This window comes from Phaenicophaeus curvirostris, chromosome 18 (assembly GCF_032191515.1).
Source record: "Phaenicophaeus curvirostris isolate KB17595 chromosome 18, BPBGC_Pcur_1.0, whole genome shotgun sequence".
Lineage (NCBI taxonomy): Eukaryota > Metazoa > Chordata > Aves > Cuculiformes > Cuculidae > Phaenicophaeus > Phaenicophaeus curvirostris.
In genome coordinates, this window is record NC_091409.1 from 13,386,921 (window position 1) to 13,673,970 (window position 287,050).

The 287,050-nt window shown below is 48.2% G+C and overlaps 2 protein-coding genes across 2 annotated transcripts; one reads left to right on the forward strand and one right to left on the reverse strand.

Moving 5' to 3' along the window:
• The first annotated feature begins 54,383 nt into the window (after positions 1-54,383).
• TOX2 (TOX high mobility group box family member 2) lies at positions 54,384-216,882 on the forward strand. The gene is made up of 9 exons (XM_069871763.1): positions 54,384-54,563; positions 126,276-126,341; positions 156,146-156,391; positions 193,300-193,539; positions 197,682-197,909; positions 207,362-207,442; positions 208,843-209,250; positions 210,492-210,622; positions 215,769-216,882. Exons 1-9 carry the CDS (start codon positions 54,462-54,464, stop codon positions 215,803-215,805), a joined length of 1,539 nt encoding a protein of 512 aa, XP_069727864.1. The 5' UTR covers positions 54,384-54,461; the 3' UTR covers positions 215,806-216,882.
• Positions 216,883-253,610: 36,728 nt separating this feature from the next.
• SNTA1 (syntrophin alpha 1) lies at positions 253,611-267,915 on the reverse strand. The gene is made up of 8 exons (XM_069871764.1): positions 267,654-267,915; positions 264,937-265,122; positions 256,731-256,920; positions 256,430-256,637; positions 256,231-256,361; positions 254,398-254,594; positions 254,135-254,322; positions 253,611-253,859 (listed from the first exon to the last, which is right to left on the reverse strand). The coding sequence occupies exons 1-8, from the start codon at positions 267,913-267,915 to the stop codon at positions 253,767-253,769; spliced, it is 1,455 nt and encodes a 484-aa protein (XP_069727865.1). The 3' UTR covers positions 253,611-253,766.
• Between the last annotated feature and the right edge of the window lie 19,135 nt (positions 267,916-287,050).

The window sequence follows — 287,050 nt, forward strand, 5'->3', positions numbered from 1 at the left end:
CTCTACACAAAATCAGTGGCGAAGAGTTGAGTGCATGTTGACATCTGTCCAGAGTGAATTTCTTTAAACCTCAAAGCTCCTCTCGCCTTTTCAGCAAACATTACAGGAAGCGTTTTGATGAGACATCGGTCACAAGAACTTCGCAGGAGCAAGAATTACTTGATGACTTTACCACCACGCAGTTTTTCCACTCTCCTTTGTGCTCCCCACCTTTCCCTTCTCCTTGTTTCCTGGTCACCCCATAGGTCCCGGCTTGCCTGGACCCTCAGCTGTGCTGTCAGGCAGTCTCCTCTATTCCTGCATAGACCATTCAACTCAGGTTCCTATTCTCCATTTCTCCAAGCAGACACTTTTCTCCCTGCATCTCCGAGCTGCAATTTGAAATGTTCTCCCCCATCTCCCCATTTACTTCATCTGTGGGCTCCACAGCAGACGTTTCTCCCAGCCCCATCCAGAAAAACCTTCCTACCCCTTCACACTGGAGGATTAGTGAGGATATCTGCAATGAGATTATTTCTAGGAGACCACTTATGCCATCCTGATGCTAACTCACAATGTCAGCTCCGCTCAGGCACAGCCAGGCTGCAGGAAGGTTCCAGGCATGATTTCTATTGTTTGAGATTTTATTTGGGCTGGAGGTGGGGGTGGGGTGGTAGATTGATTTATTTTTTTCCTTGTTGCTCTTTCCTGAAAGATCTGTCTTTTGCTATTTACGTGAAGCAGTTCATATCACAGCACACACAGAAAAACACACACTCGTATCAAACGACTGAAGTCACCGATCAGTCTAAACATGCACAATGTACACAACATTTTCCTCCCTGAGCTATCAAAAGCAGCTGGATTCTACCTTGAATTGACCTGTGGGAGTTGACTTTGCAAGAACATTTTCTCACTAGCGACATAATACATTTCTTCGTTCTCGGGCTTTCCTTTTTTAAAATATATATCTTTATAATTCTGCCATAAGGCAGCCATGGATTTGTAAAATTAGCCTGTCATAACAAATTCATGTTCTCATCAAAAGCTGCTGTTGTGCTTCCTCCCAGACTGGAGCATTCACAGACTAAAGCTGCATTATCGCAGTAATTTCAAAGTTCAATAGTGTATTTTCAAAACCAATTGCTTTTAAATGCAGTTTGTTACGTAACAGCAAATTTAGAGTTCCACTTCCCTTGAAATGAAAATGAAATTCTTTAAATAATAAGCCAGCTCCTGTTCACTGTTGTCTCTGCTGTTTTTGTTCTAAAATGCTCCAGCTGCCCTTGGTGCCCCCAAAAGAGTAAAGTTAGAAGCACTGTATAAAGCCTTTTTATAACAAAGAGGGGGATTTTCAAACCCAGAGGCAAGTGGATTCCACATTTTTAATCTCTCAAAAGTTATTCTTCACATGACTCTCAGGTCTGAATGAGAACCTCTTCTGCAGAGCTGTCCAGGGCAGACTGCAATTTAGAGTTACTGGGCTTGAAGAGAAGGGAAAGCTGTAGGCTAGGACAGATAAAGGACATTGATGGAAACCTCTCTGATCAGTAAAACCCCTATCACTAACCCAGCGAACCTCTTCCTTCTGAAGCAGGACACCAGTTTTCTGCTTCTGAATGAATTTAGTTCCCTTCCTGACAGGGTTGAACAAATTTTTCTCTTCGAAATCTTGTCTCCTTGCATTTCCATGTCTCCTTGTTCTCTTGATTTTCTTCCTGGCTCCACAACTGCTCTTTCATGATGTTGGTTAGAAACTGGTCTCCTCACACAGTATTTCCATGGAAATATTCTCTTTGACCTTTTCTTGCCCACAAAGAACAGCCCAGCCTCACTCCCTACTCATGCTCTGCACATCCACCTCTCTACCCAAGATGATCTTGCCTGAGATTCATCTCATTTTCTGGGCAGATGTACAGCTTGGACATGGACAACTCAGCAAGCCATCGTAAGCATTCTTGACTGGCAAGAGGAGGAAGACACAATTCACCTGACCTGTTTGAAGTGTGTGCTTTAGGTAGCTGTCTTCATAAATATCAACAAAACTACCTTGATACCACTCTGCAAATACACCTTGAAGACTTCCCTTCCCCCCAGCAGCAACCCACAGGTCCTGGATTCATGATAACCACCTTCTATCATATTAATCAATAAATTCAAGCTGTTTTCTTATACTCCTTCCTCTGTCTATACTCCCTATTATATTTTCCCTTGTTTTATTGTTACACCATAAGTTGCAGAGGTGCTCGCTTCTAATCAAATTCCTAGGTGCAATCAGACTAATAATAACAATGATGTTGATGTTACATGTTTCCCATTAGTTGCGACAGATTTTTGATTGGTGAACCTATACAGGAGGATGCTGGCTAATAAGTGTTTAGATTATTTCCCACTGGAATCACTAGGGGATTTTCCTTTGTTTTTCACAGGTGCTGCCTTGTCTTGTAATATAATTTGGAGATGCAAATGTTGAGCCCTGTTACTCCTGAATCAATGCTGAGATGCATATTGGATTTTGTGAGAACTGTGGTCAAAATGGTCAGGTTTGTGAGCCTAAAGGCACTTTACTCAAGAGGCTGATCATCCCTAACTACCATCTATGTGCAAAGACGTATAATAATTTATACAAAAGTGAGCTGAAAATCTGCGGGAATTCGAGCCTGTAAGCCCAGCATTTACTCTGCGGTTAATTAAGGTTATCTCTTTATTTGCCTTTTCCCTTGTGGGGTCTCAGACAGCAACAATCCAAGTGAATAGAAAATGCTCTTAATTTAACCTTTCTTTTCTTGGCAGTTTGGGAAATTATAGCTTATTGATTGCAAATAAATTCCCTACCAACTGGTGCTCTAAGTTACAACGTGTAAAGAAACAAACTGTGATTGGTATAGAGCTCTCAGGTCGCCTTGTGTGCTGGGGGTAGGTTGCTTTATCCAGACCCTTTGCATAATACATACCCAATAACCAGCAGAGAGAACGTGAGAAAAAGCAGTATATGAGCTTCACCAATGAGCAGGCAAACAATGCGACTGATGTAGCGTCTTTTGGGAAGGGTGAGTGCCAAGCATCATGGAAATGTATAGAAACAGATGCTGGCTTTTAACTAACTGCTGCATTTACACCACTGGGTTTGAAGAGCGATGAAGCTGGTGAAGGGGCTGGAGAAAAGGCCTTATGAGGAACAGCTGAGAGAGCTGGGGATGTTTAGCCTGGAGAAGAGGAGGCTGAGGGGAGACCTCATTGCTCTCTACAACTACCTGAAAGGAGGTTGTGGAGAGGAGGGAGCTGGGCTCTTCTCCCAAGTGACAGGGGACAGGACGAGAGGGAATGGCCTCAAGCTCCACCAGGGGAGGTTTAGGCTGGACATTAGGAAAAAATTTTTCACAGAAAGGTTTGTTGGTCACTGGCAGAGGCTGCCCAGGGAGGGGGTTGAGTTACCTTCCCTGGAGGAGTTTGAGGCACGGGTGTACGAGGTGCTGAGGGACATGGATTAGTGATTGATGGGAATGGTTGGACTCGATGATCCAGTGGGTCTCTTCCAACCTGGTGATTCTATGATTCTATGATTCTAATGTTCAGAGGTGTTGAGATGTGGGTTCTGCTCAGGCTGTGAGAAGCCAGGGAAGTGTAAAGAAGTGAGGGAAAAAGAACATCTCTTTCCAAGATTACTGCCTCCAACACCGCTGACCTCTTGCATAGTGGTGAATCTCACCCAGTAACACTGTGCTTTACACACTGTACATAACTAAAAAAAAAATTTCCAAGAGGCCTCCAGGCCTAAGAGAGAACGTTACTGCTGTGGTTTGGATGTAAGAAAGGCTTTATCTGTGCTTGGCTGGGAGCATCCCCAGACTTGCCACTGGAGTCGTCATGTTGACTTTTCATGACAAGCAGACAGCTATTGGTCATTCAAAGAAAAGTTCACAGGCCTCTCAAGTTTTATGTCTTTGCTAAAGGCTGATTCGGTGTCCGAAGAAACAAAATATTGACCACTGGCTGCTAGTCACTCCTTGTGTAATCAGTTCATCATCCAATTATGTAGGCGGAGCTGTACTGCAGCATAGAGGTGAAGCAAGACTAAATAGTGAGTAATAAGGAGCAAACAGTGAAAGCAAAAGGCTGAATGTCTTAGCATGAAGCTCACAGCATGAATTAATGAATGATTTTCATAGAGAAATAAGAACTATATTCTCAAAGGAAATTACTCACAATGAACAACTTGATCAGATCCAGCCCGAAGAAAGGAAAAGGGAAGGAATAAATAGTCCTTCTCCAAAAGGAAAGGCTATTAATACTGTAATGTCTTAATGGTTCACACGAGGACCATTGTTATCAAGTGTATTTATTAATAGCCCAGATGCCTGAGCATTCACTTCAATGCAGAAGCAGTGAAAAGAAAATTTCTGGATAAATATGAAACTATATGTAATGGTCAAGTCTTGGAAGATCAGTTAGGAAATTCCTCAAGTTCCGTTGTGGGGCAGTGCAGTGGCTGAATGAATTTGTTGCATAAAAGGCAAAGAAATGGAAATTGGAAGGGGCAATCTGAAATATTTATGTCCATTAATGGATTCTAAATTGGCTGTAACGACTCAAAAACAGCTCATCATCAACGTGAAAATGCACTGAGAACTTCTGCTGGGTGTGCAGAAGCTGTCAAAAAGGAAACAAAATTTGTGAGCTGAGAAAGGTAGCAAGAAAGAAATGTGTTCAAACGTGGTCTTGGGAGGGTCGCACTGCAGAGACCTCTGTGCTTGGAGGTCCATCCCCAGCTCTCACTGTGCTATGCTGCAAAACCACTGTTGTCACCTCCCTTAGCTCCTGACAGCTGGAGTCTGGAGAACAGACTAGCCCCAAGAGAAGGCTTTCCAGACCCCTGCCCACCAATGGCTGCGAGAAGTTGTTTTCCAGCCTTGACACAAGTAGCTGTATCTCTACCACAAGGTCAGAGAGATTATTCACGCCCATTCCTAGCGATTTTCACCTTGATATCCATCAAAGCAACTCAGGACAGTGGACACCAGCCCTCTGTGCTCTTAATATCCAAATAACAGCCACCACATAGAGAACCCTCCGAAATCCTCTTCCAGAGCTGGTGGCTCCTCCCTCATCTTTGCTGTTGACCTCGGGACCCAACAAAGTTCTTCAGCAAGCCAGATGCTTTATCATCCTTTAATAGTACTAATTGCCTAGATATCTGCTGAAGCATGTGGTGAAGCACTTTAATGTTTTTACCTCTGCTGTCCCAAGCTCCTTTCTTTGTGAAATGATTACTTCTTGCAGGCAGGTGAGTTTCTAATTCTTGCATGTAAAAAACCAACTCACCTTGCAGTAGCAAATCCCAGACAGCAGCACCAACCTCATGTCTCACCCCTTCCCACACAGTTCATCCATCCTCCTTTCTGCTCCTGTCATCTCTGCCTGCAGAACTGTACAGGATGCAGTGATTTTAACAAGTCTTTTTCCCCTCCCACCTCAGCCAACAATAAACTTCACATTTTCTGCACCAGAAGAGGCTTTTACCTCACCTGCCCTGAACCCCGAACACCCTAGAGTTCCCTTCAGTCCAGTGGCATCTCTCTGAACTGAGCATTGGCAGCTGGTTGGGTGCTTCAGACTCTAAAACTTCATGTGTGATTTTATCAGACCCTGAATTTTCGAGCGGGCTGTTAGAGCACCTGTCAGCAGACACATCTCCAAGTTTCATGCTCCAAAGTCTTCCCTTTTCCTAAGCCTATCCCTGTGGACATGGATGTTTAGCAAACTACTTTCCCTTGGAGCACAGCTTGTCTTCGATGACCTTCCATGTAGTGCAGCACTTAATATATTAAGTCCAGCACTTAATATAAGCCATGCAGGTCTCTTCCTTTTCAGCTGATACAAAGTAAGCTAAAATGCAATCTTATGCCAATTCCATAAACAAGCTTCCAGCTAGTGTTCTCTCCCTAATATACTCCACTCTTTGCTAGGATACTTAAAATCTTCCATTACTCTGCTTTTTCTACATTTTATTGTTTGCTCAAATCCCCTTCCAGTCCAGTCTTTTTCACCTGTACAGAAAAAGGAGAGATGCTTTCCCCATCTTCCTATTTACCACATATTTAGCTCATAAAGTGTGTTGCTAAGCAGGTACTCTTGGCAGAGCTTTTCAAATAAAACTTATGCATGTAAAATATTGTACAGGTAGCAGTGATTACTACAGTAAGGAAGGTCCCAATTCTACCTAATTCTGGAGCAACTTTTCATACAAACTGGGGTAGATGGAAAGCATTTGCAGCACTGACCACATTAGAAATTCAGTATTCTCAGGTACACTTAATAGATTTGCAGAATGTTGTCCTTTGGACTGAAATTGCCTATAGTCTGCACCTACCCCACGGCACTTTTTCCCTTGTTTTGAAAGTCTGAGCAGAATTAAGAGAGAAAACTGCTTTTGAATACGTTAAAGAAGAGAAAATCCTTTATTTTTAAATCTTTTTGACCTTTTTTTCTCAGCAGCTCTACAGCTGAATTGGCTGTGGTTTGAAAGATGCAGTTTGGCAGGAAAATAGCCCTCATTGGGGAGAGGTACAGGGCTTTGTATTGTAGGAAATTGGGTTTGATTTGCCCATGCTACAAGTATTCAAAAATTGCAATCTGACCACATGCAGTGGAGGGCTTTTGCTAATCTTATTAAAGGACACGGAGACCAAGGAATAAGGCTGTGCATGTCTGCCAAGCCAGAACAGAAGAGTTCCTGAGGGATGGGCAAGGAGAGCCAACTGTGGCAAAGTGGGATGCTCCATTTCTTCCACCCTCAGCAGGTGGGAAGGGCTCCTTCAGGTGAGGCTCAGCTGCAGTTGGGCATGAAGCAAAGAGCCACCCACAACCTTCCTTAAAGTCCTGAAAAGGGTTTTCCCCCAGCTTGTACCTAAGGTTTGATTTTGCATGATGCATTATCTGGTCTCTACATCCCGTTGCATGAAAAACCATGCACGTGAAAGATCCCACTGTTTTCAACGACTTTTTTTTCTGGTTATTTAAGATCTCGCAGGATCAGATCCATACTGCAAAATAAAATGAGTCTTTTTCCTAGGCTGCCTCCATGTCTGAGCACAGGGAAAACTGAATTCACAGCAATAAAGAGGATCCATATTTCTGATCCATTTTAAACCAGGAAAGAGATTTTTTTGCAAACTTCCTCAGCTATAAGAATTCGTCAAATCCTCCTTGCTCCCTTTAAATATTAAATCAGCCTCATGCAGACACCAGGCACAGCCTATTTCGACAAAGCAATGCATAAAGCTGCAGGAATACTGGCAAATCATAGTCACGTGCACATCCTTTGGAATAGTTGTGGGACAAAAATAAGGATTTTTTTAAACCCTGTGAGTAAGCTGACTGTATTAATGGACAGAATATTTGACTAAAATAAAAGTATCTTTGAACGTGGCAACTGGAAATCAGTTTGCAACAGTGATTTCTTATAGTTGTATTGCACGAGCAAATTCGATGCTCAGAGAAAAAGATTCAAGAGACGGGATGAATCAGAGACAGATTTCATAATAACTAAGCACAGAAAAACATAGTCCTTCTGAAACATAGTGCTGGCCATCCTGGACTGATTTTCTATGGCATTGTTCCCTTTGTTACTAAACTCCTTCTTCCTAACACAGGAGGTTTGGGTTTTCTTTTATTTATTCAGTGCCAGTTCAAGAACCCTGGATCATGCTGGTTTGTAGCTTATTCTGAAAATATCCATACTGAAACCAAAGTGAAGGGATGAACTAGTTAGTACACATATGAATATATACACAGAGACAGGGAGAGAGTTCATTAAACTGAGCTCTTTGCCTTACACTTTCCACCTTGATTTGCCAGGGAGAAGAGGATGAGCTGTTACACACAGGTTAACAGTTCCATCCCTTACCTACAGCCTTTGTCATTCACATACAGTCAGTGAGATATGCAATTAATGTGTTTTTTGCATCTCACTTCGACAATACTTTCCAAATCAGTCACAACATAAGAGTACATAAAGCATAAAAAGTGAGGCAGTGTTATTTCTGCCCTGCATTGCAGTAGCAAACCCATTAATTGCATTTTTGGCAATGAAGCCCAATGAGGTACATGCATATAGGACTAAAAGCTCTTTAAACATGCAGGAACAAACGGCCTTCACTACTTTGGAGCTGCTCTGTGAAGTTCCAGTGACACAGGAGTGACTTCACTGGACTCTGTGTAACTGGGATGGGTGATCACGCATAGGACAAGGGTGGCAGCCACTGACCAAGGTGTGCGACAGCTGGAGCTGCTTTTTAATCCAGTTGTCAGGAAATCCTGGTCCTCCAGGGGTACTGAGGATGATGGAGAGGAGGATAATATTATGCAGCTCGATATAAGTTATAACTCAAGGAAAAACCTACATCAAGGACTTTAGCGATTATACAGATGGTCATTCAACCCCTAATGTTAATGCTCTGCAACAGGGGCTTTGCTGTGTGGCTGCACGCTGTTCTCCCATGATATAGTAAATTATATTGGGATTTTTCTTCAATTGCAGCCTGACAGTGAATAGAGACAAAGATACGATATGTTTCCCTGCATTTCCACATATCTCCTCTAATTTGGATCTAACATTATCTTTTATTACCTGTCCTCAGTTCTCAAGGCATAGAGAAAGAGCCAAAGATGGTCACTGGTGCTCACAGGATGATGCACGTTTCTGATAGGAGCTCAAGTTCATCTGGTCCTGCTTCCCCTGGTCATGCCATGGTGCTTTGGGATCCAAATGTACTGCAGCTGAAAGCAGGCTTAGGAATGAAACATCGACTAGTAGAACCAGCTAATCCTGGTCATTTAAAATGGGGAAATGGCTGCTGATCTAGAGGAACTGGGAAGAAGAGCCCTTAGGAGAGGGAATTTGTATTCTGAGCTTTCACTTCTCACTCACAGCTGTCTGAAAAGCGTCACCTCCCCACCCAGCAACTCAATGAGAAGAGCATGAGGGGCAGGAACAGCTCAGCTCTGTATGGGCTGTTTGTCAGGTATGAATTCTCTCATCCAGGCACTCTCACTTCTATTCAGCACATGTAATGAATGTCTGAAAAATCTGGAAATTTATGTTCAGATCAATGGGAGCTGATTAATTACCTAAGATGTATTCAGATAACAGAGTTGAGAGGAAAAGCAAAGGCAATGCTTTCAAAAATGCTCAATGAAGTAAACCAACTACATTGAGAATATGTTTAAAGGATAAGTGCAAAAACGACCCAGGCAAGTGGGGTATCAAAGAAAGGAGACATCCAAAAGCCAGTCTTATAATCAACAACATAGACATGAAGGAGAAAAGAAGTCTCTAAAGCTATTAAAAATCTGGAAGCCTATTAAAAATGGATGAAAAAAAGGTACAAGGAAATCAAATCAAGAGACATGGAGTGGCACTTATGAAAGAAACCTTTAACAGAGTGGAAAAATTACTCTGTAATCCAAGTGAATTTAGGTATTGGCTCCAGTGGTGATAGAGAATGGCACTTTCTTATCTCACAGACCTGCTCCAAACAAATGAACTGCTGAACTTCAGTCTATGGGAATACATTGTGGGGCTCAACTTGTGTGTCCAGCCATGGTGTCCCCATCTCAGCTCATCAATGACACAACTGCCACTCAAAAAACGAGGCTCTGCTCTGCCTCCTACTGCAGCAACAGGAGCAGCTAATACTGCTCACGTCTTGGGTTTGTATTTTGAGTTGGGAAGACCACCAGGGAAACCATCAAGGCTAAAGTTAATGCAAGTGAAAGCTGAATCTGTCTCACAACTCATCCCTGTTCTGGTAACCCTCTCAATACCATGATCTGCTGAGCGCCCTGCAGAGATGTGGTGCTGATGATTGCCACAGCTCAGCACCATGTGGGTTTAAGCTCTTTGTCAGGGGACTCAGAGCAATGGAAGGGGGAGAAAGCTGAGACGATGTTGGCACACAAGAGAAAGTTGATGGGTTTATTTCCAGCCTTGAAGTCCTTCTGCAAAGGATTAGCACTTACTCCAAGATGTGGTGTGAATTCCCTTCTGTCCCAGCATCAGCTGCCTTCTGGCAACACCCCAGCCTCATGCATTGACACCTGGGATAAAGGTGGGTGTCTGTAGGGGCTGGAAAATCCTTGCCCAGTCCTGTTCCTTCCAGGTGAATATAGCCCAGGGATGGCTTCCTTTCCTTCAAACCCTATCTCTCCTTGGAGAAAATCTGCTGGCAGCTCTACTTTTCCCCACTTTCAGCTTTATTTTGTCTGCAGAATCACCAATAATAACACTCAAAACATGCCTCCAAGTGGTAAAGGAATAAAAAAATTACCCCTAAACCAGGAGATTTTTAAGATAGGATCATGGTGATTTCTATATGTAAGTTGAGTGTGTGCAGACACTGAAGGCATTTGATGGTGACCAACATTGTTGCATCTCCAGGTGAAGCAACAAGGCAAGTTTATCTGTGGCCCACACCCTTCACTTCTTGCCCAACCACTTGTTTCCCACCCTGCTCCCTAGACTGGAGGATGAGTAAAGACCTTCAGCATCTACCAGGAATGTTTCCATCACCTCTTCAAGCCTAGGTTTATTTTCCTCTTTCCCCTAATCTTCAGGAGACTGTTGCAGATTCTTCTACTAAAAATCTTCTTATAACTTCCTAAATGATTTCATGGCCATCATGCTACATTTGTTCTTGTTCCAAGATAGTTTGTTAGTTTAAATATCTTTCTCCCTCTTCTCTGTCCATTCCCTCTTCCCTCACTGCAGTTGTCTCCTTGGCCATTGCTTGTTCCTATCACACCAGTCAAGACCTTCCTCTCCCCAGGCAGATGAGCTCCCAATCATAGAATCACCAGGTTGGAAAAGACCCATTGGATCATCAAGTCCAACCATTCCTATCAAATACTAAACCAATACAATCTGTATATCCCCTTCCCCAGCCTTTCTGTGCCCCTTCGTCTTTGCTGTCCTTCAGCAGGGGTGGTGAGAGATGTGTGCGGAGGTCCTGGATGCAGATGCACGTGGGCAGGGGCGCTGTGTTCATATTCACCCATTCCCAGCATGAAAACATTGCCTGGGATAAGCACATTTACATTTTTCCGAGCTGCACCACGCTGGAGGCTTCCCATCCCCCTGTGACAGATGAGTGGAAACAACTTTCTCTCCTGTTCTGTCATTTCCAAGTGATGAGGCCCAAGCTTCAAGCAGAAATTCGTGTTATTAGTCCCAGTGTGCACAGCTCTGTACTTTGTACTATTACATTTCATTCTGCTTCTATTACTTTCCTCGTCAGGATCATGTCAGTGTTTTATTTGTTATATTTGATCCGATTTTCCATTTACCTTCAGGTCTTTAATTATTCTTTACTTGCAAATTTATTCTAAGCTTTGCATACTCTCGATGTCTCCAGTTGCCTGGATCCTTTCTTTCTTTTTATAAACAGGAGAACCGAGCTTGCCATTTTCTCCTGCTCAATTAATGTATTAAAAATACTTAAGAGTGGACTCGTGATTTCATGTGCCAGTTCTTTTAGGAGTCTGGGCTGGATTATTTTTCCCCCCTGGCTTTAGTACATTAAAGCTCTTTGAGTTTTGCTTTCACCTTGGATGCTGAAATTTCCATTTTTATAAACCTTATGCCCATTAGCTCTCATCCCTGTGCCCTTGTGTCCTGAAGCATCATCTTTATTGAAAAGTGAAGCAAACTACTTATTCAGGGTTGGTGGGTTTTTTTGCTGTACCTACATTTATTTTTTATATCATCCATCTTGCTTTTTTTTTTGTCTGTGTGACCTAAGAATTTTTACTTTAAAAAACAACGTAGCTGTGAGTTGTAACTCAGTTTGAGTTTTGGTAAATCTCATTTTAATCTCACAGTTTCTCCACTCTGAGGGAGTTTGTTTTCAGAATTTTCTCCTGTCCCTTTTGGATTCTCTACTCTCTTGCAATCTCTTTTCCAGGAGGCTAGTTGTATATTTAATCCCTTTGCCTGGAATGTGCCTTCTAGATTGGTTTTGCACTTCTAACTTCTCAAGGTCTCCCCTGCACTCAGGCCCTGGTGTTCTCCTGTAGAGATCATGAGCTGACTGCGTTTCTGTGCTCTGTTTCTCAAAGCCTGCTCTTCCTAAATGAAAATGCAGTTTTGTTCATCCTTCTATTTAAATTGAACAAATCTATAACACACACACACCCCCTCCATCTCAGTTCTTCGCTACATCCATCTCTTCTATTATGTCCTCCTTGGTTTACTGAAAGTGCCAGTGAAATGCTTCCCCTGCAGATCTCCCCACCTCCCAGAGCTCAGATGCAACTGAGGAACTGCAACTTCAGCCAAGGATCCAGGGGATTTACCAGGCTGGAGCTTGTAGCCTGGCTGGCATCAGGAACATCTGTCATAAGGTGGATGGGACAATCCACATTCATGGTCAGGTCCTAGTCCCACCTGAGGACCATGCATGGTCAGGACGGGAAGTAGGAATCCAAGCTCCAGAAAGAACTGTTGGTTGTCTCTGCAGGTCCCCTGCCCCGTCTCCTTCTGGGAACACCCTGAACATTGGTACTTTTGACATCTGGGTAGCTGAAGCAAAAGGAGGCAGATTCTCTTCTTCTGTTCATATTTCGTGACAATAAGAACAACCTTGTTCTTCCGCTCACCTGGCAGCAAAGTCTTATGTCAACAATAAAATACAAAAGGAAACAAGCCACTTTGCTAAGCCATTAGCAACCTCTCCCAAGCACGCATGGTTCCTGTGGTGTGGTTCATGTTTAAAAGAACTCATGTAACTGATACTGCAATTCAAATGTGATGTTTAAAAGGCTGCTCTGTAGAAAGCTGAGTTTTCTCATCTGCATTTCTTCTAACTGAAAATTTCTCATATGTTTGCAAGTGCAGTATCTTTGGATGGTTCTCAAATGACCAAAAGAACCAAAGAAAAGCAATTTTAAGGTAGGCCAGTCTTAGAGGAGATATCTTGGAGAGTCTTGTTCCATGCTGAGATATTCTGCAGCAAAACAGGGCATCCTGCATCAGCCATCCTCATCCTCTGTAAAAGGGGACATGATGGAGCTGGAATATTGCATTTTATTATCTGCTTTCCTTTTTATTTTTTTAATGAGGTTTGTTATTTCACAGAAATCATACAATTAGGGAGAGACAACAAGCTCCAGTAGTAGTTAAAGTCCAGTGGGAAGCATTTCCCATTCCACTGAATAGTATTGAGGTGTTAAAGGCTTTCTCAGTTTATACTGAGGTGAAACCAAGACCTTCATGTTAAAAAGAAAAAAGCCACACTCTCTTGTGTTTAGGGGTACTCCAAAGAGACAGTAAACCTGGATCCAGCTCTGGCTTTTGCCTGATCTAAACCAGCAGCTCATGTCCAACTCAATCCCATTTTCGCTTGGGAGTTGCTGGACTTAAGGTTGGAAAAGTCCTCTAAGATCATCCAGTCCAACCATCAGCCCAACACCACTGTGCCTAATAAACCATGTCCTGAAATGCCACAGCTACATGGTTTTTGAACCATTGCAGGGACAGAGACTTCCCCACTGCCCTGGGCAGCCAGTTCCAATGCTTCACCACCCTTTAAGTAAAGACATTTTTCCCGATACCCAATCTAAGCCTCTCCTAACTTACTGATGCTTTGCTGTCCCTTGCACTAATACAATATGCTGAGAAGGGACAGGAGTCTGCTCTTCTCACACAGAGTCAGGGGAGGGCAGGTGTGCGGTGAAACAAAGGGAAGAGTGAACGCCAGTGAGGACGGGACTGGGATGGGTGGGAGCAGACACCTCAGAAAACTGGGGAGTCCATTGGGATAATGGTCGTCCACAGAAAGGGATGACTGAAATGCAGGGGAGCATAATATAAGTAGGGAAGCATGGTCACTGGCCAACTCTGGTGCCCACAGATTTTCCTGCTTTTTATTTTGCATAGGGGGGGTCCTCACTGATGCATAATTCCATGGAGGTCTCCGTCCAGCCCTGCAATACTGATGTAAATCAGGGCTGTGGAGGAAGGATCCCCTCCTCTTTGCTCCTCCTAGTGTAGGTGCCACAGATCTCATTTACAGCGATACCAAATGCTGAATTCAACCTATAACATAAGGCAAGATGCTGTTAGAACAACAACATAAATCTTCTTCTTCAAAATGACAACGCAGCTCTAATGCAAAAAGGGAAGGAGAGAGACAATTTTTTCTAAACGCATTTGGTCAAGTAGAGAGTTCTAGTTTTTGTTCAAACTGTCAACTTTCCTCAGAGTAAAATAATTCCTTTACTAATGAGATCCAGCCCATCTCAAGAAAAGAAAGTGAGTTCAACCAGCAGATGTGTCTCTTTTAGATTAAACAAAAACATGATTTCTAGACATTGGGGTTTTCTTCTTTGTGATCTCCCAGATTTAATTATTTCCAAACAAAAAAAAAAAAAGGCTTTGCCTAATGACATCCAGCATGCACTAATACAGACTAGCTTGGCATTGACAGTGACACCTTTTGCTCCAGCTCATGCACACAGTAGCAAAGAATCATCTTCTTAACAGCACGGGGAAGTTTTGGTGACAGAGCCCGCATCGACTCTTCTGTGCAGCAGGATTTTCCGTAGCCTGCATTAGTGGGGCTGAGCCAACACAAAGGCTTGATCTGAGAGCTCATCAGCTACTAATTTACTGCTAGTCCTGCTATAAATAATGCATGCCAATGGGGAGCTGCTGTGGCCCTTAGTGGAGTAATGCACTCAGGCTTTCTTCCTCCCACAGAGGCCAAACCTCACATCTGTGCTGGTACTGCAGGAGAACGTCTTCAAAACCACCTCGGTGACTTAGGATCGTTACAGGAAAATCACTGAGATTTAGGTGCCTTTTGTCTCAGTCAGATATTTATATCTCTGTCAAGCTATTTCTTCCTTTATTGGCAAGACTTGCTGGATAAAAAGCAGGAAGCAGGCAAAAGATCTACTTGGGATTTTCCTTGGGCATGAGATGTGGGCCCCCTGCAGGGTTTTCCAGTGGTTCCAGTGAGGGTCAGAGGGTCCCTGCACTGTCCCTAGTGCTGCTGGAGAGCGTGGTCTGAGAGACCCACAGATGAAGCAGCAGGATGCTCCCAGAAGGGGTGAGGAAGAGGACTCATCCTGCCCTGCGTCTAAGCCCTGGAAAATGAGAAAACTATTTGTCAAAATCGATTTTGAAAAATGCTGTCAAAATGTTTTCTGAAAATCCATTTGAATGGGTTTTCCTCCATCCTGAAGGAGTATCCAGGTCATCCAGTCTTCCTGGTATTGAAATACCTGTGCAGTTAGGGTGAAACCTAGTGCTTCTCCTACAGAGCTGCGCAGTCTGCGACTCTCCGGGTTTTCCATACAGGGGGGCGGTTTTAGTGACAGACTGGCTATTTTTGGTTTCTGTTCCACCTCTTCTTTCTACAGGATCTTAGGAGATCTTGGTTGACACCTTCCCCGTCTTGTGTATTTGAGTTTTTTTCCTCTTTGTTTCTTGAATTAACTCCCTCTTGTGTCCCTTTACAAAACTCTGGTGGAGCTTTGCCCTTTCTACCCATGAACAGACCCAAGGCTGTGAGGAGCTTGTACTGTTTGTGATGAATAATGCAGCTTCCCTGTAGTTTTCTTCCCTTCCCTGTACTGGCATTTCAATGGTGCTGCAAATTTTCTTGCAGACTTCCAGTATCTGATACAAGAGGATCTCCTGCTGCCTGTTTCTCTCTGGGTATCTGTTTTGGCCCCAAGCCCCCCTCTCCTCCTAACCTGAGTTTCAAATGTATCTGTTGCCTGCCATCCTCAATGCTGCCTTTTATAGGATTAATTAAAGTTGGATTTCCATTTTCAGCAGGATGACTGTGGTTTGATAATCTCTTGAATTATCTCACTAAGCTGAACAGGCCTTGGTGCTTGCCTCCCTCCTTGTTTCTTTCCTGCTTTTTTTCCATGAGAAGTTTAAGGATTTATGTTCTCTGAAATTCTTATTTAGTTTGTTTGGGTTATAATTCCTCTTATGACCCTGTAATGCTGTTCTTCCTGAGAACAGCCCTGGGCCAAGTGCTGTGGTAGGGCCAGTAAGCTCCTGTCCCTTCCCAGAAGATTAGTGCCCACTGGGCAGAGCAGATGATCATAGAATCCTAGAATCACCAGGTTGGAAGAGACCCACCGGATCATCGAGTCCAACCATTCTTATCAATCACTGAACTATGTCCCTCAGCACCTCGTCCACCCGTCCCTTAAACACCTCCAGGGAAGGTGACTCAATCCCCTCCCTGGGCAGCCTCTGCCAGTTCCCAATGACCCTTTCCGTGAAAAATTTTTCCTAATGTCCAGCCTAAACCTCCCCTGGTGGAGCTTGAGGCCATTCCCTCTTGTCCTGTCCCCTGTCACTTGGGAGAAGAGCCCAGCTCCCTCCTCTCCACAACCTCCTTTCAGGTAGTTGTAGAGAGCAATGAGGTCTCCCCTCAACCTCCTCTTCTCCAGGCTAAACACCCCCAGCTCTCTCAGCCGTTCCTCATAAGGCCTGTTCTCCAGCCCCTTCACCAGCTTCGTTGCTCTTCTCTGGACTCGCTCCAGAGCCTCAACATCCTTCTTGTGGTGAGGGGCCCAGAACTGAACACAGGATTCGAGGAGCGGTCTCACCAGTGCCGAGTCCAGAGGGAGAATAACCTCCCTGGACCTGCTGGCCACGCCGTTTCTGATCCAAGCCAAGATGCCATTGGCCTTCTTGGCCACCTGGGCCACTGCTGGCTCATATTCAGTCGCTGTCAACCAACACCCCCAGGTCCCTCTCCTCCAGGCAGCTTTCCAGCCAGACTTCTCCCAGTCTGTAGCTGCTCAGGGTTGTTGTGCCCCAAGTGCAGGACCTGGCATTTGGCTTCATTAAACCTCATGCCATTGGTCTCAGCCCAGCGGTCCAGCCAGCTCAGATGATGTCCACCCTGGGATGATGTGCCCTGTACCACACACTTCTCAGCTCTGCACCACGCACAGTGTGTGGCCCCAGCAGGACATTTGGTTTAAGGTGCCACAGTGAGCATGGAGCAGCAGCTCTCTCTCAGTGTTCATAGCGTTTAGCTCCTGGCACAGGGCTGGGATACAGCCCTGCACACCACAACAACAGGTTTAAGAGGTTTTGGGGTAAGAACAGTTCATCTTGAGGTGGGAGGTGGGGGCTGCATCCCTCCACAAGTGGCTGTGGAGGTGGGAGCACTTTCCATGATGCCTGTAAATACTTCTCTCAATACATGGATTTTCAACTACCACATTTTCATGCATTTCCAGCCACCATGTTTTCATGCATTTCCAAACCCCACATCCTTCTACCAGAGTAGTTCATTCCTTCCATCCATGAAGGGGGAGGAGAAGCCCTATTCATGGGGCAGGAGAAGCATTTTCCCAGGCCAGGGATCAGTGGTGAATGCGAGGCCCCTGTTCCACACAGGACTGGCATCCTCATCCCCTAAACAACATTGGTTGCCATCACCTCCAAGGAGTCCCCAAGAGGCTTCTTCTGGGGAGGTCTGTGGACTTCAAATGCAAATAAAGAGAAGGTTGCATTGCATTGTCTGCTTTGCATTCATCCTTGGGAGCTGTTGTGCATGTGTCCGTGCATGGTGCAGGGATGTGCTGGTGCAGGGAAGTCACCCCGGGGTGGTGTTGCTGGGCTTTGTTGGGCAGAGATCCCCAAACCAGGGTCATTCTGGTGGTCTGCTGTGCACGGGCAGTGCCTGAGCCTCTTGTCACACCTTGGTGGTCAAGGGAGCAAGCTGGATCCCCTAGACTTGAGCCAGGAGTGGTTTAGCACATACACAAGGTGCAGCGGGTGCAGTAGGGTCGTGTCCAACCCTAGTGAAGCAGTGCCTGAAGATCATTCAAACATTCAGAAGCTGTTTTTCCTCCTGCAAATATAGTTGCTCTGAAGAAAACCCTTCAAGCTGTCATAAAAACTATCATGCATTTGATATAGCTTCTTGAGGCCCTTGATATATGCCTCCTGATGGTATGACAATGTTGTTAAATAACAACATATCCAAAGGCCCTGAGAAATAGCCTTTACAAGGTTTCTCTTGAGGTCTCCTTTGAGATGTAGCTGTGTCAGGGGCACTCCAAGTCCCAGTAACCCTAGGCAGCTGCCTTGGGTCTCCACCTGCAACCCCTGGGCTCCATGTCCATTCCAGTCTGCCCCATGGCTCATCCTACCCCAAGAGCTCCCCATCCCCAAGACTGAGCCCCACAGCAAACACTTGAGCCACAGAGCCAGGAGAAACAGGGGTCCCATTCCAGGCTGTGGCCACCACCAAGTAGCAGCAAAACTCAACTGCCACAAACTTGGGTCTGAGTCAAATCTCCAGTCACACCACAAGAGCCCCCAGCTTATTAACCACTGAAGCAGCAGCGCAGCTTTGTTTGAGAGAGGATTTAGGAAATCTAGCAAGCTGTTTTGCTGCTAGAAGCTGAAAGGGGAAGAACAGAGCTGTAGAGATTTTTTCCTGAGTCCCTTTTTATCTTTTGGCAGCCCTTTGTACAATTAAATAGCTCCACGGGGATGCCATATGTTGCCAATAGTTTTACACTTCTCAGTAGTGGGAGGCTGGAACGCTTTCCAAATTGACATGATAGGAACCCATTACAAAATTCTTCTCTAAGAGGAACGGCTAAATGTTCTGTCAAGGAACTGAATTAAAAATAGACCAACTGGTATTGTTATCTTCTCAAAAGAGTGCACTTTGCTCCATCTATAACATGGTACATCTGGTGGTACATCTTTGAATCTCTGGAGCCCGAACACAAGCCTGGTAGGGCTGTAAGTGGTAAGATGCAGAGTTGGATCCAGACCCCACGTGCAGGGTGGTGGGTTTGGTACCTATCTTCTGTTCCCCATTGGAGCTGAATAACATTAGCTTTGTCCTGCCAAATCCATCACCCTGGGCTCTGTGCCCTCCTAGAGATGGTCCCTACCTGGACAGCCTGCCACCATGAAGGACAGCACAGGAGGACTTCATGGGATTGTTTTCACTTGCCTAAGCTTCAACACCTCCCAAATAAGTTTCTTCCTCATGTGCTGGAGCACAAATTCACCTGTGTGCGTCCTAAGTCAAAGATAGAAAGCACCAAATCCAACTGCACTTCAGGGTAGCCTACCTGTGCACAGATGAATTTGTTCCAGATGAATTTTGTTTTCCCACCATTCATGAAAATACAACTTTTTGCCCTACCCCATCTTCTCCTTATCTTTGATTGCCTTGTTCTTTACTTGTTTGCCCAGTGACTCCTCTCTGCAGGGCAGGTGACTCGTTCTGCTGCAGGACCGGTGGGGACACATCCAGCACGCAGCTGTGGGTGGTGGAAGGGGGATCGCATAAAAGCTTGATAACAGCTATTAAGTAAATACCACATGCTGGAAAAAAAAAATGCTTCAGTTCAACCTCAAACAGGGTGGGGTTAACTATCAGAACAGAGTTGTTTACCTTGGGCTGAAACACATGAATAGGGGGACTTTGAAAATCTGCTCCTGTGAATTACTGGTTTCCACAAAGGCTTCTGTTTTATGGCAGTGACAGCTTAAAAAAGCAGACATTTCTTGGAAGGATTTTCTTTTTTTTGTGTCAGATATACCTTTGCTACAATCCCAGAGCATCATTCACACAATCAAAAATTGCCAGTGTGCTGGGTGCTACAATTGCTGGGTAGAGCTGCCCTCTTATTTACTTGAACACTGTGTTGGTATCGAGTGGGTTAAAACAATAAAAACTGAGTTTGAACAGAGAAACATAATGAACCAGCAGCAAAATAAGGAGTCTAGGTGGTGGCAATCTTTGGTCTGGTTAGGAACAGATCAGGATAAGCCTGGTTTCTGTGCACCTTTCTTGGGAGTATGATCTGTAAAGCCTCCTTGAACCTCCAGGATGAACCTGGTGTGGGACTGTGTTTGCTGGGCACAGGGAAGCTCTGCTGAAAGGCAAGGTGTGTTCACTTAAGCTACATGATGTGTTAACGGGTTTGGGACATCTCTGTGAGCCAAGTGAATATGTGTCTGTTCTTCTATCCCTCTACAGGTCTCTCTGGAGCCTGTGTCCACTGGCCAGGTGCAGTGGGAGATCAGCAGTACAAAAGACAGACTGCAGCCTCTGCATAATTCAGACAACTGGACTCTTGCAAGACCAGTTGCCAAACCAAGGGATTTCCCATGTGGCTGCCAAAAACTCTCAGAGAAAACTACCTGATGGGATAGGGCACACACAGAACTATGCTATAGGAATGTAATTTTGGTAAAGGAATCAAAAATTAGAGGATAATTATTTTGATTACATTTTTTAAGTCTTTTCACCTTTGGGTCACTAGTTAAAATGCACATAGCCAGCTGTGGAAGCACCACCCACCTCTGGCAGCTCCCTCTTGCTCCAACTCTTCCATACACCCCACAATGACAGCCCACAGCTACGGGGAGAGCAGCTCCTCTGTGCCCCCATTGCACCTCACCACGGAGCCTTTTGAGTGTTTGAGCTCCATCGGCTGAGGAATTCTTCCATCCACCCATTTGCAGGGGGATGCTACAAAATGCACAACGCATTTAGTGAGAGCTGGTATGGACCTGCTTGGCCAAGCATGTTGCTGCAATCCTTGCGTCAAGCTCATGCTAATACTTTTCCCCTTCTGGATAGGATGAAGTGCCTACAGGCTGGAGCAAATCAGCCTTTCAGCTCTGGCCTCTGAGACCAAATCCAGCCTCAGGAAAGTGGGAGGATTTTAGGTACTGCCCCTCTGCGCAGGGATTCCTGCCTCTTGGCTGAGGGGTCTGTTGCTCAAGGGCTGGCTGCTCAGGCTCCTGTTGTGATGCTGCCAAATTTGAGCCAAGCAGAATTTAGGTAGCCTTGGAGGACCAGGCATAATTGGAGTGACTTCCCTGTGTTCTCTTTCCTAGACTGTGGAAGCCATGAGTGTGGTCCAGGCAGGAGAAACAAGCACCTCTGCAGAAGAGAGATCTTTTGTGTCTTTGTGCCATGACATGTGGTGGAACTGGATGATCTTTCAGGACCCTTCCAACCCAAACCATTCTACGATTCTCAGGATGTGCAGAGCAGCTTGGCTAATGGAGGGGGCTGTGGGTGAAATCTGAGCGATTGCTATGCAGGAGCTCAGGCTGGATCATTGAGTCCTGTCTCCTCTGAAGCTCAATGAATCTAGAAAACCATCTCCCCTTGTCATCTGCACTAAGAGATTCACAGCACCTGCACAAAAGTGCTTTTATGTCTGCTTCATGCATATTGAGAGTTGACATTAAAAGAGAGAGAAAGGAAGAACAATCCATTAGGCTCTGTGCACTAAATCCTAGATTTCAAACTGACACATCTAAAAATACCTATGATATGAAAGCAGATACAGCATGATAATTATATACTGCAGGTCTATTGTACTATTGTACCCTACATGGGATTCCAGCTCCACCATCTACCGCAATCGTTATAAGAGACGGGAGCAAACCAGCCTGGATAAAATGAGGAACCGTGCTGTTGGATGGACGAGCATCATAGCCATCCCAAAATGCTCTGGAACATGGTCCAGGGCTCTACAGTGTAGAGTGCTGGGATTTGGCACTGCACTCTTCCTTGCCCAGGTTTGACATAGTGCCTTAAAGAGTGCTTTGATGGCTAACCTAAAACCAATTTATTTTCTGAAGTGGTTAGCATCTGTTTATTCCCACTTTGTGGAGAGATTTCTCATGTCCTTGGATGTGGTAGAAAATATGCGTCATGTAACTACTGACCTCAAGTTGGTATGGAGGGAGCCACCCAAGCTCTGAATCATTTAACTATGGCAAATGATGAATTTTGTGTATTTCTGGCAATATCCTGTAGTTATAAATTCCAGTGAAAGTTAAGATTAAATTACAGTCTAATTAGTTCATGATCTAATTTTATATGAATAAGTCCAGTAAATCATGTTCATTATAGTAAAAGCCTTGTGTTTAAAATGAGCTCCATAACATGCACCATCCATGTCCATGTGTACGGACCCTCCCCCAGCTTTCACACTCAAACTCAGTGACTGTGCAGGACAGATTTGCCTAAAAATCAGCTCCACTGCTAGAATTCTGCTGCCTGCCTGAGAAACCATGCAATATCCTTCTTGTTCAGGCAAACCAGCAATGGGATAGTTTGGAAACAGCTACTGGAGTGAGGACCACAGGGAACAGGAAGGAAGAGGGACACACATTGCAAAGTCGTAAAATCATAGAATGGTTTGGTTTGGAAGGGACCTCAAAGCCCATCCAGTTCCAAACCCTCTGCCATGAGCAGGGACACCTCCCACTGGATCCAGTTGCTCCAAGCCTCATCCAACCTGGAACACCTCCAGGGATGGAGCAGCCACCACTGCTCTGGGCAACCTGGGCCAGGGCCTCCCTATCCTCATAGGAAAATATTTCTCCTTAAGATCTCATCTAATTCTCACCTCTTTCAGCTTCCAACCACTCTCTCCTATCCTACCCCTGCACTCCCTGATCAAGAGCCCCTCCCCAACTTTCCTGCAGCCCCTTTCAGGACTGGAAGATGCTCTGAGGTCTCCTCGGAGCCTTCTCTTCTCCAGGCTGAACAACCCCAATTCTCTCAGCCAGTTCTTGTGGGAGGTCCCTGCATGTCACCCAAGTGTCCCTGCCTCCAGCATCAGTCTTGCATCTTCCATTCTGAAAGCAAGTCTTGGTTAGGCGTGGCCAGCGAAGATCCCATCACATTTTGCAGAGGGTTGTTTGGGAGCCTCTGGCTGATGGGCAGCAGGTACAGTGCTCTGCCAGCCCCGTCTCACCTTGTGCTTTCAAGTGGACAGGACAGATGGGCTGCTGTGATGATCTGGCAATATTTCTGGTTTTAGCTGGTGAAGCAGTCTGAGATCCTCCAGATGAAAGGATCTATAAAAAGGCAAGTTATTCCCTGTAATTTAAGAGTACTGCCAATCCCAAATGCTAAAAAATTCTGAGGTTCCCAAACCACAGAACCAACCAAACTGTAATAAGATTTTCATTTTTAATTGGAGTTCCTTCTTATTTTCCTTCTGGTTTTGAGCCTTTGGGTCATGTTCTTATTTGTAAAGAAAAGTCACAATGAAGCACAAACTGTCTGGTTTTTAGAAGTGAAACCTGAACCGCTCTCGTGTTCGTGTGTCTCTAGGAGATGGGGCTTCTGTAAAATGTCAAAAAGGGGGGGAGCATCATGGCAACAGCACCAGAGTTGAGCAGGTTCTTCTTTCATCTAGCTGTGGTGGTTTGTCCCCACGAGGGTCTCACACTGCTCTTTGCAAGCCTGTCCTTCCCACAGGCTACTCGCAGCGCGGAGCGTGGTCCTGAAGCACAACTTTATCCTTTCCCAGGGAGAGATGGAGCTCTGTGGGAGGAAATCACCCCCCCGCCCCGTTCTTTGAGAAAACCACCTGCATTTAAGTGGGTCAAAGTAAGCTGTGAAGTTCACACATCCCTGCGGTGAGAGCGGGTGACATGGGACAGGGAGGGTGGGACTGTCACCTTGGGCGCTCAGCCTTGCTGGCAGCAGCAGGGACCAGGGCAGAGGTGGCTGGGAGAGGGTACATGATTGCTATTGGCACTTGCTGCCAAAATTGCTAGAAAAAACACCAGGAAGAGCCCCAGAGGAAGGCAACTTGATTTTTTTGGAGTTATTTGTCACTAACAGCAATGGTCCTGCATGTGTCTACCCCACCCCTGGCAGTGAGCACCTTGTGTTTTAGGAATTTAAAAAGCAAACATCATCCAAACACTGCATTTGAAGACTGGGGTCTATGCCTGTGTTTCTCCCTGTGCTGATGTACAGCTCCCAACCTATGGCTCTCATGCGTCAGCTGAGCTTCTGGAGGCACCACAGCACAGTTCGTGGTTTCATAGACCCACCAGCTGGGGCACACGAGCAAGTGTTGCAGTTCCCCTAACTGGGGAACAAGCCTTGGCTCATGTCTTCTCTTCTCAGGAAATGTGGGAAACAGGTCCCACATCTCCCAAATCCTCAGCTTGTGCTGAGCAGCTTTAGAAGTAACTACTGTATGAGGAATGGTCACGTCACGGACACTGGTGGAGGCAGGAGTTGGAAATAAAACCTTCAGAGGTTCGGATGGGCAGTGCCATAGCCCCAACAAGGAGCTTGATGGAATGGGATCCCCCAGTCCGCTGTGGAAGAAACTGCACCTCTGTGCCTCAGTTTCCCCATCTGTAAGATGGGCACAAGGGTGCTCCTTCTCCAGGCACAGTGCTTTGACGTGCATTCCTGCTAAATGCTGGATGGAAGGCAGAAGTAGGAAACCAGAGAAGGACAGAGCAAGCTCACGGTTGCTCAGTAACCCTCCTGGCAGGGCCAGGATCTGCAAGCAGCTCTCAGATGTAGACAGGGATGGCCATTGGGATGGGATGCCTTGGCCATAGGGCCTGCTTTACCCTTGCAGCTCTTTCTAACAAGCTGCTTCAGCATCTGCTGGGAGAACGAGCCTCCTTTCCCCAGTGGAGAAACTTCTTTTAGCACAGAGCAAGGCACAGGCAGGGAGCAAAATGCTACGATACTGGCAAAGACAAACCACAATTTCATCATCTGTACAACCCTGGATGTCTCTGTACGTGCTTTTTCTTACTGTTCCTCCCAGCTTTCAAGAACCTGTCACAACAGTTTTCCAGTGAAATAGCTATCCTGGCAGAAACCTTACTGCAGATACCATTATTGGTAAAATTTCCTAAGAAAATACAGTGCTGTAAGGACTTTCCTATTTGGATAACGTCACCAACCCCACAGAAGTTGTGCATCTCTCTCTCAGTACCAGGTGTGTGTGTAACACAGAGAGAGATTCTCAGAAACAGGAGCTCTGAAATGAGTCCTACCAGAAAATTAGGACAAAGGGAGATACTGCACCTTCCCTTGTTTCAAAGGAAGAAAAAGTCAAACAGGACAAGAAAAGGTGTTGTGGAAAGACAAGGACAGAAGAAAAATAATAGCTGGAAAGAAGAAAGAAAGTGGGGAAGGAGATAGGCAACAAATGTGGGAGGAGAAGGAAAACAGAAGGGCTAAAAGTGGAGGGGGAAGCCGAAGCCACCTGGCAGATGGGTGGTGATCTGAGCTCCGTTACGCGCCCGGCTGAGCCGCCAGGTGTTGCTGATCCTGCATCCTGCCCTGCTCTGCAGATAACCGCCCCTGGGACCCTTGCCAAGAAAACTGGCCTCGTCCCCTTGGGTTTATGGTTTCTTCCTGTCTCTGGAGGAGCTTTGGGTGTGCTGTCCCAGGTACACATTGCTAGCAAACCACCTGTGATGCAAGGTTCCTCTGTCAGAGCTGCCTTCACCATCTTTTAATTAAATCCTGCTCCAGCCCCCTTGAAGAGAGGAGGGGAATTTAGGATGGGAACTTCGTCGCCCACCTTCAATGCTGAAATAAAAGCACTCCGTGGGTAAACTCCAGAAATCCCATTTAGCTTGGCTTGCTTTTTATAGGATTAGCTATTCCTCTGCATCATCACGTAGGGATGGATGTGTCAAACACCCGCTATTAAGGTCACCTGCAGCAACTACTCCGGATTCTCTCTGATAGCACAAAACCTGAACCTAGTCAAGTAACATAAAACAAGACAAGCTGTGACAAATTTCTAAGCTACTTCCCCACTGCTTATCCTGCCACAGCCACAAATTCCCGTCGACAGTGTGTTGAGCACATGGAGCAGAGGCTGGCAGCTTGGACATGGGCTCAGCAGACCAATGTACGGGAAAAGCAGGCGTCTCCTGTATTTGCCATTATGAATTGAAACGATATTTGTTTTCTGATAAAAGGTTGGTACTTTGCTCTTTCACAAGCTGCTTTTAAAAGCAGTTGCTCTGGGATGAGATTTAACTCCTTCCAATAACATCTGTCCCTGCCTCTGCCAGTGGATGTAGGAGCTGACATAAAACTTCACGAAGCTCCTGAATACTCAGAGATATTCAGATCCCAGTGCTGAGGGAGAAAAATCCATCCCGAATGGAAGTTATTATTGCTGAAGGTTTTAGGAGTCTAACCATTACTGCATTATACAAAGCATCTTGTGAAGATGCTTTCAGGTCTGGTGGTCCTCCTTGGTCCTACCACATCCCTGTAAGAGAGGAGATCCAGGAGGACCACCCAGGATGCTGGGATCTGGGATTGGAGAGTCCAGTCCCAGACATGGTACTGGCTGTGTAACCCAGCAGGGACTGGTTCTCTGGTGATGCACGTCCCAGCCAAGGAGCCGTGGTGCCTGCAGCACTTCATTCAGAAGAGACACTAACTAGTTAATCCGAGAAAGTCACATTGGAGAAAACTATATTGGTGAAGACTGTCTGCCAAGTGACAGAAAGAAAATTATGATTCATTTTTGGGGGTAACTGCAGTTCATACACCCTCCGAGAAGGTTAGCTACTCGTGACAGTATGCCCAGAAATAATTTATTTGGCGGTGGATGAGAAACGGAAAAAAAAAAAAAGTGGAATAAACTATTTTTGGATATTGCTAGCGAGCCAGGAGTGAGGCACAGAATGTATTGACACATGGGTCTGTGGAGCCAAGCCCTATCAGGTCCTGCTGCACCTGCACTCTCAGATGCTTTGTAGGGCCACGCTGGCCCCTCTCTAGTCCCCATCCCCAGTCCAGCGATGTCCACCCAGCACAGAGACACCTGCTCTGTCCCCACTCCCTCCCTCTCAGCCCCCCAAGCTCCCAGGCTACATGGTGGGCACTGGGCCAGTTTGCTGGAGGAGCCTTGCAGAAAGAAACCCTTGGTCAAGGGGGAAAGTTACACAGAAAATGAAAGCTGTCATGCCAGACAGTGGCAGAGTAGGAAGAAAAACCTGATTAGTATTCCTGGAGCTCTACCCTTTTTTTTCAGAAGAAAAGCACCTACATTTAGCAGCTAGAGTAAATATCATGCCTTAATATTGTGTGTTAATAGACTCGCTTTTTCAGCTACTGATGACGGTAGTTTTGGAAAATTTATTGTTGCTATAAAATGAGTCTCTCTCTCTCTCCTCCCCCCCTCCCTCCCCCCCTCCCCTTTCTGCTAATTGACAAAGAGGCCCAGTAATTAAAGGACAATAAAAGTTTTCCAGTAATTAGTTTCTGTTGTTTGGTTACAGGCCATCAATTGTTCTTTAATAATACCAATCGTTAGCATGCAGTAGTCAGTGGGCTCTCAAAGGCTTCTGGGGCACAACCACTTACCAACACTACACATTCCATTCCCATGAGGGCATCCTGCATCCAGCGGGAGATTAACCCTCTCCTAGGATGAAGTGCTCCCAGCCTGCCTTCATGTTTTGGGGTAAACAGCTCACATAACTGATGACTGGGAGGTGGCAATTAGGGGAAGGTAATTATCCCTACCTGAGGAGCAGGGAGCCAAGTAGCTCAGGTATATTTAGTGCAGGGCACTGGCAGCCTGGGGAGGTTTATAAGCACATCTCTCTTAGGAGGCTGCTCTTCAGCGTGGCATTCATTGCAAAATACTCTTTTCAGGGTCTAATTTTGCAGAGAGGCATTCCCAGAGATTTCAGCAGGATTAAGTGAACATATAAGCAAGTAAGCATATGCTGGTTGATTGAATGGCTTCATATTTGCCTGCCTGCATGCTACATTTTATGCTTGAGGTCAGGGTGTTTGCAGGAATTGGCACCCATATAGCGATGGCTGGAAACAGCCTTCCTTGTTGGCCTTTCTTTTCTTTCCCTGGACCCAGGTGAAGCCACAATGGGAACAAATTCAGTGAGTCAGTCTCCAGGAGATACCTCGCCAATGCAAAGATCTACGGCTTTGGTCATCCTGCATAAATTTTAACCTTAAGATTAAATTGTAATTTTCAATAGGTGCCTAGGACTCCCTAATGATGGGAGATATCAAACCCCAGAGATATCGCCTCTTGCAGTTCCTTTTCTCTACTGACTGCTAGGATGGTGCAAGGACCTCACCTGGCCTGGGTGTCCAGCCTGGGCTGAGGTCTCAGACCAGCCAAGCTCCTTACTGCTCAGTTGCCTGAAGCCAGGAAAGGTGAATTTAAGGAAAGCATTTAATAAGGAAAGGAGAAATTCAATCCTTTCCCTCCACAAGGTTTTTCACAGACACCTTATTTCGTAGAATCATAGAATCATGGAATAGTTTGGGTTGGAAGGGACCTTAAAGACCACCTAGTTCCAAACCCCTGCAATGGCACCTGATTTGGATTATGTGTGGAAGCTCTATCTCAAACAACATCCCATGTTTGCTACATAGGTGCTAGTAATCTACAGCATTGTTGCTTCATTCCAGGTGTCTGGAACTGTAACTACCCAGCAGTCTCAGCCATCAATAAAAAACGTGAAATAAAACTGAGCCTCAGCATTGCAGCGAAAAGATTAAAACCACAGTCTTCAAAAATTCAGAAAGCAAATTAAAAACACCTCCCCATCCCTTATTCACACAGAGATATACATAAATACATACAGATTGTTTCTGTAAGGCAGAGACCTAGTTTGGGGATATATGACTCACAATTTTTGAATCCTTAGGGTTGCGATGGAGGCGCGCCTTGCAGCACCTCTCCTGAAGCTGCAGCCTCTTGCTAACACTCACAGCCCAGCTGAATTTAATATTTCATTTCCATATTTCATTTTCTCTGCCTAGCATTCTGCTGCGAGTCTGACGTGGGGTGGGAGCAGCTTTCCAAGGGCACAGTCCTCAAACACACCTCTCTGATGGAGCTTTTATGACAAATTTTCTCAGGGCTGGGGTTGAACATCAATAGAAACCAGAGGATATTGTCCATAGGGAGCAAAAAGATGACTGCTCCGAAGCTGGGGTTCTCTCTAGTCTGGACGAGCTTCTCTCCTGTGGGCAGCTGCCTGCCCTGCCACTGCCTGTCTCTGCTTTCGATCAGAAATTCCTTACGTGCCACTGCTGACCAGCCTGGTACTGTCCCAGGAAAAATCTTGATTTCTCTCTAATCAGAATTTTCTGACATTTCCTGGAAGATTCCCAAAAAGCACTTAAACACTTTTGTAGACTGGATTCTGGATATGATTTCTGCCCATAAATAGCCAGGCTGAAGTTCAGTGAATAAGCCTGACATCCAGCTGTGTGGGTCCTGCCAGAAGCTTGGCATGTGCTTGTCACTCTGGGACAAGTGTAATATGGTTGTGCTGGGGTATCTGCAGCTTTCCCTTGGTCTCTCTGGCCACCTCACACACCCAGCACCTCTTCCACGCAGCGTTCTTTGCACAGGCTCAGCTTGGGCATGTACCTAGAATCATAGAATCACTAGGCTGGAAGAGTCCTTCGAGATCATCAAACCCAACTGTCCCTTTCCACCACTAAATCATATCCCTAAGAACTTAATCTACCTGTCTGTTAGAAACCTCCAGGGATGGGGACTCAACTACCTCCCTGGGGGGTCCCACTTGTCCCAGGAGGTGCTTAGGGTGAGCTGGCCAGATTCAATGCGAATGTGCTGGGGTAGGAGAAGAGCTGTGGATAACTGATAAGTGCCAGGGATGGGTACTTCACTGATGTCCTTGCTTTCATCTACCTCCCTAACCCCCACCCTGGCAGGGAGATCATCAGAAATCACTGCAAAACACTGAGAAGCCTCAATCTCTGCAGCAAGGTGTCAGGATGGAGAGCTTCTGCTTCCCAAGATGGGTCCCTGCATGAAGTCAGGTGCGTGTCATCACTTTACCTCTCATTTTTTTCTCAACAAGAGGGATGAATGTTGTCAATCATGTTTTACACAAGCAGTTTGCCCAGTTCTGCCTGTGACCTGCGGGGAGACCTTACAGGCATGTTGAATTCTGCCCTCCATCCACCTGTGTGCAGCCCTGGCCTGAATATCTACCCCATCCTCCGCTTCAGGGATGACAGAGTGAAGGAGGAGCCATCTGCGTGCATATATAAACTATTCTCAGTTACCTGCAGCTTACATATATCTCCCTCTTAATGATGTGACCTCTTTTGGTGGGCACGGTTGGGTCCAGGCATTTCCCCCCATGCCCTTGCACAACCTTTTTAACATTTATTTCATCTCTCAGTAATGGGTTGAGGTACCAAGAAGAAAACACCAGTGCATGTGCAACGCAATTATGATTTTCTCAGGAGAAAAAGCTGGCAGCGCAGTCAACAAGCAAGAAGCTGCTAGCTCTGCCCTGGCCCAGTGAGTCCAGGGCATCCAGGGCAGCAGGCAGGGTTTTGATAGAGATTGGCTTTCCCAATTATCCCCCTTGCCTGTGGTGAAGCTCATAACAAGCTTTCCAGTGGTTGCGTTTGGCAGTGCTGCTGGAGTCATACAAAAAGTCTGGGTGCATCTTCCGACTGTGCAGATGTGGTGTTTAGCCAGGGGAGGATTGTTTTTGGCAAAACTTGAGGCGTATCAGACAATCCATTTCTGAGACATGGGTCTTAGGGAAAATAAGTGTAATTCAGTGTTTGAAGCATCTCCTAATGCTTTTTCATGTCATATCTCAAAAATGGCTTGGCCTAGAAACTTCAGATTTGTTTAATTCAAGAGCCCTTGACGTAATCTAGCACAGATGAGGGCTTCTGAGAGGCTGCAGTGCTTATTTGGAGTTATTCTCCTCCGAATTACAAATGTATTACTGTTCTATCAGCAGCTGTGACAGTAAAATCTTAAGAAAGGCTTTCTAGACTTTGTCAAAGCATCCTTGGAGTCCTTCACCAGGATCCCAGTGTCAGGCGTGTTTCACCCACAACAACCCTGGGGCAAGGACTGCTAAGAGGCACTAGAAAACAAGTTTGGCCCTGATGTATATATAATCCAGACGTCCTCAAACCTGCTTTCTTCCTCAAATAACAAGACTTTCCTTTCTTCTGACTTCAGTGGCCTACACTGATATATTCTTCAGTAGAAGGGATTTGCAGACTGTGTGCAATGAGCTCAGTCGCATTCAAAGCCCAGGCCAGTGGATGTGTGTGCACAGAAGATGCTCGGAGAGGGGTAGCCCAGCTTCTATGCCTGGAGGAGAGGCTGAAAATGCCTGCTCTACTCTCATCAGAGCTCCTCCAGGCATGGGTGCAGCCTTGACAAAAGGGGCACAAGCTCGGGTCTTCGTGATCCTTCAAAAACCCCACAGATCATAGAATCATAAAACCATAGACTAGTTTGGGTTGGAAGTGACCTTAAAGATCATCTAGTTCCAACCCCTCTGCTATGGGCAGGGACACCTCCCACTGGATCAGGCTGCCCAAGGTCCATCCAACCTGGCCTTGAACACCTCCAGGGATGGGGCAGCCACAGCTTCCCTGGGTGACCTGTTCTAGTGCTTCACCACCCTCACAATGTAGAAATCCCTCCTCATGTCTAGCCTAAATCTGCCCCTCTCCAGTTTATCCCCATTGCTTCTAGTCCTATCACCACAAGCCTTTGTGAACAGTCCCTCCCCAGCTTTCTTGTAGCCCCTCCAGATACTGGGAAGTTGCTATAAGGTCTTCTTGAAGCCTTCTCTTCTCCAGGCTGAACAACCCCAACTCTCTCAGTCTGTCCTTGTACAGGAGGTGCTCCAGCCCTCTGATCATCTTTGTAGCCTCCTCTGGACCCATTCTAACAGCTCCATCTCCTTCTTATGTTGAGGATTCTGGAACTGGACACACTACTCCAGATGAGGTCTCACAAGAGAGGAATAGAGGGGCAGAATCACCTCCCTTGCCCTGCTGGCCACAATTCTTTTAATGCAGCCCAGAACGTTTGGCTTTCTGGGCTGTGAGCACACATTGCGGACTCGAGACAAGCTTCTCATCAATCAGCACCCCAAGCCCTTCTCTGCAGGGCTGCTCTCAATCACATCATCCCCCACCCTGTATTGAAACCACAGATGTAGAAAGGAGGCTATGAAAAGAAAACTTCCCACTTCATCCAAACTTAAAGAAAATTAAAAGGTGTCAGACAACTTCTGGCAACGCTTCAGCTTAGAGAAGGAGGAGTAAGCCAGACTGAAGTTGGGGGAGAACTTTATTTGCAGTGATAAAACTGAGAAACTACTGAAATTGGTGTCCTCTCTAATGGCCGGGGTGACTGGGTGAGCGTGGATTTCTTTCCTTAATTATCAGAGCTGAGGAGAGATGTTGCGGACGGGGTGTTAATTAGAGCTGATATACTTGAGTATATTGCATTTCATTAAGACAGTAAATAACCCCAGCAGATTTTAATCCTGCTGGCGAATTGCCAAGTACTGTGGAGAGATTATCTTTGAGGGTTAAAACTAGGCCAAAGAGCTAAAAGCAGCTTCTCATGAAAGAAGGCAGCCAAGGATCCAGGCTAGAAGTGGTTGGCCAAAGCTCTGGGATAATCAGATTGAAATCCTCTGCAGAAAGTACATTAAAAATGAGATAAATCACAATTGCCTGAATTCTGTGGGCAAGCAGGCACGGGAGGGAGTTGAATCTAGGCACTTTCTCCAACTGGAAGGAAAACGTACCCTGATGTCATTTGCCTTATGAATCCCATCGCACCAAAACATCTGACACAGCTGCTTTGGCTGTTGAGGCTGAGAAGGGTGACTCAGCCCTGACTCTTAGAAGTCTCGTGGGCAGCAGAACCACAGCAGAGGTGGGGGTGGCCTCAGGGTGCCCCGACACCTCCTTGGAGAAGTGGGTGAGGTGTCTCCCACAGTGAGGTCATCCAAAAAGCCATCTGGTACCTCCCCAGTGCTCTCTCAAACGATCATATTTATGAATCTCTTGGCATAACAATCATTCACCGGTAAGGAGACATCCAAGGGAGATGAGCAGACTGGCTCTGATTTGCTTTGGGTGTGATTTTAGGTCAGCCCCATCCACCTGGCAGCATTTGATGCACGGGGGTTTTTACTTAGTTCTGGAATGAGCTTCTCTCATAACTGTACGTATGGAAATGAAACCAAGAGGTGCAGTCTTAAACTGAGAGGAAACAAGATTTGCACATAAATTTACCCACTACCAGTGCCCACGATGCAATTCCCCAGAAATTAAGAAAGACGGTCCCCTGTTCCTCTAGGATTTACTGCAGCTTCTCAGACCTCTCAGCCTTTTGCCAAGCGAGCGCAGTGAACGTGGTGCTCAGGGTTCAGGTAGCACAGGGAAAAGGAAACACACTGAGAAGTCAGGTCAAAAGCATCCTGGCTCCTCTCCTGCTCCGTGACTGGGTTCACAAATGGGAGCTGGCTGCTAGATTACAGGTCGGGCAGGTGATACGCAGCGGGCACGAGCGCTGCGCTCCGGAGAAATGAGTTGTAGAGATCAGCATGGGCGGGTGACAAGATGAGGTCAGAGCAGTTAGGTGTAAAGGGCACAATTCTGCATTCTCCAGCAGAGAAGGCAAACGTGCCACATCGCAGAGGATCCAGCAGATGCTTTGAAAGCAATCCAAAGAGACACGAGTGAACAAGGATGCTTCATTTGCCTTCACCTTCCCCTCTGCTCCCTAATAAATCTGCCTTTACGCAAAATGATCTACATTTGCAGGAGTGCAGCAAACCCTCACTCTCTGTGATTGCAGACACAAGGAAAATTAAGAAGATCAATGAAAAAGGTGCAAATGAAAGGAAATAATAAGCTCTAGGTCTGACCTTCTCAGAGCATTAGGAAGCAAAAAGTGTTGAAGGAGGTTAAGAGGGTCTGTGATAAGTGCGGATTTCCATGTCCCACTCTTCACCTGACTTTAGTGTCAGCGGTTCTTGAATGTAGAAAATCACTTCTGATGCTCAGGTATCAAAACTTTTCAGCCTGTAAATGAGGGAGAAATTAATTTTTGTCCTTTCTACTTGGGAGTACGAGTTGTAAATCACTCCATGAGCTATTTCAGGGCAGGACTGGAGTGTGATTATACGACGACTGGATTACTTTGACATCACTTAATTCAATTAAGATGCAGTTGTTGTATCCTGAAAGGAGATCCAGATTCCTTGCCAGTGACTGCACAGACTTGCACAGGAGGGAATTACACCATTTTATAACCTCAGCTCCGAGTAAAGATGGTTTGACTCTCCAGTGGCCACAAGTTATGACACCAGTGATGGTCCCACAAGGGCACATTGCAATCAGCAGATATCTTTGGTTGGAGGAACCATGGCAAAACCAGAGTTTGCTAAATAAATCAAAGAACCGGAGAAGAGCACAAACACAGTGACATAAATATCTCCATCCAGCCCACTGCAGTGGATACAAAAAGACTCAGAGCTCACTGGAGCATGAGGCTCAGCAGCATCTTTGGTGTCTGTGGTTACTGCTGTCATTAATTTTGCTGGAAACCCTGCTTGTTCGTCCTAGACTTGAATTTGAAATGCATGCTTCTACTTCGGACCTTCTCTTACATCTTTGATGTAGTGCTCTTTTGGAAATGAGAGAGGAATGAAGCCAACCCAAAGGGAGGAGTAGATATCAGGGCTGATTTTCACATTTATTGAGAGATCAAGCCTAGGAAATTGTCTCCTTCCCACATGGTTGCTTATAAGTCCCCTTCAGAGACAGCGCTCATTAATGCCTGAGAGGCCCCAGCACCGTAGGTGGATATGAAATAACAGCAGAGCATCTGTTAGTAGGTCTCAAAATACCTTATGCTTTGACATAATAATTATTTCTGAGGCTGAATAGGGATTTGGTATGTTAAAATTCAGGAAAATAAATTAAAACTAACTTCAGCTAAGGGAAAGGCCAAACTGCAATGGGAAAGGGCTCCCACACTGTGCTAAGACCATGGCTGGGCTGGATCAATTAAAGAGGTATCTGGTGGGTGATATTTATTCTTAGATCACTAGGAAGAAAGGATCAGCTTCTCCCCTATCATAACTTCTAGATCTCCTGTTCAGGATAACAGTCATACATGGAACCTAATTTTCATGGCAGAGTTTCTTGAAATCAACATGATTTAAGCACAACCTTAAAATTAAGAGTGTTTAAGCACTTTCTATCCCTACTAACTTCGATGTTGCCCATGCCCAGTGCTATTCCCTCCAATCAAAAGGAGCAACTGTTGATGCTAAGTGGGGATAAAAAGAAGAAATCGATACAGCTGGAATATCAAAATCTTTTTAATTAGGTACAAGGAATTTCACTGTTCATCACAGAGAAGTTTCTAAAAGCACCAAACCAAAATGAAAAGGTAATGGATGAGTAAGCACGGGAATGAATAGGAAACAAACAACAAGAGGGAGTTTTTAGTAGCTTTTATGACTCTATTACTGAAATCACCTGTGGGCCCTGGTTCACCTGCTGCAGGAGAACACCAGGATGCTATTTAACAGCCATGGGGAGCCAAGCCTAGGGATGATGGAGAGATCCAGTAGATGAAGGTTACAGTCTATCCCATGTGGAGGGCTAAGGTGTCTTATTGAAAGAGCTCCATCATCTAAAAGAAAGAGAAGGAAAGATATACAGTGTTCAAGGGGCCAATTCTCCAGCTATGTCAGAAGTGAGTGATTCTTCCTCTTGGATGCGAGGTAGGTGCAAGCTACTAGCTGTGTAAATTGTTTCTGGTCTTGGTCCATATTGCGTTGACAGATGTGACTATAGTGCCCACCTGATACCAAGCAATTTTGAAGTGGTGCTCAGTGGTAGAAAGCTTCATCCCACAGCCTGACTTTGGTTGATTTTTCTGTTTTTTTAAGGGTGTCTTGGAACAATTGGACTAAAACCAGTTTTTTTCCCACAGAATCTCCTTTGAAAATGATGTTAGGGAGAAACTGCAGCTGGCTGCTAGAGATGGTACAGTGATGGAACGGAGCAGAAGCACAGGTAACTAGATCATTTCGTGCCTAGCTTTGCTCAGTGCCAAGTAATTCTATTTTACTTCCATTAATTGCAGGATGCAAATTAAGAAAAATGAACCCCTCTTCCAGGTTACTGGAGACAGATGACATTCATTCAGCCTGGCATTTAGCTATTTCTGTTGTTTACATTTGATGCCTCTTATAAATACATTATTTCTGACTAAGAAGGAATCTTTTTTTTCTAAAGGTTTGCTTAATTTTTCACTTCAAAGTCAATCTTTAAAAACCTCTCTGCCATTATCAAGCCTGCAATGGTTTCATCCTAATCCCTCTTACACTCTCCATTCTTATCCTTGGCTGAGGGGAAATGATAAAAATTTTTCTGACACAGAACTCGAATCCAGTGCTGAAAGATAAGCTGTTTCAAAATAAAATGATGAATTTCAATTTCAAGCATTGGTTAATATTGCCATTTTCATAGCTATTTTCCTACTGCTGATTGAACAAAGCATATTAGCTAAGAGGCCTTCTTCTGAAATAGTGGCTCAGACTTCTTTAAGACTCCTCCTTCATTCAAAGTTTCCACTTCTAAGTATTGTATTTCTAGAGTAGCTAAAGTCCAGGGATCAAAACCATCTCTATAATTAAAATTAAATCAAAACTAGGTCTTGGAAACTTCCAATAGGTGAGAAAAGCCTAAGTTCACCTAAAGCCAAGTTTGCTAGCTGTTTTTATTGTAGGACTATTTTAAGATCTTAGTTTCCTTGTTCTAAAAACTAGCATTCTGACTTTATCAGCCATGCTCACAGGGAGATTGAATGAGGATGCAGAGTGGCCTTTCTTTGCAAATTCAGCAGCCTTTCAGTGCAATTTGCATTGGGGTAATGGATGTGTATGTTTACAGTCAACATCTGAAAAGGTCTGACCAAGGGTCTGGGAGAAATAGTCTTATCTAATGGAACGAATTGGTCTTGTGTAATTTTTTTGGTGGGTATGAAATGGAATAGCTTCATTGGAATCAGCAACTGGCTCAGCCTCACCGACTGGAGATTCCTGAATCAAAATCATGGGAAACTGCATTATTGGCATACAGTCAGTTAAATCCATGCATTTTGAAGGGAACCATAGGCAGGGAAGTCTGCTTTGTTTATGCTGTAGCTGGTTTAGTTCATGTCTAGGGTAACCAAAGCATCTTTCCTAGTGTGTGCACACACACACCCAACCATGAGCTGTGTGTACGGAGCAGGAGACAGTGATTAATAGGAAATATTGAGTTCACTGCATCTTAAATATTGATGGGGCAATATTAACCCAAGGAGACAGTGGTGGTTCAGGGTGTGGTCTGGGGCTTCAGTTTTCCCTCCCTCTCCATCTCTAGTCCTTGCTGCGATTAGTGTGTGTAAGTAGCTGGTGGACAAATCTTCTCCCTCTGGACATCTTGGTTCTTGCTCAATGGAGAAATGGCCACACTGGCAGCTGGAATCCTCCTCAGCCCTATTCAGATTGCAGCCAGGCTATGCCAAACCGTTACCTTTCCACTAATATCACTGGGGATCACTGCTCTAAGATCCTGCTTGTACTCATGCCTACGAAAATGCTTCCATCAGCCAGTCTTCAGCTACAAACTAGAGCGTGTTACCAACACCATGTGGCAGATACAAGCAGCAAATAGGCCTGGAAACTAATACGCAGACTGAAAGCTCTTTTTAAATTAAAGTACAGCTGTGACAAATAGCAGGGGTGTAGAAAGCTTGCAAAGTTCTCTGTTGCTGAAAGTTGCTCTGAATGCTGCACAGTGAGAATATTGCGTAGCTCAGCAAGAAACTTCCCTGTCTCAAAACCTACCAAAAATGTTCCTGGAATAGGACAAGTAAGAGGGCTTTACTAGCATGTGTGGGTGTATTTAAACTAAAGAAGATGGAGACTGACCCTCAAGCCCCTGAAAAAGCTCATTGACCGAAGCTGTGTGACTGCTTAGGTCAAGTATATTTCTGGTGAGGAACTTAACCCAAGTGATGCTATGTGCTGCATAACTGGGAGCAGGTCACTCTGTGTATGATGTGTAGTGTTGCAGAGTTGGGGTCCACGTGCATCAAGGAGTTTTGGATCCAGGCAGGAAGCAGCTGCTGCAGTCTTGGATAGAGGAAATTGAACTGTATCATAGTCTAAAGTGCACAGCTCCATTAGGTACTTGGAAAGCTCAGGGCTCACAAGATTTTCATCTCCATCTGGAGGATCTGGAACTTAGTCTAAGTGTCTTGAGTCATGTGGGCAAATTCTCTAACAGATGGGGGAAGGTTCTCCTTGTATTTGCTTGCAATGCACATCACTGTCATGCCAACCAGGTACAACATTGTCTTGGAGGCAGCATTGTCCTGCAAATTCTCTAATAGATGGGGGAAAGAACCCTTTGTATTTGCTTGCAGATATATATTTTCAACACAGAGGTGTTTCAACAGGAGATATGGGAAGCACCATAAAGCAGGAACTCTTATGTCCCATATTTCAATGACTGTCTTCATCCACATCTTGAGTAGTTTGTACTGTATGTTCCCAGCTTTGATCAGAAATATCATTGCTGACCAGAGATATCATTTTCTCAAGCAAGTTTTGCCAGAATTGATACATTCTCATCATTTGGATGAGTATTAAATGTCTATCTTTTAATGAAGTGTCATTAAAACCCCCCAAACCCACCCATAATTCCATCCTCATGTTACTGAGATCTGAATCACTGTTTTCAAAGTGTGGAATTGGCACTGATATCTTAAGCCTGAAAATGATACACAGCAGGAGGAAGTGGGACCTGTCTAGTTTGTGAGACAGGACATGTCTCACAGCACCAACACATCTTCTTTATTTTTGTTTAGCATAGAAAACCTCTCTATTTGTTAATGGCACAATGAGGTTCATGTCCATATTGGAGGCATTTTAATTCTTGGGTGTTACAACCACCAGTTCTTCTCTATCTCCGTATTTTCAAGTAACCTCTAGAAATTGTTCACTTCAATTTTATTCACCAGAGACAAAATGCTAATACCCTGGCACTTCAAATGGTGAGGGGAGAAGGAGGGGAAGGAAGGAAGACCTATGTGATCTATTCATTCATTATTCCATGGTGCATGGGAAGTCATCTCTTTACATGATTGACCTGCCCGGATTTGATTACAACACACAGCTAACCTTTTCCAAATCTGGTTTTATCATACAAGAAAAGGGTTGAAGGCTGTTGCCATGGTATTAAGGTATCTCTTGAGAAAGATGAAAAGAGAGAAAGAGAGGAAATGATGCTTCTTTACTTCCTAGCCAAATATAAACAAGAAATACGCGCACATGTGTTTTGTTTTGGAAGAGCGTTCAGCTTCTTATCAAATCTCATCTATCAATGCATTTTCTGGAAAGGAAGGAGGAATTGTCTGCTTTGCAGATCAGTGTCTATTCAGCGGGAGGAGAAGGGGGGGAGATGACAATTGGAGGGAGGAAAAAAAAAGAATAAATCAGTCTTGCCACCATTCATGATTTATTCATGAGACACGCGAGTTTTGCATTTAAATGTGACATTCTCATGATCTCAATATTGTATATGCAAATCTAAAGATTTCTGCATCTCTCCACATGCCCAGCTTAAGTCTTGTCTCAGATGCAGAGCTCTGTAAATGCAAAACCAGCAAGGTTTGTGCAGCTTCTAGCTTACTCCCTGTTTATTCTGTGACTCAGACTGTAAGCAACACTTAATATCAGAGGTATAATTTGATGTTGTTATTTGTTGCTTGGGTTTTTTTGATGGTGAACTCTCACAGTCGAGAAATTATCTGTAGATTTATTAATGGCTCAACTTTTGAAGGTCTTGCTTTGCCTGAGCTTTCCAAGCACTTCTCTGCTAAGGCAAACCATTATCGCCCAGGATAGCGTATCGGGATTGATGAAGAGTAAATGCTGTGCCGCTCTGAACAAAGAACTTGCACCTTTAGCTGCGCCTCCTTCAACACTTTCAATGCAAATGTTTAAGTTGTCAGTGAGTAAGAGGAAATGATCTTGTTTGCAGGTTCTTAATTAAGATATTATTGACATATTTGGATATTATTGATGTATTCAAACAAATGTACCAGATATGCTGATGTAAAGAGAACAGCCTTCCTGTAGCTGTGATGCTTCATTCATGACATAATCTGAGCCTGGGTTAAATCTGTTGGTCTTTGTCCCTGGCCAAGACTCCTGCTTTGGGGACACTCAGCAAAATGAGAGGAATGAGGGCATGAGTTTGCAAAGCAACAGAAACTCTGCTCCTAGATGAACCAATCTATGAAAACTCCTGCAGAGCAGAGACCTTTGGCCCAGTATTTGGAAAAGTGGATTGTGTAGGGAAAACACTGTTCTTGGGGCTTTGCCTGATCCGTGTGGCTGGAACGTTACTGCATGAATCAGGGGATCTTGTTGCTACTTAGTGAATAAATCGGAGCATAAATGATTTTTATACATTATTGGGTCAGTTCTCTTGCTAGGCTCATGCAAATATTCCTCAAGTATGTTATTGACAGATACCACGTTCACCAATAACAATAAAATTTGTGGGGTTTATAGCACTTTCCCACATTCAACGCTTGCCTCCTGCTCTCTTGTCAGACTGAAGCCAGAACCTGCTGAAGGTGATTACCTCATATTCACTTGTGGTCAGCAAAAGTCTTCCCATTGTTGTCATGATTTTAAAGCCATAAATATTTCCTAAATATCCATATAACCTAGTGTCTTCTCTCTAACATTGGCTGATTAAGGAAAATGTGAAAGAAACAAAGCCTGTATTGAACTGAATGATGTTTCCCCAAGGTATTATCTCAGATTTAGGAAAATATGAATATAGAGAGTGCCGGATGTTATATATTCAGGTCATCACAACTAATTGCTTTAAAGGACTTCTCTTTCAAACCCACCTGTACCTTAGATTCCACACCATCCTATGGCAATGAGTTGCACAATTTAATTTCCAATGAGGTAGGCAACTGCTTTCTTCTGGATGATTTAATATGGGTCCCACAGTTTTTTCCTGTTACAAGAGTTAATAAGTGGTTGTTTCTGAGCATCTTTCTCCACATCACTCATGGTGTTCCACACCACCTCTCCTCCGGCAGCAAAGCTGGCCTAAGAGGATACATGAAAACTTTGCATCATCTGAAGACATCTTCATTGTGTTAACTGCTCTCTCCCTGCACAGGTGAGACCAGCCATGTGTTCCTGTCCTTTGTTTCCCATCTCAATCTAATTATCTAGTTCAACAAGGCAACTTTCTTTTAGCCCATGACACTGGAGCAGCCAGTGTGGGTGTTTTTGCCTCTCCCACTGATCCCAGAAACTTGCATTCAGCTGAAGGACAGGGAAAGATTACCAAGGAAAAAGAATCTCACTGGAATTGAATGTTTGGAAATGTATAGATGTGTTTTCCATCATTTTCACATCCTCTTTTGCCAGGTCTTGAGTACTGACACAAGCACCTGAAATATCACACTTACCAACAGCTGGCCAGACTGGGAGCCCTGTCTTACCAACCAGAGAAAAGGTGCTCACACAGGACTTACACTGTTATTTAGAGATATTCTATCAGCTCATTATAGCCCCCATGTAAAATCTGAGAGGGATAAACATTTCCTTGCAGGGAAGAAATTCATATATATGCATACTAAACTCAAAGACACAGACAAGACAGAGTTTACTGGGTTCTCATAGTTTCCATGTTTTTAACCTGGGTTTAGTGGCAGGTGTTTGCAACCATGCTCAGCAGGGTTGACACAAAGCAGTTCACACCTATGAATGCCCCAGCGATGCTCTTGCACAGAGCTGCTTGCTCCCTGCCTACAAGGAACACAAGCACCTTTTTGCTGAAGGGTGCTGCTTGCAGAAATACTGAATTACGCTTTATTAATCAGATTGAGCAAAGCCCAGAGCTGGATGAAGTGGGTGCTGTGGAAACCCAGGCCATGAATGATTTTGCTACTACAATTTCATTCTCCAGCACTGTATGGAGCAGACTCCTCCATGCTTTCCAGCTCTCAGAGAGCTCAGAATGACAGCTCTGCCTCCAAACCAAGCGCCCTTGGACATCATTTGTGGTTGCTTTTCTGAAGAAAGGGGCAAAGAAAATAAGCAGAGCTGTTGTACACACAGATGTTATTTAATTGTGCTGGTGCAAGTGGGTTTTGCTGTGTTAAAGTCTGCTCGTGCCTGTGTTCATGTGGCGCAGCGATGTAGTCTTAACATAGGTGAAGAATGCTCTCCCTTGCAGACCTTGGTTTCTGCAAATGTGGCCCCTGTGAATGTAATCAATGTTGTGCAGAGCTGCTGAAATCGAAAACAAAGCCAGAATGATCATTGTGCTAAGTTTGGGTTCCTCATTGTTCATTGAATTACATCAGTGTTTTCTTTATGCGCAGTCAGCTGGCAAAGGTTTGTTTGAAATCTCGAGAATCTCCCCTTTCAGGGGAAAACATGAATTTCCGGGAGCTGTGGGCTCTGCTCTGCATCACGGTGTTCGCTCTGCCGCAGCCCAGGACGAGACGTGACAGCCCAGCCCAGGGCCCATTGCAAAGGCTGCAATACATCCACAGGATAAAAAAAAAAATGCTCCGTTTCATTGTTTTGGGTTTTCTTTTTTCCTTTGTATTTGACTTGTAGAAACTATTTTATTGGCTTTAAAAAAAAAGGAAACCAAAATTAACCATTGAAACTTATTTTGCAGAGAGTTGCTCTCCCCGGCTCATGAACATAATGAAGTATAGGATTTCGCTGGCATTTTATTTTAGGTGATCCTATATGACAAAAACCTTGCGTTCTCCAAAACTCAGTGAATGCCAAGGGTAGGCAGTGACAGGCTCAGCCTGGACTCTCAGGGCACTTCTCCCTGCAGCAACCCCCCCAGCACCTTGTTCCCTGCGCCGTGTGGTGATGAACTGTCCTGCCAGCGTAATGTGGGATTCCCTGAAATTCACCCTGGAATATCAGGATGGGGTAAATCCTTCTTTCCCCTGCTATGTTCCCATACAAAGTCCTCCAGCAGCTGTAGGATGAGTGACCTGGTGCTTCAGATCTGTGTGGATGGAGTTTGGGTACATGCTGCTGAATGGGAGCCCTTTGCTCATTTCAATTTAACTTCCCTCTAAAATCTCTGATTTTCCTCATCCACAGTCTGACTTCCCCCAGAATAAATCTTTCCCGGCACCCGCAATGCCAGGTCTCAGCACAAGCTGCTCTGGCAGATTGAAGGGGTCAGACTAGGAGCTGTGGAGTGATGGGATTTCATAGTTTGAAAGCCATATTTTTGTTTGAGTTGGTGCATGTACTGAGTGGCTCAGACTGCAGATCCCACAGTGATTTCATGTTCTCTGATCGCTTCCAGGGATGGGCTTACATGACTTCTCTGAGCAACCTGTGCCAGTGCCTCACCACCTGCACAGAAAAAAAAATTCTTTGTAATATCTAATCTACATTTCCCCTTTTTCAGCTTAAAACAATTCCTCCTCCTCCTGTCCCTGCAATGCCTGAGTGAGAGCCCCTCCCCAGCTTTCCTGGAGCCCCTTTCAGCACTGGAAGCTGCTCTAAGGTCTCCCTGCAGCCTTCTCTTCTCCAGGCTGAACAACCCCAACTCTCTCAGCCTCCCCTTGTATGGGAGGTGCTCCAGCCCTTGGATCATCTCTGTGGCCTCCTCTGGACTTTATCCATCAGATCCGTGTCCTTTCTGTGCTGAGGACTCTAGGTGAGGTCTCCTGAGAGCAGAGTAGAGGGGGAAAATCTCCTCCCTCACCCTCCAGGTCCCACTGCTTTTTTTGCAGCTCAGGGTATGATTGGCTTTCTGGGCTGCGAACGCACACGTTGTTTGCCCCAGGGACTGGGTTCTTGGTGTTTCGAACTGTGTAGAGGAAAAGAGTGGTAAAATGGCAGAATCTGGGATTAAATATATTAAGAGACAAAGCAAAAATCTAGCACGGAAGAAGCTGAGCAACATTCATGCTGTACACACTGTCTAAGAAGCCTTCTGAAGTTAGGAAACTAAGAAAAGGAAACTTTGCCATGTCTTGTGATGCTGCTCTTATTTGGGGGGAAGATCTTTTGTCTCTGTGGAGAGAAGCTGGCCAATGTGAAACTCTAGCCCAGAAGAGCTGGGAGAGGAGGCAGGACTAAAGGCATGATGGAGAAAAGGGCACAGAGGGACTGTCAGGGCAGAGAGGGTGTTAGGGCAGTGACAGTTGGTAGGGGGTGGAAGAACAGAGGCAGGGACTAAGAGGAGGGAGAGTGTGGGTTCTGGTATTTTACCAGGGCATCCAGAGCTGAGAAACAAGGTCTCCGTCCCTCGTACTGAAGCAGATAGGGCTCATCCTTGGACATTGATGGGAGGAAGTATCTTTCCAGTGAAAACAAATTTTTTCACATTAAACAATTTGTGTTTTGTATTATTTTGCAACTGCTTTCTGCAACAGAAGGAGGAGGGGCAAACAGATTGAAAATATTCAAAATACCTCATTTCAACATTGTCAAAAATGAGACATTTCCAGCTTTGGCTTGGAAAGAAGGCCTGTATCTCCTGACAAATGTAATTATCTTCAGATACGAGGGCAGGAAGGAACCTGACACTTAGCAGAAAGTTGTGCTTCAGACAGAGGAAGTTTTGAGGCTTAACCTGTGATAATTCCCTGCACCCTCCCTGGTACTGCTGGAGTCTTTAGTTCTGCCATTGAAATGAAAATCCATTATTTGTCCCACTCAGCTAATAACAGCGGCGTTTCCACGGGCAGCAGAAGCCTGGAGGAAGGCTGCCAAAGGCTGGGGGAGTCAGTTCCTCTTCATGTTCAAAGCTTCAGACTCCAAAGCGCTTTAGTGATGCCATTACAAATGCCTAATGTTAGACTTGTGTCAAACCTCTCTTCTTCCTCACTCCATTAGCCCAACAAGGACGATGATAAAACATCTGAAGGAGCAGGGGTCATCCCGGGTCAGGCTGAAACAGCTAGAAACCACTGATAATCTCCAGGTTCATTAACATTTTTGTTTTTAAAAGAGAAACTTTCTGTCACTAGGAAAGTATAATATATATAGCAAGCGGAAGCTGGGTAATAATTTTAGCCTTGATTCTTAAGGTGATAATATTTTAGGTTGTCACACAGGGGTGTTGCATGTTTTCATGCATAGGAATACATGCAAAAGCATTTTTGAAGTGTAGTATAGAATCATAGAATGGTTTGAGGTTGAAAGGGACCTTAAAACCCTTCCAGTTCCAACTCCCATGCCATGGGCAGGGACATGTCCCACTGGATCCGGTTGCTCCAAGCCCCATCCAGCCTGGCCTGGAACCCCTCCAGGGATGGGGCAGCCACCACTGCTCTGGGCAACCTGGGCCAGGGCCTCCCCACCCTCACAGCAAAACGTTTCTTCCTAATACCTAATCTAAACACTCTTTCATTTTAAAACCATTCCCTCTCATCCTATCCCTCCACTCCATGATCCAGAGCCCCTCCCCAGCTTTCTTGGAGCCCCTTTCAGCACTGGAAGCTGCTCTAAGGTACTTCTGCATCCTTCTCTTCTCCAGGCTGAACAGTCCCAGCTCTCTCAGTCTGTACTCACAGGAGGTGCTCCAGACCTTGGATCATCTCCATGGCCTCCTCTGGACTCACTCCAACAGATCCATGTCCTTCCTGTGCTGAAGACTCCAGAATTGAAAGCAGAACTCCAGGTGAAGTCTCATGAGAGCAGAGGGAAATTCCCACCCTGCCACAAAATTCCGAGCTATGCTATGTTGAATGTAAGCAAAAAGCAGAGGCTTGGAAATATGAGAAAAAATTACAGCAATGAAACTGAGCTCAAATGAATTTTGACATTTAATCCTAGATCAATTGGCAAATCTCACAATAGATAATTTTTTCTTGTCACTGTGGCAAAGCAGAGCCACGTGAAACTGGTTTAAAACAACAACAAAAAAGAATTAATTTCTAAGATCAGCTGCCAATCTTCTCACTGGGCTGAGGGTGAGCACAGGAGCTCCCTCACACCATCGATCTATTGAATAAGTTTAGAGAAATAAGCCAACTATTGCAAGCTCATGAGATCATTTATAAAACAAAAATCACTCTCTGCTGCATTGAAGAGCCTGAGAGGTGCTCTCAGAAAGATTAATTTTCTGGGTAGAGGAGGGGAGCGTCAGCTTCACCCCTCAAAATGAACTGGTGAGATGATTCAATCCCATCACTTTCAGAGCGTGAGCCCAAACCATTCATTCAAAGCTTAGTTATAAGAAATGACTCCTTTACTTTAGGAGGAAGAATACTGAAGAAACTGTTAAACTTGGTCACAGTATGTGACATCCTTGAAATCAAAAGCAATACTTCTTCTCAGCGACTGCACAGTAAAATTAAAGATATGAAGCCAAATTCATCTCTGGTGTAATATTCCTGCCAGTGGCCAGGGAGGCACCTGGGATTAATTCCCTCCATCATACAAGTGGCACAAGACTCTGACAAATTATTTTGAATGTTTTTTTCCTAACAATTCATTACGAAAAACTTATTCATTAGTGTCCCACGCGTGTGAAATCGAGTGGCTCTGAGCTCCACGTTGCTGAGGACGGGACACTGGGCTAACTGCAACCCATGGGGTGTGATTCCCATGCCTCACTCACCTGGGCAAAAGGAGGGAAGCAGCTAGAATTTTCTGGTTTCTCATGTAGAAAAATTGCATAATTGGTGATGGAGGAGGGAATGTGGATCTTGACATGCCCACCTCGCTGAAGGGGCATGTCTGTGGGGGATTGTTGGATTTGGGGGCTGGCTGATAGACTTGTTGGCCGTGACCAGTGTGCTGCTGGCAGAGTTGAGCATCACCTCCCCTGAGCGGAATGCGCTGAGGGACATGGTTTAGTGTTTGATAGAATGGTTGGACTCAATGGTCCGGTGGGTCTCTTCCAACCTGGTGATTCTATGAAACTCTCAGGTTGCCCTGTGACACCTTACCCAAATGGTGGCAGAGCAAGATTGTCTCTTTATTCCTGCCGACCTTCTCTTTTAATTTGGGTAAAGCTTCCAAACTTAATCTGTGCGGGAAAATGCCTGTATTTATGCTCCTGGACAGAACCCATTTCTTTGCTTACAGTTGCCTGTGGAAAGCTTACATTTTCCTGGAGGAACTCTAAACATCAGTGTGGTGTGCTGGTGCTCCCCATACCAACATGCTGAGGTGAGAGCTGGGGCAGCACTGGCCCAGACTCCCTGAGAATATGGGTCCTGTCCTCATTTCTGAACAACCCCAGGTCCTCAGCCCTGCTCGGAGTGCAGGCTCGTCTCTCTTACATAGCCACCTTTATTCCACTGCCCCAGTTTTGCATGAACGTCACTGGCCAAGTAACTTAATCAAGCACATACCATTCAGATAGTCTCCTTCCATGTAGGAGTGACTAGGGAGGAGGGCAAGCTGTTACACTTGCCTGTGAAACAAGGATACCAGGTCCCCAAACTGTCAAATCATGTCCAAAGGCAAATGAAATCTTGGGGCAGATGCAAGCACAGAGCCTGCGGTCAGGGCTTTTCAAGCAAGCCACCTGCCGTCAGCTTCCCAAGTCTGCATCTGGTGAAGACATTCATTTCCTGAAGTGCTGCCCCACATCTTGGGGGAAAGGGTCTGCTGGTCACTTGATGCCTTGAAAAATCAGGAGTGTGTTTCAGTACATACTTAAGGAGGTGAGGTTAGAATCATAGAATCACCAGGTTGGAAGAGACCCACTGGATGATTGAGTCCAACCATTCCTATCAGTCGCTAAACCATGTCACTCAGCGCCTCATCCACCTGTCCCTTAAACACCTCCAGGGAAGGGGACTCAACCCCCTCCCTGGGCAGCCTCTGCCAGTGTCCAATGACCCTTTCCATGAAATATTTTTCCTAATGTCCAGCCTGAACCTCCCCTGGCGGAGCTTGAGGCCATTCCCTCTCGTCCTGTCCCCTGTCACCTGGGAGAAGAGCCCAGCTCCCTCCTCTCCACAACCTCCTTTCAGGTAGTTGGAGAGAGCAATGAGGTCTCCCCTCAGCCTCCTCTTCTCCAGGCTAAACACCCCCAGCTCTCTCAGCCGTTCCTCATAAGGCCTGTTCTCCAGCCCCTTCACCAGCTTCGTTGCTCTTCTCTGGACTCGCTCCAGAGCCTCAACATCCTTCTTGTGGTGAGGGGCCCAGAACTGAACACAGGGTTCGAGGAGGGCCAAGGCTCTCCCTTACCTTTATTAGTGAAAGGATTTCCCCTCATATGTTGAATCTTCTGGCCAGCAGAAACAATACACACGATCTCTGAGAGGACAGGTCTGCTAACAAACCACAAAACACCCTCCTGCTACATCACGTATTTCCTAAACGAAGACCAGCTTGCCGTGGCGCTCTGACGCAGAGAGTACTGCCGCAGTCCTGAGCTGGCTCTGCAAACCATCAGCTGTCATCCTCAAGCCCATGTGTTGATGTTGCCCCAAAGAACAGATTTACTGTGAAAACTCAAAGAGGTGGCCTCGCGCAATTGCTCGTGCCTCTGAGCACCATTGCCATCTCCCTGCGATGCCGAGCTGGCCGTCTGGCACTCTGCCAGTGCGTGTCATCTTCACCTCAAAAAGGGCTGAGCTGCTCCTTTAAGGTTTTTGATGAATGCTGCCAACTCTTTCCATACAGTTAAATAACTAGGTGATCTACACAGCCACGCTTGCGAGGTTTAGACTCCATGAAATGTGTTTAACTTGAACTTTGTTAGATTTTCATGTCATAAGAAGGTGAAGATCTTACAGGTTCCTCCTACCTGCTGGATCCTACCTACCAGCTGGGTAAAAAACTGAAGTGAGGAGGGAGCTCAGAACCTGGGTTTGATGTATCAAGGTGTCCAAGCACTTATATCACCTTGAACGTGAGAAGGAACTTGCTAATGTGTTTCACAGTATTGAGACCTCTTGTCTTCAGTGTATTCACATTGAGGGAGATTTTTTAGGGAAAAATTATAGCTCTTAAGCATCAGCCAGTTTGGTATTTGACCAAAGAGAAGCAGATATTTGACCAAAGGAGAGCAGATTTTTTCACTTGGGCACCAGAATAATGCAAGTTGATGTGTGAGCATCCTTAATGCTTCTCCCTCATGTTTGAGCTTGTTTTGTTTTGTTATTTGGAATTCTGGAATGTTTTATCCTATCAATGACATTAATTATGGAGTAATTGCCTTAGTAGCATGTAACAACTCTCCTCTCTTTTAAAATGGATTTCCTCACAACGTGTAAACTTCGCTGTGTATGTGCTACGTTTCTTGTGTCAGGAAATAATGTGCAGACAAAATAATGTTTTTCCTGTCAGAAATTCAATGGGCATCTAAAGCAAAGTGACAGGTGGTTAAATAGCTGCATTTAAAGGATGTCAAGAAGATTTTTTGGACAGGTACCAAAACCCAATGCCAAAAAGAAGGCCTAATACCATCTGTTTTGCTAGCAGAGATGCAATTTTACATTAGATTTGAAATGACATGAAATGCCAACTTCATAACCTTGATTTGTGGGTCAAATCTAGCTTATCTAGATTGTGGGTGTTTATATTTACTAGCACAGCTCCTGACCCAGAGCCCACGCAGGTAAACGAACACCCTTTCAATCAGATCCATTTAAAGTAATAGGAAGCTCTTGAGTTGCATTTAATTTTGTTTTGTATTACATGTAAATCCAGATGCAATGTGAATTTAATTAATCCAATTTCACTGCATCTTAATGTACACATTTGCATTGTGTTTATTGGCAATTGGTTTTATCCATTTGTTCAGCATTTTTATGACCAACGAAACTACTGAATATTCAGAGATCTCTATACTTCCTCGCAGGAGTGAGGAGTGTAGCTCTGAATTAAATAGTTCTCAGGCATAAACTGGGGATAAGACTAAAATGTCAAAATATAGCTGCATAAAACAGTGGTGAAATGATACAAGTATTTTAAAGTAATAAACTACATGGTGCTAAATTATTTTAGAAATCATTTCAGCAGACGTTTTAGATGGAACTTTGAGAGAGGGAATACTACTCTGAAACAAATAAGAAAACTGATAGATTCTGACACTTTTTCCTCCTTCTAAAAGATGCCTTTGAAATCATGATTGTTCAGGTTTAGCCTAATATTTAGAAATACTCACTGTAGAGTTTTCTCTTCTTTGTGAGGAGTCTATGTGGCTTAAAAGGGATTGCTGAGATAGTCACCGTCTACTGTTTCTGTTCCAGGGCTAATGTTAGGCATGGAATGTGACTTGCCATGTTTGGAGCTCCTCTGTCAATGACCTGGCCAAAGCAACTGAAAACATTCTGGGTTTTGTGAGGAGTCAGTTGTGAAAAGATTGAAAAGAACAGCATCATTTCATTTCTGTGCTTAGCTGCTTGGCTCGGCTCTGCTGTGAAGGCTGCAGCTCGGCTGGTATCACTGGCTTTGTTGTCCCTGCAGCCATCCTGGACCATCCTTCTTTCAGGGAACCGTAGAATGAGTTGAGTTGGAAGGGACTTCAAAGCCCATCCAGTTCCAACTCCCATGCCATGGGCAGGGACACCTCCCACTGCATCCAGTTGCTCCAAGCCCTATCCAACCTGGCCTTGAACGCCTCCAGGGATGGGGCAGCCACCACTGCTCTGGGCAACCTGGGCCAGGGCCTCCCCACCCTCACAGGAAGACATTTCTTCCTAGGATCCCATCTAAATCTCACTTCCTTCAGCTGAAAACCATTACCCTCATCCTATTCCTGCACTCCCTGATAAGGAGCCCCTCCCCAGCTTTCCTGGAGCTGCTTTCTCTCTGGTTGGCTGGGAAAGACTAACAGGGTAGATACCACAAAGTGCTGGAATTTAGACACCAGCATTGAAACCCACACATGGGAAACTCCTCCACCTGGGAAAAGGCTTGTAGGTGTCTGACTTCATCCAGCTCCCTCCACTTGGACAGCAGGGTTCCCAAAGGGAGACCTTCCAGGGGCATGAGGGCACCTCGCTTCTCCCAAAGCGTTGCTGCACATATGTTGGTCCTACAGAGACAGGGACGCTTAATGCTAGAGGAAAGCAAGAGTTCAGACAATTCTGTATCTCCTGGTAGACCCCTACTTGTTCCATAGGGCAGATGAGTCCATCGAAACATGGGTAAAAACAGGCTGAATGAGTATTTAACACCAGGCACAAGCTGGAGGCTTCCTGATAACATGGCAAGCCTGAGAAGGTCCTCCCAAGTGCAAGGGAGCTGTGGATGCATGTGTAGAGCACCACGGAGGCTGGAGTCACCTTGTGACATGTCATTCTCCAGGGATGGTGGCATCAGAAAGCCAATGGATGCCATGCTCCTTCTTACCTTCTTCTGCCCATCTAACAAGTAGAAGTGCTGTAGATGCGAGGTGAGTTGTAAGAACATTGGTTTGATGAAGCTCGGCTCCTCTGCCAGCTTGCCTTGGTGTATCTATATAAAAAAGCTTATTTATGGTTATTAATAACAACAACACTTTGTAATGGTGAGTATTTCAGATCAGCCTCTGCTTGAGGTCTAACGAAGGCAGATCATAGAATCATAGAATAACCAGGTTGGAAGAGACCCACCAAATCATCAAGTCCAACCATTCCTATCAAACACTAAACCATGTCCCTTAGCACCTCGTCCCTTAAACACCTCCAGGGAAGGTGACTCAACCCCCTCCCTGGGCAGCCTGCAGATGAATGTGCAAAGGTTGACAGGGCTGATGATTGTTGTAAATCTCATGCTCTGGGAACCTGAGGAGGCATTAAGGAAACAGCACTTCATTAGGGAAAGACAACCTTTTAAGGTGGTTTGTATGGTACCACTGTGGCGCTTCAGGCACCAAAAAGAAATTGGGTTGCAAGTTTGGTGACAAAATGTGTTCGTTTTTGTAGGAAACAACAGAATTAAATCCTGCTCTAAGTGAAAAAGCCAATTCAGCCGTAACTGCAAATCTGCTAGCAATGACTCCACGATATATGAAATACAATAATTATGATAATTAATAAAGATAATAATACAGTAAAACCTTGCTAATTCATACTAATGACTCAGAGGTTGCTTACTAATTACTGAATTTTGTGGATAAACAAGCCAGAATAATGCATCACAAAATACACTTTGTTCCATTATTTTGACAACTCTCATTTCATTTTAATTATTTATACTTCATAATATACCAGTCACTCTACTTGGGAGGTTTTTACAAAAATAATGAAGCTCTAATAATTTGACATATCAGATCAGAATTTGCAGAAAGAGGGAGGGAGGAAAAACAGCCCTTTCTGGATGTGCACAGACCAGGGAGAGCACAGATCAGTTGAACGCAGATCTGCAAAGTTGTAATGCAAAATATTATGCGTCTCTACAACACCCTTTGTTGGGGCGTCCTTGGAGCAGCTTCCCTCATGGAGAACTCTGGTGAGCAGACCTGCTTTGCTGCCAAACACGGAAGGATCGATGTTTGTTCTCCAGAAAAAAATCACACGGTTTGAAAAATAATAATAAATGTGAAGTAGTTTTTGAGCCCAAATCAATCTTTATCCTTGGATCAATTTCTTCCACCATCACAAGGGCTAAAAGTTTGGGTTTAATTCAAATGAGAGCTATGATCTTTACATAATCACTTGATTCCCGGAGCCAGAATTCCCTCGAAACCCCAGCCTGTCTCCCCCCTCCCAGGTTTGGCTGGAGCTGGCCACGCTTTGCAAGCAAAGTACTCGGTGTTTATGTAGCTGTTTTCCAGATACAGAGAGTCCTGCAGGGTGCAGGTTGTAACTGTGCCTTCATAGTCACGATACTTAAAAAAAAATAAAGAAACCGGCTATTTCTAGAGGTGATTTGCTAGAAAACTGACTTTCAGCTCGGTCCTAGCTGTCTGTGAGCATGTGGATTAGTTGTGGCAACTCGCTGTACCTGCGGATGGAATAACATACTGCAAAACCACTACCATATACGATATTATCTTCCTCTGCTCCAGTTTCCAAAGACGCCTGTTGTGAGATGTGCAGAAGGGAGAAGGAGACCCCAGAGCCCACAGTGTCATGGTAGAAAGGAGATGAGCCCAAGGCCACCAGGCAGAGCTCAGTGACCACCTTGCAGCATCCTCTTTCCCCACTTGCTAGATTTGGGCTTTCCATGTGCTGCACCCTCTGGGCTGTGGGGAGCCAGAGGGGGATGGCAGGGAGGGAGGATGGGTGTGGATGGGTGCTGCCTTTCCAGCTGTGGGCTCTAGAGATGGAGAAGTGAAGAAAGCTGGGTGGCAGGAGGCTGTAGTTCTCCATGCCTTATGAGGAGCAGCTGAGGGAACTGGAGAAAAGAAGGCTGAAGGGAGACCTCATCACTGTCTACAACTACCTGAAAAGAGGTATTAGTGAGGTAGTTCTGGTTTCTTCTCCTAAGTAACAAGTGATAGGAGGAAATGGCCTCACGTTCCACCAGGGGAGGCTTAGATTTGATATTAGAAAAAAATTCTTTATGGAAAGAGTGGTGAAGCACTGGAATTGGCTGCCTAGGGCAGTGGCAGTCTCCATCCTTGGAGGTGTTTAAAAACCATGGGACCATGGCACCTGGGGACAAGGTTTAGTAGGCACAGTAGAGTTGGGCTGATGGTTGGACTGGATGAGCTTAGAGGTCTTTTCCAATCTTAATGATCATATGATTCTAGGTATCTAGGCCACTCCCAGCATCAGAGCCTGAGACCAACTTTTGTCCCACTGGTAGGGGGAGACGCCAGCCTTTTGAGGTGGCATTTAGGTTAGATCAGCATGATGGAAAGCAGTGCAGGACAGGGTTGGGGGGGATGCTGAGCTACCCAGCACCCAGTGGCGTGGGATGCTTGGGGGGATGCTGAGCCACCCATTCCCGCTGCCCCGAGGTACCACAACACCCACCAGTGCTGCACGGGGAGAGGGGGACGCTGAGCCACCCAGCATCCACCAGTGCAGGATATGGGGGGGGGGGAGGGGGACGCTGAGCCACCCAGCACCCACCAGTGCAGGATATGGGGGATGCTGAGCCACACAGCACCCATCAGTGTGGGATACGGGGTGACGCTGAGCCACTCAGCACCCACCAATGCAGGACACGGGGGAGGATGCTGAGCTGCCCAGCACCCACCAGCGTACGATACGGGTGATGCTTACCCACATAGCACCCACCAGCACGGGATATGGGGGATGCTGAGCCACACAGCACCCACCAGTGCAGGATACCGAGGGGAGGGGGAAGGGATGACGAGCCACCTGGTCCCACTGCCCCGAGGTACCCTAACACCCACCAGTGCTGCATGGGGTCAGATGTTGAGCCCCCCCAGCGCCCAACAGTGCAGGATACAGGGGATGCTGAGCCCCCCAGCACCCACCGGTGCAGGACGGGGGATGCTGATTCCCCCAGCACCCACTGATGTGGGATACGGGTGATGCTGAGCCCCCCAGCACCCACTGATGTGGGATACGGGTGATGCTGAGCCCCCCAGCACCCACTGATGTGGGATACGGGTGATGCTGAGCCCCCCAGCACCCACCAGCGCGGGATACGGGGAATGCTGATCCCCCCAGCACCCCCCGCCGCTGGATGCAGGGGGGCGCCGCGCCGGCCGGCCCCGCGGAACAATAGCGTCCCGGCGGCGGGGCGGTGCGGAGCGGGGCGGTCCGGGGTCCGCCGCCCGCCCCCTCCCGCCCCCCGCCCGCCCCGCTCGGAGGCTCCGCCGCCGCCGCAGCCGGGTCCATGCCCGCTGGAGCCCCCGCCGGCCGCCGCCCGCAGCCCCGGTATGGACGTGAGGTTCTACCCCTCGGGCCCCCCCGCCGTGGGCTCCCTGCCCGGCGCGGACCCCCCCTGCCTGGGGCCGCTGGATTATTATCACTGCAACAAGGTACCGGGATGCAGGAGGAGGATGGAAAGCGGGGGTGGTGGATGCCGGGGGCTCCGCTCCGCGCGTCCCGCAACTTCCTCGCAAGGGAAAGCGAGGAAAGTGCCCGGTGGCGCCCGGCTCCTGCGGGAGGGAATTTTGAAAGCGGCGTGGAAGCGGCTCGGGAGGAGCCGTCGGGTCCCGGAGCCGCCGGGCGAGAGGAGCCCGGGCGCTGCGAGGCTCGGGGGGAAGCGCTGCGGGGCGCAGGCAGCTCCTCGGGGTGCTCGGGGCGTGCGCTCCGAGCCCTGCGCCTGTTTCCCATTTTCCCTACGGGAGCGTTTTTCCCGGAGCGAATTACGTGAAGGTTTTGGGATCGTGGTTGTTGTCGGGCACTTTTTGTTGTTGTTGTTTGCTGTGTTGTTTTGCATCTTCTCCGCTGGGCTGGGAGCTCCCGAGGCTCCTGTTCCACCTCTCGGCTCTGCGCTGGGTTGGGGTGCAGCGTCTCCTGAGCCCCCTGAACCTCCTGTTCCACCCCCCGTTTCTGCTCTGGCTTGGGGTCCAGCATCTCCCGAGCCCCCTGAGGCTTTTATTCCACCCCCCGTTTCTGCTCTGGCTTGGGGTCCAGCATCTCCCTAGCCCCCTGAGGCTTTTATTCCACCCCCCCGGCTCTGCTCTGGGTTGGGGTTCAGCATCTCCCGAGCCCCCTGAGGCTTTTATTCCATCCCTCGGCTCTTCTCTAGGCTAGGGTCCGGCATCTCCCGAGGCTCCTGCTCCATCGTTCGTCTCTTCTCCTCCGGGCTGGGGTCCGGCACCTCCCGAGGTTCCTGCTCCGTCCCTCGGCTCTTCTCTGGGCTGGGGTCCAGCATCTCCCAAACCCCCTCGAGCTCCTCCTCCCTCCCTCAGCTCCGGCTCCTGCCACTGCTGCTTCCCCTGCACGCAGCCTGAATTTGGGGTGCGCTCTCCCCAAAACCCACAGCGTGGCAAGGAAAGCTCCCTAACCTGCATCCCCTCCTCCCCGCTCGCTGCTGCTGCACGGCAAAGCACCTGCTTGTAGTAAGGAGAGAGGGATATTGGAGAGTTTTCCTTCATCTGAGAGAAACCAAAGTGAAGGGAATGGATCCTGGACTTCAGGGACGAAGAGTTCTCTGCCAGCATCGCCTTCCTCGCGTGTAGGTAAACAGCGCTGAGGGTTCAGCAACAAAGCCGTAGGAAGCAGACCCGTTTGGAAGGAGGGAGGTTCACCACGATAAGCTCCGAGACACAGCCCTGCCTGTATCCCTCCTGGGCCAAATTCGGGAATTGCATGGAAAAAAAGTTAAGGAAAAGGAGAAAATGCTCTCCTGCTTGGGATGCCCTCGGCTCGGCTCGCTGTTGTGGTACTTTGGGATCAAACTCTTTAGAAATAAGCTCCAGGAAACCTGTGCGGCTTCCCAGATGCAGCAAATTAATCTTTATGTATCAGTATATGTATTTAACCGTTCTCTGTCATTTAGGTTATTTATCTCTTTTTATTAAGTTGTAGCAAACCTAATAGTTCTCATTTGTTTTGAGATGCCTGATTATCCTGAAAGGCAACAACTTAAATTGATTTCTTCTGTCTCCACGCACTGCTAGTTTCGAACTGTTTTATTATCATTGCCGTTGCTCTTAAAATGCTAAATATGCTCTTAAAATACTAACGAGAGCCGAGTCACCTGGGAGCAGGTCGATAAAGCGTACGAAAGCTGAAAACCTGGGATCAGGCAAGCATGAGCCGCTGGGAGCTGCGGCGACCCCCAGACCCTGCTGGGTGTAGGAACTCAGTTTTCCCAACAAGTTGTTAGATGTGAATATGATTTAGTTTGCTTTCCAGTTTGCTATGTGGGAGCTGGAGCTGGCGGGCGCACCCGCAGCGCTGCGGGCCCTCTCCGTGGGTCTGCGCGATCGCAGCATCCCCCCCATCCCAGCACCCTCCTGAGCCTTGGGGAGCAACGGGGCCCCACGTCGTCAGCTCATCCGTGGCCTGAATCCCTGAGATTAGTCCCAGATTAGATGGTTGCGATGGATCCGCAGGTCCTTTGCTGTCGCACGGTGCAGCGGACGGGGAGGCTGGAGGAATCGCCTCTCCTGGCTCTGCGGGAGAAGAAGTGGGTGCGTTTTGGTGCTGGATGGGGCACTGGAGATGAGCCCCCCAGGTACTGACCGTTGCCACCAGATGCTGCTGTTGTCACTGCTACAGAGGATCTTAAGGCAGCAGGAGGAAGAAAGGAAGTGACTTACCCTTTTCTGCTATTCAGGGCTCTCTTTTTTTTTTTTTTTTTTTTCTTTTCTGAGTTATCAAATGTCATTTGCTTATGCACAGCGGCGCGTGTTTGTCTGTGGGATGAGGCTGCTGGAACCGAGCCAGAGATTAAAGGGGTCGACTCTGTTTTCCCAGCCAAACGCAGGTATAACGGTGGTAACTTCAGCATCAAAACGTGGCCCAGTGCGGAGAGGGTGGAGGTATCGCCTGCTGCCTTTGCTTTGGAGAACTTCTCCGGCGGAGGATTGGCACCAGCGTGCTGCTCTCCTCTGCCTGACACGGAGAGCAGTGTCTGAGCACACCTGCTTCCTGGGAGCTACATGGGACCCTCTGGGAAACTCCAAAAGCTCCCACCAGTCCCAACCCCATCGCTTCTGTCCAGTGCCGGTGGCTCAGCCCAGAGCCAGGCGAAAACAGTATCTGATTCATAGAATCATAGAATAACCAGGTTGGAAGAGACCCACCGGATCATCGAGTCCAATCATTCAAAACATTTCCACTTAAAAAAGCTGCAGAGGAGGGTAGCGCGGACTGGAAAAATCAGCAGTTTTCCCACTATTGCGTGCAGGTATCCTGGGTGGAATCCATTTCTAGGAAGGACCTGAGCAAGGAACACTTACAGGCTCTTTGCTGTCCTCCTGCTTCGCTGAGTTTACAGTGGGGCTTTAAAGCCCTTTGATTTGAATGGTTTGTTTTGCTCAGGTTCAGGATTTTTTTACCCCAAGGGGCTGCTTCACTTATTTATTTATTTAGGGGACAAGCAGAGAAGCCAGGAAAGCATGTGCAGTGTCACTGTGTATAAATAACTCGCTGAGAGCACGGCAGAGCTCTGCCTGCGCGCCCATCGGCGTCGAGCTTGCTGGGTAGATGCGCTTTAGCCCAAAGCATCCTGAAATGTTAATGTAATTGTTTTGTGCACTTAGTGAACATGATACTGTTACTGTGAGGTCTCCGATCTCGCCTGCGCACTGCAGTAAGCCACAATTTCTCTTTGCAGCTACCCCACTGCGTATCAGCATTTCCATTTTTAAAAGGGATGTTTAGAGGGATAATAAAATGGGAGCATGTGTCCAGCCGAGCCCTCCCCAGAGAAGGGGGGCATTTGCACCCTTTCTTTAACTGCTTCTGGAGCATCTCTGTTTTCTCTCAAAGGGGTGGAAGGACCTGGGTGGAAGCAAAGGGACTGGACACCCATGGGTGGAGAATGAGGTCCCTCACACCCCAGGAGGCAGAGTGAGAAGGAGACTCCCCCGCTGCTGACTGCGTTTGGCACGGAGTTTTTATGCATTGGGCTTGCTGGTGGTGTTGAAGCAGGGGAAAAAGGGCTCCCAACTAGTCCCCATCTGTGTGGGTGATCCTACATGGAGCAGCTTGCCCACCCCAGGCTTCTCAGTGCCCAGGGTGCTGCCGCTCATAGCCTGGGAGAACTGATTTTTAGGGTTGGTCTGGTTTTTTGGTGCTGGTCTCACAGCCTGGGAGAACAGGAATTTTAGGGTTGCGCTGGGCTCCGCCCAAGGTGCAAAGGTGATAAGGAGCAACACCTTCCCGGAGCCACCCAAAAGCCTCCCTAGGGAGGCAACAAGCATTTTGATAGGAACGGTTGGACTCGATGATCCAGTAGGTCTCTTCCAACCTGGTTATTCTATGATTCTCTGATTCTATTTCCCATGTCAGGGTGCTGGCCCATCGCCTCCTTCCCGTGGGCTGGATCCAGGACCTGCTCTATCACTGGGAATGCACAGCAGAAATACCCCAGGGGCGTTAGGTTGTGTCTGCACGGTGGCCACGAGGGACTGGAAAGGTTCAGCTGAAAGAGATACCATAGCTACAAAGAACCCTTGATCAAACTGACACCCGTCTCTCTCATCGGACACCCGAGCCCTGCTGAAGGGATCACCTAGTGCCGTTTTGGATTTTCCTTTTAAATCTGCACTTAAAGCCTCTTTTTCCATTCTCCCTGGCTTTTTTACCTGCTGCAAAACCCCCCTCCTGCTCCCTTGCTGGGGAAGTGAAGCTTTCACAGTGTCTCACAGTGTCTCGCTGCTGCCTGAGTGTTGGGATGGTGTTAGAGGGAGAGGTAGCGTGAGCCTGCACCACGTAAGGGCATTGTTGGTCTGTGGGTGGGGTATTTTCACATCTTTCCAGTTGCTTTGTGAAAATTTGGGTATTTTTTCCACTTAAACTTAAGGGAGACTCTTTGCATCTGTATTTGTCTGTATATATCGAATAAATAATGAAAAAAACCCCATACGATTTAGGAATATAGGGTTTCGTTCTGTAGCAACAGGAGCTGGTATGCTGGCTGATATGCTTGCACGGAAGGATCTTCCAAGATCTTAAATTATGTGGGTCCACAAAGTAAAAAACGGCTTTTGAAAGGGAGGCATACAGTAGGGAACCTGCATGAGAACAGTATCGTGCTCTTTCATGCAGCGTATGCTGTGATGCACAAGGAGCAATCCTGCTCCCTACTCCCTAGGGGCAATTTTGGGGAGTGAATTAACATCTCTGCATTCTTCCTGCAGAAATAAATTTTAAAATGGATTCTTCTTAGTTGCTTTTGGTGTTTTGATGGTCAGACTTGATTAGCATGGAGCCCAATTTCACTTTTTAATTTTCACCAGTCTCTTAGGACAGTGAGTGATTGATGGGGAGGAGGAGGCTGCAGGCTAAGAATAGAATCATAGAATAGTTTGGGTTGGAAGGGACCTTAAAGATCATGCAGTTCCAACCCTCCTGCCATGGGCAGGGACACCTCCCACTGGATCAGGCTGCCCAAGGCCCATCCAACCTGGCCTTGAACACCTCCAGGGATGGGGCAGCCACAGCTTCCCTGGGCAACCTGTTCCGGGGCCTCACCACCCCCATGGTGAAGAAATTCCTCCTTATGTCTAGTCTAAATCTGCCCCTCTCCAGTTTATCCCCATTGCCCCCAGTCCTATCACCACAAGCCTTTGTGAACAGTCCCTCCCCAGCTTTCTTGAAGCCCCTTTCAGGTACTGGAAGGTTGCTATAAGGTCTCCTCAGAACCTTCTCTTCCGCAGGCTGAACAACCCCAACTCTCTCAGCCTGTCCTTGTATGGGAGGTGCTCCAGCCTTCTGATCATCTTTGTAGCCTCCTCTAGACGCATTCCACTAGTTCCATGTCCTTCTTATGTTGAGGATTCCAGAACTGGACACAATACTCCAGATGAGGTCTCGCAAGAGAGGAATAGAAAGAATACCTAATCCTCACAGAACAATTGTGCTGCTGTGGCATTGGGAGTGCGCATGGTCTTGGGAACCTTCATAATCTCCAGCAGTTAATAGGAGATATCTGGTGGGGAACCGTGTTAACCCTGTAGCATTTCTGTAGGATACAACACCATCTTCAAAACTTGTCCCAAGTATTTCTAACAGGGCTCTGTGGTGCTTTTCCATCTCCAGCCACACCCTGAGTCTTGCCTTTTAGACTGATAAATTGATAAAAACTACTTTGCCAACACACCATCATAAATTATGGATAATTAAAACCTACTAGTCATGAGAGGAGTATTAATCTGTAAGCAATGCTCTCTTCTTCTTTTAAGAACCTTTCAGAAATGGGATCTGAGCTGCTGGTATGAGCCCAGGTTGATGTAGCAAATGCATTTCTGTGGAACGTTCTGTTTTGTTTTGACTTTTACCATAAATTGTACATTGCAGTGGTAAACACGCTCCCTTTTTCACCATTCCAGGCTGCTTTGCCATTCTGAAAGATAAAATATTCTTTTTCTTTCTACTTTCTAAGCCAACTCGGTTTTGAAGCAGCATAAATCTTTCTTTGTAGATGGAGGATTTTGGATGGAGAACAAAGTCCAGCAAATTTTTAATTTGGGGCCCATTTTATTCTCATTTGGCAGCCAGCTCCTGTTGATTTGCAAATGTAGATATTTTTTTTTAGGCCCTGAATATGGGCAAGGACTTCTTCTGAAAAGTATTTGAGCTACTCTGTGGGACAACCCTACATTCTCCAGAACCAGCTTCAATGGGTTGCACAGCAGAAAGAGTTTGAAGCTCATTTTGCCTTGGGCTTTAAGTCAGGCGTTGGTAGCTAAATAATGAATGTCCACCCATTCATAGAAATTGTTGTTCTCTCTGTGTGCGCAGCGGGAAGGCTTTAATCTGGTTGTTTTGGGAACAATGGGAGGTGTTTTGAAGACCGGTCTGACTTGTATATAACGTGTTTATTGGGACCGGTTCTGAAAAACCTTGTGAAGGGCCTGATCCATGAAAGTCCCTGTAGCAGAGGAGGCATCAAGAAACCAAAAATTCAGAATTAAAATCTTGCAAGTTTCTCTGATTGATGATGCTTCGAATCATTGTTCCCTAAATCAGTGGTCCAAAGCCTGTTGCATGCTACACCACTGTAACCAGGGGGTAAAGCCATGAACAGCTCTGGACTTACTCCCTGACCTTGAAACAGTTTGTGTATCCATGATGGAGAAAACATTCTGTTGATAAATTGTATTTTGCTTGTAACAGACCAGAGCATCCTGTAGTGTCTGAAAGGAAGATCACCTGTAACCCTTGCAGAGCTCTTTCTGGTCCTGGCTTTTGCTGGTTGCTGGACTGGGCGCTGCTGGCTCCTTTCCTGGTGGCTGCTGTCACCATCGTGGTATTTCTGTAGCACTTGAAGAAAAAAAACCCTCTATTTTCATTCTGCCATCGCTTTGCACCTCTATAATGCTGGGTGCAAGGAGCAGAGGTGAGGGCGGCTCTGCCGCTGCACAGGGACCAGCCGAGCAGGTGTGGGCTGTGGTTTGGGAGCATCAGCCCTTCTAGGTGCAGGTTTTCCCTATTACCTTCGTGTTCATCTGTTTTTTTTACAAAATGAGCTCTAAATGCTTTTACCATAAGCTGGGTTATATCTTTCAGTATAAATGAAGCATATAATTGTGTTTTCCTAACTGCTCTACATTAAAAATAAGTTATTGTGCCGCTAATGTGTTTTCCTTGACAATTTTCCATCCAGCGAGTGCAAGGCTCCTGTCTGAAGCTGTTGTGAGCCACCTTCTCTGCCTCTTTTTGTTTCCTTCTGCATTTCTAAAGTCAAAGCAAAGTGTTAGTGTGATTCCAGCTTTGATACCATTAACTCCTAATTGGAGGTTTAAGCGCTAATGTTCCACCTTTGTGATTTTACACACACATTTTCATTTAATTAAAGCTTATACTTTGGGATGCACAGTTCGGCTGCCGGGGGGGCGGGGAAGAAATCTTGCAACAAAACTTATTGAAACAAGCACTAATCAAACCATTCTTTTTAAAAGAAGTGATTGAGTGTTAAATTTCCTGGGTTTGCACTTATTTGACTAGATTTAAATATTTTAATCATCTGCATCCTCCCCCTTTTCCATTGTTTCCCTTAGATGGTTTTGTTCTGATGGATGCCATTTCTTCTTCTTTGAGAAATGGCATTGGCTGCTGCGTCGCCTGCAGGCGAAATCTTTGCATTATGCCACCAAATCTCTCTCCTCCGCTGTAATCTTTTTGCATAGATTGGTTGACCTCTGCAGATATAATTAAATCTCTTCCTGACAACTGCGCGCTTTCAGTTCAGCTCTGTGGCGAACGTAACTGTTAAGTAAGTGTTAAATTAGGGCCCTGGACCAGTAGTTGTTATTATGGAAAGATTATTTGAACAGTGGTTTCTGCTGGGTGCCGTGCGTGGCTTCTGAGGAACCTTATCTGCAGAAATCATGTGACTCTTGGTCTCGGGCAGTTTCTTGACCTCTAATTATGGCCTGGACATAGGAGGCTGGATTGTACAAATGCTTAAAATGTAGATATTTATTTTTTTCTGACTCTTGACCTAAGGACCAGCCTCTTGGTCTCATGGTGCCTACTATTTTTCTGTGGTTTTAAGGATCTCATAAACTAGCAGGGGCTAGAAAAGGTGAGTGGCAGTATGGGGAGCTATTCCCAAGCAGGATGGGTGGTGCCGTAAGACTCTCCTCCTCACTCCTGATGTGCATCTTTGCTTCTGCGTGGGTGAAACCATCCGTCCTGGGAAGAAGGGCTGGGGCAGCCCCTGCTTCCAGGTGCACAGCTCTGGCACCTTGGTCCTTGGGGGAGATGGACAAGTGAGCACGAGTCATGCTGTCACCTGCTACCTTTGCCTCTGGTGACTTGCCACTGTCTTCTCTCTTGCCCAGGTTGTATTTTCCTCCAGGACTGGGCTACTAATGCCCTGTGGATTCTGTTCCACCTCCGTGGCAGCAAGGAGTGGGGTTTTTTTATCAGATTAGCTGGATCACATTAACAGGTTTTTCTTCCCATAAAACCTACCAATGACTCAGAGTTTCCATTCCTGTCTGGACTCATCAGGGAGGCTCCATCCCCTTTCTCCCCAGCTGTCTCTGTTCTGCAATCCTCCTCTCCTTTCAGCTTTTGAGAAAGCCATCCTCTTCATCTTGTGCTTGCAGGGTAGAGCTTGTGCTTGCCTGTGGTCCAAGGTGGGAGACAGGAGCTTTGCCATTTTTCCTCTGGGTGAGCTGTTTCTCTGGCAGCAGCGGGTCATTTTGGGGTACTCCAGGCATTTGGGAGTTATTTTTGCAAATAACTTGAGCCATCCCGAGCACTGAGCATCCACTGCAGGAGACCCAGATCTCTGGAGAGGTGGAAGCAGAACCTGGTGCTTCCCAAAAGGCTTCTGTCTTCCAAAGATGCGGATCTCTGCATTTATACCTATGAAAGAATTTCATTTTTCCAGCCTTATTTACCTGGTGGTTTATTCCCCGAGCATTTCCTCCCTCTCCCTGGGAAGGTGGTAGCAATGTACACCTCATTAGGAGCTGTTAAGCCATTTGAAAACCTTCACATGCAACAGTTTTAATGTGGGAAGTGATCCTGTGCAAGGGAGGAGATGAGGCAGTGGTGGTAACGGGTATTGCTGGTCTCACAGCAACTTGCATTCCACATGGGATCTGGTGGACCTCAGTCCTGTTCCTTGCAGCGTGCAGGCTGAGCTCCTTTCTCTCCCAGAAGCTGATCTCTGTGTCAGTGATGAGCTGTTTCATTCCACTTCTGCCATCACTTTTCCTTTACACCATGGGGAAGATGTTGCCAGGACACTGGGGACCTTTGGGGTGATGTCCAGGGACGACAACGTGGGCTGCTGAAGGCTGGTGTGTCCAAGTCCAGCGCTGCTGCACCCACAGAGGTGTTCGTGGGCTTTGGTCTCCCTGGCTGATGCTACTTGCTAGCTCTGAATTTAAAGTATTTCTTCATAGAATCATAGAATTGCCAGGTTGGAAGAGACCCACTGGATCATCGAGTCCAACCATTCCTATCAAACACTAAATCATGTCCCTCAGCACCTCGTCCACCTGTCCCTTAAACCCCTCCAGGGAAGGTGACTCAACTCCCTCCCTGGCAGCCTCTGCCAGCGCCCAATGACCCTTTCCATGAAAAATTTTTTCCTAATGTCCAGCCTGAACCTCCACTGGTAGAGCTTGAGGCCATTCCCTCTTGTCCTGTCCCCTGTCACTTGGGAGAAGAACCCAGCACCCTCCTCTCCACAACCTCCTTTTGGGTAGTTGTAGAGAGCAGTGAGGTCTCCCCTCAGCCTCCTCCAGGCTAAACACCCCCAGCTCTCTCAGCTGCTCCTCATAAGGCCTGTCTTGTTTCATTGCTTAGAGTTACTAACACCTAAACCAGGAGATTAACCCTAAAATAAAGGTAGATTTTTATATTTTTTTATCTCTGTCAAAACCCAACAGTTTAAATCCATTCCATGTTTCTCATGGAAGCTCCAAGACATGGGTGCTTCTCTGAATGCTGGATTTTTATACTGTGAGCAGTCTCAGCCCAGTGTGCCCTCCATGGAAGAATGACGTATTTTCTAGGGAATTATATTTCTAATCCCTAGTGTTCTAGGGACAGAGTGTGCTCAGGAGTCCTTAGAGAAAAAGAAAGCAACGTAGACAGCGTGGAAATTAAGTTTATGAAAAACGTAGGGGAAGGTTTCTGTAGAAATACTTAATCTTGGTTTGTCGCAGCTTCTACGATGGGTGCAAAGAAGCAGTTGGATGTCATCTGAAGAAGAAAAAGCAGAAATACTGGAGGGGGGAAGGAACGTGAACGGAAGCTGGGGCTTGTAACAGTGGGAAATGTGCTCCTCCTGAGAGGGTCCTGCTCTGTTTGTCCGTGTTAAGCCTGTGGAGGCAACTTTCCCCCTGATGTGTTATCTTGTCTGTAAGTAGCGTTCAAAGGAGAAGAAGAATGTGCTGTTAAAAATATCAAACTTTTGGGAATGGCTGGCAGACTTTACCACTGATAAGCATTGTTGATTGAAGATCAAACGGCCCTTGAAAGCAGAAGAAAAAACTTCCAACAAGCGCCACGGATCTAACCCTGCAGCCAGACAGTGAGGTCACGCAGGCTTCAATCTCTGTATATTTAGGAACCTGCACTGGAATTACAGTCTGGTCTCCCCTACCCCAGACAGATGTTGGCGACATGATGGTTTCAAACCTGATAAATCTGTTAAAACCGAGAACAACATTTATTAGATGCCAAGAAAACCAGAGTCATGTTTTCATTATTAGGTGATAGTTTTATATTCCCTTCCCATCTTTAAGATAAAGAGTCTGCCTGGGAGGAAAGGCTGCAGGTCATCGAGGGAACTGAAGACTAGTGGCATGTGTTTTTTAATTAATTGTCAACCTGCATTTCTGTGTCAAGGTGGCAAATTAATTGTGGGTGGCTGTCTGTTTGCAAACCAGATAGTTCTGTTGTGGCTGTGCGAAGCAGTGCATGGGGAATGTTTAACTGTTGGATTTAAATAAGACCAGAGAGTAGGTTTTCTGAAAATGATATTAAATCCATTTTTCAACATAAGTTTTCAAAATGGGAAAAATATTATTGAAATGGTCTTTTTAGTTTCATAAACTTGCAGCCCTTTGAGTAAGGTGGTTGCTGTGTGGTGACCTTTTACGGGAGGCCAAATCCTGGTGGGAATATGGATGTGTAACTTCAGACATCTGTGGAATCATGCAATGGTTTAGGTTTGAAGGGACCTCAACGTCCCATGGGCAGGGACACCTCCCACTGGATCAGGGGCTGGAACCCCTCCAGGGATGGGGCAGCCACCCCTGCTCTGGGCAACCTGGGCCAAGGCCTCCCTACCCTCACAGCAAAACATTTCTTCCCAAGATCTCAGCTCAATCTCTCCTCTTTCAGCTTAAAACTGTTCCCCCCTGTCCTATCCCTGCCCTCCCTGTTCAAGAGCCCCTCCCCAGCTTTCCTGCAACCCCTTTCAGTACTGGAAGCGAGGTGCTAATTTTGTGTGACAGCTTAAAAGAAACGAATACATGTTTAACATCAAAAAATAGCTTAGGCTGGAAGAGACCTCTGGAAGTGTATTTAAAATAATTCCAACAGCACCTTCTGGGATTGAGATGGTGGAAGAGAAAAATATCAATACACAGCCTGTGCCAACTATGAGCTGTGGATTTTCTGCTCAGATACTGTGAGAGTCTCGGTGGTGATGGCTGCAATCAAATGCTAAATAGGAAGTTTGTAATAAAAAGGGCTTTAGTTAGAATTAATAAAAAGTGAAATGACTCATTCCTTGGGAAACATGCGGTATTGACTGAGATTTAGTAACACATCCTGTAGGACCAAGGATCCAGATTGCAGGCTCCAGAGCTGGCTGCAGCATCCTTTCTGTGCATGTGTTACTATTCCTGTTAGAGCGCTGAGTTTCATTTATTTTATTTCTTTGCCTAGAAAGATCACGAAGTGCAAGTTTAAGAGGAAATTAGTGAAGAGCTGAAAGCAAGGGCAGCCTTGTACAAAATTTTCATTTACTTCTCCCGCTCTTGCACATTCCAGTGCCTTGTGTGGCAGTGCAAAGCCCCCTCATGCACGCAACTTCTCTGCTCCAGGCTGTGCAGGAGTCACACAAAGTCCCTTTGTAATATTTCTGCTATGTCCAGCTGGACTGAAAACTTGTTCTGCTTTTGGTGTTGATAGTATCTAAGGGCCAACTTCCTGGATGTGAGGTGCTTCACATGAAACCTGTGTGATGGAGAACGTACTGAAAGGCTTTAAGCTGAAAGAGTGCAGGTTTGGGTTAGATTTTAGGAAGAAATGTTTTGCTGTGAGTGTAGGGAGACCCTTGCCCAGGTTGCCCAGGAAAGTGGTTGCCCCATCCCTGGAGCTGTTCAAGGTCAGGTTGGATGGGGCTTGGAGCAACCGAATCCAGTGGGAGGTGTCCCTGCCCATGGCAGGGGGGTTGGAACTGGATGGGCTTTGAGGTTCCTTCCATCCCAGACCATTCTGTGGTTCTATGCACCATTTTACATATAACTCTGTTTGGTCCTCTATAAGCTCCCAGGGCAGAGACCATGTACTTAATTTCAGGGGATATAGGCAGGATCTAAATGTAAAGAGGAGACAGTCACTGGCTAAATTAGATGCTTTTGAAATAGACAAGTCCAAGTTTATCATGGAAACTTTTCTGATTTGGGCTGAGTTTGTTTAATTTTAAGTCCTGCTGTCCTCCACGGGCTGCATATGAAGCCACAGAGACAGTTCCCATTTGCAGGAAAGCTCTGCTCTAGGTTAAATATCTGGAAAATGTAGATTTTGACATCCTTTTGTCCTGTGGAATTACTTTGTGATGTTCTGAAGCCTAACTGGGTCTTCTCATTTGTCCCTCAAGTTGGAAATCTTGGGTAGCTCAGAGGCAGGAAGAGTGTGCTGCTGGATCTGGGGCTTCAGCTTGCGTCATTGTCATCGTGCCACAAGTGTGGGGATGGTGCCAGCTTGGAAGGGATCCTCTGCTTGGCAAAAAAAAGTTTGGAGAGCAGTCTGCCTCCTTGCTTAGCACAGTTGCAACAGGGAAGCTGCAGGACCAAGAGGTTTCTGAAAAGCTGCTGTGGCTTTTCCCATCACTAGGTCACCAGGCCAGAGTGTCAAGGGATCAGAAATCTTCATATGCTGTGAAACAGGGCTGGTGGTTGCTGTCCTGCTCTCTGAGCGTGGACTTGCACATCACGGCTGCTCTTGGTGGTAGCGTGGCACATACAGCAGGGCAGGGGCTAGCTGGGCCACTAGAAACTGGTGGCCTCATCACTTTGGCCAGAGCTGGAAACATTTCATAGAATTGTAGAATCACCAGGTTGGAAAAGACCCACCAGATCATCGAGTCCAACCATTCCTATCAAACACTAAACCATGTCCCTCAGCACCTCATCCACCCATCCCTTGAACACCTCCGGGGAAGGGGACTTAACCCCCTCCCTGGGCAGCCTCTGCCAGTGCCCAATGACCCTTTCTGTGAAAAATTTTTTCCTAATGTTCAGCCTAAACCTCCCCTGGCAGAGCTTGAGGCCATTCCCTCTCCTCCTGTCTCCTGTCACTTGGGAGAAGAGCCCAGCTCCCTCCTCTCCACAACCTCCTTTCAGGGAGTTGGAGAGAGCAATGAGGTCTCCCCTCAGCCTCCTGTTCTCCAGGCTAAACACCCCCAGCTCTCTCAGACGTTCCTCATAAGGCCTGTTCTCCAGCCCCTTCACCAGCTTTGTTGCTCTTCTCTGGACTCGCTCCAGAGCCTCAACATCCTTCTTGTGGTGAGGGGCCCAGAACTGAACACAGGATTCGAGGAGCGGTCTCACCAGTGCCGAGTCCAGAGGGAGAATAACCTCCCTGGCCCTGCTGGCCACGCTGTTTCTGATCCAAGCCAAGATGCCATTGGCCTTCTTGGCCACCTGAGCCACTGCTGGCTCATGTTCAGTCACTGTCAACCAACACCCCCAGGTCCCTCTCCTCCAGGCAGTTTCCAGCCAGACTTCTCCTAGTCTGTAGCTGCTCAGGGTTGTTGTGCCCCAAGTGCAGGACCCGGCATTTGGCCTTGTTAAACCTCATGCCATTGGTCTCAGCCCATGGGTCCAGCCTGTTCAGATTCCTTTGGAGCCTCCCTACCCTCCAGCAGATCAACACTTCCACCAAGCTTAGTGTCCATCATTTGAGAGACCAAGGGGGAGATCCAGCCTTCTTCGGAGTTTCTGCTTTATTTATTCCGGGAGAAATGAAGCTTCCAATACTGCTAACCCAGCAACACCCGGGCGGAGTTGACTTAAACATGACAACGTGAGCTTTGTGCGGTTGAACATTTCCAAGCGCAATGCCTGTAGCTGTCGGTGCTTTGCCTGACACAGCGGCAGAGCCAGGCTCCACAGAGCTGGTTAGCCAACGCCACCAGTGCCTTGGGTCCCTGCCTGGGCATCACTGACCTCAGCAATTAGCATCCGCAGTGCCGGAGATGGCTCGGCAGGAGCTGCCCAGACCTCACAGCTTGGAGCCCTGTGTGAGCCGGCATTCTCTTTGCTGTGTTTAAGCAGCGCAGGCTTGACTGAAGTGTCTTAATAAAGCAGAAAGCTTAGTGGGAAGGAGGTGGCTCATCTCTATTGCGATTCAAGTTTCGTCCCCCTGTGCATTCCCCCTCTCCCTCCCTGTTGTCCAAGTGCTGCTTCTGTTGCATTTGTTATATATTTTCTTTTTAGCCCGGGGGCTGCTGCGAGAGGTGTCCCTTTGCTCTGCCGCCTGTTCCTGATGCTTCGCTTTCTTTGCTAATTCCAATTGTTTCTGCCAAAATCATTTGGTGGTGTTATGTAAACCTAGAATCACACGCTAACGCTCTAATCCGGGCGCTCCAAAACACGCTGGGTTGAATTCGCCCCCGTGCTGACTCTGTTGCTGTCAGGCTGGGGGTCCCCTTGGCTCAGCAGCCGCTGGGGGTGGCAGGTTACTGGTCCCGACATCCACAGCCATCTGAGCCAATCTCGCTGTTGTTGCTGGTATTTTTAGTGGGAGGCATGAAAACACCCTGGAAGTCATTCAGGCCTGGGATTTAAGCTGTTTGTAGAGCGTGGTACCTGCAGAGCAAAGCTTTTTGGCACCAGGGTCTGTGTTTCTGCTGTTGGATTAGCAGCAGCGTTGGTGGATGCAAGTGATAGGACTAGGGGCAGTGGGTATAAACTGGAAAGGGGCAGATTTAGACTAGAAATTAGGAGGAATTTCTTCACCATGAGGGTGGGGAGGCCCTGGAACACGTTGCTAAGGGAAGCTGTGGCTGCCCCATCCCTGGAGGTGTTCAAGGCCGGGTTGGATGGAGCTTTGAGCAATCGGATCCAGTGGGAGGTGTCCCTGCCCAGGGCAGGGGGGGTGGCGCTGGATAGGCTTGGAGGTCCCTACCTACCCAAAGCATTCTATGATTTTATGATTCATTCTATGATTTTATGATGGTATTGGAGCTCCTGGAGCGCCTTCCTGGAGGTATGATGTTCCTGCAGAGGTTGCTGGGTGAGCACCTCTTCTTCTGTGCCAAGTAGTGTGGGCCAAGCTCTGAAATGTGTGTGTTCTTTCAGTGACAACCAGTTGTTTACCTAGAAAGTGATATTAGCAAACATCTTAATGAATTTCCTAGTGGTGCTTGATGTGATTTGGCTGCCAGAATTATTTTTAATAAAAAAGAGAGGGAGAGAGATCCACCATTGCTGTGTGCCCAACCTCTTCCCCATGTGCTCCACTGTTTCTGAGAGATTAGAAAGAGATTAAATCCTGCTGATCTGGCAGGTGATGCTGATGAAAGTTTGGAGGGGATTAGGGTAAATCCATTCCTCCTCCTGATTTAGTTGAAGATTTGAATTCATTAATAAAATTGGCCCAGGTTACATCTCTGAAACCCCCTCTGAGCCTGAGAACTGTCAGAGTTGTAAATAAAGGTAGAACTTGTTTCTGGAGCAGAAAGGCTAATGAATTAACTAATTAAATTAAGGCCAATGAATGCTTAAGATTAGCTATACATTTGTTCCTGTCGCAACGTCCAATTAATCTGCACTGCCACAGAATTAAAGGGTGCCTGGGGTGGCTCCTTAGCTGGGGGAAGCTGGCCTGATGCTCCTGCTGCACAGCTGTGAGAGACCCTGTGACAACCAACTTGTGTGTGCAGGAGGCCGTGTTCGTGTGTCATTTGAGTTTCAGCTAAAAAATGCCGTCTCTTGAACTAGGGATAAGGTGGAATGGGTTCAGGTGTGCACTGAGGTTCAGGAGCTCGATCCAGCCAAAGCTGTGTGGGTGTCCTGGCCACTGTCTTTCTGTCATGGCATTGCAGTGGGACTAGAGGTTATGTGTAGATGTGGTACTTGGGGACGTGGTTTAGTGGTGAACTTGGCAGTGTTATGTTTATGGTTGGACTTGGTGATCTTGAAGGTCTTTTCCAGCCTCAATAATTCTGTGATTCTGTAAAGAGGATGTTCTTGGCAGCCTCCAGCGGCTGTTGGGACTTTCTGGTATGTCTGTGTGCATCCTCCAGCTCAAGAACAGGGATGGCAGGACTCCAGAGCGTGCTCCTTTAAGGTGCCCCAGCATCAAAAAAATTGGCTTCAGAAAAGCATTGAGACCTGCAGTGTTGCCATTTAGGCCAAGGACCAATGCTGTAACTCACACCAGCAATATGTGATGTCCTGTGGTGGGCATCCTGCAGGACAGAGCACGGCTGTGCAGCAATTCCAAGAATATATTCAGCACAAAGCTCAACAGCACCAGGCAACTGTCTTGATGGTGGGAGAAATGCTAGTAGTCTTCGCTTCTTCTCTGCATTCTGCATATGCAAATGAAGTTCTTGAGGACCAAAAAGATCTACTGGGAGCAAAGCAGGTGCAGCAGTGGAGCCTCCACTGTGGAACAGCTTTATAAACCAGGGCAGTGCACAGCATGGTGTTGACTGCTGGAGGTCTGCACTGCCCATGGCTGAGAGAGGAAAAAGCTTTGTGCAAATCAGCTTCAACATTTTTGGCTTTTGGAGAAGACGACCTCACATGTGCAGCCCTTTTGGAGCCCTTACCTTGGGACTGCTTGTGCAAGAGGGCTACAGAGTGGCTCAGCTGTCTCGGGATTTTGTACCACCTGCAAACCTGTGTCGCTTCAGCTCTGAGTTTCACTGCAAAGAAATAACCACTAGGGCAGTAACAGTGAGAGATGTGGGTGCTTCAGAGAAGGTGAGCCTGGAAGTAGCAGGTATCTTCATGCTACTTAGCAAAGCTGACGTATGAAAATCACCTAGATGCATGTAAAGTTGCATATAGACCTTTTTGACCAAAGGCATCAAACGTGCTCATGCGAAGCCTGTCTTGGAAGCCTGGGGAACCTCAGGGCATGGTGGTGGACCTACTGTACAAATTCACTGTAGAATAGGTTTTGGTAACTCTGGAGGTGCAAGAGACAGCTGGTGTGTGTCTGAGGGTTTGCTCACTTCAAAGCCTGACAGGCTGCAGCTGCTGAGGGAATCCAGTGAAAGTTGGCTGCTGCTACAGAGTTCTTTGCTCTCTGTAATTTGATGAGCTGTATATCTCATGAAAGAGTGTGCTGTTAATGCTGTCGTGGGCCAGGTGTGCTTATCCCAAGTGTGATGTGAAGTTCCAGGCTCTATAAAATAGGACTGAAGTCAGAGATGGTCTGAACGACTAGTATCAGGGCAGGGGCAATAGGAGGATTGCTCCCTGGGGGAGAAAATGTTTGCTTCCTCGGAGTTGCTTCGAATTTATACGCTTCTAGCAGCAAACAGAGTCCTGTCTCTATCATTATAGATAGAGGTGGGATGGGTAGGAAAAATGAAGCACAATGGTAAGCCACAGGCAAGTAGGAATACTTTGAAGTACATAATACATGGGAATAACTTAGAAATGCTGTATTATTTTTTTTAAATGAGTCCTTGGAATTATACTTTTCTAGAAAGTAGGGAGAAAGAGAGCTTGGGATTACATCTATTAAAGAGCTTCCTTAACTGTCATTAAGGAAGAGGATTTTAAGGGAAGTGTTTTCCAGTTTCTTCATTGTGTTGCAGCAAGAGCTGGTGTTTGCCAATGAGTGTCTCCTTCCAGAAAGGCAAAAATTAGGTGAATTCACCATACGGTGAATTTACTAACTAATTTAAGACTAAGTTCAAGGTCCTACACCTGAGTCAGGGCAATCCATTGTTTCAATGCAAGGTGGGGGATGATGTGATTGAGAGCAGCTCTGAGGAGAAGGACTTGGGGTACTGGTTGATGAGAAGGTCAATGTGAGAAGACAATGTGCACTCACAGCCCAAAAGGCCAACCATATCCTGGGCTGCATCGAAAGAAATGTGGCCAGCAGGATGAGGAGGGTGATTCTGCCCCTCTGTTCCTCTCTTGTGAGACCTCATCTGGAGTAGTGTGTCCGGTTCTGGAATCCTCAACATTAAAAGGATAAGGAGATGTTGGAACAGGTCCAGAGGAGGCTACAAAGATGATCAGAGGGCTGGAGCATCTCCCGTACGAGGACAGGCTGAGAGAGTTGGGGTTGTTCAGCCTGGAGAAGGCTCCAAGGACATCTTATAGCGACCTTCCAGTACCTGAAGGGGCTACAAGAAAGCTGGGGAGGGACTTTTTACCAAGGCTTGTAATGATAGGACTAGGGGCAATGGGTATGAACTGGAGAGGGGCAGATTTAGGCTAGACATAAGGAGGAATTTCTTCATGATGAGGGCAGTGAGGCACCGGAACAGGTTGCCCAGGGAAGCTGTGGCTGCCCCATCCCTGGAGGTGTTCCAGGCCAGGTTGGATGGGACCTTGGGCAGCCTGAGCTAGTGGGAATTGTCCCTGCCCATGGCAGTGGGGTTGGAACTGGATGGGCTTTAAGGTCCCTTCCAACCCAAACTATTCTATGATTCTATGATATGGTGGAGGAGAATGTTTGGTATCCATTTTTTTTGTGATGATGCTAGTTGCTTAAAATCAAATTACCATTGTATTTGCTTGGTTTAACTCTAAACAGGAAAATAACGGCTATTGTAATGTCTCCATTAGAAGAATATTGTTTTAAAGCACTTTGGGGTTACATTAGTGCAAAATGAATTCTTCCTCTAGAGCAAATAAACCCCGGTGAGGCTAAATGCTGGGAGCTGACAGCTTGATGTGGGCATGTGCATCACAGACAGGTCTCCGGGGGCTGGTTCTTGATGGAATTCTCTCTGCTCCTTCTCTTCCCTCCTTCCTTCGCTCACCTCAGTGAAGCAGCATCTCACCCCAGCAATTGGGTTAAAACCCTTAGATCGGAAACTGGAACGTGCTGGGCGGCATGGGGGGTGCAGCAGTGCTAACTAGAGGTGGGAGGAGCCAAGAAACAGCCTCTCCCTATGTCTGCACATGAGTAGATAGACTCTGATGGAATATCTTTTGTTTTCTCCTCTGGACATCAATTTATACTTGCAGTTCAGGGGGTTTCTTGTGTGTTTGGGTATTTTTTTTTTCTAACTATACTTGAGTCTTGCAGCTTGTGGTGGGATGCAGTGGGAAAGTGCTCACTGCTGATGCTCGGTGCATGTCAGTAATTGCATAAATAGCTCTTGGGCGTGTGAGGTGACTTGCACAACCAGCTGCCTGAGCGGAAAAGGTTTCTGTGCACCTAAGTACAGCTCTATTCAAGAGTCAGCTCCCTTGAACTGCAGATACACACATACGAAGTGAGCTTGGGCCTCTGAAAACTTGGCACAGGTTGATTTTTTTTATTTTGCTTTCAAGCAGTATCCAATGATGTAATATAGCAAATATTAGGAGTACAACATCTGGTAGCACTGCTGTCTACATGCCCATTGCAAACAATTTTTCAGACCTCTGTAAATGTTCATTTTAGTCACATAACAGCGTGGTGAGAGACTCATGCAGTCAAGGCCACCTGCTTGCCTCTTTTCCTCTTGCATAAAATAATGAGGATAGTTTTTTTTGTTTGGTTTTTGTTTCCAATGCTTTAAGTGACACTTTAAAAGCAGCAAAACGCATTCGAAAGAGGAGTCAAGATCTCTTTGTGCAGAAATGTCAATGTTTTTATTTTAAGATTAATGTTGCAGTTAGTTCATTATCTCTGAATTGTAAAACACTGGTGGGGAAGACTTAAATGTCCTGCTGCAGGGATTAGTTCCCGACTGTGGATGGAAGGTGTTTTCTGTGCAGGGTTGTGCTGCTGGTGTAGGTCTGGGCTCTGGAGCTCCTGTTCTCCCAGGACACAGGTTTCCAGTCTTGGATGTGGCAATGCCCTTTCACTGCCCCAGAACGAAACGTTCCTCGTAGCTGATGTGAAGCTATGAAACTACCAGCGGTGAAAGTGCTGCACAAGCTCCAGCCTTTGGGTTTGTGGCAGGGACGTACCCAGAGGATGCAAACCTGCTGACTGCTTTGTAGGCAAGTGCATGGGGGTGTGGGAGTGGTGAGTCCCAGCCCTGTGTGAGCAGAGGGGACAGGCGAGCTCTGCTAGCTTCCTTTGTGGCTAATGTGGGCACAAGGCTTGTTTAAACTTAGGAGATTGCAAAAATTTGGGTTGGGTATGATTGCAACTACATGTGGTCCAGCTGAGTTTTGAGGCCCCACATGAAGTAGGTTCTACTGGGCACTGAGCAAACACCTGGCAAAGGATGGTCCTGAAGAAAAATAGCAAAGATAAACAAAGATTCTTTATATAAGTAAGAGATAAATGATGTATCACTACCAGAAGATTTCTCTCTAGGATTATTTTTAGATGAATCTCAGTGCTGCAAGTTCTGCATGTCTGGTACGTGGCATCTGAGACCACGGTTCTGTTCTCTGTGTGCTGGGAGGTGCCAGTGTCTGACATCAGTCTGCTCCTTCCTGGTCTGCTGCTGAGGAAACCATTGTTCTTGCAAGTCATATGCTTGGTGAGATTGCTGCTGGGCTGTGGCTTCTTCCTTCACTTTGATGCGGAGCTGACACTCGGGGAAATCATTAGGTGATCGTAAGCAGGTACAGGTATGATGCAAGTGAGAAAGTGTGGTGTAAGCTCCTCTTTAGCTCCAGAAGACTCCTGGAGACATAGGTGCCATCAGCATCCTATAGCTGTGTTGTGCAGAGTCTGATTCAGCCACCAGCAGTTTGCATCAGGCTGCTGCATTTCAGCAGCACTGACTTTACCAGAGGCTCTAAAACAAACAGAACTGGCCAGACATCCCTGGTGGGTTGCAAAACTGGGACTTCAGACATCAAAGAATCCATTCCACCTCAGAATTCCCTGGGCACTGCAGTCGATTAATTTGTGATGTAGTCTCCTGAAGCATAAGGCACATGCTTTATGGTTTTACCAAAATCATCAAAGCTGAAAAATTCATCAGTCCTATTCCTTCCTCCCAGTGACCACATACTTGGTGAAATGTTCACCTTCTTCCTTCCCCTTTCTCCCTGTGTGAAATGTCCCACTTTCTCATACAAAACGCTGTGGGGAGCATGTGGCTGCCTGCAGTCCAGGAGCCCTGGGTGCTGCTCTGAGCCACATGAGAGTGTGGCTGCAGCTCTCCAGGCTTGCAAGATGCTCCCTGTTTAGCCTGTCATCTGGTTTCTTTTCCTTTCGGAAAGCTGGAGAGGTAAATGTTGAAAGAGGAGCTCATCCACTTTCATGCTCATCTGCTTTACACAATGGTGAGAGGGTTAATAGGAAAGGTGACCACTGAACTGGGAACCACTGTCCACAGGGGTTTTGCAAGTTCCTAATGCATGAACTTCAGAGCTGGAGTGAGATCCACGTTGATGGTTAATGCCATGATTTGCATGTTTGTCCTCTGTACGTAGAAGCTGGGATTTATGAGGGAAGGATAGCACTGATAGAGGCAATTTCCCCAATCCAGTGAATGCACACGCACTGACTGTAAGCAGTGGAGTCAATGGCACGAAGCCTTTTCTGATGCTCTAGGCCTCCAGTTTCCTTTGTATTTGCATTGATCTTGGGCATCAATGGCATGTGTGAACGGGAAGAAGGCAGTTTCAGTTTGCCTGTATTTATTAAACTTTATATGAGCTGGCTTCATTTAAAAAAAAAAACCTCAAAACACGAAGCCCAAGAGATGGGTGAATTTAAGTGCTATTAAGAGATTATTGCTGATGCCCCGCTGTGCATATTGATTCAGCTGTGAGGCAGTAGGAGCAGTTCATCAGCATCATCCAGCCTACACTCTCATTTTTCTTGTCCCAGGGCTGCGGAGCCCATTGCTTGGTAGTGAGAGGTACCCGGTTTCTCCCACCTCCTCAATCCTTTTCTTTTTGCTTCTCCCACCTTTGCTCCATGAGCCGTGCCAACCGCATCCGCAGGAACAGGAGGGAAGGTTGCCCTGAGATGTCTGTGGTCAAGAAACAGCCCACTGTTGGACACAGCCAAGACTGTGCAGCTCGAAGCTCCCTGTGCTGGGGGCAACATAGCTCCTGGCACTGCTCGTATGGATGTCCCAAGGCTGTGGCCCAAGACCAGAGTGAGGGGCCTCGTCTGGAGAGTATTTGTTTACAGACTTTGTAGGACCCCTTTGCAGCTCCTACCTCAGAGCGCTGATGACAGCGAGTGCTTCTCTCCACCAAGTTCCTTTTGGTGGTGAATTAAATCATTGCATTATTTTTTTCCCCTACAATAGTCAGTGTTCTGAGCTAAATTAGAATAGAAATCTTTTGAAACTGTTCCTTTAATAAAGTATTTAGTTAATAGATGATGCATAGCTCACAAAGCTTGTGAGAATCTGACACGGGGTATCATAATATTATGATATTTAACAGCTAAACCTACTGCATTATCAACTTACCTCTATAGCATGGAGGAGGCAACAGCTGAGGCATAAAAACTAATGCTTCAGTATGACAGAGCTAAAATTGAACTTGGCAATTACCACGTGCATGATTCGCAGTATTGTGAAGTGAAACTACTATATAAATCAGCTCCAGTAATCACAGGGTTTAAAATTAGTCGGTTACTATTAACTCTGCCAGTGTTAGTATATGTGGAAGAATTATAAAAGTGAAAGGTATGGAATATCTGAAGTACAGGTTTAAAGTAAACCACTTGAACAAGCTCCCAGTGGGAGGATTTTAAGTTCGTGCAGAAGTAAGGTTTTGGGTACTCTGACAAAGGTTTGTGGAACACGTTTAATTGCACATTGCAGTCTAATCTTTTGAATGCTTAACATCCTTTAGAAAGCACCTTTTCATGTTCCCAAGACTTTCACAGTTCACAGAGGGTAGAGTGATGATTGAATTTAATTTTCTCTCCTTTACAGATTTTTTTTTTTCAGACCAGCTCTATTCAAGTAGTTTGCAGCGCTCTTCAATGCCAGGCGTAGAGAAAAAGGAAACAGCAGGATAATATTTTAAAATCATTATAGGGAAGTGAAAGGCTGCTCTAAGCACAGCACAGAAATTAGCAACTGCTATGATTGCTAGATTTTTATTCAATGCAAAATTCATGGAATTTGCCACTATGAAAAAGATGGGAGTCAAGTTAGTTAATAGGATTCTAAATTATGTAGGATGCACAAATATTTTATATGGGGCACAGAGCTGCCTGGGTTTCTGTAGGAGAGCAGGAGCTGGAAGCAGCTCTGCTGGGGTCAGATAGCATCATGGAATGGTTTGGGTTGGTAGGTACCTTAAAGCCTGTCCAGTTCCAACCCCCTTGCAGGGACACCTCCCACTAGATCCAATTGCTCCAAGCCCCATCCAGCCTGGCCTGGAACACTCAGGAATGGAGCAGCCATGGCTTCTCTGGGCAACCTGGGCCAGGGACTCCCTACCCTCTCAGGAAAGCATTTCTTCCTAAGATTTAATGTAATTCTCCCTTCTTACAGCTTAAAGGCGGTTCTTTATTGTCCAGTCCTTACTTACAAGAGTTCGTGTTAATGTTTTTCAACTCAATTTTTGAAATAACACTGTTTTGGTCTAGGTGACGCGTGACTGGGATGAATGTGCATGGGTTTAAAACCTCCAAAAGCTTTTGAAGAAGGGTGAGGGTAGGCAGTTGCAGGGTTCATCCCCCTTGCTTGGACTTGTGGCGTCAGGAGGATGTCACCCCATGGTGCCTCATGTGCTTTGCAGGGGCCTCGTGCTCATGGCTTTTGTTGTTGGGGCTTTGGTGCCTGTGAACAATTCTGAATGAGTCACATCCAGTGTTGGAGTGATAGAGGAGGAGATGGCACAGTCCCCTCAGATCCCTCAGCCTGGCCTGGGCTGCTGCAAGCAGCTCCTGAAGGATGCTTCTGGCGCTGAATCTCTTTTCAAATGCCTTGAATGTCACTTCAGTGCTGGGGAAAGGTGGGCTGTACTGTGATGGAGCTTCCTAGCTCATTGCTTTTCCTGCTAATGAATCTAAAACACCCTTCCTTGACTTCATCCATAGTTCAAGCTGGACTACACCACCCACCCACCCCGGCAGTCCTGCCTCACCCTGCAGCATCCCTTGCAAGAGGGTTCCCATCCCTCTCTTCTTTTTCATGCCTGACCTTCACATTCTAAGCTAACTCACGATGACTTTTGTGGGTATCCTTTTCCTCCGCTTGCCTCCTGTCCATACTGTTTTCTTTGGTTACAGCCTCACCTGGTTCAAGAATGGGCAACTTGTGTCTCAGCAATGTTCCTGACTCCAGTGAAGTGGAAACATTAGAGTAAATCTGTGCTTCAGTCTCTCTTCACTTTTAGTCCTCCCATGTGTCCTAATTATTTAGTGCAGCTCCTTCAGCCAGGGGTTTTGAAGATGCTTATGCTCTGGCAGGGAGAAGGATCTGATGAGGAGGTCTTTTCTCTTTCTCTTTTTGTTTTTCTTTCTCTCGCTTGCTTTTATAAACAGAGAAATCGAAGGAGTGGTGCACAGCAGGACCGTGCTGTGCTCCTGGTTAACATGGTAGTGGCACACAGAAAAATGCTTTGTTAATCAAAGCACAGCCGGATCAGATGGAGAGATGGAGAAGTTAACACCGAGGACTGTTTGGGGGCTGCTCCAGGACAGCAGAGTGGGTCCCTGTACTCTGCGATAAAGACTGAGGACTGTGAAGGTCACTGTGCACAGATGAGCCTATTTGCCATCATATTTGGGACTTTGTATTTTGGAAATAGGCTCTGTTATTTGTCTCACCAGCACCAGAGCATTACCTTATCAACCAGAGATAAACCTTGCTGTGTTCCGTTAGAGGATTTTGAAATACATCATTTTCAATTGGCTGATACAGGGTAAATTGCCCCCATTCTCTCTGCCAGTAACTTTTAAGATTCACAAAGAATTTATCAGTACATTTAACACTTCCATTGAAACTATGTTTCTGAGGTTATGGAAATTAGCTACAAATGAAAGTCACAACTCAAAAAGCAGGAAACATGCCTGTAAGCGAGGAAAAAGCTGTCACTGGCATTGTGAAGAAAGAGAGGTATAAATAGGGCATTGGGTTAGAAAGCAGGAAATCTGCGTGCTGTGGGTTTTACTTGGAATTTCTTCTGGTGACCCTAGATAAGATTGTTAACCCTTGTCTCTGCAGACAGTTGTACGTGCTCATTTATGGGCTGTTTCTGGCTTTTGGGATTGTCTGCATGAAGTAACTGAAAGTGTAGCCGCTCCATCAATCATGGCTGTGTGGTTTTCATGCTTAGGAAGGATCACTTTGCCAAAGGGACTGGATTTCTCAATATTTCCTGTAGAGTATAATTTAGTCGTGTCCCCACATTGCATGGGGAGAGATGATCTCGAGGCGAAGGGTCTGGTCTTTCACGGTGGAGAGGGCAGGGTGGGCGTCACAGGTACAGCAGCAATTCCTGTGGCAGATGGACTTAATGCAGTTGATCATCACAACTTCATGTTGGGTTTTATTTTTATAAAAAAGATAAAATAAATAGCATCAATCAGGAGGGACTTTTTCTCCATGGTAGACCCAAGAAGGTCCTTCCATGTGAGCCAGTGCCATGGGCATCCGTGTGGCTCTGTCTGCAAAGATCTGCAAAGGGATCTGAACAGGCTGGACCGCTGGGCAGAGTCCAATGGCATGAGGTTTAACAAGGCCAAATGCCGGGTCCTTCACTTGGGGCACAACAACCCTATGCAGTGCTACAGACTGGGAGAAGTCTGTCTAGAAAGCTGCCTGGAGGAGAGGGACCTGGGGGTGTTGGTTGACAGCCGACTGAATATGAGCCAGCAGTGTGCCCAGGTGGCCAAGAAGGCCAATGGCATCTTGGCTTGGATCAGAAACGGCGTGACCAGCAGGTCCAGGGAGGTTCTTCTCCCTCTGTACTCGGCACTGGTGAGACCGCTCCTCGAATCCTGTGTTCAGTTCTGGGCCCCTCACCACAAGAAGGATGTTGAGGCTCTGGAGAGAGTCCAGAGAAGAGCAACAAAGCTGGTGAAAGGGCTGGAGAACAGGCCTTATGAGGAGCGGCTGAGAGAGCTGGGGTTGTTTAGCCTGGAGAAGAGGAGGCTGAGGGGAGACCTCATTGCTCTCTACAACTACCTGAAAGGACGTTGTAGAGAGGAGGGTGCTGGCCTCTTCTCCCAAGTGACAGGGGACAGGACAAGAGGGAATGGCCTCAAGCTCCGACAGGGGAGGTTTAGGCTAGACGTTAGGAAAAAATTCTTTACAGAAAGGGTCATTGGGCACTGGAACAGGCTGCCCAGGGAGGTGGTTGAGTCACCTTCCCTGGAGGTGTTTAAGGCACGGGTGGACGAGGTGCTGAGGGATATGGTTTAGTGTTTGGTAGGAACGGTTGGACTCGGTGATCCGGTGGGTCTCTTCCAACCTGGTTATTCTGTGATTCTGTGATTCTGTGATTCTGTCCTTGTTGGCAGCATGCACAGAACCACAAGTGAAGTGGTTCCAGTTGTGTCCTAGGGGACCCAACCTGCCAGAAAAGGACAGGTCTCTCCCTGAAATACATCATGATCATCCATCCTCCTATAAGTACTGCTGAGTCTATAGCATATTGGCAGAACACAATGTGCTATTTTTCAGGCCCTTATAAATCGCTTCGTTCAAAGTGGTTTTGGGTTTTATTATGACATACACCAGATAATGGAAACAGGCCGGGGGGAGACTAGATGATCTTTAAGGTCCCTTCCAACCCAAACCATTCTATGATTCTGTGAAACCACCGAGGTGGGTAGCTGCAATGGGAAAGCCAAAGAGACAGTATAGGTCACTACCACTAAACGAGGCACTGTGGAGCATCCCACGCGCAATAAGATTGTGGGGTTGTGCATTGCATCATGTCCTCTGTGGTTGGAGATGCAGGCATGGGAGCGTCCTGGGAGTGTATGTGTCGACATGCTCCAGAGGGGATGCTGCCTCCCTTCCTGCCCACCACCATCAGGAGGTGCTTTCATTTGTGGGGTTCTATTTCTGGGGATGACCCAGCGCTGCTCCACCAGCCAGCCAGGGGAATGCAGCTGTGAAAGAGCCATCCCACCGTGGCCTTCAATGACTTAAAAACCATATTGAGACAAACCAATACTGTGAGCAGGGGCCTGGCCTGTCTTGACACTGAGGCTTTCGGTTCCCAGGCTGACAGCTCCAGAGCGTATGCAAGTCATGGGGTCATGTGGGTCTTTAATAAAATGACAAGTAAGTATGATAGTTCTGACTGTTACAAGTTATGAATTTGGCCTAGGGAGTTATTTCAAGCTTGTGCAGGCTAAAATTGTCTCACAGCCTGAAATCACATCTCAAATAGAAATAATAACCTCTAGTCTCTCTGGTCCTGGTGTGCTCCATAATAAACCAACGGTGACTTCCCTGGAGGTGTCACCCCGGGAGCAGCAGCACAACCACTTCCCTGGAGCGCTGGCGTGGAGGAGTACTTGACTCATGGATAAAATGCAGGAATCGAGATGTTTCTCACATAGCTCATGATGCTGTAAAAGTAGGTTTTAGGGGAGTTTTTTTGTGTCTTGGCTCTGATCTCTGAAGGTTAAAAAAAAAACACATTAAAGTGATGAATACTTCATACCCAGGCAGGGGGAAGTGATCAGCTCTTGCAGGCTGAGTCTGAATCCTTCAGAGGGAACCATGAAGGATTCCCAGTGTTTTTTGTGCTTTGAAGTCCCTTGTACTACCTCACTGCCAATCCTTTCATAGATGCTTTCATAGGGAGGTTCCTAGTGCCAAGCCTGCAAGCTTGGGACTCAGTGCAGGGAGCGACTTTTCTGCCTTTGACTATGACTTTAAACCCCCAAACCTGAGCATCTTTGAAAAAGATTTTGCACCACTCGCAGGGCCCTTTGCAGAAGCTGCAACTGAAATTGGTGGGAACAGAACAGTCATACCCCCTCGTAAGTAAAAGCAGAATTTGTTTCGTCTCCGGAGCGCACAAACATTTGCTCTGTGGGCTGTGCTGTAGCAGCTCTTCTCTTCGTACAGGTTGTTTTGTTTCCTGTGGTGTCTGTGTTGCTGTTGAGGCAGTTCCACGAACCTCCTGTTTCTCCCAGGGCTGTTTGCAGGGCAGGTGTTTGCTCTGATAAAATATTGACATGGAAGAGGAAGGAAGGCTTCGTTCTCCTGCCTGTCCCTATCCCTCATTATTTTTCAGGTGGGAGGTACAAAAGAGGCCACATCTTGATTTGAAAATCAGCTAAGAATTTCTAGAGCGGTTTTGGTGCAGCTTGGGATAACTCTGTCAAATCCCTGACTTTGCTAGAAGTTGGAGCTGGATTCTCACAGGTCTGTTTGGCATGGATAGAAGAGCAGGGCAGAAGATGCGATGGGCAGTGTTGGGCGTACAGCAGTGTGCTGGCCTCTGTTGCTGTGCTGGATGTCCCTGCAGTAGAAAGATTCAGAGACATCCTCTGCTGCCCCACCGATGCTGCTGGTCTTCAGACACCCCGAAATGCAGCATGCTCCTGCTCACGTTGTCTTTGTTGGTGTCCTCAACCTGTAAGAAAAACAGAGGTTTTTATGATGCTTTTTCAGAACTCCTCAATGAGCACAGCTACCCACTATCCTCTTAGACTAGACACAAGGAAGAATTTCTTTGCAATGAGAGAGATGAGGCACTGGAACAGGTTGTCCAGGGAGGCTGTGGCTGCCCCATCCCTGGAGGTGTTCAAGGCCAGGTTGGATGGGGCTTGGAGCAACCAGATCCAGCGAGAGGTGTCCCTGCCCATGGCAGGGGGTTGGAACTAGATGATCATTAAGGTCCCTTCCAACCCAAACTATTCTATGATTCTTTGGACTTCCTGGATTCTTCCAGCGCAGGTTTAGACCCCAACATGATCCCTGCCCATAGCGTGCGGTGGCCCCAGGCTGAGCCCCCAGCCCTCCCTGGGACCCTGCCAGGGAGAAAAGGGCTGGCAGTGGTTGGGGTGTCAGAGCTTCTCCCCTTTGGCAACTGGGCTGGTTTGCAGCCCTCTAGGACCGTTTCTCCGAAAGCTCGATGTGCAGCTGGAGTAAGATAAAGGGGCCAAGAGGAGCAGGCAGCATTGAGGAGGAGAGATGGTGAGGGGACACTTGGGGGCTGGGACAACAACTTTTGATTTAGACTCATTGCGTTGCTGCTTTTGTTCTTTTGCCCAAGGCTCTCTTGCTTTTTCTTCTTATCTGGTCTTTCTGCCAGTTCTGATTTTCTGCCCCAGCAGGCTGAGGCTTTCCTAGACGTAACTAAAGGTGGAGCATAGTGCACATGATTTTGTATTCATCAGAGATACTGAGTATTTAATACCAGCTTGTAACCTGCAAGTAAGAGAGCTTCTCCCCTGACATGGTAGGTGGCAGGTTGGGAAGCCAGGGCCTTGCTCTATCACATTTCTGTTTTTCTTCTTGCAAAGAAATATGTTGGATAATCCCTTCCTTCCCTTCCTTCCCCACCCTAAGAAAGCCCTGATGCCTCTGGACCCGCTGCTTTGTGGAGTATCGAGCAACATCCATGGTGAAATCAGGACAAAGGAGAGAAAAACGGATGCATGCGGGTGTGGGAGCTCTCCTCTGACAGAGGAGGAACTTTGCGGCAACAAATGCAAAATCGAATGGGGTTTCAGGAACGTTATTGACAGGCTGAGAGAGTTGGGGTTGTTCAGCCTGGAGAAGAGAAGGCTCTGAGGAGACCTTATAGAGACCTTCCAGTACCAGAAGGGGCTACAAGAAAGCTGGGGAGGGGCTTTTTGTAAAAGGTTTGTAGCAATAGGAGTAGGGGCAATGGCTATAAACTGGAGAGGGGCAAATTTAGACTGGATATAAGGAAGAATTTGTTCACAATGAGGGTGGTGAGGCCCTGAAACAGGTTGCCCAGGGAAGTTGTGGCTGCCCCATCCCTGGAGGTGTTCAAGGCCAGGTTGGATGGGACCTTGGGCAGCCTGATCCAGCAGGAGGTTGGAACTAGATGATCTTTAAGGTCTCTTCCAACTCAAATCATGTTATGATTCTATAAATCACTGTGTTGCACACATCAGGGTGGTCTCCAGTGAGACCAGTGACCGTGCACCCGCTCAAGTGAGCAGTGTGCTGCGTGCTGCCCACCCAGGCCAGGGCTCAAGGCCCTTGGACAGCCTTTGGTAATGTTTTTTTAATACAGAAACTGAAAAAAAAAAACCCTTGCTTTTGTCTTAATTGAAACAAAACCAGGAGGCGAGTGCCCCAGAAACTTCACTGCGCACAAGCTTTAAGTGGCTGTGGTTTTTGTTTCTAGCTAGGTAGAACTATCTGATGAACCGTTTCTGTTGGGTTTTCTTTGATATTTTTTCTTTTTCTATTTTCTGTGCATGAAGGAAGACAGATATTTTTTTTCTGGCCAGTTTGCAACTCTGCTGTTCCCAGCTCATGCCATTAGTTTGTGCTCGGTGTAAGCGAGTGTGCTCAGAATCCATGTGCACGTGCCGGGTCTGAATGTGACCTGCAGCAAGGATATTAAATGACTCTAAAAGCCTTTCTGCAGCAGCGCGTGTGTAACTTGCTGTGGGTTTGGCATTAGTATTGACTGATGGCTATAACATGAGCTGCAGGATGAGGATCGCAGGTCGCCGTGCCCGGTCAGCTGGGCTGGGATTTCCAAGTGCCTGTGGGAATCAAGTGCCTCCTGCATGGGCATAAGGTACTGTCCAGTCTTCTGCTGAAGTTAAATATCTGCTAAGAGTTAACTAAACACTCAATCACGCTTAATACTGAAGAAAGATGTACCTACGCTCAGCTCAAAGGAACGAATGAGTAACTGATACACGGCTTTGGGGTTTATTTTTGTTCAGTACAAGGAACACTTCTGCTTTGTACTTTTTTTTGCTCATTTCTACGTATCTTTGGACTTGCTCTTCCTTGCTCGTGTGCTGTGCTGACCAGGGACTGCTTAACACCCAGCAAGAGAGGATGTCAGAGCCGATCCCTTGATGTTGTTTCAGCTGTTTGCAGCTCCAGGCAGTATGCGTTTTTAATTTGTGTCATTATCCAGACATCTTGGCTTCTGCTGCGGGGTGTTTTGAGCTTTTTTTTGAAGCTTCACAACACAATGGCTATTTCCAAAGGAGAGGTGTTGAGCTAATTGGTCTGACCAGCTGCAGCAAATCCTACAGCGCAGGATTACTTGAAACTAGAATGGTGTGCCCGCTTGACTAAGTTGGCACGTGGGTATTGAGACTAAATCCTAGAGCAGAGAGGAAAATGAAATTCAAGATCTTCTGTAGTTGGAAAATTGGAGATACAGGGTCTCTTCAATATTCTGCTATTGAATGGTGGTAACAAGGTTTTAATCTTTGTTGGAAGAGCTCTACCTTGCTGCAAGCACTGATCTTGTCGAGATAAGGGTTTAGCAGCTTTTGCTGATTCAGGAAAGTGATAGCTGGGGTTGTCCTTAGAAGAAGACTTTGCTCTTTGCAGTCTTGCACAGTCTTTAAGTGTCAGTACCAAACTGCCAGTATAATAGAAACATAGAGAATATCTCAAGTTGGAAGGGGACCATAAGGATCATTGATTCCTAACTCCCTGCTTCTTACAGAACTACCTATAATGAAACACAGATTAAAAAAGCCTAAGTCCCATCTAAGCCTTTGAGTTCAGCACTGTCAGCAACTGAGGGAGCTTCAACTCCTAATTTAATACTTGGTTTGTAACTCTTGGTTGTGGTTATTGCATTGGCCTTATTCTGATGAGGACGTGCTTGGTGTTAGTCATTGCTCTTGGCTGGCGTTGGAGTGGGCTCAGAGAGAAGCTGCTTGTTGGTTTGTTGGTGGTGCTGCTTATATTGTGCTTCTGCTCCGTCACTGCATATCCATCAGTGTGCCTCACTGGAGCAGGGCCAGGGAGCCCATCTACGCTTAGAATACAGCACAGGGACTTCTCCATCCTACCTTCCTGCTCCAGGCCAGGTCCACCCCGGGGACCGCTCCTTCTCCTGGCCCCATTTGCTCTCACCCTAAGAGATGCTACTCCTGTTGTCACTGACATCTCGTTACCAAGAAACGCATCTGTGTGCTATCAGATGAATGGGAAGACGTTTCTGATAAAGATATAACGACAAAGCCCGCGCATAAGATTCTCTTGAACGATGAGGCCTCTCTGGAAATTGCTTATTCTTAAAGGTTTTCAGCCACCGTTGTCGCGTGATGCAAGACAGAAAGTCCTTGTGCATCAGGCCAGTAGCAGATGTCAGTTGAAGGACGTGCTGAATTACTGTCAGTCTGTGTGCCAGGAGAACAGGCCAAGTTTATAATTGTGAATGAGGTTCCTGTGAGACTGTGGTTCTTCAGTCTGTTCACAAATTGGGTTTTGATGCCGTTAGATTTTACTGAATGTATTTGCCTGGAGGTATTGTTTAAGGAGTAGTTTTGTGTGACTGAATTCCAAACTGCTGGATGTTTGCAAGCAGTTCGGTGGGGTCATTTATTGGTTTTCGTGTGACTGGTGCGCAGCTGAATAAACGGATGCTTATTCCTTTTTTGAGTGTTTGCAAGAAGCAGCTCGGAGCCAGCTTGAAGGAGCAACCTCAAGCATTGCTCTGCATCCTGACAGCCATCCTGAACTCCATCAGGAGAGGTGAAAGAAAAGTCACTTCCTGGAAAGGAGAGAGGAAAAAAAAATAATTGCATTGTTGGCAATTTTGTATATATTTTTACTTTATATATAGGTACAGCTTACCATTTCTGTAGCCCTTGCTGGCGTCTCCCGGGAGTGCCTGCTATGGTCAGAGGTGCTCTGGTGCCGCGTGCCACAGGTCTGGTGTGATGCAGGACAGCAGCTTCTGGGAGCAGGGACTGTGTGCACTGTCCCCGTTAAGCTTCTCCTAATGGAAATACTATTTAATACAGCAAAAAAAAAAAAGTGTTAAAGAAGCTTAGCAGTAATGAGAACATCACAATTTACGCTTAAGCCCATGCTCATCTGATTGACCATCCTACCTCCGGTAGTTCCCATCTTCCTCACAGTCACCAAGTTGTGTGTCTGCCTGACTTCACTCACAACCAACTTGTCCTCCTGTCATCCAGGAGCTGGGTCTGGTTAAAAGCCACCTGTACTAGCCCTTCTCCTACTCCTGGGACAGTGGCACATCTGAATTCTCTATATTCTGGTGTGTCTCGGCCCTGGTACGAGCTCTATGCCCCTTCAGATGCAGAAGCACATCGTTGCCTTGCGGCTACTTTATTATGTGCTGCCTCTTGAAGATGGAAGGATGCACCCTGCAAGAGGGACGGGGCGGCAGCGCCCTCATTGTTATGGCCACCGCACACACAAAACACTTGAAGTCTTCACTCGCAGATCATTATCCTGCAGCTCTGTCATGTCCTGTAACCACCACCTTCCTCTTCTGATAACGATCGTGAGCAAAATGCAAGATGTGATGGTAAAGGGCTGCGCGTTCCCAGTCAGAGAGGATTTAAGGGTTAAAGACAATTAGCTTTTATGCTTCTGTGTATGGCACGTGGCTCTTGGACCAGCATGGGGCTCGGAGGGCAGCAGCCTCCCCAGCTGGGCAGTGTTTCGGTGTTGATTTAAGCCTTTCCATAAGGCATGAGGTGTTTGCGATGATACTGTTAATTTAGCAAACCTTTGGAGTGACTGCTGCCCTGTGATACGCATTAGTATAACTTCATACCCTCAGGCAAGATCATCAGCATCCACACCAGGGGGTTTTTAGTGGAAGTAGGGCATCCGTGTCTAAACAGAGATGAATGAAACGATGCACAAACCCCTGCGTGGAGAAGCCCGATGTTCTGCGGCAGCTCCTCCCCAGGGCTGCGTTTCAGGTGGGCTCATGGCACCGCCGGCCCGCGGGGACGCGGTCAGCGCTGGGCGAGATGCGATGAGCAGGGCTCTGTCTCCATTAGCAAAGACTGCACAGAACAGATGTATTACTTATTTATGCAGCCTGGATCCTGGTGTGACGGAGTGCGGCACAAAAGCTAAAATGACAGTAATTAGAACAGATCCGCACTCAGTGACCCAGAGAAAAGTGAAAACCAGGGAGGATAATCGTGAGTGAAAGAAGCAACACAAAACAGAAAATGGTGACGGTTACAATTTGAATGAGAAAACGAGCTCCTAAAGCAAACTAGCTCCTGGAAATCCCATTAACTCTGACAAATATCCAGCTCCAGGATTCAGGAAGTATCACAGTGAACATCTGTTCAGGTAAATAATGAGGATGAATCCAGCTGCTGTTTGAAAATGCTGCCTGCTCTTCTGTTTAAGGTGAGTCTGTTAATACAGGCTGCCTGTTAAAATCGCTCACTATCATTACAGTGCTAACAATTATAATATTCTCTGTGGTCGGGGATTATTGAACACCTGGCTCCCCAGCATTAACTGCAGCGTGGCACCACAACCACTCCCACAACAGCAGCTCTGAGGATAACCTGCATTCTTGGCCTTAAGGATGATAGATTACTGAAGAGTTGTTGTGTGTGAATCCTCTCAAACGGGCAAGATTCCAGTAAATGCGAGTCTAGATTCTGTTCTAATTTCCTGGCTGCTCCATCCAGCTATTTCTGGTTGAGTTTTAAATCTAAACGAGTTTTGGTTCTCTGATAGTTTTTGAAACTGTTTTGGCTTTGTTTGGTTTTAGTAAGGAGGCCCAGCTCGTAAGCTGAAAAAGACCTCAAAGCCTTTGTCTGAAGGCAGCTTTTATTGCACTTAAAGTTGAGTCCAGGGACTGATTCAACATCTCCATTTCATAGGTATCCAGCACAAATATCTGTAGCCATAAAAATAACCCTGAGAAGGAGCCCTGTTCGTCCAGGAGAGCTGGGAGGGTTGGGTTGGCTTTGAACTTGGCAATTCTGCTAACTCTGAGGTCTTCTTGTTGGCTTTGATTGTTGTGAACATAGCTGGAGGTGGATTAGAGACCCAATGCCTCTGGGCATATGTGGGAACTTAGAATCATAGAATCATTAGGTTGGAAAAGACCTCAGAGATCATCAGCTCCAACCGTACTTGCCTACTACTAAGTCATGTCCTCATGCAACTCATCTATCCATTTTTTAAACACCTCCAGGGACAGGGACTCAACCACCTCCCTGGGCAGCCTCTGCTCGTGCTTGATAACCCTTTCTGTGAAGAATTTTTTCCTAATGTCACATCTAAGCTTCCCCTGGTGCAGCTTGACACCATTCCCTCTTGTCCTATAACCTGGGAGAGGACACCAACACCTGCCTCTCTGCAACCTCCTTTGAGGTAGTTGTAGAGAGCAATGAGGTCTCCCCTCAGCCTCCTTTTCTCCAGGCTAAACAACCCCAGCTCCCTCAGCTTGCATCTTGCATCCCTGGTGATACACCATAGTGCAAGCCATAAAGGGTGAAGTGTGGCACCGTCACGCCTGATTATGTACAGGAAAATAATGACAATTTGATTGGAGTTTCCTCTCAGCCGGAGAACAGAGCTGTGTCAGGAGTCCAAAGGCACTGCCTGGCTGTAGCTGGACAGGGAGAAGATTGCAGGCTGATCTGTGTGTGCAGGGGATGGCGGTTTTTCAGGGCTGAGTTGGATGCTTTATTCATGTGTGAGGCCCATTCATGTGTAAAGGAAAACAGCGTTGCACTGGAAGCACTTTGCTTCTGATTGCTGGAGCCATCTTCTGAGCAACAGCTCAGGTGGTTCTGCTCTCGCTGGCATCCTGAAAAATCCCAGCTTTTGCCCTCAAAGTCATAGAGTCATAGAATCATGGAATGGTTTGTGTTGGAAGGGATTTTAAAGCCCACCCAGTTCCACCCCCCTGCCATGGGCAGGGACACCTCCCACTGGATCAGGCTGCTCAAAGCCCCATCCAACCTGGCCTGGAACACCTCCACGGATGGGGCAGCCACAACTTCTCGGAGCAACCATTTCTTCCTAAGATCTCATCTCACTCTCCCCTCTTTCAGCTGCAAACCATTCCCCCTCATCCCATCCTTGCACTCCCTGATCAAGAGCCCCTCCCCAGCTTTTCTGGAGCCCCTTTCAGTACCAGCTGTGAGGTCTCCCCAGAGCCTTCTCTTCTCCAGGCTGAACAACCCCAACTCTCTCAGCTTCCTGTCTTCCTGCAGGTGTCAGGTTATTTCTCAACTTGGAAAATGAGAGGAAAGTTTCAAGCCATGGTGGTTTCAGCCAGCAGCTGGCATGAGCTGGACATGGCCATGGTGACACCAAGCAGGACCAGGAGCTGGGCTTGGACAAGGCACCAAATGATCTGTTTGGAAAGGACCACAGTAGAAAGCAATTCAAGCAGCTCTGGTGTGCTCTGGGAAGCCATGAGTGTTCATGGGGATTTGAGGACAGGTTTAAGTCAAGGTGTTAGTCTTGTGGTCTTTTGGGTTCTAGCACCTCTGTGGTGAGTCTTCGCTCATGCTGGAACTCCCCTTCTGTAGATGTCACACATCTTGGAATCATGGAATCATTAAGGTTGGAAAAGACCTTTAAGATCATCAAGTCTTGTAGCGCATCTGTGGATCCACTGATCACCAGGGCTGTGCCGGCTTTGGTGGCCATCCCTGGTAGCCCCAGAGTTCCTGGTAGTGTAACAACCCATAAGATCTGTCTGGGGCAGTCTGGCTTGGTCACCTTGGCCATGATGAGTGACCCAATGGCAATGGTCAAGGGGGTCAACCAACCAGGATGAGAGACAGCTTTAGAAACACCTGAGTATGGAGGATTGAAACAGCTTATTCAAGGACCCACAGTTTACGTATGTGTGTTAAGAAAGATATTGGACATGAAAGGATGTAAACTACACATGAAGGGACATAGTGAAACAGCAAAGGCTCTTGCCTGGCTTGAAGGGGTTGTGTGGAGCATGGTGTGTGGCAAGCAGCTCAGAGTGAGCAAGGTGTGACAACTGTGATCCCTGGAGCAGCATGGGCTGTGTTTGCAGGACCTGATACTATCCCTGTGCAGGCAGAGTGTCCCTGCCATCCTCAGCGGGGATGTTTGCCTGCAACAAGACTCCAGGATTTTCTCTTGGCTCTCGTTTTTCCCAAAGGCAGTGGGTGTAGTAGGACAACCCTGCAGGAAGGGAGAGTTGGACGAGATCCTACTTCTTTTCTATTGTTTTATGCTACTGGTAGGAATATTTATTTTTCTGTTTTTATTTAAAGTGTGTTAAATGTTTCAGAAGTGCCAGGACTAGGCTGGGACCCAGCACGCGTGGGGAACAAAGCACGTCAACGAGTCCCTTGTCTGTGGCTGGCTGACAACCCTCTGTTCTGGCTAATTTTTGGTGTCATCAATCACAAGTACTGAGACAGCAGCCTCACAGTGCCCTGTGCGCACCGTGGAGCTCATTGAGTGACCTATTAGTGCTTTCAGTTAATTCTGGTGACATATTTATAGCACGTAGATCTACAGCACCAATTTCCTACAGGACACAGCATGGTTTGACATCAGATTAAGTTATAGAGTATCCTTTCCTGGCTGGATCAATGGGTAGAGTCAAACAGAGCTTCGTCTACATGCAGATGAGGATTAGATTTAAATTGGCAAATGTCAGTTATGGCTGTTTGGGTTTGGTTTTTTTTCCCACCGAGGGAAGAATAGGCTGGGAAAAAAATTTTCATCATTAATAATTGAAGTTTATAGAGCGAAAAAAATATGAACATATCATATATTGCTCCTGCAGATAACAGGGTCCCACTTTTGCTGACAATTCTGCCTGGCAGACAAGTGCTAAAAAATTATTACTATTATCACCGGGTTTCCGAATCTGTTATGAATCTTGTGCAGTCGTGGAATGTTTTAACAAATGCCCTTTTGTAGAAGAGCTGAAAATGCTATTGGTAGCACAAAAATGTCCATAGAAAAATACAGGCAAAATAGTTGGAAATGAAAGTTGGTGTGATTTGCCAGAATGAGGAGAATAATGAATTCTGGTGTGGACTTTGTAAAGCAGGGTGGCTGGAGTGGGTGGCCCTTTTCTGGAATAGTGGGTGCAGGGAGATTCGGAAGGGCACTGGCGAGCTCTCCTTCACCGAACCCTCAAGAGAACACTTTGGGCTCACTGGGTACCACAGTGTTGGTGCTCCAAGAGGCTGAGGCTGCCTGGGCATTACTAAAAGACCTTTGGAAGCAATTAGAAAGGAGCTTTTCAAGCTATTTGCAGTGCAATGTGTGAAAATGCAGGCTCGAGAAGGAGTTTTCTGTTCTTTTTTATATTTGCAAGGAAGACTCCCAGTGGTAGCAGTGGTTTATGTGTTTGAGCCCTACCTGCCAGGCTTGTTGGCAGGGAACCACTTTCCTGTCATGTGTCCGTAAAATGTTTTGGTCGTTCTTTGTTACTGCTACTCTTTATGCTGCCAACAATTTCTCCAGGCTGCAAAGCACTAGAGGTCGTGGTGCTCTGCAGCGAAGTTCTGTGCCGTGTGCTTGCTCGGCACCCAAGAGCCTTAATCCCAGCAGGCATTCAAATAATAACAGCTCATGTAAATCAAGCAGGAAATAATACGTGAAAAGAAGTGAGCATGAATTTCTAATTAACTACATCTGCAACTGGTACACACAAGTTAAAGGGCATGTGATGTATCACCTGTCAGTAATAATATTGGTTATAGCTCCTGCTTTTGGTACTGTAGTGTGTGCGTAGCTCAGCTGTGGAGTTAAAGGGCACCTGATTTATCACCTGACACTAGCCATACTGGTTAGAGCCATCACAGCCAGGTTGGCAGAGACACCACATTCTCGTTTTCGCCTAAAAGCTATTTGCTCCATTATTGCAGAGAGATGAGTGAAGGACTTTGTACCAATAAATACATAAATAGAGGAAAGTTACAGTAAGAGCTGCTCTTCACCAGTTGGCCTGGAGCACTGGAGAACAGCCAGTTTGACCAACACAGGGTGATTCCTGAGTGGTTCCTCAAGCATGTCAGTGGGTGCAAGCCCTTCTTTTTGTGTTTTGGGGTTTCACATCTGATGTGGGCCAAAAGTGCTCCACTGGCCTCCTTTTGCATACTTGCAGTTAACAGCCTGTGCCTGAGAATTTGATTTGCAATAGTGTTGAGAACCTGATAGGACTCAGTTATAGTTAATCAGAGCTGCAGATGGTCACGGATGCACGGTTCACTTCAATCCTCTTCTCTGTGACTGGAGGTGTAAGTGGTTACACTGAGACCAAACTTTAGGAAACTCCTTTAATTCCCGTCTCTTTCCTAGATATTAGGAACTTTGGTTGTGTTTGTTGACCTCAGTGGAACTTAAACTTTTAGTACTTATGAAATCTAGATCCTTCTTGCTGCTAGCAAAAAAGATGAGCAACCTCACCCAAGCTGTGCATCAAAGTGTAGATGAAACTGGCCGGTTCCCTGCTGGATGCCGATGTCATTGGTTTTGATGCAGAATGCTCAGTGAAATTTAAGCATGACCAGATCAGCCCAGATGAGTTTCTGCTCTTCCTAGTGAGCCTGCGCTAAAGCAATGCTCCTGCATGGCAAGGGAGCTGCGCTGCTGAAGAGGGCTAGCTGTGAAATACTTCTTCCTAGCTCCTTGTCAATCCTTTGGATAACCCATCAGCTTCCTGGGTTCAGTACAATCTGCCACGGCTTCTCTGTCAAGATAAGTGATTAGTGCTGAAAAGCAAAGTTTGAGGAGTGTGAGACACCATGCCGACACCGTTCATTCAGTTTAGATCCACTGGAATGTAAACTTACTGTGTTTGGATCATTTTAACCTAGACTTGCCACTAAATCTTAAGATAGTTTGGTTTTGTGTGTGTTATAAAAGTTTTTTGGAGTATCTAGTGTAAAACACTGAAAACTCTTCTATAACTGTTTGTGTGTGTAGTCATTGCTGTTGGCTGCATCAACGAGAGGATCAGTAAGAAAGCTCTATGGACCACAAAAACCTCATTACATAATGTCTGGAAATAGAAGACACATATGAGTTCGAGTAAGAGATACAGTAAATCATGAGGCTCTTGAGGATGGAGGAAACTCTTTTAAGTGGGCTTTAATTACAAAGCTCGAAAAATCTCCTAACCCGATGCTGAGGAGAAATCGGTGCTGACTGGAAAGGTTGGGTGCTGAAGCTGATGTTTTCAGCTGAATCGGTTCCTGAATGAGGTCTCCAAAAACCCCACAGAGGAAGAGCAGAAACTCAGGGTGATGGGAAGCAGCGTTCTTCACCTCCCTGCTCCCCATTCTGCGGCTGCAGGTGGGCTAGAGCAGCACCAAAAGGTCCCACTAAGTGCAAGGAGTGAAGCCCTGCCTCCCTGAATCCAGTTAATTATCACGGTCTTCTCTTGGGCCCTCCAGTGCAGTCTTATCATAGAATCATGGAATGGTTTATGTTGGGAAAGAACTCAAAGATCATCCAGTTTCAACCCCTCAGCCATGAGCAGGGACACCTCCCACTGGATCCAGTTGCTCAAAGCCTCATCCAGTGTGGCCTTGACCACTTCTAGGAATGGGGCATCCATGACTTCTCTGGGCAACCTGTTCCAGTCTTGCCCTGCTTGTGCTGCTTTTTTCCATTTGTGCATCCAATCATTAGGTTTGGTCCTCCTGCCCCCTGGCCCCAGTGCCTGGGTCAAGATTTGGTTACTGTGAGCTTCTTAGAAGTTTATTTTCTTCGTCTTCTTACCTTGTGCTTCTCTCTGGACTGTTTTGCAAATTTGGGCTATTATCAGGACAACTAAAGTGTGCTACTAGTAAAGGAAATAGTCCATCAGATTGTATTTTTTCTACATAAAAATAAATGTCCAGTGGAGACTTTCACATAGCAGGGTCTCTGAGAGGGTGAAGGAATGAAAAATGGGCCATGTGATAGCATTTTGCTGCTACCTCAGCTGAAGGATGGAGGGAATCAAGGTAGCACATTTAGTTGACAGGGAATACTTTTTGTACTTGTGTAATCTGTTGATCTGTAAATTAAATCACTTTCTTCTTCATCTTCTGTACCATTGATCTCGGAGTCATTAGTGAAGGTACAAGCTGCAGCGGTGACATGTCCTCCTGCTTCACACAACCCTCACAGAGGAGAACACGCATCAGCAGATGCTTTTATTCATGTGAGTCAAATATGGGTTGTGCTTGTGTTCCCAGACCATGTTAGCTATAGACGAAAAAGAGAGAGGAGCTGGAGCACTCTTACAAATTTCATTTATTTTCCCTAATAATTACCTCTTCCCTTCTTTTTGCAGCCAACTCTCATGCAGTAGGGTCTGCTCTGCTGCCCGTGAGTTGGGTTTCTTTGCTTCAGACACTTGGGTGCTTGTGGCTGTGGAGACCTGGTGGCAGTGGGTCTGTAGCAGGGTTTGGGAAGCTGCCCATGCAGAGCAGTGCCTGCCCTGCTCCTGTGCTCCTGATTTCCTGACCCTGCCTGAGCTGGGCTTGTACAGGAGGGGAGCAGAGAGTAACTGGGGGCTCGGTGTTCATGTGTGTATACATATATGGTTGAGTGTGTCAGTGTGTGGTTATATTTATACATGTGGGCATAAATATTGAATCATAGAATCACCAGGTTGGAAGAGACCCACTGGATCATCGAGTCCAACCATTCCTGTCAAACACTAAACCATGTCCCTCAGCACCTCATCCACCCGTGCTTTAAACACCTCCAGGGAAGGTGACTCAACCCCCTCCCTGGGCAGCCTCTGCCAGTGCCCAGTGACCCTTTCCATGAAAAATTTTTTCCTAATGTTCAGCCTAAACCTCCCCTGGTGAAGCTTGAGGCCATTCCCTCTCGTCCTGTCCCCTGTCTCTTGGGAGAAGAGCCCAGCTCCCTCCTCTCCACAACCTCCTTTCAGGTAGTTGTAGAGAGCAATGAGGTCTCCCCTCAGCCTCCTCTTCTCCAGGCTAAACACCCCCAGCTCTCTCAGCCATTCCTCATAAGGCCTGTTCTCCAGCCCCCTCACCAGCTTCGTTGCTCTTCTCTGGACTCGCTCCAGAGCCTCAACATCCTTCTTGTGGTCAGGGGCCCAGAACTGAACACAGGATTCGAGTTGCGGTCTCACCAGTGCCAAGTACAGTGGGAGAATAACTTCCCTGGACCTGCTGGTCACGCTGTTTCTGATATATATAAGAATAAGTGTGTGTGTGACTTTGCATGTGTGTGTATATGCATGCACATGTCACTTCCGTGATGTTTTAGCTCTGGTCAGCTTCAGCATGTTTTCTAATTGTGGAAACAGAATGCATTTCTGCTTTAGAGATACACATTAAGATGAAAATTTGAGCATGTCCACTGGAAGACTTAAGTGATGATTTATTTCAACATTTGCTCTGTAAACAGAATTCCAGGCAACCTTAGAGTTTTAGGAAGAAGCAATGCTCCCCTGCCTTCATCCACCATCCACCTGTGTGTTTCCTGCCACCCCTTCTGAGCCCCCGTGGGGTTTGCTGCCCTGGTGCATGCACCTGCAGGGATGGCGTTAGCAAAACACCCCATGGGCAGCGCTGCGCAGGGGCTGTGCCTGCAGCCCTCCGCACTTCTCTCCACGCAGGACCTTCCATCGGCAAAGAGAAAGTACAAGCTATGGAAAAACGAGATGCAATGCAGGATAATGAGCTGCCAGCTGAGTTGGACGTGGCTGGGATGCTTTCTCCAAAACCCTCACCATCCGTTGTGGCCGTGGGCACAATGCCACCACCCCCTCCTGGAGCTGCCACCCTCTCCCAGCATGTCCACTCTCGGCTTGCCAGAGAGGAGCTTTTGTGCTGCTGAAGCTGTTATTTAAAACCCTCTTCTGCTGGTTTGTTCCAGCTGTGAGCAGTGCTTTAGAAACCCCGGTCTGCTATTTGCCCGTAAGTGGTTTCAGGATGAAGGCAGCGTGAGACCTGAGCACAGCCAGGGAGTGATGCGCCGTAGAGGGGAACAGATAAAGGAAGGTGGATATTGAAAACATTGGGCAAAACCACACAGCACGTGGTATTTAGGATTGAATCTACAATTTTTTTTATTGCATTTAGTCGCTATGCTGCAGGGATGGCTACAGTACGATGCATGGGTTTGCTCCCAGCTGTGCCTGCAGCGCTGCTTCCTCTACACCATCATCCTCCTCTGGAATTCCCAGCTGGTTTTCATCTATTTTAGGATGCCAGGTCACCAGGGGCACGTGCCATAAAATCAGCTTCCCTTTCCTAGCGGTGCAGAGCATCGTCCTGGGTAGCAGGACATGCGGGGAGCACACCCGCATGTGTGGGGCTTGGGCTCTCCTGCTGCTGGGAGGAAGAAAGAGAAGGGGAGATGAAAGAAACAATAATATTTTTTACACTTATTGCAACTTGGATTCCATTTCATATTTCATTAATTATTGTTTCGTCATGTTAGGAGCCTGGGGAGGAAAATATTAATCACAGGTTTTGCTGAGTGCTGTTTCAGTAAGTAAATTAATTTCAGACGGGAAACTTGTTTGTGTGGATATTTGGCTCCTTCCCGCTGTCGGCAGGCAAACTCGCCGTGCTTCCCGGCACCCAGCCGAGCCCTGGGCTGGCCCCCACCCGCTGCCTTTTTGGCACATTTTGGTGCAGTCAGCAGAGCTTGGAGGTCTTGTGCTGGGTTTTCTTTTGTTGGTTTGTTTGTTTGTTTTCTTTTTGTTCTTAAATAACTTCTGGTAAAAGCCAAGGTGAAGAGGTGGCTTTTGTGAAGGAGGTGGTAGCAGCCAGGGCAGGCTACGAAGATCCAAACTGGCCTCTGCAAAACTTTTCTGCCCCATGCAAGAGGAATCGAAGAGCAAACAGGAAGGAGCATAGACCCATCTCTCCTGCTCCCTCTCTCCATCCCAAATCATAGAATAGAATCACAGAATCATAGAATCACCAGGTTGGAAGAGACCCACCGGATCATCGAGTCCAACCATTCCTATCAAACACTAAACCATGTCCCTAAGCACCTCGTCCACCCGTGCCTTAAACACCTCCAGGGAAGGTGACTCAACCCCCTCCCTGGGCAGCCTCTGCCAGTGCCCAACAAACCTTTCTGTGAAAAATTTTTTCCTAATACCCAGCCTAAACCTCCCCTGGTGGAGCTTGAGGCCATTCCCTCTCCTCCTGTCCCCTGTCACTTGGGAGAAGAGCCCAGCTCCCTCCTCTCCACAACCTCCTTTCAGGTAGTTGTAGAGAGCAATGAGGTCTCCCCTCAGCCTCCTCTTCTCCAGGCTAAACACCCCCAGCTCTCTCAGCCGTTCCTCATAAGGCCTGTTCTCCAGCCCCTTCCCCAGCTTTGTTGCTCTTCTCTGGACTCGCTCCAGAGCCTCAACATCCTTCTTGTGGTGAGGGGCCCAGAACTGAACACAGGATTCGAGGAGCGGTCTCACCAGTGCCGAGTCCAGAGGGAGAAGAACCTCCCTGGCCCTGCTGGTCACGCCGTTTCTGATCCAAGCCAAGATGCCATTGGCCTTCTTGGCCACCTGGGCCCCTGCTGGCTCATGTGCAGTTGGTTGTCAACCAACACCCCCAGGTCCCTCTCCTCCAGGCAGCTTTCTAGACAGACTTCTCCTAGTCTGTAGCACTGCTTAGGGTTGTTGTGCCCCAAGTGCAGGACCCGGCATTTGGCCTTGTTAAATCGTTGCTCTGCAGTTGCCCTTCTGTATCCCACAGCCCTCCCCAAGCACAGGGCTGCATCAGGGCCGTTTCCTTCCCTGCCTCATCATCATTTGCCAGCTCTTGGCACTTGGGAAATTCCAATGACATGTTTGCATCTTTTTTTTTTTTTTTTTTAATAAATGAAAGGCAGCATTTCCTTGACAAGGAAGACAGCCCCAAGGTACATCTGATCCATGCCGTGCAGCGTGCTCCCCTCCTCCCAGGGATTATTCTCTCCCTGTCGTAAAAGCAGGTAAGGAGCTGTGTTGGTTGTGTGTGGATCAGAGCACATCTCAGCTACTCAAAGAAAACCTCCCAGGTGCTTGTTTTGGGAGAGGGCTTTGCATCCTTTCTCACTTCTGGAGTCCATGACCCCAGACAAAAATAAATACCATCTAACTGTTCCTTCTCTGAGTTATTTCTGGCAGCATCGCCAAGTAACTGAATTTCAGAGGGCTGTGAGTGTGTGTGTATATGAAACAGTAGATCTCAGTAAGATAATCAATTATATGCAAGAGGAAACCAGAACTTTTTCCATTGGTTTTATCAGATATTGTGGTCAGTCAAGGCAATTCAAAGCAACTGGGAACCCTATTACATTCATTCTTGCTATAATCACTCCATCTCTGTTTACCATATTCAGTTAAAGTGGCTTGTTTGCTACATCCGCTCTGCTGCCAAAATAACCTCATTTACTCTTGCAAACGGCTTCTGTTGCTGCTGCTGGAGTGTTCCTGCATTGCAAATATATTCTTGGCCGCAGCACTGAGGTTTGGATATATTATTCTTTGAATCTTGCCGTGGTGTTGATTGGCTGGCATTCTCATTCACTTTCAAAGACCATTTGAATGACAGGAGGTTTGAGGGTTGGTTTTTTTTTGGAAACCCGGGCTTTGCTTTCACCTACTGTGGAGCTGAGCGGCCTCTGAGCTTGGGGCTGCTTCGCTGGGGTGCTGGTGCTTTGTTGGTTTTCTGTGGTTGCCGTTGTTTTTGCAAATTTCATCTTTGAACAGAAGAGTCTGAAAAATATTCAAGGCACTGCCTAATGGAAAGTCGGAGCCAAAGTTGGCAGAAGTCTGCTCCGACTGCAGGAGCGTATGCAAAGGGAGGGTTTGCCAGCACAGCGTGCAACCATTAATAACCAGCAGCCAGCGAGCAGCCTCGGCTCTGTGAAGCTCTGTTGTTTAGCTCATTTCCTCCTGCCCCTTGTCTTTGCTGTTGTCATACGCACGAAACCTGCTGTGCTGGCTTGGTTTGGTGCAAGGTGTTAAGGTGAAGCTGGAAGAGCTGTCACAGTTTGGCAAAGGGGGAAGAAGGGAAGGACACCTGGCCGAGAGGATCAAAACCTGTCTTTTTATCTTGCATCCTGTCTCCTTGCCATGGCTCAGCCCTTGCTCCTCACTCCAGAGGGTTGCGTGAGCCTGGCCATGCACTGCCCAGCCCTATGGTCATCCACAGCCGTGCTGGATGCATCCTAGGAGGGAGCAGCAGTTAACAACCTTCCCCCTTGGCATCAGTGGCATGTGGACATTTGTCCTGTCAAACAAAGATAGGCTGAGGTACCAGTGGAACTGGTGTTTTTAGCAGCGTTGTGACCTGTGCCATCCCTTTTGAAGGACAATACATTGCTGCTGGTGCTTACTTCATCAATGATGGATGATGCTAAGACAAAGAATGTTGTAATAGGCTGCCCAGGGAGGTGGTTGAGTCACCTTCCCTGGAGGTGTTTAAGGGATGGGTGGATGAGGTGCTGAGGGACGTGGTTTAGTGATTGATAGGAATGGTGGGACTCAATGATCCAGTGGGTCTTTTCCAACCTGGTGATTCTATGATTCTATGTGATACGCTCAGCTCTTCTGCTTATCTTTTGTGCACTGTTGGTACAACCACAATTACCTTACCCTGACTTCAAAACTCATACTGATGTGCAGCAGCTGCTGGTCCCTGAGGACCATGGCAATGGACAGGACTGCACCTAGGACAGGGAAGCAGCTGGTGCTGAGCACCAGGATGCTGGACCACGTAGTGGCATTCCATGTCCCTTTGCTGGGTGGCTGGATTTGCTCCTCTTTCCCCGCCTGCTTGAGGCACTTGATGTGCACCATCTCATGGTGGAAAGGAAGAGCTTTGTCTTCTTGAAGCTCAGGAAACAGCTGTGGAAACAAAGACCCCAAAACAACCCCGAGCAGGGATGGGTTTACAGTGGTTATGAGTTTCTCATGCTTCTTGGCTCAGAATGGGATTTTTAGTACCCTGAAATGAACCATCTTGAAACACTGTGGGGTTTTTTTAGATTGTCTAGGCAGGGGGAGGGAAACTTCTTATAGGTATAAATCTAAAGCCAGAGGTGAATTTGTCCCCTTGTGTTTTTCTATAAGTATTATCTTCTGCTTTGAGATAAGTAAGTATTTTTTTACCCACGCTTGCTGTGAAATTCTGCTTTCAGTGATCAAAGCCTTGATTTGTTTCACTATGAATTGTGCCTCTGACCCAGCCCTGAGTGGGAGCTGCATCTGCATTGCAAAACTCGTTATTTAGAGATAGGAAACTGAAATGGCAGGATGCAATTTTGTTAGCAGAGGGTTTCTCCTTCCAGTGGGCACATGTGCTTTGCTGTGCACAGGAGCATCGCCAAACATCTCGCTGCTGTGCTGGAGATGAGTGTGATCGTCCTTATTTTACATGTGGAGAAACCAGTAGCCTCTAAATGAGCCTATTTGGGGTGAGAAGGAGCAGTTTTTCCCTGCCCACTGGGAGTCCTGGCTGCTATACTTTCCCAGATGAGCATGGGAAAAGCCCTTCGACTGGGTATTTGCTCCCTGTGTGGAGCAATTTATCAAAATTAGCAATTTTGTATGTCAGCATCCGATCTCTTCCACCTGATTTTTGGCAAAACAGTCTTCCATTTTTCTTCTGTGAAATAGCTCGATGTTTCAAATGTCCTCTCTTGCCCCAGGGCTCTGATTTCCCCTTTTCCCACCTTTGTTTTCCCATCTCTCTTCTCTGAGGTGAGTGGAGCCGAATTCAGCACCTGAAGCAAGCGTGTGCTGACAGTTTGGGTAACAACATTACAGTATTTTCTCTATTATTTTCTGACCTGTTATTTTTACACTCTATCATTTTGACATTGCTACACGTTCAGTAGAGGTTTGCATGGGGCGGCTGACGTGATAGTTAGTCTTGTCGCTTAATGTTCCATTAATTTAAACCCTGCTAAACTCTAGAATAATTTCAAAATGCTTCTTCCTGCATGGACTGTTCTGTGTTTGTCAGCGTAGGTTTTCTCTTGCTCTGATGTTGCCTTCTATTTGGTTAGGTGGCTTTGAAATTCCCAGGACTCCCACATTTGTAATTAACCTAAATAATGTTCTTTTCATCAGCAAACTTTGTTTCACTGTGCAGCCTCATTTCCAGGTCATTAATAAAGATATTAAGCTACAGGAGACCTGGTTAAATACTTCTGTTGGTGCATTCTTAATTATTTCCATATTGAAAGATGAATTGTGTGCTTCGTCATGTCATGGCCCTCAGCAGCATTGGGTCTGCATGCAGCATCGCCCACATCCAAGCCCCTGTTTAGTTAAACCAAAGTGCAGCTCAGTATGGGAAATCTTCACACAGTTGAGATCAGTCTCAGTTTAATTTGGCTAATGGCTATAAACTGGAGAGGGGCAGATTTAGATTAGACATAAGGAAGAATTTCTTCACGATGAGACTGAGGAGGCCCTGACCCAGGTTGCCCAGAGCAGTGGTGGCTGCCCCATCACTGGAGGTGTCCCAGGACAGGCTGGATGGGGCTTGGAGCCCCTGATCCAGTGGGAGGTTTCCCTGCCCATTGCAGGGGGTTGGAACTGAATGGGCTTTAAAGTCCCTTCCAACCAAACTATTCTGTGATTCTATGATTCTAATTTAAGCTTAAGTCAGTTCCTCACCAAACAGCTGTGTTTAAATGAAATTTCAGTTGAGAGCATCCACGCCGGTGGCAGTTGGTGCAAAGAAAATGTACCTTATTGAATTGGGTTGAACCATGAATGGCAGTAGGTTCAAAGCTTTACATCTTTCTTTCTAGAGAGCTCTAAGAAGAAACCATGGAAAGCATCAACGTGCCTGAGTGGCCGGTTCTCCCGTACCCCTCGGTTGCTGTGGGTGAGCTGCAGAAGTGCCGTTTCCCTGCTCCTGCCGTTTCCCATTACTGCAGTATGGGACCATCATGATCCTTTACATCATGATCCTCGGTGTCTGATTTGTTGTCACCAGTCTTCCTTGCCCTGTGATAAGGTTTAAGTTGTCCTGATTTGCAAGGTTGCTTTCCTAGACTCTCTTAGGGACAGCGTAGGGTTTGCCAACCCAGAGCTCTTCTGCAGAGTGGGTGATTTTGCTGGTGACTTCATGCCTGTGATGTTTTATAGTTGCTTTTTTGGGGACTGTTGGGCAATAACAGTGATGGGTTTCAACTTTTAGCAACTGGACACTGCTTTATTTTTGTCTTAGTAGAAAGAGCCTATGTCTTAACCCTGGTGGGTCTGCAGACTGAACAAGTGGGTTCTCCCCTTTTCTGGGTGGAGGCAGAGTGACATCATAGAATCATCAGGTTGGAAGAGACCCATCGAGTCCAACTTTTCCCATCAATCACTAAACTATGTCCCTCAGCACCTCATCCACCCGTGCTTTAAACACCTCCAGGGAAGGTGACTCAACCCCCTCCCTGGGCAGCCTCTGCCAGTGCCCAATGACCCTTTCCCTGAAAAATTTTTTCCTAATGTTCAGCCTAAACCTCCCCTGGTGGAGCTTGAGGCCATTCCCTCTCGTCCTGTCCCCTGTCCCTTGGGAGAAGAGCCCAGCTCCCTCCTCTCCACAACCTCCTTTCAGGGAGTTGTAGAGAGCAATGAGGTCTCCCCTCAGCCTCCTCTTCTCCAGGCTAAACACCCCCAGCTCTCTCAGCCGTTCCTCATAAGGCCTGTTCTCCAGCCCCTTCACCAGCTTTGTTGCTCTTCTCTGGACCCAGCAGTCCAGAGAAGCAGCAGTCCAGATTCAGCAGCAGCTCTGCTGCCTGCTGGATTTTATCCTATTCCTTAAGCTGTTTGAGATCCACCATGAGTTGTGCACACAGGAACCTTGCACAATGGTTGTTGCTGGACCTGATACAGAGATAAAGCCCACTAGAATTTCTTTCTTTCTCAGTGGCTCAAGCCTTCCTGGGCTGTTGGAACTGGGCATCACACATAGAAAAATCAGCTGCTATGACCCCAGGAGCGAGTGGGGACCTGTATCCTTGGGAATTACGCAATCCATCCCCTCCTCTGCTGTCTCATCCCTGACCATTAGTACTTAAAAAGATGTTAATAGAGGTACCACCTCTGTACTTTAGGATGCAGGAGGGAAGAAGGCTCCTGCAAACAAACTCATTCAGTCTTTTTGCATTCCCCATTGTCTCCTGCAGTCCCAGTGAGGTCTTCTGCGAAATCTTCCTCTTCTTGGGTCACTCCTGCATGCCCAAGTTTTGCTTCTCTGTCTCTTGACTCTCAGTCCTCCCACTTTTCTGCTCATGGTGGATGTGTTACAGTGCATGCTCTTCTCTCCAAGCTGTAGTTTCTTGCATTTCACAGCAGGGCTTGGCTCTTGTGTATGCCTTGGGTTGGAGGTGTTGGTATTGATGTCTCCCTGTTGCTTCGACTCATTAGCTTGAGGGCTGTGCTCAAAGAGGAAGAGCTAAAAATGATCTCACTGTGGCATAACCTGGTGTTTAAGCTGCTGATAAAATGCTTTCATATATGCTGTTCCGATTCTATGTTCAGAGTAGAGGTGGGCTGAATTCAGAGATCCTGTGCCTCAGTGCTGGGGGGAGCTGCCCCTCTCCTCCTTCCCCAGCATCACTGGAGACTGGATGAGAAGCCTCAGAGAAGGGCAGAGTGGCACTACTAATGCCATCTTTTTCACTGGCTGATCAAACCATGATATAGCAGTGGTGGGAGAGCAGAAACTCCCCAGAAGGGAGGCAGTGAGCCTAATTTCTGAATTCAGAGGAAAATAACTCAGCTGTTGTACTGGGTCAGGGCTCTGTTGGATGCAGGAAGACATTGGTGGGCGGCATGTCCCAGGCTGCTCTGAGATGCAGGAGATGGATGGAAGGGATGTAGCAAAACGATGGTTTCTGTGCTGCCAGCAGTAAATAACTCCATGCAGACTGAAGCTACAGCCCCAACAGGCAGCAAAGGTAAACATGATTTGCACATGAAGTGTTTGCTTGGGGGTTGTCTTTGTCAGCACTTGTGGTGTCCTTCAGATCCAGCCACATTGCTGTTGTTTGCAGTTTGACTTCCAGAGATTTACATTATACATTTTTACACTTAATACACTGTTGTCTTGGGTTTGGCTGTGATAGAGTTAATTTTGTTCCCAGTACCTGCTGTATTTTGGATTTAGTATGAGAATGGTGTTGATAACACATTGTTTTAGTTGTTGCCAGGTAATGTTTATGTTCAGCAAGGACAGAGTTGATTTTCTTCCCAGCAGCTGCCGTTTTTTGAGGTTTAGTATGAAGAGAGTGTTGATGATACACTGATGGCTTTAGTTGTTGCTAAGAAATCAAGGACTTCAGCTTCTCATGTTTAACAAACGTGCAGGTGCACAAAAAGCTAGGAGGAGCAGCCAGGCAGCTGACCTAAGCTGGCCAAAGAGATATTCAATATTATATAGCATCATGCTCAGTGTATGAATGGGAAGTTGGCTGCAAACTAGAGTTCACTGCTCAGAACAGGCTGGATATTGGTCTCTGTGGGTGTTGAGCATTTGTAACGTGCATTACTCATTTTGTATATTCTTTATTATTATTATTATTCTCTCTTTGTTGTCATATCAAACTGTCTTTATCTCAACCCGTGAGTTTTACTTTACTCCCCAGTTCTCCTCCTCATCCCACCAAGGGCGGTGGGTGAGTGAGAGGCTGCGTGACATTTAGCTGCTGGCTAGGGCTAAACCATGACTATTATTCAAGAAATACAAACTGTGAGCTTTCTGCACTTTGGGAGATTCATTGTGTTTTGTTTGAAGGAACCAAACTTGTTTTCCTTTCCAATGAGCACACAAGTGTCCAGTCCCACTTACTGAGTAGAGAAGGTGATTAATTCTTCTGGGTTTGTAGTCAACAGCGAAATACAGTCTGGTGATACATAACCACCCTGCAGCCTCACTGGGGCTGAATTATCTGGCACAATGGAGCCTATAATTAGCAGGTGGAGAAGATGCTGCATGTGTAGTGTTAGAGGATTGCAGGGGGACAGGTTGCAGGGCAACCGAGGAAAACAAGAGATTACAGCCAGGAAGTAAAAAAATTAAGTGTTTTCATCTCTCCAGGATGCTTAAATCTTTATAATACAAAGTCAAATAAAGAAAACTGTCGTCAATGTGATGGAGTTTAACTGAAGCAGAGTCTGTGCCTGTGGCACCACGTAGCACGTGGCACTGGTATAAAATTCCTGTGGCTCCCTGTGGGTTCAGAACAAGGAGGATTCTTTCTCTTAACAGCTGTGGAAAATTTGAAAGTGGAAACAAAAATGGTATTTTTAATAGAGGTGCAGCTGAAATATAAATGAAACGTATCCACTGAGGGCCTAAAGTCTTGGCATGACTTCCAGAATCGAGATGCAGAGTGTTTGGTGGGAATCACTTTCCCCTCTACTAAACTCTTTTGGAGAAAGCATGAGAGAATAATCTTGTTGGCCAATAAATGTGATTTTTTTTTTAAGTGTCTGAATTAGGCACTGTGAGGACTTGAGCAGAGGGTGCCAGTCTCTGGAAACATGGCTCAAAAAGATCTCATGAGACATCAAAGCTGAACTCTAGTATCATCTCAGTAAAGCCCTGGGTCTGCAGATGTAATGTCTTGATCAGCACATCCTTCCCTGCTACAGGATCTTGAAACTCCTCGCAAGGCTTTGAGCAGCCTGGATGGGCTGGTGAAGTCTGTGAGGTGGTACCCATCCCTCATGTGCCCTTGATGGGCATTGCGATGGTTTGGGAAGCAGCAGGACTAGGTGGAGCTATGCTGGTTGTCCCCATTGGCATGGTCTGACCTCTACATTCACATGCTCATGGGGTGGCATGTTTAAGGAGATCCCTCTCTTCCCATGGTGAGGAAGGAAAAATGGCTTCTCCCACCCATGCCTTGACATTGTGGGCAACTTCTTGCTTTCTGGTGACACTGTGCAGATAACTGCTGCTTTGTGAGCACTTTGGTTAGTGGGTCCAGCCTTCCTGATCTGGATGTGCTTTTGGAGAAACACTCCTGATCCCATGGCTCTGGAAGTAATTGCAACCAAGGAAGAAGGAAATGCTGCTGTTTGTGCCCTGTGCTAGCACACCAAGTCAACCTTGACTGTCCTGGTTTTGACCACCAGTTAAAAATGAGTCTCAGAAATGAGAGCATGAGCTCTTTGCAGAAGGGTTTGTCCCTTTGCGTGGGGCCTGGTAAATTCTTTCTGGTGCCCGGCTGGGGTGAGGCAGTGCTATGAAGACACTGGTGGTGGGGCAGTAACTGCTGCTCAGCCTAGCTGGTGTGAATGGGGTGGACAGCCTGGGAGCTGTGCAGTGGGTCTGTGTATCTGGCTCCTCAGGCTTGTCATAGATCCATTAAGGTTGGAAAAGACCTCTAAGATCATCCAGTCCAACCATCAGCCCAGTGGTACCTGTCCGTACAGCCTCTGTTTGAAGGTGTTGGTTGCAAGTGTGCTAAGGGCCAGGATCCATTCCAGAGCTAAAATTGTACTTAACTGGAGGGAAACCACCTATGGATCAGTGCACAACACTCCTCAAGCATGCCAGTGGGAAGTGCATCATGACAAAGAAGGCTGCTTGCAAAGACTCAGCCCTGGAGCACCTTTGGTTTCTTCAGATGGTGTTTGCTCCTCTGTGGGAGGCTGAAGATAAAGCTCATGCAGGCAGCTTCTCTGATAACTGGAAGAGGCTGCCCAGGGAGGTGGTTGAGTCACCTTCCCTGGAGGTGTTTAAGGCACGGGTGGAGGAGGTGCTGAGGGACATGGTTTAGTGTTTGATAGGAATGGTTGGACTCGATGATCCGGTGGGTCTCTTCCAACCTGGTGATTCTATGATAACCAGACCCACATGAACGCTGAGCACAATACTCCATCATACCTCTCATAATTGTCTGAGTTAGGTACAAGAATTGAGAAATTGAAGTCCATTCAAGTAAAACCTTTGGTGTCAAGAATCACAACTGGCAGCTAGAGCTCTCACCACCGAGGTGTGTCTCCTCTGTGTGTCCCCATGGGCTGAGCATGAGCTTCTCATCCTCTCACAAGGTCCATGTTGGACTTTTCAGGGCCATTCTGGTGGAAGCTCCGGTGTCACTGTTGTGCCTGTGGCTCTGCAGGAGGGATGCAGGGTGCTGGAGCACAAGGATCTCTATAGTGTTTAAGTCTCCCTTTGCTTCAATTAGTGCTGCTTAGTGGGCTGCACCCATACAAACGATAACGACTGGGCTTTTGGGGTTTCCTCCCTGTGGCAAAGCTTTCAGCAGGAAGAGGAATTTCAAAGGCAGTGGAAGGGATAGCACAGCCATAAATCCTGCATGATTTGAGGTAAGGGCTGCGTGAAAAAGATGGGAACTGAGCTTGTCAAGGGAGCTTCTCTGTTTTCCCTTCGTCAGCATGACTTAATGTTGAACAGGGCAAATACTTCTTCGCCAGAAAGAGCCTAGCAAGACCTTATTTGTGAATATATGAATAGCAGTTTTGTAAACAGTGCATCTGAATTTATGAATGATCTAACACTGACAGGTTGAAGCGAACTCTCTAATTTTATTGTGTCAGATTTAGTAGGTCAGACACATACAGGCCAAGTCAAAATGACCTAGAAAACCTTTCTAGGTCAAACTATTGCTTGAAAAGTTGCCTTTTTCAAAGGGAAGACCATAAGATTTCATGCTTACTCAACATTTTCCTTCTAAGAGGGCAACATGAGTCTTCAGGACATGGCAGAGAATTTATCTTCTACATCGAGAGGAGAGGAAGAAATGTGAAGAAGCGTGATTCTAATTTCTTAATATAATGAGGCCATTTCTGGCCACTTGTCTTGTCCCAAGATAGTAAATCGGATACTTAAGTGGCAGGATTTGGGGCTAGAAGTTGCAACACCACTTGAATTAGCACCTTGCTTTCTCCAGCAGTGCTGAAACCTGCCCAGCTCCTGGGTGCAGCACCTCTGGCCTGCCCTTGGAGCCCTAACCCTTAATTAGATGTGAAATTATTTATTAGAAGGAGCTTTTTCTCTCCTAAACAGTCTCAGGGGCAGCTGGTGAGGTTTCCACATCATGACTCTTCTCAACAGAGAGATGAGATGGAGCAGAGCTGTGCTCTGCTAACCTGGACATCAGAACCTGAGAGGCGTGAGGGTGGGTGAAGCTGGAAGGACCAAGGCTGGAAGGACCGAGGCTCTAGATGTTGTTGTCCAGCAGCTTTGTTAACTCTGCTGCAGTCTAAGCAGATGCAGCTTTTGTGCTATTAGGAGGAAGCCTGAACCTCTAATAAAAGCTGAGCTCTTCCTGTGGGTTACATGTTATTTCAGAGTGTGAACGTAACTGTGGCTCCAACAAGAGGTGAAAAGAGCTACCTCCTACTCCATGTATAGAATCGTAGAATCATCAGGTTGGAAAAGACCCACCGGATCATTGAGTCCAACCATTCCTATCAAACACTAAACCATGTCCCTCAGCACCTCATCCACCCATCCCTTAAACACCTCCAGGGAAGGTGACTCAACCCCCTCCCTGGGCAGCCTCTGCCAGTGCCCAATGACCCTTTCTGTGAAAAATTTTTTCCTAATGTCCAGCCTGAACCTCCCCTGGTGGAGCTTGAGGCCATTCCCTCTCGTCCTGTCCCCTGTCCCTTGGGAGAAGAGGCCAGCACCCTCCTCTCCACAACCTCCTTTCAGGTAGTTGGAGAGAGCAATGAGGTCTCCCCTCAGCCTCCTCTTCTCCAGGCTAAACACCCCCAGCTCTCTCAGCCGTTCCTCATAAGGCCTGTTCTCCAGCCCCTTCACCAGCTTCATTGCTCTTCTCTGGACTCGCTCCAGAGCCTCAACATCCTTCTTGTGGTGTAGTTGTGAATGACTGAAACATATTAGTCCTGTGGTGCTTGTGGTGATGCTGTACAATGTGGCTGGACGAGGACCTAGGGTTGGTGTCAGTGTTGACGTTGAGACCTGTTGTTCAGCAGAACGTACATAGCTGCTGGGCTGAGACAGCGGCATCCTTGGAGGCACCCTAGCAGGAATCCCACTGCCCACCTGCCCAAGTCGGGCATGGTTAACCCCAGAATCAAGGCTCAGTGCTGGCAGGTTCTGGTGGGGGAGGCATCCTGGCTGTTCTACCAGGTCCCCCGTGTCCAGCGATGCTGCCCTGTCCGCATTCCCAATACAGCAGCACAACCCAAACTCCACAGGTTGCAAAGCATTTCTCCAGCCCAGCCATGACCTACTTGAAAGTAGCTTTTGCCATCCCAGGAAAGAGGGTGATCGGAGGCTGTGGTGCCTTCTGAACAATTACAGCTCACAGCAGTCCAAATGAAAATGTTTGTTGAAAACAACATGTGCATAATTAAGGCTTAATGAGCCCTTGTCTGTTTGGAATCTGCAATTAGATTTATAATAGAAAATACTAGCAAATGCCAAATAGCTTTAAAAGAAGCTGAGATAAAAGATAATTTTGCTGCAAATCTATGGTAATACTGTAATTTAATGAGCTGGAAGTGGTGCAGAGAAAGACTGTAAAAGCTTTGGACAAGTTTGTATTGTGCGTGTTTATCTTATCTGCCCATTTCCCTATCTATAAAACTGCCAGTCTTGCTTTTAAGTGCTTGGAAATAGGCAGGACTTTGCTAAAATCAGGAAGGCTCCCTTTGTTTATTTTTATTTAAGTCATTAATTAGTTGGGCAAAGCTGCTTTTTCTCTTTCTCATCAACATGCTTTAAACTTCTTGTTAGGGTTAATAATAGTAATAATGATAATAATAGTAATATCTGTTCAATTATTTACAGTGAGGCAGGAACATAATAATCAGAGGTGCTTCTTTCTGATTAGTTTCATTAATTTTAATGAGTTTTCAACTGTCTTTTTATGATGTTGAGATTTTCAGGGCTAAGGTGTGTATTTTAAGAAGTAAACTCGAGGGCAGCTTGGCTGCAGTTGGCATGAACTACCTTCTTGTCCCAATGATGAGAAGTTAGGCGGCAGTAAAACTTACTGGAAAGGTTAGTGAGATGAACAGAGAGAGGTCTCAAAGGCAAAAGAAAAAGAGCTGAAATTAATATCCTAGAATCATAGAAGGGTTTGGGTTTGAAGGGACCTTAAAGATCATCTAGTTCCAACCCACCGCCATGGGCAGGGACACCTCCCACTGGATCAGGCTGCCCAAGGTCCCATCCAACCTGGCCTTGAACACCTCCAGGGATGGGGCAGCCACAGCTTCCCTGGGCAACCTAGGCCAGGGCCTCCCCACCCTCATGGTGAAGAAATTCTTCTTCATGTCCAGTCTAAATCTGCCCCTCTCCAGTTTATACCCATTGTCCCTAGTCCTATCACTACAAGCCTTTGTAAACAGTTCCTCCCCAGCTTTCTTGTAGCCCCTTCAAGTACTGGAAACTGCTCTAAGGCCTCCTCGGAGCCTTCTCTTCTCCAAGCTGAACAACCCCAACTCTTTCAGCCTGTCCTCATACGGGAGATGCTCCAGCCCTCAGAACATCTTTATTGGTCTGGAGCAGCTCCCAAACAAGGACAGACTATCCAGAGGTTGAGGGTTGGAATGAAGTGGTGCTGGCTTTGGATACGATATGTGGACCGTTGAGGGGGAGGAATGAAGTGGGTCTGGTTTGGGGTATGACGCGTGGAGCCGATGGGGCATCGAGGCCACAGGATGTGGTGGCAGGGCCGTCACGTGCACGGCCCCCTAGAAACGCAGCCCAGCAGCTTTGCTTCACAAACCTGACTCAGCACTTCATGAAATAGGACGTACGAGGATGTGGTAATGCTGCCCGTGAAGGTATCTTTCCGATGTGATTTTATGGCCCGTGTGAAATGTTGCTGAGCTGCAGCTTCTGTAAAAATGGGTTTGCATGTCTTGACTCTCCGGCGTGTGAAGTCACAGCACCGGGGCTGCTTTGCAGCTCAGAGTGTGCAGCATCTACCCAGCTCTGGGTTGGCTCCCTGTGACCTTGCAGCCGGCACATTTTAGCTCCATCAAATGGACTTCACAGTGGTGATGAGCACCCGTCACCTGAGCACGTGTGTGCAATCATTGCTCTGCTCTCCACCCGCTGCAGCTGCCACCTTGCAGGGTTTGGCAGCTCTCGTGGTCAGAGCAGCCCCAGGACCTAGGTTATTTAACCCGACTGGGTCTGTGAGGGCAGAGCTGCCCCTCCTAGCCCTGCTTTGGGGGGATATTTCAGCTGTTCCTTGCACCAGGCTTCCAGTAAAATGGCTTTTTCTGCAGAGGGCAGGATTTTAAGGCTTTTGGGGTGATTCCCCCAAGCGGCTTGCTCAGCTTGCAGCCTCCGTGGCAGTGCCTGACTGCGTGGCTCCTGGCTGCTTGGCCCCACAATGATGCTTCAACAGCAGATCCTCTGGTGATGAAAATCCTGTGCTGCTCTTTTACTTCCACCACTGGAGGGACTGTGGGTGATAGATGGGGGCTGTGGGTGGCAGTGGGGTCCCTGGGTGCAGCATGGGCTGCTGGAATGGCTCGGGGTGCTCATTGCTCTTTGTTTAAGAGGATAATTGCAATTTTTGTCAAAAGGCAGCAGCAGAGTCAAAAGGAAGCGCATGTGCTGGAGATGATGCTCTTTCTGGCAGAGCAGGGAGCTGAAATCTGGCCCCCTTCAAGACTACAGGAGACTTTGATCTGAAAAGTGAGGAGGCTTGGGTAAACTCCCTCTACTCCCTGAAAATCTCGGTGTGGGGGTTTCATAGAATCATAGAATAACCAGGTTGGAAGAGACCCTCTGGATCATCGAGTCCAACCATTCCTATCAAACACTAAACCATGTCCCTCAGCGCCTCATCCACCTGTGCCTTAAACACCTCCAGGGAAGGTGACTCAACCCCCTCCCTGGGCAGCCTGTTCCAGTGCCCAATGACTCTTTCTGTGAAGAATTTTTTCCTGATGTCCAGCCTAAATCTCCCCTGGCAGAGCTTGAGGCCATTCCCTCTTGTCCTGTCCCCTGTCACTTGGGAGAAGAGGCCAGCTCCCTCCTCTCTACAACCTCCTTTCAGGTAGGTTGTGTTCTCCTGACACATCCTTCTGGTGGCACAGTGACCAAGCGTGCCAGAAGCTCACCATCGCTCTGTTTATGTCAAAATACACGTTGAGGTAGTGAGAAGTCTTGTCGGTTTGATTGTGGGGGTTTAGAAAGTCTAACAGCATTGTGAGGTTGGTGGGATAAAAGCCAGCTGAAATTGTATGCTGCATTATTCTTTATTGTTTGTTTATATTGGACCTTTCCGACTCTTGCTAGGATTAAGATCTTGTTAGGTGGAGCAGAAACACTTGGAGAAAACACATGTGGAGTCTGTGCTTTAAACAAGACAGAAACAAGTAAGAGAGGAGAAAATGTGGTGTTGTACAGCTGTATAAAAAGTGGGGAGTGAGGATGCTCCCAGACTTCCAGGATGTAATTTCAGAAATTACATTCCTGTCATCCTTGGTTTGTGGGTTTGTTTCTTTGTCTTTAAAAGAGATCTCACTTTTAATGAGTGGTTTTTTTTAATCATGAACATGTCCTAACTCCTAAGATAAAATTGTGGGGTGGATTGCACTCTGTCAGCCCACTTTTTTGCAAGTCATACTATGTACCACTGCAAGAGTGTTTTGCATACACACTTGAGCGCAGAACCACAAAAGGCAGGTTTTCACCCGTGAGAAATATTTCTGTGTTGGAAACTGATCTCTAAATGACTAGTGTGGAAGCACTCTGATTTTTATTTTTTTCCGCTCCTCACCAACTGCTTTTGCATATTGCTCCTCATTCTTACTGAAGTTGTAGCGAAAATTGATTATTTGGACGTGGATCTGTTAGAGTGAGTCCAGAGGAGGCCACAGAGATTACCTGAGTGCTGCAGCACCTCCCATACAAAGATAGGATGAGAGAGTTGGGGTTGTTCAGCCTGGAGAACAGAAAGATTCAAGGAGATATTAGAGCAGTTTCCAGTGCTGAAAGGGGCTCCAGGAAAGCTGGGGAGGGGCTCTTCATCAGGGAGTGCAGGGATAGGGTGAGGGGGAATGGTTTTCAGCTGAAAGAGAGGAGATTGATATGAGATTTTAGGAAGGAATGTTTTGCTGTGAGGGTGGGGAAGCCCTGGCCCAGGTTGCCCAGAGCAGTGGTGTCTGCCCCATCCCTGGAGGTGTTCCAGGCCAGGTTGGATGGGGCTTGGAGCAACTGGATGCAGTGGGAGGTGTCCTTGCCCATGGCAGGGGAGTAGAACTGGATGATCTTTAATGTTCTTTCCAACCCAAACCGTTCAATGATTCTATGATTATTCTTCTCCCTTATGCTGCTGCTCTCAGTCATGGGGCAAAGCTACAAATGATGGAAATGTTCAGCCGAATACTCGGCTGTGCTTGCAGGTGAATCGTGCTGAGCTGGGCTTCAGCTTGACTCTGCTGAAGGAACAGTGGCTGTAGAGAGAACTAAAGTTACTGTTTTTCTTCTTGAATGGTAATTGAGAACACGTTATTTTTGTGAATTACTGGAGGGAGTTAGGACATATTTGGGAGCCAGGATGTTAACCTGTACAGCTGTCAACAAGGTATTGGGATTGGAAGCATAGTATATGGTCTTAAAAAGTTAATAGCTTTAGGCAGTCTTCTCATCACTCTTCTGACAGCTTTTCCTCTCTGCGCTGTTCACTCGGGTGCTTACTTATTTATTTATTTGCAGTTGAGAAAAGCTAGAGGTTTCCAAAACTATTCCCACACCGTGCACACAGGTCAAACCCAGCGTAACTGCAGCGAGTGCCAGCTTGGGGCTACTGTGCCGACAGCCATTCCCTTTCCCTGCTCCCACTGCACTGCTCCTCCCCACTGAGTCACTTTAATTCATAGAATCATAGAATCACCAGGTTGGAAAAGACCCACTGGATCATCAAGTCCAACCATTCCTATCAAACACTAAACCATGTCCCTCAGCACCTCATCCACCCGTCCCTTAAACCCCTCCAGGGAAGGTGACTCAACCCCCTCCCTGGGCAACCTCTGCCAGTGCGCAATGACCCTTTCCATGAAAAACGTTTTCCTAATGTCCAGCCTAAACCTCCCCTTGCGGAGCTTGATCCAGGGGGTACCTTTTAACCCTGGGCTTGGGTGCATGGCCAAGCATCGCTGTCCACTCAAGGTCCCTGCCTGCTCCCTGCGCCAGGGGCATAAAAATATAGGATGGGGCAACTCGATGGCTTAAAGTTTCTTCCTTCTGGACTGGTCACTTGTTCCCTTGGCTATATGGTGCCAGTGGCTGTGTGGAGCCCCTTTCCAGCGCTATCCCTGGTTCCTGTTGTTCTGGTGTCACAATCGGCATCTCCAGAGCAGAGCCAGGCTGGTAGCTGCTTCCGAGGCAGATAGGCATAAGCTCTATTTTTATCTCAGCCCTGAGGTTTTATCTTGCAAAAAACCCCAATGTTTCTAGGTGCCTCTGATGCTGGCACAGTTCTTGCACGGAGCCTCCGTGGCCTCTTTTAGATCTTTGTATGTTTTCTGCCTCTCTTAGTTTCCTGTGAATTACAAGTGTTGCCAGTGAAGCAGGCGGTGCAGTGAAGTCTCATTATCACTTACTGTATTTGTTTCAGACTGTCTACACACCAGCCTGGTGCCAGGAAACGTGCTTGCATTCATTTGCCGTCCTCCCTCCCCAACATCGCACAGGGCACCAGGCAGTTACAGAGCGAGCTGATGCCTTCAGCCCTCCTGGTTATTCAGCTGCTAACAGGAGTTAGCAAGGGCCTGGTATCTGTTTGGGTTTTTTTGCAGATAAACTCCTTGAGCACCTGCGTAAGTGTGATAAACAACGCAGGATGTGCTTGTTGTTCGGTTTCAAAAAGGAAGTGATGTAAGTGCCAGAGCCTTGCAGCTCCACCGGTGCAATCGCATCTTGCACAATAAACAGCATTGAGCATGGGCAGTGATGGGCTGGAGAGGTCCTGGGTGAAAGCAAGGGTGTGCTGGGAGGGTGAGTGTCAGGTGGTGTCGCTCACCTCCCACACAGGCAGTTTTCCTTATCTATGCCCAGACTTTGAGAGAAATTGGGGAGGGTTTTTTTCTGGCCGAAGCTGTGGCTCTGGTGAGCTCTCTGCACTGCGAGAGAGGAGGGGGATGGAGATCTCCTGGGCACCAGGGCTGCTCATAGCACCACGCAACACCTCTCCCACTCAGCATTACATCAGGGTGCTTTGCAGACTGAAAACTAAAAACTGAACACAGTCATCTGAACGATCGTAAAATCATAGAATCACTTGGTTGGAAAAGACTTTTGAGATCATTGGGTCCAACCGTACCTGTCCACTACTAACCCATCCCTGAGCATCTCATCTACCCATCTTTTAAATACCTCCAGGGAGGGGGACTCAACCACCTCCCTAGGGTACATCTAATTATCAAATTGTTTTAGATTGAGATCTGCCCTCAGGGGCAAAACCTGTTAAGCTGAAAAAAAACCCAACCTCTCCTCCATGCACAGTGGAGGTGCAAGGGTGAGCAACTTTGGCCTTTAAATTAATAGCATGTTTCTTTGAGCATTGTTCTTCTCCCTTGCTGTGTCTGGGAGAAGGAGAGGAGGCTGCACGGAGGGTTAGCTGGTCTTGGCTGCTTTCACTTCTTTTCAGATTCGCACATGAAAGGGTTAAGCAGAATTTTGATCTCAGCAATATTTTCATGCTTATACATTCTGTTTCTCATTTCCATGACAAAGATGGTAGGAAGAGCAGAATAAGGTACAGAATTTGCAGAGCAATTTTAAGACTGTAATGAGAACAGAAAATAGTAGGGGGAGAAGAATTGTAATTAGAATATGAACTGGGAAAAAAATTAATCTATTTCCATGTCAGTCTAAGACTGAATTCTGCTTCTCCCTGTAGCTTTCTGTGGATGGATTTTTTTTTGTGTGTGTATGTGAAGAGCTTGAACTCCTTTACAGGCTCTGAAAGGTCCAGGTAAATGACTTTAAGTCCTCAGTCCCCCCAAATAATGTAATAACAATAATTTTGTGTGCAGCATTCACAGAAAACCAGACAGTCTCTTAGATAAATGAATGCTGTTTCTTAATAGTGGTGGCATTCAAAAATCTCTCCAGCTTTGAGTACAGGAGAATAATAGGGGGTGCTGGCGATGTTCTTAGGGTGGAGGTCCATGCGGCTGCCTGTGTGAGTATTGTGTGATCACATATCTCAGAAGCACTCAAACAGCAAATACTAATGGTTGAGAGGGACTCCTGCAGGTCCCAAGCCCTCAGGCAAAGCCAGGTCAACCAGGTGAGGTTGTCGAGCACGTGGCACATCTGAACTCCAAGTATCTCCAGGGATGGGAGATCCCACAGCCTCTCGGTCTAATATATGTCCACCCCAATGGTGAAATAGTTCTTCCTAATATCTAATGAGATTACAACTACCCACAGTGTCCAGCAGCCCACAGATAAGGGTCGTCTTGAGCTCAGCAGTTTGGATTTACCATTCCTTTCTAATCTGTCCACTTCCTATCCTGGATCCTTCCAGGCCATGGCATCCTGCAAGCAAGAGGTTTTGCTGTTGGGCTCTGTATAAAGAACTTACTTGGGAGGTGTTTAATTCCATTACCTGATGATCTCAGGATCTGGCTCCTTGGTTTTGGGCTAAGAGAACCAAAGAAGAGTTGTGCCCTGTTCTCATCTCATGACTTCATGTACATCTCTGTCACATTCCTCTATATCTATCATCTCTTTTCTTTGTCTGTGTATGCTGTTTCATGCCTATGGGGTTGTCCTATGCAGGGAAAGGGGTTGGACTTAATGATCCTTGTGGGTCCCTTCCAACTCAGGATGTTCTACGATTCTATGACCTTGGATACTCCCTGCTGTTGCCCTCTCCCTTTCTCCTAACTGTACCGATAGCAAAATAATGCTTACTCTTTTATTCTCTGTTCTTTTCCTAATTGCTTCTAAAACCTGAATGGTGCTTTTGGCAGCTGAGTAAAACTTGGAAGTGAACTCTCCAGAACAAATGCACTGTTTCCCTCCTGGACAGTAAGAGCTATTTTAAGGCCCATTGTCATGTCTGTATTGTTAAGATTGCTTTTCTCTAGTGCATTAGTTTGCATTTATTGACATTAAATTTAATCTTCCATTTCCTCAACGCCACTTAGTACTGCGAGAGTCTTAATGCAAAGCCATTCAAAGTTGCTTTTAGTTTTGGCTAGCCTGAATAATTTTTGTCTCATTAATAAACTTGAATCCTTCTGGATCGCTTACATTAGAACGCAATAGATTTTAGTGCAGGTACATGGTCCACAGACCATGATGCTCTTTTTGCTAAAAACTAATGGGTGTCTTTTCACTGGCTCTGGGCAGCAGGACCTTCCCATTTGTCCCGCAACAAGTTGCTTTGGGTTTTCATGAGCTTTTTTGAGGAACATTTTGAAAAGTGCAGCCAGAGAGATCATTTCACCCTTTCCAAGTCCTTGTTGATCATCAGCAAACACTAAAGTGGTTACGAGGCACGATGTCCCTGGTCTCGGGTATCTCTCTGGTGCCTCGGTGGGTTGTTGCAGCTCCACATGGTGTCATGTTGAGGGATTCAGACCTGCTGGTCTGGTACCTTCCCCTCACCCCCATTTGTTTTGGAGCAGAGGCAGCAGGCTATACACCACATTTATTAACTTGGATTGCTATAGAGCAGATGGGCAAATGCCACTTGGCCACAGGGCTTCCTTAGGGGTTTGTTGTTTTTTTTCCTACTGGCCATTAGAGTGTGAGAGCTGGGGTCTTCCCAAGGAAGTTGCTCTGGTTTGAGAACCACTGAAAACTCCTTCAGAATCCAAGCCAGTGCATGTCATTCCTGTTTTTCACACCTGGTTTGAGATTCTTGACAGTCTCTGTTGTACCTCAGGAGCCCTCAGCACCACCAGCTGTGCAGTAGGTTTCCTGCTTCTGGTATGTTTGAGAAATAACTGTTATTAGGCTTTTATCCTATTTGTGAATTGCTCTTAAAACAAATAAACCAACCAAACCACTTTTTACTATACGGTTTTAAGCCTTAAGGCTTCATCTGTGTCAATCTGATTTTACCCTAGGATAATGTATGAGCATATTGACTGCATGCAGAACACCCGGCTCCCCTAAAGCCCAGGTGACTCTTGCAGATGCTCAGCTGTGCGACCTGTTAAAGGATGTGCCGCCACTGACACCTGCCATGGTGGGATGCTCTCTTCTAATGACGTTGATCCTGAAGCAAATTCCGCTGTGTGGCTCGCCTGGGTGGCCGCACGGTGGCCAGGATGGAGATGCAGAGCTTTATAGGCAGGGAAGTCCTGAGGGGAGGTCGTAAATCCAGTGCTGAACTTCTGACCCTCTTTGACAGGATCAACTGAGGGGCTATCCAAGCATTTCAGCAGACAAATAAATAACGCTAAGTAGATCACTTTGGGCCAGAGGTTGTGTAAAGACCTTAGCGGAGAAACTGCAGTTAAAGAGATTAAGCTAACCTCAGCGATGTATTCCCTCAAGAAGCGTGATGCTAAATTAGTCCTCTAGGAAATCAGAGCTCTGCAGGCAGCAGCGCCGGCAGGGGCAGGGCTGAAGTGAGTATTTCACATCTTAGGGACGTGGCAGAGAGACGTACTGGCAAAGATAGTCCTTGCCAGCATCAGGGTTGTTGGGTTGGGTGTTGGTGCCCAGCACCTGTAGGGTTGAGCCCAGGGGTGCTTCAGGCTGCGCTGGAGCAGCATCGTGGGGATGCGGGGCTGGAAGTACCACAGCCAAAATGCAGCTACAGCACAAGTGCCCACTCGCTCAGGGCAGCCTGATCTAGTGGGACGTGTCCCTGCCCATCGCAGGGGGTGTGGAACTAGAAGTTCATTAAGGTCCCTTCCAACCCGAAGTATTCTATGATTCTGTGATAATACTTGCCTTTCTAACAAAGAGTTGTATTTCCACATGGTGGGTAGGGTGCCATCATCAGAGGGAGCTAAATAAACCGCAAAAACACAGCAGCTCCAATGATTTTATTTTCTTTAATGGGAGTATTAAATACGGCATTGGCTGCACTAATCAAGTTTTCTTGTACACTAAGTTTTATTCGCTAAGACCTCTAAAAAGACATTTGTTGCGTGGCATTATTGTGAGTCACTTGATGTCCTGATGTTGGTGGTGGCTGGATACCAAAACCAGCTATATCCCAAACATCTCTGGTAAAAGGTGATATGCCCAGTGCACCCAGTTTGGAAATGAGGTTGTCACGAGATGGGCCCTGCTGTCCATCTCCTGTGTCCTGGCATAGGATGGCAAAACTGAGAGGAGTGCTTATAGCTCTGAGCACTGGAAGCATCCAATTTGTTCTTTGCTGGGTATTTGATATCTTCTTGATGATGATGGCTTTTAGTCACCACTGGATTTGCATTAACAGGTCACATTTTAAAAGCTCCAGTTGCTCAGTGGACTTGAAGTTAAGGTGCTGTGGTCCAGTATTGCCAACCAAGAGTGTTAAATTTAGATAAAACCCCTCAAAAAAAAAAAACCAAACCCAAAATCTCCCAAACCCACCACACTTAAAATAAAATGAAATAAAGAGTTTGGAAGATTTTTGAGATCACGCAGGTGTCGTTGAAGCTGTTCCTGGTATGAGCATTGCCAAGATATTTCTTATAAAGTTAAGGTTTTCATCTCGGCTCGTGATTCTCGGGAAATAAAAGGATGTGATGAGATTTGTAATAAAATTATCCAAGCTGGCAGTGCCACCCATGAGAAAGTAACACCTTCTCTGAATCTTGGCAGGAGGTTGTGTTTCTTTCCACTGGGTCCTTCCCAGTTAACAAACATTTATTCTCCATGTTTGCACAGAGCTGGAGATCACACAGCTGCTTTGCTCTGGGGTCTCTCCCAGCTTGCAACATGCAGCATGCATTTATTTTTCGTATTCATTTTCATCTTATTAACATGGGACCCACAATGACCTCTGGGCACATTTATGGGTTTGAAAATACCATCATATCACAAAAATAACAAACCAAAGCGAGTCTAGAAAAGCAATAAAAATTAAAGAAGTGCTTCACAGAACATCATCTGAATAGAGGCTGCACTCATTCCCTGTATGGGCTGGTGGATGCTCTGCATCCAGAGCTGTGGTGCCAGCTACAGCTCCCCTGGAAGAGCCGAGGCAAAAGAATTGTAGTTTTTGAGTAAATTCTTTGTGACAAACTGAATTTGTGTCCCCGATGCTGAGGCGCTGCCATAGAGGCTTTGTGTCTGTCACCCTCATTTCCTGGGGAATCCTTCTATGAATGGGGCTGACAGTGTCTGGCTGCTTCCCAGTCGGTGCCGTGTGAAGTCACCTCCCATGGCTTGAGACTGGAGCACCACTGGTGCTCCTCTTCCTTTGACTGGGAGTTCATGGCACCTGCAGACGAAGGCAGCTCAGTGGTGTTCCGTTGACAGCGTGCCGATGTTTCCAGAGCTGGTAGTAGGAATTTGGTTGGTGATCTCCGAGGCTTGTCTCTCTCATGAGCATATTACATGACATGAGCTTCAGTTGGGATTTGGCAAAATGTGAGGCTTTATGGACCCTTTTTGAAGCAGAGGTCCTTGATTCTGGTTGTGCTTGCAGGCAGCCGTTGCTAGGAGGACATTGAGGTGCTGGATCGTGTCCAGAGAAGGAGAACAAAGCTGGGGAAGGCTCTGGAGCCCAGGGGCTTGGGGAGCAGCTGAGGGATCTGGAGCTGTTTAGACTGGAGAAGAGGAGGCTGAGGGGAGACCTCATCGCTCTCTGCAGCTCCTAGAAAGGAGGTTGCAGCAACATGGGTGTTGCTCTCTTCTCCCAAGTAGCAAGTGATAGGATGAGGGGAGATGGCCTCAAGTTGCACCACTGGAGGTTTAGATTTGATGTTAGGAAAAATTCCTTTACTGAAAGAGCATTGGAATTGGCTTCCCAGGGCAGTGGTGGAGTCTCCATCCCTGGAGAGGTTCAAAAAACATGTAGCCCTGGCACTTTGGGACATGGTTTAGCAGGCGCAGTGGGGTTGGGCTGACAGGTGGACTGGATGAGCTTAGAGGTCTTTTCCAACCTTAATGATTCTATAATGAAGTCAGTGCAAGCGAGATAAAAATGGGTCCAAGTCTCAGATGGAGGAAAAGCAGTTAATCACATCTTCCTCCCCTCTCCCAGTTTCCCAACTTGGTTACAGAGGGTTTTGCATTTCCCAGGTTTTTGAGTGAACACCATGTCTTGGATGCAAAGCACTACAAGCTGAGAGTGATCTTGGCTCACCCCAGCTTCACACTCAATTTCACGCAGGAGAGGGTGAGAATTAGCTACAGCCACTGATTTGTTTAATAGACTGCTTCTATTAGCTAAAGAGTATCAAAAATTAAATAATTACACAAGAGCAAAAGGATGATAAAGACAACTACATCATAGCACATTCCTTTCAAATTAGGGCTTGAAAATTATACCCACTGCTCTGTGTGCAGGCATCGTTCAATACGAGTTTGATTGATTTTTTGGGGGCACAGAGGGTGATGAATGGAGGCACCCAGGTCTGGCACTGCCTGGGAGGCTTTACCCGCACCGGGGGATAGATCAAACTGAAAAGGAAAATATTAGAATGTCTGTTTCTGCTGTAAATCTACCTGGAATGGTGGGGTTGATTGTTTTGAAGTGCATTGTGTAGCGAAACAATAATGAGAAGAGGAAGAGCACATTACTTATCTGCTCTACCTGGCTGGTGTATAAGTGGCAAATGTCTAATTGAAAAAATATCCTGATGGGAGAATTTCTAATAAATTTGCTTGCACTTTCATAGCCTGAAGGAGAGTAGAGAAAAAAAAATCCAATCAGCAGTGAGGAAGTTCCAAAGTTTCCATTGCACTTTGAGTCTTGATTTTCAGGCTCACTGCTCAGGCTGGCAATCAGAGACACGGTAATTTTGAAGGCAGGTTTCATTACAGTTATTATGAAGGCATCAAGGGTAGGAGGAAGTGTGGAGCGGAGGCAGGGGAATGGTAAAAAGCCATAAAAAATACATTCTGACAAACAGAATGATATAGAGAAAGCAGAGTGCTTGTCCTGCCCTGGATCTCTCCAGAGAAAGATACTTCTCGGTTTCCGAATGTTGATTTTCAGGTGATTTTTTGTTTTCTGGAGAAGGAAGAGCTGTTTCACGCAGTTCCTAGGTTAGATCTGCAAAATACAGCACTGGAGAAGGAAGAAAGCAAGGTGTGCGCTTGCAAGGAAGGGGATAGATGTGCATCATCTCTGTGTTTAAATGTCTCAGAGGGGCAAAGCTTTTACCTAGGAAAGAGCTATATTTTCCTGCTGTGTAAGTAAATATTTATGCAGTGCAAATTCCTGACTGGATCCAGGGATGGACAGAACCACCTCCCCACTGGGACGTCTTATCTCTCTTCAGGGCTGCTTGCTGGGAAGCTCTTGTGCAGCTCACCTGAAGCCTCTCAGTGTGCAATCTCAAGGTACAAGAGCTTTTAAGCCTGATGCCACTCGGCGTGTCCGTGCAGCTGACCTGATGCAAAGCTCTGGCACTGCAGACCTGACCTCTGGAAGGGGCCTTACATCTCTGTGTTGCATAGCCTTGGGGTGCCTGCTCAGGCTCTAGGATCCACCTGATAGAGTTTTGGTGGGGTGCTCCTGCAAAAAGCTCAGAGTGTAACCTCGGGGCCATAATTTTGCTTGTTCCAAAAAGATTGACTTCCCAAAACTGTGCTGCTGCCCATGCCAAGACAGAGTCTGGCTCCTCCTGAGGAGTTTAGATCCTGCTGCCACAGGGATGAGCTTCTCCACCAAACGGTACCACTCTTGTGGAACTTCAGCCTTCTCCACTGGACTTGGTCAGGTTGACAGAGGGTTTTCCAGCTGTAGAGCTGATTGAGTCTCTGTGCCTGGAAGCACGGCAGCTCCAGCTGGAACCGTGTTAGCAGGAGCTGGCTGTGCCAGTGATTGTTTTATGGGTGGAGGGAAACTCAGTTTAAAGTGGATTGCACCCAGCTGGCTTCTGGGAGAGCCGCTTGTCCCAGCAAGCCCGTAGGACTGCCAATGCTCGCTGCCTTCCACGGCTCCTGCCTCGCTGATGAGTTTAATGAAATCCTGCATTTGTGTAGGGATCCCCTTCCGCCCTGCTGCGGCTGCTATCAGTATTAGTTAATGAGTGTCACAATACCTGCTCTCATTTTGCTGCTTTAATTGGTTTGCTGTGCTATCCCAGAGGGTAGTTTGGCAATTAGAGGGTGTCTGACGCTGAGCGGAGCTGTGTTACCCCCACTTGGCTTTACTAACTCTGCTGACTTTAATAACTAATCCTGTAGCACTGAGAAATAGAAGTGTAATTAATAGTCTACACTGCAAATCTTCACCTGGTTTTATTTGGATTTCTCTTTTACTGTTCTTAATATGGCTCATTTCTGTTAAGGCATAGCTGGTATCAGCTTCAAATTGGAGAGTAAGAGGGATTTGCAAGAGGTGAACGATCTTCAATTCATCATCTGGCTTGTAAGGGCGAGAGGGTCGGCTCTTTCCCTTGTTAAGTGCACGGTGTCATTCACAGCTGGTACCTTCATCCTTGTCTCAGGAGTGTTTTACGGCATAGCCCATTTTATTGCCATAATTAATTTGTGAACTTAGCCTTGAGAACGGCCCCAGCCATACTTTGAGCGGGAGACAATCCTGGAGGGCTTTTTGCCTTCATTTGGAGTGAAAAGCTCCTGCTGTAGCTAATTAATAAGAAGAGTTTTGCAGTTCTCCACAGGGGTTTTGTAGCCTAATAAGTGGATTAGCAGTTCGGAACTGGGTGAAGGGAGCAGGCGTGTTGGCAGGAGCTGCCGGGGCACAGGTGAACACACTGATCTCAGGCTGCCCTGTCTCTTGCCCAGCCGTGAGTCCAGCAGGAGAGGTGGAGGAAGAGGAGAAGAGGGGAAAACATGCTGCCTTGCAGCCAGAGTTTGCAAACAACAACAAATTGTCAGGGTGGGGAATCAGGCTTTGCATAGATACCTCACTTCATGTTCCGTCTGGAATACTTTCTGTATAGCTGCTGTAGGTTTGCTTTGGCAGAGAGGGAGTATGTAGGTGTCTAGAAGAGGATTGAATAGGACCTGCCTGTCTTGGAAATTTCCATTGATGGAAATTAGCTTTTTTTTAAGCTGATTAATGGTCTAGTGGGAATTTTAGCAAGAACTTCCTTTGAGTGATCTTTGCTGCTGGGTACAGCTGTGGTTTTCTACAGGTTTGGTTTATTTGCTTAAATTAGAGTGGTTAATTCATTATTTCACTGAGAGATTAACATAAATGTGCTATGCTACCACACCCAATTATAACAACAGTGATGTAAGTACACACGCAAATTTTAGAGGACCAGCTTTAAATTTTCTTCTGCAAATCCTGGCTCTTTATGTGGAGAGACAGGAAGGTATTTGGGATGTACATAGCCCTGGTGTGCAGATGGCATTGCACTAACTCTAACTTTCTTTTGTCTTTCTAGTTTGATGGGGAGAACATGTACATGGGAATGAATGAGAACACCCAGGAGTTTTTATCAGCAAATCAGGTAAGCATCAATTTGCGTGGGTTGGCTGTGCAGTGAGATTGTCTAGGGGACTCAGGCCATGCTCAAGCACAAATTCTAGGAGCTCTCCAACAATCTGCAGTCCTACAACATCAGGAGGGTCCATGGAGGACATCAGCCTGGCCTCTGAGGAGCAGTGTTGGATGCGTTTGGTACAGGGAGAGGCTTGCTTGCCAGTGCCACTGTGTATCGCTGGAGCCCAGCTTAGCCACAGCTCTCCAACGAGACATCCTTCACTTGAAATGAAGGTGCAATTGGTGTTTCTGGATGCAGTGAGGTTTCCAACTATTGTCTGTTGTTCAGGTGTCTCCTTTCCTCACGTAGAGTATTTCCTGTAGCTAAATTGATTAACAGTTAGCCAGCTTGGGGAGAAAAAGGAATCAAAAGTTTCCTGTTTTGGAGTTATAAAACCACACGTGGAGGACCAGAATAGAAGTGCTCACATCTTGCAGATGCTTTTAGATCACTGTCTTGCCTTGGATATACATGAAGTAGAAATGTCCATCCTTTGGCGCCCTAAACATAGAAATAATTAAGCCCATGCTTAGGTCCTCCTGAGAGGTGAAGAATTCAGTACATGCGTACGTGTCTTCCTGACCAGGAGCTGAGAGGTGGTCCCATCTGCATCCCCCTGAGGCAGCCTGGCATAGCTAGATCCTGCTGGGAACTTGATGCATCTTTGAGGTGTCTGGTGCTGCACCCTCAGGACAAAGCATCTCATCACATCCCACTGCCTCATGAGGGAAAGCGCAAGTTCATCACTAATTATTTTCAGCATCCCATTTTTGGGCAGTGTTGGACCATTTATTGCATTGTGGGTCCTTGCTAACTGCAGCCACGTGCATCGTGGGCTGTGCAGGATTGTGTTCTGTGGAGCTGATGGGTTGCAAAATTTGAAAGGTGGCTGTGTGATGATTTCCATCCAGCCCTAGATGCTGCCAGCTTTCTATTGCCCTGGTCCTGGTGTGTGTGGCCTGGGGTGAGGTTATGGTGTGAGCTCCTGCTGCTGGGATTTGGTACTTAACTGCAGCATCGCTATGAACGACAGGGCTTGTGAGTCATCCATGGTGTGTCTAACTCAGATACCAGCGGTGATTAAAATATATGCATATTACACTGGAAACAGGATGAAAACCTGTTGTTTGCCTTCTTAGAGCATGGCAGTGCGTTGGCTCATTGCTGGGGAGACTTGTTCCTGTGCTGACTTTCGAATACAGCACACAAAGCCACTGAGGCGTGGGGAGAGGGCTGGTCTCACATGAGAAGGGTTTCCAGAGGGTGGGGAAGGAACCACAACCTCTGTGCTGTCGAGTGATTCAGCAGAAACAAATATGTAGTCGAACAACAACAGTCGTTAGAGTTAAGAATTGCCAGAGGCTGAATAGTCACAGATAGGAATCATAGAATCATAAAATCACCAGGTTGGAAGAGACCCACAGGATCATTGAGTCCAACCATTCCTATCAAACACTAAATCATGTCCCTCAGCACCTCGTCCACCCGTCCCTTAAACCCCTCCAGGGAAGGTGACTCAACCCCCTCCCTGGACAGCCTCTGCCAGGGACCAATGACCCTTTCCATGGAAAATTTTTTTCTCATGTCCAGCCTGAACCTACCATTCCCTCTCGTCCTGTCCCCTGTCCCTTGGGAGAAGAGCCCAGCTCCCTCCTCTCCACGACCTCCTTTCAGGTAGTTGGAGAGAGCAATGAGGTCTCCCCTCAGCCTCCTCTTCTCCAGGCTAAACAACCCCATGGGGGGACCCTGTTGTGCCCCTGCTTCCCCGGGCTGTGCAGAGCCTATGGGCGAGTGGTGGATGCTAACAGGGGCAATTGTCTTAGATAATCTGCCTTTAAATAATCCAAAGTGACACCTATTTCGTGGCTTCATCAGGGAGGGCTGGCAATGCCATCTCATCAGCCAGTCACCTCCCCTGGCCATGAAGCACATTTTGGACTGGACCAGCCTGGGGCTGAACCACGATGACGTGAACCATCTATTTCCTCCTTTACATTGACAGAAATCCTCCTGTCAGCCCTTGTCACTTCCCCTACAAGTGGGCAGCTAGAGGGAAATTAGAAGTGATGCTTTGGGGTAGGGGATGCTTTGCTGCACAACAATACAGGAGGAGGAGGGCTGACTTCCAAATAAAAACAGAGGCTTTCATGTGGTGGAGGATTCATGTACTGTTTGAGCCTGGGAGAAGGATAAATCAAACCAGCTTAGATCCCTGTAGCCCTGGAAATAGTAGTTTACTCTTCATTTGTGACCTTAATTTCCTATTTTGAAATGGCAGTTAAGGATGAAAAGGAAGGAAATCTATTTCTCGTACAGAGGGTGGGCAGGGAGCAGGTTTAGCAGAAGCTCTATGGGGAGTGGGGACTGACATGGAAAGTAGGTGAGGAAGTTTGTCTCATCTTGAATTTCCAGTTCCCCTCCTTGTACTGCTGTGCTTGGGAGCTGGGAGTGGGACCAAGGGGTGCAAAGGTGCAGGTTGTCACCTGGGGCTCTGCCAGGGGCACGCGTCCATGCGATGCCTCAATGACCTTCCCCAGCCTCTCCTCGGGCAGCAGGGAGGGAGGGGAAGGATCCCAGTTCATACTCTGCACGGACGTTACTGGTGGTTCACACCCAGCATGAGCTTTGGCCGAGGAGGATGGGAAGCAGCCTTCCTCCCTCACTTTCATTAGTTCCCTTTATTTACCTCCACATTGGCACTTGTTTACCTGAGAGCACTTTATAGTATTGGTCATGAGTTTCTTACTAATAACACAACTCTTCTATTTAAATGGGGGTTCCAGATGTTTTTTACTGTTTGCGAAACCTGTTGTAACCTGAATGAGTACATTAAACAGCAGGAGTGTGGTTTCACAATCTCACTTGAGAAGGCTGCTAAATCACTGGCCTTGACGTCTGTGCAGCAGACACAGACTGTGGCTCAGCCCTTGGGATCCTTGGGGACAGACAAATCACACGCTAATTACTGATGCCATCACATGGTAATAAATGTGCCTGGTGTGTTGGGGTTTTTTTTCCCCCATTTTTGTCTTAAACTGGTTGCACTGGGCACCATTAGGCGTCTGTAGCTCTTGGAAGTGGGTTCAGCTTCACATTGAGCCCAGATCAGGCACAGGGGCTGTGATGTCCAGCATTAACTGTGGGAAATCTTCACATCGCCTCTTTTAGGGCACACTTGCTTATTTACCCCAGTTTTGCGCTACACGGTGAGCTCCCCTGGTACCAGCGTGCTTGTGATGCCCCGGGGTGAGACTGTCACAATCTTCCAGCCGCTTCGTGCCTCGAGGTGGGTGGAAAGAAGGAGCACAAAATTCATCTCTGTGTGTGGGCTCATTTCAGCTGGAAAAATGTTAGGTGTCCACAGGTGGAAACAGTTTGATACTCATTGTTATATAAAATTCTCTCTTGCCTTGCAATCTTTCATTCAGATTCCTAGAAGGAGTTAGGAGGAAAGCAGAATCCAGTTTATTGCATCTCCCCAGCCCTGCTTTAAACCCAGAGGGGTTTAAATGGCTCCTGCCTGTCAGTACAGTGCTTTACACTTTCTCCCCAGAGATCCAGCAGCTGCTTAAGCTCTTGAGTCATCCTTCCCTGTTGCACAGATAAGATTATTCTCGTTTTACAACTGCAGCTACAGAGATGGTGTGGTTAGGGCAGCTCCTGTGCTTGAGCGGTCCTTGGGCAGCATCGCGAGCCTGCAGCACCCTGACATCAGCTTTATCTTAGCCCATTGCATGGTTTTTAGATCCCAAAGAGCTTCTGTGTTATCTCATGACAAGAGCATGGTAAAACCAGGACTAGGGTCCGCTTCCCTCTCTGTAGAATCATAGAATCACCAGGCTGGAAAAGAACTCAGATCGTTGACTCCAGCCATACCTACCTGCCACTAAACCATATCCGTGAGTACCTCATCCAACTAGTCTTTTAAGTACCTCCAGGGCTGGTGACTCAACCACCTCCCTGGGCAGCTTCTGCCAGTGCCTGATGACCCTTTCGGGGAAAAATTTTCTCCTGATATCCAGTCTGAACCTCCTCTGGTGCAGCTCAAGCTGCACCAAGCTCAAGCTCAAAGCTCCCCTTTGTCCTGTCCCCTGTCACTTGGGAGAAGAGCCCAGCTCCCTCCTCTCCACAACCTCCTTTCAGGTAGTTGGAGAGAGCAATGAGGTCTCCCCTCAGCCTCCTCTTCTCCAGGCTAAACACCCCCAGCTCTCTCAGCCGTTCCTCATAAGGCCTGTTCTCCAGCCCCCTCACCAGCTTTGTTGCTCTTCTCTGGACTCGCTCCAGAGCCTCAACATCCTTCTTGTGGTGAGGGGCCCAGAACTGAACACAGGATTCGAGGAGCGGTCTCACCAGTGCCAAGTACAGAGGGAGAATAACCTCCCTGGACCTGCTGGCTACGTTCTTTCTGATCCAAGCCAAGATGCCATTGGCCTTCTTGGCCACCTGGGCACAATCCTCCTTCACTCCCTACCCTGCAGAGATGCTAAGCTGGGAGGGGAAGAAAAATAAAACAGCCTACCACTGGAAAAAAACCCAAACAAAACACCATCAAACCTATCTGAGAGCTAGCTGATCTGCTTCTTCCCTTCGTCTTGCTGGACATGATTGCTTCTGTGCTATGGGCTGCATTTCTCGTCAACCCAGAAAGGGTTCATCTCAGCTGAGAACACAGTGCAGGAATACAGGAGCCTAAAACATAATGAGAGCGCTGACAGATGCAGACTCACGCCGGCACAGCCTGCTTGGGGAAAATAATTCCTCTTGTTCTATCAAATAGGAGGAACATTTGACCCCAGAAATGAGTCAAATGTGAAATGTAATTCAACCCCCAACAGGGGCTGGAGTATAAATGCAACTTGACATCCGATCAAACCATCACAGACATTTGACCCCTGAGATGAGTGAGGTATCTGTTGTGTTTCATGGAGTCAGCAGAGCATCATTCCTCACCCCTGCCAATTTTCTTTCTTTCTCCCCCTTCCCAAACAAAGACAAGGAGTTAAGTAATGCAAAAATCCCAAGGAATAGATGGATTATCAACCATGCGAGGTACTCTGAAGGATGAGTAAAAATGCAATTGTGCTGTTAAAAGAAGCAAAAACACTTGAAAAATCACTAAGGGAAGGCATTTATTAAGGCCTTTGTGATAGGCAGAGTAACCCCAGGAAAGGCAAAGGTTGGGAAATTCCTCATGTAGCCAGGCAGGAACGACATTGGTTTTGTTTGGCATTGAGACTTCTGCACTTGCAGGAAGAGTTCACAGGTGCTTTATAAACATGAATTAACTACGCCTGGGAATACCCTGCAAGAAGGTATCATTATCCTACACCAAGGGTGAATAAACACAGGAAATTCCATACCAGGGAGCCAGGGATGATTTGATGTCGGGGCAGGGTAGGGGAACAGCCAGGTCCTGACATGAGTCTGGGGACAGCTGTCCCTTGGCTTGTTGGGAGCAGGGATGTGACTCTGTGTCCAGTTCATGGAGGGACATTATGGACAGCCTTAGGGAAGCGTTTGCCACTTTTCTTCTCTCTGGCTGCTGGTAGGGCAATAGGCAGCTTCGGAGGAGGAAGGAGCTGATTATGTCCTACTGGGCGTATTTGATCCTGCACTCTGCCTAGCCCCAGGAGCTTTCAGTGCAGGGCTTATTCCAGCTGAGCAACATGCCTGTTTCTGTACCAACGAGTTAATTTGTGTGACTCCTTGTGCAAATGCTGTTATACATCCGTTTAGTTTATTCAGGCCAGGGAGATGCATCAGCAAAAGCAACTCTTTGCTTTTACAACTGAGAGCACAGATAGGGACCCACTCCCTGAACTGTGAGCATTGAAAATGATAGTTAAATCAACAGAAAGTTATTTGCACACAGTTTCCTCCTCCTTATGCTGTTCTTTTAAGAGTCTCTTGTTGGCACACTCATACTGCCCATCTGCATATCAAAAACATCTGGTCTGGAGCCGTGCGTGTTCTGTACATGGGGGCTGCAGGTTTGTATGGAAAAAGCGTGATGTCAAGGACCTTGCAGAGCAGCAGAGAGGGCTTTGGTTTGGGCTGCGTGCATCGGCATGAGACTGGGTAGCTGAGTCATTGGCATGAGACTGGATGGAGCTGCTCACATTTATCCTGCTGAGAGGGTAGATCCACAGGCATAGATGTTTTTGGACGTGGTGCCATGTGTGTAAAATAGAAGGTGGGGGTTTCTCTTGCTGTGTGCATCAGCAGGAGCTCAGCTGAGTGCGTGGGTTATACTGATGCACCAAGGGAAATGGAGTTGAGAGAGATTGTATTTGTCATGTGCACACAAACGTATACAGCATCTCTCTTCAAATGTGTCGCTGTATAAATGTTAGTATGGGGTTATACATGCCTGCCCCTTTCTGCACGCATGAAATCCATCTGTATATGTATCTGCGCGCTTGGTTGTGTATAAATCAACATTTATCTACTGTGTCTATTGCCCTTTATCTATTTATCTCCATACATCTTCAAGCTCAAGTCTGTATTAACCATAATAGATACAGTAAGTCGCTGATCTGGTGGGTCAAATGGTCAGGGCTCTTTGATCAGCCGTCAGGATACATTACCACCAGGGCCTCCGGTGGGGCTTGAATTACAACTTACATTTGACTCATTTCTGGGGTCAAAACGTCCCTCTTATTTGATCGAATGACAGAAATTGTATAATTTGTATATATCCCTGAGCCATATGTGCTCTGAGTGCCACTCTAATGTGTTTTATAAAGGCACAGCTGTCTTGGTGACTTATTTAAAATGGGATTTTGAAGTAGTGTTCTTGCCATTTAATGTCCTCATTCAGGGTTACACAAGGTTTATCAAATAATAAATAACATTCAGAACATTCATTTTAGCATAACAATGGGTTTCCTTGTTATAAGGAACTGGACGGTACAATAAAGCTGTGTTTGGTAAATAAGCAATAATGTAGAAAGCAAGCGGTAGCATAATTAGAAATTAATGACAGTGCAAGAAGCTACAGATACCTTCCTCATGTTCTGCTGAAGCTCCAGACTAGGCAGAACTCATCTTGGCAGCCTCTGGTGTAAAATATGCCTTCAAACTTCATCATAATACTGGCAGACGTGTTGTCCTCCCACCTCCTGGGCCTCCCACCAATCTCAACTGATTTACAGCGAAATGTCAACAGTTGAAAAAATAAACCTGGATCTGAGGCAGATCCATGCAGGATGAATGCTGGGTGTCCTCTTCCCTACTGGCTGTCGACCCAGTGTGCACAGTAATGAAGTGTGAGGACAATTAGATGCTGCTGACAAAGACATGGGTCATCCTCCCCTGGTTCTTGCACCTTCCTTACAAATAGGAAGCCATAAAACAGGACCAATGTGGACTTCCATCAAATCATTAGGGATAAAAAAGACCTCTAACACTTGTCCCCACTTGGTTCCACCCATTTGTTGTTTTGGAAGAGATCTTCTGTCACTAGCAGTGAAGCGACAGTGTGCTCGGATGTGACGTATTCTCACGTTGGTTGATTCCTGACCTACAAGGACATGTGAATGTGAAAAAAGTTCCCAGTAATTTGTTTGTCTGTGAAGAGCCTAAGGTGTAGAAAGTTGTTTGTGGTCTTGCTGTCTCAGACCTAGATTTCTGTTAGGAGAAAGGCTGGAAGAAACCAGAAGACCATGTACTTGCCAGGGTGAGATACCTTAGGGAGATCCTTCTTGAGTCTTGTCATTGTAAAGACAGCACAGCAAGCGATGGAGTTAAAATTATAGCCCACCATGAGGTTATTGTTAGTGCAATTTCCACTTAAGTCCCCTAATGAACTTCTGTGTTTCTAAGGAGTCTTTGCAAATGAAGAAACTTGTGTCTATTTTAACTCTGAGGAGACATGTCTCAGGGTCAAGTAGAAGGGTTTAAAAGAGAAGGGGCCCTATTTCCCAGATGTGGAGAGCTCTGATTCTCCTGAATTTCCAGCAGTATTATGCTCCTTGGGTTTGAATCTTTTAGAACATAGAATCATGGAATAGTTTGGGTTGGAAGGGACCTTAAAAATCATCTAGTTCCAACCCCCCTGCCATGGACAGGGACACCTCCCACTAGATCAGGCTGCCCTTTTGCCTCTGTGCAGCATCCTGGTCTCTTCCAATCTGCAAATAGCCTCTATTTTTGAAATCCAGAGTCACCATAACAAGGGCAGAGTACCTTAAAGTGAAAAATTGATGACTCCCTAATCCCTTTAAAATGATACATTGCAAATTTTGCCGGAACATAAATATAGAAGGCCCCATGTGAAGAGGAGTGAAAGCTTTATACTGACTCGAAGTTGAAAAAGAGGATTAAACAGAGGTTGGCTGTTGTCACGGTCTCAGCTAAAACCGAGCAGTTGGGCTCCCAGTCCCCTTCTTCCACGCACCTCCAGGGAAAGGAAAATGAGAGGCAAAAGACTTGCAGGCTGGAAACTAAAATAAAATAGCTTTAATAAAATAATAATAATTAAGAAAATAATAAAAGGTATGCAAATACATGAAATTGTGCCCCCACCCATGACTACATCGGCACAAATGCTGCAGAGCAAGCATGGGGCAATGAGTGGCAGGAGGGAGTTAACTTTCAGAAAATGAAGTTACTCAGATGAGACTAAGCTGAAAAGTTAGGAACTGCTTCTACTTTAGCTCAAACCACAACAGCAGCTGGGGGTGCACGCTGTGGCAGGCACCCATGCTAAGATAGAAATTTTGCTCTTTTCCTGCTGTTCTTTGAGTTATACTGTATAATTCCGTATGTTGTGCTAGAGAATAAAAAATAGAGGGAAGGCATTGATAGATAGTAAATGCCTTTCTCAGTAGACGACTCAGGAAGAATCTCACGTACTATTTTAGAATGAACAATAGAGTGTTACATGTCATTTATTATAATCAGCAGCTAATGGAAACCCTTCCAGGAGGGGTTATGGAAGTGAGCACAACTACAGCTGATGATCCCGGCTCGTGAATTTTGCATGAGCTCCTATGTGACAGTGAAATTTTTGAAAGGTGCAGTCAGGAAGCGATTCCTGTAACTTAGTCGTACCAGAAGAAGCTTCTGTTGCTGATGTAAGGTCAGCTATAGGGCTAAAATAAAATAATAATAAAAAAATACTGTGGTATTACAAGCAGAACAAACATCATCTTCAAGCCTTGGTCTCGAAGGACTCCTAACTTGTTAACAATAGGGTGTTTGAAAAGCAGCCACTGAGCATCACGGAGTGAAAAGCTAATGTAACTGAGCGGCTCCTAGACCAAAATGAATAGTCTCTGTTTCTATTGCATTTACTCTGAGGGGAAAAAAAGAAATAGCATCTCATACAGTTGAAGATGTCTGGAGGGTGACACAGAGTGCCTTGTAGGGACAGAAAACTCCGAGGTTGTCGTGGTGGTTCAGTTTCATGTGTAGACGTACAATTCATCAAAGAACTGAGGTTCCTAAATAGATTCAGGTTTAGGGGCAACGGCAGGAGGAAGGAGATCCTTGTGTGCATTGGAGCAGAGGAATAGCACACACTGCTGCTGGTAGCCCAAGGGCTCAGCGCAGTGTCCGCATGCCTCCAAGGTCTTCCAGGTGACCGCAGGCAGCTATGCCCTCGGGTCAGTCTGAAAAGTAATCTTTCCTTTTCTTTCTCAAATTTCCTGGGATCTGAACCAGCTCAGAGGTTATTTTTGACCCCGTGATAAAGGGCATCTTTATTAATCAGCACACCTGATTGTAGCTTATTCTCTGTGAGGAGTGTGAGCAAAATGCGCAGGAGGGTCTTCAAACAGAGCTCTGGTTTGTTTTGTGGTGGAGTCCATGAGCTTAACGATAAAACCCAAATCAATCCAGGGGAGCAGTCCAGAGCTGGAGACAGCACAGCTCCAGCCTGTGGTCCAGCTACTTGGGGACTGGGGAGGTGGTGGGTGCCTAGGGACTGGCAGAGAAAGGGGAGCAGCAGAAGGATGTGTATCCCACTGAGGAACAGCGTTTGCTGCTGCATCTTAGAATCACAGAATCGTAGAATCGCTTGGCTGGAAAAGATCTTTGAGATCATCAAACCCAACTGTACCTGTCTACTGCTAAATCGTATCTCTAAGCACCTCATCAACCCATCTTGTAAATACCTCCAGGGATGAGGACTCCACCACCTCCCTGGGCAGCCTGTTCCAGTGCCTGAAGACCCTTTTGGTGATGAAAGTTTTCGTGTTGTCTAATCTCAGCCTGCCCTGGTGGAACTTGAGTAGAAGTTTTACATATAGAAAATATTGCTACCAAGAGGAGTCTGATGGTTTGATATGGGTGTTTCTTGGGTCCGAAATGCCGTGATGCCCATCAGCGAGGCTGAAGGAAATGTGGACCTGAGATTCCAGCAATGCTCTCTGTGTCCTGGAGGGTGGAGGAGGCAGAGTAACTCGGACTGCTTCAGAGCACTGTGGGGCACAGCTCAGGTCCAGTGAGACTGAATAACACTGAAGAGGATCTGCTGATTTGCACGGTGACTCCTGTGGCATGAAGAGCTGTAGGCTGGCAGTCCAGCAATGCTGATGAGCTCGTAAAGCCAACAGCTCATAAAATAGCAGCAAAATATAGAGGAAGGTGGTGTGCAGTATCCTTCAGCCAACAAAGTGTCACTTTATCAAAGACTTCCCACTGTGTTTTAACACCACTGTAAAGGGACTGTACGCGGTGTATACAGTGCTGCTGCTTTTCATGGTCAGCGTGGCCCAGGGCAAGGTAGAGACCTACACGTGGCAGAACCTGGAGCAGCTCTGAAGGGAGCAAGTTGCCTTTGAAACAGAGATATCATGTGAATGTGGTGCTTGTATATGCTTTAAACTCCCTGATGTTACCCCTCTAGCCAGCTGCCACTGGGTTATCCTTGAGTGGATGCTGTCACTTCAGGCAAAGGCAATCCCAGAGCTTTTATGCACAAGCTGTTTCTGCCTTCAGATCCTCCAGCTCCTCACACTGAGCTAATTCCTCACTGCTTGTCTCCCGAATTACCCACTGTGACACAGTGTGATTGGGAGCCAGGTCTTCACATGCTAACAATTGATGCTGAGCTCTGATAATGAGATAACATCGCTATCAGTTTGCTGTGACGAGCAAGATTTTCTAACGCATCCTGTTGGGAGGTTTGGTTTTGGCTTCTGCAGAGGTTGGTTTGCCTCTGTAATGGATCTCTGGGGAGTGGCTTTGGAAAATGATGTTTATTTGTGGAAATGCAGCACTGGGGGCTGCAGGAATATGAAAAAATGCCCAGCCTGTTGCTCTTGGGATTTCCTTTCCCAACTGATTGATTACTTCTTTACTTTTCATTGGAGCCCTGGCCCAAGCCGGTGTTTGGATCTGTTGTAAAAACAGAGTAATTAACCAGGGAGCTGCTTTCTTCCAGCAGGAAAGTGTTATTTTCCCATTCAGAGTTTCGATGAAGACCTGTGCAGAAAGGAAGACCCCTCCATAGCCTCAGCCAGCTGCAGAACAGACCTTTCACTCCCTGTACGTTCTAGGGGTGCCCCTGGGCTCTGCTCCAGCCCCACAGTGGCCTGACCTGCTCAGCATACATGTCAGGGCTCTGCAGGTCCTGGAAGATGATGAGGGTTACGTATCCCGAGTGTGACCATCCAGCTTCTCACACTTGGAGTCAGGTGTTCACTTCAGCCTCTACTCACTTGTGTGGATGGGCAGAGCTGTGAACCCTAACTGGTGTCCAGCAGTGTTCCCCATGAGAATTGGCTGGCCTGGTGCCTGCATATGACAGATCGGTTGCATTAGGTCTTCTGCTCCAGGATTTGTTCAGTAGACCCCTGGGCATCCCTCTTCCCGAAGCCTGAGCAGGGGAGTGTGGATGCCATGGGTATCCAAGACACAGGAGCGTGTGCTGTGGGTACCCAGGGCGAGGAGCGTGTGTTGCAGGTACCCAAGGAGGGGAACGTGCATGCCACCAATCCTGTGTGGTTCTGCTCCTCTGAGGAAAGCTTTTCCCTATCAGGTGTTACACCAGGCTGGTCAAATGATAGGAATCAAAAATCAGAGACAGTTAGGGATGCTCTAGTGTTTGTGCTGTAGTGCTGGACCCAGCTGAGGGGCTGCAATCACAACAGTCTTAGCTCCTGCCAGTGGAGTGAAACATGTCAAAGCTGCCCCAGATGCATTTGGCACACACGTGCATCACCCATATCGTGGTTCTGCCAAGGGCTGTGCTGGCTCTCGCTTGTCGGTGAGTTGGCTTTCATGATCAGCAGCCTCTGAGCAAGCCTGAATTAAATTTATCTCAAGCTAGGAGATCCATCAGCAGCCATCAAAAACGTCTAAGCTGGTGCCGTGTAGCTCAGGTCTATACATCTGTGTACACTGTAAAGGGCAAAATATGACTTGGCTTTTATTACTTTAATTAAAACATGAGTGAAGAGTATGAGATTCATTAAATTGTATTTTCCTGGCTGCTGTGTGAAGGAGCTAACTGATCTGATTACCATGAAGATTACAAACTATCAAAGTGAAAAAGAGCTTTTTGCAAGTATTTCGTATTAAACCTTCAAACATAACACTTTAAGAATAATTATAGTTGTATTACTGGAAAATGATTCATGAAATTCTGAATAAATATAAGACCCTTAAAAGGAAATGTTCCAAGACCACAGTTTTCGTTCCAATCTGATGAAATTTAGTATCATTTTGCAGCTGTAGAATAAAATGAAAAAAAATATGTACATGGACTGTATTGAGTATATGTCAGACTAAACTAATGAGATTTTTTTCATCAACTCTGAGCACGCACGCAGACAAATGGAATAGCCGTTCTCATTTTCTGTAATAGAAAGCACCACAAGAGAAAGCAGAAAGGATCTTACTGCTCACAAGTCTTTATTCTACCCTTGATTGTTAAATAATATATTTTAAGTTCTTGTATCTCGCCTGCAGAATGTTTGAAGTGACATTAATGGGTATATAAGAGAAAAGAGTGAGGTTAAAAAAAAAGTGAGGAAGGGCTAGGATTGGGAATTTTATTAATATTCCCAGTGGGCTGTAATAAAGATACTTTTCACACAATACAGGGAATGTTTACAGCAGACAATTTAGTTTCCTTCCAACAATTATGAGAGAAATTGAATCTCAGGAAATGGTAGTTTTCTCTAAAATTAGACATAACAATGATACCCCTGAAAGTTTATTAAAGAGGGAAGAGGGGGGGAAAAAGTCATCAGTCTCTGGAAGACAATTTAGCAAATGTATTTTAAGAATTCCAGATGACTTCTAAACAAAACCAGACACCTATGTGGCACTGAGGGCTCGTACTTGAAGCCAGGGGCTGCTTTTCCCATGCTGCAGCAATTCCTAGTGCATTTTGGAAGCAAATACCGGAGGTTTCAATACAGGATGGAGGATGATGTGATTGAGAGCTGCCCTGCAGAGAAGGGCTTAGGGTGCTGGTTGATGAGAAGCTCAGCATGAGCCAGCAATGTGTGATTGCAGCCCAGAAACCAACCGTGTCCTGTGCTGCATCAAAAGCAACATGACCTGCAGGGTGAGGGAGGGGATTCTGCCCCTCTATTCCTCTCTTGTGAGACCTCACCTGCAGTCTTGTGTTCAGTTCTGGAATCCTCAACATAAGAAGGATATGGAGCTGTTGGAAAGGGTCTAGAGGAGGCTACAAAGATGATCAGAGTGCTGGAGCACCTCCTGTACGAGGACAGGCAGAGAGAGTTGGGCTTGTCCAGCCTGGAGAAGAGAAGGCTCCGAGGAGACCTTATAGCTGAAGGGGCTACAAGAAAGCTGCAGGGGGACTGTTTACAAAGGTTTGAAGTAATAGGGCTAGGGGCAATGGGTATAAACCGGAGAGGGGCAGATTTAGACTAGACGTAAGGAGGAATTTCTTCACAATGAGAGTGGTGAAGCACTGGAACAGGCTGCCCAGGGAAGCTGTGGCTGCCCCATCCCTGGAGGTGTTCAAGGCCAGGTTAGTTGGGCCTTGGGCAGCCTGATCCAGTGGGAGGTGTCCCTGCCCATGGCAGGAGGTTGGAACTGGATGATCTTTAAGGTCTCTTCCAACCCAAACTATTCTACGATTCTATTCTATGATTCTATTTACATTAAATATAGCAAAGCTGTAGGAGCCCCATTCCGTAAAATCAGCAGGATATTTGCTCAGCCAAGTGGTAGGAGGTTGAAAACTGTGTATTTTTACATGATTATTTGCATACCTTCTTGCAGGTGCAGTTAACAGTGATGCTTGTGCAAAGGTGATGTTTCCTCCACCTCCCTGCACAAATGCAGGGCTCTGTGTGCAGTCATAGAATCATAGAATAACCAGGTTGGAAGAGACCCACCGGATCATCGAGTCCAACCATTCCCATCAATCACTAAACCATGTCCCTGAGCGCCTCATCCACCCGTTCCTTAAACACCTCCAGGGAAGGTGACTCAGCCCCCTCCCTGGGCAGCCTGTTCCAGTGCCCAGTGACCCTTTCTGTGAAAATTTTTTTCCTAATGTCCAGCCTAAACCTCCCCTGGTGGAGCTTGAGGCCATTCCCTCTTGTCCTGTCTCCTGTCACTTAGGAGAAGAGCCCAGCTCCCTCCTCTCCACAACGTCCTTTCAGGTAGTTGTAGAGAGCAATGAGGTCTCCCCTCAGCCTCCTCTTCTCCAGGCTAAACACCCCCAGCTCTCTCAGCCGTTCCTCATAAGGCCTGTTCCTCATGAGGCCAGTCATGTGTGGGTTTGCATGCACAAAGGGCTAGTTCACAAAACACTGTGAGCTCAGGCCTTTAAGTTTTCCCCAAGAACATTAGTCATGAAATGTCAAGTGAAGAGTGCAAGGAAAGTACTGAAATTATTGGGCACTTGAGTGCAAGTTTAGGAATTAATTTATCATGCTCAGACAGAGATGCTGGGGATCAAAAAAATGGGAATGCAGAAAATTCTGAAGCTCTTTGAGCAGCTCATGCTATTGTGTTTAATTTTTGAAACACTGCAATTTGAATATGCACTGTGATTCTTCTACTTCTCCTGGTTTCCAGAATTCTGCATCAAGGATGTGCTGCATTGTGCAGGCTAGAGACACCCGCTCTCTTCTTTTTGTGTGTTTTTACTTCTGTCCATGTGATCCTTGATTGCCGACTTCTGCCTCACGTTGTTCCAGTCTGGAAAGCGATTCCTGTTACTTGCTATCAAGATTAGGCATAGGAGGAGAAATGGTGAAGCTGATGCATCTTAGCTTGTAGCCAGGCTTCTCTAATAATCTTCCTCAAAAGGATCTGCCCAGGAAGGTGGTTGAGTCACCTTCCCTGGAGATGTTTAAGGGATGGGTGGACAAGGTGCTGAGGGGCATGGTTTAGTGTTTGATAGGAATGGTTGGATTTGATGGTCTTTTCCGACCTGGTGATTCTATGATTCTATGATTTTGATCATATTAAGGGCTAGACTGGGATGATACTTTCTGGCAGCATCAAGCAGGACGTTGAGGTAGCAGGTTTTGTACCAGTATTGGCAATAGAAACACTCAGCTCTGAGTCATCACAGGTTTGTGGAATCATCTACGCTTTGTGTGTGCTTGAGTTTGAAAGGTGGCAGCTGAAACCCTTGAGTACATTGAATTTTTACAATGGGGTTGATGTTTTGGCTTTGTTACCTGCAGCTCTGTTGTGCTCAGAGAATCTTCCACCTCTCCATTAGTATCTCCTCTCATTTTTGCTCTTTCACCTCTGCCTGTTTCCCTTTGAACAATTCAGGTTTGACTTGGCATGTTGTAAAGTAGTAAAAATAATAGAAAAAGCTCTCCAGGTGCTTAATGAATGAAGTGTTTCAGTTGCTTTGGCCTCTGGATGGCCGGGGCTGGTTTTCTTTGGACGCAGCTGCTAATGAAGTGCCTCCAACCTGATGCCTTGTGTGGTAGGTTGGGTCCCTCATGGTCATGTGATAAAGGTCATGTTGGTGTTGATGTGAGCCCTCTTGCACCTTCATCTTCCTTGTTTAAACAAATTCCATCCATTGCCTGTAGAGCTGCTAGTGCTTACAACAGTCCTTTCTCAGCACTCCCATTGGAGGTGATCACCGCTACAGGCTCCTGGCTGTGAGCAGCCCCTCGGTGCCCCAGCTGTTCTTCTGGGTGGAGAGTTGTTGTTACTTCAGGGAAGCATTGCTATTTTGGTTGTCGGTTTGATGGTTTTCTCTTTGCCTTCTTTCTCAAAGGATGGTACCTACACTAGCTTTTCATTTGGCCCAGGTTGCTTAATGCTTTGAAAGGTGTTTGATGAGTATCGGTGATTTAGAACATCAATGAGCCCATCACAGCAATATGTGTTTTGCCTTTTTTTAGATACCATGCATAAGCCTGTTTTTATTAAAGAAAAAAATGTTAAAATTGTTAAAGATAGAATCTGTTTCTTTCCCCAAATTCACATATTGGAGGCTTAAGGCTGAGATTTTCACACCTCTGCTGGGGATTTGGTTCTTGGCCATGCACCATGTTGCAGTTCTCGCAATTTTGTCATGAGTCTCTTGGTGCTTTGTGCTTTCCCCAACAGCCCCGGCACCTTTGTGCTTTTGTGACGTGACAGCTTCTGCTGTGGGTGAGTACATGAATAAAATTCTTGCACTCACAGTTATGGAGGAAGGCTTGTAATTGTGGTGCTAGAAGCTCAGTAAATGCAAAGGAAGTAGAGATCCCAGGTGATTATCTTGATATCTCATGGACTGGGAGAACTGGCAGGCTGATGAGTTCTGCATATTTAGGATCTACAAGGAGTGAGGCATCCTGATTCCATAGCTAATCTTTAATATGGAATCGTAGAATGGTTTGGGTTGGAAGTGATCTTAAAGTCCATCCAGTTCCAAACCCCATCCCTGGGCAGGGACACCTCCCAGTGGATTAGGTTGCTTGAAGCCCCATCCAACCTGGCCTGGAACACCCCCAGGGATGGGGCAGCCACCACTGCTCTGGCAACCTGGGCCAGGGCCTCCCCACCCGCACAGGAAAACATTTCTTCCTAAAATTTAATCTAAATCTCCCCTCTTTCTGACTAAAACCAGGTAGACGCTCTTGCTGCCTCATCTCAACCTTTACTTGGCAAAGCTGACTCAGAGGTATCTGGCTTTGGCACTTCTCCTGTGTGCTGGAGCCAGATTTTAGGGCTGAGGGTCTTGAAGATAATGTGGGAGGCTGATTTATTGCACTGCTGATTCCAGTTAATTTCCTTTTCCCATTTCGGCAACTTCCTGGCAGTCTGGAATGTTTTGCAGCGGATGGACAGGTAAAGGATTTCAAGCTTCTCTTGGGGATAAAGAGGGGAGAGGGAGAGAAGAAGGTGGCAGTTCACAAAGCATTGATACGGTCCCACTTTTAATAAAATTCAGGGGGTAAAAAAAAAGTAAGCAGCACCTCAGCTGCTAAGGCGACAGGCTCTTAAGAAGCACTGAATAAATACATAAAACATATTTGCTGAAGGCATTTGTCGTTGGAAGTTTAAACATTAAACATGCCTGCTTCGTCTGATACCGTAATAAAGCAGAGATGTTCAAAGAGCCATTAGTGGTGCTCTGACTATGGCTTTACATCTTCACTCTATGTACCAAGGAAGATGCTTTATGTCAGCAATGCCTCAGTGAGTTTTGCCCCCAGAAGGGAAAGTAAGTGAATTCGGGGAGGGATTTCGACAGCTTGGGCTGGTTTTGTAGTGCATTTCCCCTTTCATGTTGATGGATGGGGATGTTCTGGTATTGTTCTTTTATAAAGTGCTGGGGCAGATCCATGGGAAGCAGCAGCTCTGCTATTGTCTGGGTCTCCCCAGGCTTAGCAAAACCTGGCTTGGGGGCTGATGAGACAAATAAACAGGTTTGTGTATTTAGTTTTTTTTAAATTACAGGATAAGGAGGAACACAGATACTCAATCCATTAAGAAATAACTAGGTGGGTGATTCACTACCATTTGTGTAAATGGCACTAACGCTGGTCTGCCTGCACAATTTATTAATACTTCACGGGAGAAAAAAAAATTATTTTAATCTCATAATGGATGATGAGCTGTGAAATTGCTTCTGCAGCAGCTGGGCACCTTGGGGGAGGTGCTAGATTGCACCACATTATGCAAGCTCTCCCCACATCTCTACCTTTCTCCTGCTAATCAGACACATCAAATCTGGACAATAGGGAGTTCTGTTGGATTTTTTTTTTAAATAAATGTAGTTTTCTTGTCAATTTGCTCTGAGGGCTCGACTCTGTCTTTGGAAGCTTGTGGGCTCCAATCTGAGCACTTATGTGGTGAGCGATGCTTTGGGTTTCGAAGGTGCTGCCCTGATCCTTGCTGCCGCTGGCCTGGCTGGAAACATTAAATAAGCAGGAATTGAGCAAACATACTGGGACTGACCCAGTTTGTGATTTCATCTGGCTGATACCCTCACTTTTGTAGGCAAGAATGCCAAGAGCTGTTACGTTGAAGAGCAGCTTTACCCTGCCTTTGTGGTCTTGGACTGGATCCTAAGCAGTATTGGCACTTGCAGTGCTGTGAAGATTTGTTTGAGGACTAAAAGGACAGCCTGGGGTTAAGCACTTTGGTTACGTATGGGAAGAGAGTGCATGTGGATAGTGATGAGAGAAAACCACGGGCAGTGTAGGACACTTAGGAGAAAATTGCAGATTGCCCCTTTAGGCTCTAGCAAGGGATTTGCAGTGTTTGCTTCTGCAATTACAGAATCTTGGATTGGTGGGGGTTGAAGGGTCCCTCTGGAGCTCATCCATTCCAAATGGGTCACCACCAGCAGGTTGCACAGTAGCACATCCAGGCAGGGTGTGAATATCTCCAGAGAAGGAGACTCCACACCCTCCCTGGGCAGCCCCTTCCAGTGCTGTGGCACCCTCAGAGGAAAGAAAGTTTTCCTCATGTTCAGGTGGAACTTCCCATGCTCCAGTTTGTGCCCAGTGCCCCTTGTCCTGTCACTGGGCACCACTGAGAAGAGTTTGGCCCCATCCTCCTGACCCCTTCCCTTTAGATATTGATCAGCATTGATGAGATCCCCTCTCAGTTTTCTCCTCTCCAGGCTAGGCAGATCCAGGCCTCTCAGGTTCTCCTCATTACAGAGACTCTTCAGTCCCCTCATAATCTCTGTGGCCTCTGCTGGACTCTCTCCAGTTGTTCCTTGAATTTCTTGAGCTGAGGAGCCCAGAACTGGACACAGACCTCCAGATGGGGCCTCCCTAGGGCAGAGTAGAAGGGGAGGAGAACCTCCCTTGCCCTGCTGGCCACACTTTTTTCCATGGACCCCATGATGCCATCCACCTTCTTGGCCATGAGGGCACATCGCTGGCTCATGGTCAGCTTGGTGCCCACCAGGACTCCCAGGTCCTTCTCCACAGAGCTGCCCCTCACCTGTACTGGTGCAGGGTGGTTGTTCCTCCCCAGGTGCAGGACTCTGCACTTGCCTTGGTTGAACTTTGTGAGGTTCTTAATAATCATAGAATCATAGAATAACTAGGTTGGAAAATATAATAAATAGTGCTGGTAGTGTACTTGTAGTTGTTTATGGATGTCATAACATCTTGCTGGTGGCTGCAGATGTGCCCCAGGGTGGGAAGACCGCACAGGGCTTTGATAATTTGTCAACAAAGTAATCAGGGCACATCTAGGAAAAAAAAACAACCAAACAACTTGATTCAAGATAGGTTGTGTTGCCATTATAGCTTTGCTGGAGGATCTAGCTGCCGATGTCTAGGTAAAGGAGTATTTGCAGAGTGTGGCTCTGTTGGCTGTGTGCAGAGGGCTAGGACTTATCCTTTGAGATAAAACTCTGAAATACTCACTACAAAGCATTCGTGCGAAGTGTACCACAAAGGCTTTTTTAATCCCTTAACCTCACACCCTCAGTTTTGACCATAAGGGAAATAAATACTCTCCAAGTTGAAAACCGAAAGGGGACAAGTATGGTACAGAATACAGTTTCCTTCCTGCTCTGGGTCCTTCTTGCTTGACTGAAGCCAGGTTGAATTAATTTCTTAGAGTGCTTTTTACTAATTCTTCCTTGCCTGTGCTCCATTACTGTTTTCAGGCTGCCTTATCTCTTGACCTGCTTACAGTGCATTATACATCATTATATAATGTACCCTTGGCTCCACACAAAATACCAAATCCGTACAGTTCAACAATGAATTTCTGTGAAGTGCACTGATCTTATTATGCAAGTTCAATATGCCATGAGACAAAAAAGGCAATTATGTAAAATCTGTACTCCTCAAATAATTCCCAGAAATGCATGATATTCTTGAATAGAATATTACCATATTCCTTGTATTCGCTTCCAGGCGAGATACTAGGAAAGAAAAGAAAGAGGGTTATATTAGTTTGGCCCAGTCAGTTTAATTTTAGATCCCCATTGGCTCCTCTCTCACTGGATGCACAGTCCCTTCCATGTATTTTAAAAACAGGCCAAAATCATTGTAAGCAATTTTAAAGAGGCTGATTGTGAGACAGATAACGGAGGGTACGCTTTGCTGATGTTGAGCAGAGCTTGCACATCTCCTAGCTTTCCGCAGAGCACTGCTATGATTGATGTGAAAAAAATAGGGAAGAATAGCCACAGAAACATGTAGTGAAATAAATCGGTTTTCTCATCAGTGTGGGTAGGTGACTAAAACATAGGTGAAGCTATGGATGTTCCAGGAGCAACTATGCATCAAACATGCTTTACTATCCTGTCTCTGCTTATGAAGACACCACAAAAGGTTTTCAGGAGCTCTGGTTACTGCTGACGTTTGCGTAAGCCGGTATTGAATGCTTCTGAAAGCACTGTCAGCAGACTGTGAGCCTTAATATCCCATCTGCTTGTTTGGAAGGTCCTTGTTATAGGAATGTGGGTTTGCCATCCAGAGTTCAACCTCCAGAGCTGGGGTTGAGGGGTCCAGGTGGGACACCTCCATGTGTGCCATAATGTGAATACCCCAGCATGGATCAGGAATGCGTGGGGGTGATGCCTGGACACACTCTGACTCATGAAAATGCCGTTTCAGGGAAGTAACAGTAAAACTGCAAAGCAGTAGGTTTGGGAGAATTTTGCAAGGAGCCTGGGTAACTTCCTGCTGCTAAATGTTGATGTCAAGAATGTAATAGAGATGCAAGGAGGTGGAAGGAGGTTAAAACCAGATGAGGCAAATGAAAGGGAGGGATGAATTATTCTGTTCTCTGAGTAGCTTCCGTAATTGCCCACTAGGGATTTTTAGATCTCCTCCACAATGCTAGCCTGTGCTGGGTAATTTGTAGGTGAGCATATTTGACCAGATAAACTGCTGGTCTGATTGTTTACATGGGTTTGGGTTCTTGGCAGGGTAGTATCTGGTCACGGGTTTCCATTACTCCCTGCAAGTGGTTTTGAGAACTTTTCTCCCGAGGATGTACTTGGTGGCATGAGAAAGGTGGATCTGGTGGGACAGTTGTCCCAGCAGGTTCAAGTGGACTCTTTTGGGATGTGCTGTGGCTCTGAGAGCATCCTTCCCTGCACTTTCTTACCAGGCAATTGCTGCCTTGTGATACAAGGGGGAAAGGTTGAGATATCTGAGCTAGATTACATTTTTCTTCTTCTTTATTCCTGGGGGTAACTACTTCCAAAACTCATTTTTGTCTGTGTCACTGAGGAATTCAAGGTCTGTCTCTCTGTCTTCCCCAGGAGGATAAACACAGCATTACGAATCCTTTATGTACCATTGCATGCTGCTCTGCTGCTTCTGTGCATGTATATCTGCCTTTATGGTAACTGTAACCTTTTCTTGAACCAGAGATTTTCCTGAACAAGAGCCCTTGGGGATCTGTGTGGGCTTTCCTGGATACATTTTTAATAAACACAATAATTTGACTGCGGGACCATTACCTCTCCCCTGTTTGTTCTATGGGATAGTTGTTCCCATGCCTGCAAAACCCACTAACTCACAGGGCAATCAAAGGGAGAATGACAACCAGGACAAACTCGCTCTGTATTGTGATAAACCAATCCATCTCCAGCATCATGCACTGTAGCTCTTTATATTGCCTGTAAATAATGGCCTCAAAAAGATATTAAATCTTTAGAGAAAATCAAGTCTAATTGTAACTATATTTTTGTTTTCCATTTTGGTTTATGTACAGTATATGACTTTTGCAGAGACATTTTTATTCCAGGAAAATGACAGGCCAACAAGAAGCCATAATTGCACTGATTTTTAGAAGTGCCTGCATCACTACAGATCTGATGTACTGCAAGACATGAATCAGAAAAATTCTATTAAAAAATCTCTTGAATGGCTGACACAGGAGTATTATCCACGATGATTAATTTGACTTGGTCATTATGAACACAGACAAGTCTGACAAAATTGCATTTCATTCCCCACTGAATTCATAAAATCACTGTACACATAATAAGAAGTTATAGTTCTCTGCTATCCGCTATTCTTGACAGGATTCCAGTTCTGGATAAGATACTGATTTAAAAAAAATCTTGGGGGGAGAGAGGGAATTGGGAGCCTTTTAAAAATCCTACAATAGCACTGATTTCTTTTGCTATAAATCTTCATAGAAGTCTATTATTTTTTGCTTTTTTTGGTGAAGTGGTGATGCAGGTCAAGTGCAGCTTGGACAGTATGAAAACTGACTGTAATCTCTTTTTTTTGGGGAGGGACTGTTTAGAAAGGCTTGTCGTGATAGGACGAGGGGCAGATTTAGACTAGACATAAGAGGGACTTCCTTCACGAATAGGGTGAGGAGGCCCTGGCCCAGGTTGCCTAGAGCAGTGGTGGCTGCCCCATCCCTGGAGGGGTTCCGGGCCACGTTGGATGGGTCTTGGAGCAACCAGATCCAGTGGGAGGTGTCCCTGCCCATGGCAGGGGGTAGAACTGGTTAATCTATTAGATCCCTTCTGACCCAAACCATTCTATGACTCTGTGAAAGTTAGAAGGTGACCATCCAGCTCCATTCAAGGGTGAAACCATGCAGTAGCACTGCGGTTGAGCTGGAGGCTGGTTGTGGTAGCGTGCAGAGCAGTGCCTGCACGATAGGAGGAAGTGGTGAGAAACTAGAATGTGGAGGTTTGTGCTTACTCTTTGGGTGAACCGACATTTGTTTGGGATTTAAATACCCAGTACTACAGGTATGGAAGAGGAGCACAGAGGTAGGCAAAGCCCAGCTTTCCTGCAGGTTGCCTGCTGCTCTGCTGGGCTCCCAACCTCCCTGATGTGTCTGCTTCTTCCTGAAGATCATGCAGACACTTCCAGAGCTCATTTATGTTCATGCAAGAACTCATTTTCCCCTTTTCAACCACATCCCCATAGTCAGAACCCTGAGCATGTGAAAATTAATGTAGAAGGGGCTGGAAACACTTCAAAGACAATTTGTAGACTGTATGTGACTGACTTTATAAATACTTCTTTACAGTATTTATCCAACTCTACCCAAGTAATTCATTGGCCCTGCTCTTCACGTGCTGGATCTCCATGTGTGAAGATGAGGCAAATCAATTTCCATTCCTAAAACCCAGAGCTGCTGATGCAGAAAATCAGCACTACTTCACTTCTTGGCACAGAGTTTTAGGAATCACAGGTGCGAGTGCAGCCCTTGGGCATTCCCCTCTGGAGAAGGGGTGTAAAAGGGGGTCTGCACCCCTGCCCACAGCCCCTCGGGTCACCCTACAGCAAGCACTGGGCCATATCCCTTGCTGAACTTAGAGCATTTCTCTGCAGATTTTGCAACATCTAAGTGGCTTCCACCTTCTCCTGCCACCTGAACTACCGTTTTTGTCCCCACGGATTTAGTGCTTTGCGCTGAGCAGAAGACCTCTGTGGTTCACATGCTGGAGAAATGTATCATAACCCACTTCTTGCAAATAAGATCATGCCTGTGCTGAGGGATGTGTGGCAAGAGAGCACTTTGGAGGCTTTCAAGGGAATACTGGGTGGCTTGCCTTCAGGAAGCTTTTGTTTTCACTTACAGAATTGTTTAGTTGGAAAAGATCTTTAAGATCAACCTAGCACTGCCAAGTCCACCACTAAGCCATGTCCTGAAGTGTTCATGTTTATTGAACGCCTCCAGAGATGGAGACTCCACCACTGCCCTGGGCAGCCGGTGCCAATGCTTCATCACCCTTTTGGTAAAGAAATATTTTCTGATATCCAGTCTAAACTTGAGGCCACTTCCTCTCACCCTATCACTTGCTGCTTGGGAGCAGAGCCCAGCACTCACCTGCCCACAACCTCCTTTCCAGGAGCTGCAGAAAGCGATAAGGTCTCCCCTCAGCCTCCTCTTCTCCAGGCTAAACAGCCCCTGTTCCTCATTGTTCCTCACAGGACTTGTGCTCCAGACCCTTCCCCACCTCCATTCCCTTCTCCGGACACGCTCCAGCCCCTCAAGGTCTTTCCAGGAGTGAGGAGCCCAAAACTGACCCCAGGATTCGAGGTGTGTCCTCACCAGCACCGAGCCCAGGGGGACAATCCCTTCCCTGCTCCTGCTGGCCACCCCATGGCTGATCCAAGCCAGGAGGCTGGTGGCCTCCTTGCCCACCTGGGCCACTGCTGGCTCATGTTCAGCTGCTGTCGCCCGGCACCCCCTGCTCCTTTTCCCCAGGCAGCTTTCCAGCTGCTCTTCCCCAAGTCTGGAGGGCTGAATGGGGTTGTTGTGATCCAAGTGCAGGACCCAACGCTGAGCCTTGTTGAACCCCATCCCATTGGCCTTGGCCCATCGATCCAGCCTGTCCAGATCCCTCTGTAGAACCTTCCTTCCCTTGATCCAGCAGATCAACACTCCCGTACAACTCTGTATCATCTGGAAACTGACTGGGGGTGCACTCAATTCTCTCGTCCAGACCATGGATAAAGATACTGAACAAGACTGGCTCCACCACTGAGCCCTGGAAAACACAACCTCTGACTTGCTGCCAACTGAATTTACCTCCATTCACCACAATTTTTTTTTCATTGTGTTTAGACTCTTTTCCTCTTTAAACAGCCGAAGATCAACCCGGCGTGCCCTGCAGCCCCTGTGAACACCAGCATGTGGTGAATCCCTTTGTATGTACAGAAGAGAAATAGGGAAAGCCTCTGTGTGAAAAAGCAACGTGCTTATCTGGCTTCTGGCCTGATCCAATGCATCATCCAGCTTGGGTGCCATCTAGATACCCCACAAACCACCTGTTTGTTTTTCTGCAGCCCCTTTTCAAACTGTGCTGTCCAGGTGGGCTCAGGTGGGATGGTGGGGATTGCCATTGATGCTTGTGGGATGGTGTAGGCAGCCTGTAACCTCCGTGTCCTCCCTGCTCTTCGTGCACACCAGGAGGTCAAGGTGTAGCCTCTGATTATACCTCTCAACCTCACAATTAGCATTATTTTCCTCACTTTCACACCTGCCTGGCTGGTTTTGGTCTGCGTAGACCCATTTAATCTCTGAAGTGTTTAGAGAGTCACGTTCCTATGGTAGTAAGCCCTTATGTTAGCTGCAGGAAAAGCCTAGTTAGTAGATGAGGGACGGTACAGAGTCCATGGTGTTTTGTGTCATCTGGATGATTAGGGTGGGATGGATCATACCAGCCTACGTATTTCCTTGTACCTTACCAAGAATAAATGTTCTTTCTTAGGCTTATATTTACTATTGAATGTTATTTGACAGGGCAAATATTTACCTGCAATAATACTGCAAATCTCTATCCTTCTCACTGTGAATAATATTTCCCCGAATCAATGCTTGGCTGCAACTCTGGATCCTCGCAGAACATGACTCGGTGGAAAATTGGGGTCACTGGACATTTGCCATGCTGGTAAGAAGCTTCCCAGGTCTTTGGTCAAGTCATGTCCTCTGCGATTAATAGCAGCACGCAGTGAAGAGATGGTCCTGGCTGGCTGTACAGTCTTTTGTAAAGGACAGCACTTTCCTGTCCTCCCAGGAGGAAACTCTTGGAATGGGTTGAGCCATTCTGACTTTCCTCTTAAATGGATGCAAAGAGTGTGTCTGTAGTCCTCTGCTTCTGAGCTAGGAGGGAGCAGCCAGGAATGTGGTTGGGACTCCTCTTGGTCCTGGATGTGGCCTGAGTGTCACTTTGCTGGGAGCCAGACCCTGTTACTGACTCCTCCGTGTTCCCCCTTGTGGATCTAGGGAACTGTGGCCCGGCAAGGTATGATGATGGGGTGGCAGAGAAGCTGCATTGCATGAGCGTAGTGAGATGGATGCATCTATTCATGTCCCCCCATCCCCTCCCCTCCATCCCTCTATCCTCTGCAGGCGGACAGAGACCGTTCATCAGGGACCCCAGTTCAAACTTGGGTTTCTAAAGGAAGAATTGTCCTGTGGCATCAGTGTGCAAGCATGGGACATAGCCCGGTGCTGTGCTTAGGGCTGTTTTGTCCTTGCCTGGTGCCTGGCCCTGCTGCTCAGCCCCTGTAGCCGAGGTGCAGAGATGTGCAAGCAGGGAGTTAGAGAAAGGGACCCATCCCCTCTCACTGAGGGCTTGGTTTGACCCCGTTGCTCCATCCCACTGCGGGCAGAAGCAGGGGTCTCACCCATCTGCCCTGCAGCGTGAGCCGAGAGAGGGCTTGCAAGAAGAGACTTGTTGTTTCAGCTGATTTCAGTGTTTGAAGTTGAAGAGGAATAATGTGTAATCACAACAACTGTCATCTCTTTGACAGTGGAAAATTCTAGATCTTCCAGGGTTTTTGTGTGCCATAATGGGCAGCCTTTTAACAGAGCGAGCTTCTCTGCACTTGCATTTGGAGTCCTGGTGGGATGAATGGGTTCAGACCGGCTCCCTAATCTAATTTGTAATGTACCCTTATAACATATAATTGGCTGTTTAATTCAAATTAACATAAGAATAGAAAATATAATCTGCGGTGTAGCCCACATGGTGGCAGAAGGGGGTGTTGGGTGTTACTGGCAAAGGGTTTGAGATGATGGGTTTTGTGCAGGCAGTGTGAGACCACCCTTTGTGGGGACAGGTACCTCGCCTCAGATGTGTCAATAGGCACCGTGTGTGACAATAAATCAACCCCCTTTCCCACCCCTCCCATTGCCTATCTGTCTCATCTCCCTTCCTTATCTTTCTAGCGATCTATTTTAAACATATATCGAATAAACGTGCCTTGCTTTGGAAAATTGTTTGTAGCGATAGGGTGTAAGAGCTGGCAGGCGCCGGGTCTGATTATGTTGATTGGATATTGTCTAATCTGATTTTGATTGTGTACGGCTTTGATTGTAATTTTGATATGTCGGCACAATACTGTAACTATTCGGAAAGATTTGTGATTTAAACAGGTCTTTTTTCTTCTTTTTCCCCTGGCTGAATAGAGCAGAGGCAGAAACGTGCAGGGGGGGTGAGCAGGGTGACGGGGCTTTCATGCTCCTTACAAAACCACCTCAAAGCCCTTCGGTGAGCTGCTCTGCAGCAACACAAGGAACTTGTAGTTTTGAAGAGAGCTTTAGGAAACTTTGAGTGGGTTTTACATAATTTCGTTAAGTACAGCAAAGCCACTTGCTTATATACCTGATATCAAAATAAACCAGTTGGAGGAACAAGTTTGCTGTGCAATGATTTATTTAAATCCCTTTCCTTAAAGCATGGAGTGAAATCCTCTTAAATAACTGGGAAAGAATCGGTGTACCTCGAAGAGCGTAGCCCAAATGGAAACCTAAATACTAGACATATTAAATGGGATCTATCTGTCTGCTGTTGTGTACATCCTCTCAGCCCCCTTCCTTCCCTCTATAATACCGCTGCTAGACAGAAGCTGGCTGGAAAAATAGCTGGGCTTGAATTTCCCCCGAACAATAACTGTTGGTGCAGAGCTGTCTCAGCCCAGGCTCTGTCTTGAATTTCTTGCATACTCATGTTTCTCCTCAGCCAGTGGGAATCTCAGGCGAACGTGAAGGATCGGGTGGGAAATGCAGTGCCTGCTCTTTTCTCTGCCTCTTTTTGCAATGGGACAAGGGGGAGGTAGGGGTTGGAGGCTGAGCTGTTGGGAGCCCCAGCAAGGAGATGAGGTGGGAATGAGCCCCTGCTCTGACACCCCACAAGGATGCGTCTCCCCCAGGCAATGCCGAAGCAATCCCTCTGGGAGCCCTTCCACCTATCCACAAATACCTCCTTGCTCCCCGCTGCCTCTCCCACTGACTTCTGTATTCTGGTTAAATATAGGGGTTTGTTTCTTCTATTAAGGGTTTTCTCCTCGCAGTTCTGGGTGATGAAGAGCATGGATCTGAGTGTGAGCTCTGGGGCAATGGATTAATAAAGCCTACAGTGCTTAAGTGGTTTTGCCCACATCTGGGGTTTTGCTCTTTAAATCAAGTATTAAGTCAAAATCCAACCATGAAACTAGGTGATCTGGGAAATTTAGCTTAAAATCCATGTGTAGAGTACTATGGCTAATCAGAATTTCATATGCTATAATCATACGTGAAACAGTAGATGTTTAGAATAAGCCTCCTCTGCCAGAGGCTCGTTATATTCTGCTTTGATAATTAATAATTTTGGATAGATTCACACTTACATTATGAAGTGAACATGGCTTTGTCTGAAGTGAAAACAATTGCACAGGTGCTATAACATATTCATTCTCTATATAAACCAGAATGCTTAGAGGTTAACAAGCCACCAGAAAACACAGGGAGCACAAGGAGTTCCAACATTAGGACATTAGGAAAAAAAATTTAATGGAAAGGGTCATTGGGCACTGGCAGAGGCTGCCCAGGGAGGTGGTTGAGTCACCTTCCCTGGAGGGGTTTCAAGGATGGGTGGATGAGGTGCTGAGGGGCATGGTTTAGTGAATGGTTGGACTTGATGATCCAGTGGGTCTTTTCTAACCTAGTGACTCTGTGATTCTGTCTCTGTGCATTCCTGGTCACCTCGATGGAGTGTTGGTAGGGAGGTGAGGAAGTGCTTGTCCATGTAAAATTTGGATGAGGGTATGAGGAAGGACAAATCTTTGTGAGTGGTGGAATCATGCAGGCTTGCTTTAAAGGATTTAGAGAAATGTGATGCCTGTATTTGCAAATCTCTCTCTCCTTGGCTGTGAATTCTCTGTAGAGTTTTGTGAAGAATCAACGGGAGCTGAAAGGGAGAAGATTTAGACTGGATCTTAGGAAGAAATGTGAAGGGTGGGGAGACCCTGGCCCAGGTTGCCTAGTCGCTGGAGATGTTCCAGGCCAGGCTGGATGGGGCTTGGAGCCCCTAATCCAGTGGGAGGTGTCCCTGCCCATGGCAGGGGTGGAACTGGATGGGCTTTATGGTCCCTTCTTACTTGAACTGTACCAGGATTCTATGATTCTATGAATTTTGTTCCCAAGCACTTGTTATTTCTGTGAAGGTAGCTCTTATAAAAACTCTTGAAAACACAAACTGTCAATACTGTAAGAGCTGAGCTGGGTTTCCAGAGAGGGCTTTGACTTACAAGTGCAGCAGCTGGTTGGGAAGTGGCCTTGCTCTCTCATGGTTACGGGCTCTGTGAGCACAGCTCAGCTGACTGCAATCCAGGCATAGAGGTTTCTGCTGAGGCTTTGGCAAGTGAAAGCTGTGCTAGAGGGGTGCAGGGTGGGAGAGGAGAGCAGTGGAGATGCTCCAGGTGGATCTGAGGTGTGTAGGGACCCATGAGGTCCCTGATGGACTCGCTACTTGGCTCCTATTTAGTTGCAACCTGCTGGTGTTGGGGACTAGAGATGTCTTTTTCATTAAAATAAAACCATTTTCACTGGTCTGTGCTTTTGTTTTTCTTACACAAATAATCACTTTTCTTTTGCTGAAGCAACAAGGCAACATCACAACGCAAAATGTCTTTTTTATGTTTTAGACGTACAACAGTCAGAATGAGAATAATGAAGACTACGAGATCCCTCCCATAACGCCTCCTAATCTCCCCGACCCGTCCCTTCTGCACTTGGTGGACCACGAAACTGGATATCACTCCCTGTGCCACAGCCTTCCTCCTAATAGCCTGATACCAGCATACCCCTACCAGAACATGGACCTGCCGGCCATCATGGTCTCCAACATGTTGAGTCAGGATGGGCATCTTCTTTCCAGCCAGCTACCCACGGTCAGTGACTATTTCTTCTCACGACTTTTCACCAAAGCTGCTCTGTATCTCATGTTAGGAGTTCAGTTGCGTAGAAGGATGTTATTGATGAGATATTTGCATGGGGGGTTGGGAAGAGCCCGGTGCCACAACCCAACCTTGCTGCGCTGCTGCCAACCAAGGTTGTTGTGCAGTGGTAGACAGTGCAGTCACCTGTGTTTTATGTTTCCAGTTTGATGTTTTCATGAGTCTTATTAACCATTCCAGAGCAGGGAGCCTATTTTCCTCTGGGTATGTAATATCCTCACTGAACTGAGCGAAGTGTGCATGTTCCAATCCCCTGTGAAAGTTGACCCCCAGCCCATCTCCCACGTGTCCTACTGCCAGGGTGGTCCCAGGGGCATCAGCTGGAGAAGCGTGGATGCTCCATGAGGAGAAAGCTGTCCTATTGATTTCAAGGGGAACAGAATCCCTCTTGCACTTGCAAACTCTAATTGCCTCTTGGCTCGTGCTGTGGCAAGGGGATACCTTGCAAAGTTTCGAATGACTCTTCTGTAGGAATAAATAAGGCAGGGATAATGAAATAAAATGCAGCTCTGGGAAGAAACTTCAGGGCTAATTAGACCTTACGACGCTTCTGTGTCAGCAGCACCGAGGAAAGGTTGTGACTTGATTTTGACAGTGGTATTGAATTAATGCTGTTGCAGTTTAATAATATTTTCCTCTTTAGCAGATTTAGCCCCATGGTTGGTTTTCTACATTGTTTCTCTCTAAGATCATTGATTTTCATGGGTGCTGTTGGAAGGCATCAATAACAAACAGAGTTAATTTTAGTTAAATAGCATGCCTGTGAGTCTGCCACTGTGCTAGCTGGAGCACATTTGGTGTTGATTGCTTGAATAGATAACTGTCTGAAAGGTAGTGATATTTAAATATTTAAATGGAATATTATCTCTTAGTCTAGGAAAATCCTAAGGCTTTGTAAAGTCTTGCTGCGTCTCTGAGTTTCATTGTTAGCATGTTGAAGAAAAATATCATATTCTGCCCATCAATATTGAACACATTTCTATGGACTTAAATATTACTTAGGAGGCCTCTTAGTTATCTTTTAGGTTCTTAGGTGATTAAAACATTCATTTCTGAGACAAAAAGAGTCAATTTCAGGTGAAATATTTTTCCCTGGTTTAATTTAAAGCACAGCCCCTTTGCCTGACCCCTATTTTCATAACACGATAATTTTATCCTGTGTTGATTGTCTCATTTTTGAGAGGTGATATTGCACTTATAAATCACTTTCTAAAATACCTAAAGAAACAAGAATAGTGGGATTTATTCAGCAGCTTCTGTACATCTGAAATAATTTATTTTTGAGTAGTCCTTGGGAAATGTTCTCTTTCTTACTTTATGGTACTGTTTTACAAATGCAGCATCGTGACAATAAATCAGGACTGAGCCAGAGAAGATAAGAAGGGGGCTTAGTGGGCTGTAAACTTAGAATAGAGAGATTAAGATTTGTTTGCCCCTTACCACGAAAATAAAAAATCCGGTGAACCCTGAATTTTGCAGCCAGTAGTGAATTGAAACTGTTTAGTTTTGAGTGGAAACTCTTGGAGCTGTAATACATCTTCTGAGGTCCCAGCAGCAAAGGAAGTAGATCAGGGAGTGAACCGTGTTGCTGTTTCAGGTCAAAATTAAATCTTGCCATACACTGATGTCAAAGCCTTTTTTTTCTAGGCTATCAGACTTCTCCCACGGGAAGGAAACATCTCCCACTGAGGGGCAATGTCGAGGCCAGGTTGGATGGAGTCTTGGGCAGCCTGATCCAGTGGGAGGTGCCCCTGGCCATGGCAGGGGGGTTGGAACTGGATAGGCTTTAAGGTCCCTTCCAACTCAAACCATTCTATGATTCTATGATCTTCTAAACCCCTGAGTGCTGCGGAGGAGGCATGTGAAGGTTTAGTCTTTCTTCCAGGACTGATGCAGCTCATGCAAATGCTGGAGCTGGGAGCCTCTCTCTTTGCTGCTGCTCTTTGCTGTAGCTTGTACCAGTTTTTGCATACGTAGCTATTTCCTGCCTTGGCTGCCATGCCTTTGGACTGAATACAGTGACAAATGAGAAACAATTCAAGGTAAAATGTTTAGACGTTGTTTAGACTCTTCCTCTAAAAAAGTAATTTGAGCCTTGGAGGTTTTTAAGGCATCCTCATGAAAAAATCTCAAGCTGCTGAGAAGACGTGAGCTAGGACTCAATGAGGGCAGTGTGGACTGGAGTTTTCCTCTACAGCTCAAGAGGGGAATAAGGAAAATACAGGTGCTGAGCCCCTCAGTGTATCTCTTGTGCTGGGATATCTCAACGTTATCCTTAGACTGAATGAAGTCTCCCAGTGCCTCTACAAGGGAGGAAGCTGCTGGTCCCATTATTGTCCCGTTTCTGCCTTGCAGAAAAGGACCCGGGGGTGTTGGTTGACAGTGGCTGAACATGAGCCACCAGTGGCCCAGGTGGCCAAGAAGGTCGATAGCATCCTGGCTTGGATCAGCCATGGGGTGGCCAGCAGGAGCAGGGAAGGGATCGTCCCCCTGGACTCAGCGCTGGGGACACCCCACCTCAAATCCTGGGTTCAGTTTTGGGCCCCTCAGTGAAGGAAAGGTCTTGAGGGGCTGGAGTGTGTCTGAGGGAACAGAACTGGGGAAGGGTCTGGAGAACAAGTGATATGAGAAGTGGCTGAGGGAGGTGGAATTGTTTAGCCTGGAGAAGAGTTTGAGGGGAGACCTCATCACACTCTGCAGCTCCTGAAAGGAGGTTGCAGCGAGGTGGGTGCTGGTGTCTTCTCCCAAGTAACAAGTGAAGAAGCAAGAGGAAATGGCTTCAAGTTGTGCCAGGGGAGGTTTAGACTGGGTATCAGGAAAAATTTCCTTACTGAAACAGTGGTGAAGTCCTGGAAGAGGCTGCCCAGGGCAGTGGTGGAGTCTCCATCCATAAAGGGGCTCAAAAAATGTGTAGCTGTGGCACTTTGGGCCACAGTTTAGTAGGCACGATGGAGTTGGACTGAGCTTAGAGGTCTTTTGCAACTTTAATGATTCTATGATTCTAAGGAAAATACGGGTGCAGGTTGCTGACCCTTTTGGTGTGTCCTGGGATGTCCTAACATTATCCTGCTCTTTCCATCACTTTATATTCTCAGCAGTTGTTTTCCCAGCAGTTTTTAGAGGTCAAGGGAGTTTTCAAACACTGAGAGTGGGGTGCAGGGAGCTGGAGAGGCCGGGCTGGGTGGACAAGAGCAGCCAAAGAGATGGAAGAAGACATGATGGTAGGAGGACTGATGGAGTAGGGTGCAGGCAGGCTGGGGAGGAGGTAGAGCTGGCCTGCTTGGGGAAGGTGTGGGTTTTTTTGTGTTGGTGACAAGAAACGAATAGAAAATTCTTAATGCAGGAGGGAAAGAAAATAGGAGAGATGTGATTTTCATTGAGAAATAGAAATATTTAAGTAAAAATAATCAAAGAGGAAAAAAGATGTTTTCCTTGGAAAAAGAATGGCTTTGCCCACTGCGAACATCCCAGCAGTGTTACAGTGTGGACAAGCCACTGCTCAGAACCCCAGGGAGACCTGCTGGGCTGGGGCCACACTGGGGCTGGACCCTGGGGGCTGTGGAGATGGGGGGGAAAGAAACACCATGAATGGGCAGTGATCGTGGGCGAGGTGGAGTGCCCGCTGGGTTAAGGAGCTGCTGTGAATAAATAAGATTTCAGAAGGGATTTGGCAAAACATATTTGACAGAAACAAAGGGCAGTCAAGGTCAGAGCCCAAGAATCTCCAATACAGCATGAACATATTTCCATAAATTCTAGATTGCGGCTGAGCACGCTGGGGATATCTCTGCTTATCAGGTGGGATGGTGCCCAGTCGCTGGGTGCTGCACTGGGGTGGGGAGAGCTGGGAGCCTCAGCTTGGGGGGACAGCACTGCCTTGGAGAGGTCAGAAACCCCAAAACTTTGCGCTCCTCAAGCCTGGTCAAAGGATATTGCTGTGGTTGGGCTGAAAAATCCACCTGCTTTCCCATGGTGCGTGTTGTGGGGCTGCAGCCACCCTGCTCCTTTCCTGCTCTGCTGTGGCCAGGTGAAGTTAAGGCAGAGCTATATATTTTTACAAGGCAGAAGCATCGTTTTGGACGAGTGGCAGCTGTTAGGAGCAAACGTGAGCTTTGTAGCAGTGTTTAATTAGAGAGACTGGCAACTATCCCCGTGTCTGCATCTTCCTGGTGCATCTCACAATGAGAGATCTTTGTGACTATTCTAAAGGCAGTAACATTTCCTCGAGCCCACTGGGATAACTTTTTTCTTCTTGCAGTGAGCTAAAGCATCAACTCAAGTGAAAAAAGGCTGCAGCCTTAGCCTGGAAGTTATTCATTTTAGTTTGTTGAGTGAAAGCAGATTGTTTGAAAAATAGTAACACCCTCCAGTGACAAAAAGCACATTTGTGGTGTAAAAATGGTATATTTCCAGTTGTCTGTGGAATCTGCTAATGTAGAGGGGAGAGACTGAAGGGCAAAGGGGGCTGAACTGTAGAAGCAGGGATGAGTGCAGCCCTGAAATTCCTGAAGTGTTAGTTGGCCGACTGTGCAAACTGGATAGTTGTTTCCGAACACTGTGGGGCTTTGCTGCGGAACAGGGAGGAAAACAGTAAAACAGCGCAGCAGGAACCTCATTGCCTATTTCCCATGCCAGAAATGGAAAGGAAAAGTAGCCCCTTCCCAGAGCTGGGGTGTGCACACATGGTTGTGGGGATGGCATAGGGCTCCACGGAGAAGCTCCCTCTCTGGCGTCCACCAGAAGACCTCAAGTGTGGTGGACCTCAAATTGCAAGACCAGCCCCCTGGCCAACTCTTTTGGCTCCGCAGGTTTCTCCCCAGCTCCCATCCTTCCCGAGACTGCTGCTCCCCATCAAACACAGCAGCATTTTCTCTGGATAGCCCCAGGTACAGCCCCAGGAGCAGTCACGGTGCTCGGCGGTAAGCAACGCGGTTGGACATGGCTGTACAGAACTGGCAAGTGTTGAAAGTTTTCCAGTAGAGGATGTAAGAAAGAAAACAATTAGATATTGACACAAAAGCCAAGTTAGATGTGCCAGCCTTTTATCTACATCATGGAAATACATGATCCTGGTAGGCAGCGCAACTTCTATGCTTCAAGTTGTGCCAGGGGAGGCTTACATTGGATACCAGGAAAAATTTCTTTAACAAAAGATTGGTGAAGCATTGGAACCAGACGCCCAGGGACATGGTGGCGTCTCCATCCCTGGAGGGGTTCAAAAACCTGTAGATGTGGTGCTTGAGGACATGGTTTAGCAGGCACGGTGGTGTTATGTTGATTGTTGGACTGGATGAGCTTAGAGGTCTTTTCAAACCTTAATGATTCTATAAGAGCTGGTAAATAGAATTATAGAATAGTTTGGGTTGGAAAGGACCTTAAAGATCATCTAGTTCCAGCCCCTCTGCAATGGGAAGGGACATGTCCCACTAGATCAAGCTGCCCAATTGAAATACTTAGAATACATAAATCTTTCAATAATGTTAAATCACTGCCTGTTAAAATAAGCTATTTAAAATAACCTATATCCCAATGCAATATACTCCCTATAGTGACCTGTAGAGCAAGTTTACGCTCATCAGAAGAATCTTATTAAAAAAACAAGCAAAAGCAGCCGTGGGGGCAATGCTTGGCTGGCTCCATCTACTACAGGCTAGCAAAGTGTCACCAGTCACTAAAACTTAGCAGAGTCCCCTTGTTTCAGTCCTGAGCAAGTTTGCACCAGCAATTTTGTGTTGTGTGCTCTAGATTTTGACTAATTTGGCTTTCTGCTTATTAATGGTTCGGTATTTAAAAACCAAACTTCTGAACATGAGCCCTTGGTGGAAAACAGTAATGATACAACCATATGTGAAGGGTTCTTTGTATTAAACAGAGCCCTGTTTGCAATTCCCTGCTAGTGTTTTTCTCAGAGGCAATAAATGAAAGAAATATGTCTTTTTAAATTTTATAAAACTCAGAAAAATGGTTTTAAACAGCTTTTCTTCACCTCCTATAATTATTTATTTTCAAACAGTCCTTCAGGGTAATGTTCCGTTTTCTTATTTCACACTCCTTTTTCTCATAAATGAACCATCACTTCAATAAATCATTATGAAAACAGAGACTAACACAAACCCTGAAAGGTTGAAAGATTTATGTAACACATTTATGTTTTCCATTTTCTCATTCTGGTACTCCACTGCTAAAGCTAAGCTAATAAAAGCTGCTATTAATATTTCTTGTTGCCTAGCAACCGCAGAGAGGGAGTAATAGCTTTAGCTAGAAAAATAGATGACCGATAAGGAAAAATTCAATTCTTTTATTATCTCAAGGGAAAATGGGCTTTTACTGGAACATTATGATGTACGAGTGTGAAGTTGAATACAAAGGATATTTTTTCAGTTGTTTTTCTATTTTTAATGAACGTTATTTTACCTTCACAAACTCATTTAAGGCATTTGCCCCACCTACTAGTGAGCTTAATTTAGCAACACCCACACATGCTTCTGGCTTTAAGTATCTGTTGGCATTTTCATTTGAAAGCCCCTTTCCCACCGCGTCTCCCCCCGAGTTTTATCGCTTGGTCATAAAATTTCACTCCAGGTCGGAACCTGGGAGATAAGATTCCAAATCAAAGAGTAAATTGTTCTTGTATGTATTTAAAACCACGCTTTCTCTGAGGAAGGAGCACGTATTGATAGTTACTTTCTGAAGTTTTAGCCACTGTGGCTGAGCAATCTGTGTTTGGGGAGAGCAGGAGCGCTTCTGCTCGCAGAGACACGACTACAGAGCTGGAGATGCCGTTGCAGAACTGGTGCCTGCAGGCAGACATGCGGGTCCCTAAGGGAAAACAGACCCTCTTCTTCTGTGGGAGAGAGCCTTTCTGATCTCTCTGGTCATCCTGAACACCAGTAGAAGCCCCGTGCCGAGCAGCAGCCCCTCTTTGCACACAGCTGATGTAGATGCTTCGGAGTAGTCCCTGCCAAGTGCTGCTGGGAGAGAACTGGGGTCCCAATTCTGTGAGTGCTCAGATACAACTACCTGAGAGGAGGTTGTAGCAAGGTGGATGCTGCTCTCTTCTCCCAAGTAACAAGTGATAGAATGAGAGGAAGTGGCCAGGGGAGGTTTAGATTGGATATCAGGAAAAAATTCTTTACTGGAAGAGTGGTGAAACACCGGAAAAGGTTGCCCAGGGTGGTGGTGGTGGAGTCTTCATCCCTGGAGGGGTTCAAAAACCATGCAGCTGTGGCACTTCAGGGCATGGTTTAGTAGGCATGGTGGTGTTGGGCTGACGGTTGGGCTGGATGAGCTTAGAAGTCTCCTCCAACCTTTATGATTCTATAGCAGCAGAGCTTACGAGGGCTGGACCGTGCATGAGAAGAGGGAACCTGAGGGACCAAGCTCCTTCCAGTGTGCTTGCGTGGTTGGTCCTTGGGTTCACCCAGGGGTATCTCATTTCTGAGATACGAGAAGCTAAGGTGTCACGACACATTTTTCACACAGGTGAACTCTGGTGATAGCTGAGAAGCAAAGCAGATGTGGGTTTTGGTCATCAGCACCTCTCAGGCCCAATTTCCCTTTGGCATATCCGTACAGAGGTGTGCTCCGAGACCTGCGATACACACAGAGTGCTTGGTGTTTCCTGGGAGGTAGCAGAGGTCTTCCTGAGGTTTGCAGCCTTCCGCCAGCCGATGCTGGATTCTTGCCTGGGGGGATCCTGCCTTGTTATGACAAATTCCACCTGGCACCTCTCAAAGGATGAGTCACATGGGATTACTGAGCTTTCTATTGAGGTTTCACCCTTAGGAGATTTTCCGTGATATCCACCTGTAAATTACTTTTGCTCTATAGTATTGCATCACTGTTATTATTGTTGTTGTTGTTATAGTTAATACTACCCTTACATGCTGTTACAATTGTAATATCATGTATATTATACATAGCTGGGCCAGAGCCACAGGTGCTTGACATGGTACAAACCCTACAGCAAGGAGATACTCCCACCTTGGAGAACTTACTGCCTACAGAGGCAAGACTGGAAATTAATATACAGGTGCAAAATAATAGCCAGAGGTGCACAGGAGATCTGCTGCCTGTAAAACACAGTGCTCTGATGCCCATACACCCTGTTTGTCACACCCCAATCTAGATTTCTTCTTCCCCCTCCATCCTTCTTTGTGTTGCTGACACTGATATGTGCTCATGTCCACCCTTTTCTTTCTGTCCCATAAGAAGGGATGTAGGGAAGCATTAAAATGTGCTCTTAACTCCAGCACCACATTATACCCAGCTGGAAGGGTCCTGCATAGTGGGAGCCAATGAGTGTGTCTCTGAGTCTGGTTGTACAAGCGTCTCTCATGGCTCTGGTTTTTTTGTTTTTGTGCTGTGAACTTGGTTCTTATCTCCCTTACTCATCGCTTGGCCAGGAGGACAGCAGGTCCCATCCCAAGGTGGTGTAACTGCTGCTTTCGGTTAAGCAGCAGCTCCGCGCCGCACGGTGATCTAGCTGCACCTTTTAACATAGAAATACATTGCCATCATCTTTCCTTTCTTGTCCTTGACCTGGTCACTATCTTCGTGATAAGACAGGGGAGTCTCTCTAGTTAAAGAGATGCTTTATCAGCCATAAAATAACTGTCATAATGGCAGGAAGGGTGCGCGCACCATGTGTCAAGTCAGATGGTACCTCTTGTTTGCGTTGGGCTGTGCCCTGCCTGGTGTTCAACGTTTGCAAGACAATTTACTCGGCACTGGTGGGACCGCTCCTCGCATACTGTGTTCAGTTCTGGGCCCCTCACCACAAGAAGGATGTTGAGGCTCTGGAGCGAGTCCAGAGAAGAGCAACGAAGCTGGTGAGGGGGCTGGAGAACAGGCCTTATGAGGAACGGCTGAGAGAGCTGGGGGTGTTTAGCCTGGAGAAGAGGAGGCTGAGGGGAGACCTCATTGCTCTCTACAACTACCTGAAAGGAGGTTGTGGAGAGGAGGGAGCTGGGCTCTTCTCCCAAGTGACAGGGGACAGGACAAGAGGGAATGGCCTCAAGCTCCACCAGGGGAGGTTCAGACTGAACATTAGGAAAAAAAATTTCATGGAAAGGGTCATTGGGCACTGGCAGAGGCTGCCCAGGGAGGGGGTTGAGTCACCTTCCCTGGAGGGGTTTAAGGGACGGGTGGATGAGGCGCTGAGGGACATGGTTTAGAGATTGGTGGGAATGGTTGGACTCGATGATCCAGTGGGTCTCTTCCAACCTGGTGATTCTATGATTCTGTGATTCTAAGTTGGGCTGCTTTTATAGCAATTTAAAATATCAGCAGTTGCATTTAAGTTTGCCTTTAAGCAAACTTCTTTGGAGCAATAATCAGCGCTATAAATGCACGGTGTGCGTGACACCAAGGAAGAGGCTCATTGTGAACAGCATGTATGTATTAGTAGTGTAATTAAAATATCAATTACGCTGTGTTGACAGGTTGCCAAATAACTGGCTTTTGTGCACAGTAAACTTAATCACTCCAAAATCTACTCCTAAGACCTGATACAATCTTGATGCCAGACTGGTACAACATAAAAACAGCATTTGCTAAAGCACAGCTTCAATATTGCTTTGCGTAATGGCGCTGCACTCCATAGCTGGTATCGTGTTCTGAAAATTATCTTTTAATGTACAATTTGTATTGCTGAGAAATGTCACTTACTTTGCAGAACGTCTCGCCGACATAAAACCTAAGATTTATTCCTGTCATTTTTTGTCTCCTATGCCATGTTGATAATAAGAAGTCTACGTTATGTGTGTAACGCTTGTGTCAGTTTGGAAATTTGAGGTTTCATAAAAGACAGTAGGATAAATAAAACATGATATAAATTAAAAATATAACGGAAAATAAAATCTATGAATTACAGCAGCAGATAATATGGCATGAAGAACAATAGCAAATAACTGGAGTAAATATGTTCCAGGTTTGGGATGGATCTTCTTTAAAAACTGATTCTGATCTTAAAATATGTTTGTAGTGTGCAGACATGCAGATGAGTGCTTCTTACTTAGCCTAGTTTTAACCATTTATATTGAGGTTGTATAGTTCTATAGGATAACATTTTTTCCCCTCCTTATCATGCATCCCCACCTCAACAGTTTTCCTTGGGGAAGTTAAAAATGCATTGTGCCGACATCAAAAAAATCCAACAAATGAGAATATGAAGCCTCCTGGTTTGAAAAATGAATTAGAGATTTGGAAGACAGTTTCTTTGGAGTCTGAGATGTGGCTCTAGGGAAAGAGCTACTCCAAGGTGGCCAATTTTTTGCCTCTTCATGGAGGATTTCTCATCTTGGCCCCAGGAGATGAGGGATGGTGACTGTATGAGCTTTTTCCAGCTGCTTGGGCTCTGGCATGGGAAATCTCTGGGGGAGATTATGGGATGTGGGAGCATCGCAGGGTGTGTGGAACTAGGTGATCTTTAAGGTCCCTTCCAACCCAAACTATTCTATGATTTTATGATTCTGTCTCTAACATCTCTTTCCCTCCTGTCACAATTGGTAAAATTGTAGGAAATTATGTCAAAAGTCAACATTAGAAAGGATAAAATTATTCAACACTCAGGTAACAGTAAGTGTCAGAATTACCCTTGCCCATATAAACTTATTTAGGGCATTTGGGCTTTCCTAAAGAGATCGAGCTCCTTCCATCCTACTGGGTGCCTGTGCCAGAAGTTCCACTCATTTGTTGTCCTGTGCTACACTCCCCTCTTTGCAATGTGCACTCGTTTCCCTGGGAATAACAAGGAAATGTGGTGGGTGTGGATCTGTGCCATGCGGAAGAGTCTCTGAAAGGCAAGTGAAGGTTTTGCATTTGCATCATAACCTCTACTGCACTGTCACGTCTTTGTGCTCCCGCACGATGTTACACCTCCCATCATAAGGCAACATAAAGTCTTTTTTGAAGTGCATCAGGCAGCTGTACATGGGATCATTTTTGCTAGTTCTACCAGCAATAGCTTGGATGCAGGAAAAACTGTGTGCTGTCAGTTCTGCTGCCAAATTAGCATGTCTGGCAACTCTTTCCCATCCATCTTGCACATTCTGATCAATGTTGCAACCCATCTTTAATTGCCCTTATCCCTTAAATCAATCATGTTTATCTCTTCACTGTCATTTGCCTCTTCTTTGCATGTTACCAGGTTGCACTAATATGCTCCAGCAATCACTCATCGCCCTGGGTTTTCCTTGCTGACAGGGAGGGTCCGTGCAACTTTGAGGTTCGTTTCCAATCAATACACGTGCTGCACTACAGGACTTTGTTTTGGTTGCCTTTCCAGAAGTTTCATACTCAAATGGCCCTTCACTGGCTGGATTTGGAGGCAGAGTCGGTGCCATCCACGCAGCTTGGCTACCCCCAGCACATCCCTGGGGCAGGAGAGCACGAAAAGGATGGAAATTTCCACCGCTTTTGTTTCAGCTGTACAGGTTATGATGCTTATTCACTGCTGTAGGTATATGCCCATGGAGTAAGGCTTCTTTTTATTATTTAAATGGAGCCAGTTTTAGAGGCAAATAACAGAAAGAGCTTACAATAAATATAATAGGCTGTAACAGGCTTTATTCTGCAATGAGGAGATCAAAGAGCTACATCAGCCACTCGACTGATCGCTTGGAGTGAAGGGGGAAATGGTTTCTAATTGGTAGGTAAGATTTCCTCAGCTGGTAAATATAAACTGTAATCCTAGCCTGTTCGGAGGTGTTTTCGCCTGCCTGTGAACTCTGTGGGGTTTGCTGTCACTGTGAGTGATGGTGGAGAGCAAGGGAGAACACAAACATGAATTTTGAGTCAGATTATACTTTCTTCAACAAAGACTCCAAATCTCTACCTGCCTTTTACCAGTGAGGTGGGTGTGGATCTGGATCTGGACGGGTCCAGCTGCCAAATTCAGACCCCCCAGAAGGTCACAGAACCTTTTTGGGTTGGAAGGGACCTTAAAGATCATCCAGTTCTACCCCCCTCTGAAGCACACCCTGTGAAAAACGGAGCTCCGAGCAGTCCTCTTTTCTGCCATAGTGGTACAGTCTGAAATGCTTTACATCCCCATAGCCCAGAAAAATCAAAGTTACCATTTAAATGAAGAATGCTACTTGAGTCCTGCCTCTGTGAAGAGGAGTGGGATGCAATGTCAAGAGAAATTATAATGATTGCTACAGATGCAGCTTGTCACAGAGAGAGAAAAATGTTTCTGCATCTGATGCATGGCAGCGAGCCAGTTGGTAATGTTACATGTCCGAGTGTTTCACTTCGGCTCTGCTGGTTGGAAAGCATTCCTTAATGCCCTGCATGGCTGTTATATTTGTCTCCCAGCTCTGCAGAATCCCATTAGGAACATTCTGTTTGCACCATGGAAATTGTTCGGTCTCTCTGAATGGCCGCACAAGGGAAAGAGAAGTGTATTGCTGCAATTCTTCAACATCCATAGAAATTGCCAGCGTTATACTTCTCACTTATTTCTCTTGCTATGGGCATTTCTCATTATGGATCAAGATGTCCTATAACCTGAGGTAGGCGGGCGCTGTTAGACAGAGCAGGATCTTCTCCCTTCCCGTCTGTTTGCTGGTCGCGCAGCATCCAGGGGGAGAGACACTGACGTTATTTTGTGTGAAGCCTGTTGCTTTTATGTTGGTTCTTGCCTTGGAGTTGGAGCCCAAAGGCAGCTATGTAGTGGTCAACATGGGCAGCCCCATGATGGGCATCATGCTCTTGCAGCTTGGCGCTGCGTGGAGTTCCCACACTTCCCCTCTGGTTTCTGCAGAAACTGGTGTGGAAATCATGGGATGACTGGCAAACTGGGTCAAACATGAGATGCATAAATTTGGGGCAATTTTAAGGTGTTGCAGCAAAAAAAAAAAAAAAAGGAATAACAAAAAGCAGAATCAGTAAGGGAGTGGCTGTCCTGACCCAGGACATTTTCTGTAGGATAGAAGCATGTTTTGCCAATCTCTCTCATTCTTTATTATGTTGTTGTCTGCTAAAAGGAGAAAAAGCAGTGATTAAAGACCCATGCGCATCATGATTTGTGAGGGTCTCTCAAGGTTTTGTTGTTGCCCTGGATGCTGTGTTGTTTATGCTTTTTTATTAGTGATGCTGGATGTAGGTGGCGAGGAATAAAATTTGAGGGTGACACACAGCAATTGGACATATTTGGGACAGGAGAAAGGGAATTCAGAGAGATTTAAACATAGGAGGGAAATGGTCTGCAGGGTTGCTGAGGCAGTTTGTTCAGTGTTGATAAATATGAATTAGTGGATGTTGGGGAGAAAAATATTCACTTTTCATAAAGCTTAAAATATCCTAAAATAACTTCCAGAAAGTGCACAGGCTGCTTCCGAAAAAACCCTGCACAGGGACAAGATGTTAGAAAACGGGAAATCTGTGGGGGATTTTTGGAGGGTTGTTTGCTGTGTACAGTGCTGGTCAGCCTGTCTTAGGCAAAGAGAAGGGGAAAAACGGGGCTCAGAGAGTAGAAATAGGAGTTATCATGGGTCTGAAAAGAACCGTGGTTGGAAAAGGCTGGAAAAGACTTGTGAGATCATCCAGTCCAACTCTCAGCCCCAAACCCCTTCTATGGTGGCAGATGGTGACTTTTAAGAAGGAGGTGAATAAAAAAAACCAAATTATAAAAGTGTGTAGAATAAGGAAGGCAGAGCAGCAAGATCAGGAATATCCCTCAACTTCACAGAAATTGTGATTTGCAAGTTCAGAGCAATAAAAGGAATATGTTTTTCACACAAGCCGAGATAAACTCCTGGACTCACTGTCCTGGCGAGGTGAAAATGAAAACACCAAAAAGGTGGTTTTTAAATGTTTTTGGCGATAACAAAATGATGAAGAGTTCCTGTAGTAAGTGTTAAAATGCATATTGGTGAGGAGGAGGAGGTAGTTGCTACATGTAATAAATCCAAAGCTAATTTCTAACTGGAATTAATCTGAAGCTGAGAGGCACCAGGTCCCATCTCTCTCATACCGTGTCTCATTTAGGGTGAAGTGCAGTGGAATTGGGCCATGTCTGCTTTGGGTTACTGATCACTTCACCTCTACTGATTTTACTGTAGACCATTGTTAAAATAACAATGCTGACTCTGCTATGCAGCAACACCAGCCAGATCTGTGTAGTTTCCCTCTGCATTGAAGCCTATATCCTCTTTACTGTAACAGAGTAGGAATGGAGATTTGAGCCCATTCCCAAATTAAGCCTGATAGCATTAGTTACTTATTACTTGAAGCATTTTTGCTGTGTCTCCTCAGCATCATTTTCTCTGATTCAAAGATCTGTCTCGCTGCTATTTAACAGTTCATGTTAATGCCAACCCATTGGGATAGACAAGCCTTTGCAAGCAACCTCATTGAAGGTCCATTTTTCGTATGTGCTCAGTTTGCACGTGCAGAAATGGTCTCTGAAAGAGCCAAGCTCCAGTTGTTCACGCTGCACAGGTTTCATGTTCTTAGTGTAAAACGTCCGTCTGCCGTTGCCAACCCACCTGCTTTGTCACAGAAGGTTTCTGCCCAGTGCTGGAGACAATCCTGCACACAGCTCCAAGTTTCTTGCTATTTGGGCTTTTTCATGGCATGTTTCCAGTTCTATATCAGTTTTCTGTGTCTATCCTAGAGACTCTTTGATTATTTCAGCCTGTGTTTTTAGCTGCAGTCTGCATTCAGTTGGCCATCTGGTTACTGTTAATCTGAAGAAGGAGAAAGCACATTTACCTGCAGTAAAATCACCTCCTTTTCAAGACGAGTCCTGTTGACTTTCATGTGCATGTTGAACTGAACTAAGGCCATCCTGTTCTAGCAAGAGGGGAAAAGAGTTAAAATTGGGATAGCTAGGACACGTTCCTTTCCCATCTGTCCCCTGTGAAAGCCAAGGTTGGTATCAGCAACTGAAGTTGAGTTCTTGCTTTGATTTCCATGTCTTGGTAAGCATGGTGAGATAGAAAGGGCCTGCCTTCTCACCCAGCATGACAGGGCAGGCCACCACTTGGCCTCCAAAGTTGGGTGGTTCCAATTTGGTCAGTAGTATTGGCTGAGTTCTCTCTTTTGGGAAATCTATTGCTTTTTGAACTTACGTTTCATGATGGGATTTGTGGGGGCCACAGCCTCGGTCCCCTTGTGACTATCCCATAAGAACATACATTTGGGGTTGTTTTTCTCATACAACAGAGCTGAGAGTACAATCAGGCCTCTCTGAAGGACATTGGAGGTCTGGAGGGTCATTGGAGGGCATTGAGCAGATATTTGCTAGAGACAGAATTGACTTTCTGGCCCTAGGAGTGACTACAGGACCCTCACTGGTGTGTCTTAGATGCCAGACAGCTGTAACTGAAAAAGCAGTTTAATTTTAATGCATCTGCATTGCAGAACGAAGGACAGAAAGATCTGTACTTGTGTCCTGCTATTGCCTCCATCCCATCAACTCACTGAAAGGTCCAAGCACTTCTTGCTCTGCTTTGTCCTTTTACAATGAGTCCTTCCTTCTTCAGCATCTGTCCTTTGACAGAAGGCAGAAATTCAGCCCCTCCTTAGTGGCTGGTAGATGCTCTAGAGCATCTACAGCTCTACAGCATCTTCAGAGCTCCCAAGCAAGAGCTGGGAGTGAAATCCAAAGAGTAGAAGCCAACACAGAAAGAAAAAGGATTATTTTTCACTTCTTCCACAAAAGCAGTGACTGAACTGTTGGAGTCCTGGTTCTGCCAGGAACCCGTTACAAAGTTTGTCAGGGAATTTGCAAGGCGGATTAGAGATCCCTGTTCCACCGGGGGTACTGGCTGTTTTTGAACATCCTTCTTTTATTACTCAGCATCTGTGGCTCTGCCATGCTGTTTTACAAGGCAGATATCCAATTCCTGAAGGGCTGGAAGCCAAAGTTCAGCACCGAGTATTATGCCCTGACGAGGGTATTGTATGAATGCCAAATGGAAGAGCAATACCACTGCTGATTTATGGGGTGTGTGCGTGTGTGGCTAAGCAGCACAGGTCTGTAAACATTTCCTCTGCTAACCCAGTGGATATTAATTTTGCAGTAAAGATCTGTAACATTAATCTCATCGTGAAAGGCACTCTCATGTGGAATAGCACACAATCCAGCAAGTGGGACTTGTAGTTTTTTCTCTGGCTTTTCACAATCACAGAACAATGAAATGTGGTCTGATAGAGGTTCCCTGGTGTGAATTTCTGAAGGATTTTGGGTCAGGGGGGAAGCCTGAATCTGTGAGGATAACAGAGTAGACATCAAGGAAAATTTCTTCACCAAAAGGTTTGTTGGGCACTGGAATGGCTGCCCAGGGAGGTGGTTGAGTCCCCATCCCTGGAGATGTTTAAAAGGCGAGGTGCTCAGGGATCTGGTTTAGCAGTGGACGGGTACGGTTGGACTTGATGATCATAGAATCATAGAATCACTAGGTTGGAAAGGACCCACTGGATCATCGAGTCCAACCATGATCTCAAAGTTCTTTTCCAACCAAACAATTCTATGATTCTCTGCTCCTTGCACAAGCACAGAATGGTTTGTGTGTGCACATCTGTACATGCTGCTGTTGAGCAACTTCAAGGGTGCACAGAAAAGCTTTTGCGTGTGGCAATCCTGCCTTTTGGTTTTATGCTTTGGTCTGACTCCTCAAAAATCCAGGACTAAATTGAAGCCCTATTGAAAATTTGGATTTCCTGATCCATAATGGTTGATTGGAGCTGGAATTCTCCTGAGTGACAGTTTGCTTCATTCTCTTTTGCTTTGCTTTCTCACTGAAGTAGAAAAGTCATATACAGTACAATGAATTTAGTGCAGTCAGCAACAATTCAGCCATGCTGATTTGTTTGAGCTATTCACCGAGAAGTACTGCACTTCTCTGGAAGTGCTAGTGCCCATGAATTTCATGTTGATTTTTACTGTTGCCCATGAATGGTCAAAGGTTTTTGTTATTACAACCAGATTTTTTGCTCTCATGTCCTCTGGGTGATGCTGACCTCCGTTACTCAGGTGTCCTTGGAGGATGCGTGCATGGAAGTGGAGCTGGCTTTGCAGCCAGAGGTCACAGTGAGAAGTCAGGAGCAAGGGTCTTGCAATAATTTTAAATCGTTTTCCATTGCATTATTTTTGCCGTGCTTGTGTTGGGTGGGAGGTTGCCCATATGATTGCAATAAATAGGTGTGAGGAAGCAGCCAGTAACATTTTTAACACCCAGTCAATTGCTTGGCACACTCTGCTGCCATGTAGACCATGAATAATAATAACTGGACTTCAGTTATAGCTTACACTGAAGGTTCACTTGGGAAAAATTAGACGAATAACTACAATTATGGCTGTAGCAAGATGGCTCCTTTGTAGTGCATAATCTACAGTAATTTAAAAAACATGGATCATTAAAATCAATATATATTGCAGCCAGACTTTATGAGCTTGATTCTCCTTTACACAAAGACGTGTCATTCTTGTCAAAAGCTGAGAGCCAAAGTTATGGAAAACAGCGTTTTCAAGGAAGTTTGGACTTGCTCACCTTTTCCTAGTTCACTTCTTCCTTGTTTTTATCACCGAATGGAGATGCAAGTGTTTAACATGAGCAGAATTGACAGGCTGAGAGAGTTGGGGTTTTTGAGCCTAGAGAAGAGAAGGCTCCCGGGAGACCTTAAAGCAGTTTCCAGTGCTGAAAGGAGCTCAGGAAAGCTGGGGAGGGGCCCTCGATCAGGGAGCCAGGATGGGGAGGGCCAGGATGGGGGGGAATGGTTTTCACCTGAAAGAGGAGAGATGGAGTTGAGGGCTTAGTGAGAAATGTTTTGCTGTGAGGGTGGTGATTCCTTGGCCCAGGTTGCCCAGAGCAGTGGTGGCTGCCCCATCCCTGGAGGTGTTCCAGGCCAAGTTGGATGGGGCTTGGAGCAACCGGATCCAGTGAGAGGTGTCCCTGCCCATCGCAGAGGGTTGGAACTGGGTGATCTTTAAGGTCTCTTCCAACTCAAATCATTCTGTGACTTCTCAGCGGCATAGAATTCAGCATGAAAATAGTGTAGCCTACAGTGCTGCTAAGTAGGCAAGAGCTGAGCACGTGTCTGATTCATGGGAATGTCAGGCTTGGCTTTGCATCCCCTCCAAATGTTGACTGCAAAGGCAAAGCACCAGCATGAGACCCTGCAGTTGTTCATCAAGGGAAGTTTCTTGTGTTTCTGAAGGGTTGAGGTAGGCAAGTGCCAAATCTCTATACTGTGGTACTGCAGCTCAGCCCTGGGTGGCTTAGGAGGACGGCATGTTCACAGGGTGAGGGTAGCCTCTGGTGACATACGAACAGGAGCTATGAATATACACAGCATATTTCCTGCCCTCTGGGACAGGCAGTGTATCAAGGAATTAAGAACAGTGGCAGAACATCCTAGTAGATGGCATCAGCAATGTGAGCAGGACCATTCATGTAAAGCCATGGAGGAAAAAAAGGTGCATATTGGACTTTGTGTTAGTCCCACAGAGATGAGTAAGAATTTTAAAAGGAAACACAAGCACTTACTCACAAAATGTGGTGTTTGCTGAAATGGCAAGAACCAAATTCTTCTATAGGTTAAGTGTCTTTCCCACTTTCTCCTCTATATACAATCTGCCATATTTCACATGCTCAGTGGATCATCTGTCCCCCCTGCCTCTGCAGACCCTGTTTCTGGGCTGGGGGCAGCCCTGGGAGCCCTGGGTCTCACAAGGTCCATGAGTCGGGGAGATCCTGCAGGAACAAAAGGGGACACCTGTAGTGATCCATCCCATTTAGGGTGCGGGATACCAGGATCTACCCCCAGCAGTTCCTCTGGCCTTCGTGGAGAAGATGAATCAAGCTGAACAGAGTAAAGTGACAATTTCCAGTTTACATGAATGCAAACTGCAGGGCTGGGTGACTTACAGAATCATAGAATCATTAAGAAAAGACCTCTAAGATCATCAAGTCCAACTGTCAGCCCAACATCACCATGCCTTGTAGGAGCTTAGCTGACTTCCCCCCTTCTCCGAGAGGCAGAACAAGCTCCTGGATCTGGAAGCATAAAAGAAAGCATGTCTGAATCATGCATTGACATCACTGGAGCACTGCAGCTCTCCGACTCACGTCAGAGCTGAATTGATATGGTTACAGGAGACTGTGTGGCTTTTAATATTCTGGGAGAGCTGCTACAGTGGCAGAAAAAATTATTCATGGATCAAAAAAAGAAAGGCGTTAGCAGTACAAAGTGTCACGATTGTCTCTGTTCTACCGCAAGGTTGAAACGATGTGCCAGCTGCGGTACGTGAGAAACAGCTTGAAGAAACACCAACAAAAATGCACTGATTATTCTTGAAAGACACTTGCAATTCAAGCCAAGGTATCACTTACTAATTTATGGGGAAGTACGGCGGGTGCACAACCCTCCACTGACTCACAGGTGGTTGATGTGGAACAAGAGGCATCACAACAGAAGAGCGTAACAGTCGCATGCTTTATGTCACTGGAAATAATGGTTGAGGTGAGCAGAAAAACTGCTGGTGACAAAGCCGTAATTAAGAGATGCCAAACCAGCTTTTTGTCCTAGAGGGGGGGAGCAAAAAAGGAATACGAAGTTCACAGAGGAGACATTCGTTCCTGCCGTGCGCACAGGGGGAAATATAGGAGGGAATAATCTTCCCCACAAGGAATCAAATTCAGATACCAACAAGCAAATGCCACGCTGAATGTTGAGGCCTGTGGTGGAAGCATATTGTTAAAAAAAGAGCAGGTACAAAACGACCTGAATGTCTTTTACCAGGATCTGTTCAGTGTCACGTGTTAGATTTTAGCAAGGTGAGTGTGGCCAAAGGGTGGTGAGCAATTGTCTGCGATCTCCACTGGCAGAGGAAAGTTGAAATTAATACGAAAGGCTTTTAGGTGTCTGCTGGAGGTACTGTGAATGTCTTTTGGAGCTATAAAAACCTGAATAGGTTGCTATAGGAGGAGGATGAATGGAAGTCACTTTCCTTGACAATGGGTCTAAAAATCCTTCAGGTGACCCCCAGCCAACTGAAATGCGTTGACACAGATAACTGTCCCGCTCTGCTCCACACTGGTATAGCCCCACCTTGAGTACTGCGTGCAGTTTTGGGCACCACAGTATAAAAAGGATCTCAAGCTATTGCAGAGTGTCCAGAGGAGGCCACAAAGTTGGTGAGGAGTATAGAGGGGAAGTTCTATGAAGAGCAGCTGATCACTTGGTCTCTTCAGCCTGGCGAAGAGGAGACTGAGGGGAGACCTCATTGCATTCTACAGCTTCCACACAAGGGGAGGAGGAGGAGCAGGCAATGAGCTCTTCTCTCTGGTGACCACTGATAGGACCCGAGGGAATGGCAGGAAGATGGGCCAGTGGAGGGTTAGGTTAGATATTAGGAAAAGGTTCTTCCCCTAGAGGGTGGTGGAGCACTGGAACAGCTCCCAGGGAAGCAGTCACGGCGCCGAGCCTGACAGTACTCCACAAGCGTTTCCCCAGTGCCCTCAGCCCCATGGTGTGAATGTTAAGATTGTCCTGTGCAGGGACAGGAGTTGGACTCAATGATCCTTGAGGATTCCTTCCAACTTGGGACATTCTATGATTCTATGATTTTGAAGTTGTTCACTCAACTGATGCATTTGTAATTAGCATTTAAACACTTTGTGACTGTGCATTAGCTTTGCTACCCCTCCTGGCTGAAGAATATGATTCTCGGTGCCCAGGAGGAGCCAAGGAGTTGAGGCACTTGCCAGGGTTATCTTGGGTGTGAGCTACAAGCTAACAGGGGTCCCTCAGCCCAGCTCTCCCTGCGGTGTTGCAGTCACCACAGGACACGAGCCTCAGAGCTGCTCATGGTCACATCAGTGATCAGCAAAATCCCCTGCTGGGATAAACTACTTGGCCTTTGGTCTTTTCGTTCATCCACTTGATAATAAGATTATCCTGTACAACAGAGAGACAGCAATATTATTACCTAAGTACGCAGGCAGGCTGTGTCCCGTGCGTGAAAATGTCTTGGACAGGTGTTTGGTCCAAAAAAAAATCTGCATTTTTCTGGAAAGAAAGCAAAGCTGCTCTTTCTCACCCAACAGCTCCGATCTGTGTGGGTGAAATCCAGTGCCCACGAGGATATGTCTGAGTGCTAGGGATTTCCCTCAGTCTTACTGCATTGTTGGAAATACTTCACAGCCCCGTGTGATGCTGAACCTCTGCTACTGACCCTCTCCTACCTTCGCTTTCACATACCTGTCCCTGTTTGCAAGGATGGCAGCTGGGGGGAATGTATTTTCATTTCTGAACTAAGCCAATGTTAGGTGGTGCTGCTGAAAAGCCACAGATGCTGAGACCTACAATGCCATTTTTACAGTCTCTTCTCAGAGCAGGACCTTGCTTTTAAATGAAAAAGTTCAATCTTAAAATAGAAAACCACACTGAATCATACAGCTACTTGATAATTATTTTTTAGTGCCGCTGCTAAAAATGCCCCATTAAAAGACTATAAGTCATCACAGAATGCTGTCAGGCTACCACACATGTGGATTTTATTTCCAGCTGCATTTTATTTCCTAGTTTTGGTGGGATGAGGTCTTGAGACCAGAGAGTAAATATTTACATCTAGCTGTTTATCTCAGTATTGCTCTCTGCTGCATGGCAGGGGCAGAGTGTGGAGTGGGTGACAGGCTGGGATGCCAGCTCAGTGCTGGTCTCCGGGGACTGCGGGGTGATGGAGGGAACATCATAGAATCATAGAGTAACCAGATTGGAAGAGACCCACTGGGTCATTGAGTCCAACCATTCCTATCAAACACTAAACCATGTCCCTCAGCACCTCGTCCACCCGTCCCTTAAACACCTTCAGGGAAGGTGAATCAACCCACTCCCTGGGCAGCCTCTGCCAGTGCCCAATGACCCTTTCCATGAAAAATTTTTTCCTAATGTTCATCCTGGACCTCCCCTGGTGGAGCTTGAGGCCATTCCCTCTCGTCCTGTCCCCTGTCACTTGGGAGAAGAGCCCAGCTCCCTCCTCTCCACAACCTCCTTTCAGGGAGTTGTAGAGAGCAATGAGGTCTCCCCTCAGCCTCCTCTTCTCCAGGCTAAACACCCCCAGCTCTCTCAGCCGTTCCTCACAAGGCCTGTTCTCCAGCCCCTTCACCAGCTTCGTTGCTCTTCTCTGGACTCGTTCCAGAGCCTCAACATCCTTCTTGTGGTGAGGGGCCCAGAACTGAACACAGGATTCGAGGAGTGGTCTCACCAGTGCCGAGTCCAGAGGGAGAAGAACCTCCCTGGCCCTGCTGGTCACGCCGTTTCTGATCCAAGCTGAGATGCCATTGGCCTTCTTGGCCACCTGGGCCACTGCTGGCTCATGTTCAACCAACACCCCCAGGTCCTTCTCCTCCAGGCAGCTTCCAGCCAGACTTCTTCTAGTCTGTAGCTGCCCAGGGTTGTTGTGCCCCAAGTGCAGGACCCGGCTCATGGTGCCACCCTGAGGTGTTACCAGGGCGGTTGGGAAAGCTGCGGTGCCAAAGCCGCGATGGGGTAGATATGCCCAGCTTTGAAAGAGTGCCAGTCCCTATGTTCAGGGGCAAACAGGAGGGAAAGGATAGCCACCCGATATTAATTATGACTTTTGAAGCTTTGCCTAATTACATTGTCTCTCTTAAGACAACGACACAAATATTTATGAGTGGGACTTTTTATTCTCATTGTAATCAGTGACATAAATAGGTAACACCTTTCTAAAGAGTTAATAAAAATGTGTCAACACAAGCTTGAGCGCAAACTATCGAGCAGTGTGCAGTAAAACATTCCAGTGTTTATTGTATTAATTGAATATTCATGAGATGCCAATTTAAATTACAGTTCACAACTGTTGCTGTGTCTAATGAATAATTTAAACAAGTGTGGCCAAAGAGATTTCAACGCTGCATTAGCAAACTGCAAGGGATTAAGCAACAGAGAATTTATAATTAGCTTTGTATATCCTATAATAAATTCATTGGAAAGATGGTTTTAATTATCCCACATGTTAATTCAGGATTCACTGCATTAATTTTCGATTGAAAAGTAACCCTTTCTTCTCAGATAATATATTTGTGTCCTCTTCATCTTTGGCATTTGAGAAACAGGATATTCCAAGTGTGGAATGGCCTGGACTTTGCAAAGCTCATCCATCGTGACACAGCATTTGTTTCTGCCCAGCTCAGGTCTGGAGTAATTGCTTTTTTTGCATTTCCAGCTTGGGAAGCTGAGACAAATGAGATCAAATCCCTTCCTACCAGTCTGGATCCCAGAATCCCACTGTAGCTTCTCCCAAGTCTGTCTGCTATGGTGTGTGCTCTTCTGGCTACTTGGGAAATATTGTTTATTCCTGGAAAGCAAGTCTGTGAAAGTGATAAAAGTTTTTGGCAGTCATCTCCTATCAGCAGCTCTGAGTTTTTATTTAAGAAGCGAGGATGTACATAAATAACCATTTAAACCCCAAAGTTCAAGCTGAGCTTGCTGCATTTTTTTGGAGCAGCACAAGAATGGTTTTTCATCTATTTGGTGTTTATGAAGGGCTTTTTCTGTGGGAGAGGGACCCCTTTGCTTGTAGTGACAGGGGCTGCATGGTCCCTGCTGCTCGCAGGGGCAGCAGCCGCATGGTACGATGGGTGCAGGGACCGTGCTCTCACCATGGCTTTACCCTCTGCGGTTGCTGATGGTAAAAAGGGGACAGCGATGTCCTCAGCAGAGCAGAAAGCTGAGGTCCTCATCAACTACAAGACCCCTGTGGAGAGGGTGAGCCCTTCAGAGAGGTGAATATTATCTGTGCTTTCACCTGCTTCCCTAGCCTTTTACCATGCTGTTAAGCTATAAAGCCTATTTGTATTTACAGAGACAGCTGTAGCTCTTGAAGAAAGAGAAAGCTCAATCTTGCTGGAAATTAAAAAGCTGGCAAGTATTCCAGGGAATGCAAATCCTTACACCTACGTGAAGCCACCCATGTTGAAAGCTTGGCTGGCAAACTCAGAAGGTGTTTTTTGGGCTTGCGTCATGGAGGAGAGCGCTTCCTTTCCAGGTGGTTTTGTTTAATTCCAGGTCAGCAGGTTAATGAGATCTCTGGGATATGCTATTTGATCTGGAATGTAAACATTCACTTGGCATGTGTCCTTGATGTCTGATCAGATGGAAATGCAAATGCTGCGCTGAGCGTGGCGCGCCATCCAAAATGTTTTGGTGACACAATGTGTAAGACAAAATAACAATCCCTTCTTTTAAGAGCCTAATTGAAATGTTTTCTGTTGCCTTTGAGTCCTGCTGCATCTATCAAATCAACAACTTGGCACTGAAGGTACTGTGCCTGTTACTGAGGTGGGAGCTCCTTTGGCTCCCTCGGGAGCACTGAAAACCCAGAGCTGTCCCAGAAGCCACTGGTGAGACAGAGGCAGCGTTCAGACTTCCCCTGAGACCTTAATTACTGGTTTAGTGCCTCTGTCTCTTGGGTGAGTGGAGTTATTTAAGTTGATAAATGGATAGCATCACTGTAATGCACTATGTTGTCGTTGACACTTATTGATTGAACCTCAGGACTCAATTGATCAAACTCCCCAGTGCCAGCATGTAGTCCCAGTGGGAAAAATCAAACCTTTAATGGGGTCATGCGTTACTCTTGGTTTTCCACTTGGGGTTATGCGTTTTGGGAAGGAAGGAAGTGGTTTTGCTGGCCTGAATCCCTTCTGATACCTGTATTAAATAAAGACTGGCAGTAGGAACACTTGTTATTGTGGCAATCCAGTCTTGGGCAGACCCAAGCCTCATTAAATACGGCATATTTTACCTCCAGGAACTGTGTCATGATGTTGGAAGGAAGGAAAGGAATCTCTCAGGGGTCTGCTATACATCATAAAGGAGCCCAAGAGGACAGAGATGTTTCTGGACTGAATATTCTTTCACCAGTCCTCCTGAATACCACAGCTAATCTAATAAACCATATTGCACAGTGCAGGCAGGCATTGCGGCAGCTCAGGTTAACACTGCTGCTGGAACCTAAGTAAGCACTTCCTAAAGTTGTATGGCTTCAATTCTGCTTTTATTGTAGGTTTTTGCATGTCTGTAATTTGTGTTGGAATAGCATCTGCAGTTATATTAGCTAGTTAAGAACAGAGACGGGTTTGTCATTGTTGGGAGTCAGAACAGAAGTTACGGCATCTGGTTCTTGCGGCAGGAGCTGGTGCTGGAGTTTCTCCATTCCCTCCTGCAATTAGTTTTGTACATACAGAGTCATTTGGGCTTTTCGCACCTATTTTAAAAGCACTCAGCATTTGCTATAATTAAGACGAGAAGATAACAGATCGTGCCTTCTGTTAACAGTTTACGTGATGCAGCAAAGTCATCACATACCTTGCAGCTCTCAGAGCTTCCCCTCTGCAGAGCAGGTAAATGCTGTGATCATCATTTTGCTGGTGGGAAACTGGTGTGCAGGAGATTCTGTTCCCTATCTCAGATTGCTCTGGCAGAGCTGGGGTTTAAAATTCAAATAGTTTCCCAATGAATATTCAGCCACAGAACCCTCCTTCTTCTCTGGATGCTTCCTGGCAATAGGAGAGTTTTATAAAGCACTTTTTACAAAATAACACCGTAATCCCAGCAATGTCTGGCCGAAAGGGATATTGAGATTGGGGGGCTAAAAGGAGGCAGCTGATGGCAGACAAGCAAGAGAAGGGAGGTAGTTTGTGTGCAGATATGATATCAACACTGGGGAACCCAGCTCTTCCCAATACTGCAGGCATTTCTTGTGCTACTTGAAAAGTGGGCTGTTAAACTTTGCCATCCAAAAATAAAAAAAAGCTGTTGTGTTCTAAAAGTTCTCCTTCTGCTCCTCCTCCTCCTCTTCCTCTAATTCCTCTTCTTAGTCTTTCTCTTCCTTCTCCTCCTTCTCCTTCTCCTTCTCCTTCTCCTTCTCCTTCTCCTTCTCCTTCTCCTTCTCCTTCTCCTTCTCCTTCTCCTTCTCCTTCTCCTTCTCCTTCTCCTTCTCCTTCCCCTTCCCCTTCCCCTTCCCCTTCCCCTTCCCCTTCCCCTTCCCCTTCCATCTTCCCACTGTATCTCTACGATTAAGAAAGTGAAAGCCAAAAATTAAAGAATATCTGATGTATAAACAAGTCTGATGCATTTTTCCCCTTGCTTCTCAGGGGGATAGCTTTGCTTCACCATTAGACCCATATAATACAACAAAAATAGTCCCTGAGACAGTTTGTCTGTTCTTCCATCTGTCTCGAGCTCAGAGACAGAAGTCTGGAGTAGGAAATCATTCCAGGTGGGCATCAGGACTGGTGCAAACCCTTCACTGCTCCCAGGACCATCTCAGCCCCCTGGTGCCTACACCTGCAGATATTTCTCCTCTTACCCCTTTGCTTCTTTTCCCCTGTGTATCTGATTCTCACTGGTTTTTCTCCTCCTGACAACACACGTGAAGGGGATGTGACAATTTTATTAAGTTTTATACCCCCCACCATGGGTTGGCAGGGGCTCAAGGTCTGGTGGTATTTAATTACCTCCCATGGCCTGTTACAGGGGAATTCTGGCCCCAGCTTTTGGGACGTGATGGTGTTATGCCTGGATGAGCAGCAATTGCCTTCATCTACAAATGGTTTTTACAAAATCGCTAAATAATGTATTCAGAAAACATGCTGGAAATTAATGGAATAGATTATTTGCAAACATGTTCACTGAATTATCAGGCTTGTTCTTTATCCGTAAAATAATGTACTTAAAAAAAAATGAAGTTTATTGAATACGTTATTTAGAGACTGTTCTCCAGCTGAGAGCTGCAGGAATACTGGTGGAGCATACAGGCAGCCCGGCTGCTTCCCAGTGACCAGGGGAGTTGCTCCTCCTCTAGGCAGATGCACAGGACAGGACTTCGCTTGTATTTTGCTGGACCGTTTTTCTCATCCCTGACCTCAGGAAAGTGAGTTTGGAGAGGGACACGTGTCCCTCCCCTGCTCCCCATGGGAAAAGTCATAATGGTTGCTTTGCTTCGTGCATTTCCATCTTCTAAGACTCAATGCTGCTCCCAGTGAAGAGGAAAAATACCTGTACAAAAAGTCAGTGGAGGGAAATTAAGCCGTTGTGTGCAGCGTGGTCACATTGTGGTGCCCTGCTCTGTCAAGCAGTGAGGGATCATTTGGGGATGGATGGTTTAGACTTCCCACCTGGCCAGTCACCACGGCAGCACATCACCCTGCAGTAAAGGGAGTGGGACGAGTGGGAACCCACCGTGGAAGGTCTTAAAAGAGGGATGAAGTCTGACCTCCTCGTGCCCAGGAGCAGTCCCACCACCAGTCTTAGTGGCGTTTGCAGTGGCCTGCAGTATCCATCCTGTTGAATTATTCCCAAGAACCTCCAACGCAAGCAGCAGGGACTATCCCTCCTTCAAGTCAAAGGGACACTGTGTGACGCTATTGTACAGAGACAGTGTCACCTGTCAACTAGTGATGTGGCAGCTCAGGAGCATGAAGGAAGCCCAGGTCACCCTGGGGCCTCCATAGGGCAGGTGAGGCAGGGCTGTGGGGATGCAGGAGATCAGCTGTAGGAAGCATTCCATGTGCAGTACCGGTCCCTATCTCAAATGCATTGTTTCTCCAACATCACACAGTTGGTGGGATTCAAGGCTCAGGATCATAGAATCATAGAATCGTAGAATCACCAGATTGGAAAAGACCCATCGGATCATTGAGTCCAACCATTGCTATCAAACACTAAACCATGTCCCCCAGCGTCTTGTCCACCTGTCCCTTAAACCCCTCCAGGGAAGGTGACTCAACCACCTCCCTGGGCAGCCTCTGCCAGTGCCCAATGACCCTTTCTGTGAAAAATTTTTTCCTAATGTCCAGCCTGAACCTCCTTAAGAAGCAACACCCCCAGGCTGGAGGTCTACAACAGTGCTGAGGTGGAGGATAGGTCCAGAGGTCCAGCAAGCTCAGCATTGTCTTTTCACATCTCAAGGTGTTTTAAAACCTTTTCTAATCTATATAATAACTCCACTGTCCCAAGAAAGAGAAGCACACATTGAAGCTGAACTCTTAACCTGTTCTGTATTCCCTTGGGTTGGGAGTTACTGGATTTGGGACCCTTGTGGACATCTCTGCTGTACAAGGCCACAATAATGGTCTTATTGGCAGGTGACCGTAGTGGGGTGTTGTATCATAGGGAAACAACAAGACTCAGTTCATGCCGTACTGAGTTGGTCTGTTCCTCTTGGCTGTTCCCTTCGAGCATCGGGAGCGATGAGAAATATTTCCCGTTTGCCAAGCACAGTCTCTATCCTGTTTTGCATCGCGGGTCTCACCCAGAAGTTACAGTGCTTTATCTTCATGATGAAGTGTTAATTGTGTTTGGAGGATTCTTTCCCCTGTAATAGCAGGATATCTCGTAGCAGGAGATCAAAGTGTGGAATTCAGCTTGGCAGGCAGGTGCTTTCCCAAACCAGACGTCGGTGCTGCCTTCCCCTGCTCACTCAGCACCGAGGGGCTGCGAGCTGCAAGGAACCTCTCCATGAGGTGACAAAAGCATGCAGAGGAGGTCAAGGCTGGAAAAGACGTGGAACAATTTCTGTAGTAACAGAAGCAGATCAAAACAAAACCCCAGATAACGGAGAAAAACACAACTGAAGTGGGAGAAGCCCTAGGAGCCTTGCCTGAGGGTTAGCTGTATGGCTTCACGGTGAAGCTTCATGATCGAAATCATTGTGTTTGAAACTGCCAGTATTAATTAGAAAGGTCGGGATTTCAAATTTGGAAGCATTTAAAGCAGACCATAAAACTTTGTTTTCTTGTGTATGTCTGCTCAAATCCTCTTTTAAGTCATAAGGCTGAGCTAGCTTGTCTGCACATGGCTCGAAATAACTGTCTGAGGAGCTCTCGGTACTGCTAATGCTGTTATTTAGTAATTCTTGGAATATTGGGGAAGCTCTGGAGGAATAGAAAAGAGCTAATGTGCAAATATTTAAAAAGGGAAGCAGAACAGCCCAGGTAATTACAGACCTGTCAGTCTGTCATCAGTCCTCAGCAAAATAATGGAGTGGCAGATCCAGGCCTCAATTAATAAAGAATTAAGGGAAGGTAATATAATTAATGCCAATCATCGTGGGCTGATGGAAAACAAATCTTGTCAAACTAACTTGATATCTTTTTTGATGAGATTACAGGTTTAGGTGATAAAGGTAACAGTGTTAACATAATACACTTAGACATCTGCACGACATTTGACTTGGAAGCACAAAGTACATTGAGAAAGTTGAACAATACAAGATCAATATTATACAAGCTTGGTAGATTGGCTTGTCACTCTGTCTACTCAGAGTTTGTCATATTTTTACCAAAGAAACCATTAAATAATTGCCAGTGAAGTTTGTAAATGATGCAGAGAGTAAGTAAGCGGCAGAAGACAAAGATGCAGAGGTTTTGCTATGGCCTGGTAGACTGACCACCGGTAATGAATTTGTGTTTGGAAAACTGATATTTTCCCATTTGCAGGAGCAAAAAGTATCTTTCAAGTTGAGGACTCTCCTCCTTAGAGATGGTGGCTCTGGAAAAGGGATGCGAGATGTGTGGAGCAACTATGCTTTAGGGTGGGTGCTGGCTGATGGAGAAGTCCAAAAAGCATCAACAGCAACCAGCAGGGTAGGAAAACTTGGAGAGAGTGCAGTACCCCTTTGTCTTTGGCCAAAGCTGGAGGGGTTTGATTACAATCTGCAAGTGCTTTGGTGAAGGACGGTCTGGTGAGAGCCCACTGGTCTGGCATGTGGTGGGATGCGGAGTTCCAAGGGCTGGCAGCATGGGCTGACCATGCCAGCTGCGTGTAGGACTTGCTCCAGGGTTCACCTGCTGATTTGGCAGGTGAATTCATTCTCATAGGCTTTCAAACCACACCTGGCCAGGAGGGGCTTGGGCAGTGGGCAGCATCTGCCCTCCTTTGTTGCCCCCTTCCAGCTCCCCTTTCTCTGTCCCACTCTGTGCCCTCTGCCCGTGGTTCCCGTGTTGCGTCCAGCGAGCTTACAGTGATGCTTTAGATCCCCAGTGTCACAGCTAGCAGGACAAAAGTAAGAAGGCTCATGAAGCTGAGGGCCTGGGAAAACTGTGCCTTCAAATCTGACCTAGGGCATGTCTGTGTCTCAGAAATAACTCATTTTGAATTGTGAATGTGGATTCTTTGCTGCCTGCCTCTGAATTCAGAGATGCTCCTTCGGATCGTATTTGCAAACCTGAGTCTGCAAAACTGTATTTTCACTGTGTTTGATAAAGAAAAGCTGCAATTCCAATAGAATTGCAAAAATTTTTTATGTGCCCGAACCCCTAATGTGGGCATTACCAGTTCCCATGGGCTCCTGTGCTGCCGCTGGGGACCAGGAGCATCCAAGGAAAAGCTTGTCCCGGAGAATGACAACCACAGCTGGGAACACCACTGCATATAGAAAGCCTCTGCCATATGATAAATGCCCCCTGCTCTTACAAAAATAAATCGCTTTCTTTTAAAAACCTTTCCTACTCTTCCCCTCATATTCGTAATAGGATGATCGGTGGAACCAAAGATGTGGCTGTTACTTTAAAGGATAAATTAGTTTGACTCTTAACTCAATAATTAAAACTGTTATGGCTATGAGCCTGCAGGGATAATGTACTATTATTATAGTCATTTGTTTCAATTAAATGCTTACTGATTTTACAATAGCAGCTGGGCACCTGTGTGAGATAGCTATTACTCTGAACAAGACATCTCAAATTCCAGCAGAAATTTGTCACTGCACTAAAGCATTTTACATAGACCATGAAAGTTTATTAGGAGCAGTTACAAATCGGGGAGAGGAGGAGTGGTAATTGGGGATATATTTTCTTATCAGCTTCTCTCTGTCCTGCTCTCTCTCTTTTTTAAGTAAATCATCTTTAAGGATTCCAGCTATGGGGATGCGTTTACATTTAAACTTCAATACAGAAAAAGCCTGCTGGGAAAACTTTGCTTCAAAGCTGTTCAGCAGATAATTTCTCTCCCTGATTGATTGTGATTGTAGTGGCTTGTTCACAGGAGCAAAGCTAGGGAGAGGTAAGCTGTGCCACCGGTGAGACTTGGGGCTGTTCCTTTGAATAGCTACACGTCTGCCCGGGGAAGGCTCCAGCAGCATTTCTCACCCTGGGAAGGGTGGCAGTCATAGGATCACACAATGGTTTAGGTTGGAAGGGACCCTTAAAGGCCATCTAATTCAACCCTCCTGCAGTGAGCAGGGGCATCTTCAACTCAGTCAGGTTGCTCAGAGCCCTGTCCAATCTGACCTGAAATGTTTCCAGGGATGGGGCATCTACCATCTCCCTGGGCAACCTGTACCCGTGTCTCACCACCCTCATTGTAAAAAATTTCTTTCTTAGATCTAGTCTGAATCTCCCCTCTTTTAATTTAGAGCCGTTCCCCATTGTCCTATCATAACATGCCCTGCTAAAAAGTTAGTCTCCATCTTTCTAATAAGCCCCCTTTAAGTACTGAAAGGACACAATAAGGTCTCCCTGGAGCCTTCTCTGCTCCGGGGTGAACAACTCCAACTGTCTCAGTCTTTCCTCATGGGAGAGTGCTCCTTCCCTCTGATCATTTTTGTGGCCCTCCCCTGAACCCACTCCAATAGATCCCTGTCCTTCCTGTGCTGAGGACTCCAGAACTGGACACAGGGCTCCAGGTGAGGTCTCCTGAGAGCAGAGCAGAGGGGCAGAATCCCCTCCCTCACCCTGCTGGCCATGCTGCTAGAGATGCACCCCAGGGCTCAGTTGGCTCTCTGGGCTGTGTGCACACATTGCCAGCTCAGGTCCAACATTTCATCCACCAATACCCGCAAGCCCTTCTCCACAGGGAAACCTAGTGGTCCCTGTGTGCTGGTCTCCCCAGCACATTGGGCTGTGCCCCTGGGCTGGAGCTGTGCCCTCTGCCTGTTGCCACTGGTCTTGGCCATTATCTTTTATGATGCCTCACTTTATGTGGCTCCACTGAGGCTTGGAGGGCTGTGGTGCATCAGGGGTCAGCCAACACCATGCAGGTACAGCCGAATGTCTTTCTTTCTTTCTTGCTACGTAACATCTGTGAGCACCTTGGCACAAATCCCACCTGGGATCCCAGCCACGTATGCAGCAAGGGCAAAACGTTCCATGGGGGATAACACAGAACCTCCAAATTTGCACTTCAGCCACCAAAACATAGTGATATCTTCAGGGTGTGGCCAAGGCCAAAGGAACCAGGAGGAAGAGGGGAAAAATCCCATGCAAAGCAAAGGCAGAAGGTTGTTATGGAGTGGGACCTGCCTCAAGGCTTCGGCTGGGATTTAGGATTTTGCAGGAGAGGACTTTCCACAACAGCAGCCACCCATGCCTGAGCCTGGGACCAGAGCCCCAAGTCTGCTGGCTAGTGCTGTAGCCCTTGTTGCTGGAAAGAGCTGCCTTTTACATAGGAATCTAGGGGGGCAGCTAACTAGAAGTTCCACTTGACATGTTTCCAAACATTATCTTTGCTTGCAGAGCACCCAGGTCCCCAGCCAGGCTCTTCCTCATGGCGTTTTGTCCCTCGCACTGGATTACCCTTCTCCCCAGAAACAAGCAACGTGGAGCATGTGCTGTTTGTCAGCCTGTTTTTCTTTCCTTCTTAGGATTAGCTGGGGTGTTTATGGGCCTGATATGCATATTCATTAAAAAAATTGAAATATTGTAGAAAAAAAGACGCTGTCTTTGAGTTAGCACAGCCTTTGGGAATCTGCTAAGTAAGATGCACTTAATTACTTTAGCTATGACTACATCACATTTCACTCATGTTTCCTGTGAGATGCAAAACATCTTTTCAGCACAGGCTGCGAACACATCCTGAGCTTTTTGCAACACCTCGTGGTGAGCTTTGTGTGCTGAATGCCCAGGATGGAGACAGGATCTGACCTGGCTTCTGGGGCTGCACATCCTGGTGACAGAGCTAATGGCATTTGCAGGGCACTTATTTAATTACGCGTGTGCTTCTGTTGGGCTTCACAAAGATGCTTAACGCTCCATGGAGGAGAAGGGCACCGGTGCAGCCCCAGTGAGCCCGTGGCAAGGCTTGCATCCTACAGGACCAATGAGCCATGGGAGGAGAGGTGTTCTGCTTTTGCAGGGCAAATGCTGCATTCATTACCTTCTCTCACTTCGGTTTGCCACCATCACAATTTCATTCCTCGTTTACGTGCCTAATTGGGTGACTTGCTGCAGGGGAGCATCTCTGAGTCCTTCTGTGTTGGAGAAACCATGATGTCCCAGGAAAAATGCCAGTGTCTCTGCCTTTTAAGAGGGGGCTGTTGTTGGGTTGCTGTCAGCAAGAGGTTTCTGCATGGATTCCTTGAGCCAGGGCTCAGGTTTCTGTTTTTCCCTACATATTTTCATAACCATTTGCAGCACGTGTCCCATATACATAATTGCACTCCTGGACTTGTTCTGCTCTGATGAATAAATGATATTCACTGTAAAGAAGAAGTGTATGATTACTTATTTAATGGATAAACGGAGCTGTTGTGGTCTATTGGCCACATAATAAAAGTTGCAAAAAAATTGTCTTAATACAGTATTTACCCAAGAGACCGCCACGGCTGCAAATGGGAACAAGCTATTTTAAATTCTAAAGTTTTTTAAGCCACGTTTCATAGCCTTGCCCATTTCTAAACCACCCGTCTTTCTAAACTTTTTCTTCATTTAAATTTAAAATCAGGACAATAAATTATTCTTTTCCTTAGCAGCTGGCAGATCTTCTCCAACATGAAAGGTCTGGATTAAACTGACAAAATCCCACAAAATGTACCTTTTTGAATGGAATTTGGGAAGGAGCTCACTGCTCAGGCAAGCTGACTTGTCTCTTCACCTTGCAGGCTCCTCATCGCTGCCTGTCTCACCCCAAAACTGCCTTTCTGGTGGCTCCTCTGCTGCCCCCAAGCCCGTTGTCCATCCTCACCTTGTTTGGCTGCAGTGTGCCCGTCCTCAGTGTCTGTTTGGCCAGGATTTCCCAATCAAGGCAAGGAGAGACCAGAGTTCTGTGATAAGGCAGGTTATAAGGGCAAATAAAGCTTGGCATAGTTGAAGCAGCAGGGACTATTCTCACTCCGTGATGGTGCAAAGCCAGCCCTGCTGCCGCTATGAACCGGGGTGTCCTTGCAGCAGCAATTCAGCCAGGTCTCTGAGTCAGCCTTGGTCAGACTCCTCACGCTGTTGAAATGCAAGATGTTATTCTCTTAGAATCATAGAATCACCAGGTTGGAAGAGACCCACCGGATCATCGAGTCCAACCGTTCCCATCAATCACTAAACCATGTCCCTCAGCACCTCATCCACCCGTCCCTTAAACACCTCCAGGGAAGGTGACTCAACCCCCTCCCTGGGCAGCCTCTGCCACTGCCCAGAGGCTCTTTCTGTGAAAATTTTTTTCCTAATGTCCAGCCTAAACTTCTCCTGGTGGAGCTCAAGGCTATTCCCTCTCGTCCTGTCCCCTGTCACTTGGGAGAAGAGCCCAGCTCCCTCCTCTCCACAACCTCCTTTCAGGTAGTTGGAGAGAGCAATGAGGTCTCCCCTCAGCCTCCTCTTCTCCAGGCTAAACACCCCCAGCTCTCTCAGCCGTTCCTCATAAGGCCTGTTCTCCAGCCCTTTCACCAGCTTTGTTGCTCTTCTCTGGACTCGCTCCAGAGCCTCAACATCCTTCTTGTGGTGAGGGGCCCAGAACTGAACACAGGATCCGAGGAGCGGTCTCACCAGTGCCGAGTCCAGAGGGAGAAGAACCTCCCTGGACCTGCTGGCCACGCCGTTTCTGATCCAACCCAAGATGCCATTGGCCTTCTTGGCCACCTGGGCCCCTGCTGGCTCATGTTCAGTCGCTGTCAACCAACACCCCCAGGTCCCTCTCCTCCAGGCAGTTTCCAGCCAGACTTCTCCTAGTCTGTAGCTGCCCAGAGTTGTTGTGCCCCGAGTGCAGGATGCGGCATTTGGCCTTGTTTAACCTCATGCCTCTTGCTGCGGGTTAAATCCCTGCACTTTGTAATTGGTACAGAAAAAGGGCAGATCTAGGAGAATCTGTTCCCCTCACACACACTCCTCTGCTGATGGAGAATCCGAAAGAGAGCAGATCATGCTGTCGGGTGTTGTGTAAAGCTCTTGATTCCTGACCTGCAGAAGTAAATCTGGTTTTACATTTGGATTTATTTCCTCTGAAGCCTACCGAGCCCTTGCAGGTCTTCCCTGGGTTCCTCTCTGTACAAGCTGCTAATGGAGTTGGCAAGCTTCCTCTGGTAATGAGAGATTGCACCTCAGCGGGCTTATCGGAAATGAAGATTGTTAATAAATAAAGCCTGGGTCTTTAAACTCATGTTAACATTAATCAGATTAATATAAAAGGGAAAAAGTCTGGAAAATGTTTCAGGCAGAGTTTGCTCTCCCTGCGTGGCTGCATGGGGCTGGGCGGCAGGAGGCAGCTTGGCTCTGCCCATGGGGCAGCAGTGGGGCTGAACCGATGGATCCTGGGGTGAAAATCAAGGTTTTAGGGAAAATGGTACAAACTGGAAATGGAGTCTTTGTTCAGCAGACAACAGGGCAGCCCCAAAACCTTCCATGCATCTACAAGCATGGCTGGGTTTGTCCCCATCTCCTTTCATCTCATCTTCGCTCCTTGACCAGACAGGGGGTTGTTGCTGCTCCCTCCTGACCCAACCACTTGAACTTTGCTTTATGCCATGACACAGGGGCATATGACCTCCACAAGATATTTTTATTTTGTCTAATGTAGCGTTTGACATCTCTTATTAGCAATACATAGATATATGTTTCATTTTTCTTTGGGATCTTTCAAGTCTGTTGGGCTCAGCAGCCTCAGGAAACAGTGTTTGTACCGTGTCTGCACATTCCTGCAGCCGAGTGTGATTAGTCACCTTTCAGTCCCACCAGATGTCCCCTTGCTCTCGGGTTATGAGAACAGATAAATAGCTGTTAGGAAACTCTTTATTTGGAAGGACAACTCTATCACATAGCCACCTCTCTCATGTCTTACCCATGCACACTCGTGCATCACTTCTAGTCCCTTCCCTCACTGGAAGCCTTAACAGGCAGCCAAGAATTTTCTTTGCATTGCCTGGACTTTCTTTCCTTTCTGCCGCATTCATTTTGAGTGGGATTGGAACCAATTACGATATATAAAATCAGAGCAGTCATCTTCTGGAGGAGCTGTAATGAGGTGGTGGCCACTAGCAGAGCTTGCGTCCTGCACGTTGGGGTCTGTCTCAGGGCGTGCCGTGGTGCTCGCTGCCTCTGGGGCTCAGGGACATGCAAAGCTCTGGTTTGATGGTAGTGTCACAGCTTTGGGTGGACCAGAATGGTGGGAGGAGGGACTTGGGGCTTCCACTGACGGCTGTTGTGCTTGCTACTTCTAGGTTTAACCCTGGTAGCACTAGCAACCCAGCATCCATACATGTGATGCAGAAGCGTTGCTTGTGATATTTTCATGAACTCAGACAAGCAGATATTTTTTCATCTAAGGAGTTACTAAATGACACCACCAAGTGTTGCTCAGAAGGAGCATGTTTGAGGTCTACGGCCACTGGTCCTTGAGGCAAGCAGGAGCACCTCCTGGGCACATGGACATATGTACAAACACAATTTAGCTCCTCTCTGTAGTCCCCGTGGTCAGGGTGGTGGCAGGAGCAGAGTCCCGGGTGCACGGTACTTGTTTCTTGACCTTGGCTTGTTTGGAAGACTTCACTGCTGTGTAGAATAATTCTACATAAGTCAATAAGAGTTCATCATAAAGTGATTTGACAGTATGATAAATAAATAAATACAATTTTTAATTACAAAGTGATATTCTTCTAACAGATCCAGGAGATGGTCCACTCGGATGCCGCGTCCTATGAGTCCAACCGTCAAGTGCCCCTGATCAATCGCCCCGGGATGCTGGCCGGCCCCATGAGCGCTCTCAGCCAGTCACAGCTGATTTCTCAGATGGGGATGCGGAGTGGCATTACCCACGGTTCCCCATCGCCCCCGGGAAGTAAGTCTGCAACACCATCTCCCTCCAGTTCTACTCAGGAAGAGGAGACAGAGTCACATTACAAGGTACGTGCCATCACACCTGTTTTAGCAGACAACAAGAGAATGGCAGGTGATGTTTTTCAGTGAGGGATAAATTGCACAATATAAGAGACTTTTGATCTTTTTTTTTTTTAAGATGTATATAGTGGGAGATTTTCCCAAGGATGGAGAGATTGTTTCCAACATAGGGACAGCACAGCAGACTAGCACATGTGCTTGGGTTGTACGAGCAGCAAGTTTAGCAGTGAGAGTTGTCCTGCAAAAACAGACAGGTGTGACAGGATTTGAATTTATAACCAGAGCAGCAAACAGTGCAGAGACCAGAAAACTAGAGCTGTTCAAGGCCAGGTTGGATGAGGCTTTGAGCAACCTGGTCCAGTGGAAGGTGTTCCTGCCCATGGCAACGGGGTTGGAATTGGATGAGCTTTAAGGTCCTTTCCAACCCAAAACATTCCATGGTTCTAGGATTTCTGTGACTGAGCAAAAGCCTTTCACTTTCCACAGAAATCCAGGCAGAGCTATTCCCATCATTCATGTAGTTATTCATCCGCTGGCAGCTTTCACTTCAGATCAGGACATTTCAAAACAGAGTGGACACAAAACCTGAGCTTCAGTGGAATAAAGAAGGGATACATATGACTGAAAATAGCCGGGCTTTCTCAAAGTCCACAATTCCACATTTTGGGGATGCTGTGGTTGTGCTTCTGGCCGCCACGATGGCCTGTGTCACACGGCACCGGGCAACTAGATGGGAGCTGAAATCTTTCATGTCAGCAGAATATCAGTTTCATCCTAGTTACGCTCCAGGTTCTCTGGCTCTGCCTCTTTCAGCATCACCCACCCAGCTTTCCTTGCAGCCAGCCAGGGCCACAGGAGTCATTGGGGAGGACGTGGCTTTGGGGCTGGATCTGCTGTTCTCATTGAGCCAGCGATGCCTTGTGGGGGTAGGAAAAATCTGTAGACATCCAGATCATGACAGGGATTTTATTTTTTTCTAATCCTGAATGCACGCCTCCTTGTTTTTCTGTCCTGTAAACTACCCAGCAAGACAGATGGAACAATAATGATGTATTTGTTGGAGGACAGAGACTGTAAGTGTAAAGAAAGCAGCAGAACCGTGGTGTGGCCTGCACATTTCTGTTTGCTTTCTCTGTCTACACAGCTGTTGTATTCACCCATCACTCTTTTTGTTTTTTTTCTGTATGGCCATTAACAGCCTTTCTGCAACAAGTCATCAAAGCCATATCTAGTGAGCAGGAATTAATCTTATGACCATGAAAGTCACACGTTAAAGAAAGGGGTCTGATGCCAGGGGGTGGTTCATGTCCAGCAGGTCCTCAGTGCTAAAGAGCTTGTGATTTTAGGAGGTCTCACAGCCTCACTGATGTATTTACCTGCTTCATTGCTTCAGGAGGTGTACACATGCATGGGAGGGAGAGGTAGTTATCGCCCAGATTCCAGATGGATGAGTGGTCTCTCTCCATGGTTAGGAAAACCCTGGTATACATGAGGTTCCTACCCTTCACGGGTTCAAAATTTAAGGCAGCATCAAACCACCATCTTATGGAATTGTAGCTGTCACCTCTGAGTTGTCCCAGACCACATCTGGTGTTGCACGTACCTTCTGCTGCCTCTCCAGAGTGGGTCCAAGTGGGGGCTGGTGGCCACGTGCTGCACAAACCTTAACGGTCAGTTTGATCATCGCTCCTCTCTTGAGGCTTGCAGGTGCTCTGGGACAGCGAGGCACTGGCTCACCAGAGCTTGCATTTAGCCACGAACATGGCTTAGGTTGTTCAAACATCTTCTGCAGTCCAGGGCTGGGCTGTTGTCTCATCCCATGCTGTGTCACACCTAGTAAATGGCAAGAAAAGCAAGCAAAGTCCTGATCTACTCCCTCCTGGGAGCTCCAGCTCCAGGCAGCCTTGCAGGCAGCATCTGTTTTCCATAAATACCATTTGCTCTTTGGTGCTGCCTAAGCAGGACTGACTGTAAAAGCGTCGCCGCGGCTGCCGTCGTATTGTGCCTGTTCCCAGCTCCTTCGCTTGATCAGCGGCTGTGAGCAGAGCCGGTCCCCCCGCAGCACTTAGTGAATCAAACAGGATTACAGTTAGTTAAAATACCATCTCACTTGCTAATGGGCTGAAGCCCTGTCATGCATTTTTTTTCCTCCTAATAAGCTGGCCTTTCACCTCCAGGCCTCCCATTCAAGCCCAATTGGGCAATTTTAAATTAAATGCAATTTTTTTTCGGTCTCTCTGCTCATTCACTAATGGTCACTGTCTGTTTGACAAATGTCACTGCGCAGATACTGAACTTAATGACCAGTCAAGAGCTGCTGAGCGCAGAGCAGGAGCGCCGCTGCCCTTTCCCCGTGCCTTAAATCCTAGTGCTTCCAAGCACACAATCACATCAGTAAATCCATCAGGAGAAAGGGCCTTTTGCACCCAGCACTCACCAGGGGGCACAGTTTTTGCAACAGGTTAGTGTTTAGACCTGTGTCAATTGATTTTTTTCCTATTTTTTTAGGTTTCTAAGTGACAGACCGAGCAACTTTCCAAGTAGTGCCCGTGCACCTGGGAGAGCAGGGGCTGCTGGAGTCAGGTCCTGGCTGAGCACTTGGTGCCTGAGCAGGGTCTACAGGCGAAGGTGCTGATGCTCTATTTGCCCTCCAGGGTGCAGAGATCCAGATCGCAGCAGCCAACTGGCAGCAAACCACTTTATTCTCTGCCGTGTTTAAGCTCTGGCGTATTTAGTTTTTTCCTCTGCTATAAAATAAGGATAATGGTGCTTCCCTGTAGTGCAAGCTTTCACTGACCACAGTTAATGTGTTGAGAGTTTTGATGTCTGTCCAAGTGCTTGCCAGGTGTCCTTTCCTTCTCACACCTTCACACAGAGGCTTCTGCGGTCTCATATATTCAACAAGCTGCCCAGGGCATCCTGGCAGAGGCTCAGCCGTGGGATTTCCTTTCTGTAACGCCTTCACTGGAAGGCTTCTCTACGGCTACCTGAAAGGAGGTTGTGGAGAGGAGGGAGCTGGGCTCCCTCAGGACGAGAGGGAATGGCCTCAAGCGCCGCCAGGGGAGGTTTAGGCTGAACATTAGGAAAAAAAATTTTCACAGAAAGGGTCATTGGGCACTGGCAGAGGCTGCCCAGGGAGGTGGTTGAGTCACCTTCCCTGGAGAGGTTTAAGGGACGGGTGGATGAGGTGCTGAGGGACATGGTTTAGTGTTTGATAGGAATGGTTGGACTCGATGATCAGGGTCTATGATTCTATGATCCCTGTTTCCAGCCTTGCTGTTTTGCTTCCCAACCTGGTGGCAACGTCTCTTGCTGAGCAGGTACAAAGTCCAACCACTGTTGCCTGTGTCCTGCTTCCCTTGGTTCAATAGCCCAAGCGTGGATACAGCCAGATCCGGTCATCTGACTGCACCCAAGCTGGTTGTAAAGAGTGAGTGGTGCATGCAGAGCTTTTAATACATAAGATGAAAATAGTTTAATTCCTGAATATTTTTCCTGGATAGGGGTACACACCTGTTAGCAGAGTGAAACACATTTCAGATGGCCTCAGTGTGATGGTTAATGTGATCTTGGTGCTGCTTGGTCGGTGCTCATGACCCTCCTGCCTAGGGAGGGGGAAGGTTGAGCTGCCAGCACACTATTGGGCAAGGTAAGTCAGAAGCAGTTTGTGAAGGGATTGTTAGGCTCAAAATCAGAAACCACGTGGAAGCCAAGTTTGGAAAAACTCAAGGCCTGCTTAAGGGGTCTGGCTGGGAAGTAAGGCATTTGGAGCAGTCCCAGAAGAGGATCAAGGAGTGAGTGAGCTCATGATGCCAGGGAGGAGGAGAGGAAAGGAGGTGACCGAGGACAAGTGTCTGGAAAGCCTCAGCTTTGGAGCAGGGGCCACTGGAGCAGCAAGGGGAGAATCCAATCTGTGAACCGGGCTGGGAGGAGGCACCTAAACCAGGCTCAGGCACCTCTAGCTGTTTGTGTAATGATCCTAGAGGGTCCTGATGGCCAAAGAGACCCCCAGAGCTGCTGCCCTCCTTGCCACAATGGGAGCCTTCTTCTGCCTGTGCCTCCTCATCCCCTTTGCTAATGAGCTGTAGCAGGGACTCTCATCGGACTACTCCCAGCTGACTGCTAAGCTGCTTCTCTTGCTTTTGCAGGTTGCTGGAGAGAAAAGACCATCAACAGACCTGGGCAAAAAGCCCAAAAGCCAAAAGAAGAAGAAAAAGAAGGATCCCAATGAGCCCCAGAAGCCTGTGTCAGCCTACGCCCTGTTTTTCAGAGACACACAAGCAGCCATCAAAGGGCAAAACCCCAACGCAACCTTTGGAGATGTATCGAAAATTGTTGCGTCAATGTGGGACAGTCTGGGAGAAGAACAAAAGCAAGTGAGTTACTGATCTCTTTTTCTTTTCTTTTGATTGTTGACGTGTGGTTTTCCATGGTACATGGCGCTTAGAGTCTCCTAAGCACATTAGGAGCATGGCCAGGGACTTGAACAGGCTGAAGTGCTTGCACAGAAAGGGAGGTATTTTCCGGAGCGGTGCTGAAGTGCTCATTGCCACTCGAAGCAATGCTTGAGTGGTTTGCATGCTGAGCCCCGAGCTGGTGCAGCAAGTGATGTGACCCGGCCCTTGGACACCTCTTTGGGGTGCCCTGCACACAGCTCTTTCCCACCGAGGAGGGAGGTGTGACCCACGCCACAGGCAGGGATGGGGCTGCAGAAGGAGGCACTAAGTTTGCTTTGCCTCTGCCTGTTTTAATAAAATATCTGTTGTTACATAAGGAAGAGGACATTTTTATGACAGCTAATTATTCTTCATAAGCTCATACTTTACCAAAACATCAGTGGCCTTTCCCTGACACAGAGGTTTTACAGCCTTCGATGGGAGATGGGTTTGTACTTGCTTATTTACTTACAAGGAATGACGGCAAACCAGCTGAAAACTGTTAACTCTCTACATCACTGGCCTCAAATCTAGCATTAAGGCTTTAAAAGCTTAGGAAGGAGATGTCTGAAGTGGCCTCACAAAGGAAACCTTCCTGCCCCAAAGCTGTCAACCACTTTCAGTCTGCTTCACACAGAGACTTGTAGGTCCTGCTTTAGCTCTTTTATTGATGCTGAGTCAGTTACAAAAGCTTGTAATTGCTTGTTGCCTACTGAGAAAACCCCAGGGAACACTTTCTGTAGCCAGTATGTCTTTTTATCAGCCTGAGTGAGATCCGACACTGTGTGATGTGTCTCTGAACCCAAACATGTTTTTACTGACGATCCTCCCCTAAACAGTGAGTCCTTCTAGAGCCTGCTACCAACTTCAGGCTGGCTCCATCTCCTGTTGTGTGTCCATGACCAGCATTTGAAGCAGCTACATTTGGGGAGGGAGCAGCAGGGAAGAAGAAAAGTCATTTAAATGGAAGTCATGCAAGGAAATAGCCTTGCTTTCCACCCCACATCAAGTTGGCAATAAGAGCAAGGCATCTTCTGGGATGAAAGCCCTTTTGCTCATCCTTGGATTCTCTGGAAAAGCCTTGCTTTGATGTTTTCATGATCCTCCCTTTTCGCTTCTTTGGACAGATCACTGGGGGATCGTGCAGGAATTTCCAGTGCTGAATCATAAGATCATAGAATGGGAAGGGACCTTAAAGCCCATCCAGTTCCAAACCCCCACCATGGGCAGGGACACTTATTACTGGATCAGGTTGCTCAAAGCCCCATCCAGTCTAGCCTGGAACAACTCCAGGGAGGGGTCAGTCACAACTTGCCTGGGGAACCAGAGGCAGGGAGGAAGATTCCCACGTGCGGCAGGTTTACCAGAACCCTGTTTGCTGGGAAGGTGTGGGGCAGATGCTATTGGTGCAAGGTGTGTGAGGTTCCAGAATGTGGAGAAGCTTCTGCATCACTTCTTTCTCTTGTTTTTGTCCCTCTCAGCATCTCAATCTGCCTCTCTCTTACTCCATCTGGTTTCAAATATCTCTGTCAATTGGGCACTGAGCTCGGCTGGAAATGTGGTTTATATAATGGAAGTGCTGGTGCGACCCTGACTCAGCACAGTGCAAACGCTCAGCTCTTAATTAACAGCAGGGATTAAACCAGTCCGTTTATCTTCCCTGCTAACTCTCCCTTCTTCTCTTTTATGAGATAGTAGCAGCCTTGCCGTCTCTTTACACACGCTTTCTAAGTGGCTCCATTTCTCCCTATGTAATTGATTTAATTAAGTCATTTGTTCCTTGTCTGAATGCTTAAATATTAACTTCCTGGCTTTGTCTCCAGCTGTATACTTTTCTCCCACAACAGCTACCTCCCTGCCCGGGACTCAGGCTGGAGGGACACTATTTATCTTTGGTTCTGGGACCATATTGCTGGTTTGTGCAACATGGCACGTTCCCTCCTGAAGTGTTTGGCTGGAAGGGAGTTTATTTAGTCCCTGTTTGCTTTCCTCTGCCAGCATCCCTAGTCAAGTTTGTTTAGATTCAAAAGACAATGCAATGGAAAAGGAAAAAGAGAAAGGGAAAGGAAAAAAAAAAGGAAAAGGAAAAAAAAAGGAAAAGGCAAAAAAAAAAAAGCATTAACAAAATGTCTTTAAAATGTGAAAACAAGTACTTAAGCTGTCCTGCAGCTCCTTTCAGGACATGATGCTTGCCCTCACGATGAAGACAAGCCCATCCCAAGCCCAACATTGGTCCAGCTCATTGGGAGGCAGAAGCATCGTGCTCTGGGGAGGGGTAGAAAGGTGGAAAAGGGAAGTATTTCACCTGGTGTGCTGCTCCTGGCTCTGTTGACGACAGTTTGAGTGTCGCTATACTCTCACTGCAGAAAGCAGTGTTGACGACGAGCTGGGGCTAACGTAGCGGTGGCAAAAGTAGGCAAGCAAAAGCCAAATCTGGATGTTCTTGCTCACTTATGAGCAATTGAACTAATTGCTCAATTAAAGAAAGCCTCTCCTTTTCCTAGCATAAGTAAAGAGGGTGGAATTGAGGCTGTAGGATCTAATCTGGGGCTGGGCTGTAGTCCCAGTCTTGGGTCTCTCACAGCCCCCAAGATGATCAGAGTGAAGCTGGGTCATCACATCTCCAGAGGGCCAATGTGCATTCCCCAGGCCACCATGCAGTTATTAAATAGTCATTTATGTCACTGTAGGTTTTGCTTCAGATGCAGTTTACAAACCTTGTTTTCCGCCTTCCAGTGGGCACAGTGCTTCCTCAGTGCTGGGTGTGTCCTGGTTCCTGCCTTGAGGGAGAATTACAGGCAGAGCGGGCAGGGAGCGACCATCAGGGGGGTTCAAAGCCAATAAACCCAACCTCAGCCAGGGCATGTTGGACTTGTGATCCCCCTCCACGTGTCAGCAGCCCCTGGAACGTGCCCCACTGTGCCTGCAGACGTGCCCATCCATCCCTCCCAGCTCCATCAGGCACAGAGGAGCGCGATGACCATCGTGCCAGTGACAAAGGGATGTGGAAAGCCTGGTGCTGGTGACTTGTAGCCATGCTGCAAGCCCAACACGGCAGTGCCTGAGGCTGGGAGGGGTGGTCCTGTGCCACCCCCCAAGCAGGCAGAGCCTCAGCCCCACTCTGCAGACAGAGCATAAAGCATTTCGAGGCAGAAGCAAGATACCCTTTGCCAGGTAGCTCAGGCCAGCACACGGAGGGTTAATCCTCTGCCATTTGTGCTGCTAATGATTATATGCACTGTAATATCAAAGCTGTAGCTATTTATTTGCCATTGAGCAGGTGCTGCTGCTCCCACAAAGCAAATTTGCTTTCTCCTCCTGATGAAACAAGCAAAATAAAGGTTGCTCACGTCCCATTTCAGATATGTTTTTTTTTTTCCCTGTGCACAAGCTGAAAGACAAACACTGAGTGGGAACTAGAACACATATTATGCAAGAAACCATATAATCTAGGAGCATCTCTGATTTGGCTGCTGCTGTCACAGACATGTATTTCACTGAGAGGCTTCCCCCCCACCCTCTCTTTCTTTTGTTCTTACTGGTTTATCATCTGTGCCTTTGTCATTTTGTTCCGTCTTCTTCTCTCCTCGGCCTCTTCACAATGAATCTTCATTTTCCCTCTGACACACTTGTATCTAAATTTCCTTATTTCCTGCCTTTTTTTATTTATATCTGTTGCCTGGTGATTTGATCATGCTGTGGAATACAGGATTAGCAATCTCCGTGTCCTTGGGTACTGCTCAAGGACACCTGTTCAGCAAAGCGCTGTTTTCTTCCCCATTTTAACCCCTTCCAGTGTGTCTGCGCGTGCACGCGAGTCAGAAATAACAATACCTTTAAATATCTCCAGCGCTGCATTAGCGGGATGTTGTAATCTTCATTCTTCAACAGCTGGCATGGCCCTTTCTAAGAAGCTTACGTGGGAATCTGAAGAATGTGACTCGGGGAAAAAAAAAATATTAATTCATACTCTTTGAACTTTGCAAATAGTTTAACAGCTGTTCCTGTAGAGATAGCTTAGACTTTGGTGGAGAGGGAAATGCTAATTCAGCCATTATCATCAAATGGGGTACCTGTAATAGTAATCCACCTGCATCTCCAGGTCCCTGCTGAAGGCTCGCAGAATCCCTTGCCTCAGTGTTATTTTTTTTTTCATTAGCAGATATAGACAAGTGCTCGTAGTGTTACCCAGCGAGGTTTGAAAGGACTGCCTGATTTGACAGAAATTAGAAGAATCTGAGCACTAGATTGGAGCAAGCCCTGCTAAGTCACTAGGAAGGTTCTTCCCCTGGCACAGGTGTAGGGCCCACAGCTTGGTCACAGCTCGTGCCACCTGGCAGGGCTGCTGGCCCTTCCTCTCCTTCCACTGGCCACCAGCCCTCTTGCAGGCACTCTCTGCTCCTGAGCAGGTGACACCCAGCCCTTGGTGGCTGTCCTCTGTCAGAGGATTTCATTTGGGTGATAAGCCTGGGAATTCTCTGGAGAAATCAGAAGCAGGAATCTTTCAGGATGCTTTAACTAATGGTAATTGCTGTATTATTATGGCTTTGTCCATCCCTTCTCTAAAGGACCGTATCTCCACCAGCATAAAGGAGGAGTTCTCTTAAAAACCATGCAAATAGTTCCCATAGCCAAAGCCCTTTATGTAGCTGTCCTCAGGGATGTAAGATGCTCAACAGCTCCTACACCAAAGCTGGGAGAGACTGGGGGTGCTGGAACACGGCTTAACCAGCAACTTCACGATGGGCATCGTTGACAGGGTCTCCCATGTCCAAGCTTGTTGACCTCAAGTCTTAGCAATCCAGACTTTAGCTATCAGTCTGAAGGAGAGGTGCTGAGATTTACACAGCAAACGTAGCTTGCGCTAGTTGGTTCTAATGTGAGCAGGGACAGAATAAGTCTTCCCCAAGAAGGGAGCAGAAGGTGTACAAAGGAGAGTGCGAGGAGATGAGGAAGAGCTGGGAAGGAATAAGGATGACGTGGCCGTGTTTGCTCCGTGAATTTCCGATGGCTTTGTGGAGGCCGTATGCAAAGAGAAGGGTGGTGTGGCAGACGCCGCTGGGCACAGAAGAAGTATTTTAGAGTCATCTTATGAATAAGCCACAAGTGGTGATCCCAAGAGATATTTTGCAGGGAAGTCAGTAATAGTTAGAAGAAAACCCCTCCAGATTTACAAGCAGAATAAATTCCAAATTTATACATTCAAGGGGGGGAAAATAGTCGTGGAATCATAGAAAGGAGGATGAGGAGAGACTTAAGAGGTCAACCAGACCATACTGTTGCCTGAAGTCAGGATCATCTCTACTTAAGCCATTCTTGATGGATGTGTGCCTAATCTGTTCTTAAACCCTCAATGGTGGAGATTACACATCTCCCCAGGCAATCTCTTCCCGAGCTTAATTATCCTTAACTGTTAGGAACACTTTCCTCTTGCTTAGCCAACATTTCCCTTGTTAAAATTTAAGCCTGTTGCGTCTTTACCCGTCTACAGTAGATGCAGAGGATCGTTCAGTGTCTCCTTTGCTGTGTTGATTTTGGAGGCTGTGGCTCCTCATGGTCTTCTCACTAAAGTGAGTTCTTCAACTCTCCTCCTGGACACCTTTGCTGCAGTTTTCATTCCTTCTTTTCTGTTGATCCATCACTTTTTTTGAAGCAAAATGCTCCAAACTCCATCTAGAATTGCAGCAGAGACCTTTTCACTTGCAATCAGTGCACCCCTTGATTTTTTAGGGAGAGTTTGGGTTCTTTTCATCATTCCCCAGGCTTGGGAAGCAGCATTTCTGCTACAGCAGGCAGGCTGGGATGCAGAGGTTACCAATAAGAGCTCCGGCTGTCACTCAGTGCCTGCGCGACACAGAGCTGTTCGTGGGCGTCAGCGGGGTTTGGAATAATTGTCTTCTCTAATTAACTGGTTATCAAACAAGAACATTTCATTACGGTACAATTACTAGCTGCTTTGCTGAAACACAGAGGTGTCAGGATTACGATCCCAACATATGCTTCTTACAGCTCTGATTTTTTGTTTTCATAATCACTAACCATTCTTGCTCCCCCCCCAACCCGCCCACTCACTTAATGACTAATGAATCCTCCTGCTAACGAATAAGGAAAATAAATCAGCAGGCATGGCAGGTTAGAAAGAAAAACATGCAAAATGTTTTGAGGATCCTTAAATCTGATAAGTTACTTTGAAATTAAAATCCCTGGGAGAAAATGGGATTTAATTAGAAAGTAACATGGTTTTGTCAATGTTTAAATTAAAATTTTAAAGGTTATAAATACCGCGCTAGAGCTGCCTTTACACAGAGGATTCATGAGAAGTTTTGTTCGGATCCACTCTTCCCACGTCACCTCAGCGTTTCCCCAGCAGCAGGAGGAGGTTTTGCTGCTCAGGGTCCTCGATGGAGCTCAGTGTGGGTGCAGAAACCCCCTCATGCAGGGCAGGATCCTGACAGGAGACCCTTAGGGATGATTTTTTTTACAATGAGGGTGTTTGGACAGTGGCCCAGGTTGCCCAGAGAAGTTGCGGATGCCCCATCCCTGGAGGTGTTCAAGGCCAGGTTGGATGGGACTTTAAGCAACCGGATCCAGTGGGAGGTGTCCCTGCCCATGGCAGGTGGGTTGGAACTGGATGATCTTTAAGGTCCCTTCAAACCCAAAACGCTCTGTGAGTCTGCAGTCACAAACCAGATAATCCACCAGGAACCTTCCAGAGCTAGAGAGAGCATCAGAGGCAACACCAGCTGGGCTCGCCCTCTTATCTTTCTCTGTAGCCCTGCTCTTGGCCACAGCTGGAGCAGGGGCTGGCCCGAGCAGCACAGGGGCTCCTCCTTGGTGTGATCCCTCTCTCCCTTTGGAGGCTGCCCCCTCCCAGTCTTGCTGCATCAGGCAGCACCTAGCAGCACTTTCCAAGTAGGAGTGAGGCATTGTCTGAAAAAGCCGGGGGCAGGTGGAGTGGAAAAAGAATGGGAGGGTGTAGGAGAAAAAACAAGTGATGGGCATGAAGTTAGGCACAGAATTTATTGGTTACTCATTTATTTGCATTTAGGTTAAGGGAGTCTCATTTACCTGCCCTCTCGCTGTCCATAAATTGCAGGTTTTTCTCCAGACAAGTCTTCCTAATAATTAAATTGGTCTCCACATAGATGTGAATATTTTGATTTCCCACTGTCCCAGACTTAAAAAAAAAAAAAATCAAAACAAAAATCTTGGTATTTTGCTGTAATGGAGGAAAAAAGAAATAAATATGTTTTCCATACATCAGCACCAGCTCTGGCCACTGCCTGAGATACAGGAATTCATAGTTCATTGCTCTGTACAGGCATCAGGTACCACATTTAAGACCATCTGCTTGCAGCAGAGCGTACAATATTTCAGAGGCGTTTGGTCAGACACACAGTGTGAACGTTGTGGTTGTCCTGTGCTGGGACAGGAGTTGGACTCAATGAGTTGGGGTTGTTCAGCCTGGAGAAGAGACGGCTCTGAGGAGACCTTATAGCGACCTGAAGGGGCTACAAGAAAGCTGGGGAGGGACTGTTTAAAAAGGACTGGAGTGATAGGATGAGGGGGAATGGGTGTAAACTGGAGCTGGATAGGAGCAGATTTAGACTGGACATGAGGAGAAATTTCTTTACAATGAGAGTGGTGAGTCACTGGAACAGGTTGCCCAGGGAAGCTGTGGCTGCCCCATCCCTGGAGGTGTTCAAGGCCAGGTTGGGTCTTGAGCAGCCTGATCCAGTGGGAGGTGTCCCTGCCCATCGCAGAGGGGTTGGAACTAGATGATCTTTAAGGTCCCTTCCAACTCAAACTATTCTATGATTCTATGATCCTGGGGGGTCCCTTCCAGCTGAGGGCATTCTGTGGTTCTCTGGTGGACACTGCTCATTCCTGCTTTACAGTGAACACTGTAGCAGTAGCGCTGGTGTCATTGCGATGGGCGAGGATTGTAGAGAGAGGTAATGGCTTTTATTAGAGGAATCAAAGCAGTTTGAAGAAATAGTTGCTTTTCACGGGCAAACTCTTCTTCAGGCTGACATTTGAAATGTAATTTTGTTCTGAATGGAGCACATATAATACTGCCTGAATACCATAAAGCCAAAGACAAACTTAGGAAAACACTCCGTTTCAGTAAATTACCATCAGGGACCTCCAGTGTGTCAAGTCAAAATATTTCACTACGTGAATCTCTCAGATTTAGCAATGAAAAGATTTTCCAACTATTTTTAATAGAGTTTATCTGTACTGATTTTAAACTGAAATTCAAGTAACTTGAAAGCTTAACCACTGGAAGGTTATTTTCCCTTCACAGGTCAGTGTTAGGGAGGCTGGGATGCAGCCACGGCCTTGGAAGTTTGCAGGGGAAAGGAGCTAAATATCCTCAGCAGGCTTCAGTGTCTTGATTGTTGGAAGCTGCTGTTGTTTTTAATGCAGAATTTTCATTGTATGCAAATCTGTTCTAATTGAAATCAACTTTTGGTGTGCCGCTTGAGGAAGGCTTTGAGTTTGCAGCAGGGGAGAGGGCTGGTGGGTATTTTTCTTGGGAGTTTCTGGCTTTTTGCTGAAATTCTTAGTCTGCTTCAAAATATTCTTCTCGCTTGCTCAGTTTAATCTGTTTAACCCCATGGGCACTCACAGGCTGGATCGCACCATTAGTTTTATACACATGGAGGACCAAACTCTGGGCACAAAGGGGATGAGCACTGTGAAACAATCGTGAAGCGTGTCTCATTACAGGGGAGAGATGGAAGAATAAACAATAATTTGCTCTTACAAAGCTTTGTTATTTTTGTTTCTTAGCATAGCAAACTCCCCGTGCTGTCTCCCTGCAAGTCCTAGCTCCACAGGTCATAAGTTTAGGCAAAATTCTCAGCTTTTATATGATGAGAAAGCACTTCCCAGCTGTCAGGACTGCAGAGGAGAGCTGGAGTTTTGAGCTATAAAGGCTTAATAAAGGGAAAGCCAAGAAAGTGAAGGAGTAGTTAAGGACTTCTGAAAGTCTCACTGTTTTTCGAGTTAGTCCTATCTTTTGGGGATTTTGGTTCTTGTCTTGCTCTTCCAAGAGCCTGCACTCTCCCTGGTTCCTGCGGGGAAGTGATTTCACTGAATTCACCCTAGAAAATCAGTCTCACAGCAGATGTGTATAAATATCTGCCTAGGCACGCAGACCGCTCTGCTCTGGGATGCCTCCAAAATCCCAGCGTGGTCCAACCCAGGGGCTTTATTTGCTCAATTTGGGGTAAATTCCTCTCCAGCAGAAATGAGGTTTTCATGCCCACATGCATGCAGGAATGGCCTCAGTGGAAGGGGATCCCACTGAGCAAGCAGCCTGCAGCCAAACCCGGCAGCAACCTATAATACTTTATTAATTATTATCCATTGCTTGGTTCTTTCAGGCATACAAGAGGAAAACAGAAGCGGCGAAGAAGGAGTACCTGAAAGCCCTGGCAGCGTACCGGGCCAGCCTCGTCTCCAAGGTACAGCCCACGGTCGCTGGATGAGGCAATGCTGAATGAGTTGCAGCTCACAGATCTCTCCAGGGAGGAGCAGGTTTATAAGAAATACGAGTGTAATTGTGCTGTCAGAGCTGATATCGGTGTTAGCCACCTTCCCAGGGAGCTAAAAGAAATGCTAAAACAGTTAGGGTGGGTGCCAGGCTGCCTTCTGCTTTTAGCCCCCTGAAATGAGACCCCGCTGTGGGTCGTCTTCATCAGCAGGTGGTAGGCAGGGGAGAGATGTCCCTGCTCAGGGATACGAGGTCCCTGCTGCCTGTCCCCCCCACCAGTGGCTGTTCCTGGCCAGTTCTCAGAGTAGGGAGTGACTGTTGGGGCAGGAGGCTAAGACTCACCATGGGTGACACCACGGACTGGCCCAGGAGAAGGTGCTTAGGGAGATGGTTTAGCGGTGGAGTTGGCAGCGCTTGGTTAATGGTTGGACTTGGTGATCTTAAATATCTTTTCGGACCTGAATTATTGTATGATACCAAGGTGATACCCCAGCCCTGGGCCCACCAGCCAGCACTAGGCAGCAGCCAGATGCCAACACGCTGCCTGCACCACGATCCAGGCACTTGGACTGTTCTGGCTGCTCAGGACCCTGGGTCCTGCTTTTCCTGTGCACACTCAGCTGCGTGCAGGGGTTTAAGGGACTAAAACCCATAACTGCAGGTTGGTGAGCATGTGAGCATGACCCACAGAGCCCATTTTGGTCCCTAGTAGTGAGCTTCCAGGGGATTTCAAGTTCATACAGGAACTCCCAGTGCTGCAAGGCTGCATCTGGGGCAATGTTTTTTGAGTAAAAAACCCCAGCACAGTGTCATCCTGGCTGCTGAGTGAGAAAGGATGTGGAGTATCATTACCCAGCTCACTGCAGGACAAAAACCTCGTTGTCCAAGCCAGAAAATGTCCTCTTGTTCTTCTCTTTGTCCTGCAGAAATGAGGCCACCATTGTCCTGTGCATTATAGACCCCACCAGGGCTGCAGGAATGCACGGGATTAGGAAAGCAGGGATTTTACAGTCCTATTCGTTCTCTATTGCAAGCAGAAGTGATTTTTGCACCCACCTATGTGGATCTAAGGACTGAGCTGCAGGCGGGTAATTCACCTTCACACCAGTTCATGCCCCTCCAGTGCTCCAGGCTCTGCTGAAGGCACAGTTGATTTACCAGACTTTAATTTCCCAGGTGTGGTTGCTGCACCCATCCTTGCAGTCACCCAGTGAGCCACGGGGCTGGAAGTGCATGTGCCGGCTGGTGACAGAGGAGCAGGAGCCACGGGGGGGTCCTCGGGTAGCTCAGTTGGACAGATAGATCTCTCGAGACATGTAATGATGTTTCCCTGCTTCTTTCCTCATCCTCCTCCATTCTGTTTTCCCACAGAGCTCTGCCGACCAGGGGGAGACGAAAAGTGCCCAGAGCAATCCACCTTCCAAAATGATTCCTCCCAAGCAGCCCATGTACCCGATGCCACCGCAGGCTTCCTCGCCCTACCCCGGCCTGGGCTCGTTCCTGTCCCCATCGGACCTGCAGAACTACCGTGGCCACCCTCACCCCAGCCTCTCCCGGACCCTCACCTCCAAACCCATGCTGCCCAGCATCAGTGCCTCCCCACCACCTTCCTTCCAGATCAGCCCCCCCCTCCACCAGCAGCTCACCTTGCACCACCCGCAGAGCTCCCTCCTCAGCCAGCCCCTCAGCATGCAGCAGGTCCCCCAGCAGCCCCTCCTGTCCCCACCCATGGCACTACAGGTACAGCCCCCCATGAACGCCTCTCCTCCTGGGCAGCAGGTAGGTGCTCAAAGGGCTCTCTCTGTATTGATTTCCCCTTTTCCCCTTGGGTCTGTACATTTCTGGATGGCTTGGGGGATGTTGGGTGTTGATGTCACCTCCAGGGCAGGTTTCTCCAAGGCTTGGAGCAACCAGATCCAGCGTGAGCTGTCCCTGACCATGGCAAGGGGGTTGGAACTGGACGATCACAAGGGTGATCAGAGGGCTGGAGCACCTCGCATATGAGTACAGGCTGAGAGAGTTGGGGTTGTTCAGCCTGGAGAAGAGAAGGCTCCAAGGAGATCTTATAGTGACCTTCCAACACCTGAAGGAGGCGGCAAGAAAGCTGGGGAGGGACTTTTTACAAAGTCTTGTAGTTATAGGACTGGGGAAAAGGGTATAAACTGAAGAGGGGAAGATTTAGACTAGACATAAAGAGGAATTTCTTCACGATGAGAGTGGGGAGGCATTGGCCCAGGTTGCCCAGGGAAGCTGTGGCTGCCCCATCCCTGGAGGTGTTCAAGGCCAGGCTGGATGGGCCTTGGGCAGCCTGATCCAGTGGGAGGTGTCCCTGCCCATGGCAGGAGGGTTAGAACTGGACAATCTTTAAGATCCCTTCCAACCCAAACCATTCTATGATTCTCCTGGCTCCATCAGCTACCAGATCTCATCATTGCAGGGTGGTGTCTTCAAAAGCGTTGAGCTGGGAGGACAAGCACCCTCACAAATGCAGCAGATGTGTGCAGCCAGAGCAAGAAGAGCTCTTTCAGTGGGGGAAGGAGCCAGGAGAATGAAAAAGAGGACAGGGAAGAGGGATATAGAACAGATATTACTTGCAAGAATTTGCATTCTGCAAGGTCCCACTAGGGGTGGTTTCATGTCCTGGGCTTGGACACACTGCTGTCCCTGGGCTCCTGCTGCGCTCTGCACTGTTGCATTTAATGGCTTTAAATTGGAGGAAGGGAGATTTAGATTAGACATTAGGAAGAGATTCTTCACTATGAGGGTGGTGAGACACTGGCCCAAGTTGCCCGGAGAAGTCGTAGATGCCCCATCCCTGGAGATGTTCCAGGTGTTGAACAGGGCTTTGAAATGCCTGATCCAGTGGGTGGGAGGTCGGAACTGGATGGGCTTTAAGGTCCCTTCCAACCCAAACCGTTCAATGAATCTATGATTTTGGGGGCATGTTCATGCAATATTATTAGATCTGCTGTTTCTCCTGCTGTGTATACTCCTGTAACACTTTCCTTTCCACCCTGCAGGACTTCTCACATATTTCATCTGAGTTTCAAAACAGTGTTGGACCCCGTTCACCTGGTGCATCAAACCCTCCAGGAAGCACTGAGTGGGACAACGACTACCCCAGCAGAGAGTGTGGGATCAACCACTGCAGGCCAGTAGACAAAATAGCACATTGCTAATGCCCTTTCTACTTTCTGAACCGTAACAGCGTACAGTAGCTGAGAAACTGCCTTAAAATGTACCGCAGGCTGGTAGGCTGATGGTTGATGAAGTTCAAGGTTTCCTCTTCTCTATAGGCTCACTGAGGTGATGCTATGGAAGCAGGTAGCTTAGAAATCATAGATAAATTCTTCACTGGGCTTGAAGAGGTTGCCTTTTTTTTGTCTTTCCATACCATTAGCAATGGAGAAGTTGGACATGCTTCCTTCTTGAGCAGGCCAGGGAAGCCCAGTCTCCCAAAGAGAGTTCCTGGAGGTTTGAAGGTGCCCAGGGCCCTAAGCAATGTCCTTCTGTTCCTAAATGTGGCCTATCGCTGAGGCCACAGCATCTCATAGTTGTCTCTATAATGGGTCCTTTATCAGCCCTGGGGTTTTACAAGGGTAGTGTCCAAAGCCTCATCCTCCACACAAAGAGTCACCTCCAGCCACCTGCACCTTGCAGGAGAACGCCATGGACATCTGCATGGTCCTTCCCCAATATGCTCTACATGCTCTGGAATGTCTGTGCAGCACAAAGGTCCCTTCAGTGCTGCTTGGCTTCCCCGGTAAATAAAAACATCGGGATAGTCTCAAAACTGGGGAGCAGGGAAGGCATGAAAGCTATTTCCAACCTTTGCCTCAAGCGCTGCTCTTGGCTTAGCAAGGATAGTTTGGAGGCTGCTATTGTGCTTTGTAAAACAGGCACGTGGTTTGCTGGGAGAACAGGTAGGGAAGGAGGCTTGGTAGCTTCTGAGTATTGTTTGATTTGCTTGAAGTACTGTAACATAGCGCTTTCACTGGAGATAATAGCAAGCTCCCAGCCTTCTCAGAGCACAGCTCCCATCTGTGCCAACTGTGCACTTACAATTGCTGGGCTGGGCACAGACTGTACAGACATTTATTTATTTTGGGGAAATAAATAACTTGCTGAGCCATTAGAATATTCTGCTGTCTGCCTCCCTGAGGGGGTTCAGCTCTGTGGAATGGCCAGAGACCTTTGCGTGGTCCTTCCTGAAGTCTCTGCAGACAATGCAAAAGAAGGAACCTTTTGGGGATTCAGAATCCCTTTAGATGCTGTGAGCAAAGTGCTGAAGATGCTTGGAGGGTTATAGCACATGGATTGCAATGTCCAGAGGTCCTGAGCAGAGGCAGCTCCTACAGAAATTGTCCCACTTAGAAATAAGCATCACTACTTAGGGGATCCGCTGGGAAAACACTTGATTCCCTCTGCAAATCTCACTGTCCAGGCCCCATGCAGAAAACTCAGGGCACTCTAGAAACAGGTGAAATGCTCCCATAGTAGTCAGGATTGAGTTTTGAGTTGCTAAAACAAGCTCTGTGACATCTGGCTGGAGTGCCATATTGTAAGCAGAGGGCCCATGCAATTCATGATCAAAGCTCACGCATTTCATGCCTTTGTTACAGCAGAAATATCGAATTTCATGGGTCTATCACAGCTTCCTGGAAACAAAAATCATTCTAAAAGCAGACAGATTATGCAGAGACTTCCAGATAATTATTGGAGTAGATTATGACAATGGACTTAGATGGATATAGATCAGTACTGCAGAGAGTGCTTAGTGCACAGAAAAATGTTGTAGTCTCTGCTAAGGGAGGAGCCCGTCTCCCCTGAGCAGAGACACACGGACTGCTGGCAGCCCAGCTCCCAAAGCTGGCTGTTTCTTATTTATTGTAAAGCCTGGTGTGTCAGCAGCTCCATCAACTCCTACTCACCCCGATACTTGCTGCCCGAGTAGCATCCACACACACTTGTAGGACCACAGCCCCACTGAGTCTCAAGATTACCCTGATGTCAAGAAAAGAGATGATCTGGTTCTCATCATCTTCCTATCTGAACTGCTTTCTCCAATGTCCTTTACATTAATTTGCAAGCGATGTTCAAAGCTGTCCTTGGGCTCCTCCGCATCGCCGTGCCCTGAGCTGGGTGTGAGGGTGCAGGATGAGCTGCGTGTCTCAACGGCCCCGGCCAACAGCGGCTTTGTCAAAGCAGTGAGAAAGGGAAGGCAGATCTCGTTGTGTGTGATTCATCGGTTCAGTTTTAAGTATAATTGGGAAGTCTCTGGATCACATAATTGCCCATTTCAACCTCAAAACTGCATCCAGCTTAATTGCAATTAAAGCAGCACTCTGAGGAGCAAAATCAGCAACTGGCCGGAAAGAAAAGGGATTATTTTCTGTTGTGATGTGGTTCATCCCTACAGTCTCAGATTCCTGAAAGAGAGGATTGTACCAGTCTCCCCAGCATACAGGCATTCCCATCTTGCTCTCTGGGTTAGGATTTTTATTTCACGTCTGACCTTGCTGTTTCTTTAGCTCCCAACGTGTGTTGGCACTGGGTTAGCTGGGATAAAAACTCCCAATCCTACATTTCCTTTCGTGTTTGTTATCCAGACAACTTCTGAAAAACTAACAAGCTTGTCTTTCTCTCTGTCCTTCTCCAATTAATAAGGGAACTACTGTCAGTTTTGTTTTCCCCAGTGTATCAGTGCTAGTTAAAATGCCATTAAATGATGCTTCCTCCCTTATGCCCCTCAAATTCAAAGATCCTGTGAACAGCCACTCCTTAATTCATAGCTCAGCCATGTTAGAGAGAGAGTTTTAAATGTTTCCTAGCTTGTGCTCTTCCCATTTCTAATGATTTGTGCTTCTGACTTCCATCCAATTTCCCTAGCTCTTTCTGGGCTTAAGCCCAAGCTCTCCTACATTGCTAGCAAAGACACAGGTAGTGTTTCTCAGTTCCTGCTTAGTACATGCCTGTCACTTCCCACAAGCAACCGCAACGTACTATTATATTGCTTTTTGCAATCATATCACAAGATACTTCTACAGTCTCCTGTCTCCCTCACCTGACAGCCTCATTCCTGCACTTGCTCATTCCTCAGCACCCACTGAGTCTCTGTGTTCTGCAGTGGCTTTCTCCAAGGGAACTAGCTCACCTGGATCAAGGGTGCAGCTTGGTATACAATCACTTGCAAATCTTTCTTAATTTCTCAAAGTACTTGTTTTGTTCCGCTCCATCTTCTGATCACAACTCTTTCCATACCAAAGCTTCAGGCTTTTGTTTACATTTGTCTCCTAGCATTTAGGTATTTTGGTGATAACAACTGGATTCGTCTCTGCATCCCTCCTCTCATTTGCAAGGCATGGATTAGGTTCTTTTTGGACACCCTCATTTAGCAACATTTCTCCCCTCTTCCCACTCTCCTTTGGGCTAAAAGATGGGACAGTCAGTTATGCCTTGTCTAGACACACAAAACCGTGTACAACCACTTCATCTGGATGCTTATAACCTCACTAATTCACTAATGATGAAGTGATCCTCTCCAAATTAGGGAATCTTCCAAATCAGAAACTAAATGAGCAAACACTGTAAAAAAAGGCAAGGATAAACCATCACAAATGCACTTAGTTTGGATTCAATTATTTACAGTAATACTTTGTAATGAACTGGGAAATGTTCTGTAGCGTATTTTGTAAAGTTAATGAAGTTTTAGTGCTGGAATACCTCTCCGCTGCTCAGTGGCATTAAATCTTTGCTGAGTGCAGTAGGAAAGACTCTGCATTTTAAATGTAGATTATAAAATGTGGAGATTAGCAAAGTGCAGGCTCTTCTGCACTCTGTCAGAAGACAGCTCTATCAACAACAGAATTACCTTGCTGTCTGCTATTCGCCTATCATTCCAGTCTTAAGCACACCCACACCGGAATCTCCCAAAGCTTTGTAATGTTCTTCACCGTCTTTTAAAGCCAAGATGTCTTTATGGAGTCAATGATATTTCCATCAGGTCTGTGTAGATGATAAGACCTGTTAAAATGCCTGGATTTCAAAGCAAAACTGCATAGGGCATCTGTCAGACCGCTCAATACCAGGCACTTGGGCTCCTGGCAGAGAGTTGTGCCGTCAGAGAGTTGTGCCTACAGAGAGTTGGCCATGTAGAGGTGTTCCTTGGGCAATTGGCCATGGAGAGTTGTCCTAGACCCCCACACGGAGGGTGGAAGCACCGGGTACTACAGGCAGGGAAGAGAGCAGTGATACATATCTGCACATCTTGCCGTAGAGCCATCCGCACATGGGTTGTCTCAGTGGTGTAAGCTGGCTTCCCTCTCCAGAACACACCTAGATCTCTTGAAATCAGTGTCATCGCTTCAATAATCTGGTCAATTCAAGTTCAGATGGGCCAGGGATGTGCAAAGCACACAGCCTGGCTGCTGTTCCACCAGCCCTCCTCCTCCGTAGCCTCCTGCGAGGAAGAGAGCACCACAGTCTTCCTTGGGTTCCTTGTATCTCCTGCCGTCTTCATCAGACCCATGTGGAGGATCAACTAATCCTGCTGTCTCAAAGAATTTTTTCCCCTGACTTCCTGATCATTAATTTTTCTCATTCTACTTATTTTGGGAGAGGAAGACAGAGGCATCAAGGAGGTGGTGTCTCCTGCTCTCATGCTCTTCAGCCATGAAACTTATGTAAATTCTTCTGGACACCTGCAAGCCTCTTGGGGCAGAAGCCCCTCTGTTGTTTTTTGAGACACCCTGCTCTTTATGCATTTTATCTAAAAGCAAGTATACATTTTCTCCACAGTTTGGCCTAAGTACAATGTGTGACAAAGAAGGTGCCTGGTGTCTTAGGAGCTGATTCCAGGCACAGTGCTCCACAACATGATGATGGGGCTGGTACCAGCATCTGCAGGGAAATCCAGAGTTATTTCTCCCCTGTAGCGAAAAATTAAGCCACTGGAAGGAACTTATGACTTAGCCCTTATTGTTGAAATTCAGAAGAACTAAAACTGTGCCAGGCTCTTACTTTTAAGTACCTTCAGCCTGGTCTAGTGGGAGGTGTCCCGGCCCATGGCAGGGGGATTGGAACTCTTTAAGGTCCCTTCTAACCCAAACCATTCTATGTTTACATGAATCTATGGTTCATCTCTGCACATCCATCCCTAGGTGCTGAATACGTTATGTTTTGCATTATGGTGTGTCATAAAAACCATGGCATGGCTGAAAAGGGATGTGCAAATGCTCATTTCAGCTCCCCCAAGTGACTTCCCTGCCCTGCTCACCTGCTTCTCCTTTCTCTTACAGCATGCTGCCAAGGGACAAGGCGCTCTACCTCACCTAAACTCAACATCTCTTTTCAAGGAGGCTCAGATGAAGGACACTTGAGAGGGTCTATCTTACAGAGTACCCGAAGAGGCACCGAGCAAGTCGTACAGACGAGAGAGCTACCACTGCACCTCGTCGCTGGCTTCGTTTCCAGGCTCTAAGAGCAGTTTTCTTTGATTAATTTTGAACTCTAAAGTCTACTTTCTGTGGAAGCCCAAAACCTCGTAAATCATGAAGAACAAAAAAAAAAATATATATATACACACACATAAAAAAATAAACAAACACAAAACCAACAGAAAAAAATAACTAAGGACACCGTTTTTCTGCTTGCCATCAGCTTAGCTACAGACTATTTTCCTAGTGAACTGCTTTTAGATGCAGCATAAGCCCAGGTCTGGTGTCCTACAGCATTAGGCCAGCTCAGTAGGAGGATGCACTCTTTTTGACTTGCTAACAGCACTAAAATTTGTGCAAGAAATGTGAAGTTCGTGTGAATATTGTACATGCAAAGGCCTTGGATGTCTGGCAAAACAAAAAAAAAAAAGCATACAAAAAAAAATAAAAACTATTGCTAAGTAGGTGGGGGGAGAGAGCAGAAGGCAAAATCCGAGAGGAAAAATGTGAAAAAGATGATGAAAATATAATTTGTTGGATAGTTGTAAGTAGTTTACTAAGTGTTTTAGAGCTGTGCTAAAGACATCTTTAAGATTTTTTTGTGAAAAGAATTAGTAGTTTACTTTATAGTAAAAGCATTTTATATTAATTGTAGCACATTTTTTAGTTATACATAGAAGGGAGACGTGTATAAAAAAAACAACAAAAAAAAGCCTGCCAAACTTGTTTCTATTATTTGTACAGCAAGAAATGGACAATTTATATCCATGTTGTATGGCATTATTATATTTTTTCTGCCATATGTCCATCTATTTAAAAATTGCTGACAATGATTTTAGTCTATTTATGAAAAATTAGAGAGCATAATTACAGTTTCTCATAAGGTGCATTTTTGGGTTTTTTTTATTTTTTATTTCAGTTGATGGTGCTGCTTTCGCAGTGCCCAGCACATTCGGTTCACAATGCTTATCTTACCTTTCTTTATAATAAAACATATGAAAAATAGAACTGAAACAGTCTCTCCTTATTCTGAGGGCGCGCCCTGGAAATGTCCTAGCCATCGAGGTCCATGCCTCGTCCCTGTCCTCCTCAGCTTTCACACATCCCTTGCTCCTTTCCCGTCCCATTATCACTTGCTTTCCCTTTCACTGAATCACAGGATGGTTGGGGTTAGAAGGTCCTTCTGGAGCTCATCCAGTCCAGCCCTCTCTAAATCAGGGTCACCTCCAGCAAGTTGCACAGTAGCACATCCTGGCAGCCCGTTCCGGTGCTCTGTCACCCTCACAGGAAAGAAGTTTTTGCTCATGTTCTGGTAGAACTTCCTGGGCTTCAGTTTGTGCCCGTTATCCCTTGTCCTGTCCCTGGGCACCACTGAAAAAAGCCTGGCCCCATCCTCCTGACCCCTGCCCTTTAGATATTGATGAGATCCCCTCTCAGTCTTCTTATCTCCAGGCTGAACAGTCCCATGTCTCTCAGCCTTTCTTCATAAGAGAGACGCTCCAGTCACCTCATCTCTGTGGCCTCTGCTGGACTCTCTTTGGTAGTTCTTGGTGTTTCTTGAGCTGAGGAGCCCAGAACTGGACACAGGACTCCAGATGCGGCCTCCCTAGGGTAGAGTAGGGGGGAAGGAGAAGCTCTCTCACCCTGCTGGCGGCACGTTTCTCCATGCACCCCAGGATACCCTTGACCTTCTTGGCCACAAGAGCACATTGCTGGCTCGTGTTGTCCACCAGGACTCCCAGGTCCTTCTCCACAGACCTCCCCATCTGATCAACCCCTCACCTCTACTCGTTCTGGGAGTTATTCCTCACCCCTCTTGCTCGAGGCCAATACTACTTCATTAAAGACACCCCGATCACCCCCAGCACCCCTAGCACTGAGCGATGGCAGGTGAGCAGTTTTCTTTCATTGTCATGAAAGATGCAAACTTTACCCTCCTCAGAGGGTACTTTGCTTTCTCAAGCAATAACTGTTGCTCTATGCATTTGCTTACAAAACTATCTGCTGCCCCAACCCCCTCGATCCTCCTCCCCTCTGCAAATCCATGAGCAGATGGAAAATGTCCTCACAGACATGAGGGTCCCTGAGCTGGCTGGTGGCTGCTCTCAGGTGCCCACAAGAGCCCCATTTCTAACTTTTCCTGGGATGGACAGAAAAAGGGTGGAAAATCCAAGGATGGAATTAACATTTCCACCTTTCCATAGCGAGGATGGAAAATTCAAATGGCATAAAAAATAACCCAATGTGAAATTTCACACCCTGGGCCACCTGCCTGGAGGAGACCTATGAATTAATGTACCGTTTTCAGGCCATTTGTAGACGCAGCTTGGCCACAGGAGTCTCAGCATGTCATGTCAGGACCACACAAGTTACAGTCATTCAGAGAAGGTCTAATTTCTTCCAGCATGTATTCAAATGGAAATGTGCTTTGGGGCATGGTGGGCTTAGACCAAACTATCCCCAGGAGGCTCTCCTGGATGCTGGGAAAGGTGAAGATGATGGTACCGTGGCAAGGGAGAGCAAATCCCTGGAGCAGCAGGACCCCACAGAGGCTTGCAGAAATCCAGGCAAGTCACGGACTCCTTCTGTAATCAACCTGACATAAAATCTATGTTCTCCTCCACTTCTGAGGCCATCACAGTGCTATTGCGAGGCGATTGAGTTGCAGTCCTCTCTGCTGAGAACATTTGCCTTCTCAGCATGAGAGAGATGTGAAATCAAGATGTAACTCTGCGAATCAACTTTCATTAGAGCAGTTACACTTCTAACCCCAAGCTTTCTCCTTTCTGCAAGTATAAACAGAAAAAGTGATTGTTCCTTGTCTCATTGACTGTGAGGATTCTGTATTTTACTCTGGTGTAAGCACAGCAACATCTTCTCAACCCGGCACAACTGCTGTGGAGATGGGCAAGAGAGAAGAGCTGCTGGATGAAGCTCTAAATCATAGAATGATGAAATAGTTTGGGTTGGAAGGGACCTTAAAGATCATTTAGTTCCAACCCCCTGCTATGGGCAGGGACATCTCCCACTGGATCAGGCTACCCAAGGCCCATCCAGCCTGACCTTGAACACCTCCAGGGATGGGGCAGCTACAACTTCCCTGGGCAACCTGGGCCAGGGCCTCCCCACTCTCATCGTGAAGAAATTCTTCCTTATGTCTAGTCTAAATCTTCCCCTCTCCGGTTTATACCCTTTGCCCCAGTCCTATAACTACAAGACTTTGTAAAAAGTCCCTCCCCAGCTTTCTTGCAGCCCCCTTCAGGTACTGGAAGGTCGCTATAAGGTCTCCTTGGAGCCTTCTCTTCTCCAGGCTGAACAACCCCAACTCTCTCAGCCTGTCCTTGTATGCGAGGTGCTCCAGCCCTCTGATCACCCTTGTATCCTCCTCTGGACCCATTCTAACAACTCCGTATCCTTCTTATGTTGAGGATTCCAGAACTGGGCACAATAAACCAGACAAGTATTGTCTTCCTCACTGGTGGCCACCATAAGGCTATGAAGCTTCCCTTTTATCTCTGTAATTTTGAGTCATTTGAAAATAAAACAAAGAGCATAATAAAACTCCCTGAAGAGAAGCAGGAGCAATAACATCTCATCCCAGCTTGGCTAGCAAATGATGAGCAGATAATTAATCTGCAATACCAGAGATGGGAGATTTCTTCTAAATATGTAATTATTAAAATAGGGGGGGGAAATAGGACATTGAGATGAAAACCTGTCTTGAGTTATCACAGCAAGGAGTTACAACTTATTCCAGGGAGAGTTTCCAAAATGTTCATTTTTTTGCCTGTGTAGCAGGTAAGTGGCCTTGAGACTCTGAAATCACAGGGAAGCCATTTCCAGTCCTGGGAGATCTGGAAGACGTCTTCAGTGGAAGCACCACATTACACCGGGTCCCTCTGCTTTGACTTTTCTCAAGGAAAGTGCCCATCCACAATGCCCAGCAGCCCCGTGGACGTGCGCTGCAGCAGCAGCCCCCAGATACATCATCTTTGTGTTACTGTTACAGTGGGTTTGAAGCCATCCAAAAGTCTCCACTGAGAAAGTCTCCTTGGTAGCCAGGTGACTTTGCCAATTTAGAAATGACTGTGCAAAGCAAGATCTACACATTTAATGACTTTCTAGCCAGCTACCCGTATTACTGCAGCCTGCAGGCAATGGCAAAGTGTTGGTGGTTGCCACAGGGTAGCCGTGCAGGACACAGCAACCAATCTCCACTCACGGTGGTGCGGGAGCCACCTCGGGGATGTAGGGCAGTTGGCTATTATAGAGGCCAGGGCATTAATGAGAAATTGTGAGATGATCCCACCCCGCTTTAATCCCTGCTAATCTCTAAATTTGCATGATGGCAGCTGTGCTTAAACAGTATCCCAGCTGTTGGCTATTTGTCGTGGAGCTGGAATTACTCCAGGGAAGCAACTGGGAGATGAGCCTCCCATCCATCATCATGATTGGTTCAAAAAATGCATCCACTCTCCACCGCTGGGTAGGCAGGCAAGGAAAAACCCCTGTGGTCAATGGTCCAGGCAGTGATGGTGCGGCCAGGTAAGTCTCTCCTTGATCTGAACCCTTGGTCTGTTATTAACTTTAGTAGAAAATGGGGTAGCTGGGTCTCAAGGAGCAGCCTGATCACACCTTGCACCTCAGGGCAGGGTAAGCTTTTCCTAAACCCTCCCTGTGTACCAAACCTCCCCTTAAAAACCTTTAAATTCCAGACAGACAACCTAAATCTCTCTCCCCTCAAAGCAAATCCCTCACTTGTGAACACAGGGAAGAACTTATTGCTTTCCTTGTTGTGCTAATGTTTTCCATGTTTGAAGAAGGATATTGGCCCCCCCTCACCTCCTGAGCAGTTGCAATTGCAGAGGTCGTGCTCCCAGGCAGGACGAGCTGTGGTGCTTCCAGTTTTGGTCAAGAAGCACTAGTGAGGTCCTCAAAAGGCTCCAAACCAGCTTTGGGGCAGAGGACTCACAGGGCAGGTGTGTTCTGCAGAGCCACAGGGGAGGAAGGACCCAGGCATGTGTTCCCAGACATCAGGCTAATGATGGAGTGAGAAGTTAAGAGGCATGGGCAGGGAGAGACTGGGCTAATTGCCTTTGGTTTATGAAGACATAATTAGCAGCGCTGTAGGATGTAATGGGAAGTTTAATAAATCTCATTAGCGGGATCTTGGCGGTATTAACTCTTCAAGCACAGAAATACAATGCTCCGGGCTAGCCCAGGCAGCTTGGGATGGGATGGGATGGGATGGGATGGGATGCCTCCCAATAGCAATACCCAGTTCTCACGGAAGCAGGGATACCCACCAGCATCCCACCACCCCACTGGAACACAGCCTCCCACATGCCCAGATTGTCCCATGGGCTGGTGGTGTGCAGAAAGGGTCTGGACTTTGCCTGTGGTTTCAACTTAAGCACCAGAGATGCCCCAGCAGCACTGGGAAGACAGTTTTTCTTTGTTACATCTGTGTTATTATTATTAAGATGATGGAATGGAAGGGAAAAGAGTCCTGACAAGCAATATTGAAAACTTTACGCAAGAAAGATCAAAGGAAAGGACTTCATTTGACAAATCCCAGGACACTGACAACCACGGGACATGCTAGGAGCAGTAGTCTTGTGCCAGCCCCAGTGAGATCCTGGTCCTCCACCGAGGGCAGCCCTGCATCTTGTCAAGTGTGCCCATTCCCCAAAGATCCCATCAGGGTCAGGGCTGCTGTGTGGTGCTGGTGGTGACAGCAGTGCTCCTCACCATGCTCCTGCTGGAAGAAGAGCGGTCAGACCCAGAGCAAGTCCATGGCGAAGGAAACATGCAATGGTGCTGTGACCCAGCTCCTGGGACAACCCCCACACTCAGAGCTGGGACCCTTGTATTCCAGCTCAGCAGTGCCATGAAATCAGGCTATGAGGTTGTATGTCAAACCCAATTTGGCTCTGCAGCACCTCCAGCTCATCATCCCAGACATACCTGTGCTTCACAACGGTGGTGGCCACCATCAAATACTTCCATCCATGTCACGAACCAACCCATTGGGACAGGTATGGGGTTGATGGGGTCCTCGCTGCATGGTGCAAGTAGACAAGGTAGCTGAAATATTCTTGACTGTGAGAGTGCTGAGGCACTGGAACAGGTTGCCCAGGGAAGTTGTGGCTGCCCCATCCCTGGAGGTGTTCAAGGCCAGGTTGGATGGGCCTTGGGCAGCCTGATCTAGTGGGAGGTGTCCCTGCCCATAGCAGGGGGGTTGGAATTGGGTGGGCTTTAAGGTCCCTTCCAACCAAAACTATTCTATGACTCTCTATGAGCCTCATCAACAGGACCCACTGCCCACAGCCATCATCAGGTGATGGAAATGCTCTACCCATCAAGCAAACATGACATGATGCAGCTTCGCCATCTTTCTGAGGAGAGAAGGACCCAAAAGAGAGATTGTGCCTTGCTGTGACAAACCACAGTCACTTTGCTTCCATTTATGCTTCACCCTGCAATGGGAGCTTTGCGTGGCCTGACCCAAAATACTCAGCATGACCTCAGCAGCCAATCACACAGTGCAGAGTGCAGGCAAAGTACTTACTCCAGTACACAAGGAGTGCAAAATTATCCATTTGAACAATTATTTTTGAAGAAGAGTAATGAGAGGAATAACAATTCTTCTGGATGAAATACTGTGTTGGCCAGAAGGGCAATATGGAATCAGATTCCAGATCAGATGTTTTATCACTGTGTCCTCAACTCTTCTTGACTTTCAACTGCAATCTGATAAATCAGCATAATACCTGGCACAGTAATTGTTGTAGATTTTATTCCTAGTGGGGTTATTTTATTACACTGCAAGCACATTAGAGAGCTATCTGTTGCTCTGCCATTATTATTTGTAGGGACAGAAGGTCAAATAATGCAGAATTTACACAGCAGGTATTTTTGTAGATGATACTGGTGAGCTCATTTGCAGGTATTCATGCAGTTCGTGCACTTTTAGCTTCCAGCCCATAAGTCTTTTTCTCTCATTTCCCTTTCTCTGGGTGATGGGGAAGGGAATTTGGCTCACAACTGCTGATGTTTAGCTGCCAATCAAGCTGGGCTGCGGCTAAACCGTGACAAATATCTAGGCAGAAATGGCAATTTCCTTCTAGATTACATCCTGATCACCCACGGGCTGGTCGTGTCTCACAGTAGCGTATGGCTCCCTCCATCCCTGATTGAAACCCACATTTCAGTTCTAGGGGGAACACCAGGACCACAGGCTGCACCCTACAACAAGAGCAAGCAAGGAGAGCATCACATGAGCTTTCAGACCCACCTCTACTGCAGTGAGCTTCATGCAATATCCCCTCACACTTCATGCAAAGGTGGCAGCAGGAATCTGGTAGCTGGATGTCCAGAGTCAGGCTGCCTCTCTCCGTGCTGTTGGAGCACACGCGTAACACTGAATCCTTTCAGTTCCCTGATTAGCAGCTTGTAACTCTCACAATAAAGAGGAGGGCTGGAAGAAGGCCCAGGGATTTGGGATTTCTCCAGGAGACAGAACGGCTTGGGGGAAGTTAGCAGAGAAACACGATAAAAGCATTTCAGAACATATTGAACCTTTTTTCTTTTGCTGGAACACACAGACACTCACTAGATACCGGCTCCGGAAGCACTACACTGCAACTAGATGTATTGGCTTGGAGCACAGTTTATACTAAATTTTTTCTCTAGCAATTTACACAAAATATTTCTGTAGTTATGTGGGGAGTTTTTGTAATTAGAGCCTTATTTGACTGCTTTAATTGTGGCTGGTCTTTTGGCAGAGGGCTTGAGTAATATCACCCTTTAGAGGGTGGTATTGTCTCCCACTCACCTGGATGATGGGGGATACAGAGGAAAAAAAGGCCACGAGCACTCCCCTAGTTTTCCTGCCAACACTCTGGAAACGGCAGATGTAGAGGCTCCTCCAGCTTCTAAAATTATCAAAGGGAAAAGGTGGGACAGGATGGACTTAAAGGTCTTTTCCACCCTCAAAACATATCTCGCAGAGTTTCTCACATCATCTCTGTCACTGAGTGAGCGTTGGGGAGGACCATGGCTTTGCTGCCCTCTCTAGAGGGATTCCAGCCTGTGAAGTCAAGCTGAATTAATGAAACCCAGAGCAAGATACACTGATTACCATGGACAAAAAGCTCTTCAGCCCACTCCCCGCTTTCACCTGGGTGGGTAAGTCCCATCTTCCCCACTGGAGCTTCAGCTGCGCTCACCGGGGAGCCAGCTACTTGCCAGGACTGTCCCCTTCCCTGGCACCAAAATGCTGGCTCAAACCCGGTAGAAAACAGTGTTAGCCACAAAAACTCCACAGATTTAGGAGGATGTTTCTACCAAAACAGCAGGGGCACTCAGGACCTTTCTCAGTAATTGGTAGTTCCACTAGAAACACGTACAGACCAAAGCCTACATCAGGTTTGGGGCTACAAATATCAAGAGAAAAAAATAGTTAAATATGTTATTTTGAATAGTCGGAAAGGAATCTAAATTTGTGCTGGAAAAAACCTACATTTACAGATTGGGAAATTTTGATTTCTTGACCCTCACCAGCAATTCAAGGCTCCCAATCTGGAGCTTTATGTTTCTAGGTTGTTTCTTTTTCTTTGACCCCTTCATAACACTGAATGCATTAAAGCAAGAAATGCTCAAGAATTGATTTCTTTTCTCTGCACTGGAATGTCTCGACACTTCACTTTTTTTACTGTTCAAGTTACCATTTTGACACAGTTGCAGGCATTATTTAAAGCTATAGAGTTGAAAAGATTTAAAAACCTGGAGATAATAAGTCTCCTCTTCCCTATAAACATTTGCCATCCAACCCTTTGTATTCTCATTCCTGGCACAGAGGGAGAGAAAGAGAGAAACAAGAGAGAAAAGGGAGGAACTGGAGACATGAATAATTTCTTCTTTCTCAAAACCCAAAATGAAAAGAAAATGTGAATAAAGAATGAGAAAGAATTTTTTTCTTTCATCTAGAAATTTCCCATGAAAAGATAATAATGCACTTCTACTGCATCCTTCTCTTCAGTTCCTCCAACACACAAATCCTTTCCCTCGCAGCCCAGGCAAGAAGGCAGGGGACTGCAGAGCCTCCAAGGGGAGAACTGAAAACCCTTTGGGGCGTCTCTCATTCTGGATTTGCGTAGACATTGGCACCGTGGAGATACAGCCTCTGCAGGATGCTCCATGCAGGGCAGTCATGCAAATAATCAGTCCAGCTCTTTAGGAGTGGAGTAAACACAGAACGGATCCTTTCTTCCATGCTTGGATGTTCTCCTTGGGGAAAGTGTTGCTTCACTACAATGAACTGTGTAACGTTTCTCCTGGAGAAGAGGAGGCTGAGGGGAGACCTCACTGCTCTCTACAACTACCTGAAAGGAGGTTGTGGAGAGGAGGGAGCTGGGCTCTTCTCCCAAGTGACAGGGAACAGGACAAGAGGGAATGGCCTCAAGCTCTGCCAGGGGAAGTTCAGGCTGAACATTACAAAAAATTTTGCCACAGAAAGGGTCATTGGGCACTGGCAGAGGCTGCCCAGGGAGGGGGTTGAGTCACATTCCCTGAAGGGGTTTAAGGGATGAGTGGACGAGGTGCTGAGGGACATGGTTTAGTGATTGGTAGGAATGGTTGGACTCGATGATCCGATGGGTCTTTTCCAACCTGGTGATTCTATGATTCTAAGTTCAGTAAGAGCTGCCAGCCTGGTAATGCTCCTGCACAGTCTAGCATAGATAAAAGCAGGTGGGAGTCTTAGCCAGTATCATAGAATCATAGAATGAGTAAGGTTGGAAAACACCTCAGAAATCATCAAGCCCAACACCACTGTGTCTACTAAATCCTGTCCATAAGTGCCACGGCTACACGTTTTTTAAAGACCTCCAGGCATGAAGACTCCACCACTGCCCTGGGCAGCCTCTGCCAGGGCTTCACCACTCTGTCGGTAAAGAAATTTTTCCTAATATCCAATCGAAACCTCCTCTGGTGCAACTTCAGGCCATTCCCTCTCATTCAATCCCTTGTTTCTCGGGAGCAGAGCCCAGCACCCACCTCCCCACAACCTCCTTTCCAGGAGCTGCAGAGAGTGATGAGGTCTCCCCTCAGCTTCTCCAGGCTAAACAGCCCCAGGGCCCTCAGCCGCTCCCACAACCCCTGTTCTCCAGGCCCTTCCCCAGCTCTGTTCCCTTCTCTGGACGCACTCCAGCCCCTCAAGGTCTTTCCTGCACTGAAGGGCCCAAAACTGAACCCAGGATTTGAGGTGTGGCCTCAGTCCAGGGGGATGATCCCATCCCTGCTCCTGCTGGCCACCCCATGGCTGATCCAAGCCAGGAGGCTAGTGGTCTTCTTGGACCCCTGGGCAAATGCTCACTCATGTTCAGCTGTCGAATGGCACCCCCAGGGTCTTTTCCACCAGGCAGCTTTCCGGCATGAAGGATAATCTCAGCACTAGTTTCATCACAGCCTGCGATGAGCATGCAGGAGCCAAACAAATGGAGGCATTCCCATATCCATGCTCAGTGCTGCAGGTGCTGGTGGAGCCCACGGGGAACAGACTGCAGGATACAGCCAGGCTCATGTGCTCTCCCAAAATAGCATCTCCTTGCACTGCTTCTGGAGACACAAACGGCCTCTCTGATGGGATATCAGCTTCAGACAAGTACAGCAGCACTCCAAGCTCCCTTGAAGTCCTGCCTTGTCTTATCAAGACTTAAGTATTTGCCCTAGGATAACCTCCAAGTGTATCAAGAACAAAATCCCATTAAATGCTGCTTGCCTGGGAACTGGCTTGACCTTCCCTTGTGTCTCCATCTCAGAGGTGCAAAGGAACTGTTTGGCTGTGACAAACAAACCTGAGCAAAGGTTTTCCTCGAAGCTGGATGGTATCGTGAGTGCATGGATTGCCAGTGCTCAGCTGGTGGTTCCTAGAGAGCCACAGAAGCCTTCTGTTCATGCAGCTTTTCCCTCTTCTTCCTAATTATAACTCTTTAGGCATAAAATATGCTCTGGGGTTTCAAGCAGCAGTGAATCTAATCTGCAGCCAACATACCTTCGAATGCACACAGGGCTCTGCAGGGCAGGGCTGGGGGGTCACACAGGGCAGGGCTGTCACCCCACCTCGCAGGCGCCTTTGGGGCACACAGCTCGCAAAGTCACTGGATGTTGCTCATGGTCGGGAAGAAGAGCTTTTCAGAGCCTTGTTACTGGATTTGTAGAGCCCTCAGTGCACCTGGTATCACAACAGCACAGCTTTCTCCTGGTTTTCTCAAGCCTACTCCTCCTCAAAGCAGTTGGTCTCTGTGGTCCTCTTGACCCTCTCTATCCTGTGTATGGTCAGATGCCTCGCAAACTCCTCAGGGTTCTCATAGAGACAAGGCTCAAAATGATTAGCCAAATGCATCTCCCAGGCTTCAACCACATGTAACTGTCTGCAACCACATTTTGCAGAGCAATGGTTCAGCAGTTCTGCTCGCACCCCAAAACACAACTGGTTGTGGCCCATACAGCCACCAGGCAGTGCAGCTCACTTTTGTGCTGGAGTTACACCTGGGTGAAAACAAGCCTGGTCTTCTCCCGCAGCAGTCGTGGTCCTGTGACAGTCCCTGTCCTGTGGTGGCTTTTATCCTGCAGTGGTCCCATGTCCCTGTCTTGCTGCAGGAGGCACAGCTGCAGGAAGGCGTCACCACACTCTGCAGGACAAGGTGAACCCTGCACCCCCTTCCATGCTCAGCACCCAGCCCAGCTGAGGCTTGGAGAGGTAAAACTTGCCCACCCATCCTGCTTTTCATTGCTTTTCCTTTCCTTCCTTGTAAGATTTGCATTTTATAAAACCAACCTGTAGCCACCCTGGCACGAGGCTGTGAGAGGATCGGCTCAGCTGGCCACCCTGGGATTGGACACGGTCACCCAGCCACTACACTTTCCCTGTTCAGATTTATTGTTGCCATAAATTAAACTTTTATTTGATTGTTTGGTGTCATTTCACTTTAATTTAGCCTGAGGTTATTATGAAACATTGACGACTCTCTAATTTTCCTTATTTGGGTCTTCACAACACCTTTTATGGACATCTCAAGGGTCAACAAGATGGGCAGGCCCCAGTTCATTCCTTTCTCTGGGAGTAGAATGCACTTTGTAGTCAGGATCCCAAACCCATCAGACAGCAAGTGCATTGCAGGACAAGGTTTGCTCTGCCCACAGATCCACACCAGAGCCACGGGGACCTCAGCTGGGAGGCTCTCCTGTTTTTTCCCTGGATTTTCCCACTAACACCAAAGCATTGGGTTGTGCCAACCTGAAGGTTTCTCCCCTGCGTGCTCTCTGGGTGCCAGCAGCCTTGGTGCTCTTCTCCTGCATCACTGCTGCTCTTGCTCAATTTAGCACACTTGGTCCAAATTCCCCAAGGCAGAGCAGGACCTGGGTGCTACACAGAGTAGCCTTAGAATCCTAGAATCACCAGGTTGGAAAAGACCCACCGGATCATCGAGTCCAACCATTCCTATCAAACACTAAACCATGTCCCTCAGCACCTTGTCCACCCATCCCTTAAACACCTCCAGGGAAGGTGAATCAACCCCCTCCCTGGGCAGCCTCTGACAGTGCCCAATGACCCTTTCCATGAAAATTTTTTCCTAATGTTCAGCCTAAACCTCCCCTGGTGGAGCTTGAGGCCATTCCCTCTCGTCCTGTCCCCTGTCACTTGGGAGAAGAGCCCAGCTCCCTCCTCTCCACAACCTCCTTTCAGGTAGTTGGAGAGAGCAATGAGGTCTCCCCTCAGCCTCCTCTTCTCCAGGATAAACACCCCCAGCTCTCTCAGCCTGTTCTCCAGCCCCCTCACCAGCTTCGTTGCTCTTCTCTGGACTCGCTCCAGAGCCTCAACATCCTTCTTGTGGTGAGGGGCCCAGAACTGAACACAGGATTCGAGGAGCGGTCTCACCAGTGCTGAGTCCAGAGGGAGAAGAACCTCCCTGGACCTGCTGGTCACGCCGTTTCTGATCCAAGCCAAGATGCCATTGGCCTTCTTGGCCACCTTCTCCAAGCCTTGCCCCCCTGGCATGGGGGATCCAGCCCCTCTCTCCCAGCAAACACAGAACTGGGACGGAGATGGCCCAACAGCAGCTGGGAGGAGGAGAAGAGCCATTCAAAAACTCAAAATAAGCTTTGTGCTAAAATAACTGCTCGTGAGAACCCAGTAAAGAGTTCCCAGAAGCAGAAGGACCCCCTGCCACAAGCCTTGGGTTGTTGGTCTGGCTGCTGGGGCTGTGGGAGTGGTGTCGAGGGACACAATGACCAAAAAAGGCTGGAGAAGATAAGGGGCTCAACCAAGTGCTGCTGTTTTGGGGTTCACACCCAGTGTCCTGGCCTCAGTTACGCAAGCAGCAGGACAGAGGTTTCCGCTGATATTTGTAGGGGGAGGTGGAGCCCCCAAGACACAGAGGTCCAACTCCCCCCGCAGACCTTTCCACTCGATGTTTGATGATGTTTGCTTCTCGGTTTATTATCTTGTGGTTTGAAACAATACAGGAAGGACGTAGGTGTTTGCAAGAAGAAAGAAAGAAGAGGGGGAAGGGAGGAGTGTTCACCAGCTGCCACCGGGCTCCTTGGCGGGTGTCACTTGCTGGAAACAGTTCACCCACGTGCATTATTAAAGGTGATGAAATTCATTTGGGGGAGAACAGAGCAGAAAAGGGTTAGGTTCCCACCAAAGCTGGACTAGGAAGGGCAAAGTGCTCTCATGAGTACCCTCACGAATTGGTGATGGGTATCCTCCAGGGTGGTTCCTCTTAAAAATCAAAAGGAAACTGCTGATGGGGATGAACTGGGAATTCAGAAGAGACAGAATGAAACCGAGGAATTAGAGTAGCCAGGAGGACGATGAAGTGCAGGCAGCCCCTGCCAACACCCCCAGGACTGTAGGAGGTCCAGCAGCATGTAGAGAGCTGCTGCCTCCCCAGGCTCCGCCAGGGGAGGTTCAGGCTGGACATTAGGAAAAAAATTTTCACAGAAAGGGTCATTGGGCACTGGCAGAGGCTGCCCAGGGAGGTGTTTGAGTCACCTTCCCTGCAGGGGTTTAAGGGACAGGTGGATGAGAAACTGAGGAATATAATTTAGTGATTGATAGGAATGGTTGGACTCGATGATCTGGTGGGTCTTTTCCAACCTGGTGATTCTATGATTCTATGATCTCTCCTGGTAACAGGGAACATTGCAGTAACTGCAGCGAATAAGTTGAAACCAGTAGCACTCTGGTCAAACACTTTATTTCCACTACACAACAACATTCTAATATTTCTCCTAAAGCAAAATAAAAACAAATATTTGTGTAAAATCCCCCATGTTGTGTATAGAATTTCCCCTTAACAAGAAACCCCACCAGACCATTAGTTTGAAAACTTCATTCTGGGAAAAACCACTGAACTGCTTTTTGGAAAGATGTCTTCTTCAAAAGTATTTTATTGCATCAGTATTACATTATTGTCATGTCTACCTTTGGGTTTATACCATGACAGCAAATAATTTTCTCCATGAGGAACTCCTCCAGGCTGCACGAAGTGCAGCAAAGTGCTTGGCAGCCCTTGCAGGTGACCATCCATCTCCTGTGTCCAGCCTGCCTGGGAAGCCAGGCACCCGATGTGGTTTTGTCCCACATCCACAGCAGGACCACGGCACCGCAGCTGGGCTAGAGGAGAAAGGCCGACCGTGCAGCCCTGGAACCAACCACAGAAGCTCAGCTTTGCTTTAGGGTTCCCAGGCAGTGATGCCCAGGCACTCAGCGTGACCCCATCCCTGCGGGAGAGACCCCAGCGCTGGAAAGGGAGGTGTCAGCTCTCCAGGTGGGATTTGAAAGGTGTATCACTGCTTCAGTGACAGGAAAGCTGTTCTCTTGAGCAGCGTTATCTCATCTATTTTGCAAATACAAATGTGATAGAAATCTGCAAAATAAGGAATATGCATTAACTTCTGAAAAGTTTTGACTACATATCATTATCTGTAATTTCACTGCTTTGATTTGCATATTCATAAAAGAAACACACAGCACGGATGTGTCAAAGGCTTTCAGATGAACACGAACAAACCCGGCAGACTTGCAAGCTCAGTTCTGAAGTAATTGCCAAGAAGCCTTCACTTTCCCTGATGTTAGTGCGATATTTTGTCCTTGAGCTTGCAAAGCACTTCCTAGGTTCTGCTCAGGTTTGCTCAGCTCCAAGGGTGTGAGCAAGCGCTTTGGCTGGGTGATGATCTTTAAGGTCCCTTACAACCCAAATTGTTCTATGTGCCCTTATGTGCAGGAAAAGTGACACAGCTGGGCAATACACAAGGTCCACAGGCACTAGCAGGACAGCTTGGTGGGTTTCCAGCCTGGATGCTGTTGTGTGGGCTATCCCAGCTTCAGCAGCACTGAGCATCCACCCACAAGTGAGGTGACATGATAAGAATCACAGAATGGTTTCGGTTGGAAAAGACCTTTAAGATCATCAAGTACAACCATCAATCCAGCCCTGCTAAGTCCACCACTAGACCACTCCCCAAGCATGACATCTAGCCATCTTCTAAACATCTCCAGGGGTGGTGACTCAACCATCCCCCTGGGCAACCTCTGCCTGTGCTTGACAACCCTTTCAGTAAAGAAATTCCTCATAACACCCAACCTAAATCTCCCCTGGCACATTTTGAGGCCATTTCCCTTTGAACTGTCACTGGCTACCAGGGAGAAGAGACCAAGCCTCCTCACTACAACCTCCTTTTAGAGGTGAGATGCCTGGCTGGTGAGCTGCACCCTGACGAGGTGCCCAGGTTGTACTTGCCCATCTCTGCTTTATTTGTGGGCACCTTCAGGGATGTTGTGCTGCCTTTATTTTTCAGCTACGCGACACAAACAGTCAAACATGAGGCTGCTGTCCCTGCAGGCAGACAGTGAGGCCAGCAGCACCTGCAGCACAGCCCATCGCAAGGTGATAAAAAGTGCGAGTGATTTGGCTTTCAACTTATTCCCACACTCTTAAGCTGCCAAGTAGGTGAAGCAACTGCAACTGCTGCTGCATGGAGCCACTCTTTGTGTTGTGACTCTCGGTATCAGTTATTCCAGTACCGCTCCTCGAATCCTGTGTTCAGTTCTGGGCCCCTCACCACAAGAAGGATGTTGAGGCTCTGGAGCGAGTCCAGAGAAGAGCAACGAAGCTGGTGAAGGGGCTGGAGAACAGGCCTTATGAGGAGCAGCTGAGAGAGCTGGGGGTGTTTAGCCTGGAGAAGAGGAGGCTGAGGGGAGACCTCATTGCTCTCTCCAACTACCTGAAAGGAGGTTGTGGAGAGGAGGGAGCTGGGCTCTTCTCCCAAGTGACAGGGGACAGGACGAGAGGGAATGGCCTCAAGCTCCACCAGGGGAGGTTCAGGCTGGACATCAAGAAAAAAATTTCATGGAAAGGGTCATTGGGCACTGGAACAGGCTGCCCAGGGAGGGGTTTGAGTCCCCTTCCCTGGAGGGGACGGGTGGATGAGGTGCTGAGGGACATGGTTTAGTGATTGATAGGAGTGGTTGGACTCAATGATCCAGTGGGTCTCTTCCAACCTGGTGACTCTATTATACTCTACGATTCTCCATTATTTTGGGGTGATTGTGATTCATATCCGAGTCTATCCAGCTTCATAATAGACCTGGACCAAACCTTCCTTTTCCTTACCCTTTCTCTTCACAGAGGAGGAGCTCATCAGAGCTGGGGTCCCCCGAGAGCAGCAGCACCCTTCTGTGTTTTGGTGTCCTTGGGCTCTGCGGGTGTCAGCTTCCCCCTCCCCAGCTGCTTGTACCCAGTTCCAGCAGCACCCGCTGGTGCAGAGCTTGTCAAGACACTTGGAGAAATGCCAGTTACTGTTGAAGGAAAGCAGGTGTGGCAACAGGAAAAGAGGAAAATGTTATTTTTCAATTTCCCTCTGACATTTTTCAGGCCGGGAGCAGCAGGTTTTTTTAACAGCAGTGAGCAAAGCAGAGCTGACAGCTCAGATACACCCTGGTCTTCAGCCTTGTTTTAGGTGCCGAGTGTGAATGCTTGCTTACAAAATAAAATGTTCTGGTTTTGAAAGCTTAACTAACCCTTTCCACCCCCAAATACCTGAAATTTAACCACTTTGGCAACATTTCACAGAAAGATTTTTTTTTATTTGGTGCCTGTGCTGCTTGCTGAGTGTTGGATGCAACATCCTGAAACAGAAAGGATCATCCCCATGTTCATGGACATAAGGCAGAATTTCTTGACGATGAGGGTGGTGAAGCCCTGGCCCAGGTTGCTCAGGGAAGCTGTGGCTGCCCCATCCCTGGAGGTGTTCAAGGTCAGGTTGGATGGACCTTGGGCAGCCTGAGCTAGTGGCAGGTGTCCCTGCCCAGGGCAGGGGGGTTGGAACTGGATGATCTTTAAGGTCGCTTCCAACCCAAACTCTTCTATGATTCTATGGGGACAGCAGCAATTTTGCTTAATTGCTACAAGCCTATTTTTTTTTCCTGTCATCAAACAGCTTTTTTATAGAGCATAAATAAATTTGCCTCTTTAGACAGCAAATGTAAACTCAATAAGTAAAGTCATCTTATTAGGTGAATACATCATGGCCATAAACACTGCTGTGGAGTTGTTGCATTGGTGGCACTGGGCTGGGTTCAGATGTGGGATCAGCCTGTGCAAGGGGGAAGCATACCAAGGGTTGGCTGTTTTTTCCTCAGAAATGCCCCCTTAATATCCTACAGTCACCTGAGATCATAGAATCACAGAATCATTAAGGCTGGAAAGAAATTAAGCTCATCCAGTCCAACCCCACTGTGCTCGCTAAACCATGTCCCCAAGGGCCACATCTACACATTCTGTGAAGTCCTCCAGGGATGGTGACTCCACCATGTCCCTGGACAGCCAATTCCAGAGCTTCAGCACTCAAGCACTGAATGAAGGGGGTAAGGAAGCATAAGAGAGAAGGGGAGATGGGTCAGCCCAGGCTGTCAGGATGAGGATTAATCTGTCCCACCTGCCTTACCTCTTGGAGCAAGAGGAATAGCTTGGCTGGAAGGATTTCATAATCATTTCTCTCTCAAAAAGAGACCCCAGAGAGCGTTTCAGACCCCAGCCCACGTTAGGTTTTTGATGGTCATTACAGTGCACAGCTGCACAGAGGACAGGAGTTATGCTTTGTACAACATCTTCTGAGAACCTGAACGAGAGCAAAAAATCAGGCAGAAAGTCCCTAAAAGGCAAAATTCCAAACAGAGGTGTTTGTGGTGGACCAAAGGCTTTTACAATGAGATTGATTTTTTTCTTAACTATTAGCAACAGAGATTTTACAAAATACCTTTTTTTTTTTTAGGTCATTCTAAATGAGAGAAGGAAATATTTATTTCTGCAGCTGCTGACTGGAGATATGCCAGTATTGCCAGTTATTTCCTTTCGGAGGGAAACAGAGGGAGACCTCCCTGTTTTCCATCTCTGCTCCTGCCAGCTCGCCCCCTCCCAGCCTGGGCTGCGCTACAGAGCAGCCTCTGGGACACGGGGCAGAACCACCAGTTCCTTGTAGCCTGTCACCCTGTCCTCTCCTGCTACACAGAGCAAACGTCCTCAGAATCACAGAATCACAGAATAACCAGGTTGGAAGAGACCCACCGGATCATCGAGTCCAACCGTTCCTATCAAACACTAAACCATGTCCCTCAGCACCTCATCCACCCGTGCCTTAAACACCTCCAGGGAAGGTGACTCAACCACCTCCCTGGGCAGCCTGTTCCAGTGCCCAATGACCCTTTCTGTAAAGAATTTTTTCCTAACGTCTAGCCTAAACCTCCCCTGGTGGAGCTTGAGGCCATTCCCTCTCGTCCTGTCCCCTGTCACTTGCGAGAAGAAGCCAGCACCCTCCTCTCTACAACGTCCTTTCAGGTAGTTGTAGAGAGCAATGAGGTCACCCCTCAGCCTCCTCTTCTCCAGGCTAAACACCCCCAGCTCTCTCAGCCGTTCCTCATAAGGCCTGTTCTCCAGCCCTTTCACCAGCTTCGTTGCTCTTCTCTGGACTCTGAAGAGCCAGGCAGCAAGGAATGTGCCCTCCATGAGACAGAGTCTGCTGTTTGCTTTTACAGCCTCTACAGTCTTTCCCCGGTTGGTTGCTGGATGAGGACAGAGACAAGGGAAATGCTTGAACTATCCAAGGAAAGTTTGAATTGGAAAGAGCAAACGCTGGTGATTTGCAGCTATCATAGGATTGTAGCATGTTTTGGGTTGGAAGGGACCTCAAAGCCCATCCAGTTCCACTCCCTGCGATGAACAGGGACACCTCCCACTGGATCCGGTTGCTCCAAGCCCCATCCAACCTGGCCTGGAACACCTCCAGGGATGGGACAGCCACCACTGCTCTGGACAACCTGGGCCAGGGCCTCCCCACCCTCACTGTGAAGAATTTCTTCATAATGTCTAATCTAAATCTTCCCCCTCCCAATTTAAAGCCATTCCCCCTTGTCCTATCACTACACGCCCTTGTAAAAAGTAGTGGTGCTGGCTTAACTGGGATGGAGCAAAGAGGTTCAGTCCATCTCTTAGATCAGCGTCTGGTGCTGATTCCTCCCACTGTAGCCAAATTTCCCCTCCTAACCATTTAGATCAGAGCCAAATCCTGTGAGTAGGATGTGTTCTCAGAGCCTTTTCACGGAAGGGAGAGACTGAGTGGGAATACGTTTTAGTGACTGAGCATTGCCTTGGGTCTGGCACCAAAGCATCTCCTGTCCTGAGGGCACCCTAGGTAGGGAGGGCAGGTCCAGAGCAGACCCTGGCATCATTTCAGTGAAGTCACAGGGGTCACTACTGCAGCCTCGCTGGGAAGAGGATGGTTCATGCTGCAGTTTGGGAAACCAGCAGCCTGAACCCCTACCTTGCATCACCCAGAGGAAGAAAGGTCCCCTCAGCTCTGCAGGCGGCAGGACTGGAGGCTGAAAAGCACAGCCCTGCGAGGGAGAGAGCTGAGCTGGACCTGCCACGCTCCTGCAAAGGCTGAAGCTAGACTCATCCCCAAACACAGGACTGCTGGTCCCTCTGCTACAGGGCTTGGTGATTTCCTTTTTCACCCAGCTGTAAAGCCCCTCCTCTGGCTAGTGTCCAGTTACATACGGGAAGGCAAAAAATAAGCTCGTTTTCTGGTTTTCAAGGGAAACCTGAAAAAGGAAACGCTGCATGCTCAGAAAGCAAAACTGAATACCCAGAGCTCAAGATGTATGATTTTAAACTCAGATCTTTCTAATCATTCATGTAATGGGTGCACGCATGATGATTTTTGAACATTCGGTATCAGCTCCAGGTTATCAAGTTTTGCCTGCAACAGCCTGCCTGTTGGTGCCCAGGTTACCAGAGCTGTGGGGAACCCAGCTTAGGCTTGAGATGGAATTGGTGGGGCTGCCCTCACTTCATTGCACACCCCTGCACCCTCGCGATGCTTCAGCACGCTGGCCTGAGCCTGGACACATGGACTTTTTGTGGCCAGGGCATTGAGTGAGAGATGAGCAAATAAGCAGATGGGACTTGCTGTGTTTCTCAGAAAGCTCACCTGGGACTTTCCCTTTTTGCACAGTGAGATGAAGCCTGGGAAGGCCTGGGGCACAGGTTGTCCCATCCCTGGAGGTGTTCCAGGCCAGGTTGGATGGGGCTTGGAGCAACTGGATGCAGTGGGAGGTGTCCCTGCCCATGGCAGGGGTGGAACTGGATGATCTTTAAGGCCCCTTCCAACCCAAACCATTCCATGATTCTATGTGTGCACTTTGCAAGTATTTCTGTCCTGTCTTTGTGTTCTCTGAAGCTGCTTGACCCAGACACGTCTCCAGTATTCTTGGCCAGGGCTGCAGTTCCTGCAGCGGAAGGAACTGGTCCAGCTGGCAATGGGAATGAACAAAATCATCATTTTTAAAATAATTTTCAATTTATTCCCTTCTCTCTGCAGCTCAGATGGGAGTTAAATTGATTTTTTTACACTGCCTTCATTTAATGTACACAGCTCTTTCACTCTCTCTGCATCACGGGAAGAAACCTATGAAAATCAGTTAAATAAACACATCTGTGCTCAGAGCCCTGGAAACACAGAGCAGGCTTCTCACTTGGGAAACTAGAGTGGTTTGCAGCATCCAAAACCAGACCTGCCCGCTCTGTGGGGGCTTAAGGATATCAGTCCTAGAGGAAATCATGTAGATTAGGGCCTCAATTTGAGGCATGAACTGGGTGCAAGCTAAAGATGTTATAGCAACATTCAGAGTCTGGTCTTCTGCTTCAGATCACGCTTGGTTCCCAGAGTGCAGCAAGCACGGTGCCAGCACAGCCACCCCGTATCAGTGAGGCCAGAAGCGTCACAGAGCATCCTGCATGTTCTTTCCTACCCTACCTTTCAGCCACTGGAGGCTGTGTTGAAACTTCCACTACTTTCACCATCAGCATCACCCTGTGGTCCTTCTGCTGAGCTCTTCTGGTGATGGATAGGAAGAGGTAGGTGACAGACCCCACCACCAGTACTGTGTGGTGCACAGAAGCATGTGCCTGGGGTACAGATGCTGCTGAGCAGGGGTATGGACATGGAAGAAGCTGGGATTTTCCCAAAGTGACCATTTTGGTGATAGATTTCACCCCAGAAGGATCAAATTGCATGGAAAGTATTGTTGGGAGAGTGCTGCTGAGCAGGTCTGAAGGGATGGAGCACCTCCCATGCGAGGACAGGCTGAGATAGTTGGGGTTGTTCATCCTGGAGAGGAGAAGGCTGCAGGGAGACCTTAGAGCAGCTTCCAGTGCTGAAAGGGGCTCCAGAAAAAATGGGGAGGGGCTTTTCACAGGGGCATGGAGTGATGTGATGAGGAGGAATGGCTTTAAATTGGAAGGGGAAAGATTTAGATTAGACATTAGGGAGAAATTCTTTACAATGGGGATGGGGAGACCCTGGTTACCCAGAGGAGTGGTGGCTGCCCCATCCCATAGACGTGTTCCAGGCCAGGTTGGATGAGGCTTTGAGCAACCACATCCAGTGGGAGGTTGGAATTGGATGGGCTTTGATGTCCCTTCAAACTCAAACAATTCCATGAGTCTATGAAAACTCTTTGGTGCTGCTCTAAAGCAAGACTTGGTAAAGCTGCCCCAATATCCATAACAACCCCACCAGGTCCCACAGAGAGGCACTTACTGGGTTGCTCCTGTGTTATTGTGGCATCAAACAGCAGCACCAAGGGGGAATATTTAGGTGGAAAAGTGAGTTTTGGGCAAGGTGATACTAATGGCTTGGTTTCCAAAGAAAGTTGTGGTATTTTTTGTTTGAAAACTAGCAAAGCATCTAGCTGAAGCAGAAGAAGGCTGCTTATGACCGCCTTCACTAGAGTAGACTGGGGGTAAAAGATGTATTTGTTCAGCAATGTAATTTACTTCCAGTAGCAGAAGGAAAAGGTGAAGCTATTGATTTATTACTATTTTATATTTGTTCTCTACTTTTTCACATTCATTAGCTCACAGGGCTCCTTCTGTCTGTGAGCTGTCGCTGATAGCATTCAAAACATTTAGCATTTCTATAAATATGTAAATATACGATCTGTATGTGTAAACACACACGCATAAATAAAATGGCAATGATGTGTGTATCTATATTTGTGGATATATAAAAGCTAAATTAGCTCCAATTTATCCAACGCCCTTTATATCTCCTATACGCATTCTATTTCTAAGTCTTCGTAGTTAAATGAAAATGGCACCTATGAGTAATGCAGACTAAAAAGCGTTTCTGGTGCATAAGTAACTCCTAATTCCTTAATTTCTTTTTACTTGTTCCCCAGAGCAAGGGAAGATCCACAAATGAGTCTGCACACATTTCTTTAGACTCTTTGTTCAGCTGCTTTCCATGTGGGTTGTATTGGAGATACCTGAGCTGACAGCAAGAGGAGCGAGTGATTCTCCCAGGAGCTCCTCTGCTAATGATGCTTTGGTCCTGATACAGAGCAATGGTTGGAATTATGAGTAGGGAAAATAAGGTTATACCAAACAAAGTAAAGGCTGCAAGGAAGGAAAACATCCCAGGGAGACCTTAGGCTGAGTTGTCCTCGGACACTTAGGTCTCTCAACTGTGCACAAAGAGTTGGGGGTGCCTAGGGCTGCACATGATCTCCCACTGGCCCCAACTCAGCTGCAGCATCCTAAGGACATTCCCTGTTTTCTCCATGAACACATTTAATCTGAGTTATTGCTGAACCTTCTCTGTCTGTAAGAAAAGAAAGTCAGATGAGAAAGTTCTCCATCCTTGTTAAAAAGCATGGGATTGCCCAGCAGTACCCCAAGACCCAGCCTGCCTCCCAAAGGGTGGTGCCTTTGAGTCTCCACGATCTCCACTGCCACATCCACCCTCTGCCCATCTCCCCAGATGGTTTTGCTGGGGTAAGGAAGAAAATTCCTTCTGTAAAAGCTGGCCCACGGCCAGGGGTATTTTGTAAGCACCAGCAAATGGAGCTTAAAGGACCAAATGGAGCTCAAAGGGCCAATTGCAGCTCGTGGAAATGGGCACAAGAAGCAGGAAAATCAGAGGGATTAGTTCAGATGCTTCACCAGCAGCATGAGTCCAAAGATCTCTGCTTCTTCTGACTTCCAGGACAAAGCAGTGCTCTAGTTCCAGGGGGAGTCGACTCTCCCAGCTCAGATGGTGCAGGAGCAGCCTTGGGGATGGGGGCTCGCTCTGGCTGTGTGTGCAGAGAGCACTGGTGTCAAAGTCAGACACAAGAGGGTATGGGGGTAATTGCAGGCACCCAGCTCCCAAGGAATTGCCCTTCATCAGCCGTCAGCTGCTCTAATATTTACTTCAGGGATGTCCCAGGCTGCAGTGGGGACCATTAGGAGGGAGGCATCATCATCCTCAATTTCTCATTGATTAGGCTCTTCTCCCAAGTCACAGGGGACAGGTTGAGAGGGAATGGCCTCAAGCTCTGCCAGGGGAGGTTCAGGCTGGACATTAGGAAAAAAATTTTCATGGAAAGGGTCATTGGGCACTGGAACAGGCTGCCCAGGGAGGGGGTTAAGTCACCTTCCCTGGAGAGGTTCAAGGGACGGGTGGACAAGGTGCTGAGGGACATGGTTTAGTGATTGATAGGAATGGTTGGACTCGATGATCCGGTGGGTCTTTTCCAACCTGGTGATTCTACGATTCTAAGGAATTAGGTTGGGTCCAGAGGAGGCTACAAGGATGATCTGAGGGCTGGAGCGCCTCCCGTATGAGGACAGGCTGAGAGTTGGTGTTGTTCAGTCTGGAGAAGGCTCCAAAGAGGTATTATAGTAACCTTCCAGTACCTGAAGGGGCTACAAGAAAGCTGGGGAGGGACTGTTCATAAAGGCTTGTAGTGATAGGATGAGGGGGAATGGGTACAAACAGGAGAGGGGCAGATTTAGACTAGACATAAGGAGGAATTTCTTCACAGTGAGAGCGGTGAGGCACTGGAACAGGTTTCCCAGGGAAGTTGTGGCTGCTCCATCCCTGGAGGTGTTCAAGGCCATGCTGGATGGGCCTTGGGCAGCCTGATCCAGTGGGAGGTGTCCCTGCCCATGGCAGGAGGTTGGAACTAGATGATCTTTAAGGTCCCTTCCAACCCAAACTATTCTATGATTCTGTGGTATAAAACTTGGACTAATTTGCAAGGGAATGTCCTCCAAGAAGGAGGGGAACCCCTAAGGGTGCAAGAGGATCTTTCTGAAGGTGCAAGGGCATTCTCACGGGGTGCAAGAGGATCCTCCTGGGGTGCAGAGGGGATCCCCCTAGGGGTGCAGAAAGCATCCTCCCCGGGATGCAAGGGAATCCACCCCAGGGGTGCAGAGAGGATCATCCTGGGCTATGAGGGTAATCTTTCTGTGGTTTTAGGGGATCCTCCTGCGGTGTGAGAGCATCCTCCCGGGATGCAGAGAGAATCAGGCTGCCCGGGGCCGGGATCGCAGGCTCCGGGCGCTGCCGCACGGCACGGGCTCCCCCTGCAGCCGCGCAGCCCCTGGCAAGGAATGAAGCGAAGCTAAAAATTGCAAGTTTCGAGCCAAGAAGTCGCCCCTGCACTGAGCACCGGGCCGGACCAGGGCAGCAGGCAATGCTTGAAGGATCTCCCAGCCCTCCTCTCACTGTTTTCCTCCTGGAAATACGGATTCAATCTGGATTTGAGCCAGCAGATCCCAAGGGAAACACACGGCTGGAGCCCAGCTCTGCTGAGAGGTCCCTGTGCAGGTGTCAGGGACACCAACCAAGCCCCCACATCTTCCCATTCCCACCAGCCCCCAGCATCTCGCTTTTGTCCTTCTGCTCTGGGAAAGTTTCAGGAAGATTTTTTTTTTTTATAGGCGCTTAATAGGTCTAATGGAAATAAAACCAGCATCACTAATTTGGGATTCCTGAAAGATCCATTTCCTAAATGCCACTGCACTGGGATCATGTCAATCTGCAAGCCGTACTCCATCCCATTGCTGGTGCCTTTGGATTCGATTTTGGATTTGCTCTCAAATTAAGTAATGAGGTATTTATAGCTCTGATGATTTGTACTAGGCATTTACGTGATCCTGGAGCCAGGAACCTTGACTCCTGCTTTTAGGCTCAAATAAATGGAGATCAGTACCTTCCCACGAGGGGAAAGGGGAGGCTGAGAATGCTAATGGACACATTCAGTGGTACCCAGGACGAATCTCCATCTGGCTGGAGGATACAGAGTTGGGGGCTCTGGCGCAGGTTCCCAGACCCTGGCATTTCACCGAGAACATCAGGAAAGCCCAGCAATGCCCCACAGCACAGGGTATGCTGCACTTGCTGCTGGCCAGAGAGACCTTGCCAGGGGCTCTGCAGGCAACTTGTGCTGCTCTGGCTTCCCTCCAAGACGGGAAGGTTGTGGGAACTACCATCCACTCACTTCTCACTCCCCTGAGCTCAGATAACATCCTTGTGACAAGGACGTCAAACATACCCTGAGATGCATCAAAAGAAGCGTGGCCAGCAGGCTGAGGGAGGGGATTCTCCCCCTCTGTGTGAGACCACACCTGAAGTCCTGTGTCCAGCTCTGGAATCCCCAACATAAGAGGGATATGGAACTGTTGGAATGGGTCCAGAGGAGGGCTATGAAAATGATCTGAGGGCTGGAGCATCTCCTGTATGAGGACAGGCTGAGAGAGTAGGGGTTGTTCAGCTTGGAGATGAGAATGCTGCAAGGAGACCTTAGAGCATCTTCCAGTGCTGAAAGGGGCTGCAGGAAAGCTGGGGAGGGGCTTTTGACAAGGGCCCATAGAGATAGGACAAGGAGGAATGGCTTTAAATTGGAAGGGGGAAGATTTAGATTAGACATTATGAAGAAATTCTTCACTATGAGGGTGGGGAGGCCCTGGCCCAGGTTGCCCAGAGCAGAGGTGGCTGCTTCATCCCTGGAGGTGTTCCAGGCCAGGCTGGATGGGGCTTGGAGCAACCGGATCCAGTGGGAGGTGTCTCTGCCCATGGTTCAGAAGTTGGAGCTGGATGGGCTTTGAGGTCCTTTCCAACACAAAGCATTCTATGATTTTATGATAGGGCCATGCTGAGGGACAGAGGAGCTAAGACAACTGCCCACATCCTGCATTTATCTACAGGCCTCCGAGATGTCTGTGGCAATGACTTCTCCCTACAACAAGGGCTGCCATATAGGGTTTTCTCTGTGTTGCAGATTACGTAACCCCTGGGCCTGTTCTCTTATTAAAGCCCCTGGAAAGTAGGCTCTGACGGGGGCACAGAGTATCAGAAGCACCCAGGGGTGCTGCCTCCATTCCCTTGGCACCCAGGATGATCCAGAAACATTTCCAAGTGTTTTGCCAGCAGACATCTCCTGGGACAAGTGCTGCCAATACCCACACGAGGGTGAGAGCATGGAAGAGGCTTCATGGTTCATCACAGTCGGTGTGAGGGAGGAGGAGGGAGAAATAACCGTTAAAGCAAGCTCAGTTTTTGCTGGTATCCCAACAGACCGAGAGGTTACAGAAGGAGGATGCAGCCTAAAGACGGATTTGCATGTCTTTCCCAAGCAGAAGGTGAGGTTAACCCTATCAGCAATTAGTAATGATGCTGGAGAGTGATCTGACCTAGAAATCTTGTGGCAAACCAGTGGGAAACACACTGCTAGTGGTTTGCACCAGTGGAAGTGTGGTTGCGGCATGGAGACAATAAGTGCCCATGGGTCCTCCTCCTGCAGAGCTCTGGCTTCACTGGAGACTCACAAAAAGGTGTTTTTCTGACTCCATCCCTTCCTGGGGTCACCCAAGCAGCTCCCTTAGCTGTGGCAGGACCAATGCTGGGCCAAAATGCCAGCTTTGGCAGAGCAGGGCTGGGCAGAGGTGCTGGAAAAAAAGAGAGAAGAGACCCAATTAGTGCATCAAAGAAGGGGGCGACCAAAAGCAGGAGCATCCCCAGGCAGCTGCCATCACCCACCCAGGCACAGCACATGCTGAGCCCTTCAGCCCTCCACGTTCACCCAGCCTGGAGGGAGCTGGCTTGAAGAGAGGCCTTTTTCCTCCAGATTTGTAGGAAGCAGCAAAATCCACAAGCTCCCTGCAGCTCCCACCGGGCTGCAAAGGAGGTTGACAGCGACAGGTGGGACAAGGGGAATTAGACCAGAGCTTCCCTGCCGCCTAGTGCCCCCAGAACACGGCCACTCCTCTTTGACCCTATCTTTTTTGGGTCAATTTTTCCCCTTTTTCTCTCCATTCCTGGGCCAATTTCCCTGGTCCAAGGTGCAGACAGCACCTGCAGGAAGGGTTCAGGCTCCTAGGAGGGGGTTTTACCCCACTCCTCAGTGCTGCCAGTAGGCAGGACCCAACGAAGCACCAGGTTAAACTTCCAAAAATCAGGGAGCACCCTGAAGTACCCCAAAAGTGCTGAGCAATCCCCAGCGCTCCCAGGCTCCCTCCCGCTTTGCTGCAGGATTTGCTCCTCCACGGGCTGGTCCTGCAGCCAGTGGGACCACAAACCAGCATCCCACCCCATCCCGGCAGTGCCCACTGCAGTGAACTTTTCCACTCAGCTGCTCACACCCTGCTTCTTGCTGGGTAGAAAATCCTACGGGTGAAAAGGTACAACTTTTCTTCCCTTCATTTCTTTTTTCCAAAGCATTCTGTAAACCTCAACACATACTTCTTTCACACTGGTGAAATGCTGACTTGCCAAAACAAGCCTCTTTACAAAATTCAAACCCAGGAAAAGTTCAGCCAACATGCTGGTTTTCCACGATTTTCCTCTGTGCCAAATTCTCAAAGCCTTTTTACATAAGATGCTGCCGCTCACAGCTGGCTGGCACGTGTCCCTGCAGCCAGGGGCACACAGCGGGCTGCAGTGCCACGAGGATGCTCGGTGCCTACTGAGGACGGGGTTGCCCTCAGCAGGGTTCCTCTACACCCCACACCAGCACAGCCCCTTAATTTCCAGCTATTGCCACCAGATTTGTGATGCTCCAGGTATAGACATTGATGTTTCCCGCAGGGTCTCGGAGCGCAGAGGAGATGAAGGCAGCAAAGTCCTGGGTAGAGCCGTGGGATGCTTCCCACTCTTCCTGCCTGTCTGTATTCCCCATCCCTACCTGCAGCAGACTGCAGAACTGCCAGCATCACTTTCTAGACTTCTCTGGCTCATTCTTCTCTCTGCTGCCCAATATTTCATCATCCACCTCAGTGAAATGTATATTTCCCTTTTAAGAGCTCTCCTAGAATAATATATTTTTTTATTATCGTGACAGTGAGGGCTCCTGTTGCTATGGATACATGCCCTTTGCTGGAGCAGGAGCTTTCTGGGGGTTGAAAATCCTGGGTTTTTTCCCCTGATCTACAGGGTTTGATTTTTTTTTTTAATTTAGTATTTATTTCCATTATCATCTCCTGAAACAACAGGTCATTTATATTGCATATGGATACAGCACCATTACAGCAGAGCCTTCAGAAACAGCCTCCTGCTTTTAGAAGCAATTTTTGAGAGGGAAAAAACTACCATGCAGCATTGATAATATACATATAAATGCAAACTCTGAAAAGGTATCATCTATGTCTCACCACATTAGACATTAAATCCCATTTCTGGCTTCAGGACTCCTGAATGAGCATCATAAAACCAAGTCCATTTTTATATGGGTTTCATCCTGTTGCTGTAAAACAAACCTGTGCTTTTCAGTTCAGGCGTCCTCCAGTCCTGAGCCTCTTGAAACCTAATCTGTTTGAGGACACACAGAGAGAAATTAAATGGATCCACTAAATGGTGATATAAGCTGAGAGATGGATAGATAAATCAATTCAGCTCTTTACTCCAGCATTTCCTTACAGGCAAGTGCTGCACCATTTACATTTACAAAGGTATCACACATACAAAAACACATTACAGGAAGTTTTCCCAAGCACTTCATCCCACAGCATCATTAGCAGTGCAGGGCTGTGCTTTGCTTCTGCTGCTCCCACCCGTCCATGCGCACTGAGAGGGAGAAGAACCATACCCCTTTGACAGAGAGGGAAACTGAGGCACAGAGCCAGCCCATACCTGCATCCAAAGCAGAAGAGGGACAGAACTAGGGTGCAAACACCCAACTTACTCTCAACTCTTTCCCCATCCCTACCAGCTGCCTCCTACTTATGTGGTGAGGAAGAGGATTGACGTCACCTGTGGATGTTTCCCTCATCAGGACCAGAGATGCTGCATGAGACCCATTAGCTTCTCTCTCTTTGTACTCCTGGCTGGTTTGTTACTTTTTTTTTTTAAATTGAAAATAGGAGAAAATAATCATCAAAGCGGGCGTGGGAACTCTCAGAGGAACAAAAACTCCAGAGAAGGTCCAAGATTTGCCTGTAATAAGGCAGAAGCTTTGCTGCTGGAGCTTTAAAAGGGAAGTGCTGGAGTGAGATACCAAGTGGATTTAACAGTTTATACGTGCTTGCATTGAGAAGTCACTGGGACTGACTGGGTTCAGAGGTTTTAGCTGGTAGGAGATGGTTTAGATGGTTTCCCCAAGCCCCAGTGAAGCCCTTCACCCTGCACAAGGCTCAACCAGCAGCTGCCCATGGAAACCCCCTGTGCCCAGCCTGGGCAGCTCTTTGGGCATCACCCACCACCAGGGTCTCTGCAGCATCCACTGTCCCACAGGTTCAGCAGAGATGGGTGGAAGATGACGAGGAGGGTCTGCGTCGCTGTGTGTCACCCTGGAGGGCTCAGGATGCTGCTGAAGGAGCCTCTGCTGTGATGGCCATGACTTGTGCCCTCATCCCAGGGAGGGAAATGCTGCTCAGAGCCCCTTCGCCTGCAGCTGGAACACACTTGTTCCTAGGAAGGGACATGGAGCTCCTGGAGAGCATTAGAAAACAGGGAAGCATCAGCTGGAAAAACAAAATAGGTCCCAGTCCCATGGAGAAATGGGGGTGGGAAACCACTTAAAAGGTGTTAGTATCCCCACCCAAAAACTGAGAAGATACCGAGTGCTGCCAGAAATAGAGACACAGGGAGGTGAAGGGGTGGCCAAGCAGTGCCCAAGGAGGTGGAGAGAAAGCCCTTGTTGAACCAGAGGGTCCCACCTGGGACAGCCTCTCCTTGCCCACACCCACCAGCTCTGCCTCCCTCAGACAGGCAGATTTAGGCAGGTCTCTAACCGACACTGTGGCCACAAACCTCCACCATCAGCCACTCCACATTTTGAGGAAGAGTCTCCTTGTGAATGTCACACATTAAAACATATCCCACTGCAATTCGATGTAACTCTCATAAAGAGGGGAGAGAAGGGTTAGCCATGACTCATTTTCCATGTGAGCTGTGCAATTTTGCATCATGCTCTGTCACCATGGAGATGTGACATGGGCTGGAAAGGGACCAAGCACCCTGGTAAGCAGGCACAACACTGGGATGGCAGAGGAAACAAATATCGTAGAATCATAGAACGGTTTGTGTTGGAAGGGACCTTAAAGGTTGTCCAGTTCCAATCCCCCCTGCCATGGGCAGGGACACCTCCCACTGGATCAGGCTGCCCAAAGTCCATCCAACCTGGCCTTGAACACCTCCAGGGATGGGGCAGCCACAGCTTCCCTGGGCAACCTGCGCCAGGGCCTCCCCAACCTCATCATAAAGAAATTCTTCCTCATGTCCAGTCTAAATCTGCCCCTCTCCAGTTCATACCCATTTCCCCTTGTCCTATCACTCCAAGCCTTTGTAAACAGTCCCTCCCCAGCTTTCTTGTAGCCCCTTCAGGTACTGGAAGGTCACTATAAGGTCTCTTCAGAGCCTTCTCTTCTCCAGGCTGAACAACCCCAACTCTCTCAGCGTGTCCTTGTATGGGAGGTGCTCCAGCCCTCTGATCACAGCAAGGGATGCACCAAGTGCTCACTTTTGGGGCAAGGATACAGCCGTGTCTAAATGAGAGAAAACACCCTCATTATTACCTTGGGTTCTAGCATTTAATGTAGCCTCTCCACTCCAGCAGGGCTCCCGCCTGGGTAAGATCACTCCTGTTTACATTCATCAAATGCCAAATACAGTTTCCCTGCATCCCGACCAGGAGATGTCGGTGGGATCACTGGCACCATCGTGCCACACTAACTCCAGATGAATATTGACTTTTTAATGACAAACGCTCTAGTACAAATACCAGGCGATGCGATGCTGGCCCGGGCAGAAAGCTGAAAGGGGCCGGCACGCCTGTTATTCAGCAAATGAATTATTTGATTCCCTTTCCCTGCAGCATTCTGGCTGCTAGGAAATTTTCATTCGGCCTCTCTAACTCAAGAACCAATTGTAAATGTCAGCACTAAATGCTCAGATTTAAGTGTTAGGTTGTCTTGTTTGATTACGGCACTAAAAGGTCAGAGCCGACTAATGGAAAGTACAAGCAGTATCGGGAGGGAAACAGTGTTCTGCTGTGGGTGAGCAAACACCTGGGGACAACCTAATCACTCTTCCAGCAGCATCTCTCTCTTCCCTCTCCAGCTCCTTAATTTGGGGCTGTTTTCCAGGTCTTATGACCCAGAAAAGCCGTTTCTGGGGAAAATTCCCACTTGTGACGCTGCTGCTGGGGATGCGACAGCGCCAGGTTTCCCCACGGAGGAGACGGAGAGCTCCCCGTGCCCTGTCCTGGATGGATTTGCTGCCAAAGGGCAATGGATGGCACAAGCTCTGCCAGGGGAGGTTTAGGCTGAACATTAGGAAAAAATTTTCACGGCAAGGGTCATTGGGCACAGGCAGAGGCTGCCCAGGGAGGTGGTTGATTCACCTTCCCTGGAGGTGTTTAAGAGACGGGTGGATGAGGTGCTGAGGGACATGGTTTAGTGATTGATGGGAACGGTTGAACTAGATGATCCGATGGGTCTTTTCCAACCTGGTGATTCTATGATTCTGTGGAGAACAGGGCTGTTGCCAGGCTCACTGTCATCACCTACTGCATGGTTCAGGTCAACATCAAAGCATTTTGGGTGCCAATTCCACTCTGCCTCCATTTCCATCCTCACTTTGCCCCTGCTCCCTGGCATCCATCACCCCAGCAGCTCCACACAGGGAGCAAAAACAGGTTTCCGGGTCTTTCCTCCTCCTTCCCCATTTCTGCAACACTCATAGCACCTTTAAAATCCCCTTTTCCTGGGCTGTTTCAGACACAGTGGCCAAATAAAACTACGGTTGTCTCAAAGTGACTAAGCTGATAAAATCAGCCTTTTATCTTTGCCCATTACCATCATTCCAGTTCTATAAGCTGAGTTCATTATATTTATTTTAAAGCTGCTTTCAAAAATATTAGTCCTTCTGCCATAAAAGTGCCTGAAAGAGTAAAACTCCAATGAGCTGTTATTGCTCCCTGGGGAATAGCGTGGCGTGCGGTCCCAAGCAGGAGCACTCAGCACTCCATCCAGATGCTATTCCATTGAATCACTAAGGATGGAAAAGACCTAGAGGCTCATACAGTCCAGCGTTGTCAGCCCGTCCCCACTGTGCCTGCAAAACCATGTCCTCAGGTGCCACAGCCACACGGTTTTTTAACCCCTCCAGGGATGGAGACTCCCCCACTGCCTAGGGCAGCCGGTCCCAGCACTTCACCACTCTGTCAGTAAAGAAATTTTTCCTAATATCAAATCTAAGCCTCTCCTGGTGCAACTTGAGGCCGTTTCCTTTTGTCCTATCCCTTTCTACTTGGGAGAAGAGCCCGGCACCCACCTCCCCACAGCCTCCTTTCCAGGAGCTGCAGAGAGCGATGAGGTCTCCCCTCAGCCTTCTCTTCTCCAGGCTAAACACCCCCAGGACCCTCAGCCGCTCCCACAACCCCTGTTCTCCAGACCCTTCCCCACCTGTGGATGCGCTCTAACCCCTCCATGTCTTTCCTGCACTGAGGAGCCCAAAACCGAAGCCGTGATTCGAGGCGAGGCCTCACCAGCACCAAGTCCATGGGGACGATCCCTTCCCTGCTCCTGCTGGTCACCCCATGGCTGATCAAGCTCAGGAGCTGCTGGTCTCCTTGCCCACCTGGGCCACTGCTGGCTCGTGTTCAGCTGGCATCTTTGGCGTCTCTGATGAGCACTGGCCTCCATCATTCACACCACCCTGGAAAATAACCACTGTCCCTGGAATGCTCATGTTACCTCTCTGGGCATCTTCCCAGGAATCAAAGATGCCGTTGGACTGGGAGAGATTGCCAGGTGCCGTGGGCTCCTCTTGAGGAAGCAGTTTCTAAAATCAATTTCTGAGTAGTTTATGTTACAAGATTCCATGTCACCCACAGAAATAAGAAGCTACTGTCTTATTTCCAAACTCCTTTGCAAGAGCATCACTGGGAAAAGCATCCCATTAAGCAGAGGATGGCTTAGAAGGGAGGTTTAGATTGGGTGTTCAGAAAAATATCTTTACCGACAGAGCGGTGAAGCACTGGAACCGCTACCCAGGGTAGTGGTGGAGTCTCCATCCCTGGAGTGGTTGAAAAACCACGTGGCTATGGCACTTTGGGACAGAGTTTAGCAGGCACAGTGGCGTCGGGCTGATGGTGGGACTAGATCAGCTTAGAGGTCTTTTCCAACCTTAAAAATTGTATGACTCTAGGATGGAGCCAGCAGAGTGAAGCAGCTGACAAACGACCATAAAATACATGGAGTCGGGGGAATTCCCACCCTAACATCAATATCAAATGCAAAGAAATCCAGGGAAACAAATGCCCATCTCTGAATCGAGCCGTTTCTTTCCTAGCCCAGGCACAGAGCGGGACGCCTGCCTGAGTGGTGCTGGGAAAGGCAAAGCAGTTTGTGGTCTATAAGATTAATAGTAAATTTGCTCTGGATTGGGAGTGATTCCCTCTTTTATTGGAATGAACCCCAAAGAGTAATGGCTCTAGGGCAGGAAGAGGAAGGTAAATTGCAGTAATAATGTGTTTCTTTGTGCAGACAAGCTTTTGATCATAGAAAAATACACCATCTGTTTCTAAATTACTTGTTGTATTGATTTAACAGTTAGTAACATGGGGTTTTTTTCTCTTTTTTTTTCTTTTGCAAATCCATTTTGCAAGGTCTCCTGGAAATCTGACAGTTATGTGCAATAAAAAGTAGGGGCTTGTTCATCATAAAAGATCGCTGCTGCCAGGCACGCGGCTCTGCATAGGGAGGAATGGGCTGTGCCTGCATGGGCTCCTCCAGCCCCCTCCTCTCCAGCACCCTGTCCTGCAAAAAGCTGAGCACCTGAGTGCTTATGTGCCCCATAAAAACTAATTCTTCATGCCAAATAAGCTGCTTCTGGGCTTTTTCCCTGCTTGAACCACAAGCACCCTTGCTGCCCTTATTGCTTTGCATTTTTATTGCTTTCCTTCCACTTCTTTTGTAGCTTGGAGGAGAAGGACCTGGGGGTGTTGGTTGACAGCGACTGAACATGAGCCAGCAGGGGCCCAGGTGGCCAAGAAGGCCAATGGCATCTTGGCTTGGATCAGACACGGCGTGACCAGCAGGTCCAGGGAGGTTCTTCTCCCTCTGGACTCGGCACTGGTGAGACCGCTCCTCGAATCCTGTGTTCAGGTCTGGGCCCCTCACCACAAGAAGGATGTTGAGGCTCTGGAGCGAGTCCAGAGAAGAGCAACAAAGCTGGTGAAGGGGCTGGAGAACAGGCCTTATGAGGAACGGCTGAGAGAGCTGGGGGTGTTTAGCCTGGAGAAGAGGAGGCTGAGGGGAGACCTCATTGCTCTCTACAACTACCTGGAAGGAGGTTGTGGAGAGGAGGGAGCTGGGCTCTTCTCCCAAGTGACAGGGGACAGGACAAGAGGGAATGGCCTCAAGCTCCGCCAGGGGAGGTTCAGGCTGGACATAAGGAAAAAATTCTTCACTGAAAGGGTCGTTAGGCAATGGAACAGGCTGCCCAGGGAGGGGGTTGAGTCACCTTCCCTGGAGGTGTTTAAGGGATGGGTGGACAAGGTGCTGAGGGACATGGTTCAGTGTTTGATGGGAATGGTTGTACTCAATGATCCGATGGGTCTTTTCCAACCTGGTGATTCTATGATTCTATGATTCTGGCCCTGCTTCTCCCCCTGCACCCCAACAGCATCAGGGGCCCCACACCTGGGAGCAGTTCTGCACACTGCAAACCACACCTTCCCAGATCACCTCTCCCACAAGCACATCTTCATGGGGGCAGCTTCCCCCAGCACTACTAAGAATGTCCACCTTCATCTGCTACAATTCATCTTCTGCTACAGATCAGCTTATCTGTGATAGGACAAGAGGTAATGATTTTAAACTGAAAAAGGGGAGATTAGATTAAATATTAAGAAGAAATTTGTTATTGTGAGGGTGGGGAGGCCCTGGCTCAGGTTGCCCCACCCCTGGAGGTGTTCCAGGCAAGGCTGGATGAGGCTTGGAGCCCCTGATCCAGTGGAAAGTGTCCCTGCCCATGGCAGGGGGTTGGAACTGGATGAGCTTTGAGGTCCCTTCCAGCCCAAACCATTCTAGGATTCTATGACCTTAGTTAGGTAAATCATTAATTTCCCAACAATGCATTGAGTTTCACTCTAACCAGAGCAGGAACCCTGCAGCTTGCAGCCTCCTCACCCACAAGTGCCACCTCTGCTGGGTAAGCACCCAAGGAGCAGCTCTTTGCACACGCAGCTGATCCGGGGAGACGGGGATTCCCTCTCTCAAAGGAGGCTCCAACAGTAACACCCACTGTAGCCTGGCCCCTGATGCTGCCAACACACCCCACTGCTCTGCTCAGTGCTGCACCAAGGATGACTTCCTACAGTATTATTAAAAACTATACTATTTTGCTGCTAATTAGTGACTATTGCTCAGCCCACAGCCTGAGCATCAGCCTTCTCCCCAGCTAACAGCTTTCTCAGAAGCCTCTGGGCTCTCCCAGACACAGGGACAGGACAAAAGGAGGTTAACCCAGAACTTGTCACTGTGCAGTGCTGTGAATGTGACCTTATCCAATCCCCGTGTCCTTATGAAGGTGTAGACACTGTGCCAGGAGCTCTACCGCTGACCCAGGGCGCTGGGTAGAAACCCACTGGCAAATCACACCTCTCGTTAAACCAAGCCAATGGCTCCTGGCACCCAAGGTGGTCAGTGGGGGACCATTTGGTGGCTGACAGCTCTCTCCCAGCTCCTAGAGACCCCTCAAGGGCAAGGGTGGCACATGAAGGGAACAACATTCAAAGCCTCTCCTACCATCCAGCCAGGCTGCTACTTCTATTGGAAAAAAAAGAAAAATATAAAAATCAAAAAGCACAACATTTTTCAGTTTGGAAATGATGCTCACCCTCCACTGACCATCCCAAAGCACAAAGGTTATTCAAACCCACCTGGTATCTTCAAAGCTGTTGCAGGCATCAGCATGTCTCTCTCTGCTGAGCCCAGCGCAGCGCTGGGCACCTTAGAGGACTTTGTGGCCTCATCTGAACCTCCCTCCAGGGTCCCCAGCACCCCCAGACCAACACTATCAGCTCCCAGCAATGTCCCACAGCCTTCAAGCAAAACCCTCTCCTTCCCCTGGAAGTAAACAGCCCAAGGAACAGCCCAGGTATCACCCACACGCAGATTTCCCACTTCTCCAAGCAAAACCAGGAGACAGTTCTTGGCTTCTGCTGGTTGTGCTCTGCAATGTTTATTTGATCCCCTCAAAAAAGGCATTTTCATGCAGAAACTTTTGGTTCATAAAAGAAGTTGTTTCCCAGCAGCCCCCTGACAACCCTCCCCCCGAAATTGAGAAATAAAGTGACCCAGGAATCAGCAAAATAAAACAACCATCTGACTCCGACAAAGAAAAGTGGTTCCTATCATTAGGTTCAACGTGGGAAAATTTGGCAAATGGAGCAGATCTGTGTTTCCCATCTCGCAAACACTACAAAACTGGCTCCGATCTCCAGCCCTCCGGCCGTCTGTCTTGGGGACAGACAGACATTCTTGTGCAGCAGGACCTGGGGACTCTCCAGAGGGTCCAAGCCAGGCGGGGACAGGGTTGGTGGGGGGAAGTGGTGCATCAGCATTTTTAACTGGGTGATATAAATATAAAACATCGATAGAAACGGGTCTTTGTACACAAAATATCATCTCACAAGGCACTGGGGTGATGATCACGTGGCCGGTGGCGGCGGGCTCCGACCAGGCTTCTCCAGCTGCTGCTGAGATTCAGGATGGAGGAAGGAGGGGAAGAAGGGACCGGAGAAGTCCCAGTGCTGCCAATCCAAGAGGGATTTCACCTCACTGCAGCCCCCAAACTTCCTGGAAGTTGTTTTTCCCAGCCAGATGGTGCTTTTCCTTGGCAGGGGCAGCATGATCCCGCAGGGGCTCTGGTCTCCCTGGGATGGCTGGAGGCTGGGTTTGGCCAGGAGGGAGGTGCAGAGGTTGGCCAGGGGCTGGGGCTGCTCTGCCCAGCGCTCCCTCTTCATGCCAGCAGCCCCAGCCGGGTCACCTTGGCCGAGAGGAAGGAGTGGATGATGAAGACGATGGTTTTGGGGCAGGAGTGAAGGTCCAATTGCTGTAAGAAAGGAAGGGAGGGCTGTTCCTGGAGCAGCCAGCTCTCTGCTTGTGGTGGGGAGAGCCTCCAGAGCCCCCCACATCCCCTCACAGCTTTATTGGGACCCTGGGAAGGGCTGTGTGCAGCCAGGGGGGTGTGGATGGGCCACACCAGGAGCTCCATGTGCCAGACAGGATGGGTGCTGTGCACATGGTGGGTGCTCTGTTCTCCTTCCCCTCCAGGGGATGGAGGGAGTGAGAGTGGGGGTGGCAAAGCTAAAGGTAAAGCCGACTCACAATCTCTCCCTCTGGGCCACCGAAGTCCAGGTAGAGCATCTTGGTGCCATCATCAGAGGACATCTGGAGCTTCTCAAAGGGCTGCTGGAGCAGGATGGTCTTGCTGAGCCCAGGCTCGGTGGTAAAGATGGTGAAGCCCTTGTCGATGTGGATGGACAGGGTGCAATCCTGCCCCTTCCACGTGCAGGCTGGGGATGGAGACAGGGACAGGGGTGAGATGGTGGACACCCATCCCAGCACCCGGACCCCCGGATCCCACTGACCTGTCGAGACCTCCTGGACCAGCTCGGCAGCACCATGGGTGCCATCCACCAGCAGGCGGGTCCACAGCGCCAGGTCGCGGGGGTTCTCCAGGCTGAAGAGGTGGCTCTGCACACCCAGCCGGGTGCCGCTGCGCAGCGCGAACGACAGCTCTGCCTCGTACAGCGCTGAGCCCTTGGCCGGTCCCGAGTGCACCAGCCTGCAGCAACACCAGCCTCAGCTCTGCACCGCATCCTGCACCGCGCCCCGCTCCGCAGTCTGCATCCCACTCCGCTCTGCACCCCACTCCGCATCCTGCACCCCACTCTGCATCTTGCACCGCGCCCTGCACTGCATCCCACTCTGCATCTTGTACCATGCTTCGCACCACATCCTTCTCCACATCCCACACCGCTCCCCACTTCACATCCTACACCCCATCCCGCACCCTACCCTGCATCCCTCTCCACATACAGCACCCTGAACCCCATCCTGCTCCATTCTGCATCCCACATTGCATCCCGTGCCCTATCCTGCTCTGCACCCCACATCGCATCGGGCCCCTTGCTCCACATCCTACATCACATCCCACCCTGTGCTCCATATGCATCCCACACCACATCCCATCCCCTGCTCCACTCCGCATCCCACAGCATATCCCGCACCCTATCCTGTTCCACACCGCATCCCGCCCCCTGCTCCGCATCCCACATCACATCCCGCTCCCTGCTCCGCATCCCACATCGCATCCCACCCCCAGCTCCACTCCGCATCCCACAGCACATCCTGCACCCTATCCTGCTCCACACCGCATCCCATCCCTGCTCCCACACTACATCCCACACCCTATCCTGCTCCACACCACATCCCGCCCCCTGCTCCACATCCCACATCCCACATCGCATCCCGCCCCCTGCTCCACATCCCACATCGCATCCCGATCCCTGCTCCACTCTGCATCCCACAGCACATCCTGCACCCTATCCTGCTCCACACCGCATCCCATCCCTGCTCCCACAGCACATCCCACCTCCCTCTCCGCATCCCTCTCCGCATCCCACAGCGCATCCCGATCCCCGCCTCCCTGTCCTGTGGCGGCGCTGCCGGCAGGGGGCGCTGCCGCCCCGCTCTGCCCCCCTCGCCGGGCTCTGCCCTGACCCTCGGCCTGTGCCCCCCCCACCCCCGCGGCCACCGCCGCTGTCCCCAAGCGCCCCGACACCTCCTCCGGGCACTGACACTGCCCCACAGGGACTGACACCATCCCCAGTGCCCTGACACCACCACCCAGGCTCTGCCACCCTCTCCAAAGCCTCTGCCACCCTCCAGGGCCGCTGCCATCATCCCTGAGGCTCTGCCTTGACCCTCAGCCCCTGCCATCGCTCCTGGACACCAGTGCCACCAGCCCTGGACACTGCCACCATCACCCAGGCTCTGCCATCATCCCCAGGGCTCTGATCTGACCACTAGATCCCTTAGGGCTCTGTCGCCACCCCTGGACATTGCCACCACCCAGGCAGGCTCTACCATCATCCCCAAGGCCTCTGCCACCACTCAGGGGCTCGGATCTGACCACCAAACCCTCCCACCACCCCCAGTGCCCTCCCATCACCCTTGGACACTGCCACCAGCTCCAGGCTCTGCCATCATCCCCAAACCCTCTGCCAACACCCAGGGGTTCTGCCATTGTCCCCAAGTCTCTGACCCTGCCACCACCCTTAGGGCTCTGCCACCATCCCCAAAGCCTCTGCCACCACCCAGGGGCTCTGCTGTGAGCACCAGCCCCTGCCACCCCCCCTCATGACTGTCACCCCCATCCCCCCCGCAGGGCAGGAGGGCGCTGGGCTGGTGGCCGCTACCTGGTGGCAATGAGGGGGTAGCTGTGCAGGGGCTTGCCCAGGGCGTCGCGGCTCTGGGGCAGGCTGGGGTACAGCAGCAGCTCCTTCTCAGTGAGGATGCCCAGGAGATTCCTGGTGCCGGCGCTGGGGAGCTGCAAGAGGAAGGGGTCAGGGCCACCGGCAGCACGGTGCTCAGGGGCAGCAGGGGACACAGGGGTACCTGCTCGGTCAGCCAGCCCACGTGCTTGACGTCTCGTCCGGCCGCCGTGCCAGCGCCTGCCAGCTGGGCTCGCAGCTCCTCCTTCACCCGCGGCAGCAGCGCGTTCGCGTTGGCCTGGATGGTGTTGAGCCACGACTGTGCTGTGGCCTCATCCTTCGTCCGCAGGAAGAGGGACACGCGCCCATCTGCTGAGCACACCTCCAGATACCTGCAGGGACACAGCCCTGCTGGGTCCCCACCAGCCCTTGACACCCCAGGGCACCCACGGTGGCATCACCACCCTCCAGCACTGTGCCCTGACCTGTGCTCTGGGTCGGTGGGGAGGCACTTGCGGGACACGTAACACATCTTCAGAGGAACAGTCCTGCTCTCCTGGGGCAGCAGGAGCGGGGACGACCGCTTCTGCGGGGTGGCAGGAGAGGGGTCCCAGCTGACCGTTGCCCCCGTGGAGGAGTTCTTGAAATAGGGGGAGATCTCCTTCATGTACTTCACTGGAAGAGAAGCAGCACCTGGCTGAGGGCACCATATGGACCATGGCAGCCTCATCCTGCCCTCTAGCACCCATCTTGCCCCCCCGGAAAGACTTTGTGCCCTCCCTGCACTGGAGCTGGTGTCTCCTTTGCTACACCCATGGGGCTGTCACCCACAGGTGCTGCAGCGGGTCCTCTTTCCAGTATCCCTGTGGGTGCAAGGAGAGGACGGCACTGGTGGGCAAGGTCATATCAGAGGGTGACATGACACCTAGAACCATCCCAGCCCATGGAACCCCGCAGAAGTCATAAAAAATGGCCTTTTCCCCCTTTTTACTTTGCTTCAATCCAGACCAGTTCACAGATCCAAGTCCGATTGGGGCCCTGGTGAGGCACGTGGGTGCATGGGGGTGGGGAATGGGCAGGAATCCCAGGCCAAAATTACACAGTCCAAACTGGGCTGGTACAGCCAGTCCCACTGCCAACTGGGAACAAGAGCCCTCAAATACCATGGCTTGGCCCCAGGAAAAGCCTCAAACTGCGTGCTCGGAGCTCGCAGAGTTGTGCCCTGTGAGTTATAAACCAGGGACAAGAACTCAGCTTTCAGACCCCAGAGAGTGTGGCTGCAGAGCCAGCACCCTCAGAGCTGAGCTGGGATGGCAGCCGGCTCGCGAGGTCTAGGCGAAGGGGGAGATGAAAGTCACCCTGAATTGATGGGGCCTCATAGCTACATCCTGAAAATTAGACCAGCAGCGTCGGCCAAAGAGCTTTGGCTGAGCAGGGGGGGGGACCTGGGGCAACGTGGGTCCAGGGAACGGCTTCCCTTTGGTGGCCCTAGGGGAAAACACTATGGGACAGACACGTGCCAGTTGCCGTGTCCCCAGTTGCCACCACTGGTGTCACTCCAGGTCAAAGTCAGCAGTGTGGGTGGCAGGAGGGGGGACACGAGCTTGGCTTTGCAGGCGACTCTTGTAAGGCGGCTGGTTGGTGGACCAGGTCTGTCGCTGCAGTGAAACCACAGCAGCCTGACTTTGTGCCAGAAAAAAAAAAAAGCCCTTTTCCCACCAGGAGAGAGTCCGCAGGCAGAATCTACCACCCTCATCCTTCCCCTACCCACCACCACCCACCTTCCCCTTCCTTCCTACCCCAGCGAGCTCCCTAAAGCCTCTAAATCCTGAAATCCCGCCAGGAGCTGCAGTGGGGCACGGTGGGGAGGCAGAGCCCCGCGGGGAGCCCCGCTCTGCCCAGCCCCAGTAGGACACGGCTATAAACGGCTGCGATGCCGCTGCAGCCCGTGGCTTGGGTTACCCCACGGTGGCCCCGCAGCACGGCCGTGGCCAAGGAGGCGGCGTGGGGCCACCAGCCTCGTGCCCTGTGCCTCCCGTTATAAATAGCCGCCGCGTTCCCGCAGGCATTTGAGCCACGTTGGATTTTATCCCGAGTCATTAATCTTGGCAGCAGCGACCAACCATTATCCCAGTGCCTGGGAACTAATTGCAGTTGGGAAAGGTATCGTTCAGCCGCTGAAACATGAGCGGTGTCCCCACGCCAGCCCATGGCTCCCCAAGCACGCCGGGGACATCACAGGCATTAGCTGCGCAATAGTGGGGTCACATCCCAAACAAGAAAAGGACGAGAGGAGCCGTGCCCGGCCCAGGACAGGTCATGGAGAGGTAGGCATGACCAGTGCGAGTGCACCTCCGACACACGGCTGTAAAGAGGATTTAGGGCTGGTGACGAAGCATCCATGAGTTTCCGAAGCACAAGGGGAGCACAAGCTGGCGCAGGGAGTCAGGATGCGATGGGGGCTCCTTGTGGAGCTGTGCACACAGGGCTGGGCCACCGCCCCATGGGGGCTGCTGTCTCCTCCAACGGCAGCAGCAGGCTGCATTGACAGGCTGAGAGAGTTGGGGTTGTTCAGCCTGGAGAAGACAAGGCTCAGAGGAGACCTTATAGCGAACTTCCAGTACTTGAAGGGGCTACAAGAAAGCTGGGGAGGGACTGTTCGCAAAGGCTTGTAGTGATAGGACAAGGGGGAATGGGTATAAACTGGAGAGGGGCAGATATAGACTGGACATAAGGAAGAATTTCTTCACCATGAGGGTGGGGAAGCCCTGGCCCAGGTTGCTCAGGGAAGTTGTGGCTGCCCTATCCCTGAAGGTGTTCAAGGCCAGGTTGGATGGGACCTTGGGCAGCCTGATCCAGTGGGAGGTGTCCCTGCCCATGGCAGGGGTTGGAACTAGATGATCTTTAAGGTCTCTTCCAACCCAAACTCTTCTATGATTCTATGATTCTATGATTCAGATCCCTGCTTCAGCACAGGATGGCGTGGAGGGAAGCTGGGGGGAGACCCAGGTCCCTGGTGCTCTCTGCTCAGGTACAGGATGGGGCACAGGGAGGAGAATGGACTCAGATCCCAGCTCCAGCACGGGTTGGGGGACAGGAGCAGACATGGGTCCCCAGTGGTCCCTTCTGTGGCATGGGATGGGGCACTGAAAGGGGACCTGGGTGCCCAGTGTTCCATGGGGCCTTGGGCAGCCTGATCTCCTGGGATGCCCTTGTCCATGGCAAGGGGGTTGGAACTAGATGATCTTTAAGGTCTCTTGCAATCCAAACTATTCTATGGTTCTATGATTCTATGATTCCAGGGACACATGGCACAGCTGGGGGACACAGGGTGACAGTGCCATCCCAATCCTGCTCTGCAGCAACAGCCACAGCATCTCTGCCCAACCCTGCAAAGCACAAACGAAGCCATGGAATTTTCCCAGCATGGGCTTTGTAGTGGATTGACTTACACTTCAGCCAGTCCCTTCACCTAGTATCGAATGGATTAATTAATTACACCCACCTCATTAAAGCAAACGACTCAGACAACATTATGCATCATCTCTGCTACTGGGAACTGCAGTTCTTGTACAGGTGCTTCAGTGGTTATTTAAATTAACACCTTGCAGTGCTGGGGTTGCCACGTTGGCTACCCCTTCTCATTAGCCAGCACCCCACCAGAAACCACTCGCAGAAATATTCCACCCCCAGCAGGTAAAGAGCCTCTCGGTGCCTGTGGGGCAAATCCATGTGGTCCCCAAAGCCTGTCTCTGGGAAACCTGTGTGAGCAACTGATTGCAGCATCTCTGGAGCATAATGTGCACCCCAAGCCCCACAGTGAGTAGCATCAGGGACAAGTTTAACCAAAGGCCCTAGGTCTGCCCTGCTTTTCTGTCTCTCTTGGGTTTTTTCCTCCTCAGCACTCCAGAAAGGGAAAAAAAATAACACATTAAAATCCCTTAGTTTTACTTCTTGATTAACAGATCCTCCCTCTCCACTAGCCCATCCTTCCCAAGGATAAGGAACAAGCATCGCTGCACCCTCAATCCTGAGTCAGCATGACCTGGTCCATGCAGGCGCTCGTGGCTCAGCACCATCCAAAGCCAAGATGCTGACCCCAGAGGGCCTTGTCGAGGAACCACAAACCTTCCTCCAGCCAGGAAAGCAGCCCCAGCCACACAGACACCCAGCAGCAGGCTCAAGAGCACCTACCTGCTGCTCGAGCCACCAGCTGGGTGCTGACATCTCAGCACGGATTCACAGTGGAGAGGTTTAATCCTGCCCTGCCAGTGAGGGGTAGGATGGGTCCCAGTGTTTCACCACCACCAAGAGCTTTCTAGCAGCATCCATATGGTGCTGTGAGTCAAAAAGGTCCAACCACACAGGTGTGCATCTCATCAGGAAGGGTCCCAGAGAGGTTCTGGAGCTCCAGGACTGGCCCTAAGGAGATGCTAAGTCCAGGACCAGCTGGACCCTCTCTGTCTTGGAACATCTCAAAGAGACGCTCTGAAATTACTAGTAACTTCAGGCTGATGCTGCAACGTGCTTCCGAAACACTCAACACTGGGGCTGCCACAGTCACTCTGTCCAGCATCCCACCCAGGGACCAGGCCCTGCCCCCAGCTCCAAGCACTGTTTGTACCAGCTGCCTCAATTCAAACCCTTCTTCCCCAGGGAGGAAGATGCCATGGGATGCTGCAGGGAGGGGATGCCACCGTGGTCCCTCTGCCCCAAGACCCTGCCCCAGCCCTCAGCGCCAAAGCCCTGCCTTTCCTAAATATTCAGTGGCAATCCAGGGGCTGAGTGATCCCAGGGAGATCATGGAACACCTCTCCGCATTTCCACAGGAGGAGAAATGTCCCCAGAAAACTCGCCAGGGGAAGCAAAGCTTCAGGACAGTGAGGAGACAGGAGGATGTAGACCCTTTCTGTCCCTCTACACCACCCTATGGCAAGCCCAAAGCCTCCACACCTGCTTTGGTTCATCACCACATTTAAACCATAAGAACACACACAGCCTAGCAGGGGGCAATGCCCAGCTGCTCAGACCCTGAAGATGGTCACATCTGCGAGAAGACTCCAGTGTCCCACAAAGGCTGGAGGCCACCTCAGGGCTTTCCCTGCTGAAGCCCCTCTGAGGCCCAAAGGGTGGCAGCAACAGGGAACCGCGCAAACCCTGGTTGCCACCGTTCACCTCCACTCAAAACCTGCTTCCACTCTTCATTGTGCGTTCTTTACCCCAGATTTTGTGGGTATTTCCATTTCATACCATGCACATCTCCACCCTCTGTGACTTGCTGAGCTTCCCAGAGTCAGGGCAATCAGTCATAGAATCACAGAGCGGTTTGGGCTGGAAAGGACCTTAAAGATCACCCAGTTTCCCCTCACTCCCACCATGGGCAGGGACACCTCCCACTGGATCCAGTTGCTCCAAGCCCCATCCAACCTGGCCTGGAACACCTCCAGGGATGGGGCAGCCTCCGGAGCCAAATATCCTGAGCGCAACACAATCCTGCCACCACTTAGCTTTTCTGTATTTCAAGCTTCCAAGTTATTACTTGGCCAAGTGAGTCCTGGAAAGCTGCAACAGCCCCAGGAGCTCCCCTGCAGTCAACGAGCCCCAGGCTGCCCCAGTTCCTCCTTCCCACTGCTCCCAGTTCTCTCCTCTTGTCGATACAGCACAGGGACCTCATCAGGAAAACCACTCCAGGCACCGAAGCCCTTCCCAGGGCAGCTGCAAAGATGTTTATCAGCTTTTCCTCTGCCATGGAAGGTCTCTGGATACTAAGCAATGCAAAAAAAATAAACCCAACAGGGAAAAATAAGGTAAAGGGACAGCAACTCTCCTCAGAATAACAATGTAATATAAATACAGTCAAACTCCTCCTGCAAATATCAAGAGAGTAGTTTGGCACAACCTAAAAAACATCTTGGCAGGACATGCCGAGAGGTATCTGCGTGTCCTCATGCCCGGCCAGTAACGGTGCCAGGAGCCAAGCTGAGCAGCCCGGGGTGAGATCTGGCCCGTGGAGCCACTGCTGGTATTTGGATTACAACACGTAGCCTCCCAGCTCTGCCCTTTCAGGAAGCTTCACCTCAACTCACCATCCTGACCCATGAACGCAGTAACCCTAAGGGAAGTCAGAGTTGCTCCTGGTGGGATAGAGAGACTGTAAAGCACCTGCTTGATGTTAAGGACACTGTGTCACTTTTCACTGAGCCCTGGAACGAGTCCAAGCAGGAGAAGGGAGCAGGGAGGCCCCCTCTTTGCCACCTTTCAGGTGCTTTAAGGGTTCCCTGTGCCCCCCAGCCCTCTCCAGGGCAAGGTGCTCAGCCAGCCGGCTCCTGGAAAGCCAGTGGAGTGGCAAGGATAGAGCAGGGGACACCCCATCTCAAGGCAGGGACATCAACTCTGCAGGGCAGCGGCAGCCAAACCAAGACCACACCGCAGTGCCTGCCCCACCATCCTCCACGGGCAGGGCTGTGCCACACCGGCAAACCCAAAATTGGGAGGAGAAGGAGACGCACCGTGTGTGTACACAATGTCCACATCACATGAGCAGCAGAGACCCCTGCCCCACTCCAGATGCTGCCAGCAACACCCCTGAGCAACACCGCATCATCAAACTAATCACAAAGCCTCCAGCATATCGTGATGGGAGCCAACCCAGCCCTGCTCTCCTCCCAGATGTACCTACATAGAATCATAGAATCACCAGGTTGGAAGCGACCCACTGGATCATCAAGTCCAACCATTCATATCAATCACTAAATCATGTCCCTCAGCACCTCGTCCACCTGTGCCTTAAAACCCTCCAGGGAAGGTGACTCAAACAACTCCCTGGGCAGCCTCTGCCACTGCCCAATGACCCTTTCCATGAAAAATTTTTTCCTAATGTCCAGCCTAAACCTCCCCTGGTGGAGCTTAAGGCCATCCCCTCTCATCCTGTCCCCTGTCACTTGGGAGAAGAGCCCAGCTCCCTCCTCTCTACAACCTCCTTTCAGGTAGTTGGAGAGAGCAATGAGGTCTCCCCTCAGCCTCCTCTTCTCCAGGCTAAACACCCCCAGCTCTCTCAGCCGTTCCTCATAAGGCCTGTTCTCCAGCCCCTTCACCAGCTTTGTTGCTCTTCTCTGGACTCGCTCCAGAGCGTCAACATCCTTCTCGTGGTGAGGGGCCCAGAACTGAACACAGGATTCGAGGAGCGGTCTCACCTGCTGGGAGTTTTGATTAATTAAGAAGGCCAGCAGGTCATACCTGAGCTCAGCGAGCTACAACAAGGGCCTTGCCTGCAGCTGGCTCCTGGGAGGGCAACCTGGCAGCAGCTGGCTCCCCAGTGGGATGGAGGAGGAGGTGGTCGTCCAGGGACAAGAGTTGTTCTCTACAGAAAGCGCACCTCATCTCCACCTCCCACAGGACCTCTAGCAGAAAGGAAACCCACGCCAAAGTAAAGGATGAAAAGAAAATAAGACAGAGAGGGTGGTCCGAGAACAGAGGCTAGAAGGAGGAATTTTGCAGGCTCCCAGAGAAAGAGGCTCTTGTATTACTCTTTGGTCAGAAAAAAAAACCCCAACCCCACCAACAATCCTATCTGCTCCCAGCAGCTGTGCAGAGCAGCACATTCCTCTGGCTGAACTGTGGTCCTGTGGCTCCCAGGAGAGGAGGAACCCACAGCAGAAAGGGCTGAGCGAAGCTAAAAATGAAAATCTGTAGCTGAGACAATTAGAGGAAGGAGCAAGAAAGCAAGAACCACAGCGGTCGCTGGCAGCAGAAGACACAGCGCTCTTCTTTGTCAACGCAGAGCCCAGAGCACTGTTCCCACATGAAACCCTGGGATCTGCAGTCCTACAACTGCACCGGGAAGGGTTCTTGGGTGCTGAGACCCTCCTGGTTAGCTGAGCTGGTCCAGGGGACCGGCCAGCAGGGAGCAGACGAGAAGGGTTCCATCCTCAGGGACAGACCCTGGGCACTTCACCCCAGCCAAACTGGCAGAGGGTGGACAGCATGAACAGACCTGATGTGTACCAGGAGAAAAGCAGCGCCCTTCCTCTCAACCCAAGAGCCCTCCTCCACTTCCCAAGCAGGGTTCGGAGGGCTCCCTCAGCCTACCAGCCTCTGCAGGGAGACACCAGGGACCAGCTTCATGGCACCGAGAAGGAGCCCATTCCCAGGGGACCAGCTTCTGTCTCCCCTGAGACGGCGAGGGCTACGACCCCTGGTGCCCCACAAAGTGTGGGGTGCCAGTGTGACCCCCTCCAGGCGGGCAGATGCCTGCAGAGCCGCACAGCTCCACTCCAGCCAAGGATGCGAGTTTAAATGAAAACCACAGAAAAAAGCAGAAAGTTTTCCATGGCCCCAGGAACCACAGACCTCAGGGTGACAGCACAGGATAGAAGAGTCACAAACTCCACAATCCTGCCCCACAATTCCCATCACTGCCTGCCCACTGTCCCACAGAGGGGGACAGAGCCGCTGGGCATGGAGCAGTGACATGCTGTTCTCCCTCTTTGGAGGGAGATCCCAGCCCCTCCAGCTCTCCAGATGAGCTGATAAACCAGTCTGCAAATGTTCTTTTCCATTTGAAAGAGTATCCAAATGCTTATGCAGATGATGTGCCACCCTCAAGCTCCCAGAGCGCTGGCAGTAAAAACAGGGATTAGACCTCCAGAAGCAGGCAGACCCTCATCCCCCACTCACATCATCATCTCCTACCTTCCAAGACCACCTCCTTGCCCGTCTTCTTCAACGCCTGCACTGCCTCATCGTGTGTCGCCTCAGACAGGTCCGTCCCATTGACGGAGAGGATGGCGTCCCCGACATACAGCGCCTCGGTCTGATCCGCTGCCAGCCCCTTAAATATCTTGGAGATCAAGATGGGCATTTTATTCTCTCGGCCACCTTGAAATAAAAGAGAAAGAAAGCGGTTGTGGCTGTGGGAGCACATGGAGCGGGTGCAGAGGGGGATGCTTGGGTACCAGCTGGCCCTGGTCAGGCTGAGCCCTTTTCCCAGCACTCAGAAGTGTTGTGCTGGGACAGCTTACTGCCCCATTTTTTCAGATGCTCGTGGCATGCCTGTGTCAACCACAAGAGCCAAAATACCACGAGGCTCTACAACAGATGAAAACGATTGCTCCAAACCCACCCCAAGTGGTCGCAGATTTCCACACAGAGCTGACACATAACCTGGCCATCTCCCCATCGATTCTGGCAGGAACGCATGTCTTTATTTGCATTATTAATCGCGTGTGCTGAGTAACTATCCCTGCTCCAAGGACTTCATGATCTAAATAGAAAAGACAGCTGAAATGTTTTTGGAGAGGCAAAAGAGCCAGGGATAAGTGTACTAATCCAGCTGTTTGCTCCTCTCCGCGCAGCTGCCCTATTTACCTGTTGCTCCCCACTCTCCTGCCCAAAAAGATGCTATTCAAACCTCCTGATGGCTCGAGGAGATCGATTTGCACATTAACTTTTGAACCTGCAGGGAGATCTGAGCAGCCTGTGTGCCAGGGAGCCAGGGTGCAGCACCTACAGCCAAGCCCCAACCTGGGCAGGCGCAGCCAGGAATCAGCAGCCCCTGACGTGCCCTACAGGGCACGACCTGCCCCGAGAAGCCTCTGAGAGGCGATGTCGGGTCCTGGGAGGAGATGTTGAGCCCAGCCTGTTGTCACCACCCGCCCTGGGCTGCTCCAAGCCGGTGCCACAGGCATTTCCTCGCTCAGCGCCTGCCAAGCCTCTCAGAGGGCCCTGGTTATCAGCTGTTTGAGGCCCCCGCAGGGGATGCTCCCAGCTCGTCCTTCCAGCAGAGGCTCCCAGTCTGGGCTGTCGGCACTGGGAGCCCCTTGCCAGGGCCAGGAGCCTCCACCAGCCACGGGCAGGCAAGCCCAGCAGCCACGGTGCCCGTCCCCTCATCACAGCCCAAGGCAGCACACCTCACCCACACCCCAGTTTGGGGTGAAGCATCCCCAGTGAAACATGGCAGGCACAATTTTCAACAGGGAAGGGTGAGCAGCTGGGTGAGGATGAGCAACACCCTCCCTAACAGCCTCTAGCTCCCAGTTTGGATGGCGATTACTTGGTTTCCACATATATCACTAGAAAAATAAAGTTTTAACTGAACCAACTGATGTTTCGTCTTTCCCGGGAGAGCCACGGAGCTAGCAATAACTTGGCAGCCAAAGTTATTATGAAGGAGGCTTTATGCTTTCCAAAAAGAAGGGCTGGCAGGCTCGGGCACCCCGCAGCCACAGCCAGCAGCACCGTTTCCATCCAGTCCCAGCACCAAGACATTACAAGGCAAAACCTCCTTGCTTCCAGAGGGAGCTGGAGGCTGCGGCCACGTCCACTCCAAGCTGGGAGGAGAAGCCACGTCAGGAGGCAAGAGCCGCTGCTGTCAGGGCTGCTGAGCCTGCCCTGTCCTCACTACGAGCCCTTTGCCTGCCTGTTTAATCCTCCTGTCATGGAGTTTCCAATTCGCTCGGAGCAGCGTGAAAAGTAAAGGCAGGCAGAAACACCATCCCTGCCCCAAGAAGTTTCCAGCCTGAAGTTTAGGCGAGTTGCCGAGGAGCGAGGCAGCTCGGGAAGGAAAACAGGGATTACAACACACAAGCTCTCCAGGAGCTGACATCTCCAAGCCCCGAGAGCCTTGGTTTAACGCCCCAGCTCTCCATGCCTGGAGATCTCCAAGGGCTTTCCAACTGCTTCCTTCACTTTGCTGACAATTCTGAAGGAGCGTTTCTCAGCACGGAGGGGACAAGGTCACAGTGGCCGAGCCCTCCTTTTGGCTGCGAAAGGGCAGGTTTTGCATAACGGGGTCCCCTCTGCATTCCACCTGCCCCACCTCTACGTGCCTGGGGTGCTGGGAGCCCCCCGCAGCTCCCAAGCGTGGGGCACGGCGGGCAGGGCTGGGGGTTGACCGTGGGACCCCAAAGGGCCACTTTATCCCAGCACTGGGGATGTTTCGTGTCCTGTTATTTCCATGTCCCTGCCATGGGACCCCCTCCTCTGCCACAGGGACCCCTTCCCCTGCCATGGGGACAACTTTCCCCTGCCTGGGACCCCCTCCTCTGCCACAGGGACCCCTTCCCCTGCCATGGGACACCTTTCCCCTGCCATGGGGACACCTTTCCCCTGCCCGGGACCCCCTGCTCTGCCACAGGGACCCCCTTTCCCCTGCCACGGGGACACCTTGCCTGCACAGGGACCCCCTCCTCTGCCACAGGGACCCCCTTTCCCCTCCTCAGGACTCCCTTCCCCGGCTTGGGGACACCTTTCCCCGGCCATGGGGACACCTTGCCTGCACAGGGACCCCCTCCTCTGCACCCTGGACCCCCTCTTCCGCACAGGGACACTCTCCCCTGCTCCGGGACCCCCTCCCTCTGCCCAGGGACCCTTTCCCCTGCCCGGGGCGCCCTGTTCCCCGCACCTCTCACCTTTGATGCTGATGCCGAGCCCCCCCACGTCCTGCTTGACCACTCGCACGGTGCGGCGGACGTTGGCGAGCGCCTCGGGCACGGCGGAGCCCGGTTCGCCGCCGTTGAGCTGCGGGGCCGGGGCCTCGGCGGGGCCGGGGGTGTCTGCGGGGCTCAGCCCCAGCGCCTCCTCGGCCAGGCTGAGCAGCACCCGCAGCCACTGCCCCCCGGCCACCCGCAGCTCCAGCAGCCCCGTGCGGGGGGCGCGGCGACCCGCGGCCATCGGGCTCCGAACCGAGCGCCCGGCACCGAGCAGCGAACCGAGCCCCGAGCACCGGGACTGAGCCCCGACCAGCCAACCGAGCCCCGAGCAGCGAACCGAGCCCCGAGCACCGGGACTGAGCACAGAACTGAGCCCCGAGCACCGAGCAGCGGGACCGAGCACCGAACCGAGCACCGGGACCGAGCACAGAACCGAGCCCCGAGCACCGAGCAGCGGGACCGAGCACCGAACCGAGCACCGGGACCGAGCACAGAACCGAGCCCCGAGCACCGAACCGAGCCCCGAGCACCGGGTCTGAGCCCCGAGCAGCGGGACCGAGCACCGAACCGAGCCCCGAGCAGCGAACCGAGCCCCGAACCGAGCCCCGAGCAGCGGGACCGAGCCCCGAACCGAGCCCCGAGCACCGGGACCGAGCACAGAACCGAGCCCCGAGCACCGAACCGAGCACCGTGCACTGGGTCTGAGCCCCGAGCACCGAGCACCGGGACCGAGCACCGGGACAGAGCACCGAACCGGAGACCGAGCACCAAGCACCGAGCACCGAACCGAGCCCCGAGCACCGGGACAGAGCACCGAACCGGGACTGAGCCCCGAGCAGCGGGTCTGAGCCCCGAGCCCCGGGACCGAGCCCCGAGCCCCGGGTGTGAGCCCCGAGCACCGAAGGGAGCACGGGAGCACCGCCCCGGGCCCCAAGCACCGCCCGGAGCCCCGGGGCTGAGCCCCGCCCCGAGCGCCCCGCCCGAGCCCAGCACTGAGCGCGGGAGCCCCGCCCCGAGCCCCGGGACTGAGCCCCGAACCGAGCCCCGAGCGCTGGGGCTGAGCCCCGAACCGGGACTGAGCCCCGCCCCGAGCCCCCAGCAGCGGGACTGAGCACTGAACCGAGCCCCGAGCGCCTCCCCGAGCCCCGGGACTGAGCGCACCCCCCCCCCCCCCCAACTCCCGGTCACCACTCGGTGCACCGAGCGCCAAGCGCCGCCCCGGGGGCATCGAACACCCCCCACCGAGCACCGCCCCGAGCGCTGGGACCGTGCTCCGCACCCCGAGCCCCGCAAACCGAGCCCCGCGCAGCTCCGCGACACGGAGATTGGGGGGGGGGGGGGACACAGACCCGGGACCCCTGGGCTCCCCGCATCCCAGGGGATGGGGCACAGGGAGAGAGGGGGTTGGAGCTGCTGGAACGGGAAGAGAAGGCTGTGGGGAGACCTTATAGCGACCTTCCAGTGCCTGAAGGGGCTATAATAAAGCTGGAGAGGGACTGTTCACAAAGGCCTGTGGTGATAGGAAAAGGGGCAATGGGGATAAACTGGAGAGGGGCCGATTTAGACTAGACAGAAGGAGGAATTTCTTCACAATGGGTGTTGGGAGGCCCTGGAACAGGTTTCCCAGAGCAGTGGTGGCTGCCCCATCCCTGGAGGTGTTCAAGGCCAGGCTGGATGGGCCTTGGGCATCCTGAGCTAGTGGGATGTCCCTGCCCATGGCAGAGGGGTTGGAACTAGATCATCTTTAAGGTCCCTTCAAACCCAAACTGTTCTATGATTCTATGATTCTATGATTCTATGACTCGAATCCCTGCTCCAGCACAGGATGGGGTGGAGGGAAGTGGGAGGGAGACCCAGGTCCCTGGTGCTCTCTGCTCAGCTATGGGATGGGGCACAGGGAGGAGAATGGACTCGGATCCCAGCTCCAGCACGGGATGGGGGACAGGAGCAGACATGGGTCCCCAGTGGTCCCTTCTGTGGCATGGGATGGGGCACTGGAAGGGGACCTGGGTGCCCAGTGTTCCATTGCTTGTCCCAGGTCTGGCCCTGGACATGCTGGGGTCCTGCATGGTGGGAGGAGGAGTGGGAGCCAGGCTGGGGCAGATGGCTCTGCCCATGCATCCCCCAGGAGCCTGCACCGCCCTCCCCCCCGCAGTCCCAGCCCCCCTGCCTGCATCCCGCACCCGCGATGGGGTGCCCACCAGCAGCAGGACTGGATGCTTTGAACAACTGGATCCAGCGGGAGGTGTCCCTGCCATGGCAGGGGGTGGAACTGGATGGGTTTTGAGGTCTCTTCAGGACCGCTGGGGTGATGTGGATCTGGGGGGCTGGGCAGGATGCTCAAGGAGCCCGGGGAGGACCCTGATCCCACACCCCTGCCCAGCCAGACCCTGCATGGTGCCTCGGCGTGGGCGCTGTGTAACAGGCTTCCCATGCCATACACCAGATTCCCAAACCACTTTTGGCTCTTTTATAGGGGCCAGCAGCAGCAGAGGAGCAGGCGGTGGCTCTGGAAGCCCCATGGGACAGGACAGGGGCTGCCTACATCCAGCACTGGACCACAGAGAGTCTGGGTAGCCGGTTTCTCCGTAGTGACCTCAGGGCAGATGCCTCCTAACAGCCCCAGTGGGTGTAAAAGAGGAGCACGGCAGAGGGAAATGGTGTTCACAGACATTCAGAACAGTCTGTGTTGCTCTTCCCTTGCTTGTCCTGGATCTTGAAAACAGGAATGATATTTTGTTTCCTTTGACAGAAAAGCGTTTTATTCTGCAGCCAAGAGGCAGCAACTGGGAGCAGAAAATAACCTTTAGGAGTGAAAATGCCTCCTGGTGCATCCCCCGTACACTCCTAGTGCTTTGGGCTCCTCCAGAGGTCTCTGGGATGGGTTTGCTAAGGTTTCTGTGCCTCTGCAAAACGCAAGGAAGATGATCTGAGGGCTAGAGCACCTCCCATACGAGGACAGGCTGAGAGAGTTGAAGGCTCTGAGGAGACCTTATAGCAGCTTCCAGTGCTGACAGGGGCTCCAGGAAAGCTGAGGAGGGGCTCTGGATCAGGGAGTGCAGGGATAGGATGAGGGGAAATGGTTTGAAGCTGAAAGAAGGGAGATTGAGATGAGATTTTAGAAAGAAATGCTTTCCTGTGAGGGTGAGGCAGCCCTGGCCCAGGTTGCCCAGGGAAGCTGTGGCTGCCCCATCCCTGGAGGTGTTCCAGGCCAGGTTGGATGGACCTTGGGCAGCCTGATCTATTGGGAGGTGTCCCTGCCCATGGCAGGGGTGGAACTGGATGATCTTTAAGGTCCTTTCCGACCCAAACCATTCCATGATTCTATGTTTCAGTGACTTGTAAGAATTCACTAACATTTACCGCCGGCTCGGAGGGGACACAGCGAGGGGCTGCAGCGTGTGCTGCTCTCACAGCCCAGCGAGGGAGCAGAGCCAGCCCCGAGCATCCGCCACGCACAGAGGGGAAAAATGCTCCCCGGGCTCCCTCCCACACAGCAACAGCTGTGGAATTTCTTGAGGTTGCAGCAGAGGAAACCCTGAAGGTCATTTTTTCTACGGAACAGATGCTTCACATACTCCTGAATTTCTTTTTGCTGAAAAGTCTAGGGTTTGGCTTAAATGACTCCTTGCTTTTGTGGGACAGTGCTGCTCGCTGTAGCCAGCACTTCTACCACCCAATCACCCCAGCCAAAGGTATTTCGCTATGATCCCGTCCCCTCCACACCCCACGGAGCCGTACAGGCCTCGTTCCAGCTGCCCGTGCTGCTCGGTTCACATACAGCAGAGGGGAATTTTCTCCTTTCATCCTCAAGAGGAGACAGGGCTCGTTTTCCCCATGCCACCCGCTCTGGGAGCACTCACTTAACTTGCCAGCCAGGCAGCTGCAATCAGCCTTTCGATAGGGTCTTTTTCCTTCCCAGTGCTGCTTTGGTATTTTCAGCCTTTAAAGTTACAGTCCCATCTAAGGTGGCAGTGGGAACCCTAACAGTGCTTTTAGTGCTGCAGAACAGCACCATTTGAGTTGTTTTCTTTCATTTCTCAGCTCTTGTGCCCGGCAGCAGGGATGCTGAGAAGCACAGCCTGGATGCATGGAAGCTGCCTGGATGCTTGGAAGCCACCTGGATGCTTGGAAGCTACTTGGATGGCATCAATGCCAGGCAGAGGGAGAAGCCCTGCCTTTCCCTGTTCCGCTGCTGGGATGGAGAAAACCCCATGGTCTCTGGAGCCAGGGCACCACGTGCCAACTTCACCTGCCTCAGAGAAACAGCCTCACCCACCCACGCAGTGAGGCTGATGTGCAGGCGCACACACAGACCCTGCACTGCTCCTGTTCCAGCAGCGGATTTGCCTCAATAAAAACATCATTTATTTCCCCTGAGTCACCCCAGTTCCCTGCCCCAAGGCTGAGGGAGCTCTGAGTTTGCAGAGACATTTGCACTGCATCCCCACCAGATCTCCCCACATTCCCCTGTAGACCAGCTTCGTTAGCAGACGGGCTTTGTTAGCACAAAGGCAATGAGCCTGGGTAAAGCAGGATGCAGGACACAAGGAATTGCCCTCCTGGAGCTAGGGGAGCTGCAGATACAACAAATCTGTTGGCCCAGCCATGCTCGGAAGCTACTAAAGCCATTGGTGTCATGTTAGAAAGCTCATGCCGTAGCCACCACTTCCATACAGCTGCAGGACTACCTGCTCTCCCCTTCTCCTGCAATTAATATTCCTTCAGTGACTGCGTCAATTATTTATGTGGGATGGAGACCTGATGCAAAGTGCTGCAGGTGTCAGTTTCTTGCAATGCAAATCAGGAATCCAAAGTGCTCTTAAGACCTTGGTCCCGACTTGGGAAGCTCAGCGTGAGCAGGCGCCACGTCACGCGTAGAGCAATGGGACTCAGCAGACAAGCAGAAAATTGGAGTCTTGGCTCCAGGCTTTAATCCAAGATAAAAAACATGTGCTGGCTCCTCTGTGCAGCTGGGTCAGACAAAAGCAGCATCCTGGAGAGTTTGCGCACCCCAGGATCTTACGGGGGTCCATGGTGTCCCCCAGCCAGAGGTGTTGGGGCACTGGGGACTTTCCTGCAGGCTTGGCTCCCCAACCAGGCTCTCAAATGCGCTTTTGCTCCAGCTCCTGCACTTCTTAACAGGTTGCTCAGAGAGACAGGGGATGCCCCATCTCTGGAAACATTCAAGATCAGGTTGGATGGGGCTCTGAGCAACCTGATCGAGATGAAGATGTCCCTGCTCACTGCAGGGGTGTTGGACTGGATGGGCTTCATGGTCCCTTCCAACTCAAACCATTCGATGATTCTTAGGAGCCCCTTCGTACCCCAGGGCACACAGTGAGCACTGGGAGACAAGCACATGAGGTGGTTCTCAATTTGACCCTCTGCAAGGTATCATGAATGTAACTCCTGTGCTGCATGTTGCAGGACACACTGCAGGTTGGGAGGGTGGAAGATGAAGGGTCTGGCCAGGGTTAGCTTGCTGGAGCGAGTCACAGCTTCCAGGCATGCCAGAAGCCTACGTCAGGGCTCCTGCTGAAGAGAAGCAGGCGGGGGGAGTTGCTTGAAAAAATCGCTATTCATAGAAACAGAAACTTCCCCCAGAAACACGTGTGCGCTGGTGACAAAAGCCCAGCTGGGAATTTCTCCCTGGCAGCAGGAGCGGTGGGAGGGAAAGGGGCTGGGGAGCACAGGAGGCTGCTGTGCGGGGCTGGGGGTGCTGCCAGCCCCCTGACCCCAGCCCCGGGGTCATTGCTGCTTTTCAGCTGGAAGGAGCATCACTTGCCTCCAGCTGCCATCCCAACCGTCCCCAGGAGGTGGATGGGGTGGTGGGCTCCACGCCTCCTGCCCAGGGGCTGTGCTGAGCTGCTCCGTTCAATGATGCTTCCTCAGTGACCTGTGCAGATGCTGCTTCCATCGCGGGGTTCAGCCCATCCTGACATCGCTCCACAGTCTCTCCAACCCCCTAAATTTCATCATTAAGCAGCTATTATTAGACTCATTTCTTGGCATGCCCAGGAGCTCTGTTAGAGCCCACCAGCCTATTTATAGAGTGCCATGAGATATTTTGTTACTTAGAGTCATAGAATCATAGAATGGTTTGGGTTGGAAAGGACCTCAAAGCCCATCCAGTTCCACCCCCTGCAATGAGCAGGGACACCTCCCACGGGATCAGGGGCTCCAAGCCCCATCCAACCTGGCCTGGAACACCTCCAGGGATGGGGCAGCCACCCCTGCTCTGGGCAACCTGGGCCAGGGCCATTTAAAGCCGTTACTTGCGTTAGTTTAATTAATTCCTTCTGAAATAATAATAATAATAAAAATACCTTAAGAGCTCACATTCACTTCCTGGGACAACTTTCCTGATCTGGAGGGATGCAGGTAACAACATCTCAGGCTGCAGATGCTCTGACAGTCCTTAGCCCTCAGCACCAGGAGGTGATGCTCTGCTCTGTGTCCCCTGGGACTCGGACGGGGTGTGCAGGGCACCAACTCTGCCCTGCAGGATGTAGCCCTGTGAAAACCCTGCAAGGGATAGGAAGGGAAATAAAATAGATTTATTATGTAGATAGAAATTCCTGTAGATAGATTTTAATACAGATAGATTTTAATATAGATATTAGTAGAAATGCAATATGCATTTAACTGATGGATTCATCCTCTGTTAGGCAGCAAATGCAGCAAAATGTCATTGTCTGACCTTAAAATCATCAACATCTCTGAGTTCTTTAACTTGAGAGCACTTTTTCTTTGCTTTGGGATATAACAAGTCTGCAGTTTCTTATGTCTCAGTTCAGACTTTTCTCTTCCCAGATCCCTGTGATAAAGTCACGGTCAGCTGAGTTCTCATGGTGTGAAGATACTTTTGCTACCACATGAGCAGTTCTTAGGTTATCAGGGCAGGATCATTTCTATCAAAGAACAAGAAACTGGAAAAAGCAGCACCCAAGGAGCTGAAATAGCTTTGGGAAAGGCTATCGTTGTCTCATATTGAAGCCCAATATTCACTGCCTGTTGTAGATTCTGGTGCTCAGAAGCTGTAAGACCAAGTGGCTTCAGTGGCAGAGACTGCAATCAACCCTTAGGGTAACTTAACAGAATATTAACATAAAATTCAGCACATGAATTGCAGATTGTAAAATGTTTGCAGTTTTGAGTGGGCTGATTCAGCCCACTGGCCTCTTCCACAGGGACTGGGGCAAATACCCCAGGTTTTGGCTAATTTGCAGCTTGCAAATGCAAATGTTTTTCCCTCCCTGCTGGGCACTGGGGAAAAGGCATCGCTCAGATTGCAGAATTGGTGGCACCCACCACTGGAGACACCACCCATGGTTCTGTATGCTCCCTGCCACCAGGGCTGCAGTATTAGCAGCAGCAGAGCCAGAGCTCGTGGGGAAACTGAGTCACGGCGCGAGGGTAGGCAGGTCCAAGCTCAAACTAAGGAGCACTGGGTGCATCGCTGCTGTGTTTTCTCGTTGTATGGGTGATGCACAGGGACTCAGAGATGTTGTCTGCTGGCCAGCACTGGTGATGTGGCCTCACCGACAGGCACAGATAGCATCTTCCCTCCAGGTAACACGTGCCCAGGCATCGCTGCGTGCCAGGGCGTTCAACCCCCAAGTGCTTTATTTAGCGATATCAAACCCTTCCCTGCTCCCCCGCTGCTCCAGCTCAACCTTGATTGCATCCCACATGTTTCTGGGGGGAGGCTGCTAAAATCCTGAGGCAGGCTGCAAGTTCACGGGGGGCAACGGACAGACGGACAAACACACTTGCAGGCAAACCCTTGCTCCCTGGGAAATAATGTCCCATGCACAGAGACAGCTTCTGGCTGCGACCGTGCAGACAGGGAGCTCTGCACGCCCCTCCCGGTGCCTCTGTGCCCATGCAAACACCGATGTGCCCTGGCGAAGCAGGGGTTGAAGACTCCATCCTCTCCTGGCTGCTCCACCACACTAGGATGCCCTTGGGAAATGCCAGGTTCCCTGGCACAGGGACCTGCCAGCATCCCACAACTTGCAGCTCCCCTGGGCTTTTTTAGCTCAGCAAGTAGAGTTTCAGTAAATGTCACTTCTTTCCACTGTCATCATTTCTCTCTGATGGCCTTTCAACGTGACAACACTGAGGTTCTCTGGAACAGGAGAACTTGATGGATGTTATCCTGTTCTCTGGCTCAGGGAATGCTGTAGGAAGAGCTTCCTATCCCAAGCACAGCACATGGGGGCAATAAGGATGGGAAGAGCCTTGTGCCCTGGGAAAAGGCTGTTTACAAGCCCAGAGGGATGTTCCTCCAGGTCTGGCTGGAAAGCCACCTTCAACATCAGATTTTTGAGTTCAGCGCATCCTTCCACCTTCCCTGCAAGGCCTTCTGGGCACTTCTTGTCTGTGGATGCTGCAGGTGGATGATGGGCCAGTCCTCTCAGAGAACATTCCTCCTTCCCAGCACATCGAGGTCCTGGAGCGCGTCAGAAAAGGGCAATGAAGCTGGTGAAAGGGCTGGAGATCAAGCCTTACGAGGAGCGGCTGAGGGAGCTGGGGTTGTTTAGCCTGGAGAAGAGGAGGCTGAGGGGAGACCTTATCACTGCCTGAAAGGAGGTTGTAGCGAGGTGGGTGTTGGTCTCTCCTCCCAAGTGACCGGTGATAGGATGAGAGGGAATGGCCTCAAGCTGCACCAGGGCAGGTTCAGATAGGACATCAGGAAAAATTTCTTCACCTAAGGGGTTCTCAGGCACTGGTGGAGGCTGCCCAGGTGGTGGAGTCCCCATCCAGGAAGGTGTTTAAAAGACAGGTAGATGAGGTGCTCAGGGATCTGGTTTAGTAGTGGAGAGGCACGGTTGGAATTGATGCTCTCAGAGGTCTTTTCCAGCCTAAGGATTCTGTTTCTACGATTCCCACGAGAGGGCTGAGGAGCAGCTCGTGGCCACGTTTCCGTGGAAAAAGGCAACTGCGGGATTTCAAACTGACAGCAGATGCCAGCAAAGAGCCGCTTTGCAGCCAGCCTTGAGCCTGTTGTGGGCTGAGGGTGTCTGAGTCCTTTATCCTGGGCACTGGGGAACCCTCAGCCAAACCCTCTCGTCTAGCTGGGTGCTGCCTGCTGAAGGACAACCCCCTCCTGGGACCCGCAGGAGAACAGGGGGTTCTTTGCAGCAGCCGAGAACCTTCAAGCTCCTCTCGCCCTCTGTAGCATCCTCCCTGACTCCCCTCCCGTCCTGAGGGAGCAAGTGGGACAGTGGCTGCTGCTGGACTGGTGGCACCAACAAGAGAAGCTGAGGGCGTTGCTGCCTCCTGCTCATCTCACCAGGCTCAGCTTTGTGCCTCAGAGCCCCAGGCCAGCACCCAGAGGGGACAGGGGACACGCTGTGTCTACAGTCTGATGATTATCATGGACTCACAGAGTGGTTTGGGTTGGAAGGGACCTCAAAGCCCATCCAGTTCCACCCTCCTGCCATAGGCAGGGACACCTCCCACTGGACCCATTTGCTCAAAGGCCCTTCCAGGCTGTCCTTGAACACCCCCAGGAATGGGACATCTATGACTTGTCAGGGCAAGCTGGGCCAGGGCCTCCCCACCCTCATTACGATAAAATTCCTTCCTTATCCAGGCTAAGCGGGCACTGGGGAGGGATTCCCACCTCTTCCACTGCCCAGTTATGTTGCGCTCTTAAGTGCCCCAGCCTGTTTTTTTGTGGGGTGGTGTCCAGCAGAGCCCCCTTGCATGCCCTGGCTTTCTGCTCACCCCCATGGCCCCACAACCCACCCTCCCCTTCCTCACCAAATTCCTTTCATAAGGACCTGGGGGGCACCTCATGCTCTCTCTCTGCTTGGCAGGCATCTGTGACACTCCTGCTCTGCAACAAGAGCTATTTTTACCCCTAGCTGTCCGCCTGCTCTTCCCTGTCTCAGCCTCCTGCCCTCCCTGTGCCGAGCACCATCCCCAGTTCCTGGCTGGAGCCCCACTGCAGCTGGGACCAGGCTCCACTTGCCTCCCTCGAGCACCCCACAAACAGCGGGGACAATGCAGGAGGAGCCCCTTCTCTTTGTTTGCGGGCATTGTTTCTGCAGGCCCCATCCATTGCCACGTGCAAAGCTCTTTTCAGCCTGACCGGTAGCTGGAGCTTGTCTTATACAAGGATACGTAGCTCTGCACATATATACATGTATATATATAAACACATACATATGCATATTTATGCATGACTATGTAGCCTTTACTGTTTCCCCATTCCCAATGGTCTCTTCAGGTCCCTGGTCCCTCAAGCAAGTTCAGGCGTCCCCAGGTTCTCAGTGTTGAGAGCTTTGCCGTGTCTTTTTGACAGTCAAGGCAGGGGTTTGGACCTGGAAAAGCCCCAGTTGCTTGGGTTCAAGGGCAAGGTAGGGGCTGTGAGCACTCCTCATCCTTCTCCAGGCTGCAGGACCCCGGCTGCCTTTAGGGACCCATCACAGCCCCACACCCCAGGCTGCTGCCAACAGCAGTATGGATGCTGCCCATCTCAGCGTTCCATAAACCAAGCATCAGGGTGGCAGCTTGAACCTATGTGGCTCAGGGAAAGCTGAGCAGTGAGATCTATCTGCATTCCAAGGTGGATGCTCATGAGTCCAGAGTGGGTAGAGGGGCTATGACAAGGAGATGGGGGCATCACTCGTGCTATTGACCCCATGGCATCTCCAAAGGAACCCCCCAACATGAGAAAAAACTCAGGGATTGCAGCAGTGGCCCCCAGGGAAGGACACCCTGAATATCACCCACTGCTCTGGGCTGGCCCCTGCTCAGCCCTGATACACCCCTTGCTCCTTTCCAAAGAGAGGTTTTAATTTACCCTCTTGGCTGGTGAAATCCTATCCCTAGCAATTCCCCGGCCGTTCCTCCAAATCACAGTAATTACCTCATTATTTTGATATTAATAGAATTCATATGGACTGGAGAGGAGGATGGAAATGAGCCCCCGGCCTCTGGTGAGGGGGAGCAGAGTGGGCAGTGGGTCCTGGTCTGCGTGAGGGGTGCAGGACCATGACCTGGCCGGATCCTGGCACTCAGAGCCGGTCCTGGGGCCAGTGGCTGAGTTATCACAGAATCAGAGAATGTCCTGAATTGGAAGGGGCCCACAAGGGTTTTTGTGTCCAGCTCCTGGAGTTTGCCCGGTGGCACCAGAAGTGAGTAGGCAGGATGGATGCCCATCCTGGCCCCCATCATCATCCATCTAGGAGGATGCTCGGCTGGTCCCTGCCCCTGCTCTTGCCTTGCTCACCCTGTTATTGTCTTTTGCCTTGTCCTCTGGCCATGGGACTGTTCCCAGAAAAAGAGGAAAAAAAAAAGATGGATTATGTGGATGAGCAACAAGGGCAGTGTGGTGCTGAACAGCTCTGGCAGGCGATGCTGGCAGTGCAGCCGGTCACCGCGCAGCACAACCGTGATGGAGCGTCCCGCTGCCCCTCCGGCCGTGGTCCCGGGTGGCTCCCACCCCACCTGCTCCCTGTCAGATGGGAGCTGACCCCGACAATGGCTGGGGCTGCGTCTGCCACCCTTGGGCTTTGCCCTGACACGTGTCTCCTTAACCTCTTCCTTGGGACCAGCTGCTGCCAGGGAACCCTCCTTTGTGGCAGACGAAGCTCCCCATCTGGCCGGCGAGGCCTCGGCTGTTGGAGACCCCCTGCCCTGGCTTATAATGGCATTAACCCTCCCTGCTTCGCTCTGCCCCACTCCCACCTCCCTGTCAGCCGGCACTGAGAGCCCCAGGTCCCTGTGAAGCCATCAGGCTGGGGACAGCCTGCACCCTGAGTTCACCACCCAGCCAGCACCTCGCAGGGACAAGCATCCCTGCCTGTACCTCCAACACCGCCTGCCTGAAGGCTAATCTTTCCCTTCCCTTCCCTTCCCTTCCCTTCCCTTCCCTTCCCTTCCCTTCCCTTCCCTTCCCTTCCCTTCCCTTCCCTTCCCTTCCCTTCCCTTCCCTTCCCTTCCCTTCCCTTCCCTTCCCTTCCCTTCCCTTCCCTTCCCTTCCCTTCCCTTCCCTTCCCTTCCCTTCCCTTCCCTTCCCTTCCCTTCCCTTCCCTTCCCTTCCCTTCCCTTCCCTTCCCTTCCCTTCCACAAAGGAGACGAGGTTGGAAAAGACCCGCTGGATCATCGAGTCCAACCATTCCTATCAAACACTAAACCATGTCCCTCAGCGTCTCCTCCACGTGTCTTTTAAACCCCTCCAGGGAAGGTGAATCAACCCCCTCCCTGGGCAGCCTCTGCCAGTGCCCAATGACCCTTTCCATGAAAATTTTTTTCCTAATGTCCAGCCTGAACCTCCCCTGGTGGAGCTTGAGGCCATTCCCTCTCGTTCTGTCCCCTGTCCCTTGGGAGAAGAGCCCAGCTCCCTCCTCTCCACAACCTCCTTTCAGGTAGTTGGAGAGAGCAATGAGGCCTCCCCTCAGCCTCCTCTTCTCCAGGCTAAACACCCCCAGCTCTCTCAGCCGTTCCTCATAAGGCCTGTTCTCCAGCCCCCTCACCAGCTTCGTTGCTCTTCTCTGGACTCGCTCCAGAGCCTCAACATCCTTCTTGTGGTGAGGGGCCCAGAACTGAACACAGGATTCGAGTTGCGGTCTCACCAGTGCCGAGTCCAGAGGGAGAAGAACCTCCCTGGACCTGCTGGTCACACCGTTTCTGATCCAAGCCAAGATGCCATTGGCCTTCTTGGCCACCTGGGCCCCTGCTGGCTCATGTTCAGTCGCTGTCAATCAACAACCCCAGCTCTTTCTCCTCCAGGCAGCCTCGTGGGCTCCTCTGCTCCACCATTGGTGTCCCCAGGCCAGGGACAAGAGGCAAGACTCTGCCACCGCCACCTCCCTTGCCAGCCAGCCATCCCCAAGGAGTCCTTATCTGCCACTAATGCTTCACAGCAGCTTCCCCAAAGCTTGCGGGCTTGGCAAGATGCTATGAGACTGCATTTGTTCCAAATGGATTGTAGCAGGGGGAGAACAAAGCACTGGAGAGTTTTCAAAGCAAAGTCATGATCGCATCACCTCCTCGCTGGGGGCTCAGTGGGGTGCTGGCCCAAAATCTGGCCTCTGCCCAGCTGCAAATGAAAAAATACGGTTGTTTGGGGTGTTTTTTCCTCCTCCAAAGTTTCTTGGAAAGCTGGTGTAGGCCAGGCTCTGGAGCAAACGCTGACCTTGACATTAGAAATTGAAAATTAAGAAAAAATTTTTCATGGAAAGGGTCATTGGGCACTGGAACAGGCTGCCCAGGGAGGGGGTTGAGTCACCTTCCCTAGAGGGGTTTAAGGCACGGGTGGACGAGGCACTGAGGGGCATGGGTTAGTGATTGATGGGAATGGTTGGACTCAATGACCCAGTGGGTCTTTTCCAACCTAGTGATTCTATGATTCCATGATTGTATGATTGTGCCACCAGGCTGAGGGTGTTGCATGGGTGTTCGCCTGCTTCACTCCCCATCCCTGGCACAGGCAGTACCAGGCTGCCGTCCCCAGCACAGAGCAGCTGGCAAAGTGGACTTTTTTCTTCCAACATCCTCTAGGGGTTGGGAGAAAAAAAAGGAAACGTTGTCCTCCATCAATCTTAGGATAAATTGCAATTGTGATCTTAGGAAGTGTGCTAATGCGTAGGATTTCCCTGCCCAGCTTGTGCTCTGAGCACTGGGACCATCGGCGGAGACAACAGCAGGTGATGCCAGGACTCACCCAGAGCATGAAGGACACATGTTGTATGAAGCAAGACGTGCCCCACACTCATGGCAAGGTGTCCCTGAGGTAGTGACAACACGCTCGTTAGGAAGGATGGAAGGAGAAGAAGGAACTGTGTAGGCAGAGGAAGGAATAAGACCAGAAAGTCAAGTTGGCTCGGCTCCCCCTCCAATATGCAGAGAAGATGGTGTCAGCAGTGAGTCAGCTCCAGGAGGTATGTGAAATCATAATTGAAGAATGCTGAAAAAACAGCAAAAGCCCACAAAATAAGTCCTGAGGAAAAAAAAAAAACAACAACCCTCAAGCAAAAGCAGCAGTGATGGCAGAGATCCCAGTGCCTCGGCACTGGGCAGAGATTAAAGAGAATGGATTTAACAACCAGACCCTCTTCAGGGTGCAATGGGATGATGACAAAATTGCATCAGGGCTGGGGAAAAAGGAGAACAAACCCAAGGGTAGCAGCTTTCTGCTGCAGAACAGTCAAAGGGCATCACATCTGGCCTGGGCTGGAAGGACCCACATGAGATCCCAGAGCCTCTCACAGCGCATTCCCAACCCACAAGGATTGCAATGTTGCAACCGCCAGGGCTCCTTTGAACAACTGTCCTCGAGAATCTGGGGAAACAATAGAGCTGCACAATGCCAGGCTCTGCAAAACGCCTCCTGAACGACAAACCCATTTGTGCCAGATGAGCATGAGGGAGAGGCGCAGGCGCTGCTCCGGGGGGCTCAGATGTCCCCATGGCCATGGCCAAAGAGATGCAGAGTAACCAAGCAGCCTCCTGCAGACAGTGAGGGGTGGCTCACTGGGAGCCAGGGGGAGAAAAGGCATGGGAAAATCTATCAAAATGTCACAAATTATGGCCTCAGGTTGTGCCTGGGGAGGTTTAGATTGGATATTAGGAAAAAATTCTTTGCTGAAAGAGTGGTGAAGCAATGGCAGAGGCTACCCAGGGCAGTGATGGAGTCTCCATCTCTGGAGGTGTTCATAAAACATATAGACGTGGCACTTGGGAACATGGCTTAGTAGGTACATTGGACTGACAATTGGACTGGATGAGCTTAGAGGTCTTTTCCAACCTTCAATGATTTTCCAGTTCCATGGAATTCAGAAATTCCAAGACAAAGGTGTAATCAGAGGGCAAAGGGAGGTCTGTGCACCCTGTGGGGAGAAGTTGTGAGGGGAAGAGCACTGCTGGGGGCTGGGGGCTGCACAGAGGGACAGTGCTGGATGGGGACAGGTCCTGCTGATTGCTGCTGGGAACTGCACTCAACTCCAGCCCTCCTGGAAAGCCCCAGACACCCAGCCAAGAAGGGGAGCAGGGGCTTGAAGGACAGGGCATTGCACAGTCCTGGTGTGAGTGCAGCACAAAGCAGGGAAAATACCAGTGCCAAGCTCAGAGCTGCAGCAAAGCGGCAGGAGAATGAGCTTCAGCTTGGTGTCCATGCCAAACAGGGCTGTGAAACCTTCTCCATCTGCACACTGGAGATGGCTAGAGGGATAGGGGAAAGCCAAATTCAGCAGTGCCGCAAACCCAGACCCCACAGGTCACAGAATCACTTAAGCTGGAGAAGACCCTTAATATCATCGAGTCCAACCGTTGCCACAGGTACCAGGGAGGGCTTCAGGCTGCTGCCCCAACATCACAGCACTGCCACGATGAGCTATAGTGGGTAAGATCAGGTCACACAGGGCACTCAACCCAGGACAGGAAATCATCCATGGGGACACAAGCCTACCCTGCCCACGGGGGGAGCACTCAGCATCCCCAAGGACATGTGAGATGAGCACCAAATGAAAGCCGCAGAATCCCAAGTGGGGACCTGAGCTCAGTGCTGGAAGCCAAAGAAGTGCAAAACAGAAATGAAAGACGGTCTTTTATTATCATAAATAAATCAAACAGTCCACCCAGTCCAATGTACCCTTTAAAGTGTGTCTGCTGGATGAGACAGAAATGATGGCAGGGAGGAATAATTGTGGGAAAGGAGTCCCAGTCCATGCTGAGGAGCAAGCGTAGGTAGGAGGGAGAACCATAAACTGCACGTTTTATGGGTGTAAGCATCACAGCGGTGAATGTTGCATACAGCCATCATGGGAGAGACGCTACTCGAGGTGACTGACACATTCCCAGTGCTTTCCTGTGGATGCGGCCATTGGCCCCAGCTCTGGGTGAGCAAAACCCCTGGCAGAGCAGGACTAGGCTGTGGCTTGGTGCTGGATCCTTGCTGGGCTCCCCAAGCCTGGGATCTGCCTCCAAAGAGCTAAAAAGCATATGGGAATTGCCCACAGGGATTGTGGAGGTCCTCCTCTGGTGGCTGGAGCCCTGGTGTCACCATCTGTGCGGTCGTGGACCCACCCCTCCAAACCGTCCCAGCCCCACGGAGCTCCTTGCCCTGGACAGGGAGGATGAACAAAGAGGTTTTACATAATCCCATATGATCTGCATAACACACGGCCCCTGAAATGTGCCGCTCTGATCCGCCACGTCACATAGAGCTCATGGATGTTCCTCTCTCTCTCCTCAGCCTGCTTCCCATTTCCCTGGCCACGTATTACAGCCGGGACAGAAACCAGGCACAGAGCAGCTCTGTCAGCCCTTCAGGCACCGGTACCCCTAGCCCAGCACTTTTGGGGCTGCTGCTGGAATCACCCATAACCCAACAGGCAGTTTTTGCTCTGGGATGTAAACACCACACAGCCAACCTGGGGGAGACCAACCATGAAAGCCCACCAAGCATTTTTCACAGGGATGCTTTGAGGGTGGAACACTGCCTGTGGCTCGTCCAGAAAAGTACCCTTCTCCACTCCCTGCCATCACCTCCACCCCAACCCTGGGGAAGGAGCTCTTGCTGGAGCTCGGGTGCTGGGCTTCAGTGGGGGCTGAGCATTCCAGAAACACAAAATCCAGCTCCCTTGAGCAGAGAAAAGAAGCCGCCCTTTGGTGATGGCAGGTTTTGCTTTAAGATGCAGAAGCAAAGCAAAAAGTGAACCTTGCTGGTCCCTGCAGCCCATTCCTGTAAGCACAGAAGATGCAATGCTCGGTCACTGTGACCTGATTTGTTTGCAGGGCTGGGAGAGGCTGCATCCAGCACCCACACTGGGGCTTGGCACAGCCCTTCCCCTCACTGCTAGCTGTGACAATGCAGTGAAAGAATCACAAGGCAGCTGGCTGCAACGGTGCTATGAGGAAGCATCCCAGCAAAAAAAAATGGCTCTTTCCCCATAAATCACCCCAAAAGGAGGTTCCACCTAATGGCAGTAGCACAGACCCAGTCAGGCATCACCTGGGGATGCACCCAGACACCCACTCGCTGCAGGACAGGCATGGGCAGAGCCAGCAGCATCTCAGCATCTGCAACCGTCTCCAATAATACCACCCGGAGGCTCCAAAATGTTGGGGAAAAAATAGATATAGCTCAAAGGAGACTAAGAGATCGAAGGAAATGGCCATTAGCAACCCTCCATCTGCAGTAAAAAAAAGCCAGCCATGTCCGGCACTCCGGATCTAATGGGTTTTTAATATTCTTGTGGCACGCACGGTGGTATATATGGTAAGAGACACTTGGAGGTCTTGCATGAGCACCATTACTCGGGGGGCTGCTCGTGGAGTTCAGACTCTTCCTTTCCCTGCCAGCTGCCTCGTAGATGTAGATGTTTCAATTATTCTGTCAAGCTGCATATTCCAAATTAAGGCCAGAGAAGTGTCTCTGTCTTATATAGAAAGGGGGAAAAATATATCCCTAAAAGGAAAAGAACTGAACTCAGAAATTAATAAGGCTGATTGACAATGCTGCTTTGGAAACTCTGGTACCATATGGCATCCTTGAATGGCTGCAGTGCTGTTAGGATGGAGCTGACCAGCTGGAGAGTTACTGTGGGTTGTTTGTAATTGTAATAATGGATATCAGATGGCTGGTGTGGAGCAGTTTATAAATGAGAACAGACAATGAGCCGCACTGTTTGTCAGGAAATCATTGGTGATATGGGCTTTGCGCTACCCACTGCTCCTTGTTTGAGCTGGCTGCTCCCAGGGCACCCGGTGCCACCGGCTGGCCCAGCTCCGTCCGGGAGAGGAGAAATCCCAGGGCAGGTAGGAATTGATGACCAGGGCAGGTGGGCCAGCCATGAGCAAAGCTGCCAAAAAAAAACCCCTTTGCCCTCCTGGTACTTTGGGCGAAGCCCCAGAAGCCACTCGGAGATGCCAGCAAGGTGGATGCCCTCATCCCTGGAGGTGTTTAAATTACGGGTAAATGAGGTGCTGAGGGGCATGGTTTAGTGATTGATAGGAATGGTTGGACTCAATGATCCAGTGGGTCTTTTCCAACTTGATGATTCTATGGTTCTACATGAAACCTGTGATGTGCAGCCAGGTGCCTCTCTAAGGAAGCCAAAGCAAACGAGGTCCGGCTGGGGATCCACCAAGGACTCAGGAGGTGTCCAGGCTCACAAGGCTTGTGGAGGCTCGAATGCTGACACTTCCAGGCTAGTTTTTGTGCTGAACACCCAGAAAAAATCATGACATTTCAGAATCTGTCATTTAATGGACCTTTTTTTTAAAGTCAGTAACAGTGAAATTCATTCTTTCCACTTCTGCCCATCTCCAGCTCTGTGGCTGATCACACAAAACGAAGCCTGAGTTTGGAATGAAAGTCACATCTTTGTTCCCTCATCTTTTCCAAAATTTTCATTTTCCATCCAAATCAAGGCAAGGCCTTTCCTAGCTGAAATCTCCCCTTTCTCCCACAGAAGCCACCATGTGCCACATCGCCTGGCAGCCAAGGACATTGAGCCCCAGGCTGGTGGGACCAGAGCAGGAGATGGCTAGGACAGAAGACTTACGTGTTTTGCCATTTTTAATTCCCTAGCACTCCTCGATTACTATTGAAAAAAAAAAACAAAAAACTTGCTAAGAAAAAGCCACAAGCAAATTGGATTAAGCACTCTCACACCAACACCAGAGCCCCTTTCTGGGGGACGTGCCAGAAGCCGCAGTGGTGGCCGGGCAGAGCCGGCGATTTGTAAGGGTAGAAATAGTGCCTCCAGGTGTTGTTTCACTCTCACACACACCCATGAACACAAACACACCTGGTCGCTCTGGCAGGTCTTAGAATCATAGAACATCTCAAGTTGGAAGGGACCCATAAGGACCATCAAGCCCAACTCCCTGCTCCTGAACCAACCACCTAAAACTAAGCCATACTGAAACACATTCAGGTTTCAATCTCAAGTCTAACGTATGTCGGCCACTGACCACCCAAGAGGTCTTCATAATCTTTTAAAATTTCCTTTTATATAGAGAAAAAAAATCTCCCAGACCAAACTGTTGTAAACAACTCTCAGAGGAGGGTGGGGGATTTTCCTGCAGTAAAAAGGGACTTCCCTGCATCTGTAGACATAAAGCAACAGAGGCATCTGGAGGATGGTCTACTTTTTCCAATAAGAATTGTCAAAGATTGTCTTAATGTGGAAAAAGGATCAGCCCTTTACAGATATCTATGATATCAAATTCATATGAAGAAGGGGGAATCTTATTTCAGGCTCAGCTGCTCCAGCACAAAGATGGAAGGAGTCACAGCACTGCTGGATGCTCTCCCTGCTTGGCTTCAGGCTGATGGCATCTCCAGTGTCAGAGCCAGGGAGCAGTGGGCACTTCAGGACTGGCCAGTGAGGAGCAGGGAGAGCTTTCTA

Excerpts from the sequence above, each read along its gene's own strand:
- TOX2 (XM_069871763.1), top strand. The coding sequence starts at position 54,462 with ATGGACGTGAGGTTCTACCCCTCGGGCCCCCCCGCCGTGGGCTCCCTG. Across the intron at positions 54,564-126,275 it reads ATTATTATCACTGCAACAAG|TTTGATGGGGAGAACATGTA; the intron begins GTACCGGGATGC and ends TTGTCTTTCTAG. Across the intron at positions 126,342-156,145 it reads AGTTTTTATCAGCAAATCAG|ACGTACAACAGTCAGAATGA; the intron begins GTAAGCATCAAT and ends TTTATGTTTTAG.
- SNTA1 (XM_069871764.1), bottom strand. The coding sequence starts at position 267,915 with ATGGCCGCGGGTCGCCGCGCCCCCCGCACGGGGCTGCTGGAGCTGCGG. Across the intron at positions 254,595-256,230 it reads TACCCCCTCATTGCCACCAG|GCTGGTGCACTCGGGACCGG; the intron begins GTAGCGGCCACC and ends GTGTTGCTGCAG. Across the intron at positions 254,323-254,397 it reads GGTCCAGGAGGTCTCGACAG|CCTGCACGTGGAAGGGGCAG; the intron begins GTCAGTGGGATC and ends CTCCATCCCCAG.